We start from the raw sequence: 288,358 nt of genomic DNA on the forward strand, positions 1-288,358 counted from the left end.
GATTCCTCGAACCCGTGGCTAGAAGGGCTTGAAACTGATGGGGTACACGAAGTTGCGCAAATTTCCCTTCACAAACTCTGAGAAGTTTCTTTTGAAAACTTTGAAACCTTCAGAAGGGTTGTTATGTTTTAAAAATACATTTTTAAGGGAGAAATCCCCCAAAAGTATGATTTGCCGGGAAAAAAGCCGTACAGCAAAACGCTTTTAGCAAGAGAATGCTAATGCAAAACATAATTTTGTGAAAAACAATTCAACATTATTTTGACAGTTTTTAGATGCAGTTGTAGTTTAGTGAAGTTGGTAAATTATACAACAGTTGATGAATTTACACCTCTGGCCTTCAGCGCATGGGTTACATTGTGATCTCCCTTTAATCAAACGTCAGTATAAGACCTTCTTAATGTGAATGGTGTCATCATGGTGTGTCAATAATAATATGAATGATGATCAATAATCCTATAATTGTTGGAGCTTCAATAAATCATCTTTAAGAAAATCTACTGATGAATACAACTGGAAGCAGCTGGAAAGTATCTACATTTAAAACTAGGTCATGTATGCATTGGTGTCCGAACTGACAGACACAAATGGTGCAACACACTCTTCGTTGAACAACAACACTATGAGGTTGCAAAAAGTGTTGTATTGGCACAATATTGCGTCTCCATTAACCTGTATAAAAAAAAAAAACAACCATCGAACCCAAGAGCAGCATAACTGCCTTCTGGCCATTAAACCAAAGCTGATCAAACTCCATTTATTTGTAGGCATCTTGGAGGCACTTTGCAACATGATGAGGCCCTATCTATTGAACGAATGTGGTGGATGTTTTTGTGGACTTCCAAGATACACTTTTTTCTCTCTCTTTGCACCCTTTTTCGATTCTCTATCTTACTCTCTTCCTGCCACTTTCAGGTTTCCCTTTCATTCCCTGTCACTCACCTTCTTTCTTCCACCTTCTTCTCTCCCCAACTCTGTTGAAACTGTCTCTCAGTACATTGCCATTGTGTTCCTCCATTGCCCACATGATCTTTTGCCACATTGAAGGTGTACATGCATGTTAAGCAACCTCACAAAAGTCAGTCCTACGACAGTAATAGAACCACATATTGGCAAGCATGAAAACTCTTCAAATGTTCCAAATGTTATTGTTTTGAAATGGCATAAGAATGCATCCCCAAGCATGGACATCCTGAAGACGTGCCTTCATGACCTGTCTTCTGGATTTCTAGTTTCCCTCCTAATTTCTTTATCTCTGTGCCAAGTGATGTAGGCCAGAAAACGAAAGTACAACTAGCATTTTGGAAATGCCCAAGCACCTTTTGTGATGAAGGCTTGAATATTGTTTAGGCTTGTGCAAATATGACATTTTTTGCAAGGTGTCAGTTTTTACTGCTGTTGTTGCTCAATGTTGCCCTGCGTTGGGCCATGTGATAGAATGCGTATGGGCTGAAGATGTTTATTCTATGTCAGTGAATTTATGAATGACTAGTTGGCCAAGAGTACATCTTATCGATATATTGTGTTGTACTTGCAATTATTTCGTAATTACTACCCCTGACAAGGAATTGAAGTTCTTTACGCTGGACGGCACACTGCTCTGAAACTCAAAGTAAGTGTTTAATCTCGTAGCTTTTGGTTATTGGCATAAGTCATGTGCTGTCAAGAGAATCATTATATATGCTTACTCCAGTTTCTCGGTAGTGCATTCAATTAACAGGTATTAGGTCTGATCATTAGTGGGGGAAGTTATGTGTGTTTGTGCAGATGGTTTGGGTTAGTAGATAAGATAGAGTACATTTGGAGTTTTAAGGTATGATTTTCAAAGAAGGAGAGATTGTTATTTTTTAATTTGGAAACCAAATGAGGGTAATGTGCAGAAATACAACAATAAAGATTAAGGCAAACATGCATGTGACAAAGTAACTGTGTTTAAAAAGAGGAGGCATGCAGAGGATGGAAAGTAAGTAGAGGGTCATTCAAAAGAAATGAAGAGGTGAGTTTTTCATTTAGGGATTTGGAAACACAGAGGAGGCTTTTGAGTTTGCATACAATTAAGAGGTGTATAATATGATATATAGGTGAAAATCCATAAAATAGTTGCAGAATATTTAGTTGTTTTGGACACCTCTATGACCCCGTCCTCACATTCACCAACAATGCCTCTGATGCGCATAGGATCACAGTTCCCATACTTTTGTCATGCACTTGAATCACATACCACTACACACTTCAACAGGATTAACCACTCTTCCAGCTTACAGCACCCTCCTAAAATGGTTTATCCATAATTTAGTTTAAAATAATAACTCTCTTAAATATTAGAGGTAATTTTCGGTTGGAGCTGGCCCTTTCTACAGGGTCACCTCCAAACTTTTTGCCTTCACCCCTCCTATTTTCTGAACCTGTTTTGTTTGCTTTTAAGACTCTGTGCATTTTACCACTGCTAACCAGTGTAAAAGTGGGTGTGCTCTCTCCTCTAAACTTGGTAAAACTGAGTTACACCCAATTGGCATATTTAATTTACCCAGGGCCTGTAAATTTAATGCTACTAGTGCACCCGCAACTCTTACTGTGCCACCCAATTAAGAAGCTCCTTACAAACTGCCTGTGTAAACAATTTTATACTGCCATTTCGATCAGACAAAATAAACCTTTTGCCATCCTCAAACCTTCCATTTTAATACTTCATCCCAGGCTACCTGAGTGACTCCAAGGGTCAGCTGACTGACCTCCTGTTCTGAGCTACAAGGACACAACAAGCTCAAGAAGTCTCCCTGCACCTGCCCACTTGGCCTGCTGCTTTGGATTTGCCTGGACCTGCAACTGGACCTGCCAGTGCCCTGCTGTCCTTGGCTGGAGTGAATTTCCTATCCCCAAAGGTGCCTCCAAGATCCTGGACCCTTGGTGTGACACTGATTCAACAACATCTGCTTACACAGCCCCCGAAACAAATCTAAAGTTACTTTTATGAATTCATCCAAATCGATGCATATAAGACCCAGTGCTTAGTTTGAAAACAAATAAGTGCCGAATACCAAGTATGGTAGTGTTAATTCCATCGTACACTTCTTAATTCGGCACCAGGCACTCCCTATCTCTTTAGCTCACTCTTGCAGGTTCTTTTTCTTCCCTACTTTCCCCCTTTGTCATAGCTTTCTGACTTTCTCTTCCTCCATCCTTTCCCCTTTTGTGATTTTCTTTGTCTTGCTCTGGATCAGTGTCTGTTTAGCAAAAACAGGTGCTGGTCCCCAAAAATGAGTGCAAGGGGGTCCCACCTGCGACCACTACCTCAATTAAGCACTGACAAGACCTCATATTACCTAACCCCGACTGTTTTGGACATTACATTATTTAATTTAACAATAATAATAATACCCTTACTCATTTCATTTCATGAAGCTTTATTCGGTTCATCTTATACAAATGACCATAAAAGCATACAGGCAAAAAACGATTACATGATAGTATACAGTTAAAAAAGAACAAAGTTAAAACATCATACTTTTCCGGTAATAAATAGATTTACATATAAAAGTAGCAGTAAAAATACATATATCCGACAAGTTCGCATTATAAATCAATTTCATGGCCTCATCAACGCTGTAGATTTCATATTTTATAAACATTGGTTTAAGATAGACCAACCTAAGATTCAAGAATAAGGTACAAATTAACATAAAGTGCAGTGTGCTTTGTTTCGAATACCCGTCACATGGGCAGGGGCCAACAGGATGTTTCTTAGGATGAGGAAAGGCCACCAGAACGTGAGCCAGTCCAAATCTGAGTCTTGTAAGAAGAAACCTGTGAGCCGGTCTAGTTACCTGGCTTAAGTACAACTGAGGGCCTTCGCAGTCAATGTATTTGTTGTAGAGATTGACAGTAGTCAGGTGGCCATTATTGACTAGGCGCCTCTCCGCTTGATACGACATAAATTTATTTTTCAATTCCTGCTTAGGGATATCTCCTGCAGCACATGGATACTCTATTATGTCCAGACCATAAATAGCCCGAAAAATATCTACAGTATATTTTAGCCAAGGGATCTTGGAATAGTTAACTAGGTTAAGACAATCCCTAATAACATGTTGGTTAAAAAGTGTCTCTTCCTTGTACCAAATGGCACGCCAGATCACTATGGGCCTTAATGAAACAAGGTCACACAGATAGGCAGCCCCCAATTCCATGTGGATCAAATCAGTTGCGGCCGAGGCTGGTAAGCAGAGGACTTTTTTAAGGAAGATATTTTCTTCCATTTGTAGACTGCCTACGTTGGAATAACCCCACAACCCTGCCCAGTATAATGCAATCGAGACACTCCTTGCCTTCTAAATCTGCATCATATCAATAATTCGTCTATCGCCGATTTTTGAGGCGAATTTAAATATTCCATATGCACTTTTTGACATTTTAGACCTTATGCTAACAAGCTCTTTGGACCAGCTACCATCACTCGAGAAGGTCACACCCAGGTAACAAAACTTTTCAACCTGCTGCACTTTCACCCCTTCTATGTCAAATGTATGTTTTTTGTTGGTCCTAGCTCCGCAAATCATCGTATGGGTTTTGCTCTTATTAATTAATAGTTTCCTTTCTTTTATAAAAGCAGAAAACCGATTCATCAGGCGCTGAAGTCCTATGGGGGTCCGTGACAGAAGCACAACGTCATCTGCATAAAGCAGTACAGGCACTCCAGTTCTAGAGATCCGTTGTGTGCTATGTTTCCAGATCTCAGTTCGCATTATGATACGGTTATGGTCACTTAAGGGGGATTCATCGATAACCGGGGTCAGACAATATGGCACAATACTTGATGAAACCATAACATGGTCAATATGAGAATTACTGTTCCTGCCTGTGTAGGTCGGAATAATTTGGCCCTTAGCATCTTTGGCAGGCTGTAAGAGCTCTAAATCATAGATTGACAACAAATTGTTTATTGCCTCCCCGTACATATTATGCGGGAAATGTGGTGTATTATCACCCCTGTTATTTTGTATCCCACACACCCTGGAAAGCGACATTGGGCAGATGGAAGAATTAAAATCACCTAGCCAAATAAAATCAAAAGTGGTTTTTGCCTGTGGTACAAGCTTCAATAAGGCACTTTCTAGGTCTTCTATTGCTTTGTGCCATGTGTTATCAAAAGTATTTTTATAAAAGTTGATTATAAGCACCTCTTTGACTTTCTTTTATCGTATCCTTAGGATTTGCGAATGTGCCCCTACAGTTAAATGTTTAACAACAGTCAGCATTAGATTCAGAGACAGTAGGATAAGCAAACCACCTTTGGCTCTACTATACCGTGACTTGGTTGCTTCTAGATGGTAACTTACAAACCCGTCAGGGCTCAGTTTTGTAGAGCACCAGGTTTCTTGAAAACAGAGGATGTCGTATGACCTAATCAAATCAGTCCACCCCAGGATTTTTTCCTTAGAAGCCCAGCCGGCTATATTCCAACTAATGATTGATATCCCCCTCATGTTGCAACAGTTGGACTGGTCTTGGGCATTAAAACAATTGATACCATCTCCTCTATACTCTACCTCGTCTAAACCAGCACATGTATTTTCCACACCTGTGGGACCTAGATCAGTTGCCACCCTCTCTGTAATAAAAGCAGTTTTGTCTCCTATATCAATCATACTTGAATCACCCATCATAATTTGCTCCGGCTCTATGCATTTGTCGCCTAATTTATTTGCCTGGTTATTGGGAATCACATACATGGGGGGCTCACAATCCTGTGTATGTCAATCGTTCATATCCAAGGAGCTCAGGGCTTGATACCTATTCTGTACCGGAACTTCGAAAATTGGGAGCTGAGTGGGTATGAAGGTAGGAGTAAAAGGTCTACCTCTGCTATTAGCATGTGGTGCTTTGATAAGATGACTGTAGAAGTAGCCAAGTGGGCGTACACATACACTGGTCTCGTCATATATCAGAGAGGCCGCTCTTAACAAGACAGTAGTGACATGTTGGGGATGTTTAAAGTTGACGATAATGCAGTCACCCCTGCAAGTCTTACTTGAATTACCAATCCAATTTACCCTTCTGGTAGTAAGTATTTGGTCAGAATAGGCAATTGGGAACCCACATTGCTAGTGAAACCAAGAAACTGTTTTATTTTTAAGGGATTCATGCGATTCTTGCTGAGGTTGGCTCGGATTAGGATCAGAAGGTGGTACGTTAGTTAAAACAACTACATAGGGTGCCCAGTCAGGTGGGAGATTAATAAAACGACTTTTCTATACCAATGTTGCCCCCGTCCTACATTCAGGTATTGTTATTACATGTTCTTTCTGATGTGATATTGGCAGGGTATCAGACATAGTTTCTTTAGTTATGTTTAACCTCCCATTGGGTGTCTTTTGTGCATCTTTACTAACTTCGGGGACCTTGTCATCACCCCTACATCTTTCGTCCTTGCCTTTATGGGCATCCAGAAGTCCACCCAGTCTTAACACCTCTGCTGACATCTGGTCAAGCTTAACTAATAGGGGTTTAATGATCTTATGTAGCTTGTCCTCTATAATGCTGGTTAAAAGATCGAATTGCTCTATATTCAAATTAACTGTGTCCTTTTTACCAATTGAATCCACATCAGGAATGGTACTTTTGGGGGCTATTTCAACTTTTCTCTTATTATGGTTCCCCCTCCGTTTGAGTTGCACTTTCCTACAAGTCCTCAGTGCTCTATAGGCTGGAGAGCGCTGTACTGGAATGTCATTAGATGTATCAAGTATGTCCTGAACGGGTGCAAGTATAGCTGGCACTTCCGTTGTTATATCAGCAGGGTCACATCCATCTTCCAGTGATAATGCTGTCGTTGGTGAGGTGGGTGTAAAAGATAAAGCAAGGGGGCTCCCCCACCTAGCGATTTTCGCCGCTCGTTATTGATTTTATTAACTACTTTCACTAAGTAGTTATCCAGTGTGGCCTTTTGCTTGGACATGATGGCTCTACCAAAAGATCTCAATGTTGTTAGTTATAAAGGGCTGGAGGCACTGAATACAGTACAGGTATAGTTTGTGTCACCTCTGGAAGTCCAACAGTGCTGCTAATCAGTTATTTAAGAGAAAGAATAAAATTTAGACAAAGTTGAAAAGAAACTGAAATCTCACTTGGCACATGTGGTTGGTCTATGTAGCAACGACCAGGGGCCTGGGCCAGCCCAGCCTCGTCCTGCCCTGGACTGCCACAGACTGTCCCGCCCTTGTCTCGGGCTTCTCCCGCGATGCTCCGGCGCGCGACTCGCGGGGAGAGGCATTCCGCCATTTTTAAGCACCTCCGGGCGCGTTGGTGGTGTGGGTGATTAGTGCCGCCACCAAGGCGGCTGGGAAGTGTAGTTTCGCTTCAGCCGTTCCCCTCACAGCGTGGCGGCGATGGATAATGCTGTTCCCCTCACGGCGTCACAGGAGTCAGGAAATGCCAAGTAAGGAATGCCGTTGCCCTCACGGCTCACGTCCCGCTCGAAACACTAACCCCCAGGAGCTTTAGGCGCGTTGGTGATTAGCGCCGCCTCTAAGGCAGCTGGGACATGTAGTTTCGCTACAGCCATCCCCCTCATGGCGTGGCGGCGATGGATAATGCCGTACCCCTCACGGCGTCACAGGAGTCAGGAAATGCCGAGTAAGGAATGCCGTTGCCCTCACGGCTCACGTCCTGCTCGAAACACTAGCCCCCTTACTCTTTCGTGTTCAGTTTTTTTAATTGAATTGTACATATAAGTAAGCGAAAAAAAATTATTGCATTCCATTGCCTCATAACGAATGTCAATATTTTTTTTTAAAGTGCAAGTGACATGTATCGCATTTGTACAAGAGACTTTCACACACTTTTAAAACTGAAATTACCAGTTTGGTTTTAACAAAAAATTCTAAACATGCTTTTTTTTTTACTGTGTACACCCAAATGCAACACACTAAACCACCTTTAGGCTATGAGGGAGAGCTCAAAACATTTCAGAAACATTGTAAACGAATTCAGTAACCTTAGTGCTGAAATTGCTTTGCAGTCCAGGTAAATGTGGTTATTGATTAAAGTGTTTTTAAGCACGTACTATCCGAGAGAAATCCGAGAGCGGTATTGTTAGCTGCACATTAACAAACTTTGATGCAATGGAGGGAAACAAGAGCCTTTCAGAAGGCATTCTCTGACAAGGTTACGTTTTAGTATTTCACGCAAAAAGACCATAGATGGACAGCCTCTACTCTGCAATTACCAGACTGGGAACCAAAATATTCCTGGCAAGTATGTTCAAACCTGCTACTGCCTGCCTGCCTTTCGTTCTCCTTCCCTCTTTCCCCGCCTTCCAGTGCCCCCTCTGTGCCTACTGCAATAAGCCCCCGAAGCTGACAAGTCTTTTTGAAGGTCTAGCAGCGGTCCTGATCCTTTAAAAACTTAACCGGGCTTCAAGGGCTCCTTGGCCCAGGGGAAAAGCCCAATTGTTTATATGGCCTCTCCGACTGAGCTGCGGGGACATCTTTAGGCAGAGGAGTCCGGAGTTTAGGATTCTATCATGCTAATTTCTGGGGTTGACTTTTTAGACTGAGCAGTTTTGGAGTTTTCCATGAGTAGCATGTTGTTCTTTGTCCCATCAAATGAAATTTATGAAATAGGAATTTATAAAGCGCCCTAATGCTCATTGGCGTCCTAAAAGCTGCAGTGACTAGGAGAGCAAAACCCAAACCCTTAAGTTGAAAGAAAACTGGTTTTAAGGGCTTACCTGAAATGCAAGTGACACATCATAATTTTAATATGCTGAGTGTAGTGTTAGGAGTATTGTTAATAACACCATTCTATCCCAAAGATTCTAATGTTACTGGGTGTGATGTCAAGCTGTGGAATGTTTACTTTGAAATGTGAACCTCAGACAACGGCTGTACTTTAGCTGAGGAGGTTCCTGTCTTCTGTGCAGCCGGGAAATAAAGACTCACACTTACCTGTTTTGCCGGATGTCTTATTTACTACACCTTTCTGGTGACGAGGATGGATGAGCAGGTGGGTGGATGAGCAAGTGGCTGAAAGCAGATTCTGATGTTGTAAGTCTTATGGAGATAGTGAAGGAAAATGTGTTGAAGACTCAAATAAAACAGAAAAACTGGTTTGATCAAAAAAGGGGATCGAAGCTGGTTCCTTTGGCCATGGGTGACACGGTACGCATCAAATCATTTGTTCATGTGAATAAGGGCCAAAACAAGTTTGGGACACCCACCACTGTCATGACAGTGGGGAGTAATGCTGTTCTAATAGTTGGTGGAAATTAGTGGAATCTTTGTAAGATTGTCAAAGTGAAGGAGAAGGGAGTGGGAATGCATGATTGGGTCGAGAGTGATTCCGTAACTAGTCAACATGTTAATATTGAGAAGAGCATTGTGTCCAATGGAAATTTTCCCAGGAGTTTGAGAACCAGAGTTAACCCTAGAAGATTTTGTGAATAGCCTTTACTACTTCTGTATTTACTCTGCATTTGCATTGTTCTTGGTTGTTTTTTTTGTTGTGTTTTCTTGTTTTTGTTTTAGAAGGAGGAAGGATATGTAGTGTTGGGAGTAGAGTATTGTTAAGAACATCATTCTGTCCCAAAGATTCTAATGCTACTGGGTGTGATGTCAAGCTGTAGAATGTTGACTTCGAAATGTTGGGGAGAGGAGTTGGCCTAACGGCAAGAGAGGTTGACCTTGATTCATGGGAACCAGGTTTGAGTCTCGGCAATGACGCTGAACGTCCTGTGATTTTGGGCAAATCACTTAATCTCCCCATGCCTAACAAAAATGAAATGTGTCCTCATGTAACGCAAATGGTGCTATGTAAAGCGATCTGATACCCGATACCGGGTCAAGTTCGCGCTATATAAAATTCAGTAAAAGACGGCTGGATGTTAGCTGAGGAGGTTCCTATCTTCCATTTAGCCTGTAAATAAAGACTCACACTTACCTGTCTTGCCGGATGTATTATTTACTACACAGAGGAAGACTATTCCACAGTTTCCCCGCAACAGTAAACCATCTGCCTCCACAAGTTGCCCTCTTACTTTCAGAACCGCCACATTTCTATCTGATAAAGATGGAAGTTTTCTACCAGAAGCACACCACTGAAATTGGGTCTGATACAATCCAGAGTTGTGTAAGGCTTTATATGCTGAGCATAAAGATTTAAATATAGTAATATATTCGGAGGAAGCCAAGAGATTCTTCTGCAATGACTAGTTTGTCATGAAATTCAGACAGTTGCTGTAGCTACTTGAATTTCATATAAGGGACCCAATAATTATATTTTCTTTTTTAGGGGTCGACAATGAAGGACTCCTTTCAAAGGGACTAGCACAAATGTGGGTAAGAGGGCAATAGTTTTATGCCAGGGAAGCGCATTTACGGGTTGAACTCCATGTCAAACCGTGGTGTTAACTTACACTCCATCGTGGCCAAATCTATCTTCAAATGTGCTTGCAAGGTTCATAAGGTCATTTGCTGTAATCACGTTTGCTACCTGGAGAAGAAATTGAAGCTTTTGGGCAGGGGGCGGTTTTGGAGCTCGAATACCATTCTACTAGAAATCTCCACCTTCAATTAAATATGTACAACAAGCCAATCTGTCTCGCAATGTGTGCCTAATGCTTGAAGTCCATTGCTTGATCCAAAAGCACCAATCACTCCTTCCTCTCCTTGTGAAAGAGAATTGAAACTACAGTTTCTTTGCTGATACTATGGGGGTGATTAAGATGGCGGGCGGACTTGAGTCTACCCCCCCATTGTAGCAGGGATTGGGACTGCCCGCATGTCATGCGGCGGTCCCGTACCACCATGGCGGTCGCATCCAGCAATTTAACATTGCTCCCGGGCCCGATGGACCCCCTGCCCCCTTTTGCCCGGACCCTTGTCTGGCTTGCAGGACGGGGGGCTCCCACACCCCGGGGCCGCCGGACGGAGCTCAAGCCCCGGGCTTGGTCCCAGCTTTTGAACACTAGCCAGGCCAGGGAAGCCTCCCGGGCCCGATGGACCCCCGTCCCCAGCGCACGAACCTTCAGCTGGCTTGCAGGATGAGGGGCTCCCTGGGCAGACGGACTGAGCTTAAGCCCCGGGCACAGTCCCAGCTTCCAAACCCTAGCCAGGCCAGGGAGAGCCTCCCCAGGCCCAGATTGTTCCCCACATCCCCTGTGCCCGGACCCTCGGCTGGCTTGCAGGACGAGGGCTGCCGCATCCCAGGGCCTGCCAGACAGATCTCAAGCCCTGGGCCCAGTTCCAGCTACCGAACCCCAAGCCAGGCCGGCGAGAGCCTCCCCAGGCCCCGTTGGACCCCCCGTCCCAAGCACCCGGACCCTCGGCTGGCTTGCAGTACCAGGAGGCTCTCGCACCGAGGGGCCTGCCAGACGGAGCTCAAGCCGAGGCCCAGTCCCAGCTTCTGAACCCTAGCCTGGATGGGGAGAGCCTCCCCAGGCCCCGATAGACCATCTGTCTCCAGCAATCGGTCCCTCAGCTGGTTTGCAGGAGGGGGGCTCCTGCACCCCGGGGTCCGCCGAACAGAGCTCAAGCCCCGGGCCCGCTCCCAGCTTCTGAACCCTAGCCAGGGTGGGGAGAGCCTCCCCAGGCTCTGATGGACCCCCGTCCCCAGCACCGAAATCCTCGGCTGGCCTCCAGGACGGGGAGCTCCCGCACCCCATGGCCTGCCGGACGTAGCTCAAGCCCCCGCTCCCGGTCCCTGCTTCTGAACACAGCCAGGCCAGGGAGAGCTCCCTCAGGCCTCGATGGACCCAGGTCCCCAGCACCTGGACCCACGGCTGGCTTGCAGGACTGGGTGGCTCCTGCACCCCAGGGCCTGCCGGATAGAGCTTAAGCCCCGGGCCCTGTCCCCGCTTCTGAACCCAGTCAGGCTGGGGAGAGCTTCCCAGGACCTGCCGGACTGGGCTCAAGCCGAGTGCCCTGTCCCCACTTACCAACCCAGCCAGGCCAGGGAGAGCCTCCCAGGGCGCCGGTGGACCCCTTGTTCCCAGCGCCCAGACCCTCGGCTGACTTGCAGGACCAGGGGGCTGCCCCACCCCAGGGCCTGCCAGACAGTGCTCCAGCCCAGAGCCCGTTCCCTGCTTCCAAACCCAGCAACACCGGGGAGAGCCTCCCAGGGCTCCGGTGGACGCCCTTGTCCCCAGCACCTGGACCCACGGCTGGCTTGCAGGACTGGGTGGCTCCTGCACCCCAGGGCCTGCCAGACGGAGCTTAAGCCCACAGCCCGGTCCCCGCTTCTGAACCCAGCAAGGCTGGGGAGAGCTTCCTAGGGCCCCGGTAGACCCCCTTGTCCCCAGCACCCGGGCCATCGGTTGGTTTGAAAGATCGTGGGGCTCCCGCACCCCAGGGCCTGCCGGACAGTGCTCAAGCCCCTGAGTTCAGTCCCAATCCCAGCTTCTGAACCCTAGGCCCAAGGCTTGGGCCCCTCTCTTGGGGCAAACCGATTCCAGGGAGTCCTGCCCTTCACAAAGAAAAGAGAACTCTATCCGGGGCTCCCGCAGGCTTCTCTGGGATCATTTGAGTTACCGCACTGGATGCCGCGAGGGCGCCCATCTCCGCCACTCTCGGTTTGGGGATCTGAAACTGACTCCCTTTCGATCAACCAAGGGCAATGAAAGTCGTCACACGTCTCGTCCTAACTGCGCTCGTCCATCTCTTAGGACCGACTGACCCATGTTCAACTGTTGTTCACCTGCGTACAGGTGCAAGGATGGAGCCCAGGGTGGGGAGGCCGTCATCCACAGGGCCCTCAGGGGTCTAGGCCAGAGCTCCTGAACCCATCCAAGCAGGGGGTGGCTCGCCATGCATTCTGAGCCTTTAGCAGAGTGGCAGGCCGGGGGACGGGACCCAGGGCTGGAGCTTCCGACCCAGGCGCAGCGCTGCCCCTGGACCCAGCCGGGGCTACCAGGCCCAGAAGCACAGAGGAAGCCTCCCTGGGTCGGGTACCCTGCCAGGCAGTGGGCCCGAGGATGGAGCCTTGGGTGAGGAGGCTGCCCTCCCCAAGGCCCTTAGGGTCCCCAGCTGGCGCTCCTGAACCCAGCCAAGCAGGGGAGGCTCCCTGGGTACAACTGAACCCAGTCCCGACCCTCTGGTGGCCTTGACAGACTAGGAGATGGAGCCGAGGGGGGAGCACCCTCCCTGGGGCCCGGCAGTGCCCCTGGACCCTGTCTGGGCTCCCGTAGCCAGAGGCACAGGGTAGGGCCTCTCTGGGCCTGCAGGACCCCATCCTGGGTGCCCTGCCACACAAAAGGCCCAAGGCCGGAGCCCGGGGTGGAGCGGGCACCTATATCAGGGCCCTCAGGGGTGCCCTTTAGAGCTCTTGTACCCAGCCAAGCAAGGGCAGGCTCCCCAGGCCTGGCAGAACCCCATCTCAGGCCCCTGGCGGAGCCGCAGGCCAGGAGACTGGACCTAGGGCCCCTGTACCCTGTTGTTGCTTCCGGGCAGAGGTGAGGCCCCCCCGGGCCCCCATCCTGGGCACCACACCACACATTGGGCCGGGGAATGGTGTCCTGGGCTGGGGAGACGTCTTGCCCTGCCGAGGGGGGAAGGCGAGACCAGATGGCCGGGCCTGAAGGGTGCCAATCTGCCCACCTCGTGCCTTCATGGGAGGGCTCCCATCTGCCGTTTGGAGGGCTTGGGGTCTCTGTGTCCCAGGGGCTTGGAGACCCCAGCTGGGCCTTGGGCCCAGGCCTGGGCATGGGGGTCCCTGACAGACCTCCGTCCCAGGGTCCCCCAGGCACCTTGAAGGGCGGTGAAGCAGGAAGGATGCCTGCCCGGGCCCAACGGACCCCCTTCCTGGGATCATGGCTGAGCAGGGGGATGGATCCCGGTCCCCTGGGCCTTGCCGGAGGTCCCAGGCTAGCACTCACAGGGGAGGCATCCCCAAGGCCCAATTACCGGGTGCCCTGCCACACGCCAGGCCCAAGGACGGAGCCCAGGTTAGGGAGGGCACCCTCCACCCAGGGCCACCAAGGGGCCCTGCCGAAGCTCCTGACCCAAGCAGAGCTGGGGAACATCCAATGGGCCCCGGGCCCTTGGCGGAACGGAGGACGGAGGACGGAGCTCAGCCAGAGCTCTTGGGCCCAGACCCCCAAGGGAGAACTGCCCAGGACGGATGGAGCCCATCCCGTGCATGTTGCCAGGCGACTGGCTGGAGGACAGAGGCCCAGACAGGGGAGGAAGTTTTTGCCCGGCCTTAGCCCATCTGATCGCTGGCTGAGAGTACACAGCCTTCGAGGGGTTCTGGTGTACCCTGTCCCTAGTAATCTGGAGGCAGAGTACCCCTTTTTCTGGTAACCCGTGCGCACCGCAAGAATGAGTGGACCCAAGGCGCGGATGTGCCCAACCTCATGGAGCCCTGGCTGGGATTGGGGAGGCAAATGAGCCCTCATTTGGACTTCCAGGGAAGCCTGGCCATCTGGTCACCCCTTTAGAAAGCATTGCATGTAACCAGATGGCCGAGGGGAAAGGCGTGACCAGGTTTCCGGGCCCGAGGTACGCCAATCTGCCCGCACGAGCCTTCATGGGAGGGCTTCCACCTGCCCTTTGGAGTGCTCTGGGCTCTGCTTTCCGGGGGTTCAGCAGAGCCCTTAGCTCGGTCTCAGGCATGTGGCTGATGGCTGAGAGGTGGTGCCCCGATGGAACTCTGACCTGGGGACCGCAGGCACCTTGACACGCAGGCGAAGCTGGGGAGGACTGCCCTGGTCTGATGGACTCCCGGGAAAGGCATCCGGACCATCGGCCAACCACAGGACGTGGGCTCCCACACCCCAGGGCCCACTGGAGCCCAAGCCTCCGGAACAGGTCCCCGCTTCTGAACCCAGCCTGGCCGGGAAGGGGGAGCCTCCCCAGGCCCCAGGGACCCCCGTTCCGGGCAGGCGGACCATTGGCAGGCCGCAAGACGGGGTATCCCACACCCCAGGCCCTGTCCGAAGCCCTGGTACCTGCTTCTAAACCCAGCCAAGCCGGGGGATCTGGGAGCCTGCCCGGGCATGAGGGACTCCCGTCCCAGGCAGACGGACCCTCGGCTGGCCACATGACGTGGGCTCCTGTTCCACAGATTTTTTTCATAACTCCGCGGAAGTCCGCATAGTGGCACTATGCCAACTACGCCAACTACGCTCAGGGTTAGTATTGGGGTAGGCATGTTCATGGTGAGCACTGTCTGTCTGTTGTATTAGAGTGGCCAGCGATATTGTACAGTGACGGAGTGTGCTGTCCTGAATATTTATTTAGTTAGTATTAATATATGGTGTAAAAAGGATCTGAGCATGTAACAGATTGATTTCCAGAAGATTTACAAAATAGATGCACCTAACTTTGTTACCAGCAAGTAGCATAAATGAATGAAGATCCATCCAACTCTTGTTTATTTTTTAGGTTGAATATAGATTTCTCCTGTACTCGACTATGATTTCAGTTAGGGGTCGTAATTGGATGTTGCATTGAACAAGTAGACATTTACATTTTTTTAAAGGTATCATATGAATGATTTGTCCTGATAGCAAAAGGGAATATTTTTGGTGTGCTGCATTAGAATGATTGCCTTAAAGTTTTGGTTGTATAAAGGAAGGAGTAATCATGCAAGTCCTATATATTCACCTGAGGTTTGGCAGTTTTTGGATGAGGTCGTTGGTTAAACAATAAAGGCCAGTTTGAAATGATGCCTGGCTTCAAAGGACAGACAGCTGAGCATGATTAGGACCGAGTGATGTCTTCTGAATTCTCAGTTGCATGTGCTAAAGGCCTTTTTTAGAGTTTGGTGGATGCGTTACTCTGTCACAAACCTGACAGATATCCAGCCAGCATTCTTACAAGTGCATTATATCACATGGCACTTGAGAAAAGGCAGAGGAGATACCTGTCAAGTTGTGATGAAGTAACAAGTCCTTCAAACTCTAAAACAGAGCCAAAGTGTAGGTTAAAATTTAAGTTGTAAGACCACAACCTCGATTTTAACCTATAGCAGGGGTACCCTAAACTAAAGGATCATCCTTTCGGTATACCCCTAGTTATTTTTAATCTTGAATCTGGACCGACAAATTTGTCCGGTAAAGTAATAACCAAGTATTACCAAATTTATTTGGTTTAGACCGCTGGAGGGGCTTTGTCCTACTCCACTGTGAGAGGTTGCCTATGATGAAGCGTGCTAGGATAAATTATGGGTGAGGCGACCTCTCAAATATCTATTTGAGGCCCAGTGGACTATCACTGTCACATACAGGACAAGAGTCACTTGTATCCTATTACTCTCAAGTTCATAGAGTCTATGTATGGTTTTAATCTTTTGACTAGGAATATATTTATGTTCAATTTCCTATATCTTTCTGAATTTGATTTCTGTGCACTTGCGTTTCTGTGTTCAATCATCCCAATGCAAGGAATTTGTTCAATGATGAGTGTTGGAGCCCTAAGCTCTGCTCAGAATCCTGACTGGATTGCTATTAAATGGCTGGTGTGCCAGATACCAAGGCTGTGTTGTCTGGAATCTACCTCAAGCCTCTGAAATCCACTACCAGACACTCCCTGCTCATTTATCTCACTCCTGCAAGTTGCTGCTTTCTCCCTTGGTGATGTTTTCTACTTGTCTCTCTTCCTACTAATTTTCCATTTGTCTGTTTTCCTCTTGCTCTTGGTAAATGTTAAAAACAGAAAAATAAGTGCTGGTCCCATAAAATGAGTGCCGGTGACCCCCACTGGCTCAAATTATGCACTGCCTTTAGGGTTTGTGCAATGATGGCGTGCTTTGTCAGTGTTTAGTGTTAGGGTAGGCAATGTTAGTGTGCAATGTGAGAGTCTACACTCTTTGGGTGTGAAGTGTTTGGCAGAATCACAATCAACTGAGTCACAATCATCAGGGTTAGAGTCTGTGATGTCAGTGTTAGAGTCACCAGTGTCAAGTTGTGCAATAACTAGGTGGAGAGTGTCAAATTAAGTAGTCAGAGGACTCATAGTTTGAAGTGATAGTGGGCAGGGTCATTTTGGTCATTGTTACTGTGAGCAGTGTAAACCTTCTGAGTTACACTTTTCAGTGTTATTGTGGTCAGTGTGTATTGTCAGTGTGAGGAGTGTCAAGGTATGTACTGTCATGTCATCGTGGGCAGTTCTTCGCTCTCTAATGTTGATGAAGAGCTGAAGGTCTGCATAGTCTTGGTGTGCTGTGTCAAAGTGTGCTGTGTCTGTGTGTGTCTGTTTGTGAGTGTGAGCATATGTAGCATGTGGTGTGAGTCTATGTGTTACCAGAAGTTTTGATTAAGATGATGTGTCCTATTTTAAGGGTGCATGTTAATTTGTACATCATCTTTACACAATGCACACATTTAACAAAAGACGTAGATACATGTTTTGTGGGTGTTTGTTTTTCTAACATTAAAAAAGGTTTTATGAAGTTTTTCATACCCAAACCATGGCAGGAATGGATATTGAATGTTTTTGCTGTAGACATACGTATTACAACAATGAATACAGAACACAATAGTGTATTACACAATTTTCTCTAGTGCCAAGTGTTGCAAAATTGCAGGAAAACGTTTTAATATATAATATCCAAGTACATATGGCCTAATAGTGTGAGGTTGATGCACACATCCAGTTCCACTGTTCAGAAAGCCACAGACTCTGGTATAACAATACATTTATCATAAAAGAATGGTTAAGAGAGATGCAGGCTGAGTGACAATTTGGTGATCAACACAGCAATTTGATGAGGGTGTGAATGCCTGAAGGAACATACCTGTGATATATAGAGGACATATGTTACCATGAAGCAATAAGCTATTTTGTTTTTACATGGAAGCCTTATAAAAGTATGTAGGTTTTTGGCCAGAGCGAAGCAAGTGTAAGCTGAACATTGCTCTGTTAATTAGGAGTATCTGGTGGATAATAATACTTATTAAAGGATTCTATTCACATCCGTACTCATTTAAATCAGTGCTCTAAAGAGGTCTTTCTGGTTGTAAGGGGTCACATTTTTTCTTCTCACCTACAATCAACTGTGATGTGGGGGTTAAACCCAGATGATAAAGCACCCAACACCTACAAGCATTTTAGTAACAAATTATAGGACTATTGCATAATGCATCATTTACAACAAAATAGTTTACTCCTACATAGAATCCAAAGACCACTACCATCATACACCCTCCTTTGAGCCTCATGTCTGTTTTTCAGTTGCCCTATAGTTGGGGTGAATGGCTCTGGCATTAAAGTTAAACCTAAAAAGCATATACTGAAGTATTAGGATATTCATTCAAATGACTGAAGCTTATTATATTACACAGCTTTCACCTGACCTGATGGAATGAGTAGAGGCAAATTGGTTTACACCGCGAATGCAGAAAATTGTTCCAGAGCATGCATCTATATGTCACTTCATTTACTATAAACAGTTCTTTATTTTATGGTCTTGTTCAGTACAGTCCAGGTCTATTCTGGAATAGAAACCATGTTACCATGTTTTAGGTATTTGAGCACACATACCAAAACCCTCAAGTAAGACTTCTTTACAAACAGGCAATTGAATTACCAAGAGATGAGCTTGTACTACTTTTTGATACACTGAACAATAAACTTGTACATCATGATCACTTGAACGGTTTTCCAAATCATTACAATGATGTTCTTAATTAACTGGTTTCATTGATGGTAAGTGACCTCCTAGGGCCATATGTTGTTTCTTGTATATAATTGAAGAAAAACGACCTTTTGGGGGCCTTTTATTTACCCATTCAGTGTCTGACCACAGCTGCACAACAGAGCAATGTGCATTTTTCAAGAAATCAGGCTGTCTACAATGCATGATCTACCTAATTAATTCAGTGAGTTAGTGCATGCTTCCCAGACAGCACCGTTTAGAAACATGGAGATATGATGTCCAGAGATGATGCACTAACTAGTATCATTACTAAGTTAGTGCATGCTATGTAGGCTACTGAATCTCATAAAAAACTGGAACATGGCTCCATTCTGCCAAGGGCGTCAATTCACCAAAATTCCAGGCGTGGCAGAAATGACATCTACCTTTTGACCCTACCAATTTCACAGGAAGTTACATCATGTGACCTATGATCCTGAATCGTCCAGGAATTGATGTGTCATGACCTTAAACCCAATAGCATTACAATAGCAACATGATTATTACAAGAACACAGACTTGACCAACTACAGGCCTATATCTCTGTTACCAGCACCAGCCAAGATGCTGGTAAAACTGGTGCAATGACAACTGTCGAGCTTTATTGAGATTAAGGGCATCCTACACAATACCCAATTGGGTTTTCGGTCTGGCTTTAGCACAGAGACACCCTTTTGGAGGTGGCGGAGTCGGTGTGACTGGCGGTGGAATCTGGGGCAACCGCGATGCTGGTGCTTCTGGATCTTTCGGCGGCATTTCACACCGTTGACCACACTTTGCTGTCAAGAAGACTTCAGGAAATGGGCATTGGGGGTATGGCACTGGCCTGGCTTAACTCCTACCTGAATAATCACTCACAGAAGGTCGCATTGCAACCCTTTGTGTCTAAACTGAAACAGCTTTGGTGTGGTATTCCTCAGGGGTCAGCGCTGAGTCCACTCCTGTTTAATCTGTACCTGGCTCCACTGTTCTAATTGATAGCCAACTGGGGGGTCAAGGCGATCTCATACGCTGATGACACCCAGTTGGTCTTCACTTTTAAAGAGCAGACTGAGGATGCCTTTTAGAGTTTCAAAGGCTACCTGAGAGATATAGCATTGAGGATAAACAACAATAAACTTAAGCTCAACTCAGGCAAGACGGAGGTGATATTCTTTGGGAAAGAGCCACCTCCAGCACCTGCTCTATGGCGGCTGTTGGAAATGGGACCTCCTTCCTCCCCTGCAGACTGCGTTAAAAAATCTGGGTGTTTAGTGGGAGGCCGATTTTTCATTCTCAGCACAGATACAGCAGGTCTCAGAGACCTGTTTCTGTAAACTGAGCAACTTGAAGAAATTCCTGCATTTGCTGCCAGAAGAATGCCGAAAAACTATAGTCCATGCCGTGGTAACATCCAGATTGGACTATCCGAATTGCCTTTATCTTGGCCTGCCAAAGTACCTAATTAGACGTCTTCAGATGGTACAAAATGCGCCTGCGAGACTGATTAGGTGGGTTTCTTTCCACAAACATATCTCTCCGCAGCTAAAAGAGCTCCACTGGCTACCAGTGACTAAAAGAATCGAGCTCAAGGCCTTGACGCTGGCATTCCATGGTAAATGCCCCAGCTACCTAAAACAAAGACTACGCGGTTACAAGCAGTCTAGATCCTTAAGATCCAATTCTCGAAAGCTGCTCTGCATACCTCGCTTCAAGAAGGATCGCATGGGGGGGCAGATCCTTCACGGTCGGGGAGGTACAACTGTGGAAATCCTTGCCAAGTGATTTCTGCAACATAGATACAAAACCCCTTTTTAGGAAAATAGTTAAGACCTGACTCTTTAGGGCAGAATAATTGGACAGGGGGCGTAGCCATCCGGTTTGGCCAACTACACACTACTGATCGCTTAGTGCCGGGACACCTCTGTTGCACTCTAAAAGTGTCTGTATTATTATAACACAGACTAATGTCAATTTTTGATACCTCCTATGTAAGGTGCTGATATGGTGTTTGAAAATGGTGGGGGGTAAAACGTGTTCTAAATTGTAGCGAGTGAACTAGATCTCTTCTAGGGTGGTTCAGGGTGTGGGTTTTCCAAACAAAAATGTTTAAAAATAGGGTGAAATACAGTGCTTAAGTTGTTAAAAATATTAGTTTCAGGGCGCTTGTCGGGAGGATACTGCAGCTTGCACCTCCTATTGTCCCTGCCAGCGCTGCCAGTCACAGCACTAACGCAAATACCAGTCATCACACTCCTACAAGTGTGACAATTCCTACTATCCCAAACCCCATAGCTATAAAAATGGCTTGAGTGTCAGAAATTAGTGATTTTGAATGTGTATTTGAATAATAAAGAACTGTTGTTGTGCTCATCTCTAAGTTAGACAAACAGCTTCGTTATAAGCACCGGTGTTGACAATTAAATGCCGGTGCTGAGGACCGGAAAACACTGGCTGAAATTAAGCACAGGGGAAATAGTGCATTTTCCATTTAATTTAACACTTATAGTTGCGAAAAGGCCACAAGCTCTGAAAGGACTCTCATAAAATACTCAGCACTTTCATGGTAATGTTTGCGGAAGGCCAATCATGTGACGATGTGCTTTATCATTTGTTCCACTAGTTCAAATAAAAGATTAAACTCACAAATATTTGACCTGATAAAATAACGATGGGGCATATTATCAAGAACGGCATTAAAGTTATCGCCGGTTTAGCGGCAGAAAACTGCTGCTAAGACGCGATAATGGGCTTGATAATATGCCCTGGAGAATTCCAATAGAAGCCCATGTTCACACCAGAACATGGACTTCTATTGGACTTCTCAAGGGCATATTATCAAGCCCATTATCGCCGCTTTAGCAGCAGTTTTCTGCCGCTAAACCGGCAATCATTTTTAACGCCGTTCTTGATAATATGCCCCTAAATCTGTGATAAATTACTCTGAACAATTATATTGAGCAAAATAAGATAACACAATTTCAGGAAAGTCTTGGTCCCATAGGCTCATGGTTTATGCCTTAAGCACCATCCATTCCTGCCTGTCATTCTGATCCTCTGTCATTGTGAATTACAAACACAATCTGTCCCCCACCATGCAATCCCAGAACTATAACATTTGACTGCCACCCCCTTTCCTCAGCCCATTGCCATCACACTGACCCTGTGTGTTGTGTACAGAGCAAAGATACATGTGCAAGCATCTACTACTCACAAGATTATAATAAGCCTGCTCCAGCCCTTTTCCCCCCAACAAAAGCTACACCAGAGACAGTACTCAGAAATACTTTATTTTGCTTACCTGGAGATGCCAAACATAGAACCTTATGGTATTTTTGGGTAAGATTGAAACTGGATTACAGATACCATGATGTAATGTGAATCGAACGGGAACAAGATATAGTAGCCACGTTGTAGAAATAAAGATGACGCGGTAAGAAGGGTTCTAAGATTTATTCTCTACAGCCCAACAGGGAGTGTGGCTCTCAGTTCAAGCTTAGATGGAGTTATGACAGTTGGGAGAGCGGGGTGAGGAGAGGGCATGTTGGAATGTTGGGGGAGCCAATGGGAAGGGGTATGAACAAAGGATGCTCTCGCGCAGGAGAGCCAAGGCAGTTACTGTCACACGCTGGCAGCAGCGCGTAATAAAGAACATAAATGAATTACAACACATCTTCCTCTCTTGTATGTTTGACAATTATTCTCAAACAAAATCATCAACACGTTTAGGTCTGTTGATAGTTCTCCCAAACCTTCCTCTGAGACAGTGGTGGTCTGACACGACCTCAGTGTCTGAATGGGGATCGCTATTGGTACTACCATACCTACCCCTAACACCCTGACTGTCACATGCGACATCGGAATCTGAATGTGAATCACCATCGCCACTCCGATTAGAGTTAGGAGCGTGCAAGTTGATATCCTCAAGGTGGTCCGATGTGTGACACTCTGTGGAGTCAGAGGTGGATGGTGGGCTGTGATTTTGTACATCTTCACTAGTGGAACACCCCCTATTGCTACATGGCATGGAACTGTGAGCATCCTCAGGTTAACCGTAATCAACCCACTGATCTTCACATGTACAGTTGGACTGGCACAGACCTCACCCATCCCTGGTGGCACTATAGGACTGAAAATGATTACGCTCTTTCCTAGTGGAATGACAATTGGCCAATCTGTTCATGTGCCAAACTTTTCCATCTCTGAGTCTGGCAGCGTTGTTTTACAGTTTGCTGATGTGCAGTGGGCGGTGAATCTACTTTCTCCCTTCCTAGTTTTCCTTTCAAGTCAAACTTTGACTAGGTCACCAATCTTAAAAGAATGTTCTTTGACCCCATGTCTGTAGTCGTACCAGTCTTTATAGCACAACTTTTTCTATGCTTTTCCTGATAGCTTCAGGTGACCACTCAATTTGTTTGGAAGCTGGCATCCAGCCTAGGTCTTTGCTCAAGGGTTGTCTACTCCTCATCAGAACGAAGGGGGTAAGTTGGTGCTGGCACATGGGGAGATCCTAAATGCCCATATGAGTTTGAAGATTTCCTCTTCCCAGTTGAGGTTGGCATTTCAAGATAGTTGTATATGTCCTTTAATGACTCAATTGAATCGTTCGACGAGGCCATTTCCCTCAGGATGGTAGAGTGAGGTGGCGAGATGGGTGATACAATTTCTTTCTAAGAAAGATTTAAATGCTACAGAGGAGAATTGAGGGCCATTATCGGTGAGCAAGAATTTGGGTAATCGGTCACTCAAAAATGTCAAGAAATGAGATGACCGAAGAACTGTTGATACATGATATGATCTTTATTACCGACCATTTGGAAAAATGATCCATGACAACCAGGATATACTTGATCACTCCATCAGTACCTTCAATGGGTCCGGTGATGTCCAAGCCAATCCTTTCCCATGGCACTGTGGGTGGTTTGAGGGGAGACAGAGGAACTCTGGAAGTTTTCAGACTCTTGTCCGAGTCATTGCAGTCCAGGCAATCTCTAGTTAGGATTTCTACCTGCTTATCGATTCCAGGCCACCAATAATTGCATCTGACTCTTTGTTTGGTCTTTGAGATGCCTAAGTGACCTATATGGCATAAGTTGAGGATTTTGTTTCTGAGTGTCACTGGGGATATAGCCTTACCAATTCTGTACAACGCCCCATTCTCCAGACTGAGTTAATTTCTTATTTCCCAATACACTTTGGCATTTTCATCAAGACGCTTTTTCTCAGGCCAGGATCCATTGGTAAATTTGCACACTGTCAGTAGGGTGGCTTCTCTTGACATGTCTTTTCCACTCCTCCGACGAGATTCCATCAAGATCTGAGTTGAATAGTAAAGCTACTTTCTCAGCATCATCTTGGTCATTTATGACTTCCTTGTGGGGTAGATGTAACCTGCTTAAGAAATCAGCTACCTTGTTCCTGACTCCAGGCCAGTATTCAACTGTATAGTGGAAGTCCAGCAGTTTGACTGACATCTTGCTGAGTCAGGGGGTGGCATTCTGCAGGCCGGAGGCCGAGAGGATCTTGATCAATGGTTTGTGATCAGTGAGCAGTATGTTGTATCCCCAAATGTGTGCTCTGAAATAATTAGGAGCCCAGGAACAGGCAAGCATCTCGCGTTCAAATACCGAGTACCTCTCGGCCGAGGTGAGAGATCTCGATGCAAAAGCCACGACCCATTTCTTGTTCTTGGTGTCCTTCTGAGATAGCACAGCCCGAGTCCTTTGTTGCTGGCATCAGTTGTCACAATCATTTCTGCTTTGGGGTCAAAACCTTTGAGAAAAGGTGCATCACGGATTTGCTTTTTGATGGAACAGAAAGTGTTCTGGCAATCGGTTGACCACACAAATTTAGTTCTGTTTTTGAGTAATTGCCTTAAATTGTACGTCTTTTCTGAGAAATTTCGAATGAACTTGGAGTAGTATTCTGTTAAACCAAGAAAGGCTCTTACATCATCTTTGCTAGAGGGGCAAGGAGCTTTAAGGATGACATCGGCTAAACCTTGCTTTGGTTTGATACCCTCATGACTAATCGTGTGACCCAGGTACAATACTTTTTTTTGAGAAAACTTGCATTTGTCTAATTCAACTGTTAATCCATGCTTTTTAAAATTTTCAAGAACCTGCTTGAGTTGTGTGTCATGTTCCATTTGGCTGCTGCCCATGACCAAGATATCTTCTTGGAAGAACGTCACCTCAGCAATTCCCTCAAAGATAGATGACATAACTCTTTAGAAAAGCGCTGTGGCCGAGGCCAGTCCAAATGGTACTCTCGTGAAGCGATAACAGCCAAATGGCATGATGAATGTGGTGTACTTTCTGCTATCTTTGTTTAAAGGTACTTGGTGATAGGCAGATTTTAAATCAATTATGGAAAATACATGCATGTCTTTGGTAGCATTGACCATTTCACACATGCGAGGAAAAGGGTACTGATCAACAATTATATTCTTATTTAGGTCTCTGAGATCAATACAGAGTCTAATTTTTCCATTGGGGCGTTTGACGACCACTAGGGGAGAAACCCACTCTGCGGATTCAACCTTTTGAATTATGCCGTCGTTGACCAGTCTGTTAAGTTATCTATGTACATCATTTCTGACAGAAACAGGTAGGTGTCTAACTTGTGTATGCACGGGTTGGCAGAGTCTTTAAGCTCTAATTTATGTTGGAAACTGTTGAGAAGACCAACTTTGCAAGAGAATAATTCAGGGTAGTCCTTATGAAGGGAACTTTTGCATGTGTCATCAATGGACATGACGGAATCTTCACTATTTGGATTGAGAATGATTCCTAGGTCAGCCTGATCGCACTAACCCAGGACAGAAGGACCTTTTGTTAGCCACAAAGAGTTTGCAGAACGCCTTCCTGTTCTTGAATTCGAATTCCAGTTCACGAGTTCCTAAAAATTTGATATTATCTCCTGTGTAACTCCTAGCGATTACGTTGGATTTTTCAAGTAAAGGACCAATTTTACCCGCAAATTGCTTCCTCCATACATTTTCGTTGACAATAGAGAACGGAGAGCCAGAGTCAGCCATTATGTTCAAGGGCACTACACCCAATCTTATCTCGCACATGGGTTTTTTAATTTTGGTGGGAGCGAGTTCTAGTATGTCATATTCAATGGAGAAAACATAACTGATCTCGTCAGACTTCGAGCTGTCTGAATCTTTAGATTTGGAGTCATCCTCATCTTGGATATGTTTCGCAGGTTTGCTCCGTCTCAAGAATTTTCTGTTGCATACTTTGGCAAAGTGCCCCATTAACCCACACAATGTGCACTTTTGAGATTTGCCTGGGCACTTTTTGAAGTCTGCAAAATGGGAGGAAGACCGCCAGCGATAGCATCTACGTACAGTGTTGTCATTGTATTTTTTGACCCGTTCAAATTTCTTCTTGTTGGATTCACTTTTATTGTAATTTTCACTGGTATTCTGTCGGGAACTTTCTTTGGATCTCCATTTGTTAGCATTGGATGTATTGACAACCTTCACTACATTGGCTCGTCAAGAACAGCTTTAGCACATCTACCTGTCAGTTCCTCTTTTTTTACTAAGGAAACCACTTCTTTCAAAGGAGACTCACCATTAACCCATAGTTTGTCTTGGATGTTTGGGTTGCTAGCATGCATAATTATCTGGTCACGTATGAATTCTTCTTGTAATTGCCCAAATCTGCATGTTAAGGCTAAGAAATTCAAAGCGGAACATATTAATCAATGCTTTCATCTTTGCCCTGTTTCCTTCAGGAAAATGTATATCGGTCGACAGCAATACATACTATGGGTGAAAAATGTACATCCAAATCATCTAAGGCGTGCTAAAATACATCATCACCCTCCCTTACTTTCTTCTCAATTCTATTGAACGTTTTTACACCTCCTGGATCCAAACAATACAATAGTACCTTCTTTTTCTTCACAGTAGTGAAATCTTCATCCACAGTTTCTATATAGTTACAGAAATTTTCTTTCCACTCTTTCCATGGCATGCATGGTTCGCGTTTGAGTGGAAGAAAAGCTTGAGGTTGTGATAGTTTCATTGAACTTAATGCGCACATTATAAGCGACTAATAAGCTATTCGGTATGAGCAAGAATAAGGTGGTTGCTGACTGAGGTGTGCGGGTCACAGTGAGTGATGCGCACAGTTGTGACAGAGAGCACACAGGGATTTTATTTTCCTTGAATATATGAATGAGCCAACGAAGAGTTGGTTTCCAATTGGTGAAAGTGTGCAAGTCACTATGAAGAGGGAGCGCATCATAGAATTATAAGCGTGCGCCTTGGTTACGATTGTTGAACGTTTGCGTGTCACTGAGGAAAAGCAACCCACTGCAGAATTGTAAGTGTGTGCATCACTGAAATATTTGACGCACAAGAACTGACTGGAGAGCTAGTCACAAAATAATTGCTTCTAAATACTCCTGCTTTCTGTGAATCCTGTGCACACTGGAATGCTCAAAAGAATAGGTAGACATGAGGAGAAAGTGTATGTGTCACTGTAGGAGGAAACGCATTGATAAATTGTATAGTGTATGCATCACTGAGTTGGGTAATGCACAATTAAACCAGCGCTGCGGTGAAATCAAAGAAGACAAAATGGTGCTGTACGTGTGCATTTCATTGACGTCACACGCTCTATGAGGAAATCTTGGCTTGCTGTGGAAAGGCGGGAGAGTTTGTGACAGGATCCTGTCAAAGCGCAGTGTCAGCGAAAGGCCAACAGCTGTTAAGCGCACAGCAGAATGCGGAAGCAGAAGGTGGTAAGAACAGATGACAGGCGTCAGTCAGAGCACAGAATGCCACAGATAACTTGTGCGCATGCAAAAGCGCCGATCTCACTGCATGTCAGCTGAGGCTCCGTCCGTGAACACTGCAGCACCGGAGGACAGGAGCCCTGCAGGACCTACAAAACTGTGGTACATAAGGTAGACTCGGCAGGATCTCCGCCAGATTCCTGGAAACAATAACCAAGCGATATTTCACCTCTGAAGTGATGGTGACCAGGAACACACCGCAGTGGGGCTGTAGAAGGGAACTCTGCACGCTGCCACTTGTAGAAATAAAGATGACGCTGTATGAAGGGTTCTAAGATTTATTCTTTACAGCTCCACAGGTTGTGCAGCTCTCGATTCAAGCTTAGATGGAGTTATGACAGTTGGGAGAGCGGGGTGGGGAGAGGGCAGGTTGGAATGTTGGGGGAGCCAATGGGAAGGGGTATGGACAAAGGATGCTCTCGCGCAGGAGAAGCAAGGCAGTTAGTGGTAGATGTATCAACATTTGTATTTGCGATTTCTTAATAGCGATTTTTTGCGAGTCGCTATTAAGAAATCGCAAAATGCGATGTATCTAGGTTTTTGGGAAATTCTGCAATTACTTAAATATCGCAGAATTTTCTACGATTTTTTTGCGATTTCTTATTTAGCGAATTTCGCAAAATAAGAAATCGCAAAAAGCGTGAATCTGCCAATGCTGGAAAAAACTGATTGAGTCATAGTCAGGGAGTGCACTTGATTAACAGCACCTGCTTGCCCGAGCCACACCCAGTGGCAGTTGGAAGCTTGTTAGGCAGCTTGGCAGACCTGTTTTCCTGCACCATGGACCCTGAGAATTCACAGGAAGGTGCATCTTGTGAAAAAAGGAAGAGAAAGCAAACATTTTCAGAGAAGGAGCTTGAAACACTGATAGAAGAAATGGCTTGCAACCATGATTTGCTGTTTGGTAAGCAAGCCTTGAAAGTTCCAGAAGCCAGAAAGACAAAAATTTGGCTTGAAATACAAGAAAAAAATCAATTCTGTAGAAGTGTCCCCAAGATCCATCGAAGAACTGAAGAAACAATGGTATGACATGCGCCTGAGGTCCAAAGAAAAGCTTGCTGAGAGAATCAAATAAGCAAGTAAGACTGGTGGGGGAACTTCAACTGCGGATCAGCCTACTCCACATGAAGAGCTGGTTGAGGCAACACTCTTGCATGAGAGTGTCAGTGGAGTCACAGACATTGACAGCTGGGAGCCGAGACATGGAGAAGAAGGTAAGAAGGATGCATGTTTGTTTGCTCTTTTCAGGGTCATGCATGTATTGTATGTTAGGAAAGGGTTTACTTACTTTATTCAATGTAGTGAGGATTTTTGACACTTTTTATTTTGAAATCATCCTCTACAACATTAGCCTTTCCAGTTTTACTTAACAAATTTTTAAAAAAATTAAAATTGTGACTATAATATACACCAAAAATGGAGGGCAGTTTTGGTCCAAAATCAGGGAGCATTTATTGTAAATTTACAGATAGGCACACAACAATCTGATATTTTTCTTTCTACATTCACAGCACATGTTGAACATCCAAGTGAGGAATTTCAAGGCTACTCTTCACATGCATATGACTTTACACCGGGTGAAGATAATTCAAATGAGGAAGTGGATTTAAATCCAATCATCAGGTCCAAAAGAAGACATGTGGGTCCTTTGCCACCATTTGCGGATGATGATGAAGAACCTGAAGGGGCAACAGAAAGAGCCAATGAGACATTGAATAATGCTGAACATGTTGAGCAAAGAAATGCTGCCAGAAGAGGAGCCTATACCTTAGATTGTGCCAGGCCTAACAGGGGTGTTGTATCAGACAATCCTCCTGTTTTTGAAGGTTTAGAGCAAAACATGTTGGAAGTGCAGCAGAAACAACATAAAGCATTGAGGTCCATTAATAGACAGCTCGTCCAGCTAAACAAAAGCAATGCTGGCATGGGAGATGGGATGAGGCAAATAGCAGTCTCTGTGGATAGGCTTTGTTTTGCAATGGAGAAGTCAGAGGAAAACAGGGTCAGGGCAGCACGTAGACAAAACACCAGAATGCTTGGGTACTGCACTGCAATAAATAGACTGTGTAGTGTCACTGCACAGTTCAGTAGGCGCAGTATTTCCATGCAGCGCATGATTAGTGAATGCACCCGGAATGTGGCGAAAGAGCTTGATAAAGTAAAAACAGCTGTTGATTTGATGCAGACCTCTAACTCTGGGGCACGTGCATTTTTTGAACCTTTGAAAACGGAGGACACTACTAGTAGGAGCAGCAGCAACCCTACTCCAACTCCTGACATCAGTGAACGCAGGAGTGGGAGACATGCCACCCCACATACAGCTGGTAGGAGCAGTGAGGCAGGGCAGCGCTCCAGCATTAGACAGCACCGGAAGTAAATTGTTAAACTTTAGAAAATGCTTCTCAAAACTTAATTTCAATGTTTTGTCTAACAGTTATATACTTGTAATGTCCTGTGAAGTAACAGGTTCTACTATGCAAATTACAATGTCTTTTCAGTGTTTCATTACATAAAGTAAAACATGGGGAAATTAAAAACAGTTGTCATGCTTTTCATTCATACCTAAAAGTAATTGTGTGTGATTTCTGCACGTCTTTCACGTTCTGCTGCAGCTCCTACTCCTGCAACACCTCTTATCGGTGCTGGTAAATCATCATTATCTGAAGATTCAGAGTCACTTACATCACATTGTGTTCCTTTTCTCATGGCCATCTTATGTAACATTGCACAGCTTGTTATAATTTTACAGCACAATGATGGTTTGTACTGTAAAGAACCTCCACTTTTGTGAATCCTATGAAACCTGCTTTTTAAAATTCCAAAAGTCCTTTCTATGACTCCACGTGTAAAACGGTGTGCCTTATTATATCTCCTTTTATGTACATTTGTAGGATTTAGGTAAGGGGCCAAAATGAAATCACGTACAGCATATCACCTACATAAAAATAAGAAAGAAGGGTTACTTTTAGGAATATTAGTGGTGACCTTAGAGAATGAGGAAATTTTAAATGAAATATGCACTTACCAAGTAAAAAACCTTCATCAAATTGCCCAGCACTCAAACGTCCATGCAATCCACTGTGCCTGAAGATGTAAGAGTCATGAGTGCTTTCAGGGTACTTTGCCACTATATCAGTGATTATGTATTTGGCATTGCACACCATTTGAATATTCAGAGAATGGTAGCATTTCCTTTTTCTATAAACATATTCTGTAGCAGCAGGAGGAGTGATGGCAATATGTGTTCCATCTATGCATCCATTCACATGTGGAAATTGTGCAATTTGATAAAAATCCAATTTTGAAATTTGGATATCTTGTGGATTGCTGGAGAGGTAAATATGATGGTTCAGCCTACTCCTCATTGCATCAAGAAATACTCTGAAGAAACGTGAAAAAGCACTCTGAGACACTTCACCAACCTCTGCAATGACCCTTTGAAATGATACAGAAGCCAGAAGATGCAGGGAGCACAGTACCTGTACATGTGTAGGTATTGAATGGGTTCTGTCCGTTTTATGCTCCAAAAAAGTCTTTAATTCATCAATTAAATTCAAAATGGTGTGTGGATGCAGTCTATATTTTTCAAAAATGTCTTCTTCAGTTTGCTGAAACAAAGTTATCCTCAGTCTGAAAATCCTCTCCTGCCTCTGTCTCCTGTGTGCAAGAGCTTGAATGCGCAGCCTCCTAGCTATCAGGTAAAGTCCAGACATTGTGCTTTGAAAAAATGCAGTTGGAACTTTCTTTTATACTTTCAAATTGATTACCACCTGCTTGATGTTAGTGTTATAGGCGATTTCTTATTTTGCGATTTTCAAGAATTCGCAAATTGCGATTTTTCATACATCTTTATGCGAATTCTTAAGTTGCGATTTCTTATTTGCGATAATCGCAAACTAGGAAACATGCAAATTAAAGAATCGCAAAAATAATTCGCATATTTGTTGAAATCGCAATTAAGAAATCGCGAAAAGTGCGAATTCTTAATTTGCGATGCGAAAAATGACATACATCATAAATTTCTATTTTATTGTTGCAAACAGGGAATTTTAGCGATTCGCACCGTTTGCGACAAAAAAATTGCTTGATACATCTGGGCCTTACTGTCACACACTGGCAGCAGCGTGTGACAAAGAACGTAAATGAATTACAGCACACGTTTGTGTTAATAACATCTCACAATCACACATATTCACTTTTCAGGCACAGGGAGACAGGGTGATTTGCCTAAAATTGCTTGATGATTCAGTGAAGCCCTAAAGCTGGAAAATAACCCCTCTGTCAAAGTTTCAGGGAGAATTTAGCCTCTGGACCACATCTCATCTTTATTTGTAAAGTACTGAGGCAAACTGGTACATGTGTGTGTGTGACATTGCTATCACATTACATGTGCGACATCATTGCAATTTTAAAGCATTACATGGACGTCCAAAATGGTTTTCATGCTGTATATTTCCAGCAGTCTTCCGAGCTATATAACTGCACATTTAAAGTGTAATTCCCATTGATAAATTATTTTGATTTTATTCATATTCATTTAACTTTGTCAATATGTTTAGAATACTTAAATGAAAGTGCAGTAATAGTTACATGTCCCTCCTGACAGAGCTTTTAGTGGGATGAAAAACTGGAGGGTCTCTCATAGGGGCGTGGCCAATGTAATTAAGGACATGGTTTTAAACACTCAACCTAAAAATTTGCACGTAGCATAGTGTGCCGCCCCACTGGTATTTTGCTGCTTCTGTCCATTTATCCAGATGTATAACACAATTAACATTACACCAACAGCAAAGGAGTAGTGGCTTTGTCAATGGTTGTAAATTGCAAAGGAGAAATAAGCAACAAATGTTTCATTTCTTTTGCGCTAGATTGTGGCGCAAGGCTAGAGCTCGCAACTTTCGAGCTGGGTAAGCAGGTTCGAGTCTGACGTCAGCTCAACATCCTGCAATGGTAGGAGGTGACTGACGAGACCTCAGCGGGAGCTCCCCTCATGCTCCGCTAGTGAAGGCGAGGTGGGCTGGGTGGCTGACAGCGTTTCTCTCACATCAGTGCAGAGAGGGGGAGCGGCTCACACTTTTCTCCAAACCACGGAAGACCGTGCACGCCCGATTCGTGGCCGGGGATATCTTGTTGCATTCTCAAATTCAGTCCCTGGGAGAGGGACTCCTTGAATATTTCCTTAATCCTGGGCGAAAAAAAAGCTGAAGTGACTCCCCTCCTTTTTTGTGCCGGGTTTTCTTGTTTGCCAGGAGTTGATGGCTGACGGCTGATGGACTCTCTTTTTCTCTCTCTGGAGTAGGAAACTTCCACGCTATTCTGAAGGCTGCTCAGGGAAGTGGTTGGCAGCCTGACTTTCGTTTCCCTGGAGTTTCTAATGCGGATGGTGATTTGGACTTTAAAGATGTTAGTGTGAATTTTGCAGCGATGACACCAGGCGGCAGAGGCATTTGTTATTGCTGACCATCGAGAAGCTGCTCTTTTTCTTTTTATCACTGTTGTGCTTCACCCGGCCCTCTACGTGGCAGCTCCTCTCCTATTGCAATTTCCTTACATGAGAAAGCTTCTGAGGTGCTTCCAGGCTCTCCAGGCCTTCCTCAGGTATGTGAGCCAATTTCTTTTCTTCATCGCTAGGGCTCTTGGTCTTTCTGTTTCTTTCTTTCTTGCTGGCCGGCGAAGTAGACACTGAAGCGGCCCATATAGGTTTGGGTACAGCCTGCGTCCCTCCTATTAGGCGCTTAAGTTGTCCACGCTTCTTGCTCTATAAAAGCCATGAAAAAACTCTCCTGGGACAGTACTGTTAAACCTCGACTATTAGCCAATATTAGACGGGTCACTAAGAATCGTAATAGGATTTCTTCTGTTAAAGAGATGGAGAAGGAGATGGATTCCGGGTTATTAAACAGGAGATGTAAGTCTATTTCTTCTAGAGAGGTTCTGCTCTCCGGAAAATCTAGGGAACAAGAGGCTCGCAAGCTGGCCGCACCCTGGAATTTTACATCCTCCAAAGGTTCCCTTGACTGCACAGATAACCCTCCATGTGCTACAAGCCAGATCTCCCCCTCGGGGAAAGAAGCTAGTGCCTCACTTCCAGATGTAATACCTTTATCAAAACCACCCTCTGGAGCAATGCAGCATGGGACTTACTCATTATTTGCTGGTATTGGTACAAGCGTTCAGCCAAAAGCCGCTAACCCTACAATATCAAAGCAAGGCCTTACGTCAGACATCCATAACAGTTGTGAGGCAGGTGTCTCAAGGGAGGATTCAGCAGTTAGACTCCCTGGTGCATCTTTATTCACTACTGCCCTTGAAGCTCCAGGCGAAATCTCATATGTGGTTGTTTCCTCTAGCCCAGGGGCGGACCATACTAAATTACTGGAATTCCCGGGAGCATCTGAGGCAACGTCCCAAGCTCTATTACACCAGATTTTGACAGAATTGCAAAGTATGGAACTTTCTCAAATGGAAGCAGAAAAGAAAATGGAATCGCAGTTAGGGTCCATACACTCTGATATCCTGCAGCTCTTTTCTCGTATTATGGACACAGAACAACGGGCCTCAAACCTCGAAGACAAGATGCCTCTACACGCAAGTCAGATCTCAAAATTGCAGTCTGAACTCGTTAGTCTTCAAAGTCGATGATACAGAAAACCGTTTACGAAGATGTAAGTTTACGAAGATGTAATCTTCGTATTATAGGAGTCCCTGAGGGTAGCGAGAATGGTCGTTCTGTGGTGGAAGTTGTTTCTGATCTTATTTCCAAATATGTTTGTCCTGAAATGGCAACTTTGCAAACTGATCTCACTATCACCAGAGCTCATCGGGTTCTGGCGGTGCAATTCCCCAATGCTAAATACCCAAGAACTATTATCGTAAATTTTGGTGACTTTAGAATTAAGGACAAGATTTTGGCACAAGCCTTTCAAGACAAAGGATTCCAGACTTCCGACCATTTTTCATTTAAAACACTTTCAGATATGTCCGCTTTGGCACCATGGAGGAGAAAGACGTTTAGAGGCATGATTAATTCCTTTCAGCAGCTTGGGGCCCCAGCAGGCATAATCCAACAACAATCGAAATTGAAAGTGTTTTACAAAGGGCAGTTCCGGATTTTTGGGGAAACAGCTCAGAAGTGCTTACAGTCCTTACAGCATGCAGGAGATGGAAATAAGGGCTAGTGTGTTTTTTTCTTTTTTGCCTTTTTTCTGCTTTTTTTCTCTCTCTTTCGAGTACTAGATGGTATGAGAGAGATGGTATTGGAGGGAGGCATTTCTGTCTAGCTTTATTCTATTTTTTTTCTCCTTTTTACTTTTTCCTCTCTTTAGATAGGGGTATCCGCCCCCCTTATCGCCTTGGGCGCCATGTTATTGCACCCCAGCATAGGGAGAAGGTGGGGGATAGTTATGGTCACAAAGGGAGGGGGAAGGGGTTTCACGTGTGTGTGGGGGCACCCTAGGATCCCTGGACGGGCAGGGTTCCAAGGTCAAAGGGGCCCACCGGTTAGTTGGGGTGGATGTTTGACGAATGATTTGGGAAGGGGGGTGGCAGGGGCATGGGCACCGGTTGGGGAATAATATGGAGCACATGTTTAAAAAGTTTAAAGACCTATGCAAGTTTTGTCTTTTCTTTCTGTGATCAGATAGTGTTTATTGTGAAAAAAAAATAATTAGTAACATTTTGCAGGTAGTGTCTTGCAATGTCATTGGTTTTAATAATAGAGTTAAGAGACGATCTATGATTGCTTGATTTAGATCTTTTCAAGCTGATATTGTATTTTTACAAGAGACTCATTATAAGGAGGGTGCCCCTGTAGATAAAGCCCCTGGATTCAACACAAATGTCATGCCTCCTCTGGTGCAGCTGTTAGAGGGGTTGCTATCTTAGTAGCTAAGAAACTTGATGGTTCATAAAGATCATTGTGCCAGGTGGCTTTGGGTTCAGATGAAAATTTCAAACCAACTTTTAACTTTGCGAGCTACTATGGCTCAATTGAGGACTCTCCAGTATTCCTACAGTCCCTGTATGATTTTGCAACAACTCAATCTGTGTATCTTGTACTGGGGGGGATTTTAACTTGTTGATTAACCCAGCCGTAGATTGCTCTCGGGTAAATAAGAAACAAACTAAACCCAAATCTAGAAAGCTATTCAAAGATCTTATAAAGGATTTTTTGTTAGTAGACTGTTGGAGGGACCAATACTCAAACAAAAGGCAATACACTAGTTATTCAGGTAGATTTCATTCTTCTTCTAGGATTGGCTTTTTTTTTAGCTTGCATTCTCTTTCAAAGACCGAGTCTGATATTTGTGAAAATCCTTTTTCAAATAACGCTCTGATCACTGTGAAGTTTGAAATTAAGACTCAAACGAAAATCAGGCCCAGAATCCAGATGAATATTAGATTAATCATTGCTTATTGATGAACAATGGGTCACACATATGCGCGTGGTACTAGAGGAATTTTTTAAATAAATATCAACAAGACCTCCACATTCTCTGTCTGGAATGCTTTAAAAGGCTTTTTTCGAGGTGAGTTGATAGAATTTTTGGCCTTTAAAAGAAAAAAAGAGACCTCTCTAAGATGTCAGATCAAAAAAAAGCTTAGCCATTTTACCACAGAATATCTTGATATGCCAACTCTAGAAAGGAAAGCTAAACTCGCTGGTGCCAAGTCCAATTTACATGATTTTTTTATATCAAAAGAAATTCTAAGCTATGACTCGGTTCTACAGATAAGATACTAGGAAAGTGAGCACATAGGTAAATTTCTGGCTTGGTCTGCAAAAAAGAGATCAAATTCAAACCACATAAAAAAAAGAATTGGATCCAACTACTCTAAACTCTACGTCACTCCCCTCGGAGATCTCAGAGGTTTTTCTTAATCACTACAAAGACCTCTATACTGAGACACAAAATACTAGTCCAGAGGTCACTGGAGATTGGCTCGATAAGATAAATATCCCTACTCTATCATCTGAGGCGCAAGAGCTCTTGCGATCAGATATTTCCCTCGATGAAGTTACCCAGGCGATCATTCTTTCTCCGGCTGCTAAAGCCGGTGGGCCAGACGGAATTCCATCAGAGATTTATAAGATCTTTTCCCCTCAATTTGCTGCATTTTTATGTACACTAGGCAACGGGATTCTTGGAGGGGATCCAGTTCCGGAAAATTTCACTCAATCTGCGGTAATAAGCTTTGTTAAAAAAGGGAAACCAGAAGATGAGGTCAACTCGTATAGGCCTATCAGTCTATTAAACTCCGACTACAAAATTTTTACTAAAATCTTGAAAAATAGACTTGCGCAATTTGTCCCTACACTGATCCATCATGATCAGAATGGCTTTCTCAAAAACAGACTATTGCCTTCCAACACATTATTTGGTGCAGACGTTTGATTATTTTTCTATTAGCAAAACTAAGGCGGCTGTAATAATGCTTGACGCTGAAAAAGCATTTGACAGAGTACAATGGCAGGTTTTATTTACAATCTTAAAATTTTGCGATTCTAAGTGAATTCTGCCATGCGGTGAAAAATCTGTACCTTAATGCGAAAGCCTTCATAATCATCAACGGAGATATTATAGGTACAATATCTATCAGTCGCGGGACATGCCAAGGCTGTCCGATTTCTCTGGTCTTATATTCACTGTTTATTGAGCCTCTGGCATGTGCTATTCGGCAGGAAGACACTATAACCGCTCCCTTACCGGGTTCGGCAAAACTTAAACTCTTTGCTGGTGACATGGCACTCTATCTAGAAGCAGATAGAGACAATTTAACAAGAGTCTTGGATAAAATTGGGGAGTTTACTAATATTGGAGGATACAAAATCAATCATTCTAAATCAGAGGTGCTTCTCTTTAACAGCAAGGCTGATATTCTGCCCCTCGTAATGCAGGGAACATTATATTGCATTCACACAAATAAAGGGGGGACAGGGAGCTAGTTAAGAAAAATTAGGTACAGTGCCAAAGCTCCCAGAGAAATACGTGTCTACACTTAGGTGGCTAAAGTTCCTCTTGAATAAAGATAGGTAAACCCAAAGTTTATTGTATACCAAAGAAAGGAATGATGTAAATCCGTTGGAAAGAAGAATGGTTTGTTTGTTGAGCTTATGGGTGGTTGGGATATAGTGTAGTGATAGAGTTTCTCCTATTGTCTCGAGTGCCCTCAGACACCCTTGCGAGTGTCAAATATCATCATAGGGCGTTGCTCCTCGTGTGGGTGGCACTGCAGTCCCTCACGGGCCCCACAAGGGGGCTCTTTGATGGAGATCTTTTAAAGAAGATGCCGCAGTTGGTAAACCTCGTTTACAACGCGGTGTTTGCACCGCAGTGCCTTTACAACGATGCCATTACAACGCAAGTCGTTACTACGACTTGCGCTGGATGGCGCTGTTGGACAAGGAATGTTGTAATTTTACATTCCAACACCTTCCCTGCTATTACGTGGACTGGTGTTGGTATATGAAATTATAATATTCCAAAATCCGCGCCCTTCAACACAAGTCGTTGTAACGACTTGCGTTGTAATGCCCGCGTTGTCAAGTACCGCAATCTTTTAGATCGCGTTGTACTGACATACATCCCCGCAGTTGTGCTTGTGGGTGTGGGTGCCTGGGGAAAATGTGGTGAGTTAAAATGGTCTTACAGTACCCGGAACCAGTTTATTCTTGGGTCTGTATAATCAACTAAAAAGGGGTGGGTCCTGGAGAAAACCTCTAAAAACAAATGAGAGGAGTAGTTGTACAACTAGCCACTACTCACAGGACAAGTGCTCTGGTAAAAAAGTGTAAATAATACTTTTTCGGTCAACAAGTTTCGTGCTCCCTGGTGGTCCCTACCGGATCCATAGGCGCTTCGTCAGGACCAGAAATAAGGGTGAGTTTCACTAAAGTAGTGATCTATAAAATAGAGTGATAGGTACTGGGCAGGGGACCCTTAGACCTGTAATACCTTATTCTTCAAGGTGTGGTGCGGCTGAGCGCTAATAGGCCCTCTTGTTCTTAGTACTCATCCCCAATCCTTAGAAATACAGTTGGGGCTCCTTCGACAGCTGCTCAGGGGAGGCTGGAAAAAGTGTCCAGCGCTCCTGCTGCCGAGGGACCTACCCATCCGTAATGTTTTTCCTTGCGCAACAATGATGTATGAAATGCCTGGATGACGGTTTTTCTGTCTTGAAATGGATCATGAACTATGAATATTGTATATTTGCAATGGGAGCTAGGCAGGTTGTTTCTTGTATTTTTTGTATTTCTGTACAAAAAATATACCTCTATACCTGTGCTACAAATAATTAAAAAAAAATACAAATCACTTGATTCAGCAAATTATATGTGCCTGGTGCTCATGTAAAGCGTTCCAAGTTTGTGCTGTATAAAACTGAAAAATGTGTCTCTTTGAAGTTACATCAAAAGCAGTGATGGCTGGTACTATTGCAGAGCTAAGTTTTTTTTTCTCACCCTGAGGGTAAAAATGGAGATCCCTATAGGGACCCGGTTTGGCACCTGCTTTTAAAAACTTCTGGTACCGAGCACTGGCAGGACCCGGCCCACTTAAAGCCCTACCTCCTGAGTTCTGTGAGATACACCAGGTAAAGTCGTTCTGTGACCCTTATTCTTTGCCACTTTATCAATGTTTCTATGTGACCCCCCACTTTTAGATACCCTGTCATGTTACACAGAGAACAGTACACTCCAAAAGGCCACTCGTATAACAGGAATAGCTGCAGACTCCAAAGATGAATCATGAACATAGCAAACCGAAATTATCAGGTTTGGTAAATACTACACAGAGAAGCACATTGTATAGTATTGTAGTATTTGTGTACTGCTGCATGAAGCATGTGTCAAATGCCTCCATGAAGTGCTTTTGCGTAGTTGAGTAAGACAAAAATTATGGTCCAATAAAAACAGAGCACAGAAATTCATATAATACATATTGTAATGCATTATGTATAATATGTATTCATATATATGAATACATAAAACCCAGGCAAAGGAAGGAGTGCACACCTATCAAGTACAAATTAGGCGAAGTTTGACTCAGCCAAAACATTCCATCATATCTAATAGGATGTCTGCTGCAGGATCTCTTCCAGACCCAAAGCAAAGTACAGGAGAAAACGTGTGAGGCACGCACACTTTTTATGAGTCGTAAAAGACGGTTGAGTCATCCCACTTATTCAGTTTAACAGTTACATGGCAATACTTAATGACGGAAATTTTAAAAAGCTGTGTATCGAATAAATAAGCACAAATAAACAAAGACACTGATTGGTAGTTTATACTAGAGTTTTAGCAACATTTTTAGGTTGAGCCTAGCAGCAGTGCGCATACACTGTCGCTCTGCGAGATATGTGATAGTTTAATATTCTGTGGAAGTGTCGCCTTCTCTCCGCCCATATTTTTGATTGGCTGGTGTCATTGTCCCTGGTAAAAGCTGGCTTCCGATTGATAATGAGGTTTGTTAGTCCCTCCTTGTTACCGCCCTGTCGCCATTTTTTACCTCCCATGAGGACTGGATCTTTTACTTGTGGCGTTACACGGTCTCCTTCATAAGTCGGTAAGCACTACTTTTTTTTATTTGCAGAGTGGTCCACTTTTACTTTATCACCCGCGCTTGTTTATTCAATTAATTTGCCGCACGGGCCGAAAGGGAGTGTTTCTACTCATTAATCTAACAAGCATTTGCAATGCAATAGGTCTCGCACTTACAAAAGTTTAAGCTATTCATATTGCAAATAACAATGACTTTTATTTTTGTTTTTGTTTTTAAAACATAAATAAAAGGCATTGTCATTTACAATGCCAATAGCTTAAACTCGAGTAAATGCGAGACCTATTGCATTGCAAATGCATGTTTGTTGTTCATATCAGCACCACTGTGGGTGCTGCATGATGCTGCCCTGAAGACAGGTGCCCCAAAATAGACTAAGTCTCCAACAGTACCTACAATTTGGGAAGGACAACATCGCCAAGGCCTGTGAGACATGGCTCCAGACTTTGAGTGGAGGTGGCAGCAGGGGACTAAAGACAGGCCTTTTAATCAGGCAGCTGAGAAATAGTGTCGGGCCCGGAGGCCACTCCTGGGAAAAGCCTCGGGCAAAAGCGACAGAGTGGGCAAGAGGCTGTGGGGAAATGCAGTGCTGGTCAAGCAGTTGGAGCCACACCACAGCACACTTCAAGCCTGTAATCCTGGAAAAAAACGATGCGTGGCGCGTGGGGCGGGGACACATAAGGACAGACATGCGCAGAATAAGCGGAGGAGTAGTCTTGCACTCTGTACTGCATTGAGATAATATCGCACTTCCACAAGTAACAGTGATAACAGTAACTGCAATATGTGCGTTCTTAAAGGCCAGGCAGGTCAGGCCAGTGAGAGGAACACATAGCGACCTGATCCCTTACATTAAATGGCTAAAAAATCAACAATTGAGTCCAAGGGATGCGAGAGCAGTGTCAGGGATCGCAAGGGGGCAGCTAGGGTCCACAGCTTCGACCCCTGGTGACCCCTAAATGACATCCATGCATTCTGAGCTGAGTGTGCAGGTGAGGAACAGGTTCACCTATCTGCCTAAGTATCCGTCTTTTTTGCAGTACACATTCCGCCTTCTGAGGGGTTGGGAGATGGCGAAAAATCTCTCCAATATGGCCATTGCCATTTACAAAAATCAAATTCTCTGCCTCATTCAACAACTCTTAACACTGTTACACATTCTTATATGTCAGTGTTCATTAACACTACATTGTGATTCACAGTCTTCATATTTATTTATTCATTTATTTAGTAATGTTCGAAGGAGATGTGGAACGGATGTCAGATCCAGATGTGTAGGGCTGATCTGGAAAACAATCACCAAGGGGTTTGTTGTTCTGGATTTTGAGGCTTTTGTGCACATTTAGTGCTTGCTGTTAGATGTGCTGACTGAATCAATTAATCAGTTAATCAATCAGTTAATCAGAGATTAATAAAGGGCACATCTACTCAAGAGTGTCTGGACTGGTGATAGGACCCTATGCACAATTCTCAGGCAACTGAATCACTAAAAGGCTGTTTTAAAAAACCAGGTCATGAGTATTTACATGAAGCAATTTTCACCCTCCAGCACCTGCAAGTCCAGAGGGAGGGCATTCCAGGTCCGGGCCACAAGATAAGAGAAGGACGCGCCATCCCATTTTTTTCTCCTTATTGTTGGTACTATGGCCAGCCCTTCTCCACAAGAGCTGAGGATTCTGGCTGGCTGATATTGGGTGGTCCTTCCAGAGAGATACCTACGGCCCATCTGATAGAAAGCTCAATGCTCTAATATTAGAATTTTGTACTGAATTCTCTCCTTGATAAGCATCCAATGGAGTTCCTTTAGATAAGGACCTCTAGGAACTTTTAACATTCGCCTTGCAGTTGCATTTTGAACCAACTGTAACCTCCTCAGCAAATAGGCTGGAACTACCAAATAAAGAGCACTTGCACAGTCAGGAAGAAAGGCGATAAAATCATGTATCACCTTTTTGTGGGCGTGCAGAAGGAGTAAATACCAAACCTTTTTTATAGATTTTAAAAGCCCAAAACTGGAACCTACCACAGATGCCACCTGCCAACCTAAGGATAGCTGGCAGGGGATGTTGTCCCCTAAATTATGGGCTAATGTTGCTGGAGTGGGGGTGGAGAAATATAGCTGGGCCATCAATCCTCATAGTAAATAGGAGGGGACGAGCCAAATAGCAGAATCTCTGTTATGTTAGCAATGCATTGTAAGTTGCTAGCACACATCCACTGAAATGCGGATGCCAGACTGTTCTTAAACATTCCACAATCATCCGTGTGTTACTATACATAGCGAGAAGGAGCTGTGTGTCGTCCCCATATGACACTATCTGGACACCAAAGTCTCCACCAAGGAGGCAAGGGGTGTCTTGTAGATATTAAAAAGGATTGGACTCAAAGTGGATCCCTTGTGGACTGAGAATCTGATCTGTTTAGGGTCAGATGCAAGAAGTGGCATCCCGGCATGAAAATAGCTAATTCAGGCCAGCGTGGAGCCGAATTTGCTGGCTTTTTTTTAACAGTTAGTGGGGAAGTGTATGGGATTTCATCATTTTATCACCTAATCCAAATGTACAAAATCTGTAAATATTAAGGGTAGGAGGATACAGAAAGCGGGGCGAGTTGGTAAATTGTCTTGCTTCGGAATTCCTTATTTCAATCAATCTCAAATTGGAGTGGGGGTCACAAATTGTAATTAGTTTTTGCAAGCCTAACATTTTGAGCCATACAATTTAAACCACTTCCTCAAACTGATAGGCGATCTGTGTACATTTACTTATGCAAGGGACACATTTTGTTAACAAATGCAAGTTTTCAGGAAAATAATGAACACAGCACTGTGTTTACCATCGGTTCGCTTCCTGTGCATGTCCGCACCACTTTTCTGTTTAATGAAAGTCAGATGTTGATCAACATTTTGGCTGAAAGTAATTGCCACGGACAAGCAAGCTTTATTTTGCATGTTTTAATGACTTCCTTGCATAATCCGCAGTCGGTGCTGGACAAGCAGTTCAGTGGTAAGTATTTTACAAAACGATTTAAAACACACTGAGCGCTCTATTCAAAAGTATAAGACAATTTAAATTTGAGGTTTTGGTTCCTGGCCTGTGGTAATGTGCACACAAAGGTTTAGTTTTAAATGTAAAACCGATGGAAATCGAAAATATGTTCATTGACTGAAATAAAGCATAGCAGGTAATCAAGTTTAAACTGCTTCATGGCCAGCCCCTGGCGCCCCACCTCAAACAAATAAGAATAACAAAACACAAACTAATATTAACTCAAGAATACAAGCAAGAGGCTTGGAAACATATTTTAAACGACCTTCTTTCTGCGTTGAATTGACAAGAAGTAAATATCGCTATATATTTTGTTACTTCTAGTACAATACCTTTAAATGTTTAATTGGACGTAAATTCTTTATTTAGCAGCAATCCGCCTGGCTGAATCAATACCAGTTGGTACCAGACACTGAAGCAAAGGTGCTCACACCTGGTTTCATCTAGGTGAAAACTCTGTATCTCGACGTGGTCTCACATTTGACTTCCATTGCAGCAAACTGAGTTGTAAATTTACCCTGTCCGTGCACGATTTTTTTTTCAATTACTACCTTCAGAAAAAAGAAGTTGATTTACAATGTATTTTCATTTCCACAAAAAAAACTTTGTGTGAGAGTGAACACAGGATTCAGCAAAATGTATAACATGATTTTGGAGAGCTCACTGTTCTCCAATGATATTATTATAGTTGAAGGGAAGTTTGGTGTCCATTTATATATTTGAACAAATTATTCATATGTTTGGCAAGACCAGTACATTTTTCTGCTCTTCCTATAAGCTTTGATAAGCAAAACATGTATTGTAACGACACTCATAGCAATCCCAGCACAACTCTGACACCACTCCACCGTTCCCTGAGAAAACAGAGATTAAATAATGAACTGAAGGCTACACTCCTCAAGAATTTTCATTTTAAAAACCATTTTATTGGCTTTTTACAGAATGTGGCGTAGTTATCTTTGAAAAAGACAATCATTTAACATTACACATTCCTATGTTACATTTATGGACCAAGCTCCCTTTTGTGCGTTTATCTGTTATTTTTACACAATTGCTGATTTTATCATATTACATAGTGTTAACTGTGTTATTTAACATTTCTGGATTTATTGGAAACTCAAAAAACGTAATTTGGCTCAGAGATGTTGATCAGTGGATGACATCGAGCCACCTCAAATTGAATGCTCCCAAAACAGAAATATTCACATGTGGCGATTGGAAACATTATGATCCACTCTGCGTCTGGCCTGATGATCTGGGAGCACCTCCTAAAGTATCCAAGGAAGTAAATAAACCTTGGAATTATCCTGGACTTCAAAATAAAAACGAATGCCCAAGCTGACAAATTAACAAGATCAAGCTTCATTGCTATGAAAACTCTCCAACACATCTTTCCCTACCTAGGATTTCCACTCAAGGTCCAAGCTACTATCTCTCTTGTACTGTCGAAAGGTAAGTAAGCCAATGGCCACTACCACGGATCATCTTTATCAACTATGAAAAAACTACAACAAATTCAGAAATCTGCTGCCAGACTACTCGTATATGTAAAGCCACGAGTGCACATCTCCTCTGCCTTGAGGGCCCTGGTTGCCAGAAGATCTACTTTCAAGCTGATATGTATCACCCAAAAAGAAACACATGAAACAGGACTACTTTTTATCAGGAATAAAATCACCAAATACATATAAAGAAGGAACCTCCGCTCAAGGTTAGCACCTCACCTCAAAACCTCAGTATACAAGAAAAAAGCCATGAGTGGTACATCTATCTCTGTTTAAGAAGACAAACTATGGAATTCATTACCCAAACATAAGAGCCACAGATAACTATCTGATCTTCAGAAGATTACTCAAGAGTTGGCTCTTTCCTACATGACCATTAAACTAAAAAAATAAATGTACAGTATGTGTACATATATACTACTTATGGTTCAAACATATATAGATATTATTTATGTCTGCCTCAAATGTATACATTATTTATCGTTGAACAAATATATATATATTTGTATATTATTTCATGCTTAACATGTATATAGGTCTCTGCATAATTATTTGATTAGATGTTTATGGGTCTCTGTTTATTTTTATTTATCTGTTACAATATCTAAATGTAATCATAGCAATTGTATCTATAAGTGCTTCACTATTGAAATACTGAAGAAAACATTAAAAATAAAGTAAATATAAAAATAAACATATATAAAAATACACAATAAATCAGCTTTTACATACAGCAAATATGAAAGTCAGAATTTCTAACTATCCATCCATACTTACACATACGGAACTTTATGCAATACAATTTTATATTTCTTTATTATTTTCCTTCTATATTTATACCCTTTCTATGTAAATATGTATCTATATATTTATCACTTTCCTCTTACTGCAGAAAGAAAGAAAGAAAAACGTCAACTCCTTCCAATGCACAACTCATTGTCTCATCCTATACCTCTCTCAATATATCCCCTACCTCCACTTTCTGACTCATCCTAAACCTCATTCTACTATATCCCTTTCTTGACTCTTCTTTCCTCTATCAATCCTTGACTTGCCTCAAACTCCATGTTATTACTATGATCTCCCATATAACCCTTTCTAGACTCTTCCCTCCTCTATCCTTCCTTGAGTCACCCCAAACCTCATTTTACTACTATGCTCTCCAAATTAATACTTCATGAACTCTTCCCTCATGTATCCCTCCTTTGACTCATCCCAAAATCATCTCAAACGTCATTTTACGAATATGCTCTCTCTAATACCCCTTTCTAGACTCTTGGCTCCTCTATCCCTCCTTTATCCTATTCAATCAAACTAACAGACTCTCATGTCCACAATTTAAATTACAACTTACATTTCCCTATACTAAACCACTAATAATCCTTTGGGTTCCGGAGTAGCATGCTACTCTACGAAAAGTGCTTCAATGCATCATCAGGGGTAGTAGGCACTATATAAATACAATTACATTTAAAATTAGAACTACAGTATGCTCTTAGTTACCTTGGCTGAACTATTTGTTGAGCTACTAAATAAACAAGTTAACTGGAAACTAACTAACTCAGTTGAGAGTGAGGGGGTGAGAAAAGAGACCACTGCATCTCGTGTGCAAGCCAGTACAACTGGTAATTTTATGCATTTCTGCCTCTTGTCTTGTAGTGTTAGGTACTGACGGACTCTGGTAACATTCTTCAAGAGGAAATTTGATCAATGTAGCCTTACTGCAGACCACACCTGTGAATTTACTCAACGGACTAGGCCCACAGATTGAACTGGAGGAAAGACAGGTAAATCACTTAAGATTTTTCTTTTTCCTCTTGGATTAGACAGTAAATGTTTTTCACCTACTGATCATGCACATAGGTTTAATGTTGAATCGTTACAAGCTATAGGTCCAAGCAAATCTATTTTATATCAGGTGGTTCCTTCCTGGTCCTCATAGATAACTCCATGGAGCTAAGGACTCAAACACACTTAGTTAATAATTTTGATTAATGGCATTTCAAATGATACAACAATACAGTACAATCTGAACACTAAATCAGTAACTTGAGTTTACAAATTTTAGTCCATGCTATGCAGGCAGGAGCAAGAGAAACCCTACAAGGGAATGGGGTTATGGACGCACTTTCAGGAGGAATAGATGCCATATGATAACACTAATATTCAGTTAATAAACAAACTATAATTGTGTCCATGCATGTCACAGAATGCGTGAAAAACATCATTTGTGGAGGGGGTGGGGACCAAAGAGGGGCAAGGAAGAGAAATGTATTCTACCTATGGCAGCACAAGCACCCGCGCACCCTCAATTCTATCAGTGTTCAGTTCATTTTTGCAGCTAGGACTTGGTCCCACAGTCTGCCCCACCTCAGAGTCAACTGCAGTCGCAGGGGACTCTCATTCGTCAACCACCACCCTCCAGAGCAGTTCAAAAGGTCTGTGATGGACATGCCTTGCTTCTTCCCTCCGTATCGCCCTTTCCTCAGCCTGTTGCCAGCACGTGTCATCAGTCACCCATGTTTCCACACTAGGTCCCCAATGTCAGGACTAATTTCTGTTGTCACTACACCCAAGGTGTGTTTAGGGTTCAATGCGATCGAAGTTAATTTTCTCTTGGGAGAGACTGACTGAGTGGTTTCTCAATCCAAAACACTCAATGGCAACTTAGAAACCTAATTCTGAACCTGCTGGTACTGAGGCTCTCGGCAAAGGAAAGTGGGGACCTTGGTGCGCCTCTTACTGCAGAGGAGGGCCAGCAGGCAGTCTCCATAATGCCCTGGGAAAGACTTCTGGCCCAAATGGCTTCCCACTGGAGCTTTACAAGTGCAGTGCATCCCTGTTGATCCCCCATCTGTTGGTGGTCTATGAGGAGGTGTACACAAGCTGGTGCCTACCACGAAACCTGAAACTGAAAAAAAAACAGAAGACTGCGGGTCATACCCCCATCTCTCTTATTAATCTGGAAGTACAAATGTTGGCCACTCGCTGGCTGTGGTGGTGCAGTCTGTTGCCCACGCAGACCAAAACAGCTTTGTGCCAGGAAGGGGAACTCGGTATTGTCTGCATTGCTTACATTTGTCATTTGCCCAGTCAGAAGAACTAGAGGGCGATGTGACACTCCTGCTGGTGGACATTGAGCAAGCATTCAATACTGTGCATTGGCCCAATCTCTTGACTGTCTTTCATAAAATGAGCTTTGGACCCCGGTACCGACTTTGGGTATCCATAATGTTCACAGACCAATGAGCTCAGGTCCATGTTAATGGGACCCTCTCCAAGAGTTCCCCAGTTGGACAGTGCACCCGGCAGGGCTGCACCTTATCACCCTTATTATTTACTCCAGTGATGGAGCTTGTAGCAGAGCTTATCCGAATTGATGTCAGACTTAGCAGTTTTGAATGGGGGGGTGAGGATTGCATATCGCTCTATGCAGATAATATGTTCCTCTTTCTCCAGAGGCCTCAATACTCCATGCCAAAGCTCATGGTTATCTTTGAGATGTATGGGGAGGTCTCGGTTTATAGTCAACAAATCAACCCTGGTGCCAATTCGGGGAGCATTGTACCACAAGTGGGTGGATCCTCACCTGAGAATAGCATAAGACAGTTTCTATTATCTGGGTATGACTGCAGCCTTTTCCCAGTCAAGATACTGGGATCTTAATATAGACCCATTAGTGGCCATGGCCCCGAGAGACATCGACATGTGGGCCAGGCTGCCACTCTCCATCGCATACCACGAGGCACTATTTAAGATGGTGTATATTCCTCATTCCTGTTTGAGCTTCAGCATTATCCCTATCAACTGCCCATACTTTCCTTACAGCCATGCTGACACATATTTCTACTTTTCGGTGGGACGGGAAGACCCCTAGGGTGTATTCTGAAAAGTGCGATTCTCTACGTTCGAGGCAGGATTGGGATAGGCCAGTGTTAGGCTGTACTGGGCCTCACTGCTGATCAATGTAAACGACTGCTTTCGGGTAGACAGGGATGACCCGTCCCACAGACTAGAGCTATCACTGCTCTAGCCCTGTGTGTTACTCTACATGCTTTATGCTCGGACGCCCATGCGCTCCCTGCCACCTGTTACGCAGGTCCTGATTCACTGTTGGTATCTAGCACTTCGCCATATGAGATGCTCTAGCACGCTCACAGGGCAACTCCCCTCTGGCACAGGACATGACTGGCAGAAACAGCGGACCTGATGCGGTTCTGTCAGTGGGACCTGATTGGCATCTCCACACTAGGGAATGTTTGAGGGAACGAGCACATAAGGTCTTTCTGAAAACTTGTGAATGAGCTCTACCTGCACTCCTCACTGTTTTATTGTTACCTTCAATTGCACGCTCTGAAGAGCTACAAGGACAGACTGGAGGCTCTCCTCGAGTTTAACCCATTTGAATGTAAATTAGTTACTGATGAATTGGGTGTGGATGGTATTTCTAGGCTGTATAAAACTCCAGTCACAAACACCTCAGATCCCCCACGACACTGAGTGAACTGTGGGAGGAGGACGAGGGCACCGGCGAAGGGTGGGTGGAGGCAAACATGGCTCCAAGAACGCTTGCACTAATGATACTCTTTCGCCTGGTCCTATTTAAGAAATGTCATCGTATTTATTATTCCCTGGTGCGTCTTTCATATATGGGATGAGCCCAAGACCCTGCATGTTTGCACTGTAGTCTCTCTCCGGGCTCCCTCTATCATATCCTGTGGGCCTGCCTGGGCAAACACGCATATTGGACTGCTGTCAATGCTGGGATTGGGCAAGTAGTGGAAATACCATTAGTGTTTGACCCCAAGTTCATCCTACTGGGAATCATGGATACAGTGGGATATTCTAGAGCCAAGTGCTCCTTAAATACCACAGCATACATAGTGACAAAGGGAGACTTGGCAAGACATTGGTGGGATGTGCACCAGTACATGAATGAGACAGAGGCATTGACTCCTGTGCAACGAAGGAAAAGTTGGTGTAGAAGGTGTGGGTGAGCCCTCAAACTTTTGATCGTATTTGGAGGGTATGGACTGGATTTAAGGAACAATAGGTCAAGGCAGTGACCAGGTGATGGAAAGTTTTTATTATTTGAAGGAACTGCAACTACTCTTGTCGTTGGTTTAGAGATATTGCCTATATACTTTGGTGAGAAAAACTCTGTTTGCATTAAAAAGCAAAATTGTTGATATGATGGCCCCTCAGGTCTGAGCTTGTAACAATTGTGTTTTGTTTTCTTGCCTATTCAAAAAATAAAACGTGTTATAAAAAGAAAAGAAGGTGGTGTAAGTCACAAATGCTAGTGGTGGTCCTGCCAAGCATATTGCGACCTTTGACCGTGATCCAGCGTGGCAACAGAAATTCTGTCTCTACAGCATCACCATTTCACTACCTAATACTTACTTCACTATTCAATAACAAGGCCCATAGAACTGAGACAGAAATTCGTAAAGCTGAATCATGTGGCCTAGTTAATCACACTATCAAACCCCTATGTACAATATTTACAAACTGCAGTATAACATTCTAATCATAAACGATAAAGAAACATTTAACCAGACCACTATGGCCGATAAGATCTACTGATGGAAACGACTAAATTAATCAAGACCAGCTTGACGTTTTAAGTCTTTTATTTTTAGAATTTCAAAGTTAAAGTTTCAGTTTCAAAATCTTTATTAGCTCTTTATTAATTGCAAACATTTTTATTAAATCAATCAGTATCAAGAATTAGTCTATTGGCACAAAGGTCTGGCATATTAAAATGCTCAAAATAATAGATTCAATCCTAGTTCCCTAAATTAAGCATTCTGACCTGTAAAGAAAAAGACATTTAAAATTCACCATAGCCCTTACGTGTCCAAGGAAAAACGGACAGCACTTCGCCCTCAGGAACAGTCAGCCCCGCTCCCCTCAAAGGGCTTAATTTATATACCTTTTCTGACTCACTAAGCTAACTAAATGTTATATCTTAGTAAAACGCAGCACCCCAATTGGTTAGCGACCATCAGACCACCGACAGGCCAACGCATCAGTTCTTGTGACATCATTATGTCATTGTCCATTAACACGAAGCGACACTGGCTACCTAGAGATCGCAACATTAAACCAAATGTTCGTAGCAATTTCCTCCAGGATTTAGGCCAAGCTGCCTCTACACGCTTCCTCTGCCTTGACGTTTCCACACTCAAAGCTGGTTGCACACAATGTCCATTGTTTGAGCTCCTGCACGTTTCCGTGGAAGTATTTTAATAAAATGCATCAACACTGCTGTGCTCAGCTTCTTTCAGTCAGGCCAACCGTAATTCTCCAAAACTAGGCCTCAAGCCTTTCACACGGGCTAGTATTTAAACAAACATAAAAGAGTAATTAATTCAAGCATTGTAAACCCTTCTGTTACCCACCCATTGCTAATGCCTTAACCCATTAATAAATGACACCTAGCAGAAGCGCACAAATAAAGCAGCACATTTATAATCTACCATTCTTCATAGAGTCCAGCAGGAATCTTCATTAATCTGAAAGAGATAAAAAGATGACAAATACAACATATAACCATAAACGAGGACATAGAAACACACACAAAATGAACACAAAAATAAGCACATGCCATTTTACTCAGCCGAATTAATATTGACAAAGACAAAAGGACAGACAAACAACATTATTTACGTGTTATAAAACACACTCGCAAATGCAACAAGAGCACATATAATGTTATTCCCACATGTCATGTAATGTATAAACTTAAACTAGGTTGGTTAATAACAATAAATCGTGCAATAACTCATTAATAAATTAGTTCATGTTATAGGGATTAACTTCACGAGCTTATTTCTGAAGCTCGCTCCATCAACTCCCTCATCTGGTGATTACAAAATCACCAAACACCACCCAAAATTTAGAAAATTTTGAACCCAATTTAGAGACTTCTTTCAATATTAGTCCCCCTAAACCCCTGTTTCTGCAGTTTGCTCAACACTCTGAAACTGAGCCCTTCGCATCTCTTCTAACTCATATTCCTTCTCCTGTTCCTTTCTGAGTTTAGATATCCTCTTTTTCTCCCTATGGTGCTTCTTTCTTTTGTGTATCATGCAATTGATTTTTAGCAGCAATATCACCATAATGATGACAATTACTGGACAGAGCACTTTGCCAATGATTGATCCACCAATTTCTGAAAACCATTCTCTAATTGCCTCAATTCTTTTGCCTAATCGTTCTGTGAAATTTTCCTCTTCCAGGGGTTCTATTTCTTCATGATACTCGGTAATGTTTTTAATAAGTGACTCAATATTCCGACTCTTGTCAGGAATATAAGTACAACAATGCTGGACATGTAAGACCCCACAGACCCCTCCCTCTTTTGCAAGCAGAATGTCTAATGCAAGACGATTCTGCATAACCATGCTTCTGGTAGCAACAAGTTCTGTGTTCTGTGTTGACTAATTGGAAACCATGTGCAGTATCTGTTGACAATCTATCTACAATTGTGGAAACTTTTCTGATCTTAATCGAATTCATGGTAATTCCAACCATGGGAATGATTGCACCAAAAATATCACCCATGACTTCTGAAAAACTCTCCCTCTTGAACCTGTTCAGGTGATTCCCAAATTCAAAAGTACCCTTCTCATTTTGTCAACATGAAAAATTTTGGGAAAAACCAATCCTAGGTAACACGTCCCATACCAATGGTCTGGGAGGCTAAAAATACGCCTTGTTACCACAAATAAAATAAATCCCAGGAAAAATTGGATCTCTACCACCCTTGAATCCCCATCCCCCTATAATACGATAGGTATCTTCACACTGACTTGCACCAGCAAAGAAGTTATCATATAATGTGTTATCTCTTCTAATGCAAAATTTACGACTAACTGGTTCATCTATATGAATAGCTGCATTTGTGTTAACGCCATTTAATTTAGCGTCCTCCATTTGCCAATACTTGGATTTGGCATGTTTAAGCATCTTATTCCTCTTGTAAACAGCCCTCCTCTCCTCAACCATATTCAGGAAAGTCTTTTCCTCAGCTCTCATTTTGCATGTTAAATTATTTCTATAAGCATACTCATAGTTGAGTTCATTAGTAACCAAAAACAATTCCCTCATCTGTTTCGCAGGTTTGACTTTGTTTAAGCTATTTACAACTTTGAGATTTGCAAAAATTTCATCAAAGTCTGAGTAATAATACTCCAGACGACCAGTTTGATAAAACAAACTAGCAATTACACTGCAGGTGATGACATAAGTGAGGGGTAACATATTATGAGTAATCCCCTCTGCGACAGAAGCAGGCAGCTTCACACAGACATATCAATCCTTAACATTCATTACTTTAACATATTCAGATAAAAGCCTTGAAAATGAATTGCTAGGAAAATCTCCAACAGATCTATCTTGATAGATCCTCGGATCATGCTCAATAACTCTGCTAAACTTGTCAGCATGTTTTTCTTGTTTAGTCTCTACCTTACTTGTTATATTAGTCTTTTGTTTCTGCTTATCAATACCAAAAGGGTATACTACAGCTAAAATTAACCAAACCAATATTAAAAGAACCACACAAACTGAGGACATCTTACAACATCTCTTCAGGATTCAACGCCTTGATGTATCAGAGCTAGACATGTTCAAGCAAATAAACTAAACTAAACAAAATTTTAAATAATGTAAAACTGTAAAACTAAATCAAAAACTAAAACTAAAATTAGAATATCCCTCCTTTTAACATTTTTTTTTTTAGAAATTAACCCTATACAGCTTTTCTTCAACCTTGCGTCACATGAATATGTGTTTTCCAACTAACAGAATTTCTTCGACCTTGTGTCAACCTAACACATTTTCTTCAGCCTTATGCCAGGAAATTAAAAACCTAATCTATACTATACAACATCAATCGTTATCACTAGCTTCTTCCAATTCTTCCAAACTACTACTCCCAACTTCTACAGTTGGTGGAATGATTATATAAGTCCACTCTGGGGATTTGTACTTTTGATTTGGCTTTATCACTCTTCTTGTCTTGCGAGTGATCACTTCAATTTTCTTATTCTTTTCGTCTTTCTTATCAGAGTCTCCACCCTGACTAGAAATTTCATTAATTTGGTCCTTTGACTTTTTAACTAATCTGAACTTTAGGTTATCTTCTGGCCAAATGTCTCCTCTTCTCAAGACTTTTTTCTTTGGCACTGTTTCATTGGATTCACTTTTCCAAGATCTTTTTCTGAATTTTCTCACATCAGATTCTTCATCACTTCCATCTGTATCTGTTTCTGAGACTTCAAACCGGTTTCTAGGAACTTCTTTACTCGGCAGCTTCACTCCATTAGGAACATCATCCTTACTGCTGGTACTCGGTAATTCTTCCTCTTCTTCAGGAATCACCTTTAGCTTCCCAGTTTCAGAATTCTTGCTCCTGCCCACAGAGCTACTCCTTTGCCTTTCAATACTCTCCTGGATTTGATTTTTGTTTTGCTCAGAGATTTCTGCTTCAGAATCTTCTTCTTCTTCTTGAGATTCTTTTCCTAGCAGATCTTCATTAACATCTTGTTCTTCAGTCACAATTTCCAGACCTTCTTCATTCAAGTTCTGATTTGCATCTAGACTTTCAAGATGTTGGTTTTCTTGCTGATCATCAGATTCTGGATCTTCAGGATCTCCCTCTGAATCAGAATCAGTTGTTGTCTCACTTTCTTCATCAGAATTATCAGGAGCTGGCACGCGAATGGTGTGACTCGCATGCACCCACCTTTTCAATCCTCTTCATTTAACTGCATTTGTTGTAACAAGAATTACTTGTCTTGCTTTTTGGCATCTAGGTACTAAACAATTTCTCCTTCGATGTATCTTTGTTCTCACCCAGTCTCCAGGTAACGGATCATGTGCTTGTTCCTTCTCTTTTGTTATCACATCTGTTCCCACCTGATGAAATACAGAATTAACTACATCAGAGAGGTTCTGACAGTATTCAATGATTGCACTATCATTAATACTCATAAGTTTGCCAACTGGAACAAATGCTTGCCTCATTACTCTGCCCATTACAATATCATGGGGACTAAGGCCTGTCTTTTTCTCTGGAGTACTTCTCAAAGACATCAGAACAAGTGGAAGAGCATCTGTCCATTTTACTCCTGTAGCTAGACACATTTTTGAAATTCTGTTCTTGATTGTTCCGTTAATCTGCTCCACAACACCTGATGCTTCTGGTCTGTATGCACAATGTAACTTTTGTTCAATATTCAGAGCTTCACAAACCAATTTTAACAATCTATTTTCAAAATGGGTTCGGCGATCACTTTCAATAGTAACTGGAAATCCGTACCTAGGTATGATCTCCCTTAAAAGCAATTTTGCCACAGTGACTGAGTCATTATGACGAGTTGGGAAAGCTTCCACCCATCTTGAAAATAGACAGACAAACACAAGCACATATTTCAGCTTGTTGTGCTTTGGCATGTCAATGAAATCCATTTGCAACCTGGTAAAAGGACCACCCTCCCGTCCTATTGTTCCCATGCTTACAACTGTTTTCCTGTTCGGATTCATTTGTTGACAGATCAAACATCTTTGGCAAAGTGACTCTGCAATGATTGTAAATTTTGGACTCAACCATGTTTCTCTGAATAGTCTAATCATGGAATCTCTTCCTAAATGCCCTGGACTATGGTACATCCGTGCCATGTCAGCAATCATGCTATTTGGTAAAACAGGTCTGCCATCTTTGTAGACCCAAACTCCATCTTCTTCTCTCTGTCTGCAGTCTGCTTTTAGCCATGTGTTTTTCTCCTCATCATCTGCTTCATCTTGTATTTCTTTTACTCCCTGCCAAGTTTCAACTACAGATATTAGCATGAGAGAGTTCAACATGTGACTTTTGTCTTTTTCCCGATTGATTGAATAATTATTCTTTGCGCAGTATCTTGCGATTTCATCTGCGTATGCTTTACCTTTGGTAATGTAATCATCTCCTTTTTTATGAGCTGCACATTTCACGACAGCAATTTGTTCTGGTAATTGAATGCCATCGATCAATCTCTTGATCAATTTTGCATTTCTGATTGGCGTTCCCGCAGAGGTCAAATAACCCCTTTGAGACCAGAGTTGTCCATAGTCATGAACTACGCCATAACCATACTGACTATCAGTCACTATGGTTACCTTTTTACCAGCTGCTCTTTCACAAGCTCGAATTAAACCAAGCAATTCAGCTATTTGGGCTGATCGAATTCCATCAAGAGGTGAACCCTCAACAACATCTGAAACTGTGCATGCTGAGTATGCTGCTCTCAGAATTCCTATGTCTGTTCTTAGACAGAACCATGGACAAAATAGACTAAGTCTGATTCAGGTAAAGGAACATCTTTTATGTCTTGGCGAGGTTTGGTGCAATAATCTACAACATCCAAACATTCATGATCAATGTCAAATTCGTTACTTACCTCAGTAACAACACCAACCGGCAATAATGTAGAAGGGTTCAAGTTCACACATCTTGCAATAGAAACATTATCTGATCCCAGAATTGTTTTCTCATATTTTGTCAATCTGTTACTGGTTAGATGCTGTGTTTTGCTTCTAGTAAGAAGAATTTCAACTGAATGAAGTACATATAGTTTTTTTTTTTTTTTTTTTTTTTATTAAAGTATTTTGCAGTTATATACAAGGCACGGCATCATTAATACAGAAAGAGCGATGGAAAAAAATAAATACATAACATTCATAGACCAAAGTAAAAACCAATCAATAAGTCATCAACAGGCGAGGTACATATTACAGCGAACAAATTATAACACAAAAAGATACTATAGAGGTTGGGGCATAGTGTACTTTCATATTATGTGCTATGAATATTATAATTGAACCGAGTTGTTATTCCTTATCTTTAGACAAACCTACATTTCCCACAGTTATTCCTCCTTCCATCGTGTTATGGGGTCCCATATTACATTGCCCAATTTCCTTCCTCTTTTTCCCTTCCTTGCATATATCTCTTTCTCCATTTTATACGTTATTAATAACTTAGCCAACCATTTATGAAAAGTAGGTGGTACAGGGTCTATCCATGCAGAGGCTATACATAATCTCATGATAGACATAGCGACAAACAAGAATTCCCTCCCACGAAAAGGCCGTACATCTTCAACATTAACTCCTAGTAAGATAGTTCCAGGGGTTAATACTATTTCACTTACTAGGATTTTGTTTATAAAACATTCGATTTCTTTTTTCAATAAATCTAACCGGGGGCATAACGCAAATACATGTTGCAAATCAGCATCCGAGCTTCCACACCTATAGCACGTGATACCCACTAAACCTCCCCATTGTGCTGTTTTAGCCGGTGTATAATACAAATGATAAAGTGTTTTATAGTGTTGAGCTTGTAATGGTGCTGAACATAATAATGTATTCCCCTTTTCTAGGGAGATACCAAAGCTTTCAGAGCTGATTTTGAGATTATCCTTCCATTTTTCACTCCATTTTTGGTGATCATCTTGTTTTACTTTAATCAATTCAGCATATAATCTTTTAATCGTACAATCCTGCCCCCTTTGAATAATTTCCATAATAGCGTTACGCCTAAATCCCAGAGGGCCACCTTCTTTTTTCAGGAGAAAACTCCTAACTTGGAGATATTTGAAAAATTGTCTAGTTTCTAAATTAAATCTGTCTTGTAAATCTTTAAATTGGAGAACACCCTGATCCCCCTTTATATCTCCAATAGTTCTGATTCCCCTGTTTTCCCACTCTACAATTATAGGTCCCGAGAAGATATCTTGTGGGAGGGTTTGATTGTGTAACAATCTTGTATATGAATTATATTTTCCTAGACCAATTTTTTTCGCAAAATTTTTCCAAATTTTAAATGCTGCTATTATTGTCTTAAACTTTGTCTTCTTATAATAACTAGCCTCTGTAAATTTCAGGAAAACATCCTTCGCCTCCATACCCAATGTTAATCCATAGATTGCTAATGATCCAAATTTACTCCACTCCTCTACTCCACGGCACTGTTCACCTCCCATCAAACCAGTCATGTTCTGTAAAGCCGCCGCTAAATAATAAGATTTTAAATCTGGGACTCCCCAGCCTCCCCTTTCTCTCGGCAGTGTCATATATCTAAGAGCCCTTCTCGTTTTCCCTTTTGCCCAAATGAATCTATTTAGTATACTCTCAAGTTTTTTAAATATTTTACTATCAAAAAGTAACGGTATTGCCCTGAATAAATACAAAAATTTCGGGAGAATAATCATTTTTACTATGTTCGACCTTCCCATTATTGACAAATGCAAATTATCCCATCTATCCAAATCTTTCTCCACTTTCTTGATTAAAGGGGTGATGTTCCTTTCCACTAAAATTTCCAGATCTGATGTTATGATAACCCCTAGATACAAGCCTTCTTGTACCACACGATTATCTAAACATGGGGTATATAAATTTTTTATTATCTGTGTTTTTGATGTATTTAGTTTGTATCCCGATATCTTTCCAAATTTCAATGCCTCAAGTTCAAGATGTTCTATGGTTTCAGATGGGTTTGGAGAGATAACAGCAATGTCATCTGCATAGGCTAATATTTTACACTGCCCGATGATTGTTGTTACCGGAATTATCAACTCAGATGCCTCTATTCTACGTATGAATGGGTCCAAGTATATAGCGAACAATAGAGGTGAGCAAGGGCACCCCTGTCTAGTCCCTCTTTTTATATGGAATTGACCTGTGTTTCCACCATTCACACGTAGAGTCGCTACTGGTTCTAAGTAGAGAGTTTGTAGAGCTTTGATGAAGCCTTGTTTAATTCCTGTTCTAGCTAAAGCATACCAAAGGTATACCCAGGAGACCCGATCGAATGCTTTTTCTGCATCAAGTAACATCACTGCAATCGGGTCTCCGGTAACTGACGAAACATCAAATAGCGTTATTGCTTTCCGTATGTGATGTGTTGTACCTCTCCCTGGTATAAAACCGTGTTGGCAACTGCTAACAATTTTATCTATAACTTTTGCCAACCTTGAAGCCAATGCTTTAGAAAAGATTTTTGCGTCTGCATTGAGTAGAGTTATAGGTCTATACGAACCTGGTTCTTCCGGGTTTTTACCTTTTTTTAGTATTACAACCACCACTGCGCCCCCCCATGATTTAGGTGGTGTTTCGCCCAGCTGTGCCCCTTGCATCACCCTTACTATTTCTTCTTTCAAATAATCCCAAAAAACCTTGTAGAATTCAATAGGAACCTGATCAGGGCCTGCTGCTTTACCTGAAGGTAGGTTCCATATTGCCTCCTTAATTTCTTCTAACTGCAGCTCTCCCTCTAGCCCTTCTGCTTCCTCTTCCTCTATTAGATCTATTGGGATCTCTCGGAGATACTCCATCATTTCATCCTTATCTTTTAGAGGATCACGACCCTGTAGTTCATCGTCGTATAGCTTCTCATAAAATATCCTAAAGACTTCTCTTATTTTATCCGACTCCGAATGAACCGTTCCTGTAGTATCCCTGATTTCTCTCACTATGCCTGCAGCTTCTTGTTGCCTTGTTCGTGTAGCCAGTATCCTACCAACCGACTCGCTCAACTCATAGCACTTCTCTCTTTTGGTATTATAGAGTTTTGCTGCCTTACTAGCAATTTCACCCTCTGCCTCACCTTTAGCTTTGACCAGCTCTACCCAAGCTTTTTCCAGATCCCGCCCCGACGCCACACTATTTTCTAATCTTTCTTCTGCCATCGAAACCTTCAGGGCTAATTCTGAGTTCCTCAACTGGGTTTGTTTCCTTTTATAAGAGTTATAACTCTTTGTTTCCCCTCTTACTCCGGCTTTAAAAGTATCCCAAACCACTCCCATTTCTGCTGTATCTCTATTAAAGGAAAAAAAATCAATAATCCATTTATTCATGTGTTCTATATACTTTTCATCATTCAATAACTCTCTTTCAAAAGTCCAGTTTGTTTGCTGTCTAATGCTTGTTTTTGTTGTTATAGTGAGTACTAGAGGGTTATGGTCGCTAAGAATCCGTGGCAGCCTTTCAATTTTTGCATTAGAAATATTAGTACTTGATATAAAAAAATAATCTAATCTTGCACATGTTTGATGCGGAGCCGAATAGTATGTATAACCTTTGTTATCCATTCTCTTTTCCCCCCATACATCTGAGAGAGCATTGTTTAGCACCAGGCTGTGCAGTGCCTGAAATACTTTTTTTTTCCTGCCGTTATACTTTCCAAAAGAACCCAGTCCTAGCCCATCTGCTCCATTAATATTGAAGTCGCCTCCCAAAATAATTTTTGGTGCCCATGTTGCTAATTCAACATCTAGGAATTGAAAGATATCAGGGTCGTCCTCTGTTGAACCATATACATTTACCAATGTTACTCACTCTCCATCAATAAAACACTCGACCATAGCCCATCTTCCCCATTTATCTTGTGCTTTCTTTCTGGTTAGAATATTATTATTCCTAGCTAAAATAGCTACCCCTCTTTTTTTAACCCCTTGACTTGAGTGAACTAGCACCTTAAATCCTAACTGCGACAGAGCATAAACATGTGATGTCATAATGTGAGTTTCCTGAATGTATACAAAATCCAAATTCATTTGTTTCAACATTAATGCTATTTTCGCTCTTTTTTGGGGATCATTTAGCCCACAGACATTCCAAGTTATAGCTCTAACCCCCATTATCCTCATTCTCAAATCTCCTTTCCCTCCTACTCTCTCTTTTGTAAATTAACCATTTAATGATCCAAGGTTTCATTATCACTAGCTTTGCGTTGCTTATTACATTGCATCCTTTACTTTTTCTCAGCCCCACCTGTTCCCTTTGACTAGAAAATGTTTTTTGTAAGCTCCATCTCTCTTTTTTTTTTTTCGTGCCGTGCCCTGTTCCCCCTGTGTTTCCCACCCCGCACCCCCTTCTCTTTCCCCTCCCTCCCCACCCTTTCCTTTACTGGCAAATAGGTCAATCCTGACCTATATGTGACAGCCGCGCCCTCCCAGGGGAGTTTCCCCCAGCCACTCTCCATGCTACAACGCAATGAGAATATAACGACATTTGCTCAAGATAAAAGGACAGGACAAGAGAGGCTCAATTATCTCTTTGTGATAGAGGCCACCTGTTTTATACTCTCTGTGCGGTCCAACTGTCCATTTCGATCCCTATGTCTTCTTTCTTCTCGAAGATACGTCAGGTATTCTTGGGCAACAATTTCAGAAAAAAAGATTCTAAACTGGCCATTGAGGCCCACTTTAAGGCGAGAAGGAAACAGCAGGTAAACTTCACAGCCTAAGTTCTGAAATGGGACTATAAGTTGCCGCAACCGCCATCTTCTCTCAACTGTTGTATGACAAAAGTCAGGACGGGCAAAGAAAGTGATATCTTTATATGTGCGTTCTTCGTAGGTTTAGCTTTCATTATCACTTCCTCCCTTAGCAAATAATTTCCGACATAAACAAGAATTGCCCTCGATCTTGCTCCCGCGTTACCCTTTTTCTGTACGAGGGGGAAACGGTGCGCTCGTTGCACTTCCTTATCCCAATCCCATACACCCATCTCTGGGAACGCACCTTTCAACAGTTCTACAATGAAGGCTCTTGTGTCTCCCCCTTCTTTGCCTTCTTCCACTCCTAACAGTCTTATATTATTTCTCCTCTGGCGATTTTCAAAATCTTCCAGCTTCCATAATATGTCAGATTCAGTTTTCCCCTGGGTCTGCCTGAATTCCTGAATCTCTGCCAACTCATCCTCCATTTTGCCAGTTCTCTGTTCTACCTCTGAAAGTCTACCTGTTACTTCTGAATACATGTCCTGTAAGTTATGGAGAGATTTCTGTATTTTTTTATTAGCCCGTTTGGCTCTTTGGCTTTCCTGTCGTGCTTCTATTTGTATTTGTTTCATTGTGGCGAGTAAGATGTCAAATTTATCCTTATGCGGGTCAGCTTCAGCCTCCTCAAGTATGTTAGATTTTTCTTTTTGCTGCATCATTCCCTTCTTACTCCTGCTCTTACTCTTACTCTTGTTATTGCTTACTGGAATTCTTCCTCGAGATTTACCCCTGTCCTTATGGGTTTTACCTTTAGTTTTTAATTTCAAATTACTTTCTTCTTCCTTTTTCTTTGTCCTTAGAGAATCATTCTCAAATTCTTGGGGATCGCTCATTGAAGAGTCTTCCAGCTCAGCAGAGGAAATCGGTAGTGATTCCGAGCCCTCCCCCTCCTCATCCTCGGCCTCCTCCTCCTCCTCCTCCTCCTCCTCCTCCAACAGTTCACTATAGTCACTATCCTCGCTATCCTCACTGCACAGTGAGCTTTCAGACAGAGATACAGTTTTTATTTTACTCTTGCTTTCGTCTTTGTCCTTATTCCTATCCTTGTTCTTAGGAATTGCTCCTTGATTAGCTAATGGTGCTTTCTTAGCTCCAGACTCTGAGACTTGTGGGTTAACTATATTAATGCCATTGGGTTCTTCTTCAACACTGATAGTAGTCTCAGCGACAGCACATGCATCTTGACCCTCTGCAACTTTTACATCTTCGGGCGCCAGTATAGATTCTTTTCCGTTTTTGCTCAAACCGTCAGCCATAGCACCTATTTGCCTGGATATTTCTTTCTCCTTTGTAAAAGTGTGTTGCAGGTAACGCTGACCCTGCCCCTTATTTAGGGATAGCTCCTCCCCCTGTACAGTGCCCGCTTCCAGGCCCCCATTCGTTTCCATGGCCATAGCCATAGCTTTAGAGAGCGTACCTATCTCATAGGTATCCGTGGTTATTGGGCCTAGAAAGTTGCCTGGGGCAAGATGGCTGACGACAGTCCGTAGGGGGTAGCTGCACCTAGCCATTCTCCTGCAACCGCTGCTATTGGCGCTCAATCCATATTGGTATGGCTCAGTTTTTTGAAAATCTTTGTAATTGATCTACGAGAGATTGGAGATCCTCCTGGATCCTCCTGGATGGGCTATACACCGTGAACACCGTGAAGGATATATATATATGGAACATGCAATTGCTTGGTCGGCTCTGGCAGAGGGAGGACAGCTACTTATAAGGTATAGCTGGAAGCAAGAGTGGAGCATTTTAAGCACATCAAGTACACCGAGAGGCAGTTGGCAGGCTGTTCTGTCTAAGGCATTATCTAATGCGTTTTTTTGTGTCAAGGCGAGATTCACATCGTGCCAGACGATCTGGAGGGCTGTTAAACGTGTCATGGCCCCTAAGGTGCTGAGGACTACCCAGAAGCAGAAGCAGAGGCAAGAAGAGTTGGAGACATTTAGTGATCCTGAAACGCCAACTTCAAAGGTGAAAACAAAGGCACAGCAAAGGGCACAGACTCGGAGAGAGGCGGCTAAAAAACGTGAAGAGGAGCGGCTCCTGGCTAGTCAGAAGAGGAGAGAGGAGCGACGCAAGGAATTACCTGTTTTGGACCTTGCGACGGAAGCAATTCTGCGCCAGCCTTTGATCTTCGAGTCATTTCAGGCAAGGGGATCGTCACCCTCTTCACCTTTGGTAACAAAAACAAATAGCCTGAAGAGCGCTGAGATGGAGCCATCTGCATCGAGCGGTGATACTGGAGCAGGAGCAGGAGCGGGTTCGGAGCAGAAGGGGCGAGGAGGTAGCTCTGCTGTGGCCGATGGTGACAGCGCTGGGGGTGGCCCACTGTCCCAGCGAGTGCAGATGCAAGAGATCGGAATGGCGGTCGGGCAGCAGTGGCAACGGTGGCGGTCTTCGTGCCTGGAGTGCCTGGAGTGGAGGCAGTGTTGGCGGAGCAGCTGGAGTCGGCAAAGCACACATTGAGAGTCGAGATGGGAGCAGTTCAGGAGCCTGGAGCGGCAGAGGAAATGCTTGCACGTCCTGCTCTGACAGAAGTTACAGAGCGACTGCTTCAGGAGGCTTTAGTAGGCGGAGAGCCTGCTGGGGGCGGAGAGCCTGCTGGGGGCGGGGCTAAAGTTAAAGTTACAGAGGCGAAGAAAGCGGATGCGAGTCCTCATGAGGAAAGCGGCGGTGGCAGAGGCAGAGCTGGCGATAATGTCACCGACACAGGCACAGTGAGCATTGTGACGCCAGGTATTGGGGGTGAAGGGCACCTGGGCGATGGCAGCACTGATAATGCATATAGGGCTAGCAGCAGAATGGAATCGAAAAGGGACAACAATGTAAATGGTATATCTGAAGTTAGAGACAGCGAGTGTAACGGAGACAAAAATAAACAGTCTTCAATAACCGAGGTACATATAGTTTTACAGGAAATACCATAATGATACCCTCACTTTGCTCAAGACTTACACTTGTTGCAGCCACTTCTTTTAGGCAACCTGGCAAAGCTTTTGCAACAGGATCCAAAACTGCTGAGAAATAAGCAATTGGCTTTCTCAGTTTCCCATGTCTCTGGATCAGGGCTGACAGTGCACAACCTTCTCTTTCACTGCAGTACAGCTCAAATTCCTTTTCGTAATCTGGCATACCCAAAGCTGGAGCTTCACACAAACTTTTCTTTAACTGTTCAAAGGCTTCTAATTCAGTTTTTGACAATTTGATAGGGTCTTTTATGTCTGCTTTTGTTAATCTCTGCAGTGGTTTTGCAATTACTGAAAATCCACTAATCCACTGACGACAGTATCCAACCATTCCTAGAAACATTCTCCCTTCGCAATTCTGTGACCAAGGTACTTTACCTCTTGTTTGCAAAACTGTAATTTTGCAGGTGACACTTTATGTCCCTCATCTGCCAAACGATTTAAAAGAGTAATGGTGTCAGTTACACAATTTTCTCGTGTCTTTGCTGCCACGAGCAAATCATCAATATACTGCACCAATGTTGAATTTCCAGGTAAAATCAAATCTTCCAGGGATTTCTTTAATAACTGATTAAAGATAGATGGACTTTCAGTATACCCCTGTGGGATACGACACCATGCTAAAATTCGGTTCTGGGACCTGAATGCAAAAATGTGTTGGCTTTCAGGATGCAGTGGAACTGTAAAGAAGGCATTACATAGGTCAATGGCCGTATACCATTCTGCATCGTGCGGAATCTGATAAAGAATTACCGCAGGGTTTGGAACAATTGGGCAACATGGAACAACAATTTGATTAATTTTCCTTAAATCTTGAACAATCCTGTACGTTCCATTTGGCTTTTTAATACCCATAATTGGCGAATTACATGGGCTACTCTCAATTTCTTTTAGCACACCTTGACTTATGAATTTTTCAATCACTGGAATGACACCTTCAATTGTTTCAGCTTTCATTTTGTATTGGGGAACATTCAGGAAATCTATTCCTTGTTTCACAGTAATTTTTACTGGATCCACATTTTTCATAAGACCCATATCATTTCCAGTTAGGTCCCAAATTTCTGGTTTGACTGGCTTTTTGAGCTCTTCTGGCAAATTGTTTTTGTCAAAGACAGGAAACAATAATTTCCTTTCTTCTTCAACCATCAACATTGTCAATTTGTAAAGACCATCTACTTCTGATGTCTGTAACTCAATGCCATCTGGTGAGCAACATATATTGCAATTCATTTTGCACAATATATCACGACCCAACAGATTTACAGGACTGCTGTCACAGACTAGAAACCTGTGTTTATCTTTGTAATTCCCTATTTCAACCTTAACAGGTTCTGTCAGACTAGTCTTTATTTGCTGATTAGCTACACCTACAACTTGGATGGACTCACCAGAGAGAGGAAGGTTCTCTATTTCTGTTGATCTAACAGTAGAGCGGGTAGCACCTGTGTCCACAAGAAAAGTGATATCTTTATCATTCACTTTACCATTTACAAATGGACCAGACTGATCTACCTCAAGAGTGGGTCCAAGCACACACTCTTCTTCCTCTCTCAGGCACCGTCATGAGTAATCATCAGATGAATCACTTTCCTCCTTATTTTTCAGCCAAAACTGTTGTGAAGCATTTGACAAATTTACTTTTGACACATTATTTACCTGATTACTACCACAGAAACCTGTTTCAGGTGTAAATCTTTGAGCATTTACACAATTCGGGAATGGTGCTTGTGGAATTTGGCTCTGCTGAATTTGGCTCTGCTGAAACTGGCTCTGCTGATTTGCTACCTGTCGCTGTAGCTGTCGCTGCTGACTTAACTCGTTTAACTGCTGCTGTAGCTGTTGCTGTTGCTGCTGATTTAACTCACTCTGCATCTGTGGATTCAATGAAGTATTTTTAAAATTTCTGGGCGGGTTTTTACACTCGCGTTTACAGTGTCCAATTTCACCGCAATTAAAACATGGGAGCTTTTGTTTTAGCTCTTCAACATTTACATTAAATTTAGGTTTGCCATTAAAATTATTCTTAAATTTGCCTTGATTCTGTTGCATATTTTTATTTTCAAAAGCCATCTGCTGTTGCTGATGTTCAGCTACCTTCACTTGCGCCCACATAGCTTTCTCTTTCAGGTTCTTTTGTTTTGCGTCTAATTCATCACTGCAATATTTTGCCTTTCTCAGGATGTCATCAACTGAAAGTGCTTGCCAACACACAATTCCGTTCCTAATCATTTCTCCAATTTCAGGTCTCAGGCCATAGACAAACCTGTAGATAAAGTGGCTCATGTCCTTTTCACTTAATTTTTCATAGCCACTGTACTGTTTGAAGACTAACAGGAGCCATTTCATAAAATGAATGTACTGACTCTTTCGGCTCTTGATTTGTTCTGTCAATCTTAACCCAGTCTACTTCTTTCGGGGGAATTTTCCCTTTCAGCCAATAGATTACTTTATTATCTAGATCCATAACATCTTTTGACGGGGCACCTGTAATTGTGTCTCGAGCAGGTTCTTCTTTTGGCCAATCCACAGAAATTTTACATTCTGTCCAAAGATCTGATGGGACAACAATGTCAAAGAATCCATCCAGATCAATCCACAGAACCTTTGACACTTTAATAAAACTATCTACCTGTCGATACCATTCAACTGGCTTTTCTCTCAACCTGGGGAAATCGTTGGTGAACAACAGAATATCCTGTCTTGACCATGGGACATGCACATACCCTCCACCTGCTATTTCCCTCATTGGAAATTCTGAAACTGTTTCTTCTCTGACCCTTTTGTCCTGATCTTTATTCTTTGACCATTTTATTCTCCATTTGCCTAATTCTCCTAATTTTTTCAGGAAAGCAATTAATTCTTTAATGTGTGTCATCCTTCCTGCAACATTGAGATTGTCAATGTCTTTCTCAGAAAAACCCACTCTGTAGTGTTTCTGCAAATGTTTTTGTTTGCTCAAATCAATTTCTAATTCAGCAGCCATTTCTTCCAGTTGCTTATACCTGTTTTTCGTCTTCCACTGGATACTCTTGCAAATAAAAAAAGTGTTCATCATCCTGATACAATTTCAGACTGTCAGTACAAATTGTGCCAATAATCAATTCCTCCAAATCAGCTTTTAATTTTGCAACATCAAGCTTTTTAAATTCAGGTGCTTCAGGAGACAATGCACTTTGTGTTAAATCTATTCTATTTAGGCTTCTTTCTGAAGGGCCTGGATCTGATTCTGCAACAGATGGTGTCTGAGAATCTGTTAAGCTTCGATTTAAAGTTAAATTTGGCATCATAGATTTTTCTCTATGAATCTCTGAAAGTTCTGAATAAAATTTCTCAGCCACTTTTTGTATTTCTGCATTAAATGGAACCGTTAAAGCAGAATGTCTATTTTCTCCCTGATCAAAAACCGGTACAACAGGACCAATGGTTACTGGTACTGTCACTGCTTCCATACTTTTTGTTAGTTGCTGAATTAAATCTTCCTTTGCTCTATTATAACTAGAGATTTCTGGCAAATCAGCAAGGGTTCTCTCTGGAATTCTCTGAAAATTATTTCTCTGTTCTGGGACTCCGCTTTCTCTGGGTGTACTAGTATTATTTATTGACCCTACTCTTTCAGGTAATTTTAAAAATCTGGGTGAACCTTCATCAGCTTCCCAAGGAGGTGCACTTGGTGAAGTTCCTGTAGAAACTCTCGGAGTCAATTGAGAATCTGCCTGATAAGGTGGCGGTTTACGTTTAGTAACGTAAATGTCTTCTAAAATTGCATCATCTAATTCTTCATCAAGTCTATTTGTCTTACAATTTTTCTTTTGACCTGGCTCTTCAGTAATCATTATTCTCACTGGATACAGACCATCATACATGTCTGCTTTCCTCCAGCGTCTTACTTTGTCCTCATGTGCTTCTCTATTTAGAATCTGCTTAGAATTTCTAGGTGCTGAGCATTTGCTCTCACGTTCAAGTTCCATCATCTCAACTTCCCATTCAACTAAAGCCTCAAATTGTGTAGGTCTAGGCTTCGGCACAAGATCCATCATTTTTTCTCTCAAGTTTCTCAAAACTTTCATATTAAATGACCCATCCTCCGGCCATGCTAATACGCCATCCTTTTGTGTATAATGCATCCAATTTTCAAACCAAATTACAGTATGATAACCATATTCGCCTTCCATATAGGCTGCGGGTGTTTTGTACTTATGAAGTAATTTACCACCACGCGTTTCAATTTTCTTGTCTGGTTTAAATACATTTTTCACTTTTTGAAACCATGAAGGCTTCTTTTTCTCGTAATCGTTCCAATAACTCATGTTTTAAAATCAATTCACTTATTCCGAAAGCTTTAAAAATGTTTTCTCGGTGTTCCGCTACTTCAGCCAATCCGTGCGCGAAAGACACCAACAGTCCAATCAGGTTAAGCCACGTCACCACTTTGCTCAACCAATAGAAGTACAGTATTCAGAACTGACCAATCTGGTGTTAGCTCGTCACTGTCACGTGAACCAATCAGTGCGCTTGCTGTGACGTATGTTAGCCAATCACAGCGCAAACCGAAATGACGTACACTGCCGCTGCAGCTTCACTGTGTGCTACTCCGTAAACTCACCCCTCCTTTACAAAAAATGTTCACAGCGCCTTTTTAAATAATGCGTTTCCAATGATTTTCAATTAGTAACCACAAATAAACAAACCACTTGTCTGTTTCACTAAATAAAGTGATAGTTTTACAAACATTCAAAACTCTCTTCGCATGAAATAGACGACGCTATTTTCACGAATCATTCACGCATTCAAACGGAAAACCCTGTTCATGCACACACGAAGTCTTGGCAGGACTTTAAACAGCGACAGAAATCGTCAAACGTTAATAAGAATAGACGACGCCATCTTACCCTTCACTCAAGTTTAGATAAATCTATTACTCTTTTCACAAAAAGTTTTAAAACAGGCTCACCAGGTCCCTATGCTTAATGCTACGATTTCATAGACAATCCTCACTATGCATTTAACCAGTCAAATCTAAGGTCCCTAAACTTGTGGTGTACGACCACAACACGTGATATATTCTATACCACAAATTTGAAACAGCACAAGTGCACTGTGTAACTCTTCTAGTCACACTACTCTTCGCCAGCAAACAACCAGGAATTTTTCACACTGCTGGAAAAATCCTATCAACTACATACAACAAGTGAACAAACCTAACAACATGTTTTAGACATGTATCCTATGTAATTACCATGTAACATGTCAGTTACCATAGTAACCGAACACTGCTACCAGAGATTTGATCCAGCGTGGCAACAGAAATTCTGTCTCTACAGCATCACCATTTCACTACCTAATACTTATTTCACTAATCAATAACAAGGCCCATAGAACTGAGAAAGAAATTCGTAAAGCTGAATCATGTGGCCTAGTTAATCACACTATCAAACCCCTATGTACAATATTTACAAACTGCAGTATAACATTCTAATCATAAACGATAAAGAAACATTTAACCAGACCACTATGGCCGATAACATCTACTGATGGTAACGACTAAATTAATCAAGACCAGCTTGACGTTTTAAGTCTTTTATTTTTAGAATTTCAAAGTTAAAGTTTCAGTTTCAAAATCATTATTAGCTCTTTATTAATTGCAAACCTTTTTATTAAATCAATCAGTATCAAGAATTAGTTTATTGGCACAAAGGTCTGGCATATTAAAATGCTCAAAATAATAAATTCAATCCTAGTTCCCTAAATTAAGCTTTCTGACCTGTAAAGAAAAAGATATTTAAAATTCAGCATAGCCCTTACGTGTCCAAGGAAAAACGGACAGCACTTCGCCCTCAGGAACAGTCAGCCCCGCTCCCCTCAAAGGGCTTAATTTTTATACCTTTTCTGACTCACTAATCTAACTAAATCTTATATCTTAGTAAAACGCAGCAACCCAATTGGTTGCCGACCATCAGACCACCGAGAGGCCAACGCATCAGTTCTTGTGACATCATTATGTCATTGTCCATTGACACGAAGCGACACTGGCTTCCTAGAGATCGCAACATTAAACCAAATGTTCGTAGCAATTTCCTCCAGGATTTAGGCCAAGCTGCCTCTACACGCTTCCTCGGCCTTGACGTTTCCACACTCAAAGCTGGTTGCACACAATGTACATTGTTTGAGCTCCTGCACGTTTCCGTGGAAGTATTTTATTAAAATGCATCAACACTGCTGTGCTCGGCTTCTTTCAGTCAGGCCAACCGTAATTCTCCAAAACTAGGCCTCAAGCCTTTCACACGGGCTAGTATTTAAACAAACATAAAAGAGTAATTAATTCAAGCATTGTAAAACCCTTCTGTTACCCACCCATTGCTAATGCCTTAACCCATTAATAAATGACACCTAGCAGAAGCGCACAAATAAAGCAGCACATTTATAATCTACCATTCTTCATAGAGTCCAGCAGGAATCTTCATTCATCTGAAAGAGATAAAAAGATGACAAACACAACATATAACCATAAACAAGGACATAGAAACACACACAAAATGCACACAAAAATAAGCACATGCCATTTTACTCAGCCGCATTAATATTGACAAAGACAAAAGGACAGACAAACAACTTTATTTACGTGTTATAAAACACACTCGCAAATGCAACAAGAGCACATATAATGTTATTCCCACGTGTCGTGTAATGTATAAACTTAAACTGGGTTGGTTAATAACAATAAATCATGCAATAACTCATTAATAAATTAGTTCATGTTATAGGGATTAACTTCACGAGCTTATTTCTGAAGCTCGCTCCATCAACCGCCACTCCTACGCCAGGGAACAGTAGTCCTAGTGCGGTCCGCCTGCCTGAGTCATAATTGGGCAGTTGGACTGCAGTGCTGCAGTGGCTGGATCCTCCACTACTGCACCACCAAGAGTCTGGCGGTCCAAGGACCACCAGATTTGTAATCTGGCCCTACGTGTTCTTTATCAGCTCTACACAATACCTAGGGTACCATCACTAGGTGCATGCTGCCACTTTCCGGTCTTCCTTTATACTCATGGACTCCAAGGCCCTCATTATTAGTTCAGGGTTAAATTACTATCCTATGTAAACTTGTGTTTGCACAGAGATTGGAATTATGAGTTGCGTGATAATTATCACACCATTGAAGTTTTCCCTTGATACATTTTGACTTGTTAAACCTGACAAAAGCTGTTAGGGAAAAATGCCCAGAATTGGCCAGTAAATGTAGAATATGGTGCAGTAAGCACCAAAATCTGCATGTTGTTCCCCACTTATAATCAGGTGATATTTATCACACCCCATAAATTCCGACTCTGCGGAGTCAGATTGTATCAGGGGCGATAAATATCACACCATTTACGGGGCACACATAATGAGGGCATGTGTGTTCTCTAGTTTTAACACTGCCTGTCCCACCGAGCCCAGTTCCCAAGCTTATGCTCTGCTTGATTTCAACAGGTTATTGGCGCTTATTGCTAGGTCTTTGTTCAAAGGTTCGACCCAGCTCCCTGTTTTACCATTGCCAGTTTTGCACTACATATTCACAAACTGCACATGGTGTCTAGTTTTACCATTGCCAGTCAGTTTGGGCACAGCTCCCTGCCCAGAGATATAGCTATTATTGATGTAACAAGAGAAGTGATATCAGGTCCCAGAGGATTGGAGGATCCCACTGAACTTCTAATAGTGTCTGTTGTTTATCATGTAACTGATGGAATAGGCCTATACACACTTCTTAGAGGCCAGAAAATGACTGCCTGTTCTCCAAAATGGCTGCCAAAAAGGAATTTAAATTTTTTTTAAAGTTGCACCTGCCCCTTTAATGCGCACTGTCAGCTTTTAAAAAAAGCTTCTGGGTTGGGAATGCAAATGCAAGGGTGAAGGAGTACTGTCCCTTCAGAGCCCCATATAGTACTCATTTTGTAAACAAAATAAGTGCCATGACTCTCATCAGGATACCACTGCACCTTGCACCATCCATTGCGCGTCAGTGCTGTCAATGCCAGTATCAACTCAACTACTAATCATCACATTCCTAAGTGTGGCAATTAGACTATTCAAGGCCTCCAAATCTATAAGAATAGCTTAGGCAACAGCTATTTGTCATTTCTAATGTTTATTTAATTAATAAACATCTGTTGCTGTGCTCATCTCTAAATTAGGCAAACAGTGTCACCATGTGGCAGACTGTTATTAGTGCCTGTAGGGACAACTAAATGCCAGTGCCGAACACTAGAACCACTTGCTCAAATTAAGGACTGGACCGATATCTGCACATGCTTCCAATCTCTGGAGGTTACAAATTGCAATCCACTTAATTAACATACATTAGGCAGGTCCTTTTGCAACCTCCTTTAAATAGGAATTTTATGAGAACTTTATGATACAACCATTAGTACATAGTTTTCTTTGCAACAACACAGCTACAGAGAAGGGTAAACCCAAATAACATCACTGGGACCTGGGTATAAAGCAGTATATTAGAACAATAGTCCCAGTACACAGATGTATAAAAGAACCACAAAGTTACAATGAGTTAAACAAAAATTGAACAAAACAAATTATTCTTGATGTACAGTGTTATTTATTCACACTGGACAACCGGTAGTTCATTGCATTTGTTAACACATTAACAGCAGTGCCCCAGGAAGGAACCTTTTTATTTTTTTCACGGACCAAGAGGTTTCCTGTAATTACGTTAGGAATGAACACGGAGTAATCTTGCCTGACGCAATGGCTTCATAAGGACTGTATTCTTTCCAGGCCCAGCAGATTAACCCTGATTGGCCCATCCCTGATTCATGCATTGATGAGTATCCCCTTTCAGTGATTGCTCTCTCCGACCACAGTTAGGAGCCCAAGCGCCCTCCTGCTCCTCAAGCGCAACGATTGGGCCACTGATGATAACCCGCCCCACTCCCCCTCCTACACTCCTGTCCTGGGGAAGACTCCGACGTACGGGACACCTTACCTACCACTACCAGGGGTCGAAACGTCAACAACTACCACAATAGCCAGTTTGATCAACCGCGATTCATCACTGTGGCTTTGTTCGGAATCATGGCTATCTAACATTTGACCCTAATGTGAATAACTTGGCTCCTGTTTGAGCCCATCCTTTGTTTTGTAAAATAATTGATTACATGAATTGTACACTGTTTCACTCACTTCCTTATCCTCACTTCATTCACCATACCCTCACCCTCCCTTCCTGGGGCACTGCTTTTAATGTGTGAACAAATGCAATGAACTACCAGTTGTTCAGTGTGATTAAATAACACTGTACATCAAGAATAATATATTTTGTTCAATTTTTGTTTAACTCATTATAACTTTGTGGTTCTTTTATACATCCGTGTACTGGGACCATTGTTCTAATGTATTGCAACAACACAGGCAGGTCACAAAAAGCTGGTATGCACTAATTGTGACATGTTTGTAAGTCGATCATGCCCCAGATGTAGTACCCACCCAACTGTGGATGATTTCTAGATATCCCCCTTCCTCCCTGTATGAAGACTCTAAGGTTGCTGTTAAGCTGGCAGGTATATATACTGTTTCTTTTAGAAGTAAAAGTGAGGTATTGGAAAGTAATTGTGTATGAATGGGGTGAATATTTATGTTTATTATTGCCATGGGTCATTAGGGTATCTGGTACATCAGGGGTGGATTATGGTCAGAGATCAGGCTGTTTACTTGGTGGATCAGAGTTTAAAAGCTTCTTTAGTGGTGGAAAAATGATTTACCCACTTTCAGATCACTATTGTAAGTATTCAAATATCTTAAAGGAAAGGGAAGCTTGTACTGATGAAGCCTCAGCTTTAACTGTTATGTATGCATAAGTAAAGCTTGCGTTTTTGCAACTAAATGGCACCTCTCCTTGTGTAACAGGGATGGTTGCACTTGAGTTTTGTAAAATCCCCTTACTGTTCAACAAACAAAATCATTGGCCTTATGAATTCTTGTTTCTCTTTCACTTCCCTGCTGATGTGCTTCTTTAAGAGTTGAATAAAATATTTTTGTAGCTGTGTCCTATGCAAATCACATACTCATTCTGTAATTTACTAACCATTCACCATATCACTCGCACACCACTAAGAAATCACTGATAATTACCTATTGGTGGTTATCTAATTTAATGTGATTTCAAAAATCACAATGTTTACGACTGTAGACATGCGTTTACTAGTTACTAACCCCCTTTTTTGTGAATCAGAAATCAATTTGCCACTCGCAAACTTTTGTCACTGATCCTGTAATGTGAATAGAAGGGAGCCAGAAAGTGGCACCTCCTTATAATTTCAATTCACAATGATATGTTTCAAAGATTTGTGAATGCAAATCACTGATCAGATACTGACACCCGGGTCAGGGTGGTATCTGATTCGCAAAGGGGAAGATGCCTTCAGAGCACAGATTCCCTAGGCAAAAATGTGTGCCCGCCTCAGAGGAGAACAGTGGTTGCTCCACAGATGTCTTCCTAAAGGGGAAATATTTTCTTTTAAAGCAGAACCTCTGCACTTAAGTGTTATGGTTGCTTTTCAAACACGCATTGGTGAATCCAACCAGTCTTGCCTATGGGTGAGCTATTGGCTTTGTCAGTTAGGTGGGGGTGGTGAATGGGAGGGCATGTGTGGGTGGTGAACGGGAGGATGAACGGCAAAAAAGCACTCTGAAGTGGGCAGCATCATAGCACCTTTTTTCTTTTGTCTGTTGGGGAGACAAAATGGATGGGGCAATGGGGGGAGGAGAAGAAACAGTGACTAGAGACAAAACAGTGGCTGGAGACAAAACAGTGATTAGAGACAAAACAGTGACATCCTAAAACGGACGTAGCGTGGGGAAGTGAAGAAACAGATAAAACTGGGGCGGGTGGGTGAGGGGGAGAAGGAGCAGACAGGGGAAGAGGGTGGGAGGAAAAACAAGCAACATGAATGGTGGCAGGGGGTAGGGAATAGAAGCAACATGGATCAAGGCCGTGAGGACAGAAAAGAAGCAACATGGACGGGGCGGCGGAAACAGAGGCAACATGGGCAGGGGACAAAAAAGAAGTAACAAGGACAAGGTGGGGGAAGGTAAAAGAAGCCACATGGATAGGGCAGGGGAGGGGAAAGAAGCAACATCAGCAGGTGGGAGGGAAAAGAAGCACTAGCTGATGCGGGAGACGGCATGGCAAGACAAGCACTCATATGGAGTGATTGAGCACAAAAAAGTAGCTCCAAAAGCAGGAGTGGTGGAAGGACACAAGTATTTGGTTCAAGCTCCATGGGTGGTCCAAACACAAGGGGAGGAAATCGCACAGGCATGCAGTGACAAAGGGAATGAAGTAGGGTGACCAGACGTCCCAGTTTCTCCCGGACTGTCCTGATTTTTGGAGAAGTATACTGATGCTTTTCTCTAAATTGAATAAATGACCTGATTTGTGGGTGGTGACTGTGTTGAGCAAATAAATATCCTGTTTTTTTGGTAGTGTCTGTTTTGGGAATGCGCACTGGTGTCAAAATGATGTGGCGATGCTCACTTCTCACTTCTGGAGCGCTGGAGTGAGAAGGTAAATCCCTTAAACAGAGACATTTTCTCTTGGGACTTCCCTTCTCTCTCTACAGCACAGCAATCAATCAATCAGCATTTGTAGAGCATGGCATTGTCACCCCTGGGGGTATCTGTGTGCTAGGGTGCGAGATCTCCACAGAAAAGCCAAGACTTGAGGAAATGGTGGGAAGAGGGAGGAAGAGGGAAGAAGCAAGCAGAAAAGGGCAAAACAGAGGACAGAAAAATGAGCAAGCAGAAAAGGCAAAACAGAGGGAAGAAAATGTTCTGAAAAAGGCAAATCAGATGGCAGAAAAACGAGCAGAAAAGGCAAAACAGAGGGCAGAAAAATGAGCCAAAAATGGAAAAACAGAGGGCAGAAAAAAGCAGAAAAGACAAAACAAAGCAAGAGGCACAAACAGAGGGCATCAGGTAGACAGCAGGTAGGGTAGCGGACTGCAGGCAAGATGGACAGGAGAACTATAGCAGGGGAAGCTGGCACGAGGAATGCTCAATGGGGTCTTGTTGTGGCCTCCATTAATTAGGTCTTGGGTGGAGTTCGGGGCGCTGGGTTGTGGAGGGAGAGAAACAGCAGGAGAAGGCAAACAGTGGGAAGAAGGAAGAAGCTTGCGGAAAAAGGCAATATCTAGGGCAGAAAAACAGCAGACGAGGGCCAAACAGAGAGTAGAAAAATTAGCAGAACAGGCAAAACAGAGGGCAGAGGGCAGAGAGCAGAAAGACGAGTAGAAAAGGCAAAACAGAAATCAGAAAAATGAGCAGAAAAGCAAAACAGAAGGTAGAAAGACCAGTAGAAAAGGCAAAACAGAGGGCGGAAAAATTAGCAGAAAAGGCAAAACAGAGCAGGAGAGGTCAAAACAGAGGGCAGAAAATTAGCAGTAAAAGCAAAACAGAAAAACAGATGGCAAAGAAATGAGCAGAAAGTCAAAACAGAGCAAAAGAGGCCAAAACGGAGGACAGAAAAACAGGCAGAAAAGTCCATACAGAGGGCAGAAAAACGAGCACAAAAGGCAAAACAGAGGTCAGAAAAGGCAAAACTGAAGGCAGAAAAATGAACAGAAAAGGCAAAACAGAGGGCAGAAAAACAAACAAATAAAACAAAACAGAGGGCAGAAAACAAGCAGAATAGGCAAAACAGAGCAGGAAAGGCAAGACGGAGGGCTAGAAAAACAAGCAGTAAAGGCAAAACGGGAGGGCAGAAAAACAAGCAGAAATGGCAAAACAGAGAAAAAAACAAGCAAAGGAGGCACAAACAGAGGGCAGCAGGTAGACAGGCAGCAGAGGGCAGCAGACTGTGGGCAAGCTGGACAGGAGAACTGATTCAGGCGCGGCTGGTATGAGGACCCACTCCAGTAAGAAAGTCATTGTGCCAGCTTCGGTACAGCACAAGCCCAAACCACCAGCGCACCCTGCTCTGCTCAATGGAGTCAGAGGTCACCACCTGCAGCAACATCTAGCCAACCACCAGTGTGACCCTGCTCAGTCTTTTTAAAGTGAGCATCAGACTGCAGCAGAATGATGCAGCGGCCAAAAGTGAAAGGGCCTTGGATTGAAACCAACCTGCATGACCCCTCCCCAGCCCTGAGAGCGCCAGCAAGTCAGGATCCTTCCTCCGCTTCAGAGTTGCTCCAGCCAGAACTCATCAGCAGCCACAAGAGACATGCCCTCCCAGCCTGCAAGCCAGCACAAGACTCGCAACATAAGTACTTAAATGGCAACATTTTCTCTTTGTTATTTGGCCTGTGCTGTGTTTCCAGCCCTCCCCCCAAACAAATACTGCCATTTGTTTAAACTTTGTTGGGCAACTTTGTTTGGTAGGTCGCCCCCTCAGCCGCCACACGGTCCCCCTGTGCCGCTGTCCCGCTGCCCGCCGTGCCCTCGCATTGCTCGTTGCAGTCTTACTTTTTCCACCTTGGACTGATTTTTCATTTGCCACTGTTCTGCCTTACTGCGCCATCTTCTGTTCTCCTTTCTCCTTTTTCCTTGCCACTTCTTATTTCCTTGCCACTTCTTATTTCCTTGCCACCTCCCCCAGGGCCTTGTGCCCACCCCCTCTGCCCCTCACCGCTCCCCTCCCTCGCGCTTCCGGCCACTGCCCCTGGTGCCCCATTCGCTGCCCCGCTCCCGCCTTCCAGCTGCTCCTCCCTCCCATAACCCTTCTTATTGAGGCCGCGCAGCGGACACGTGCAGCGGACGCGCCGCTGGCGCGCCACAGGCAAGCCCGTCTGCGCCTGTCTGTGCCTGGACCACGCCCAGCGCCAGAACCCCTGGCCCCCGCTGAAACCAAGAAACCCGACTGAGATACGACACCACCACCCTCCACGCACTCAACACCAGCCGACCAGCTGCCTGTTACCAAGCTACTCCGAAGCACACCCACGGACCCCTGTCCTGCCAAACCTGCAAATTCACCTGCATCCGAACGTACATCCCTCCACCCAGACCAGGCAACAACAATAACCACCTCAAGTGCATTCTTCTCAACACCCGCTCCGTCCACAAACACGCCGTCGAACTCTGGGACCTCCTCGACACAATAGCACCAGACATCGCCTTCCTCACAGAAACCTGGATGAACGCCTCCTCAGCCCCCAACATCGTGAGCCATCCCGGACAGCTACAAGATCACCCGAAAGGACCGCGTCAACCAAACTGGAGGAGGAATCGCCATCATCTACTGGGACACCATCGACGTTACAACCAACTCCGAAGATGCCCTCATCACCGCCGAACGCCTACACTTCCAGATCCACACCGACCCCAAGACCAACCTCAGAGGAACCCTTGTCTACAGACCCCTGGACCCACGTACACAATTCAGTGAAGCCATCGCCGACTTCATCAGCCCACATGCCCACGCCTCATCAGACTGCATCCTCCTAGGGGACCTGAACTTCCACCTGGAGAACATCAATGACAACAACACCACCACTCTGCTCGACAACCTCGCCAACCTTGGACGCAAGCAACTGGTGAACACCCCCACCCACTACGCCGGCCACACGCTCTACCCCTTCTTCTCTGCCAGCAGCCACGTTGCCTTCAGCCACTCCACCGGACTACACTGGACCGACCACAGCTGCATCCACTTCACCTTTAAGAAGACCACATCCCACCACCGTCCGCAACAGATCCCCCGTAGATGCTGGAGCAAAGTCACCACAAACCAGCTAACCACATCACTGAGCCAGAACCCACCAATCACCACCACTGACACCAACAACGCAGACCGCAACCTCACACAGTGGATCGCCAACTGCGCCGATGCCCTTGCACCACTAAAAAACCCTCCAGGCAAGCCCGGCAACAGGAAAACAACATGGTTCACTGACGACCTCAAAGAATCGAAGAAATCCTGCCAGACCCTCGAGAAAACCTGGTGCCGCAAACAGACGACAGAAAACATGACAGCCCTCAAGACCGCCACCCGCAAACACCACCACCAAAGGACATCGTTCAAAGAATGGCTGGACAACAACACACACAACAGCAAGGAACTCTTCAGCATCGTAAAAGAGCTCTCCAATCCCAACGCCAACAGCAACGACATCACACCGTCACAAGACCTCTGCAACTTCCTTGCCACGTTCTTCCACCGCAAGATCGCCGATATCCACAACAGCTTCAGCGCCCAGACTCCGCCCCAGCCACCGAACCAACGCCCCCCACAACCACCTTCAGCGCTTGGACTCCCATCAGCACCGAAGACACCGCCCAAGCTATGAACACCATCCACTCCGGCTCTCCTTCTGACCCATGCCCTCACCACATCTTCAACAGAGCCGACACCATCATCGCCCCCCACCTACGGAATGTCATAAACAACTCCCTCGCGTCCGCCACCTTCCCAGAGAGCTGGAATCACGCAGAGATCAACGCCCTACTGAAGAAACCCACAGCGGACCCCAAAGACCTCAAAAACATCCGCCCCATCTCTCTTCTTCCCTTCCCGGTGAAAGTGATCGAGAAGATCGTCAATAAACAGCTGACCGCATTCCTCGAGTCCAATGGATCCCTCGACCCATCCCAGTCCGGATTTCGAGCCAACCACAGCACCGAGACCGCCCTCATCGCAGCCACCGACAACATCAGGACCCTGCTTGACAACAGGGAAACAACCGCCCTCATCCTCCTAGACCTCTCAGCCGCCTTTGCTACAGTCTGACATTGCACCCTAATAACCTGCCTCCACAACACCGGGATCCAAGGAAAAGCCCTGGACTTGATCACCTCGTTACTCTCCGACAGAACCCAGAGAGTCCGCCTCCCACCCTTATACTCCGCAGTCACCGTGTTCATCTGCGGCGTACCCCAAGGCTCATCGCTCAGTCCAACCCTCTTCAATATCTACATGAGCCCCCTCGCCACCATCGCAGGCAAACACAACCTCAACATCATCTCATACACCTACGACACCCAGCTGATACTCTCCCTCACCAAGGACCCAGCCACCGCCAAACTCAACCTCCAGGAAGGAATGAAAAACGTCGCTGAATGGATGAAACTCAGCCGTCTGAAACTGAACTCAGTCAATACAGAGGTTCTCATCCTCGGACCATCCCCATCCGCCTGGGACGCATCCTGGTGGCCCACAGAACTGGGCATCACACCGACACCCACTGACCACGCACGCAACCTGGGATTCATCCTGGACTCCTCTCTCACGATGGCCAAGCAAGTCAACGCCATCTCATCTTCATGCTTCAACACCCTGCGCATGCTCCATAAGATCTTGCGGTGGATCCCTACCGGAACTAGAAAGACGGTCACCCAGGCACTTGTCACCAGCTGACTAGACTACGGAAACGCCCTATACGCAGGAACCACAGTCAAACTTTAGAAAAGACTCCAACGCATACAGAACGCATCCGCATGACTCATCCTCGACATCCCCCGCCACAGGCACATATCACCCCACCTGAGAGACCTGCACTGGCACCCCGTTCAGGCTCCTCACCCACGCACACAAAGCGCTCCACGACATAGGTCCCGAATACCTCAACAACCGCCTCACGTTCTACACTCCAGCACGCAAACTCCGCTCTGCTAGCCTCGCCCTCGCCACCGTCCCACGGAACCGCAGAACCACCACCGGAGGAAGATCATTCTCCTACCTGGCGGCCAAGACGTGGAACTCCCTCCCCGCCCACCTACGACTGACCCAGGACCACCTCACATTCAGGAAACACCTCAAGACTTGGCTCTTGGAGCAGTAGCGGCACTCCCCCTGCCCCCCAGCGCCTTTGGACCCTCGCGTGTGAGTAGCGTGCTCTACAAATGTACTGATTGATTGATTAGCAATTTGATCATATTTTACATTTACTTTACACAAAAACATCTGCTATAATTTTTTATATTGCCTCGCTGTCTTTATTTACTTTATTTAGCTGTCAGAAGTCAGAAAATCATGGTGATACTAAGAAAATAAAAGGCAACCATACTGCGCACACCAGGAGGAGTGGGTCCCTCTGGGCTACATGAATGGGTCAAAGCAACTCTGCGTTTTGCAGAGTACCTTATTTTCTTTAAACAACGATGCTGCAGGGGGCTTACTTGAAGGTTTGATGAGTCACTGAAGCTTCTTCAGCTTCCAGTGGTGGTTTTGCACTCAACAGTACAAAGAGAACCACATAGGATACTGGCGTCAGCCATCACTAGGCAATGTGGCATTCCACCTTCCACATAATTTTGCATATCATATGGAGACCATGGATTATACAACATTGTACATCAGTGCATAGGTAATATTTATTTATTTATTTATTTGTGAAGTATTATGTAGCGCACACATGACCCTTCAGGGTATCAGAGTGCTGTATATACATAAGATGTGGGCTAAAAGGAGTAGTAGTCACATGTCAGTCATACTGCTAGCCATTCCATGTTAAGAGTGACTTTCCTGAAGAAACAAATGGGCAGATTTGCTGAGTTTTCACCCAGAGCAGTAACCAAGGTTGCTGCGTTGCATGAAATGGAAACAGTACAACAGTGCGATAGCTCTGAGATCCGGCTCTGCTGCTCTGTCCCTAGCGGTGGCACACATTAACCTGCCTTGCACCAGTGCACACACCTTTGCACTATAATGCAAGAGTGTGTGCATGTCAAGCATAGGTTTTGTACAGGAAGGGTGCCCCTTCTAGTTCAAAATAATATGCTTTGACAAAGAAAATAACTTTCCCACTAGAGAATGCCATCAAAATTTACAGGTGGTTGCGTGGAACCCCCATGTAAACCCCCTTGATGCAAAGTAGTGTGTACTGCTATTTTACTTTATGGCTACTTTCCAATGCAAATCAGGATGTGTGTTGGAAAGTAAAACCCAAGGCAACTCTTTGCGCTAGGTTTGCGTGACTGTTGGTGCAAAGAATACAGCCAATAAAAAACCTCTGGTTTGTTGTCTGCAATTCTTCTTCTGTGTTTGTGGAGCAGGCTGTCATTGTTGTCTTTTTTCTATGTCTATGACAGCTGTCAAATAGTCCTACTTTTATGTCGCGGGTGGCTGCAAACTGTAGTCCTACGTTTATGTCTATGGGCCTGGATTTTTGTTTTGGGAATCTGATCACCCTATAACGAAGCAAATGAGAAAGACACTGAAGGTAACCAATGGTAAGATATGGGCGGGCTGTAAACCCACTATCTCAAAACAAAATGCCTTGCAGAGACAGGGAATGCACTGTCTAGGCAAGACCTATTATATGCCTCCCATTTAAGTACGCAGACTCATGGATAGAGGTCTCCTGTGCCTTGGAGGCCATTATGCCTGTATAATCAATCAAAGGGGTAACTAAGAACTGCCTGCCTAATAGACATTCATTAGGCAGGATGTATTGTGGCATCTTGTAATGTACCTAATGCATATACGTTGTATCACGAAACTTCAGGCTGGTAGCACAAAGTAGCTACCACTAATTGCAACCTGCCTAGGCTTAAATGATGCCCCTGGTTTCAAAATGCTGTTGCCTACATTTTGTTAACAGACATTTGATAAACTATTGGTTAAAAGAAAACACATACAAAATGATCACTCTTCGGGTCATTTGAAGGCTCCATGGTAATCATACCCTACCTTTCTTGGAAATGAGACTTTTGTATATGTCCACGCTGGCAGCATCCTAACCTGTTGTGTATTGGTGAATCACTTACAGCACCATTCAACTATTAATTACACACGCGCCGCCAAACTCAGCTCAGGAGTCCAAAGCCTTTCCACATCTCTGACTTAAAAGATCACATTTGTGGTAGAGGTGTTGACGCCCTCGGAGGATATTGTGGTTTCTTGGAAAACAAAAATATGAACGCTGCACATTCCTTGAAAGAGTTCACTGTGGGCGTCTTTCAAGCAGTGTAATGGAAATATACACATTTGAAATATTGTGACATGAAGCAAAGAAGGCACATTGTACCTGCTGGCGTGTGGGGTTTTAGTAGCCCATTGAATGTGAAACCTGAGAAGTCAACACTTCAGTGCTCGTCCATCATTTCAGTAAACACGACCAAGGGTCACACACGTTTTTTTTTTAAATGCACACAAACGTGTGCTAAATTAAGTCACTCCTTTTATTTTGTTTGCAGTAATTAAATTAGAAGTAGTACACTTGGCGCCCTCAACATATCAAGGCAACAATCGCGTATTTCTATTCCATGTAATAACAGTCAAAGTTTCTTTATTTAGCTAAGGACAGCTTTATATAATTCAAACATTCTCTCACATTGACTATATTGTCTGCCAACACACATTTCAGCAAAACTTCACTTCATGCTCAAATCAAATCACAACTTTTGATTCAGCATCATTTTAGTTTGCTTTTACCAGGAAACGACTCTGCTTATGATGCTAACCTTCTATTACGCCCTATTTAAAATACATATTTCATGCATATGCTTCTGTGCCTCTCTTTCATAATGTTTTAGTAACATTGAAGAAGGGAAACTTATGAAAGTAAAATAGCTGTATTCTTAAATGCCTTAATATTTGCTTTCATCAATCTTGCTTATGAAAAGTCATAAAAGTATTAGCATTGATATGGGGAATGTTTAATTGTTCTACGTTTGTAAATTTAGGCTTTCTATCTGATGGTTCATTCACAAAGTTCACAAATACTGTGCAGCGACTAGAAAAAACCTCTTCTGCCTCTGGCACTTACAGATGAGCTAAGAAATAATATTATGGAATGTGCTGAGTGGGTCCAGTTTCCCACAGATTTCTCTTCGCTAAAGCAGAGTCGTAACATAAAGCTGGGGTCAACATAAGCAATTGAAGGACATAGTTGAACCATCTGGAATCCCCACACTTAGCAATGTGGTTCATGGCTTGCTTGATTACTTGCCTACTTGCTTTCATGTTCTAGGCATGCACAATATCTTGTTTTACCGAGTCTAGGCAACGCTTTAGACCAAATCAGTGTTCAGTAACATTAGACAATGTTTTTCCTCCACCCCTTATTCTTATGAATGGGATTTGGGATAACCAATTAGTAGATGCTTTGAAATAGTAAGCCAAAGGAAAATTATACATTCCTCAAAAAAACGCTAGACGTCACAGTTGATGCATGACATGCAATGTTCAGATCAGTTTCCATAGCTGCATATGATAAATAATCAATCAATGGGCTCATACCAAGCAGCAAACAGGCCCCATCCTTTGTCGCAGAAGGACTTTAAAATAGTTTGTCTCATAACACAATAAATCTGTACCTTGAACAGGAAGAAGAGGGTTTGGCATCATCCACAGAGACTAGTGAAGACCGTGCATAGGTAATGTATAAAACAAGAGAGAGTTCAGTAAGAGGGCGAGATGTTATGTAAAGGTTAACCAGGTATAACCAAAGGAAGTGTCAATCTCCATCTAAAGCACGTATGATCCAAGTGGTGCTCAAGGAACACACAAGTGCAGGCCAGCAAATGTTCACGCTCTTCTCAGATATAATCGAAGATTGTGGCATTAACGATCCCGCTCACCTAGTAGTTTTCCTATCTCAGAGCTTTAAAGACAGAAGGAGGCATACATCAATGTTCCCACTAAACGACCTGCGGGTGACTGCCCTAAGTCCACTCCCATATCTGGACTGGCCATTCAATGTCTTGAGACTGCTTTGGCAGTCTAGAGCATGACATAACTTTCTTAACTCATACAGGTTAGTTAGGCTTCCGCAGTTTGGGTGGAGCGTCCTTTGTCAGGCTGAGAATTATTTTGCAGTGGAGAACCTAGAATCCAAGAGGAATTGCGAAAGAATTCCGGGTCAGATGTACGATGATTAGGAATAGAAATTTCATAATTGCGATTCCCTGTGAATCACAATTGGTAAATTGCTATTCCTAATGTCTGAAACTCTTTTGAGCTTCATTAGCAATTCGTAGTGGGTCGCAAATAGACTAACCTCATGAATATTAATGAGGTAAAGTTGTGACCCATTAGGAATTTCAGCTATCGCAGGGATGGTGGCCTGCTGAGGTCAGCAGACCACCATGTCTTTGACTGTTTTTAAATAAAGCAGGTTTTTTTCTCATAAAATGCTGTCCGTTTTCCTTAAAGGAAAACGGGGTGCATTTAATAGGGAAAAAAAGAAACTTTGAAGTTTCATTTTCTAAGAGTAGGCAGTGGTCCATTGGAAAACTGCCTGCTCTTAAAAAAATATTTCTTCAACCATTCCCAAACCCCTTCCTTTTGCGAATGGGTTACCACCAACTTTATATTAACGGTAAATTGTGAATGTTTTACCACTGTGTTTCGGATGCAAAACATTTGAACTTACCATTCCAATTCGGTATTAGGAAGGGACGTCTTAACAAACCCCTTCCTAATACCGAATCGCAAAACCCAAATTTCGATTCAGTCACAAGTTATCGAAACACAATTTGGGCTTGTACATCCCAAAAAGCATTCTTGCGGTGACAAACCGCTCTATTCTGCGATTCTCAGATAAATGCTGCATGAGCAGACTATTCCTGCCACAAATCACCCTCATCTCTTTTGCACGGATTGCCCCAGCCAACCCTAAATACCACAGCTTGCTGAATAAATCTTTCCATGCAGAAAAACAATGTGAAACAAGAAGCAAAGGACGTCCTGCCCGCTTTCATGTGGTTACCTTCACAAGGGAAACCACTTCCTTTCGCAGTACCCACATGCCCAGCACATCTGCCATGCTCTGTCTGCCTTTCAAGCAGGCAGTGTTAGCATCAGTTGGGAAAAGAGCAAACACAAGTTCAAACAACAAAGGAACACTTCAAAACAAATAGATGTTTAGATGCCCTGAAACATATGTAATTTTCTTGTATGGTTTTCTGCATGTGAAAAAGGGGGGTAAGTACAGGTTGTGAAATAGAGCAGGGACAGCAGAAGAGCAGTTTTGGATTGCCACCCTCAGGTGTACAGCTTCGAACTTACATCTGAAGACAGAAGAGCAGCTGAAATAAACATTTTGGTTTGATCTCTTTCCACCCATAAAGAACGTTTGGTTCCTTCTCATGTTAGGCACTCTTATGGAATCATCTGCCAAAATAACTTGTCTCCTTTGTATTCCATGCGAACAAACTAAGGATTGCGGGGCATATTATCAAGGCCAGGCGATACATTATCGCCGCTTTTATCGGCAGGAAACTGCCGATAAAGCGGCGATAATGGCCTTCATAATATGCTCTAAGAATTCCAATCGAAGCCCATGTTAGATGTGTTCACATTTAACATGGGCTTCGATTGGAATTCATAGAGCATATTATCAAGGCCATTATCGCCGCTTTATCGGCAGTTTCCTGCCGATAAAAGCGGCGATAATGTATCGCTAAGTTTAGTACTTAATTTATAAAAGAATACGTTCCAGGACCCAACGTTTTGTTCAGAAGCTGGCAAATGGCGTTATTGAAGGTTGGGGTCCCGAATATCAAGGCTGGTTAATACTGATTCCACCTCATGCCTCTTTCATTAACCACCAGACACCCTCTGCCTCTTTATATCACTCTTGTAGATTCTTTTCCAGTCCTGATTTGTCCTTTGTTATTTTTTCAGTCTTTCTCCTCCCATTTCTTCCCCCTATTGTTTTTAATCTTTCTTGCTCTGGGTTAAAGACAGGGCCACTGGAGTTATGTTATTGTGCGTCCCCAGTATTTTTCATATAATTATAGAGTTACTGCTTTTTTCACGTAATCCATCATCTGATGCATAATCTACAGATTTTAACAAAAAAATTCCTTCTACCTAAAATGGTTCAAAAGGTACTAAAAATAAAGCAACACATCTTGGTGTGCAGTGGAAGGCCCTTTGTAAAGGTTGACTGATCACCTTTCTGTTGCTTATTGCTGTATTTGGGTGTCAAACCAGTACTAATGAGAAGCAACCAATGCCCAGACAGTATTTACAAGTGTAAAAATGACAAAATAATGAAGTAATACTATCACAAAATGTGCTGCATTATGTCGCATAATTGCCTTTTCTTGACATATAATTTACTCAAGCCTGCCACATAATTTGGCTCTCCTCTTCCACAAAATTTCAGAAGGAAGGAACAAGGGAACCCTACTCACTGAGGAACCAGGGTGTGTACTTTACATAGGAAGACAACGGTTCCAGTGGAGTAATACAATTACTTATTCTATTCACAGTAAAGCATAATAGCCAGGTGATTGTAAGGGTTATAGGCGATGTCAGAGAGAGAAAAGCAACCGACACAGAAGGAGTTTAAACGGTATACTTGTATTTTCAAACACAATTCAAAATATGTACATTCACAAAATAGTTCCAGTGCAATGGTGTCCCCAGTGTATCATGAAGAACCAACATCAAACAACATTAACGTGATTACGTGTGACAATATTTACAAGGTTTCATTTTTCAATAGTTCTAGGAAAGCGACCATTCTGAATATTTGAACAGAGGAAATAAACAGACACTCTATACAATCATGAGTGCTGTATGCAAAGTTCGCTTTCTTTTATCGTCAACGGCGTTTCGACCCTGTCGGGGATAGAGGGTCTCGTCAGGACCAAGGGTGCGGGGGCATCTGGATATGACAGTGCTGAGTCACAAGTGAAGTGAAGTGCCAACTTAGTGAGTGAAGGAGTAAAAGGAGTTTACTCACAGTGAACCCAGCCGGGTTCACTGTTGTGCGTGACTGGGCATTTAGTGGAATCAGGTCTTGGGCGCATTCTTGGTGGGGCGCAGAGATGTGCAGAAAGATCAGGAAGGTTACAGCCCTCTGGAGGGCGATCGTTCCCAAGGATAATACCTTGTGTGAATGGCCATCCCTGGGCTGAATACCTCCATCTGCATCTAGAGTGGTGGGAGGGGGTAGCACCTGATCCTGAATAGGGCCGTGCCTGCCTTCCACATTGCTGGCTCCACCTCCTACTGGGCGGCTGATGACCCTACCCCTCTCTCTGAAAGGAAAGGTTGGGCCAGGAAAACAAAGTGCGCAAGTAACACCCAGAACTGGTTCAGTCTGGGCTCAGAGCGCTTCTGCACAAAGGGAACAAAGACTTTTAGGGATATAAGTACAGGACCCAGACTACAGAAAATTAGATCATCCTGTAATCAATAAGGAACCTCTGCCAAGGAGAAAGCTGGAAGACTGAAGAGGAAGGACTGTCCTGCTTTGTGTTTGTGGGCTGACCTGTAGTTGCTTTGCTGCCAAGGAGAGGGGAAGAACTTTGCTTTGTGCTGTGTTCCCTTGCTTGAAGAGATCTCCAAGGGCCTGAGTAGAGCTGGCTCCCAGTTAAGAAGTTCCAGGAATAAATGGACTTCACCCCCAGCTTCCCTGAACTCTACTGAGAGAGTTTTGTCCTTCCCAGAGTGCTTGGCCCAGTTGTGGTGCCTCTGGAAGTTATACCTGTGCTTGGGAAGCTGGAAAAGAAGATACTGAAGACTTTCTGCAAAGTTTCACGCATCGCTCGCTTGACGGGGGCGCATCCCCGTCAGTGCGAGGAAATTCCCACCGCCACGAAGATCGAGATCGTCGCAGCGCCTGTTGCCGCTGCAAGAACCGACACCATCCTTCCCTTGCGGAACGCATCTCTCCGGTGTGGGAAAAGTACCATCGCTGTGAGTATCGTCGCAGAGCATGTCGTCACTGGGTGAGATTGTCGCACCGCCTGCTTGCGGACCACCTCACGTCGCTGAGAGAGTCGTCTCAGAGCCATCGCATCGAGGGGCCGCGAGATGAGAAGATCGACGTTGCACCACGCATCGTCGCCGCACCTGAGATCGTCGCCGTCCCAAAGATCGTCGCATCGTACCTTTGCGAGCCGCTTCCACCGAAATCTTCGCACTGGAATCCAAGCACGGTATCGCATCCCTCCCCATACAGACTGGAGTCATCGCAACATGCCCGCTGTGTCCAGCTGGGTTGTCGCATTGCCTCCCCGGGGTCTCAGGAGTGACTCATCGTTTGCTTTTCAATGCTGCAGCTTTCACTTGGAACTTTTGTTGCATCTAAAGGTACTGTTGACTAAAACATGACGCAACTGTGGATTATTTTAACGCAACCTTAAGAACTCTTTTGAAACCATATTCTTGAACTGTGTATGTTGGATTTTTGTCGTTTTGATCTTGTGTAGGTTAGATTAAATACCTTTATTTTTATAAACTGTTGTGGAGTCAATTTGTGGTGTTTTCACTGTGTTACTGTGAGTGTTAGCTCGTGCCAAGCTACCAAGCGGGTGAGCAGGAGTTATCTAAAGAGTGTATCCCCCTTACCCTGACTAGAAGCAAGGGTCCCTATTTGGACATTGGTACCTACCTCTACCATCTAGAGATCCCCAGATCTGACACCGATTTGCTTTAGTTGGTCTGTGTTGGCAGTTTAAATAATGATTAAAGAACAAATTAATTAATTGGATTATAACTGCTGGAGTGCGACTTTACTTCCATTCAGAGGTTTTGTTGAATATATATATATATATATATATATATATATATATATATATATATATATATATATATACTGAAAAAACATAGGTTTCAGGGGCGTTATAGTTAGCTAGGCATTTCACTCGTACAAAACCATAGAAATTCCCCCGTTATAGTTAGTTCAGCTAATTATAACTGGCGCGCCGGCAATGCACTGCTGATGATGTCACATATTACATGACTCATGACATGGTCAGTGACATCACTCATGACAACACTGATGACATCTCAAATGACATCACTGATTACATCATCTAGTGAATGTGTGTTTTTCTGAAATTTAAATATGTTTTATGTATGTATATCTCAAGCTCGATGGAAGAATAAATGGGAAAGTAAGTGTCTAAATGGATGATTTTTTTTAATTGACTGTATAACGGACTGATTACGTGTATCTTAGGGAATACATGGGTTAGCGAGTAATGTTTAAATATGTAAATATCTGTATCAGTCTCTCACTTTGTGTATAATTGGCTGCATGGGTTGATGAGTAGCAACATGAGTGTCTATATGGGTTATTAGTTGTTTTTTTGAGGATCAGTATGAGTGGCTGAGTGTCTGTATGGTTCGGTGGGGGGTATTACTTACCGCATAGATGTATGAATGAGTGGCTCACTGTTTGTATTGTTTTGAAGATAGCATGTGTGAAGGACTGTATGGGTGGATGAGTGTGTGTATGGGTGTGTTAGTGAGTGAATGACTGTCTCAATAGTGTTTTTATGAGTAACTACATATGTTTTAAACTAGTATATGTGAGTATTGGTGTATATACGTGAGTATATGTGAGAGTGAGAGATTGGAAGAGTTCCTGTATAAAAAAAGTATATGTCTCTATAAGTGATTGTTTAAGAGAGTAAGTATGTGTACGTTTCTGTAGAAGTAAGTGAAGTGGTGTGTGTATAATGGTATATGCAAGTAAATGGATGTTTGATTCTTTATTAGCATGAGTGACTATGTGTGTGAGTAACTCTATGAATGAGAGGAGGTGTGTAACAGTATGTATAAGTGTATTAGTACATATGATGAGTGAGTACATGTATGAGTGAGTATATAGGACTGTCGGTGAATGAGTGGATGTGTATGTAGATCTTGGAATGACTGAATAGGTGTGTTGTAACTGGTATTGGTATGTCCATTGTTTTGACAATTTTAGTTTCTATTTGTCAATGTGTGTATCAAAGGTTATATTAGGGTGAGGGGAGTTCTGCCTCTCTATCACAAGGATGTTGTCATCAGTGATGTCATTTGAGATGTCATCAGTGATGTCATGAGTAATGTCACTGACCATGTCATGAGTGATGTAATGTGTGATGTCATCCACAGTGCATTGCTGGTGTGTGAGTTATAGTTAGCTGAACTAACCATAACGGGGGAATTTCTATGGTTTTGTACGAGTGAAATGTCCAGCTAACTATAACGCCCCTGAAACCAATGAATTTCTAAGGTTTTTTAAATGCTAATTCCTAACTATAACATGCCTGAAACCTATGGTTTTTCAGTTAACTCCAAAGGTTTTTAAAAAGCTAATTTCTAACTTTAACGTAACTGAAACCTATGGTTTTTTAAAGTGAATTTCAAAGTTATTTTAAATGCTAGTTTCTAACTATGCCTACCGAGGTAGGACATGTAAAGAAAGAAAAAAACACACAGAAAGACGAAAAAGAAACGCAGAAAGAAACAACAGAAGTCCTCAAAGACGAAGAAAAGTGCAGGAAGAAGGAAGACGTGCAGAAAGAACAAACAGAGGAGCAGAAAGAGGCCTTTGTTGCAAAATCATCCTGTACCCTCAACTTTTTCAGATGGGTACTGGTGGTAACTGACTCTGAATAACAAGTCCTAGAGCCAGTGATAAGCTAAAAGACACTAAGAATACAGTGAAAACACCGACATGCTCTAGGGAACACTATGCGTTAGGGTACCCGTGTTATTAGCATGACCTCCTCTGTAATCCCATAGTATATAATAGGGCAGGGGGATTAAAACTAACTCTTAAAATGCGCCACAGGGCGCGTTTTTACACTGGTGAAGGGAGGGGGCGGGCTGAGCTGATCTGTGCAAACACGCCCTGTAGCCATTTTAATTTGGGGGATAAAGTCCCATTGAATCCTGAGTGTCCCTTGGGTACAACTAGTCCATGAGGTATCTCTAGTTAGCACCACGGAGCTGCGTTGCAGAAAGAATGGGCACCTGGTAGACTAGTTGGCCCCCATGGGCCCTCAGTATTGAATGGGAATTATTTCCCCAACTTAAAACGCGCCATAGGGCGTGTTTGCACACGTCACCTGAGGCCTTGTCCCATCCCTTCCCCACTGTGTAAACACGCCCTTTGGCCATTTTAAGTTGGGAGAATAACTCCCCTTGAATCCTGAGGGTCCCTCGGGGCAAATTAGCCCACTAGGTACGTTCAGTAAGCACCATTGCATAGAGGTGTAAAAAGGGTAACAGCCTGCACCACCTCTCTTAAACGCAGCACAGTGGCGCTTACTGGAAACACCTGGTGGGCTAGTTTTCCCCCAGGGTCCCTCAGGATTGAAGGAGAATTATTTCCCCAACCTAAAACGCGCCCAGGGCGTATTTGCACACATCACCTGAGGCCCTGTCCCCTCCCTTCACCACTGTGTAAACGCACCCTCTGGCCGTTCTAAATTGAGAGATTAAGGACCAGATGGAGGTAATCCGATTTTACCGATTCTAAAATACCGAATTTTACTGAATCGGTATTTTAGAATCAGAAAATTGTATGTAGGTAAAAAATACTGATTCGGTAAAATTCGGAATCGGGCAATCGGTATTTACTGAATCGGTATTTACCGAATCGGTATTCCCCATTTATTCCTATGGGCCTTTTGGCCCATAGATTCAGTAAATACTGATTCGGTAAATACCGAATCGGAAAGCAAACAAAAGTGAAACTCAAGTAGGCAGCCAATCAGGTGCTACCCCCCTCCCCCTCCCTACCAGGAAGTGGCTACGCAGGCAGCTGCAACTTAATACAAGCTGCTGGAAAGGCAGTTGTAGCTGAGCTGAGTGCTGGAGCAGAAGAAAGCGTTTTGTGCACTTTTAAAAGTGAAATATGTCAAGCAGCCAAGAAAAAGAGCAGCCTGAGAGGAGGAGGGAACAGAAATTCAGCAGCATGGAGTTGCAGGTCCTTGTGGAGGAGGTGGTGAAGGTGCATCACAAATTGTTTGGCAGGCAGTCCCTCACTGTGGCTGAATCAGCCAAAATAAAAATCTGGCTGGACATTTTGGACAAAGTAAATGCAGTTGGAGTGACCACCAGGGACACAGAGGACCTGAAAAAACGATTTTATGACCTCAGGAGCCAAACCAAAAAGAATTTGGCTGAACATCACAAGCAGGCATCAAAAACAAGCGAAGGCAAGAACCCAGCACCCCCCTGACTGACCTGGAGGAGATGGTGGCCTCAACCATTGAACCAGGCAGTATCTGCGGACTGGGAGAAGTAGACAGCTCAGCCAGAGCTGCAAGCAAAAAAGGTAAGACAAATGCACTGCATTCCCCCCAATACCATTATCCTTACCTGTACCCTTAGTGGGCAAGTGAACCCAAGCCAGTACTGCTAGCACTATACAGGGCCAATGCATGATGCGAAATGTAGTCAGGAAATGTAAGGACATGTCATACAGCACACCAACCAACTAGTTAAGGAAATGACTGCATACAGAATATGGCCAATGTGATAAATGTTTAATTGTAGTGACTGTGAGACAGTAGCGCTTAGCTAATGTACGCTTATATGTCCACAGGTCAAACGTCTCGCAGGCGTTTGCAGGAGACTGAAGGCACACCACCTGAGAGGGAGGAGAGTCAGGAGGCAGGTCCAACTACCCCCAACGTACCACAGGACAAAGGTGCATCAAGTAGCCATCCTCCTGCCCAAGACTCAGAAATGGCACAAGAGTTGCTGGCGTCCCCTTGCAGATCACAATCCCCTCTCCTGCTGTCATCCCCAGAAATGCCAGCATCACAGCATGATATGACACCTGCATCACAACCAGGCAGGAAGCATGTCGTGGCCCCACTCCCCGAATTGGAGTCAGTAGCAGCTGACATGGAGGGTGACGGACCACACAACTTGCCTGTAGATGTTAGCTCTGGTACAACGCACTCCAGTGCAGGGGTGGGCCATAGTGGTGCAAGACTCCGCAGAGTCCAAGAAAAGCCAGCAGATGCACCAGTTGAGGGTCTAAGTGTGGTTCTTGGTCTGAAGGGGAGCATGGTGAGGATACAGAGGATGCAGGGAAGAGCCATCCAGGCATGCCAACGACAGATGAGGTCCCTGAACAATAACATTGGAGAAATAGGAAAGGGCATCAGTGAGCTGGTACAAGTCAACAAAGAGATGGCCGCAGGGATGCGCGGAATTAACAACTCGGTGCAGCTGCTATGCACCAAACTAGGCAATGATTTCGCTGCAAGGCACAATGAAAGGCAGCGTGCACATGTTCAAAGTAAAGCCATCAACCGCCTGGCCACTGCCACATCCCTGTTATGCAGGAGAAGCAGTAACATGCAGGAGGCCATGACCCAAAACACCAATGAGGTCACTAGGGGCATGGGCAGGATGACCAGTGCTCTTGAGGCGCTGTTTAATGCCCAAACTGCACACACAGCTGCTCTGGATGTGCCTGTAAGTGAGGAGAGCACAAGCAGGAGCAGCATTGGAAGCACCCTTGTCCCAGAAACTAGGAGGAGCAGGCGCCATGCTGAGGCCACAGGCCAGCAAGACAGTGAGCAGGTTGAGCAACCTACAAGTGTTACTGGGAAGCGAGCAAGAAAATAATTTTCACAGTTCATGGTGAAGTGAACCAGGACTGACATCATTGCAGTTAAATACTTTTTGTTGCACATTTGTGCTTTAAAAACCTACGTCATTACAAAATTAAACAACTTTTGGTGCATACTCCACCTGTCTTTGTCTCCTTACTTACTTAAAAGAAGTTGCGCGTGACCTCTTCCCGTCTGTGTCTGCCATCAGTTGGTGTTGCAACTCAAGATGTGTGTGGTTCAGGCACTGCTTCCTCGTCATTATGGTCCTCATAATCTGAGATTTCCACTTCTGTGCCCTTCTTGACCGCCAGGTTGTGCAGCATTGCACAGGCTGCAATCATCTTGCAGCAGGTGATTGGTGTGTACTGGCGGGCCCCTCCACTCTTATGGAGGCAGCGAAACCTGCTCTTCCACATGCCAAAGGTGCGCTCCACAATGTTTCTGGTTTTTTTGTGTGCCCGGTTGTATCTCCTCTGACTTGGTGTTGTAGGGTTGAGGTAGGCTGTGAGGATGAAGGACCGGAGGGCATATCCACTGTCCCCTAATAGTAAGAAGAAAAAGAATATTACTCACATGCACACACACACATCCACCTGAAATCAAGGGAGTTTCACACAGTGTGTCACCTAGCAAGTATCCTTTGCCGAATTCCCCCGCAGACAGGCTTGCGTAGATCCCACTGTTTTGGAAGATGTAGGAGTCATGGGTACTCCCTGGGAATTTGGCTACTATGTCAGTGATCACGTACTTTGAATCACAGATCACCTGTACATTTATGGTGTGGGTGGATTTACGGTTCCGATAAATGTACTCTGTGGCAGCAGGTGGGCATATTGGTATGTGGGTACCATCGATACAGCCAATGATGTTAGGGAACTGCGCCATCTGATAAAAGTATGTCTTTGTCCTTAGCAGTTCTACATGCATTGCAGGAAAGCTGATGTAGTGATGCATTCTCTGCAACATGGCATCAAGGAATTTTTTAAAGAAACGGGACAGACAGCTCTGGGACACCCCACCTACCGCAGCAACCACACTCTGGTAACTCCCAGATGCAAGCAGGTGTAGGCTGCACAGCACCTGCACATGGGGTGGGATGGCGTGCGCCCTTGGGGTTGGATGGTCCAAAAGTGGGTGGAGGTCCCTGATGAGGTCCAGGATTGTATGTGGGGCCAGCCTGTACCTCTGTAGGATCTCAGGCTCAGTTAGCTGGAATAGTGTGATCCTCTGCCTGTACACCTGCTCCTCTCTCCTTCAGACCCTCTCTCCTTCTGCCTGGAGCCGTAGCCGCCTCGCAATGACATAGAATGCCGCCATTCTGGTGAAAGTGGTGCATTTTGGGGCCTTTTATATAGCCTGCACCTGGTTACCACCTAATTTCAATCCATGGTAAATACCGACTCTGAAATACCGAATTTCATGCAAATTCGTTATTTAAAAGGGGACCTACATCTCAAAATTCATTTTTATCATTTCTTATTTACCGAATCGGTAAATTTACTGATTCGGTAACTTTACCGAATCGGAAACTTTACCGAATCGGTAAATATACCGAATCGGTAAAGTTTCCGATTCGGTAACTTTACCGATTCTGTAAAGTTACTGATTCTGTAAATTTACCGATTCGGTAAAGTTTCCGATTCAGTAACTTTACCAATTCGCTATATTTACAGATTCGGCTACTTTTTGGTCCCCTACATCCTGAATGCCCAAATTACCGAATTACCGAATTTCGGCCGTTACCGACCGGTATTGGGCCACCTACATCTGGCCCTAAGTCCCCTCGAATCTTAAGGGTCCCTAGGGTCAGACTAGCCCACTAGGTACCTCCAGTAAGTGCCACAGAGCTGTGTTCCAGAGAGGTGTTAAAAGGGGCCTGGCCTCTGACCACCTGTCTACAACACAGCTCCCTGGCGAATACTGGAGATACCTGTTGGGCTAGTTGGCCCTCAGGGACCCCCAGTATTGAAAGAGAGTTAATCTGCCAACCTAAAACGCGCCACGGGGCACGTTTGCACAGTGATGAAGGAAGGGGGCATGGCCTGAGGTGATATGTGTGCAAACACACTCTGTGGAGCAGTTTAAGTTGAGCAATTTATTTCTCCTCAATCCTGAGGGTCTCAGGAGGCCAACTAGTCCACCAGGTACCTCCAGTATGCGCCAGAGAGCTGCGTTGCAGACAGGTGTTCAGATGCCATGCCCCCTTTTACAACACTCTGCAACGCAGCTCCATTTGGCGCTTACTGGAGGTACCTGGTGGGCTAGTTGTCCCCCAGCTAGTTCTCCCTCAGGTGGAGCTCTGTCGGTACTCCAGGCGTCCTCTGGGCCGTCTGACGGCCCAGAGGATGCCTGGAGTACAGACGGAGAGCGCGGTGCTCCACCTACCTGAGCTCCACCTACCTGAGCCGCAGCTAGGTGAGCCGTAGCGTGTGCCTCCTACCTAGAAGTAAGGAGGACCAGTACCTGTCAAGGTACAACCGGTTCACTTGCAAGAGACGTAAAGTACTAAAATATAAAATATTATTTTTTTGTATAACATATTTTAACATACCTCCAGTTGTATTACAATGGTCTTGATCTCAATGATCTCAGATTGTTGAAGCATGCACTCCTGAACTTTGCAACAGACATTTTCCCAACGATGGTTGTTTGAGACACAACAGTAAGGGGGTCATTAGGATTGCGGTTTTTCCGCATCCTCGGGGCCGGCGGAAGCCATCGCCGGCCCCAAGGATGCGGAAAAACCGCAGCGGACTGACCAAGGACCCACCGCCACATTAGGATGGCTGGTGGGTCCTGGTTTCCGTCCGCAGCTTTTCCACCGCGGTCGGCTTACAACCGCGGCGGAAAAGCTCTAATATGGTGACGGTGTCTTCCAGACACCGTCCACCATATTAGGATGGGCAGTACAATATGCTTTTCCGCGGCGGGTTTTCCGCCGTGGAAAAGCATACGGAACTTCACTGCGGGGGCCCGTTGCGGGCCCCCTAGGTGAAGGGGGGGTGGGGGGTGCACATGGGGGGTACCTATGGTACCCCCCTGCATTTGCGTGCACAAAGCAGCAGGCACTGCGCGGTGCCTGCAGCTTTGTGCACGCAAATGCTGTGCATGCTTTTTTAACATTGCGGCGGGTGCAGCTTGAAGCTGCACCCGCCGCAATGTTAAAGATTGAGGATGTGACCGCCACCCTGGCGGTCACATCCTAATCTGCACGGAGGGACCTCCGCAGCCCCTGCGGACGGTCCCTCCTACTCTATGGTGGCGGACGGACTCAGGTCCGTCCGCCATCATAATCGGCCCCTAAGTTTGGTAGGTCTTGCCAAGATTAATGTAATTTTTAATTGTATAATTTTGTACTCAGGTGCAACTGCAAATTTTATGTTCTATAATTTTAAAATGTAAGGCATATACACAAGCTGAAGCTATGAACGTGATAGGGAGCGTGACATCTGAATCTCTTCTCTATTACAATCCAAGCCTAATTGACCAGCCCTAAATGTTTACATCCTCAGTGAAACGGTGTTTCCTTTTACCTTTCACATCACTGCTTAATTCATGGAGGGGGGTGCAGGTTATGGGCTTCAGACGTCATTTTTGGGTACTGAAACCTTATTTTCAAACTTTGACCCAAAAAAAGGGAGCGAACGTCAAAAAAGGGAGAAAATATGAGGAAATGAAAGTGGAAAACAGAGACAAACGGTGAAAGCCAAGATGGAAAAGAACATGTGAGAGTGTAATAAAGATACAAAATATAAGGTGCTGGAAGAAGGCGACATGATGTGGAATTCAGGATTAGACAGCCTTGGAATGGAGCATCAGTAGCATTTGGTAGCACTTGCAGTGGCGTAGTTTTCAAATAGTGCAGAAGGTGCTGTGGCATCGGGCCTGAGGTTTGAGTGGACCACTGAACCCCAATAATAACAATTTTTTGCTATGAAGCCACTGGGAGGCGCTCTTTTTCTTTGCCTCCTGAAGGGTCGATGGCCCCTTTGCTATGCCACTTGGCGAGAGCCCCTAAGAAAAACTTTGTGCCCCTTCACTTATGCGTTTTGACATGTTGATCACTGCTTCGCTCAGCACCAATGTCTAAGAATCCTCCCAGATTAACTCTTTCATTCGGGATATACAATATGTTTGCAGTTAAACATAGCCCTGCCGGTGCCCTGGATGAACGATAACAACTTTCGTCTACACAGGGCATAATTTGAGTCCCTACATCTCTTGGGATAGTTATCCTATGTTTCCAGCTAGCCATAGGGTTTGCCATTCATTTTCTCAAGTGCTTCAAACGCTTTTGTGAAACCCAAAAAAAATGTACCAAATTTCGGCTAGGGTGTTTGCAAGACAGACTTGCTTGGAGCATACCATCATCCAAGAGAACACTTTGAATTCTATTTCCTTAGCAGGCTCTGAGTGGGGAAAGGGAATACTGAGACAACTACTGGGAAGTGTCTGCAATGCCTTTCAATCTATGGTGTGGAGAATAAGTATTCCTTCCTGAACAGACATCAGGCTTTTTCACAGGTGACACTTTATCTAATACTCACTTCGGATGGTTATCAGTCTGGGTGAGACTGATTTTGTTGTTTGACAGGGATGCTGATACTTTTGGATTTCCTGGAGTAATTCCCTTCAATGGAGGAGAGAGGGTAGCATAAGAGTGACTGGCGGCTTACTCCTAGATTTATCGATTCTTATGGGGTCTTTCATCCAAATGTATTGGGCGTCTACAGAATTTTCAGAAGTACTTGCTTTACCTACTGATAATAAGCTAACTCTGCACTGTGGCCCTGAAAGTCTCCAGAAAATATTACGATTGAGGAATGGATCAAGGAAATGGGTAAGTCGATGACTGAAAAGACTAACTTTGCAAGTGAGAGGAAGAAGTGATAGCTTCATAGAACTGAGAAGAAGATGGGGGAAATGGTCAAGCCAATCACTATGAAAAGAGGGACATTTCAAGAGAAAGGAAGAACCAATACCTTCCATGAACTGAGGAGGTGATGGAGGAAATGGGTAAACCAATGACTATGAAAAGAGTGATCTTTCTAGTGAGAGGAAGAAGCAATACCTGCTCATGAGGCGAATACCTGGATGGAGTCTGAAGTTTACTGGAGGTACAGAAGGGCTGCCTGGCTATGCAGAGTATAAATGTTAAGATGCCATGCTTACGTACACTTTGAAATATATTATTTGATAATTAAAAACTACAATTTAATACAGCAGATGCAGTTTAATAACATTAGATTGCAGAATTCGGAATGAGACGTTATTGACATACAAAATGTTAACTACCCATCTTCACATCAGATGATTTACATGTCTACCATGGAAAATAACCAGGTACATTTTTACTTTTTACTTGGATGGGCTATTGCTGCAGCCTCAAAAATCTATTCAAACATTAACCAAAAAGGTGACAAGGTGAGCGCATACTTTATTTGGCACAAAGACGTGCTGTCTTTTGGTAAAGTCTTCCTTCCAAAAATGAAATGATTGTCTTAACCTTTTGATTTTCCAAAGATAGGCGAGGTAGAGCCTCCACACCTGAGGTGCACAGTTCACCCTGTTGGATTCTGCCAAGGTTATCTTGGCAAACAGTGTATTTACAGTTCAAAATGATGTGAGTGTGGAAGAGAGACACTGAGAGACAACAACTGCAAGTAGACAAAGCCTCCAGATGTGGACTGAGAGCAATCGCTTACGCAAGACGAGCTGCAGGCTGCTGTTTGCGCCAACATCTGGCAAATTATAGAATCAGCATCAAACAACTATCTAGACATGGATATTGCATGCATGGTTGAGGATCCTGTATTTTTATGGATGGAAAAGGAAGTCACCTTTGTGCTGCATCCTAGGTGCCGCTAGACATTCTGCTGCCGGCCCTGCCATTACAAAATCAGCAGATGCAGGTTGTAAAATGGCATGGTGTGGAGTAAGGAGAACCGTAAAGAAATGTAGGGGTATGGGGGGGCACCATATAAATAAAAAAAGAAATGCAAGACAACAGGGGTGTGGGTGACAACATCACTGCAGGGTAAACACCTGTGTCTAGAGTGCATCAGCATTTGTCTTACTGTCAAATACCCGATTCTGACGCATTCCAGTTGTACAAAATGTTGTAAATTTGAGAATGCGTCAAGTTCCATGGATGTTGCTTATGAACACCCAAAGCAACACCCACGGAACGCCTCCCTCGTGGAGAATAATGTGTGAAAAGGGCCCATATTTACAAGGCCATGACCAGTCATGCAGAGTGGCTTTACGTGGCTTAGTAAATATAGGCCAGCACACTGCGCCACTGGAGAATCTAAAAAGGCGATGCACCGGTGGCACAATGGGCTTGTAAATTAGCCCCTTTCTCTTTAACCCCTTTAGCGCTGCGCAAATTTTCCCGCTGTGCGGGAGACTTAATAAGTGGGTGGGATTCGGACGGCCAGGGGCCGTCCTTACCACACGCCCACCGTGACGTCAGACGGCCTAGGGCCGTCCTGAGCTCCGAATAGGTTAAAAAAACTATTATCTTCCCGGAAAAGGGCCAGCATGCAATAGTTCAGTCAATATTTTATATCATTACTTTCTCTACCGGCAAAGTATCTGCTTAAAGTCATTAAAGGTCATGTAAGGAATGAATATTGAATGAAAAATGGATGTTGCTCTCTTGTAGCACATCCATTTTTTTTCCATCTGGCTACATGTAGTTTATGTTACTTGATTTATTTATAATGTTTTAAACCGTCTGATGTAAGGTAAACATGCATTTTTCAAAGACTTTATTTCCAAACAAATTCATATTTTGATTTGATCTTATAATTCGGATAAACTTCACACATCACTTGAGCTAGAAGAGTGCTCTGTACAAATGTGCTATGATCTAAAAAAAAAAAAGCCACATAATTTAAAACGCTTGTAGCTGGTTTTGAACTTGAATTATAGCACAGGCATCTGATTTATATCTCCAAAGGTGAACTGGAGAACAGACTTCACTTTGCGGGGTCATTCACATGTGTAAATCTGACATTCTCGTGCATTAACTCATATCACGAGAGCAAGGTATTCACAAAAAGTTATCTTCCACTTGCAAATCCTTTTACTTACACACATGTCGAGAGTTTTATGGCATTTTAAAAATCGTCTCTGACCCCTTCCCACTCTAGAAATGATTAGAGATTTGCTCATGCCAAAGGCAAGCGAAAATCGGGTATATTTACAATAAACAGGCGGAGTGCGGTGTCACTCCAAAATGTGTAACGCCGCGCTCCATCAGTTTCAAAATGCAGGGATGTGCCGTATTTACAAAATTACAGCACACCCATGAATTTTCCCTAGCGCTGGCGCTAAAAAAGCTGTCTAGTGCAGGCACCCTAGAGTCATTTTGCTAGGGTGTTTGTGCTGCAGGGGTGATTGTTTATGTGCAGGAAGGGACACCTTCCTGCACAAAAACAATCTTAACAGGCGATTTGCTTTATCCATGTGTGCTGTAGAATGCAGCACACGTGGAAAGAGCAATATATCGCCTGATTAAGACAAGGTAATTCCTGGTCTTATTTTTGGCGTCTTCCCATACTTTGTAAATATGGGCAATGTCAAAAAGCAATGGGTGTTGCAGTGGAATGCCGTGAAATGGGCATTATGTACAAGGCAGTGTTAAGCCACATTAAGTGGCTTAACGCTGCCCTGTAAATAAGGCGAAGGAGTTAACGTCACCAGAACGTCAATAAAAGTGATGTTTTGGTGGCGTTAAGTCCTTGTAAATATGCCCCAATGTCTTTCCGGAGTGGGATTAGGAAATGTACAAGCATATATTGGTTGGGGGAAGGGCTTTCTTTGCATGGATAAATATTTTCTCTGTTAAATAAATGTGTCCTGGCAAAGGGCACAGGCATCTCATCGAGTGAAATTATTGAAAAGCTTGAACTGTCCTAGCTAGCCAGGGACACTGCTCAAAAGCTTCTCCAAAGCCTGAAAGTATCTTTGTCTGCTCGTTTTTAGAACCTTTTGTCTTCCTCCCCACTTTTGAAACACCCAACTACTCCGAAAATCCATGCTGTTGCTTGAAATGTTTTTGTTAGTTTAATTCATGTTTTTTCTAACGATGAAAGTCAAAACTCTCTTAAGTGCAGAATGGAGAAGAAAACCAGCAATGGCTACCATGGGTGTAGTAATATGGAATCTCACAGTCCATTGCTAGAGTGTTCAAAATGTACAAATGCCAGAAAGGATTGTAGCACTGAATATCGACCCCCAGAATTACACTGTACAACAATTTTGAGGACAGAATATAGAGGGACAAAGTATGGAAAGGTAAGTGAATATGGGGAATATAAATTGACTATTCCTAGCTCCAGATCTATGTAGCTTGATGATATATGTACAGCGTAGGTGCATAGATGTGGAGTTAGGTAGAGAAAATGCAGACTCCCTTCTCAATATTTTCATTGCTATTTTAGCCTAAATAATGTGTCCCACTGATATTCTGTGTTTGATATTCAGGACCAGAAAGGGAAGGATATTTTCATTTAAGTTTTATTTATCCCGCCATTCTCCAATGTTATGTCCGTTCAATGTCATTATATGTAATCAAGGTGGGCAAATATATGCTCATTAGTTCCTTAATCTTTTTTATCCGAATTATAATGATTGGATGTCTCTTGAATAATGTATATTACTCACAAAAGATTCCACTGCATAACAAGAGCAAACTCAATGTTCTTCATTCAAATGTGTGATATCTTACAATTAAAGAAACAAGCTTCTCAAATCTCATATAGTCTTGTCTTAGTATTCATGAGTAATAATATTATGACACAGTCATGTAAGTTACATTTAAGGGCATATTTACGAGCCCAGTTGCATCGCTCTTGCACCACGAAGCGTGGTGCAAGAGTGACGCAACTCAAAAATAAGATTAACCCCTTCGACGCTGATGACGAGCTCAGCTCGTCATGAAGTAGACCTCTCGTACGCTCAAGACGAGCTGAGCTCGTCATGAACCGCAGGATTTTTAAAAGTTCAGCGCACAGCGGGAAAATGCGCCGCATGGATGAGGTTAAGAAGCCATGCAAGGCCACCTTGCATGGCCATGAGTGGCTTTATAAATCTTGAGTAAAGCAACGTTGCACAAAATACTGTGTTGCCTTAATCTGTGCCAGGAAGGCATTCCATGGGTGTTCCCATGCAAATCCCATGGTTTTTGGCACATTCCTGGATTTACCAGAACTGGTAAACCTAGGAATGCACCAAAAATGTACGCCTTCCTAGGGGAGGCATAACGAGGAGAACTATGTTTATGTCTCCCCTTACTTCCTCTTTCTATATAGAAAGAGGGATTTGCCCCTCAGGATCTTTTTTGTGCAGGTAGGTGTCTCTTCCTGTACAAAACAATCCTTCATGCAACACAGGCACCATGGTGCAAGGGTGCCTGCTTTGGTGCTACGCAGCCAAAACAGAGTCAATGCAGGGACAAGGACAGGAATGCTTTGTAGTCTTTTAAACGCAGCACATTCCTGCCCTTTCCCTGTGATGCAGAGCAGCGCAGGAAGGTGACCTGCTGCGCTGCACCACATTCTCATAAATATGCCCCTTAGTTCTTTAGCAATCGAAGTCAATTATACTTTATGAACACCCAGTTCATATGTGGAATCAGTGACCCAGGTTCTTGATCTTGGTTCTCTAGACAGGGAAATTAGCATGACAATACTAGGAATATTCTTGTAACTTTGTTATTGAAAGCATGTTCACAAAGGAATATGTGTTCACTTTTTCTTGTATTCACAAAAGGATCAATCTCTGCTAGGTCTGACACTAGTGGAAAACTAACTAGCCCACTCTAAAAACAAGAGATATACATAGTGGTCGTGATTTGGTGCTGAGAAGGGTGGCTGCATCTCCTTGTGCCTCACTCGTGAGGGGGTAGGCTAAGAGCTATGAAAGGCATCTAAAATGGCTTAATACATGGCAAAACATAGTAGACCACTGAGTGAACATACAGTGACCAAATCAGGTCACAGACACAGAAAGAAGCTGCCCAGTGACATTAGGCCATGACTCACAGTAAGGCCTGACCATGAGAGGCAATTGACAGATGCATTGATGGGTCCCAGCACATACACAAATGATTGTCGCCTCTGATAAACTTACTGTAATCACTACTAATATCTCAACAAAGTGGCATTTGAGACAGTGGGGGCATATTTACAAGCCACTATCGCCACCACAATGTCACTTTCAGTGACGTTGTGATGGCGATAGGGGCCTTGCCTTATTTACAAGGCAGCTTTAAGCCACTTAATATGGCTTAACTCTGCCTTGTAAACAAGGCACCCTTTCACGCTGTGTTTAGTGTGAAAGGAGTGGGCAGTGGGTGTTGCGGTGGGCATTAAACTGCAACACCCATCGATTTTGCCCCCTATTTACAAGGGCAGGGTAAAGGAGGCAATGCCAAAATTAAGACCTAGGAAACCTGGTCTTAAAAAGGAGAAACAAAGAGAAATGCTTTATTTCTCCTCCTTTTTGCTGTTTACATGTGTACTGCCTTGGGCACATAGAAACAGCAAATTGCCTATTATTGTTTATGTGCAGGAAGGTACCCCTCCTGCACATAAACAATCATTTAAAAAACAATGCCATTTTGCAACTTCTATGTGTGCTCCATTAACCAGCACACATAGAAGTTACAAAATGGCATTTAAAGATTGTTTATGTCTAGGAAGGAGGACCTTGCTACACATAAACAATCTTCCCCTTAAAACAGAGGCACCCTTGCACTATTGTGCATGGGTGCCTGCGTTTGCACTAGGCAGCTAAAGTTAGCGCCAGAACAGGGAGAAACACACCATATACTAGTAAATATGGTGCAGCCCTGCGTTTCTAAAGTGACGAAGCGTGTTGTTAGCCTTCTTGGCTTAACAACATGCTTGGCTACTTTATTGTAAATATGCCCCTTGGTTGTGTCAGGTTTCCCGGCAGCCTATTAGTGCAAACTGTAGACAGAAGATGCGATTAATGTTCCCCCTGCACTTAACACCATCGCTGCCATAGGCTGCAAGACTAGACGAACAACTGAAAGTGGGGTGAGCTTGATGGCACCCCCCAAATACCGGAGACAGTGACGCCAATCAATAGGTATTGAAAGCAGACTCTGTCTTTGGCAGGCAGCAGCCAACTCGGGTGAGCCATTCAAGAAGAACTATCGAAGAAACACCACAAACAGATAATCGGATTCAAGCCCTCCTTTTTAAGTCTCGCCCAGCGAACGGAGCGCATGCGCTGCTTCGCTTGGCGAGACTCTGTTGTTGTGGCTTTGGTGAGCGAAGGGAGACAAACCATGTCGAGCACGGAGAGACGATGTGTGCACGCATGGCGTCTACTCTGCCTCACACGCTCCTACTGCATGCTCACACTACAAGGCAGACACACGTTTGTTCATATTTCTCTCATTTTCGTCTGTGGCTTGATGCGCCTTCGCTCTACCACAGATAAGTGAGCAGTAACAGTGATTTATTCTTCGTTAACCTTAAACAAAGTACTTCAGCGCTTGTGATCAATGGTGCCCTCTACTGGTCATGCAACGCATTCCAAAGGGGCTGTCACGTTTCCCCGCTGCATTTGTACTGAAAATTCATGTTTCATTATATTGGTGAAAGTCAGATAGCCTACCTTTTTCCTAAAACAGATAAGTAGGGGACAGACAAACCCATGGTTGAAGTAACAAATACATTGCCTGCAATGATAATGCAACCAGATTCTGGAATTATTCAGACCTAGCGGTGCCAAAAATTCAATCTGCAACTCAGCTTTAATTGGGAATGAATAAGTGAATGAGTGGATTTGTAGAGTGTACGGTTGCTCCCAGGAATAATAGAAATAACGCTGGAGTAAGGGTGCAAAACAGGATGCGAAAGTTGCCCAAACAAGACCCACCCACCCATTACCAGTGATTGTTTCCTTGTGGAAAATAAAAGGCAAAAAGCGAGAAGAGGATGAAAGACAGCGAGACATTGAGGCAGGAAAGCGAGAGAGAATACCTCTGTGCATGCACGTATGTGTGTTTGTTTTTAAACCACATTGTGGGGACTAGACCGACTTTAATAATGTTGTTAAACTCTAAAAAGAATCAAAGAAACACCTTACTGTGTAAACCACAATGCTACCTATACTGGCTCCCACAGTGAGCTTAAGTATCAAAAGTGTATACGAAAACTAGAAGCACAGAAATGTTTACTCTGATCCTGTGGGTTTTCTGTGGGCTAGTGGTCATGTAATCAATGGCACTAGAACCAGGGGTGCTGGATGAGCGGCAGCACCCCTATAAAATATGAAAGGGTTAAGATAGACAACGAACAGCAAAGGCATAATGTGTCGGCTGCAGCTCTTACCTTTAAACAAGCATGTGAAAATCTTAATAACAGTGCTTAATTTAAGCCGGTGGGTTACAATGCTCTGCACCAGCACTTAATTGTCTACGGCTGAGCTTGTGACTGTCTGCCACAAGGGGCACTGTCTGGCTACTTTAGAGATGATTACAACAACAGTCAATTATTAATTTAACGTACATTAAAAATGACTTTTACCTGCCATCCTAGCATTTTCAAAGCTTTAGCGGCCTGGAATAGTCCGAACTGTCACACTTGTACAAGCGTGATTGTTAGCAGTTGTGTTGTTACTAACGTTGGCAACATGACAGGGGCAATGCGTGATGCAAGCTGCAGTGGTGTCCTGATGGAAGCCCTGAGAGTATAAGCTAAATGTCCAGGAAGGAATCATTCAGGAATCGATTTATCAATTTCTTAGTGTCACGTCCGTGAACACTTAATTCAATAAGGCGACCAGAGGGTTTCACAAGAAACACTAGCAGTTGTATCAAAAAATAGAATCTTTTTAATATTTTCTTTTGGTATATAGATAACTAGTTTTTTGGACAATCAAAGTCTGGCAACAAAAGTACTACCAATCGGTACAACAAAGTGATTTTGTAGTACAACAACACCTTCAGCAGAGTAATGTGGATACAAACAAAAGACCACATATAAATCAAATATACAAAGTACAATTCACACATAAGTTTTAAATGAATTGAACGTTATATTGCGTGACAGGTGTTAGGCGTCGACGTTTCGGTCCTTGTCGGTCACAAAGATCCATAGGACCATCTTCAGGACAACAGAGTTGCACAGGAGAATCTAATAATAAAACATATATATATACATGTATGTACATGAAAACCCTAAGGTACAAGGAGTTGTATACTCAGCTCAAAAAAACAATAAAGTGACAAGACAAGTGCCACATCACTTAACTACATGCACGAAACCAACATAACTACATGCACACAACCAAATGCACCCAAGAAGCCAAAAGTGCAAAATTGCTGACCAAAACACGCGAGAGTGACCAATCACCACACCACTAAGTAGTGAAAGTGGGCGTAATCTGCCAGTGGTAAGCCGAGAATCAGGACAGAACAAGCCCAGTGACGCCCTATATGTCATTCAAAAGTAGGTACAAGGTACAAGCACTGTATGATACTCACGTCGATCATACGCCAGATAGGTCATTCTAAAAAGTAACATTGTAATGTAATTAATCTGACTGGTGCCTTCTCTTCTTAACTTGCAATAATAGACACCCGTACACCGAAACACCCAAACGTAATGTAAATGCCAACTTACAAGTCTCATAGGCCACCTGATGCCCTGTAAATATTTAAAAAAAAAAAAAAAGACATGCTAGTCGCGATGCACATGAGGCCCGATGTCGAGAAAACCAATGCAATCACAGAGAGATAAAGTCTTGAGGCTGTAGGTACTTACTAATACGAGTCTTCAGCAACGGCTCAACAGTCCGTGTCTCAGCAATCAATCAGAGCAACAATCTGCTCGAGAGCATTTCCCGACTAAAGACGCCAAGAACCAGTGACGTCATACCGCTCCGAAACGTGGCGGCCATCTTAGAACGGTGAAATTACATACATTAAAGCGTGTAAATGACTAATCAAACGATAAAACAAAACAAAAACAAAAACAAAAGAAACAGAATAGTATTCAATGTTCCTAGAGCGATATACAGAATACAAAATTTAAACTTAAAACTCGCTCGAAAAGAAAATCCAAAAGGAAAATCCATCAAGTCTGAACAAGACTGATACATCAGTGACACACAGCCGTGTGTACAAGTAAGGACTCAGCAAATCTACAGAAACTGTAGTAACTACTGAATAGTCAGCGAAGAGTAGCCAGAGTATGCCATTCTATTAAAGAATTGAGGCCATTTTCCACAGTGTTACAGAGCCAGATCAATTTATTCTCTCTTTGAGCCAGTATTTTATCAACATTGGGTCTTCTCCTTGTACCTTTTACAACGTCGATCACATACCATTTCATATCCTCTGGTTTGTGTGACATACTGGTGTAGTGTTCTACTAAAGGAGCAGTACTGACATTGCACCTAATGCGCGACTGATGTTGTGAGATGCGTTTCCTAATCTCCTGTGTTGTTTTACCAATATAGTTCAGGGCACACGGGCATTGGATGCAGTAGATCACGTTTTTCGTCAGGCAGTTGGAATGATGTTTCAACATAAGTTGTTTCCCATTTATACAGTAGGTTTTTATTGCCTGAGTGGTGTCGCAAGCTGTACATCCACCACACGGAAAGTGTCCCACAATGGGTGCTAAGCCCCATAGATTGGTTAAGGTGTTCATCTTTGGTTCAACATAAGCTCTGACCAAGTGATCACGAAGATTTTTTCCCCTTTTAAATGCAAATCTGGGAATAGGTAATTGAGGTTCTGCTTTTTTGATCAAATGCCAATTGCGTCTGATAATATTGGTGATTTGTGTAGACTCTGTACCAAATGTTAAAACACATGTGATTGGTTGATTCTTTTCTGTGATAACCTGAGTTAATTGGTTTGTCTGTAATAAGGCCTGTCGGTCGTAATACCAGGCACGTTTCATCGCGTGCTTGACCAATCTATAAGGGTATAAACGCATCACCAATTTCTCTTGCAACACCTTGGCTTCTCTAAAATAATCTTCCCTTCTGGTACAATTCCTCCGGATGCGGAGGAACTGGCCAAAAGGGAGATTATCCCGCAGATTGCGGGGATGGTGGCTTCTATACTCCAATAAGGTATTTCTGGCCGTGGGCTTGGTGTACAGACTCACAGCCAGTGTACCTTCGATATGCATGATGTTCAAATCAAGAAAGTTAATCACATTGGGATTGCTTTCCAGGGTAAACTGTAAGTTCACATCTTTTTGATTTAACCATAGATGGAACTCTTCCAATTTTTCTTGTGTACCCTCCCATACCATACAGACATCGTCGATATATCTCAGATATTTGAAGAGATTAGGCAAAAAAGGGTTGTTATTATAAATTACTCGTTCTTCAAACTGTGCGACAAACAGATTCGCTACGGTCGGAGCAAAAACTGCCACCATTGCCACACCTTTTAGTTGTGCAAAGAATTCATTATTAAAGAGAAAATTGTTTTCCTCCAGGGCAATCCTAGCACATTCAGTGATAAACCATGTGGGGACTTGGTGAGGACGTGTACGAGTCTCTAATATATTACCAATCATCTGTACTGCTTCAATCTGGTGTATATTGGTGTAGAGACTTTCGATGTCCATTGTAGCCAAGATGTTATGTGTTGGGCTAAAATGGACACCTTCAAGTTTCACAATTGCGTCTCTACTGTCTTGTGTGAAGGACCTGGTACTGCCAACAAAAGGTTTCAAGAAAAAATCGACATATTCTGCCAGTGGTTGTAAAACCGACTGGCAGCCTGCCACAATCGGTCTCCCTGGTGGTCGTTGGCTATTTTTATGTATCTTCGGTAGCGTATAAAACGCCGGGATACTATAGTCATCTTTATTCAGGTATTCGAATTCTTTTTTACTCAGCCATAGTCCCTCATAGCCTTCAGTTGTCAGTTTTAATATTAGTTTTCGAATCCTAGAAGTTGGATCACCAAGAAGTCTTTTGTAATGCTCACAGTTACTAAGCTGTCTAAGGGCTTCAGTATCATAACTAGTTTTATCCTGTAGAATGATTCCACCGCCTTTATCGGCGGGTTTTACCACCAGGTCTTCTCGCTCAGACAAAGTTTTGATGATTGACATATCATCCTTAGATAGATTAAACTTAGCAAATTTTCTGTTGTCAAACAGTTGTTCAATTTCGGTTAGAACCACGTTTTCAAACGTGATAAGTTCCTTAGGAATCAAATTGTTAGTTGGAAAAAATGTAGAGGGACATTTAAGTCCACTAATATTAGTGGGTGCAGTATATGATGTGTTGTGAAAAAAGTGTTTTAGCCTAATGGTTCGGAAAAATCTGTGAGTCTCAACCAGTATGGAAAATAAATCATTTCTATTCGTGGGGACAAAAGATAAACCATGGCTAAGAACCTCAATTTCTCTAACACTCAATTGGTAAGAGGACAAATTAAATATCGGTACAATTTGCATATTTGAATCATTGCTGCCTATCGTACCCTCATTTAAAGTGGGTGCTGTTACCACTCGTAATAGTTGTTCCGCGTCTGTCTGAAGCCCGGGGTGTACTGATTCCGATACCATCCTCGTCTCGGATTCCGGGATCGTCCTCTTTGGGGCACTTGGCCCCTTCCTAAAAAAGGTGTGGAATTGGAATTAGTCCCTCTGTTGGGCCTATAGGAACCTGTTGCTTTGTTAAGGTTGTCGTCAGAGCTAGACGACCCAGAATCTGAAAAGGTGGTGTGTTTGGGTATCCAATTTCCTTGGTTCCCTGTTTGTTGGAAAAAATCTTTTTTCAGAAAAGGGTAAGTGCGTTCTCGACTATAGTTTTTTAAGTCTTTCTGTAACTTTTCTCTTTTTTTCAAAATATTGATGCGTTGGAACTCAGCTATGGTGAGGTCGAGTTTAGTTAAAAAGTCGTTTGCATCAGTAACTGCTGGATCCTCTCGTATTTGTTTTTCCAACTCGGCAATTTCAACCTTGAGTTTATCTATTAAGCGTAAGGCCGTCTCTATACTTAACACCATCCAGCTTCTGGAACATTGATTTGATACAAAGCTGAAACCAGTTTTGTATTGTTCATCTTCTACAAAGATACAGGGAATGTTACGCACTTGTAAACCTACAGGTATAATGTTATTAGCAAGACAATCCCTAAGGAACTTCGCATGTAATTCGGTTCTTATTAGTTTTTTGTGCAACCTTTCCAAATTATTACGTAATGTATTTTGGGGAGATGTAGAACCACCTATACTTGTCTGTGGACCCAAAAGGGAGGGACCTCCTGCAATTGTTTTGATATAATCCTCAGTATATGTAATAGTTTCTTGTTCAGACATTTAGAAAATTAAACACAGTCGAATACACAAAGTGGGGACAAAACAACACAGTTAAACAATTCACAGTTGTGCATATATTTTACAAAACAATCAAAATAATCAAAGCAAAATCTAACAGAAGAGCTGACATATACACTCAACCACAAACAAAACGACCGCTTTTCAAAAAAGAGGCTCTTGCAGACCGTGTCTGCGCAGACAATAGTATTAGAACAGAGCCACCCAATAATCCCCCCGGGACTGGGTTAAGTTAACAGTATAAGCTAAATGTCCAGGAAGGAATCATTCAGGAATCGATTTATCAATTTCTTAGTGTCACGTCCGTGAACACTTAATTCAATAAGGCGACCAGAGGGTTTCACAAGAAACACTAGCAGTTGTATCAAAAAATAGAATCTTTTTAATATTTTCTTTTGGTATATAGATAACTATTTTTTTGGACAATCAAAGTCTGGCAACAAAAGTACTACCAATCGGTACAACAAAGTGATTTTGTAGTACAACAACACCTTCAGCAGAGTAATGTGGATACAAACAAAAGACCACATATAAATCAAATATACAAAGTACAATTCACACATTAAGTTTTAAATGAATTGAACGTTATATTGCGTGACAGGTGTTAGGCGTCGACGCTGATGGAACCCCTGGCACTTATTTTTTTACAAATTAAGCACTGCTTAGTACTAGGTGGTGATGGAAATGCGTGTTCACTGGTGCATCACCTGTAACATATTGTTACTCATGACATATTCTCGTGCCTCCTTCTGATGTCATGTCACACGCATATAGGTGTGTGAGCCAAAACGTTGCCAGGGACAGTCAAGTCAGACCGAGCCCAGGGCCGTGCTTGGCTGTAAAAGCCCATGCACGAGGTGAGCCCTGAAAAAAGTAGCATGTAAATCATGTATTTACCATCATGTAAAAGTACTATAAGGTCTATTTACAATTGTATTTTTTTTTATTTCTTTAACATGCAGAAGTATTTCTTCTTAGCACATCAGGTTATATCATTGCACTAAGGGGCAAGTCAGTTGTTGTGTGTCCCAATTGTGTTATGAATTTTTAGTACAGACGGGCACAATTTCAAGGCTTCCCCATACATGATAAAGAAGGACAAGCATTTACATTGCAATAGGTCTCGCATTTTCGAGAGTTTAACCTAGTGGAATTATAAATGACAATGCCTTTTTTTATGTTTTAAAAACCAACACGTAAATAAAAGGCATTGCCATTTACAATGCCAATAGCTCAAACTCTCACAACTGCGAAACCTATTACATTGCAAATGCTTGTTGTTTCTTTTTGTGATGATGTACGTGGCAATCTGCCTCCCAATACCATCCCACTTACTCTACAACCAGACTGTGAACCAATCTGCTGCAGCAATACAACAGAGAAAGCTGTGGGCCCATGGACAGAGCCTTAACTATACCGTAAATGGTTCTACCGAGAGCATAGAGGGGTTTAAGTGGCAAATTGGTATCAACCAGCACAGTCAGCACCTGTCACCCACCCTTATTAACACTACCACTCCCAGAAGGCCGCCCACTGCATACCTACTGTGAGACAAGCATCTTTTGCCCAATCATACTAGTATCAAATTAATGGAGTCAGTTAGCATTGGGTGTGGATAGCAGTCCTACCTGGCGGCTCAAAGGTGGAATCAAACCTTGCCTGTTGCACTAAGGAGGCAGAATACCTTATCTAAATCTGCCAACAGACAGCATGCTACCAACAGGAAACCCGAGCTGGGTGTAACCTCTGCTCATATAGGACAGTAAACACCCTGCACACATGTTGCTATCCAAACACATGCAAAAACACATATTTTCAGAATAAGTGGCAAACAGGTGTAAGCAGAAACCTACAGCTGCAGACATGGCGGTGATGTAGCACTAAATTCACTTTTTCATTTTTAGGTGTGCATCATAATCATGAGTTGTTCGCACCTGCATAGATTTCTTGTTGTATTAACTTGAGACAGTAGAACCTGAACTGTAATAACGTGAATTATGGTGTATTAGGGACATTTAAATGTAAACATGAAGAGATTAATGTTGAATTAACATGTGATTAGCTGAAGACATTAACGTGTAGAATTCATCATATTGCTGACAATTATTCACGTATTTAATGTTCTTATGTAATGTGTTGATTTTGAAATGCTCAGCAAAGAGTGCTCATTTATATGTAATTTCATAATGCCTGTGTGCCATTTTCTTATGTTGGCCGATGTCTGTAGGCCTGAAATGCTTTTTCCCTGGAAGCTCTTGCATTAGATTAAATAGTTGAGATTCATGTACATGTTGGATTTGTTCTTTCTCACATTTCTGCTGCAGATGGAAGAATCATCCTTTTTAGTTTGAATAACGTCTTTGTTTTAGGAGTTAGACTTAGTGAGAAGAGAATACATTGAGCTTTGACACTGATAGTGGAGAACTGTTGTACATTCAAATCGGAGTGAGCCTTGGAATCAATCTCTGCAAAGCTTAGAAGCATCACTGCCTAATGGAAAGTGACCTAAGAGGAGGTGACCTGGCTGAATGGCGTGATTCGCAAAGCCCCCTGGCATATTACCTGTTGAATTGATGTATCGTAGCTAGGAAAAGTGTTCAGGGACTTCTGCCTTGCCATGAGAGAGAGAGCATCTTAGAACGAGCTCTGTTTTAGTACCTTTATGCTGCTTGACCCAACTGATGTGGGGAGACTTCTTAAGAAGGCCACACGTGCTGACACCTTAACTGATCTTGACTTGGAAAATGTTATGTAGCGATGTCACGTTAGTGCTAGTGTAGGGACAGATTGATGCTTCATATCTGAAAATTTCTGCTGACAAGGAATCCGAATGTCTGCTCGATAATCTTTTGTATCCTGATTCTCGAACGAATCATTTTGTGCATGTTGCACCACCTTACCTTCATCTGTAGATTTGGCTTTGTATTAGATCCAATGCATTTCTACACCCTCACTTTTACTAAACTTTATTGGGAGTCTGTGATACCTAGGAGTCATAGTAAATTGGAACTGAAATTATTGATTTGCGAACCCCCACGCTTTCATGCTGAGAAGAAGAACCATCGACTCGAGGCTCCAGAGCAGATCTAGAACATGAAACCTGACTCCTTCAGCGGGAACACAAGAGGTGCAAGAGGAAGCCCTGGCAACATTACTATAGAGCAGCAAACTATCTATAGAAATGGAAAACTCAGCTGTACCAACTATGGAAGTAAAGTCTCTAATAGAAGACATCACCAAATTCCAGAATAAATCTCAACAGAGGAACAAAACATTGCAAACGCGGAACAACAATTAGACTCAACGTAAGAATTGGGTCAATAAATCTGGAGATTGCACAAAAAAACATAGACCGTGAAGGTAGCAGTTGGAGGAACAATATTAGAATCCCCTGATATTCTGTAACAAGTGGAAAAAGAACAATATGAACAGTTTTCTATGCAAACTGGCCCCTGTGCTGAACATTACATTCAAACTTCCTTGGGAGTTATAAAAGGTACTGTATGCGCTCTTTTACCAATGCCAGAGCAGCACCTCCTGGACAAATCCTAATATGTTGTGTAAGGCATTAACACGTATGCTACATCATCACAGGTCAAAACAGCACAGGCCTCATCAACTTGACAGCAATCTGTTGTATTCTCTGTAGACTTCTCTTACAATACTATTGTTACGTGAAAATGCTTCTGGGCTCTCCGTCCATTACTTCATAAAAAAGAAATAAAGTATGATTATGTGGTTACAGTGAATGGATGTACAAGGGATTATGAGGAATGAGAACACCTTGAGAGATTTCAAACTGAAAGAGAGGAGGTAGACATGGAGGTAGCATCTTCAAAATCGAGCACACAAAACACTGCAGTACTAAACCAGGGGAGCTTGAGGACACAGACCAGGACGAGCAGCTCCACTGGAAAAAAGTAACACACAAATGGCCACATGGAGGCAAGCACTGGTCGCAGACAAAGACTCAAGATTAATCTTGCTCACTGCTCAAACTGTGATGCAAACTGATTATCATTGTACCACCTCCTTTCTTCTTGTGAGTGCTTCGCTGGATTTCGTGTCCTGCAGTAGATATATGGGGGTGGTGACCTTCTGAGGCATTGGTTTATCAAAGGAGCAATTGGGCTGGAATGGGGAGGAAGTGAGTGAAATGTATCCATCTCAGAGTTAATGAAGGGGAAATTAGTAGGCTTGACCAGTGAATTGTCCATGATATACCACATCTGAAGTTATAGGGATACAATGAAACAACACTGGCTAACAGGGCAGCTTGGAAAAGTTCCCATGTGGACATAGCTGACCTGTTGCCGTATAACCCAGTATGAATAGCATAGTGCACCATGGAATGGCTCTGCAGCACTCGCAAATCCCAGTTAGATAACCAATTCCCATCTCGCCCGGCCCAGAATTAGAGAACATAGATCAACTAGGTATGTAGGTAGCAACATAACTAAAGTATTGAGAATCATTTATTCGTAAATCAGAGAAGCCAACACTAATATTAACAACTAGGGAAACTGTATGCAAGCTGCAACAAGTTTAAACATCTTCCTGTACAGTGCAAACACAATCCTTTACTCAACATAACCCCCATCACACAATATTATGACAATGCCCACCAATGCTACATTATCAGTGACTTCCCTAAATGTTAATGGACTAACTCGTTATATCAAAAGAAAAAAATCCTCATGTTCCTAGCTATAGATCAGATATTGCCCCATTACACAAGAGACTCATTTGACACCAGTAAAAGGCATGAGGTGGCACAGAGAATGAGTGGGTAAAGTATTGCAAAACAGCTCCCACATCAGTTGGACCCTGTTACAAATGGAATCCCTGGCTGGCTAGGGCTTGCGCAAAAACCAGTCAGAGACCACCACTCTAAGTCAGGGCAAGGGAGTTAAAACGCCAAGATAACCCCTGCTCACCCCCTTGGTAACGTGACACGGCAGTAAGGCTAAACTCGAACGCTATGTAAGTTAAGCGTTTGAGCGCGCACCCAGAAACAACACCCAAGGCCCACCACAAAGGAAACTCCACACAAGGTTATATATAAAAATAGCCTTTGTATTGTACCAAACACATTAGATAAAAACACACACTTTACAATGTGCCAACAGGCACGGGCAGAATTTACAGGGGATATATGTACAGGACAGGGCCACATGAACCACTGTCAGAAATAGGCACTTTTAGCACTAGAATATAGAATATAAAATCACTGTAGCACAAAATAGAACATAGAGCACACAACCAGTAATCACTGGTAACAGGTAAGTACCACCTACGCAACCCTAACCACCTTAGGAAAATGTCACACAGGGATCCAGGACCTCACTAGCAACACCTGTACTAGAAAGAACAACCACCTCAGTATCACCATACATTTAGGGGTATAGGCATGAACACATTACACATGATGCATCACAACATTCAGAGGTGTAGGGAAGAAAACACATGATGCATAAACATACATTCAGCGGTGTAGGGAAAAGCACATGACGCATAAAAAAACACATTCAGAGGTGCAGCACAGAACAATTGAGCAGAAATTACATAAGCCACAACCTGTGACTGTCCCCAAGCCAACTGACCTCTCTTGGGCTAGGACGCCTTGTGTCCGTAATGTCAGGGGGCCTAAACGGAGCAGCTGCCCATTAAGTGCTGGGCAGCGGTAGGGGTGACGTGGCAAACACGACGGAGCGTCGCAGGTTCTGGCCACCAAGACACTTGTGTCCCTGTGAGCCTCTCTGGGCTTGAGAACAAACTGTGGGGCAAGTGGGAGCGGCCAGCTGCCTTCTGGGGCCACTCTACCATGAAAGAACAATGCCCCCTTAGACTTTGGAGTCCCTCTCGGGGGACTCGAGAACTAATGGCACTCAAGAGCCTCTCAGTCTTGTAACACGAATATGCCCCTTGAGCCTCAAAGGGCTCATCAATAAATGGTGCCAGACATTGGAGTCCCTCCCTGGGGGACTTGCTATGTAATTATGCCTCCTTGAGCCTCGGGGTCTCTAGAACAATGATGCTGCTTGGAGCCTCTCAGGGCTCATCAACAACTATGCTGCCACGAGCCGCTGCAGCTCGAATTATTAATGCCCCTGAGCCTCTCAGGCTCGTAAAACAAATATGCCCCCAGAGCCCTTCTTGGAGAGCTCGTGATCACAGACTGCCCCCTGAGCCCCATGGGCTCTTCTTCTGCCACACTGCTCAGAGCGTAGGAGCGACTCCGGGGACGCCCGCACTCACCGACTGTCTGGGGAGGCAGCGGCTCCTCGCAGCGTCGGCTCCTCTCCACCGGGCTTCTCCGGGTGGCGGCGGCGGGGCTCCCTCCTCGGGAGAACCTCACAGGGGGACGGCTTCTCCTTCTCGCCGGGCAGGAGCGCAGGGTGGCCTCCCGTCCGCTTCCTGGTTCCTCTGCTTCTCCTCAGCCAACCAGAGCGCGGCGGTGTCGCTGGGTCCAATCCCAGTGCGGCGCTGCTCATGACGCTACGGGCTGGTTTCTCTGTGGCTGGGGAGAGCTCAGGGCTGCGGCGGTGATTTTCCTTCACCAGTGCAGGTTGGGCACCTGCAAATTAACCCCTACAGCGGGGTATGTACCACATTTAGGGAAAAAGAAATAGCGGCAAGGTCCCTGGCGGGGTGGGCACCTGCCAGGGGACTTAAACTATCGGCAAATAAGCGGGGAATGCTCCCGTGCCATCAGTCAGCGCACAAGGAGGGATCCACACCCCGGGGAACCCCTCAGGGCCGCGATCACTGCCCCAATCGGTGCAAATGCGCGGTTATCAGACTGGGGAGGCCACCAAAATGCCTAAGGTCCAGCAAAAGTCTTTGTAGCAAGGCAGGGAGGGCAAGGCTGGGCCCAGGATCCAGCTCACAGGGTCTTCCTAGGCAGGGAGGCAATCCCCCAGTGGCGGTCCTCCTGGCGCCCAGCAGCAGCAGCCCCCCTCAAGAAAGGATCCAAGAAGAGAACATTTTGTAAGAGGACACAGCTCCCTTTTTATACAGTAAAAACCTTTGTCTGTGTGCAAGGTGGGGGAGAACCCAGTGGCAGCTGGTTTTGGAGCACTCTTGATGTGCTCAGCCACCCTTCCTATTCACTAGTTAGGCTAGGGTCATTAGACGCACCAAAGGGTGCGGAGCCAGCATTGTGTGAGGAAAGCCTAGCCCTATTCAGGTCCCAGGTGCACCCCTCCCTCACATCAGCTTGCTAATCTCTCCACTCACCACTGGGGCAGACCCATCCAGACTCCTGGAGCCAGGCTCACCAGCCAGCCCCAGACAATCACATGCCAGCACACTCACTGCCCATGCACACCTATGTCTAGAAGTGGCACTTCCACACTAGACACATTCACGCCGCACACATCATTGCGGAGCATTTAATCACACGAGTCCACACATACCAAACTCGAGCTTGCACTTCCCACGCATCAGGAACTAACATGGACACATACATTCCCCATGCATTCCTATGGGAGGGCAGGCCAACCTCACTACAAGCACTCAGAGTGCGCATGCACTTTCCACTGGGACACAGTGAAAGTGCGCAGAAGCCAAAAATCACTAGCACTGGGTCACCACACAAAGCAAAAAGTTTAGGGGTGAACCTGCCAGAAGGGCTAAGTCCAACAGACCCACTCAAGGAACTGCCACATCTGTTAAGAAAAGAGGTGTTGCAATACCAGTTCATAAATCTCAGCCAGTCAAAATCTTGGGAAAATGGGCAAATGAAGAAAGGGTGGTAAATCTTTGCAAAACTCAAAATCCATACCTATTGTATCATAGTATGTTCCATTTAAGACCCAGTGGGGGAAACATCTCACTTCCATTCCTAACTGGGAATGTTACTCGCCTCATTCAGAATGACCAAAGTCTTGATAGTAGGAAACTGGATTATCACTATGGACTCGGCATTAGACAAGTATTGGAAAAAGGACATGACGGCAAGACACAGACAGAAAGATTATGAAAGATGTGATTCAGGATAATGCCCTGGTTACTAGATCCCACCATAGAGATGATACATTTAACTCATGTCCCCACTGTATGCGCACTAATACCGATTATGTCTGACTGAAATCTAATTTGGTTTGTGACATAACGGTGACTTCAATAATACCCAATGCGGTTTCTAATCATGATCTTGCCGACCTGCAATCAGTTATGGGTCTGACCGCCCCTGCCCTGAGTCCTGGTGTATGAATGTATCAAAAATCAAACACCAGCAGGACAAAACCAGATTGCAAAAGCATGAAGAGCAATTCTTGAATGATAACAAAGGATCGTTCACTTCTGCCCAGACAATATTAGGGCCAGGGGAAGGCATGCATGTGATGTGCAATCATGAGAGACTAGGCCATAGAGATAAAGAAAGCACTAGCAACTAGGCAACAGTTGCAAACCCAAACACTGATGACTGCCTACTCCAAATGACTAAAGAAAAACACAAGGAACTGATGGTTGGGGCGCTAAAACTTTTCAGACACTCACCCCAAGTCACAGATCAGGGTTGAATCCATCATAGTTCTTTAGCTCACTTCGCCACCCCAGTTCAGACCCAGCCATATGCAAATCAGTCTTGAACCTGTTTCTAATGGGAACAGTCCACCCCGAAATGCCAAGCCATGTCTTCCTTGGACCGGAAACAAGCATCCAGTGACCAGTTTCGGGGTAACACCCCTTATCAGCCAGGCTAGCTGGAATCAAGTGGCTAAGTGAGCAAGGCACCCACGTCTGGGTATACCCTGCCAACATAGGGTGAGCAAAGCAAACACAAGGAGAGAATGGACGGAGTGCCGGAAATTTTCAGACACTCACCCCCAGGCACAGATCTGGGTTGAATCCATCATTGTTCATCATAATGAACAGCAACACGACTGCGATTAGTACCCCAGGCCAAAAGGAAATTAAATGAAGTGTACCCAGCTGCCGCAGAGATATCCCTTTTCCACCTACAACAAAGACACTATGAAGGCAGAGGAAAAGCTGGCAGATTACTAGCCATCCGACTCCAATAACTCAAATCCAGCAAGATGATACCAGTGAAACGTAAAACTAAAGGTGATTTATTAGTCAGGCTTTTAATGACATGCTCTACACGTCAGAAGAGCAGTCAGACACAAGGTAAGGAAAATACTATTTCAGCCAATAGCGAATACCCAAATTGACCGGACCAGTCAGAGGCAATGCATAAGGGCATATCCAAGGAACAAGATGACCTTTCATAAAGCCTGAGGAGATGATGGTCTCCCAACCCAAATCTATAAAATAACTAAACCTTTGATAGTTCCCTTACTAGCCTTGAAGTTCCAAGAAGCTCTAGATGAAGGGTATTTATAGGTCAAATTAATCAGAACTAGAATTTCCATAATTCCTAAAGCAGATAGAAACCTTTTTTGAATGTACTGACTTCAAGCCACTATCGTTGATTAATGCTAATATGAAAATCATGGCCAAAGTCATAGTGAACAGATGTAAATCGGTCATTCCAAAATTATTATACCCCACACAAGCGTGTTTTATCCCGGTCATTTCGGCAACTAACCACCTATGTACCCGATTACACATCATCTGGTAAGCAAAAGATGACCATGTGGAACAACTGAAAAAGCAATCAATATGATCTAATAGGGGTATCTGTTTCAGACAATGGAAAAGATGGGAATAGGTCAAACATTCATTACAACGGTAATGACGCTGAACATCCTGTGATTCTGGGCAAATCATTAAATCTCCCTGTGCCTAACAAAAATGAATGTGTGTCCTCATGTAACGTAACTGGTGCTATGTAAAGCGCTCTGATACCCGATTTGGGTCAAGTTTGCGCTATATAAAACTCTGTAAAAAAAAACAAACGGTTAAGGTATGTACAGTAACCCCATCTTGTCAGTGAACTGTGGGGGTTATTTTTCATCTTGCTTTCAAACCCATCAATGGACCAGAGACAGACACTTCACTAACGAAACGCATGTAGGCAAAAACTGGTTGGGCTTGATTGTACCTCATCTTAAGGGGACCTGGACTGTTCTGTCCAGAGGGATTTGCATATGACAGGTCTCTGTATAGAATGGCAATGTTGGCAAAAACAATGGTCTGGAAGGAGACCTTTGTGTTCGTCAGTGGCTGCGATTAATTCAAATATTCCTTTTATCACCTTGTTTTATATTTTGGTACAGAGAAGGGGTATACCCAAAGTAGTCACTGGAACCTGGGCTGCAAATGGTACAGTAATAAGTGGTCCCAGCGTGGAACCATTGAGAAGAAACTTGCAACTTAACAAAAGGAGTTAGAAGAAAATAATTGAGACTCAGTGTTAACCAATCACATAGAATCAATAGACAATATATGGTTCACAATTTAATTCAGTCACAAAGTGGTTCAATAGTTTACAAATGACCAAAAAGCAACAGTGCCCCGGGGGAGGAAAGGGGATAGTGCAAGGAAATGTGTGGGTTTAGGGGATAAATAGTGAAATAATATGGGTCAGTGGGACCCAATTTTAAACAATTATCGCAATGAGTGTTGGCTTATAAATTCAGCCACACTGAGTACATGAATGTTATACAACATTGAGACATAAGCCTCCAAAAATAACCATTTGAGTTAATACAGCAATATGGATGGTTCGTAGGCAAAGAGGAAGATCGTTGACATTTCAACCCCTCTAATTCTAGGTAGCAGTGTGACCTTAGGCTGGGGTCTTCATCAGGAGAAACGAGGAAGGGGCAGGGAACCTGTGGGGAGGGAAGGCAGAGAGTAAATACGATGAAAAGCATAATTGAAAAAAGGGGGACATAAATCAGCAAAGCATAATTGAAAAAAGGGGGGACATAAATCTTTATGTCCCCCTTTTTTTCAATTATGCTTTGCGTCGTATTTCTGTAACTAATGATGGAACCAAAATGATAGCGTTCACAGACTACTGTTAAACATAAATAAATCATTAGCCTCTACCTCACTATACAAAGAAAATACGGTTCTTTAATACTTAAATATGGATTGCTAACTTCTGATTGGACACTGGTTTTGTAGTTTAGCGTTCACGCTTTTTGTGAAGTGCAGTTTATATTCATGCAGGGTACCATTAGTTTATTAATGCAAGAAAGAAGCATAATACTTGCCTTTGTGCATTTAATAAAATTAACACTTTCCTTCATTTAAATTAGGAAAATTCACACATTTTGCTACTCTTCCCAAAACCATGGACATTCCCAGCAGCTACCAATGTAATTTTATTTGCTTTCAATCTGGCAGAACTCTCTCTCCCTCTGGCCCACTTCATACCCCTAAATATCTCTTTCTCCTATATCCTCTTTATGTATTGGTTTGCAATGAATCGAAGTTCTTAACTAAAATCAATAGGATTCTTTTTTCTCATAAATTCCCTTCTAATTTTTAACTGTTGTAACATATTGATTTCTTGGTTTTCCTTTTAAAGATTTAACTTACCCCCTTGACAAACATTTCTACTGTGGCTTAATCAAGGTAACCATAATTTATGAATTAAGCACATACCCACAGGAAAATGTCGGTCTGGACAAGGAACGGAGTTCCCCTATAATTTATGAAACCCTATTCTTGAGGAACATATGCATTAGAAAGACCAATTTAGATGTATTTTAGATGTTCTGAAAGAGACACAGGTGCATCCCAAAACTTTGGGAAATGAATGCCCTGAAGTGTACTACTGTGAGGATGTATGCACATGTGTGTTGCATTTCAGCAGCACCAACTTCAATTAGTGACTTATTCTTGTGAATTGTTTAGATTTATTTTTTACAGTTTTATATAACGTGACTAGACCCAAAGATATCAAAGCACTTTACATGAGAACCAGTTTTGTTACAGATAGACACATTCTTTTTTTTGTTAGGCACCGGGAGATTAAATGATTTACCTACAATCACAGGATGTTGAGCTTCGTTGCGAAAACTCGAACCTGGTTCCCCAGCTTCGAGGTTGACCGCTCTAGCCGTAAGGCTACATCCTCTCCCCATGACTTAGTTCAGGTGACAGTTTTACGCAACTGTCCCTAGATGTTACAGAAGAGTTTGGCTAAATGTACTCTACAGAATTTCTTTGTCTAATAGATAATGTTTAAAAAACCTTGACGGGGGAAGGTGCAACGAGGAGAAATATCTTTATTTTTCCCTGTTTGTTCCTCCTTCTCTGTGTGTAGCAGAATCATTCTCTGCATTCTTCAGCACACAGAGAAAGAAGTAAATGCCTCAGTGGGTTGTTTGTGCAGGAAGATCCCCCTTCCTGTATAAAAACAATCCTCCTTACAACACAGGCATGCTTCCACCATGATGCAAGAGTGCCTGCATTGGCGCTAGGCAGCGCATTGTGCGCCAGTGCTGGGAAAAGGCACGAACGCGCGTATTGTGTTAAATATAACACATTAATGCCCTTTCCCTCTCACCAGTGCAGCAAGGTGGCTTGCTCCTTCACTTCTACATGAATACGGCCCTGTATGCCTCCCAAAATGCTGTCGTCAGTACATAAAAACGCATTTTAACAAAAGCCTTCTGCTACAGTACAGTACGTTTCTCGAGACGTTCTGTTTCTTTAAGACTGTTGTTCGAGATCACTCCCATATACTGTACGCGTTCCTCTTGTTCCTCGGCCCGTGCCAAGCAGTGACAGACACTGCAGTCTCCAGGACACGACGGCCTGTTCTGTGGAGAGAACGAGAGTGGGAGAGACGGAGGGAGGCAGGCGAGGAGAGCACAAATCCTGTTATGTTCCCCAAGGATGAGTCATTTCCTAGCAATAATCCGGAGATGCTATTTATTGCCGCCATGCTGATATGAAAGCAGCTCCCTTTCTCCGCAGTCACTGGGCCTGGCTTCCCTCCCGCCTGTCCATTAATCACGGGGCACTGTTACGAAATGTACACACGGAGCGGGAGGTGTGTCTGCCAGTGGCCTTTAGCTGTCTCCCGTTCAATGAAATTACCCGGTGTGAAGACTTGTTTTATGAGAGATTGGTTTATTTGTAACCAAACGACTTCCTCCATTATTTGATAAGCTCAAATATTTGCAACTGATAGCCGGAGAGTGTCACATTTATTATCCTGCCTCTGGCATTGGCTAACCCTTTTTTTCCCCCTCGTGTGTGTTTAACCCTATGACGCCCAAGGCCTAAAAGGAAAGCTGACTGAGTCGCTCCAGGAAAAAAAGTATTTATGAAGCTGAAATAGTCAGACTTACATCTGCCTGTGGATTGCTTCTGAAGCTCACCCCTACAGAGGCGTAGCTTCCATTGGTGCAGCAGGTGCTGTGGCACCGGGTCTGCTGAACTCTGATTATATCTGTATATATATTTCAAACAACAGCCAGGAAGCCAATTTCCTTCCTTGCAATAGGGCCCATGACACACTGTCTCCTCTAGTGCACCCCTTTGCTGCCACTGATGTTTGTTATTGGTGCTGTAAAAATTCACTATTGCAAGAAAATGCGCATTTTATATTTCCTAAACTTCAGAAATGGTTTACGGCTTGCCGGGTTGTATGTGTGTTTATTATTTGCGATGTAATGTCTCCGAAATAGTTCAGCCAGAAATTTTTAGTCGACAGGCCTGGAATATTGCTGCAGGCCATCTCCCTTTACACGCCATGAAACGCAGCATTTATTTTTGCTCATGTATTTATTTGGATTTCTTTATTTAGTTTGCAAACAGCTCGGAATAGGCGTCTCTCCAATAGCCCAAGGTAAGGGGATCAATCTCACAACATCAACATAACGCAGGTCACAGGAAGAGGTGACAAAACAGATCGGAATCACTAAGTAATCTTATGAAGTCCATCTTGTTTAAATTTGGGTGGGGTGTATTCTCTACAACACTGAGGCGGCCGTTTTTTCTCTCACAGGACGCTTGCAATGGCAGAAAACATAGCTAAAAAGATTTTTCTTTCCTTCTAGAAATCTGAGGTTTGGCTCTAGAATGTAACCCACTTGTCAATTAAATGTTACATTTTTTCAGTAAAATATCACTTCATTTTATCGAATACATATGCCAATATTTCAGTAGTTTGTAAATATTTGGCCTTTACATTCTTTCGGAGTATTTTAAATTTGTCCCATCATCACTCATTTTACTAACAATATTCTTAGCGGGAGATTTACTAAGATTTTGCGTAGTGATTGGGTCACAAAAGAGACGCAAATCGGCGCACAATCTTTTTTTCCTAATGAACTTTCCAGCACTAAACTTGTTTAGCGCTAGAAATAACGTAAAAGTCATGCGAAGCCGCGCATTCTGCTGCTTTGCATTAGTTTGCGCCATAGAGGCGTACGAAGGGTGGTGCATGGGTGTTCCCATACAACCACCCTAGGTTTCTCACGTTAAACCCAATTTACTAATAATAGTAGATTGGGTCTAGCATGAGAAAACTGCGCCCTTTTCAACTAGGTGCAAGGAAGGAGAAATGAGAGAAATGCTTTCATTTCTCCTTCTTTTTCTGACTTTGCACTGTGCAGCACGTATGCAAAGTGGGACAAGCTTTGCATTGTGCCTAGCATAGTATTTTGTACAGGATGGGTAACCTTTCTGTACAAAACCTATGCTACACTCATACCCACACGATAGCGCTACTGTGGTAAGGTGTGTGCATGACAACCACTAGGATACTCCTTACGCGTCAGGCGGAACAGAATTAGCTTACTTACCTGTTCTTGATTCCAAATGGTTCGATTTGTCCACACCCAGGGGCATATTTACAAAAGAAATGGCGGAGCGTGACGTTTGCCTCCTTGGTTTAACGCTGAGCTCCCCCACTTCTGAAATGCAGGGCTGCACCATATTTACAACAATATGGTACAGCCCTGCATTTCCCCCTGCGCTGGTGCTAAATTCTGTTGCCTAGCGCCAACGCAAGCACACTTGCACCATAGTGCAAGGGTGTCTGCGTTGCAGGGGAAGATTATTTATGTGCAGGTTGATCTTTAAATTGCGTTTTGTAACTTCTATGTGTGCTGCTTAATGGAGCACACATAGAAGTTGCAAAACGTCATTTTCTTTATTGATTGTTTATGTACAGGAACTGCAGGAAGGACACCTTCCTGCACATAAATAATCAATGGTGTTTTGCTGTTTTCATGTGTGTTGCACAACGCAGTACACAAGTAAACAGCAAAAAAGAGTCGAAATTATACATTTCTCCTCATTGCGTCAGGGTAAGACCAGGTTTTCCCTGGTCTTAATTTTGGCGCTGCCCCATATTTACGCCACCCTTGTAAATATGGGGCAGCGTCAAAATGAATGGCTGTTGTGGTGGAATGCCCACCACAACACCCATTGCCCCCCCTTTCCTTCTAAGTATAGCATGAAATTGTGCCTTATTTACAAGGCAGCATTAAGCCACGTTAACCGCTTGCGTGCAGCAGGAATTCCAGCCCTGTGCTGGACATTCCAATCGTGGGCGTGGTTGTGACGGAACCATTTCGTCATCAATACAACACAACAGTGACTCATGACGGAATGGTTCCTTCACGAGCATGGAAGGGGTTAAGTGGCTTAACACTGCCTTGTAAATAAGGCGAACCCCCTATCACGACCACATCGTCGTGAAAAGTGATGCTAGGGTGGTGATAGGGCTTGAAAATATGCCCCCCAGTATTTCCATGTGTGGGAAAAGCAGATCTGGTTTTACCATGAAGCAATTCTACACAGTAAAAGGTTTTGACTGCAGCAGCAATCAAACCTCATTCCCTATTTTTAGATCTTGCCTGCATCAGCCCATGCGCTAGCACATGCCCTCTCGCTTGCGAGAGATATTGGGCCAGACGTATGACAATTTTTAGTAGTCATAAATGGGAAATCAGGCAGTTTGCATCAGCTAAAAAGGGTTTCAGCATGTACCAAACTTATTTTGCGTAAATAGGTTTTGCGAGTCGCTATTTGGAAGCCGCGTGCCAAGGGCGTCAATTCGTAATAGCGATTCACAAGGGGGTGTAAGATAGTTTTGCAACTGCAAATGTGATCGCAAAACAATCCATTTACCACCAATTTCAAATTGGTGGTAGCCAGTGGCAAATGGGAAGGGGTCCCCAGAAGACCCCTTCCCCTTTGTGATTGGCAGCAAAAATGTGTTTTAAGACCTGTCAGTGGTCCCACGGACCACTGCTTGCTCTTAAAAAATAAAACTGAAACACATCATTTACATTTTTTTAATGCATCCTCTTTTCCTTTAAGGAAAACAGACTGCATTTAAAAAAACAGCTTTATTGAAAAAGCAGTCAAAGACATGGTGGTCTGCTGACCCCAGCAGGCCACCATCCCTGTGAGTACCGGCCATTCCCAATGCGTCACAAAATGCGACCTGCCTCATGAATATTAATGAGGCGGGTCGTTTGCAACACATTTGAGAATTGCGAATAGTGTCTCAGACACTGTTGTACATCAGTGTTTGTGACTCACAAAAAATGTACCAGCTTCACTTCCTCTTCTTTCAGTTGGAGCACAAAGTACTGATTGCGTCATCTGGATTAGGGTGCTTCTGCTGCTGGGTTGTGGTACTATTTTTTATCTTTCTTTTTCACCTGCCATCCTTGTCCATATTGCTTCTTTCCCTCACCCATCTGTATGCTTCCTCCCCTCTCACCCTTGTCCATGTTTCCTATTCCTCTCCCACCTCCATCCTTGTTGCTTATTCCCCTTCCAACCCTTTGTTATCCCTGTTGCTTATTCTCAAAACTGCCATAAGGAAAAAAAGAGCTATGATTTGCCCAATGCTAGCCCCTTCATAGTGCTTTTTAGGTGCAGCCCTGGCAGCGCATTCGCTGTCTTTTTGAAATATGATATATACATGATGTCATAGGCTTGCTATTTGCTGGCTTCATTGTCACTCTCCTATTTTTTTCTTACTTCCTATTTGTTTATGTCATACAATGCCATGCCTCTTTTAGTGTTTATCCCTCCCCGACAGCAGGGACCACGTACAATATCACTCCTCTAGTTACCATTATAGCACATGTTTGTTGAAGTACTGTTTTTTTTGGTTGAAAAGGAATTAATATGATCGGCCCTGTTTTTGTTGAGTATGTGTTATTTTTCTTTTGAGGTCGCATTAGTGCATTCAAATTTTTGATATTTGATTGTAACTATCGTCATGTGTGTAATTTGTTTTTTATTTGTAGCCACTGGGAGAAACCACGCCGAGACTCGAAGCCGGTTACCCAGTTTCAAAGTTGGCAGCTCTAAATATTATGCCACATTCTCTCTCTAAACATTGCTTGGCATAGGCATCAGTGTGTTTGGCTTGGGTTTCATAATTTTTTTAAATTTTGAATGTTTTTTTTAATACTTTAACTTTTTTGTTTGATGGAACAAGGTGAGGGATACTCAAATTGTAGTGCCTGCTAGTACTACTGCAGTAGGTACTTTCCATTTCAGGGCAACTATAGACAATTCTTTTTCTTTATCTTCACCTGTCATCCTTGCCCATGTTGCTTCTTTCCCTCCCCCATGTGGCTTCTTCAGCTTCCACCCTCGCCCGTGTTGCTTATTCCCCTCCCACCTCCGTCTGTGTTTCTTTTTCCTCTCTCACCCCTCCTTTGTGTTGCTTAATCCCCTCCTCTTGTCCTTGTTGCTTATTCCCCTCCGAACCCCTTGTTATCCTTATTGCTTATTCCTCCAACTGCAATAAGGAAAAAAAGTGCTATGATGTGGCCAATGCTGGCAGCTTCATCGTGCTTTTTTGGTCAAACCTAGGCAGAAATTAGCTGTCTCTATGAGACATGTTGTATTCACACTGTGGGATTACAGCCAACCCATAGTCTTGCAATGTGCTGGTTCCATTGTCACTCTCCTATTCTTTATTCCTATTTGTTTATGGCATGCAAGAAATTTAGTTAGCTTACAGTAGGCTTAAAACCCCCACTGTTTACCACTTGTTGGCCTTATTGTCGCTCTCATTTGTTTGCTTTTTATTTGATGACTTGTGTGGGCTTTACTTGTTTTGTTTACTGTCCCTTTCCCTAATTGCCCACCCTCCTGTTGCCCACCTCCAGCCGATTGGCAAAGCCAACAGCTCACCGATAGACAAGACCTATTGGCTTTGTCAGTGCTTGTTTACTGACTGGGGAGCATACACTGCTTCTCACTGCCAGAAAATGCTTTCCTCTTTCATTCCCCTTTCCCCTCACCACCCTCCCACACCCCTCACTGTACCAAATGGTCACTGCATATAGTTAGCTCTTGCTCAGAGGAGGCGTTAAATGTATGTGTTGAACCCCATGCAATTGGAAATTCTGTGTGCCCATTCCACGAGGTTTAACTTGTAATCGCAGGATACTAAAATGGGTTTACCACACAATAACGTTAGAATAGCAATTAAATTTACCATACACGGAAGCCTGTTTCACTGTTCCCCAAGTATGTCTCTAGTTAATTGGCCTGAGCAACTTTACTTGGACTCTGCTTATGCATTCCTTTACTTAGAGTTTTTGTAGACTACTGTGTGTTTCCTTTTGGTTACATCAGATAAGTCTGAATATAAGTAAGTGTTAGTTATTGACTGCTGTATAATTTTCTTAGTGGAGGTAATTTTACCACGTGAAGCAGAGCCTAAAACAGTAGAGAAACAATTATCAAAGAAGGAGCAAATGACCTTTCACGTGCCACTGAAATACAGGGTCAGAGTGGTCAGCGCTATGTAACACATGAAATATAGCCTGGAATTAATGTGCTAGAACTGAAAATGCTCTACAATCCCTAAACTTCCTTTGAAAGAGCAGATGCCAGGACAAGGTATTTCTACTTGTCCTGGTCAGTACCATGCAAGGCACGATGGGACAAACAGAAAACCTTAGTATTAATGTGTTGTTCCACTATCAAACCATGTAAGGTATACAGAAGACCAAAGACTGATTGAAATTTCATAATGCCTAAACACAAGCTGCCTGCCTCATTCTGAATCAAAGTAGCATAATTGGGTGTGTAACAGTCCCAAACAAAGTGCTTAGCCATAGTGCAGGAGTGATGTCAAAGTTAGTGTTATATAAAAATCGTAAGGTTTTATATCAACCTACACCTACAACTGACTGCAAAATAATGACTATCAACAAGTAGTGAGGGTAAAGCTATGAAGAGTTGGAACAAAAATTTGTGATCCCCAATTTATATTTACCTTGACGATATGCTAAAAGTTGATATTGTGGAAATTGATATTGTACGTCCAATTTAAGCACTTTTTTGACATACAACCACCATAGTTGCACTAACTCCTAATCCACATGTCCATGTTCCTTAAAACACCTTTATGATGAAAATAGGGGAACTCAACTGCATTTGCCCAAATAGTCAAGTTTTCATCAAGCTTGGAGACCAGTGCTTTTACCACAGGTACTAATGTATGCCCTGTACCCCTAGGATTTGGCTAAAAGAAAGGGGCATTAGTTCACACTCGGCCACCAAATATCATTATCTCTGTGCTGTTAAACTTAAACGTAGGCCAATTAATTCCTATTCTGTCCTTGATGTCCACTGTGCAATACTGATCATCCATGTTGAAGAGGCTACACCTCACCCCAGAAGAAACCACAGCCAACATGAAGTCCATCTACTCAGCGCCCCCTTCGGGCTCCCGCCCCCACCACATCTACTCTAGAGGGATGCAACCCATCAGCACCATGCTCACACCCATTCTAAATGCTTCCACCTCTTTTGCAACCTTCCCAGATGCTTGGAAACATGCAACTGTACTACAGTTGCTGAAGAATTTCTCTGCAGACCCTTTAACGCTTAACAACTATAGACTGATCTCCCTTCTACCATTCCAGGGAAAGGTCTTAAGGGAAATCATCAACAGACACCTCACTTAATACCTCAATGATTACCAACCACTTGTCACCACCCAGTCTGATTTCAGACCCAACCACAGCACATAAGCTGCCTTCACTGCTGCCATGGATGACAATGCATTACACTGGACAGAGGAGACATGGTGAGCCTCATCCTCTTGGACCTCTGCGCAGCATATCACACAGTCTCTCACGGCATCCTCATCTGGAGCCTACACAACATCGCAATCCAAGGACAAGCACTCCAATGGATCTGTTCCTTCATGACGGGAAGTACCCGGTCAGTCAGCCTGGACCGTACACCTCGGACACCGGCACTGCAAAGTTCCACAAGGATTCTCCCTGAGCCCAACCCTCTTCAATGCATACAAGATCCCTCTAGCCAGCAACTTCCACTCTAAACAATATCAGCATCCTCTTAAATGCCGATGACACAAACACATTCTCAGACAAACTGGATCACGTTCAATGCCTGCATGACTGAAATCCCCAACTGGATGAAGACCAACTGTCTAAAACTGAAGACCAAAATTGTGATCTTCGGGAAGAGCATATCATAATGGGAATCTACCTGGAGGCCAACAGAACTAGGACCAACACCCACCCCTACCGCTATTGCCAATAACGCAGGATCATCATCTACAGCAAACTCCACATGACCACGCAAATCAAGACTGTCAACTCCTTATGCATTCATACCCTGCAGATGCTGAGAAAGATTTTCTAATGGCTCCCAATCAGCACACAGAAAGCCATCATGCATGCCATGGTCACAAGCAAGCTGGACTATGGGAATACACTCTAGCCCACAATCAATAAAAAAACTTACCAGTAGGCTGTGGACGATTCAGAACTCAGTGGCCATAATCACTCTCAACCTCCCATGCCATGCTCACATCAAACCACACATATCTCAAAAATCGCATCTGCTTTCACAAACCTTGCAGACCCATCCACTCAGCTGGACTACTACTTGCACAAATCTCATGCATACAGAAAACCAGATCTGGTGGTCAAGCCTTCTCCAACATCACTCCTACAGGATGAATGAAATGCTTCTACATATAAGAGCCTCTTCCTCACTTCTTGAATTCCGCAAGAACCTGAAGACCTGGCTTTTTGAATAGTCGCACTAGGCCCTGCGTTTGCCTCGACTAGGTTCACACCTGCTCATCTCCAGCAGACCCTCCGGGTGATAGCGCACATTACAAATCTGCATCTCTTAACACCTGACTTTTATCACATAGATTAGTGTGAAACCATGCCATATCAGGTACAGCCAGTCTGAGTTTTCTTAGATTAATGTTAATTTCTAATTGTGTCAAAAGTCACTTATGTATGAAGTGAACAGACATTTGTATGACACTGTTAGACCTGGCATCTTTTGGCGTGTTTCCCCAGACTTTTTGCTTTCTGACCTCCTGTTTTTGACTCTGTTTTTGCTGGTGTAATGATTCTGCGCACTTTCCTCACTGCTGTCCAGTGGTAAAGGGCAAGTGCTCCTGTATAAAATGTGTTATGGATTGGTATTTCCATGATTGACCTATTTGATTTATGTGTCAGTCCCTAGTTTGTGCCACCCACGCAAACAGCCCATAAAGTGTAACTCTGGCCTGCCAGTGCAGAACCTGTGTGCAGCCTGGGGCTGCCATGTCGACTTAAACCTTCTCTTTTCTACATGTGAGTCAGCCCTAAGGTAGGCCAAAGGTACCCCCATGGGCAGGGTGCATTGTATGTGAAAGGTAGGACATGCTCTGGTGTGTGTGGCATGTCCAGATCCATGTCGTTACAACGCGTTATTTTACAACGCAGACCGTTACAAAGCAATTTTTACAACGCAGGTACCATTACAATGCATGCCATTACAACGCATGTCATTACTTAGCAGATACTATTACAACGCATGCCATTACATCGTAAGTATAGGTAAGTATATATTTTTTTAAAAAATGTAATAAAGTTAGTTTAATAAATTTAAATTAATAAATATAATGTAAAAAAATTAAAAACAGTAATTAATTAAAACTAATATAATTATAGTGAATTAATTAATATTAAAAATGTAATTAATTTAATATATTTAATATAATATTATTAATGAAATATAATAAATTTATAAATAGTAAATAATATAATGTAATTTATTACAATAAATATAATTTAATTAAATTTAAAATAATACTTAATATAATTTAATTTAATATAATTAAAGAAATGTAATTAATTTGAAAATTGTAAATAATATTATTTAATTATAATAAATTAAATAAATAAAAAAGTAATTAATTTAATTTAATTTAAGTAATATAATTCAATTAATTTTATAATTGTAAATATTGTAATTAATTTAATAAAATTTAATTAAATTAATTTAATTAATTTAATTTATTTAAAGTCGAAATACCCCTGTACCCCAAAAACCAAACCTAGCCCTAAAACCTAAAAATACCCCTGTCCCCCAAAAACCAAACCCAGCCCTAAAACCTAAAAATACCCCTGTACTCCAAAAACCAAACACAGCCCTAAAACCTAAAAATACCCCTTTACCCCAAAAACAAAACCCAGCCCTAAAACCTAAAAATACGCCTGTACCCCAAAAACCAAACCCAGCCCTAAAACCTAAAATTACCCCTGTACCCCAAAAACCAAACCCAGCCCTAAAACCTAAAAATACCCCTGTACCCTAAAAACCAAACCTAGCCCTAAAACCTAAAAATACCCCTGTACCCCAAAAACCAAACCCAGCCCTAAAACCTAAAATTACCCCTGTACCCCAAAAACCAAACCCAGCCCTAAAACCTAAAAATACCCCTGTACCCCAAAAACCAAACCCAGCCCTAAAACCTAAAAACACCCCTGTACCCCAAAAACCAAACCTAGCCCTAAAACCTAAAAATACCCCTGTACCCCAAAAACCAAACCCAGCCCTAAAACCTAAAAATTCCCCAGTACCCCAAAAACCAAACCCAGCCCTAAAACCTAAAAATACCCCTGTACCCCAAAAACCAAACCCAGCCCTAAAACCTAAAAATACCCCTGTACCCCAAAAACCAAACCCAGCCCTAAAACCTAAAAATACCCCTGTACCCCCAAAACCAAACCCAGCCCTAAAACCTAAAAATACCCCTGTACCCCAAAAACCCAACCCAGCCCTAAAACCTAAAAATACCCCTGTACCCCAAAAACCAAACCCAGCCCTAAAACCTAAAAATACCCCTGTACCCCAAAAACCAAACCCAGCCCTAAAACCTAAAAATACCCCAAAATTACTTAAATTAATATATTAATATTTTATTTTATTTTTAATAATAATTAAATTAATAAAATAATGAAAATAAAATAAAATAAAAATTATATACTTACCGATACTTACGATGTAATGGCATGCGTTGTAATAGTATCTGCTATGTAATGACATGCGTTGTAATGGCATGCATTGTAATGGCAGTGCGTTGTAAAAGTTGCGTTGTAACGGTGCAATACCGGCATGTCCTGATAGTGAATTACAGTCTACTTCGTTTTTCACTATTGCAAGGCTATCTGTTCTCCATAGGCCAGAATGGGCCGTTTGATCATTACATCCTATGATCCTAACTGACCCTGGGAACATGGTAGAAATTAGAGTTTAGTATGCCTGAACTCAGAATGATAAAATGCATCTTTTAGTGGAGGTGGTTTTAACATTCTGTGTTTGAAAATACCACTTTTGGAAAGTAGGTATTTTCTGACGTAACCATCCAGCCTGCCTCTGCTAGCTTGTGTATTAGCTGTCTGGTTTGTGAGTGACTGGGGCTGGGGGAGACAGGATGAGTCAGCAGGGCTGAATAGGCACATCTACACATAGATGGGTGGGAGAAGTAGCACCTGGGCCTGTATAGGGCTGGCTCGCCTTCCACAATGCTGGCTCAACCTCCTGTGGTGCGTCTGAGGACCCTGTCCCACACTGACAAAGGAAGAAGGTGCACCCTGGCAGAATGCACCCCAAACTGGTTTCAACTAGATCCAGGCCCCTCTGCCTTCAGAGGACAAAGGAATTGCTGGTATAAATATTGGGGCACTGGCCCCAAGACTTTAGAACTAGCTGGAATCAAGGAACCTGCCAAGAAGAAGAGCTGAAAGAGCTGCCAGGAGGAGTACTGCCCCTTTGCTGTGTTGTTGCTTTGTTGGGTTGGCCTGCAGCTGCTGCTTCTACCTTGGGCAGTGGAAGGACTGGACTGAATTTCTCTATGTGTGCTGAGTATCTCCAAGGGCGTGAAACTGAGCTGGCCTCCTGTTAAGAAGTCTCAGAGACTGCAAAGACTTCACCAACCTCTGGGTACCGCTCCTGGAACCGCTGTTTCAGTTGTCACAGAGAAGAGGGAACCGCGACCGACTCTGTCAGCCGACTTCATCAACCGACTCCGCTGCTGGCCTTGTGTCCTGAAGGCACCGCAGGCTGCACCGACTCGCCCTGCACCACACGCCTTGGTCTCACTGACGCCGTCTGCACGATCATCACTGAGCCGTTGCCTGCACCGCATCGAGAGGCACCGCAACCAGCACAACCTCGCTTCACTTCGCTGGCCTGGTCTCACCGACTCAGTCGCCGCTGGCTCGACACCCATGACCACCTCGTCACGCTATGCTGTCCGGCTCGGCCAGCACCGATTCCTGCCAACCGGCTCTGTCTCTGCATTGCAACTTGCCAGCATCGCATCGAGCACAGTCTCGCCCTGCACCGCCTGCCTTGGTCTCACCAACGCCATCTGGACGATCGTCACCGAGCCACTGCTCGCACCGTATTGAGGGACACAGCACCCGTGCACCGCTTCCACTTTTGACTTTGGACTGTAACCACGACAGACGCCACGACCGGCTCTGTCCCCTGCATCTGCATCAAGCACCGTCTCACCCTGCACCGCCCACCTTGGTCTCACCGATACCGTCTGGACGATCGTCACCGAGCCACTGCTTGCACAGTATCGAGGGACATCGCACTGTGCACCGCTTCCACTTTTGCATCGCAACCGTGCGGATACCTAGACCGACTTGCACCTCCGTGTGATCCGCAGTAAAAAAGGTACTGTTAACAGGTCTGTCCTGCTGTTGCTGGCCCGTACCGATGCGTTCAGCTAGAACTGTTTTCAGTATCGCGGTAGACTTGGACCGAGCTACCGACTCGTACGAACCGTGTTTTCAACGTATTTTTGCCATTTAAAGACATCTGGTGAAGCAACTATTTTTAAAGTACTGTATTGTGGATTTTTATCATATTTGGTCTTGTTTGAGTATATAAAAATATTGGATATTTTTCTAAACTGGTATGGTGTTCGTTTGTAGTGTTTACATTGGATTACTGTTGGATTTGTGCAAATGCTTTACACACTGCCTCTAAGATAAACCTGACTGCTCGTGCCAAGCTACCAAGGGGGTGAGCAGGGGTTATTTCAGGAGTGTAACTCCCTTATCCTGACTAGAGTGGTGGTTTCGGCCTGGCTTTGGTGCAAACCTTAGCCAACCAGAAATCCCATTATTAACAGACACCAAATGCAAAAATTTATTTTCTTGATGTTTTTGCATTTGTTGTTCACGGATATTATGACTTTATTGACAATGGAAACGTGTCACTTCATTAAAAAAACATTGTAACTTACATTTATTATTATTGTATTATTGTATGTAGGATTACAAAATGCCATTATTAATACAGTGGTGTCATTTCTTATATGTTTTTGGGGCTACCCACTTTATATGGGCAGCAAATGGCTTTGCTTAGAAATCTTTCCCTTTATGCACTGATTCTGTTTACTTCTTCAGTTTCTATATTTATCCTTAGAGACATAAAGCAAGGAGCCCCACACTCTTCAACATCTACATGACTCCCCTCTCAGCCATCATCAGAATCCACGGACTCAACATTGTCTCCTACACTGACAACGCCCAGCTGATCATCTCCCTCACCAAGGAACCCACAGAATCAACTTTCACCATGGAATTAAGGCAGTTGCTACATGGATGCAAGACAGCTGCCTCAAGCTCAACTCGGACAAGTTCAAAGTACTCATCCTGGAAGCCCCCTCACCCCCCTCAGCCTGGGACGACTCCTGGTGGCCCCCCACACTAGGAACTCCTCCCTCCCCAATGGACCACGCACGCAACTTCGGCATCATACTGGACTCCTCGCTCTCAATGAAATCGACAAATCAATGCAGTATCCTCATCTTGTTTCCATAATCTCCGCCTGCTTCGAAAGTCATTCAGATTGCTCCCCACATATTCCAGAAAGATCTGGACTAGGGCAACACACTCTTTGCAGGTGTCATCCAGAAAAAGCTCAGGAAACTACAGAACATCAAGAAGGCCACAGCCATGCCGGTTGTTGACATCCCCCACGACGGGCACATGACAAAACACCTCTGACAACTCCACTGGCTCTCTATCAACAAAAGAATCACCTTCAAGCTCCTCACAGATGCCTACAAGTCCCTCCACGAAGCAGGACAACATTTCTGACCCACCGCGTCTCTCTTTCAACACACACCCAAGACAACTCCGCTCCGCCTAACTCTCCCTAGCCTCTGTCCCACAGATCGACAAAGCAAACAAAAGGAGACAAATGAAGATGATGGATGGAGCACTGAAGCTTTTTAGACACTGAACCCCAGTCACAGATCAGGTTTGAATCCATCATCATTCTTTAGCTCACTTCACCACCCCAGTCCAAACACAGCTATATGCAATCAGTCCTGACCCTGTGCCTCATGGGAACTGTCCAGCCCAAATTGATAAGCCATGTCTTCCCTGGACCGGAAACAAGCATCCTGGGACTGGTTCCAGGGTAACACCCTCCATCAGCCAGGCTAGCTTGAATCCAGTGGCAAACTGAGCAAGGGACCCACGTCTGGGCATACCCTGCCAACTCAGGGCAAACAAAGCAAACAAAAGGAGATGATGGACGGAGCGCTGAAACTTTTCAGACACTCACCCCCAGTCACAGATCTGGGTTGAATCCATTATCATTGTTTAGCTCACTTCGCCACCCCAGTTCAGATACAGCTATATGCAAATCAGTCTCGACAAGACCAGAACCGGAGGAGGATCCTTTGCCTACCTCGCCGCCAAGACCTGGAACACCCCACCCTCCACCTCAGGTAATCCGCGTTGTTGACCCAGTTCAGGAAGGACCTCAAGACCTGGCTCTTCGACAAGACCTCCGCGCTTAGATGGATCAGCAGCCCCACTCTCAGCTCCTTCAGACCCTCACGGGTGAGTAGCCACGGTTTACCAACCCGATTGATTGATTGATTGATTGATTGATTGATTGATTGATTGAAAAAAGGAGACATGGAGAAAGGACAATCAATCAAATTTAAATATATGTGAAATTAACTTCATTAAGTTTCTGAAATAAACACACATTATAAGTAACAGTTATTGGGCAAAAATAAATGTATTTGATATTATAATTTGTGCATTAATTTTATATATGCATTATTGAGCAGTAACTTGTCTGTCTGTATGAACTGGGGTTTGTTTTTTTAATGAGAAGGTGGGCAATGAAACCTCGGTTTGACAAAGGCTGATGGAACTGAAAACAATTCACTTTTGTTTGGTGGCATAAACAGATTTTGTTTGGAATGCTGGCATCTGATTCTTATGTTGGTGAGCCCTGTGATTCATGTGTTAAGAGGACTGCACCCATAGCTGTACACCAGCACTGGACGATGAAAGTGGCAACTCCTGCAGAACTGCTTGGAATACATATATATAGTTATAATTATAAATGGTCTTGCAGGGCTATGGAAGAATGATATAGGTAGGTTTAAAGGGAGGGAAAAAAAAAGTCATAGAGCACTGGGTAAACTTATGAGAGATAATGGCTTAACTGACACCTGGGAGCAGATTATGGGAGGAGGAGGTAGTACATACTACTCTGTTCCGCACAAAACAGTAGCAAGGCTTGATTATTTCTTGATCTCACCTGCACTGCTACCGATTGTTACAATAAAAAAATTACCAAGATTAATGTCGGACCACAACCCTCTAGTTTTAGAAATCGTTCTGGCAAATGCAATGTTAAATCTTTCTTCTTGGTCATTTGAGAGAGCTTTATTATATGATGTTGATTATGTTACCCTTATGGAAAATTGGTTAAGAGAATTTCTGGAACATAACAGGGGTACGGCATGACCTTCAGTGGTTTGGGACGCGATGAAGGCTGGTATCAGAGGAGAAACTTTAAACTACTCTGTCAGCCGCAAAAAGTATTAATAGAGAAGAAGATTAAAGTTGTGGTGGATTTGGAGGAAGATCTGATAAAGACTACAGTAGAGAAAGGAGATGTGACAGAGGTGACTCAAAAATTGTCTATTGCTAAAGTAGCAGTAGGGGATGTATATAGTTCAAGAGCAGCCGAGGAGTATTTAGCAAGAAGAGAAGAGCAATATGAATATAATGAGCAAGTTGGATGCATGTTGGCGATAAGAACTCGACAGGCAGTTACTAAGGGACAGATAACTGAAATGATCACAGAAGGAGGAGTCGTAGTTAAAAACCCAAAGGAAATCTGCACAGTTTTTCAGAACTTTTATAAGAAACTCTATAATCAAGAGGGAGAGGAGCCAAGAAAGAGAGAAATAGAAACATATCTGGAAGAGGCGGTACTAGATAAAGTTACAGAGGAAGACAGGGTTAGTCTGGAGACAAAATTTACACGAGAAGAGGAGTGGATCAGCACTGTACATCATGAACTTTACTTGGCAGACTAATTGATATGGGTATCAAAGGAAGTATCCTTGACTCGATTGATTTCTACCTTAACGGCAGTTTGAGGGTCATCTTTATCCCCCTGGTCTCCTCAAAACCATACAACGTCGAGAGAGGAGTTCTGTAAGGATCAATTATCTCACTGCATTTGTGCAAAGTCTAGATTAACCACTCCCAGAACTCCTCAATTCTTTCAGACTCTACTACTACACTCATGATACCTAGATATCTCTCAAGGTAGATAAACCAAATAAACTTCAGTTCTCTAAATTAGATGACTGTCTCAAACTCCCCCGACCAATGAATGAGACAGCATCACCTCAACCTCAGTGACCAAATACTAACATGTGGAGAAAATAAAACCCACTGACAAAGTGGCCCGAAGAACTAAGAATATCACCAATTACCTCCTGTGTGGTATGGGCACTAGGAATTATCTTGGATTAAACACTCTGTATGATCCAATAAACCAGCTAACTAATTCTGCAACTAAAAGTAATTAATATTCCATATTTTGCATTTCTACAAAAAGGTCCTGACCTCAAGACACATTTTAAAGGGTGGGCAACGGAGGCAATTGCCTAGTGTCCCACACGTTACGAGGGGCCACCTGAGAAAGTGAACTTTCTCTCTATTTGACCACTCTCTTTCCTATTTCCCGATCTGAACCCTCTCAGCCTACATTTACCTTTGACTCGGTCTCTTTATCCAGTGTGAAGACATATTGCAACTCAATTTTGTAACACTGTTAAAGATTAACATATAATTTAGTATTGTTCGTTATGATGTTTGCTTGAATTAGCAGGAAACGGGTAATAAAATGGGTAATAAAATTCAAATTCGATCTGTACAGGGTCCCCCAAAATAAGTCTTGCACAGGCCCCCAAAATCCTTAAGATAACACTGTTGGCCTCTACCTCACTCATCTCATTATGTTTTGACTATGCCGATGGATTATGCCAAGAGTATCAATATCTGCTATAAAATGATTCCAAAGAGTTCAAAATACAGCTGTAAGACATCTTCTGCACGTTAAGATTTGTGACCACATATCACTGGCTCTAAAGACTCTGCACAACTGACTGTTCAAAATATATACCTTTACACGTCTGAGCATAACACTTTAAAGTAGTAACCAATATTTTCACACAAAAAACTCCAAATATATTTCCAGAAAAGTATGCTATGCTTCATTTTGAACCTGTTTTTAATTTTTCCACCTTATTAGAAGAAAATTGCTGGTGGGGCTTCTTTTTCGTTCTAAACTTCCAAACTATGGCATTCATTTCCAGCAAAGATATGGGCTATTGTAAAACACTTAGCAGAATGCAAAAGCATAGCTATTCCCCAGTTGAATCTTGGAGTGTAAAATAGAAAAAGGACCTGGGCTCTTAGTGTAATTACAGGATGGTGGAAGGATCAACATAGTCCTAACCATGACGTAAAAATTACACTGCTCCAGAACAATATACCTAACACATCATCAACAAAGATGGAATATTGTGGTGTTTCTGGAAATGAGAATGAAGTCCTCTTTCTAATGCACTCATCTACCGAGACATGAACAGCATCAATCGAAGTGAGTCATCTTTCAGTATTCACATAATCTAAAGAATGCAATTTTGCAATTACAAATTGGAATGCAAAAAGGGAGCTTTAAATAATTTTAAAAACAAATATTCAGGTTCTCTTATGTTAGCATAATAACGGCAATTAATTGGGAGAGTGGGCTGGTAAATCATTCATGTGGTATATGAGCAAGAAGGTTGTAGTTCAGCTGGCAGACTGCTGCATGAGGTCAAGGTACAGTAATCCTGCCTGCTGAAAGCCAGTACAGCATTGAAAGGATTATGCAAGTGACAGTGATGGGAAGAAAGACAAGAATTGGCAAAACCAATAAGTCTCGCCTATGGAAGACCTATTGGCTTTGTCAATGTTTTTTGGCATTTTATACAGCAGCATGGATGCTCTGCAGCATTTCTGAATGTAAAATAAAAATCACTATGACGGCCATGTCATAGCGCTTTATTTTACATTCAGCCATGACAACATTGACAAAACCAATAGCTCACTTCTAGGAAAGAACCAATTGGCTTTGTCAATGTTTTTTTTTTGCTACATTTTTTGGACCATACATATAAGAAGGAAACACTTTAAACTATGTTACACAGCTGCCTTCGATATCCCTAACTGATAATTATGGTAAACAACAACAGAAGGGCAATGTTAAAATGAATTCAGGCGACTTTACAGAAAATTCTATTAAAGTGTCATGCCTGGTTGTTTGCTGAATTTTAGCGTGTGAACCAATGGCCGGCTTTTGATTAAGTTAAAAACTTGTAAATGTAGAGTTTTGTGACACGAAAAGCAGAGGAAGCAGCAACCAGATGCATTGACCATCGCGGGCGGCTCCCCACTGGGCAAGAGATGGCTCCTATGCTCGAGGGTTGCGACGCAGCAAAGAATGGGCGAGCCAAAGAATCATCTGCTCCTCTCCTCTACCAAAGGCACAGGCAGCCAGCATGCCTGTGGCCAATACTGAAGCTGCTCTCATGAATGAGAGCAGCTTCAGGATTGGCCTGAGTGCCCTCGATTTGCGCTCAAGGACAGACTGGGAGTATGTGCCTACTCTCTTCAACCCAGCGGCAGCTGGGTTGGAGAGCACTTTCACTGTGCATGTCGGTTTGGCCGGCCTGAGACAAGGGCCGGCCAAACTGTCGGAGACAAGGGCCGGCCAAACTGTCATGTGCATGTAGAGGAGTGCAAACCATCCCTCCCCGGCTCTGGCATCACGGAGCGAGCCCCACCCCAACTCCTGCATAGAAAAAGAAAATGATAACAACGTCATGCTATTATCATTTTCTTTTTCTTTTTTGAACTGCCGAAATAGTGATGCTCTTCTGCATTAGTGGAGGAGTCACCACTGGGAAATACGGAAACATCTGAATTCGAGGGAGAAGCCATCTCATGGTTGCTGTGAATAAGGCCCCACCACTCTATGATCGCAGATTGAATTGCCTTCTTTGCTGATACATTAGGTCTTATACAAAATTGTAGAAGTGGATTCTCCTGTGAGGTGCACATGTTAACGGGTCAATTGCAGAGATACAAGGAAGGCCAAACAAGAAAGGGATGTATTAATGCTAGGGGATAGAGGAAGGAAATTGGACTGCCTACAATATTCCACTTTAGATTTAATGGAAAGAGTAAATTGAACAAGCATTTGCACCGCAATAGGTCTCACATTTACGCAAGTTTAAGCTATTGGCATTGTAAATGACAACACCTTTTATTTCTGTTTTAAAAATTAAAACATACATAAAAGGCTTTGTTATTTGCAATGTCAATAGCTCAAACTTGCGTAAATGTGAGACCTATATCATTGCAAATGCTTGTTTCTTTTAACTATGTCCTTAGCCGCTGGGAAAAAAAAGTGTTGTCAGCAAGGAGTACCATAGGTATTTTTAACTTCACCACCTTTTGAGCACACATCACACGGAAAAAAAACTGCTCCGCTGTAACTTAGGCATCTAAGCACAGCTGGATTGCATTTACCAGACCAGCTGGGAACCCGATGATGAAGCATGCCACCAAGTAGGTTGGTGGGAGAGGGTTCTTCTTAAAAACATATGTGGTTCCTGGCACTCCAATACTTCTAACAGAGTCATCCTTGTTTAAGGATTCACTAGTTGGTTGGTCCATGTTGTTCTTGATTGCAGCTCTGCATATTACACAGATCGTACTTCTCCCACTCCTTACTACACAGGATGGGGAGATGAGATTCGGCTCAATGTACCCAGGGGTGTGGCGCACCAGGTACCATCTATCACATGCTTTTTGAGGGAGGTCACGACAGTGATGGCTACAGTTATAGGACTTACAGTCCCAACGGAGGCCAAAAGGCTGCTCCCGGGTATCACAGGGGAAGGGAAATTGCCCAAGTACCATACACTCTGGCTGGCCTTAGACGCTGGGGTAGCAAAGCAAAATTTGAATGGATTGTGGGGAGCTAGCAGACGCCCAACAGTCCAGGAATGGGAAAATAACTTTGACTGGTGCCAGACAATGGAATACAGGACCTATCAAGATTAGGAATGCCCCCGTAAATTTGATAAGATTTGGGGCATACAAGGGATCTAAGGGAGGGGCTGGGTGGGTATGAAGGGAGGGTGCAAGGCAGCCCATTGTTGAATACATCAGTTGGTACAATCTGCGAGATACGCACTGTACATGTACATGGACCAAGGGTGATCAGTGTTGAGGCAAAATGTGCACAGGATTCCGGCGAGGGGCCTATGTTGTTTGTTAATCCTTCGAACTGTACTGTTGTGAATCTGAACAACTGCATAATAAAAAGAGTTATTTTTTTTAAAGTATGTACAAATAACCTGTTATATATCACATTCAACGGTGGCATGACCAACGCGGTCATTGGGAACACAGGAACTTTTAAGGGTTTCTTACTAAAACCAAAACCTCTTAAAATTGTCCTGGATCCCCTCTTGAAAAATAAAAGAACAACATTAATATTTACAAGAAATTAAAGTTAATGGAAACGAATTTAAGTTGTTTGCCTGTGAACACATTCATTTATTTATTTCCATCTCAGTACAAGCAACTTTAGAGTAAAAAAAGTATTTCTAGCTAGTTTGGGGCTATAAATTAAATGAAGTAAAATCGTGCAATCCACACATTTTCGCCATAAGAAACTAATTTGGTCATGTGGTCTTTTTGGAATTGTAAACATTTTAAACACATTGGCATCCTTTTCACCAAACACATAGACTAATCACGGAATCTGAACCTATAATCGATAAGATAGGAAATTGTAAAAGTGGAACATGCTGTAATTAATGGAGGGGAAAGCAAGGCACATTTGAAATGATGGTCACATGAATAGTTATTTACTCCATCCAGTCTTCCTCTCCGTACCACAGTTAAATTCTATAAGGAAATCAATAATAAACTTGAAAAATTTCTATGCTCAGGTAAAAGCCCAGAGTTTGCCATCACAAAGTTACAAGGCCAAAACGAAATAGAGTTATCAAGTTACAAGTTCCCAATTGTACTACAATGTATTCTGAGATGATCAAGCCTCACTTTGGTCCACTAATTATGAGAGTGCCCTATCCCCATAAAGTGTCAAACTCACTTGATAGAGCATTCCCTTCTGTTTTTTTTCACACTCAGAGCCAAAAACAATATGCACAGTGTCTAAATATTGTCAAATACAAAAACATGTAAGGAATACAGGAAGTTGAATCAACTGTCACAAGAGGACTAGCTTGACAATCCATTATGATTCAATAGTGAAATTAAATCGGGGGCATGGGTAGAGAAGCCATTATGGCAAAAGCTCTGTCAAAGAGCACTGCAACAATACCCCTTAAAGTATATAGTGCTGTTTATTTATTCCAGCCCAAGAGGGTGACGTTCTTTCAGTGAACGCAAATGTAATGGGTCATGGCTTGGGTGTCGTTAACAGTTACTCTGAGGAAGCCACTGTGGTATCCACAGAGTTCTGTTCATCGCATTACACTCGCGTCGCTCTCCGTTATTTCAATAACGTTAACAATGAAGAAATCTTGTGTTCCCTTAAAGAGCTATCTGTACAGACTCGGTGTCCACTGCTGCAGAACAACCTATCTAATATTTTAAAGGGACTCCTGTGCAATAACACGCCTCTCAGATGAATTCAAGACCGATTGAAATAGAAAGATCATCATCTACCAATACTACTCACTGCTTCCAGGTCCAACTTCAAACGGGGAAGGGAGGAAATAGCTACTTTAAAAGAAAAAAGCTCACTCCCACCCACTAAAAGATGTAGAGAGGCTGCAGACATTAACGAGTATAAACATAGATGATGGACTTCACGGAGAGACATCACGGAGAATAGAATAGCCAATTAATTCTCAGAGGGACATTGATATGGATATGATACTCAAAACAAAGATAATCAGTTTATCCACATTATATAATATATGCTGATTAATTGTGTTTAATGTACAATCAAATTACTCAAAAACACCACCTTGCCTATGTACTTGTACAGAATGGAGCGTATTTTATAGCACTACAAACACTAGCAGAAGTAGAAGTGGAAATGAAAGCTTCACTAAGCTAAGCAACAACATATTCTGCTCCTTATTTGGAGTTAATTCAGGGAATTAGATAAAGTAAACCGAGTGTTCAAATTTTCTCCCATTCAGACAGCTCAGCAACCTAGTTTATTTAGGATTGTGAGAATGCTAACTTGATGCAGACAAAAATGTAATGTAGCACCACGAACGTAAGCTAAAACGAACAAGCGTGTGTCTGCCTTGTAGTGTGTATTTATAGAGAAAACAATGGTTTTGGGTGGCCTCAAAGAGTCCTCGTAGAGTAGAGTATAACTATGGTACTGGAATCAAGATTGATTCCAGTACCATAGTTATACTCTACTCTACGAGGACCCTTTGAGGCCACCCAAAACCATTGTTTTCTCTATAATTACTTCAACCCCAAGTTTTACTAAGGGGGTACCCTTGTTCTCCATAACTACTGCCTTGTAGTGTGAGCATGCGGTGGGAGCGTGTGAGGCAGAGAGGAGACACCATGCGCGTGCACATCGCCTGTCCCTGCGCGCACATGGTTTGTCTCCCTTCCGGCAACAATCCGACAACAATAGTCTCTCCAAGGTGAAGCAGCGCATGCACTGTGTTTGCTAGGCGAGACCTAAACACTACACAGTTGTGATTAAGTGGTAAATTCATCACTGTTACAGTTATCACTTAATTTATGAAAACTTCATTTTGTGGACACATTATAGTAATAAAACACAAAAAATACTGTCATTTTATACAGCACTCATATGCACATTTTTTGTCTCGAGTAGTAAACCGTTAACAATTTTGTAGTGTTCTGAAAGTCATAACCTATTTTTTTGTAGGATTTCATCAATTTGGTTTCATTGTTATATGAACCAAAGGTAAAACCAAAGAATGGACTATATTGCCTGATTTTTTCTAAATTTCTTCACCTAATCTTCATGTTAAAATATACATTGCAGTCCTTATGTATCACTGTGGGCTGTGTCCTTCATTTTCCTCCAGTACTCCAGCACAGACATTTTCGGCGAAATGCAGCAGTAGTTCTAAAAGATGTAAGCTGGGAATTATTAGAATTATCTGTGCATTGGGGAATCAATACTGTTTGGACCTACTGTGTGAATAACGCAAGTGGTAAACTGACGCTAGTGGCCAACTGATATAGAGAATGTCATGTGACTGCAGAAGGCACTATATGTTGATTTCTGCTGCTAAAATGTATCTGCAATTTAATAATTGAATGTGTTTCTGACTGAGAAAAGCCTGATGTATTTAATGGCATGGAACCGTATTATGAAAGTGCCCCGAGGACACAACTGGCATTTGCCTCTGCTTTGCGCACCCCTAGGGCACTTTGGTATTACAGAAGGGGCTAGAGACGCTTTTGCAACTCCTTTGTTAGATCGGCGCTCTGTAATGGCTGACAGGCCCCCAAAGTGGTCATGTAAAACAGACACGGACACAGTGCTTTAGTGTTGCATCTGTCCACGAGATGTACCTCACAGGCCCTTTTATTAGCCTTGCCATCATATTACCGCTGCAATCATCGTGACTCACAATGCCGGGTTCCATCTATCAAACCCCCCTCCTTAAACAGTAATCATGGGATATCCCTGGCAATATAACATTCCTCCTTTACCCAGATGTCAAAAACACAAAACACAACAGCTCCTGCACCGGAGTACCGCTAAATGTGGTATCACATATTAGCTGTGGATGGAGGAATGAAAAAAGAAAAAGGAAAAAAGAGATAGAGAGAAAGAGAGAGAGAGATAGAGATAGATAAAGTGAGAGAGAGAGAGAGAGAGAGAACATGCAATCAGCAACACGCTCATGAATTGGCCTACTCAACCACAAGGTCTCTGAGATGGGATGGCTACATGGGACGTGACCTGTCCCTTGGGAGTTTCACTCTTTCTTACTGGTCCTTTTGGTGTCAATCGAACCTCAGGATGTGTAAATGGGTTCACACCATCCTCTCTTGGAACCTAGCAGAGACTGACAAATCCCCTGGCTGTTGATGTCCATTCGCCGAGGGTGTTAGCAGGGAAAAGGAACCAGACTCTCAGAAGGAAAGTACCCCTAATCATATTCTGTCTCCTCCATTTGGGGCAACTGCGAGTGACCATCCTGCCGATTGGAAGACTGTCTGTGAGGCTTAAAAAATTATATATTTCTTGAGACCACTTTACCTTGCCTCTGAGGAGTTATCATGGTCCCTTTTACTGAGATCACTGTCCAAGGGTCAACATCAAATGGTAGTGAGAACTTACTCCATGGGTGCCGATTGTTGATGAGTACTTGATCACTGCATGTCTTTCTTGGGAGACTTGACCATTCTGTGCTTGACGTCGTAGTGCTTCAACTACTTGATTTCTCAGCATTGACGGATCTACCACCTGTGGGATGGTATCATCCACTACTCGATTCATGCAGATAGCTCTGGGGCTTACTTTGGTTGTGGCATGTGACGGAAGACAGTATTGCCTCAGGAATGAATAGAGGGCACAGTGTGATCCGGAGCACTTTGTTCAATGTCCGCATGAACTTGGGGGCAACGGGGTGTGATTTTCTGATGATGAATACCCCGTGATCACAAGTACTCAGCAAATTCTTGAATGGAGAACAGAAGGCCATTGTATCCGTTGAGGTTGCCTAACAAACCATGAGTCACCATGACATTTTCCAAACGCGGTATCGTCTGGCTGGTTGTTGTTGACTCGACAATCTCTACTTCCAGATAGTTTGTGAAATCATCGATGACAACGACCATAGGTCTGTTATCCAGAAAACCTCTAAAATCAGTGCTAGCCCGGTGCCACGGAAAAGGAATGGATTCCGTGATAATGGGTGCTGATGGTTCAGCAGAACTCACAGCCTTACACAGCGGGCATTGTCTCACTGTCTGTTCCACCAGATTGTCGAGACTGGGGAACTATACCTCAATCTGGATTTGGTTCTGACGATCTCTTGATGGGTCGTGTGGGTGAGATCAATCAACCATTGTTGCAAACTCTCGGAATCACTAAATGGGGGCCTTTCATCAAGCATCTTTCTGGGGATTCCGCTAGTTCCAGCCGGACATTGTGTAGCACAGCCAGTGTCAGTGTTGTATCCTCTGTGTGATAAGAGATCTTTTGTATTAGAGTGTGCCAGCTTCCGTAAGCCACGGTTGAGATGGCTGACTGGAGACATTCATCACTAGTTGTAGCCTGAATGATGTCTTCTATGGATATGGGCAAAGGTCTGGACCATTCCACTATCAGCCGGACATATTCCTCTATTTCTTCAGGATCATCCTTCTCTTCCAATGTGTCTGGCCTGGCATGTCTGGACAAATAGTCATCAGGATTCTGGTCACCAGGTCAGCATACCACTGAGAACTGGTAGAACTGCAATTTGAGGATCCATTTCTCAATCCTCGGGGCACGTTTGGAGGAGGAGCCAGTGAAGACAGTGAAGGGAGGAACCAGCGGTTCGTGATCCGTATGAACAGTGAACGGTTGACTGTAAAGTTACAGGTGGAAGTGGCGACAGCCCCAGTGCACCGCAATGACCTCCTTATCAATGTGAGCGTCACATTGCTCCGTCTCCGTCAAGGCACGTCTGGCAAACGCTGCTGGAGCCCACTCACCATTAGTTTGTTTCTGCAACAGTACAGACCAATGGGACTTGCATCTACATATAGCTCAGACTAATGGCTGGGATCAAAATATGTCAATATAGTCTCTGTTGATAATGCTTTATTAGGTCGCCTGAAATGCCTCTTCTTGAGCGTGTCCCCAGCTCCATTCAATATTGGCTTTGGTCAGTATCCTCAGGGGTGCAGTTAGGTTTTGTTTAACCGCCCACAGTACACAACCATTCCTAGGAAACTGTGTACTCTGGTAACACTAGTGCGATCTGGAGCTGTTTAGATGTCATGGACTTTTGTGGGATCTGGCATGACTCCCTCCTCTGAGAACCGAAAACTAAAGAATGCCACTTCCTTGTGAAGAAAGGCACACTTCTCCTTGCGATGTGTGAGACCGTTGTCCTTTAGTCACTGGAATGTCACCAGAACATCATCGCTGACATTGATGACACCTGTAAGGCCAGGCAACATGGCTATAACGGTGTCCTGAAAAATATCTGCAGCCCTTGATACTGAGGCAGTTATACCCCTGTAGACCCACATGGGTAGAGAAGGTGGGGATTGCTCTTGATTCTGGTGCAAGTGGTAACTGATGATAACTTGCCCGAAGATCCATCTAGGAAAACCACCTTGAGCCACTAACCTCGGCCACAATGTCATCAACCATGGGCGTCTGGTGTCGCTCACGTCGGATGGCAAGATTGGGTAGGCGCATGTTGACACATATTCTGACTTCACCTGTTTGGGTTTCCGCACAACCATGATTGGGCATACTCAGGGTTTAGGGCCATCAGCCTTCTCAATAATGTCAGCCTTTTCCAACTTCTGTAGTTCTGCCTCCACTTTGGAGTGCAGATGGAACGCCACCCTTCAATGCTTCAACACAACAGGATGGATAGAGCTATCAATGTGCAGGTGTATGAGACAGTTTTTGAAGCATCCTATACCATTGAATAACATTGCAAATTCATTCCTCAGACCATCCACACTCCCCATATGAACACTGAAAGCAAAAGCAACTAGTTGAAGATGCTCTGCTGTCCAGCAGCTCAGCAGCATTCCGGAGCCAGGCATAGTCATGTTCACTTTGGCACGAGTGGTGTAAGATTCATGCTTGATCTCTGTTGTGAATACTCCCACCAGTGGGAGTGGCGTTGATGACCCATACACAAACCCATACACAAAGGCTGGGGTGGACATGGAGCATAAGTTTGGTTGTAGGGGAGAGTCCTTAGAATGTCCTGTGAGAGGATACTAATGGAAGCCCATGTATCGATCAGCGCAAGTAGTGGCTGTTCAGCCATAAGGATGTTGCATTTGGGGATGTGCCTCCGTGGGTACCCACTTGGCTGCAAAGCATGGATGACGTGAACTGCTCCTTCTGTAACATCATAATACATATCTTCCTCCTCCTCTGACACTTACGGAGTCTGCATGGCATGCACTGCTTTGGTCTTCTGCCCTCTTTTGAATGTGGAAGATCGGCACACCTTAGCGAAATATTTGGTCTTGTTGCAGGCCGAGCACTATTTTCCATAAGCAGGACAGAGCCCTCAATGCTGGTAGGAGCCCCCACAGCCATAACACGTCTTGGGTGTTGAATTGGGTTTCTGGTGTGTTTTCTTATTGTCAGTGTTTACAGCAGCCACCACATTGACAGACTCAGTCTTCACCTGGCATTGCAGATCCGCTTCCATGTGCGCTGCTTGCACTTTGGAGAGTTCTTTGGACCGACCCATCTTCAGCATATGGGTTATTGGCATTCCTGGAACCTGAAGAATACTCTCCTTGAGTTTGACTGAGAACCAGCCTGCAATGAACTAAGCCCGAATCTCATCATCAGCATCTGGCAAGGTGCAGGTACTGGCTAGGTCTTTGAGTCGATCGTAGAAGGTGTACACAGACTCTTCAGGTAGCTGATGAGCCTGGTGCAGCAAGATTCTCTCGTAATCAGGATTTGCTAAGGGTTCGAAGTAGCCGGTCAATACCTGTTTCAATGTCACATAATTGAAAGGTGGGCCGGCTTCCACAACAGACTTTCCAAGTTTGTAAATAGCTGCACCCCCAAGTGTAATAGCATGGGCCATCGTTTGTCGTTCTCCAGTACTATACCTGCAAAATTGGTTTCCAGCTTCCTAATCCAATCCTTCCATTTTGCCACCAGGGTGATGGAGGACCTTCAATCACAATGGCTCAAGCGCAGGAATTGAGGCCGTTACGAAACAGTCTAGGGCCCGTCACTACCAACACAGCAATCTGCTCACTGGTTTAGGGCAACGTTACGCATGTGTACTCCCAAATGGTGTAGCAAAGAGATATGCAGGAGTGTAACAGCACCAGGGAGTGGTGATCTGAACTGCTGGAAAGTTCATGTGGCCCAGGTTCACAGTTTTGAAGACTCTTATCGATCTGTGCATGAGAAGGAGCTTGGCGACCCTAATGCAGTCTGTGCATGTGCTGATAATCCTCTGGTGCTGTCTGTGCAGTAGGCAGGCGTGTATGAAGTGAGGATGCAGGAGGGAACCACTGCAGGAAACGTGCAGCAGGCTGGCTGCTCTGTAAATCACCAGGTGATAGGCTGGGGAACAGGCAAAATGGCACTCCTCCTTTTAGACTGTCACGGATGTAGGGAGTAGGATGTCACTGTAGCAGGCAGGCACCAGGGGGCTACAGCAGCACTACTGGAACCAGCTGTTTATTGAGAAGCCCTGTCCCCGCAGGCACCAGACAGGACAGCACGACCTCCTGATGAGACAGGCACTGCTCACAGTGCCAGATACACCAAAGCGTTGCCTGTGCAAACCCAGGATGCGTGCTTGTCTCACTGCGAATGGCGCTCAGAAAGCAAGATAGTCGGCTGAAGGATGGGCCACGAGGGTGCAGCGGAGCCACAGGAGTCAATCCGCAACCCAACAGCAAGAGTGCCGGGCACTGCAAGCAACTGAGGCAGCACGCGTGCCAGTAACATGAGCCTGCTAATCGGCAGTTGTTAGATCATTGCTCTACAATGACTGACAGGCACCACAGGGTCATGAAAAACACACACGGACACAGTATCCGTTAATGTTGCATCAGGCCATGAGGCATGCATACAGGGGCCCTTGTATTAACCTCCTCATCATGAGACCGCTGCAACCATTGTGGATCACAATGCCTGGGTCCATCTATCAAAACTCCCTCCTTAAACAGTCATCATGGGATATCCCACCCCAACATTACACCCTTCTGTAATACCGATATCGCTCACGCATATAAAGCGCCATGCTAACTTCAGCGGGTATTCCCTCATTTGCATGAGGGCGAGGCCTGATGCAAATGAGGGAATCCTTTTTCCTCTGCGCCCGTATTAAAGAAGCAGACACAGAGGCAAAGAAGTTGTTAAGAGGCGCACTGACAATGTGCCACTTAAAAGGTGGTGCACTGTCAGTGTTCCACCTTATTGCAGCACTCTGGGGAGGGGAAAGGGGGTCCCATGTATCCCCAGACATCCCTTTGCAGGCATGTGCAGTCAGTCAATGAACCTACTGCAAGGGAATCTCTAATCCCCCCTAAAAGTGCAGGTTGGTTGCCACCTGCACAGTGAAACATGGATCGGCTTCAAAGCAGCTGCTCCATTTTTCACCTGAGTGAGCTGCCGCTCGGGTACGCTGTACCCTGGGGGCATTACTCCTGTTTTAAGGTGTGCCAGGCGCAAACAGGGAAAGTGTTTCCTTTGCATAGGAGGGCCCCTGGTGTTCTGTGCATGGGTGTCTGAAGTAGGAGAAGCTTAAGTGATGACCATCCGATGGATGATGACAAGCATTATTAGATGCCCTCAGAAAATATTTAAAGTGTTTCAAATTGCACACACTTGGTATTAAAAGAACACATTATGCGACAAGCACAATGAGAGACTACCAACAGCTTTATACACTAGAAGCCAAGCATATTCCCCAACACTGCCAGATGTACCTAAAGTGGCAGATGGAGGTACCACAGGTCACAGGCGGGAAGCCCACTCCCAGCAGACCTATGTTTGGGAATTCCTGCTAGGGTCTGTTTGTGCTAGCAGGGCACTATCCCCTGTTCACTGACAGCTAAAAACAAGAGAGTTCAGATGGGGACTACAAACTGCAAGTTGGCAGAGACTGGCACCTGTTTTTTGCCTCACTTCATCTTCCAGTAACCAAGAGGACGCAGGCACTTTGGAGAGACAGTGGACTGGGAAAATCAGGAGGCCTTCCAAGAAAGGAGCTATCATCAGGGTCTCTAAAGTTGACATAGACTGCTGTTTGAATAGCAGGGCAAACACAAGGAGAGGATGGACGGAGTGCTGAAACCTTTCAGACATTCACCCCCAGTCACAGATCTGGGTTGAATCCATCAATATTCTTTAGCTCACTTCGCCATCCCAGTTCAGACCCAGCTATATGCAAATCATTCTTGACCCTGTGCCTCGTGGGAACAGTACAGACCGAACTACCAAGCCATGTCTTCCCTGGACCGGAAACAAGCATCCTGGGACCTGTTCTTTTTTTTGGGGGGGGGAACTTTTATTAGGTGCTTAAAAGTTGCGATACATAGGTTTATAATGAAGTGGTACCTTTCCCCTTAGGGAGGGCAGTCCACTTTAACTTTTGTTTCAGTGTATTTTAACATTTACATTCCATCAGTTTGGGATTCAGAAATATTTGTATTGAGCGTGTTATTTTTGGTTTTAATGGGGCCGCCTTTTTAAAGAGTATAGTGGGGAAGGAGGGGTTTGTTACAGTTCTTCCTCTTCTTCACTTTCCTTCTTGTCCATGGCTGCATAGTCCCTTAGCAGCCTGAGCACCATCCTGCTGCACGCTTCTCTGTTTACCACTTTTCCATTGGTGACCAGGTGGATCCAGGCATACAGGAGAATGTCCTTCACACAACAGAGGAGTCTCCAGCACCCCTGGATAGCTTTCTCTGTGTGTGTCCCTGGGAACAGCCCATACAGCATGGACTGGTCCGTTATGTTCTTGTAGGGGATGTGGGCTTTCAGCTCTTGTCGTAAGGCAGCCCGTAGTATCTGGTCAAAGGGACAGGCCCAGAAAAGATGGTGTGCATATTCCTCCGAGGGTATCCCCTTGGGCAGTTCCTGTGTGGGCACAGGCCTCTGCTGTGTATGAATGACCTCACTGGCAGACCCCCCTTCACGGTCTGTTGGTAAGAATTGAGGTGGATATATTTCCCCACACGTGCGTTGCCGTTGCCTGTGGTAGGTCGCTCACTGGATCCGTGGTGTTCCTGGTCCTGATGAGTTTGTGGATTGTCTTTGGCTTCCAAAGGCTAGGAGTAACACAGTTCAGCCCACTTTTCTCCACAAACTTTTCTACCTCCCTGTTGTACCATGGGAGGTCCCATTTGAATGTCACAGCGTTCTCCCACTTATCCCATCCCAGCAGTCTCCACACCGGGACGAGGAAAAAGCAGAACACCTTGTAGGTGGAGTGGTCCTGGTTCACATTTAACAGGGTTATTTGGACACAGCCACACACAAAGTAGGCCCTGAGGATTGTTGAGATGTCGGGGACGTCCTTTCCCCCTTTGCCGTGCTCCATGGGTATTACTGACCTTTTCACCCTGTCCATCTTTGAGTTCCAGACAAAATGGAACACCTTACTGTTGATGGCCCGTGCTACGTTGGCCAGGAGTGGCCAGGCCTTTGTCACATACTGCAGCATGGGCAGTGCGTTGTTTCTGAGCTCCAGAGCCTTCCCTTCAATGCTCGAATTTCTCAGACTCCAGAGGCACAGTTTTTGCTTCACCTTGGTCAGGCATTCATTCCAGCTTTTTGCAGCCGCCCCTGGACCTCCAAACCAGAAGCTGGGGCTCTTCTTTAGTCCTGCCTCGATGGGGAAGAGGAGAGGCTCGTTGCAGAGGTCCCATTGCCCGAAGACTTTCACCTATGACTTGCCCACGTTGCTTTTCACCCCTGATGCCTTTCCAAAGTCCGTGCACACCTCCAGCAGGGATTGGACTGATTCCCCATCCTCACAGAGGAGGGTGACGTCGTCCATGTACAGTGAACACTTGACCTTCTTCGTGTCCCCAGGTGTCGGGATCCCTCTGATGTTCGGGTTCTTCCTGATGTACTCAGCGAGTAGCTCTATAACCAAAACAAACAGAGTTGGCGAGAGCGGGCAGCCTTTTCTTACCCCAGACCTGATAGGAAAGGGGTCTGTTTTACAATCATTTACAATGACTTAGCTGAAGATGTCTTTATACATTACTTTAAAGTAACTGCAGAAGCACTCCCAAGCCCAAAACCGTGCAGTACCCTCTATATGAACTCATGGAAGACGCGGTCGAATGCCTTCTCCTGATCTAGACAGAACAGGGCAGCCCGTATCTTGCGGTCCATGATGAACTGGATCGTGTCCCTGATCAGTGCCAGGCTATATGCGCCCCTGGGCCCCGGGACTCCGCAGGTTTGGTCTGGGTGAACTAACTCTCCAATCGCGCCCTTCAGTCTATTTACTAGTGTCTTTGCCAGGATCTTGTAGTCTACATTCAGGAGAGAGATGGGGCGCTAGTTCTTGAGGTCACATCTCTCCCCCTTGTGTTTATACAAGAGCGCAATCATTCCTTCCCTTAGCGTGTGGGGCATGATTCCCTACCTCTCCATCTAATCATACAGCTGCAGGAGATCTTGTCCCACTAGTTCCAACAGTGAGGCATCGAACTGGACTTGGAGATTGTCACTACCTGGTGTTTTTCTTGACTTGAAGGATTTAACTGCAAGGTGCATCTCCTACAAAGTGAGGGGGGCCTTAAGGGTTTCTCTCACTGTTGGGGAAACAGTTCTTTGGATACCATACAGAAACATTTCTGCTTGACCTCTGTTGGAACCTAAGTATGTCAGGTCACCTAGGGTAGCCTGGCCTAGGGTAAGACACTATCACTAGAGGCACATGTGTAAAGGTTGCAAACCACCCAACAGTAAACCAACGCAATTTCACTCAAAAAGGACGCTACACCAAAGTTTGGAAAAATACGAGCTTGTTTATAAAAATAATCTTTGCTCTCTTGTCCTTAGAAATCACAGCTTAGTACATTACAGTTTGTCAAGAAAATAATAACAATACTCTTAAAGTTGCTAAATCATATCATTACTCAGCATCAACAGTACATTACATTAGACTCCAAACTTTACTGGCTTTGTCTTCTCTGAAATGCTTATACCTTTACTCTCTCCCCACCTTAGACCTCAGAAGGATTGACTAGCCTCCCTCCCTTCTAGTTTCTTTCAGCCAGGTCTTCCACCAGAGCTAACACAAGTGGCATTTGAATAACGTTATTAGATCACATAAAAGAGAACATCCTACATTCAAAGTTATATTTCAAGAGTTCCTTTCCAGAAACCAGATGGGCACTCCCCAGTACTAGCCTGATCCTGGTTTAGTCAACCGGAAGTCTCTGCTCCTCTCAGAGACACTTTAAAACCTCTAACTTCCCCCTGATCAACCTCTCCTTACTTCGTTTTATGAGGGGCCCTCCGGCCGGTGTCTCCGTTTGCTTGGAGGAGACAGACAAAAGGACCCGGATTCCTCCACTCGAGATTGTGGCTTCTCGACTTCCCGCCTTGTTAACGCGGAGGCAGGGGAAGAAGACACACTGGTTGCACCTTTCCTCCAGAGTGCGCTCTTCTCTGGTAAACCGGGCCGCCCCGCTCCCTCTCTCCTCAGGGAAGCAGGGGCCCTCTTTGAGGTAGCTCTCCGCGCTTGAGCGGGAAGCTCGGTGCTCGGCGGCTGCTCCCTGATGGATTCCCTCGCCGACTGCTGACAGGTTTTTTCACTCGCGAAGGCGCAATCGCGCATGCGCGGGGAGTAAGCGGACAGCCTCCCGAGTCTGCTCCGCCTGCTTGACGCCGAAAGTGGCTCCGCAGTGGGCCTGCTCGACCCTAGGCCCCTCCTGGGAAGGATTAGCAAGACAGCCTGGAGTATGCGCAGTGGCGCCGGGCACAATACCCCTAGTCCCTCCTCCTTCTTCCTCAGACAGCGCTGACACAGAAGCGCGATCGGCGCCCCAGAGGAGCCTGCTCGCGGCAGAATCAGCGCAACAGCAGAACTTCAATTTACCCTCTCACCCCACTCGGCCTCACTCTGCAGGACCAGACACCGGCAAGGGGGGGGGGGGGAAGGGTCTCAACTTCACGCAGGACAGGAACCTGCTTTATCACCCCTGGAGATGGGAAGTAGAGATGGATCTCCTCACATATAAGCTCCCAGTTCTTTATCCTCCTCAAAGTCCTGTTAGCACTCCGTACTGGACAGGGGCAGATGATAGGGAAGGGCACCCAGTTCTATTCTCAGCGCAGGGATCTTTGCAGCTCCACAGTCCACTGGGATTAACCCCTTCACCTGACTGGAGGCACCTTACTGTCCAGGGTCAGCAGGATAAAACTAACTCGGCTAGGACAACAGGAATGGGGGGGAGTACCTAGACAGAGGGCAACCCTTGTAGAGCAGTCCACCCTTCAGGACCCTACCCCTACCAGACCTCAGCCTTCACTCTAGCTGTTCTTCACTGGCAAGACAAAATGGCTGTCCAGCATTCCGCCTTTTATAGGCTGACCCTCAGAGGTCCAGAAGGGACCAGAAGGTTCTGGAATGCCCTATTCTACCCTATGGTACAGGTTCCAGGTATGTCAGTTATGACAGTTGGTAGCCAACATTTTGTGACTCCAAAGAAATTCCTGTCAGGAAAGGCCCGAGGTGAAGAACTATGAGGGTGAAAGAACACCTATCCCCTTGACCAACACCTTGAAAAATCTAGTGGGCACAAAAATAAATAAAGGCATGAGGGGCAAAAAGGGGACAAAATAAATAATAAATTGGAGGGACTACGCAAACGGTCAGACAGGTCTAACACGCGTCCCCCCCAGCTGAAAGTGGGGAGAGCTACCCAACCCCTTGGGAGTCTCCATCACTAAGGCGGAAATACCTAGAGAGACCGTCTGCATTGGCGTGGTCAACTCCAGGTCGATGTTCCACCCGGAAGTCCATTCCCTGTAGGGAGATGGACCACCTCAACAGCTTGGGATTCTCCCCCTTCATCTGCATTAGCCAACGAAGGGGTCGGTGATCAGTCTGAACCAGGAAGTGCGAGCCAAAGAGGTATGGCCGCAGCTTCTTCAGAGCCCACACCACCGCAAAAGCTTCCCTCTCAATTGCACTCCACTTCTGTTCCCGGGGAAGCAGTCTCCTAGATAAGAAGACTACAGGCTGATCCAGGCCCTCTTCATTCAGTTGCGATAACACTGCCCCAATGCCATGTTCTGATGCATCTGTCTGGACAATGAACTCCTTGGAGAAGTATGGGGCCCTCAGGACCGGTGCTGCACACATTGCCTGCTTCAGTTTTTCAAAAGCTTGCTGACAAGCATTTGTCCAAACTACCCGTCGAGGTTGTTTCTTGGAGGTGAGCTCTGTGAGGGGCGCTACGATAGTGCCATACCCCTTCACAAAGCGACGGTAATAGCCTGTGAGGCCCAGGAAGGCTCGGACCTCAATCTGTGTCTTGGGGGGTTCCCAGGCCATGATTGCCTCAATCTTTGCCTGCAGGGGCTGCACTGTCCCCCTACCCACCAAGTGTCCAAGGTACACAACCGACCCCTGCCCAACCTGGCATTTGCTGGCCTTGATTGTCAATCCAGCTTGTTTCAGGGCCTGGAGAACTGCTTGCAAATGTTGCAAATGGTCCTCCCAACTGCTACTGAAGATGGCAATGTCATCCAGGTAAGCAGCAGAGAAACCCTCCATTCCAGAGAGGACCTGATTCACCAGCAGCTGAAATGTGGCAGGGGCATTTTTGAGCCCAAAGGGCATCACGCAAAATTGGAAGTGTCCCTCAGGCGTGGAGAAGGCTGACCTTTCCTTTGCTCCATCTGTCAAGGAGATCTGCCAGTACCCTGAAGTGAGGTCAAAGGTACTTAGGTATTGGGCAGCTCCTAACCGGTCAATTAATTCATCCGCCCTAGGGATCGGATGAGCATCAGTCTTTGTAACTGAATTCAGTCCCCGGTAATCCACACAGAACCTCAGTTCTGGCGTGGTGCCCGGTGGAGCGGCTTTTGGCACTAGCACCACCGGACTGGACCAAGGGCTGTTGGAAGGTTCTATAACTCCTAGCTCTAGCATCTTGGCAACCTCTCCATGGATGCTAGCCTTCACCTTGTCGGACAGCCGGTAGGTTTTCGACTTCACTGGTGGGCTGTCCCCTGTGTCCACATCATGGGTACACAGGTGAGTCCTTCCCGGGACAAGGGAGAACAACGTAGAGTACTGTTCCAGTATCTGGCGGCAGTCCTCCCGCTGTTCAGGAGTTAGAGTGGGAGAGAGAATCACTCCCTCCACTGACCCATCCTTCTCTTGAGACGAGAACAAGTCTGGGAGAGGTTCGCTTTCCGCTTCCTCTTCCCCGTCAGTCACCATCATTAAAATGGCCTCGGGCCTCTCATGGTGGGGTTTGAGTCGGTTGGCATGCAGCACCCGTAGGGGCTGTCGAGGGGTCATAAGGACCACCAGGTATGTGGCCTTACCCTTCTTTTCCAACACCTCAAATGGGCCTATCCAGCGATCCTGGAGGGCACTAAGCTCTCCAGGTTCCATCACCCACACTTTCTGGCCAGGCTCCAATTCCACCTGGTGAGCATTGTGGTCATACCACTCTTTCATGACTGCCTGCCTGGCCTCCAAGTTGTCAGAAGCTTGCTTCCACAACTTCGCCATTTGGCTCCTGAAGGCCAGCATGTAGCTCACCACATCCTGGGGGGGTTTCCTGGGAGACTTCTCCCAACCATCCTTCTCCAGGCTGAGAGGACCGCGTACAGGGTGCCCATACAGAAGTTCAAAGGGGCTGAAGCCCACTCCCTTCTGTGGCACTTCCCTGTAGGAAAATAGCAAACAGGGTAGGAGGACGTCCCATTTCCTCCGCAGGCTTTCGGGCAGACTTCTGATCATGCCCTTCAAGGTTTTGTTGAACCTCTCAACCAGTCCATTTATTTTTTTTTTTTTATTTGCGTGCTTGTATAGCGCTGTGAATAAACTCCCGTAGGAGTATCTCCGCGCTGATGACAACCGGTAAGGAAACTGATAAAAGAAGCAATGAAGTTAAAAGTGCTATGAAGCTCCTATAAACCAACAAAGGTGCTAGTTAGAATGAACTAAACAGAAAATTTTTCAGGTATTTTCTGAATTGAAGATGGTTATGGCATTGCCTCAAAGAGAGCGGGAGTGAGTTCCAGAGGTTGGGACCTACTACAGACAGAGCCCTGCCACCTAGCCTAGATTTAGTTATTTTAGGAACACTCAGTAACAACTGGTCACTGGATCTAAGGGCACGGGTAGGGACATAAGGAACAAATTTGCTTGCCAAATACTCTGGTCCCAATTGATTGAGGCCCTTATGAATGATGCAGCAGGTCTTCACTCGTTGACGTATTGGTAACCAGTGAAGTTTGTAAAATAACGGTTTGGAGGAGGATCTGGGGGATGCGTTAAGCACCAACCTAGCTGCTGTATTTTGCACCACCTGCAGACGATCCAAAACCTCCTCATTTGCACCTGCCAGAAGACCGTTACAATAATCAAGGCGGCTGATAACCAAAGCCTGAACTAAGGTTTTCCTATGGGAGTCAGGGAGAAAGGGAAAAATTCTACGGAGGAGACCAATCACATGGAAGCAGCATCCCACAGTAGTATTGACATTTTGCTTCATGGTCAGCTCCGGCTCCAATCTAACTCCCAAGTTCTTGATTATTGTTTTGGGCTCAGGTACTGGGCCCAAATCAGAAGGCCACCAATCGGGGGACCATTGAACCCTGGCTTCCCCGAAGAGCATCACCTCTGTCTTTCCAACATTACATTGAAGAAAGTTGGAAGACATCCACCTTGCAACTGCCTTCATCCCATCGGAAAAGGATTGTATAATTTCCGGGGTAAGTTGTTTAAAGGGGAAGAGCAGCTGCGTATCATCAGCGTAGGACACTGGGCAGAATCCAAAAGCTCTAGTAACATCTGCCAAGGGAGCCACATAGGTATTAAATAAGGCCGGGCTCAAACAAGAACCCTGCGGGACCCCCTTGGTAATGTTAACCTCTTCCGACCTAAACTCACCCATGGTGACAGATTGGGTGCGGTTGGAGAGGAAGCTTTTGATCCAGTCCAGTGCTCTACCGCCGATTCCACTCACAGACAGTCGTTCGATCAGGACGGTATGGGAAATCGTATCGAACGCTGCCGATAAGTCTAGCAGCACCAGGACAACTGAGTAGCCCTTGTCCTGGTACAGCCGCAGGTCGTCTGTTATCGACAGCAAGGCCGTTTCAGTGCTGAATTTTGGCCTAAAACCTGACTGTGATGGATCGAGGCTACCAGATTGTTCTAGGTAGGTAGATAGATGCTTATTGGTGTGCTTTTTGATGATTTTCCCTAGAAATGGCAAAAGGGAGATAGGCCTCAGGTTAGACATGTTGGTCCAAGGAATAGATGTATTCTTCCTAATGGGTCTAACTAGGGCTTTTTTCCAGCGCTGTGGGACAACTTCAGATGTGAGTGATAGATTCACCAGTCTCTGAACATCAGGGCCTAGTGTACTCCCTAGAGGACCCATAAGTCTGGCTGGGAGCAGGTCCGCTGGGCTTCCACTTTTAATGTCAGTGAACAGTTTCTGGACCTCTATTAGCGATATTTCAGGAAAATCATTAAAAGAGTAGGTGTTGATGGGTGCTGTCTGTATCAAAGTATAGTTGTCCTGGCTACTTATGTCAGGGCTAAGTGCCTCTATTTTGTTATAGATGGCATCGAATTTTCAGAGAAAAAACAGGAAATACTATCACAAAGATGTTGTGAGGCCATGTCTGCACTTTCACAAGCTGTTGGTTTCAGAAATGTGTTGACAATCTGATATAGAACTTTTGAATCATTGCCAGCAGCTTCTAACTGAGCAGTAACGTGGTTTTTCCGTACTGATCGTATGGCTTTATGATAGATGTTAAGATTCTTTTTGTAATTGATTTTATCTTCCTCCAAGGAGGATTTTCTCCATGTTTTTTCAGACTTTCTAGCCAGGCGTTTAAGACTACGCAGTTCCTCTGAATAGCAGACCTCTTGTTTCCTGGCAAGGCTAGTTTTAAAAGTCTTTATCGAGGCAATTTGTTGTACTGCAGCATTGACTGCAAAATCCCAATTTGAAAGGGCAATGTTAATATCATCTGTGCAAACAGTAGGGGGAGGAAGATATTTCTGTACAAAATTAAAGTTGGTTATTTTGTGCCACGGCCTACGTTTGGGTGGAATTTGAATGTGGGAAATAGGCCGGAGGTCATTCATCGGCATGGAGAACTCAAGCACGAAGTGGTCAGTCCAAGGATATTGTTTAGGTGCACAGCATTTAATACCAGGGAAGTTAGATATTATCATGTCCAAGGTATGTCCTGCTTGGTGTGTTGGTCCACTGTTACATTGCTTTAGTCCTAAAAGATATATATCAGTTAGGAAGGACTGTGCCTCACTATTAGTCTCTTCCTCACTATGGATATTAAAATCTCAGAGTAGCAAGAATTCTTTATCTTGGCACACATGGGGTGCTAATGCTTCCACTAACTGTTTGGACATGTTTTTTAAGGGGCCCAGCGGGCGGTAAACCAAGGCTCCTTTCCTGCTATGTTTAGTGGATGAGCCAATCCTAAAAATCAACATTTCAAAGGTCTAATTGCAACATTGATCAATGACCGAAACGGAAATCTCATTTTTGAATATAATTGCTATTCCCCCACCAATTTTTTTGGGTGGATCTAATCTAACAATCTTGTAACCCTCTGGAATTCCAAGGGTGATGGCGGGGGTGGAGTAGGGTTTAAGCCAGGTCTCTGTTAAAAAGCATAGATCTGCTTTATGTGTGGAAATAAGATCCCAGACCTCAAAAGAGTGTTTAACTAAAGATCTAACATTGCACAATAGAATCTTTCCTCCCTGAATCGAAGCTATAGGAGTATTATTGGGACATAGTTGGAGGGTATGTTTTTCCGTCTGGAATTGTATATGGCAAGATCTGCATGAGAATGGCCCTTCGGGGAGACAATAGAGTGGTAACTTACAGTCAGGTGTTAACAGATTAGAGCGTAAGCGCAGTAAGGACTGCGAGGAATACGACCGCCTAAATACCTTAGTGTCCACAGATGGTACTTCCATAGCCCCTAGCCCCGTCCTGTCGCGGACGGGCGCAGACGGGCTTCTCTCTGGTGCGTCTCAGGCGCTTCGCTGTGCTCTTCGCTGCGTGCTTCGCTGCGCGCCTGCTGTGACGAGGGGGCTAAATACCCCTCAAGGTGCAGCAACTAGAGCGCTGACTGCTCTGTGAATGCGGAAGTAACCTGGCTCTGCCTGACCCGCCCTCCGCTCAAAGGCACTGGTTGCCGAGTCGGACCGGGGCGGGCAGGACGGAAGATCGAGCCCAGGCTAGATGAGTATTACTTTAAGCTTGTACTCAGTAGCGTGTAGCGCTTTTAGCAAAGGACTGTTGTAGCTTTTAAAATACGGCGCTATTAAAAGTCAGACATAAATTCAGCATTACTGTATTAAGTCACAGTTTTAAAACATATGCAGCATTAGTCAGTTGCTCGATACCTGGGCGTCAGCGGGTCGGGGAGACACTCTCACCGTCCTCCCTACCGCGATTCACCGCCTGCTCCTCGCTGCCTAAATACCCCTCAAGGTGCAGCAACTAGAGCGCTGACCACTCTGTGAATGCGGAAGTAACCTGGCTCTGCCTGACCCGCCCTCCGCTCAACGGCACTGGTTGCCGAGTCGGACCGGGGCGGGCAGGACGGAAGATCGAGCCCAGGCTAGATGAGTATTACTTTAAGCTTGTACTCAGTAGCGTGTAGCGCTTTTAGCAAAGGACTGTTGTAGCTTTTAAAATACGGCGCTATTAAAAGTCAGACATAAATTCAGCATTACTGTATTAAGTCACAGTTTTAAAACATATGCAGCATTAGTCAGTTGCTCGATACCTGGGCGTCAGCGGGTCGGGGAGACACTCTCACCGTCCTCCCTACCGCCTGGGGGTGATAAGGAGTGGTGAACCGGTAGGTCACTCCACACTCCTTCCACATTGCCCGCATGTAAGCTGACATAAAGTTAGTCCCCCTGTCAGACACAACTTCCTTGGGGAAACCCACTCGGGTAAAGATCCCCATTAGGGCTCTAGCCACCACAGGTGCAGTGACTGTCCTCAGAGGGATTGCCTCTGGGTACCGTGTGGCATGATCCACCAGAACCAGGATGAACCTGTGACCAGCTGTTGTTGGTGGATCTAAAGGCCCTACAATGTCGATGCCCACCCTTTCAAAGGGGGTGCTAACGACTGGAAGTGGTTCCAGGGGAGCCTTCAGCTTCACCCCTGTTTTCCCACTGGCCTGGCAGGATACACATGTCCGACAGTAAGTGTTGGACGCCACTTTCATCTGAGGCCAGTAAAAGTGGAGGACAAGCCGAGCAAAGGTCTTGTCCTGACCTAAGTGTCCTGCCAAGGGTATAGCATGAGCCAATTCCAGCAGAAAGGCTCGGTATTGTTGCGGGACTACCAAGGCCCTTGATGAACCAGGTAAGGGTACCTTGGGTTCACTGTAGAGGAGTGCATCCTCCCAGTAAATATGGTAGTGTCCCGTAACATCACCTGCTGCCTGGGCTTCAGCCTGTCGCCTCAGTCCCTCAAGGGTAGGGCACTCCCTCTGCCCCTTACAGAATTCCTCTCTGGTAGGACCCCCCTCCACATGCCACTCAGCAGGGATGGGTAAATCCTCCAGAGAGTCTACTTCCCCCTCCACGGACTCCTGGTCCACCACCGCAGGTGGCCGATCCGTCACATGGGGTGTGGAAGCCGAAGCAGGCTCTTCCTGTCTTCGGGTCTGTCCCTTTTTGGCAGCGGGTTGGGCCATTGTTCCAGGCTCCAACCCAGGCGAACTCCCTCTCCGGGCAGTCGCAGACCATGTGCTCACACAGGCCTAGTCAGGTGTACCCAGCATCGCAGAGTGCGTCCGGTATTCCACCTCTCTCCAAGTGTTGTGCTCCATGTCATTCCCCAGCAGACAATCAACTGGCACGGCAGGGCTTACGGCAACTCGAAGTGAACCTGCAACCCCTTCCCACTCAAAGGGAACCTCAGCCACTGGATAGTGGCCCATTCTGCCGTCAGCCATCGCGGCGGGGTGGAGTACATGGGGAACCACCTGCTCTGGAGACACCAGTTGACTTCTCACCATAGTCATACTGGCTCCTGTATCTCTCAGAGCCTCCCTTCTCAGGCCATTGATGGTGACCCATTGCCCATACTTTGCAGTATTTGGGGGCACCTGGATCATAAGAACCATCTCCCGTTCTCCCAGGGACACTAAGGTGACACCCGTCCACCCACCCCCCTTATCTAAGGGCAACTCCTCCCCGAGCGCTACACTAGCTACTCCCGGTGGTTTTCCTCCGGTGGGAGGGGGTGGTCTCTTTGGGCATCTGACATCCCCCTTATAATGTCCAACACCACCACACTCAAAACAGTGGAGAACCCTTGGCTGCTGGCTTTGGCCAGGATTAGGGTTTCTGGGCGGGTTTGCCTTAGGGGTGAAACCTGTTCCCTTTCCTTGGAAATTGTTTTGGGGACCTTTAGAGAACTCCCTCTTTTTATCTCCCCCCTCCTTCTTCTGGGGGGCGCCCTGACCGACCTTTTGGGAATCCCCTCCAGTCCCCTTTGAGGACACCCGGGTACTTGCCCAGATGTCCGCCTCCTCTGCAAGCTTCCGGGGTTTGGTCAGCTTGCTGTCCACCAGGTGTTGGCGCAGCTCGGGAAAGCATTTCTCGAGGAGGTGCTCCTTCAAAAATAGATCATACAACCCCTCATTATCCTTCACCTCACTGCCCTTGACCCAGCCCTCCAAGGCCTTTCTTGCGTAATCAAGGAAGTCCACCCAGTTCTGGGTGCTTAACTTATGGCTCCCCCTGAACTTCTGGCGATATTTCTCTGGGGTAAGCCCAAACTTCCTTACCAATGCTAGCTTCATGGTGGGGAAGTTGGTTTGCTCCTCTGGTTCCAGGGCCAGCAAGGTGTCCCGACCAGCAGGAGGCATGTACTTATACAAACCACCCCCCAGTGCTTCTCCTGCACCCCATGGGCTCTTAAGGAGACCTCATAGGCAGCCAACCACTTGGCTATGTCGTCTCCCTGACTAAAGCTAGCAATGAGGTCCTTTGGCAAATAGGGTCTGGACTCCCTGGCTGCCTCTTTAGATTCGCTGCCACCATTCATTACAGGAGAGGACCCCCGTCGCAGGTTCTGGAGTTCTAACTCCTTCAACCTGAACTCGTGAGCCATCCTCCTCTCTTCCTTCTCCTGCTCCAGCTTAGCCAACTCCCATTTTAATTGTCTCATTTCCCTCCTGTCAGTGAGCTCGGCTTCGGTCAGGCTTCCCCCGGAGACACTACTGCCCCTCCTGGAGTAGGACACTGGTCCTGGGAGTAGGTTTTCCCCCTCTGAGTGGAATAATCCTTCTATCTCCACAACCGTGTCCCGGTCTGTCCCTTCATCCTCCTCCTTTTCTTCTTTGTGTGCTTCCACCCAAGCCCTTAGACTGGTTTGGAGTTCCCCCTTCCTGGCACCATGCTTAAAAAATACCCCCATTTGTTGGCAGAAATCTTTCAGCTGAGCCACAGAATAGGTGTCTAGTTTTTCTAGTGCAAACTCCATTTTGAAATAGGCAATACCAAGTTATACACACAAGGAAAATAGAGTTGCAAGGGCAACCTGAAGCTACCTCCACCCCACCACCAGGAACAAATTTGGAAAAACAAAAGTAAAAATTAGGAGGGCCGCTAGGAGAAAACTCCTGGTGTAGGCTAGTGAATTACGCTCAATTACTACTGAGTAGTTGCAACCACAGTCAGGATCCCACCGCTAGACACCAACTTGTTGGAACTTAAGTATGTCAGGTCACCTAGGGTAGCCTGGCCTAGGGTAAGACACTATCACTAGAGGCACATGTGTAAAGGTTGCAAACCACCCAACAGTAAACCAACGCAATTTCACTCAGAAAGGACGCTACACCAAAGTTTGGAAAAATACGAGCTTGTTTATAAAAATAATCTTTGCTCTCTTGTCCTTAGAAATCACAGCTTAGTACATTACAGTTTGTCAAGAAAATAATAACAATACTCTTAAAGTTGCTAAATCATATCATTACTCAGCATCAACAGTACATTACATTAGACTCCAAACTTTACTGGCTTTGTCTTCTCTGAAATGCTTTTACCTTTACTCTCTCCCCACCTTATACCTCAGAAGGATTGACTAGCCTCCCTCCCTTCTAGTTTCTTTCAGCCAGGTCTTCCACCAGAGCTAACACAAGTGGCATTTGAATAAAGTTATTAGATCACATAAGAGAGAACATCCTACATTCAAAGTTATATTTCAAGAGTTCCTTTCCAGAAACCAGACGGGCACTCCCCAGTACTAGCCTGATCCTGGTTTAGTCAACCGGAAGTCTCTGCTCCTCTGAGAGACACTTTAAAACCTCTAACTTCCCCCTGATCAACCTCTCCTTACTTCGTTTTATGATGGGCCCTCCGGCCGGTGTCTCCGTTTGCTTGGAGGAGACAGACAAAAGGACCCGGATTCCTCCACTCGAGATTGTGGCTTCTCGACTTCCCGCCTCGTTAACGCGGAGGCAGGGGAAGAAGACACACTGGTTGCACCTTTCCTCCTGAGTGCGCTCTTCTCTGGTAAACCGGGCTGCCCCGCTCCCTCTCTCCTCAGGGAAGCAGGGGCCCTCTTTGAGGTAGCTCTCCGCGCTTGAGCGGGAAGCTCGGTGCTCGGCGGCTGCTCCCTGATGGATTCCCTCGCCGACTGCTGACAGGGTTTTTCACCCGCGAAGGCGCAATCGCGCATGCGTGGGGAGTAAGCGAACAGCCTCCCGAGTCTGCTCCGCCTGCTTGACGCCGATAGTGGCTCCGCAGTGGGCCTCCTCGACCCTAGGCCCCTCCTGGGAAGGATTAGCAAGACAGCCTGGAGTATGCGCAGTGGCGCCGGGCACAATACCCCTAGTCCCTCCTCCTTCTTCCTCAGACAGCGCTGACACAGAAGCGCGATCGGCGCCCCAGAGGAGCCTGCTCGCGGCAGAATCAGGGCAACAGCAGAACTTCAATTTACCCTCTCACCCCACTCGGCCTCACACTGCAGGACCAGACACCGGTAAGGGGGGGGGGGGGGGGAAGGGTCTCAACTTCACGCAGGACAGGAACCTGCTTTATCACCCCTGGAGATGGGAAGTAGAGATGGATCTCCTCACATATAAGCTCCCAGTTCTTTATCCTCCTCAAAGTCCTGTTAGCACTCCGTACTGGACAGGGGCAGATGATAGGGAAGGGCACCCAGTTCTATTCTCAGCGCAGGGATCTTTGCAGCTCCACAGTCCACTGGGATTAACCCCTTCACCTGACTGGAGGCACCTTACTGTCCAGGGTCAGCAGGACAAAACTAACTCGGCTAGGACAACAGGCATGGGGGGAGTACCTAGACAGAGGGCAACCCTTGTAGAGCAGTCCACCCTTCAGGACCCTACCCCTACCAGACCTCAGCCTTCACTCTAGCTGTTCTTCACTGGCAAGACAAAATGGCTGTCCAGCGTTCCGCCTTTTATAGGCTGACCCTCAGATGTCCAGAAGGGACCAGAAGGTTCTAGAATGCCCTTTTCTACCCTATGGTACAGGTTCCAGGTATGTCAGTTATGACAGTTGGTAGCCACCATTTTGTGACTCCAAAGAAATTCCTGTCAGGAAAGGCCTCTAGGCCCGAGGTGAAGAACTATGAGGGTGAAAGAACACCTATCCCCTTGACCAACACCTTGAAAAATCTAGTGGGCACAAAAATAAATAAAGGCATGAGGGGCAAAAAGGGGACAAAATAAATAATAAATTGGAGGGACTACGCAAACGGTCAGACAGGTCTAACAATCTCCCTCTGACCTCTTCTTTGAGTAGAGGTCCCCATAGAAGTCTGTCACAACCTTCCTAATGTCCTCCCTAGTATCACAGAGGGTTCCCTCCTTATGGCACAGCTGAACCAGAGGGGTGTGCCGATGTGGATTTTCCTGAAGAAGAAGAAGTTGCATTTCTCCCCCTTCTCTGGGTTCTCCACCTTGGAACGGATAATGATCCTCCTGGATTCGTCATGAAAGTGCTCGCTCAGCTCTTTCTTGACTTCATCCAGAGGGCTCCTGACGTCCCATCCCCAGAGATGGAGGTCATGCAGTTCTTGCTGTAGTCTACTGAACTCCCTCTTTCTCCACCTTGCAACCTGCCTGAGCACATTCTTGAAGAAATCCTGGATCCTGCCTTTGACCCATCCCCTGTGGACTGGAAGGTGTCTTTCATGGGTTGCCACTGGATGTATGTCTCCCTCAGCTTCTCCTTCACCTCCTCTTTATCCAGCAGAGAGCTATTCAGTTTCCAAGTGCCTTGGCCTGTCAGGAACTTGCCCACCAGTTCCCCTTGGAAGTGCATAGCTCTGTGGTCAGAGAAATGCACTGTCACCATTGAATGTTGCCTGAGCTTCACTGATTGAAAGGTAAAGATGAAGTTTATCCTAGAACACAAGGAACCATCAGGAAGACTCCAGGTGAAGTTCCTGGCATTCGCCCCCATAGACCCAATGACATCTGTCAGGTAGGCCTCAACCACCATCTCCACCAGGAGTTTCGCAGCATCATCCATCCATCCTTTCCCACCTCTGGCACCGCATCTTCCACCTGCTTCTGGAATACAGTTGAAGTCCCCACCCATCAAACTTGTTCTTGAGGTGACCAGCTGTGGCCTGGGGCCAGTTTCGGGCTAACCGCCCTCATCAGCCAGACTAGCTTGAATCCAGTGGCAAAGTGAACAAGAGACCCACGTCTGGGCATACCCTGCCAACTTAGGGCCAACAAAGCAAACACAAGGAGATGATGGATGGAGCGCTGAAACTTTTCAGACACTGACCCCCAGTCACAGATCTGGGTTGAATCCATCATCATTCTTTAGTTCACTTCGCCACCCCAGTTCAGACCCAGCCATATGCAAATCAGTCTTGACTCAGTTCCTCATGGGATCAGTTCAGACCGAACTGCCAAGCCATGTCTTCTCTGGTCCAGAAACAAGCATCCTGGGAACATATGACACTGTTCTGCATTCTGTCCATCAATTGTTGTTTTTGCATTTGTGACCCTGAGTGGGACGGGTATGCCAGATGTGGGTCCCGTGCACTCCATGCCTCTTGAATCAAGCTATCCTGGCTGATGAGGTGTGAAACCCTGAAATGGTCCAAAGATGCTTGTTTCCAGTCCAGGGAGGACCTGGCCTGGCAGTTCGGGCTGGGGTTCCCATTGGGCACAAGGTCAAGACTGATATGCATATGGCTGGGTTCAAACTGGAATGGTATGGTGAGCAAAGAAATGATGGATTTAGGCCCAGATGTCTGTACAGGAGTGAATGTATGACACTGTTCTGCATTCTGTCCATCAATTGTTTTTGCATGTTTCAGGAGCATACTGCCTCATACCACCACATAAAACGTGGAGTTCATGCAACCAGAATGTCCTTTGATCTCTCATATGAGAAACCTCTTGCTAGCAAGGGCTTTGAATCACTGGCCTTTTGTAGGTTATATTGCACCTTCAGATTATGAATGCACTGCTTTTTCCATTCTTAACAATGCTCACATTGTATTGTATTGAATTGCAGCATTTGGCAATTATTGCTTCTATTTGGGGTACTGAAGAGCTTGCCCATATCGGAGCAAGGTACACCATTTAGGATATGTCCAGTATTTTTGTAAAGCGCGAACAATTACCCAAAGGTGTCAAGGTGCTGGGGCCATCGGTAAGATTAAGTGAGCTATTGCCCATAGACATATGGTGCTGGGCAGACCTCTGCTGCCGGAGCCGGGGATCGAACCGTGATCCCCAGCATCTAGCGTCAGTCACCCTGGCCGCTGCGCCACACCTCTTCCACTTGTGGCTGGGAGGGTGTTGTCTTTGTTTTTGATCCTGCATGGGAAGTGTTCCCATGTCATGTGTGTTGACCACCAATGTGCGGTTATCATGTTATGGGACAACGCAGCACTTAGCAGTGTTCTAGATGCAGTGGTTTGAAAGACAGACACATAGTTTATTTGACAATTTGACAATTTATTGATGAACTGCGCGATTACTTAAAATCTTTACAGTATAAAATAAATAAAAACTTGATGAACGTCCCCTCCCCCCCAACGTGTCCCATCCACACATAAAAGTAAATATCACTTTGAGTTAAAATACTGACAGTTAATACTGCTTAGTTGTCCAGAACAGAGTTCTTTTAAAAGGAGGAGAGTATTGGTTACTCCATTGTTCCACCGCACATGAAGAGAGGCCCATGGAAGTTTGGTAGAATCAATTCATTCACCAACGCCGGTTGACGATAGATGGATTCCTCGTTGGACCCTTAAACCAACCCAGATTAGATGACTGGGGCCGATGAATTCCAGTTACTTGCGGACACACCCTAAACTAACTTATGAGCTAAAGTCATTGGGGCGACCGGTAGGGCGCAGACCCCATAGTCGGAACCCGTAGGATTAGTGGCCGTTAAGTTGAGTCGAGTGCCATTTTTACCTGGTGTATGAATTTCCCGACTCTGGCTAACAGACAGGTCGTGGAGACAGAGAGGCACCAGTCCGAAGCCTCTCTGCAAGTTCTGTAGCCCATGTTCCGTAAAATCTGAAGCAACAATCGATGTCGGTCATTGACCAACTTTGTGAAGCAACACAGCAAGTGTAGCCAGGATTGTCTACGATAATTACATAGACGACAGGCTGTGGCGCCATCCGTTTGTGCCCATTTGGTGTTAAAGTCCACGATTCTGAGGGCCAATAGGCGAAAATACAGAATTTTCATTCTTGCGTGGGTGGATACTGGGTCTTGCAGGTATGTTTGGGGTTTACCAGAAATAAACGATTTGTCCAGGGCCTGAGTTAGTGGATTTTGCCGAAGGAATGCAAGGTCAAGCCCGAAAGAGATGGTCTGGACTTGGCGCTTGACTGCTTGGGCTCAGGCTGAAAATGGAATTTCGTGCAAGGGCAGGCTCCTTCTCTCGATTTTCAGTGCGTTAATGGCTAGCTCCACCTTGCAGTGCCATGGGGAGCCCACCTCACCAAAGATTGTTTTTAGGGAGTGCTTTAGGGTGTGTTCTGGCGCTTTCAGTACTCTAATATAGAATTTTAACAGGTCCCCCAGTAGAGCCAACTCTGGTCACTTAAGGCCTATTTCTAGCCTTAATCTATTGTTCCTTGCATATCTGGGGGCCCGTAACACCGCCTTGTAGGCTTTAGCCTGGGCCGCATTGACCACTTTGTCAAATGCACCTGGGTAGGCTATATGCCCATACGAGATGGCGGGGATCAGTTTTGCCCTGAGCACTGTAAGCATTGGTTAGGCTGAGGGGCTGTCCAAGCACACACAGTTTATAGTTTTCTGAAAGCTGACAGCTTTGAGCAGCTCTGCTGTTTCTTATGAATGATGGTATAACTTATGAATAATGGTACTTCTTTATGATCATATGGTGCATTGAAGCCAACAGTTACACACCCAAAGAAACGTCAGGCTATACCATGAAGGACACATGCTATGAGCCTCCTGCCATCGTATTTTAAATTTTTTATTGCCACCTAGGGTTTGTGGAGTAATTGGATCAGACCAAACACAAGTAGTGTATGCCTACTCTTATCGGTTGCTGCTGCATCGTGCAGCACACGGAAAGATGAGAAGTCTGAGATGCAAAGCAAAGTGGCAAAGATCACAACCAGAGAAAAAGACAATAGTAAAAAAGACAATTTCCCCTTGTTGAAATTAACTCAACTTTTTCTTTCCATCTGAATGGCGGGGCTACATTAAAATGGCCACAAAGCTGGACAGGGAGGATCAATTTTCACAGGATAAAGAATTCAATAGATTTAGGAAGATGTGTAACATGGAAAAACGTTTGAGCCGGCTGTTGACTTCTCAGCAGCACAAAGAAGAGGGAAATATTCTCGTAGTTAACCCAGTCCTCCTGAAGTCTTTCTGAAACTCTGCTTTCAAACCTCAAGCCTTGCACTTAATGGGCCTCATTTATGAGGCTGTGCGTCACTTTTACGCCGCCAGTGCGTCACTTTTTGTGACGCACCAATGGCGTAAAAAATGCGCCTTGTTGCGCCATATTTACAAAGTGACGCATCTAGGTAGATGCGTCACTTTGTAAACCCCTGCGCCACATTATACCTGCGCCAGGTATAATGTATGCAAGGGGGGCGTATTGACGTAAGGAAGGGTCGTAGAAGTGACGCAGTGAAATCTATGAGATTTCACTGCGTCACTTTTAGGACGCCGTTGCATCAAAATCTTGCGCCTGCCTCACAACAGGTGTAAGACTGACGCAGGCCCTTTCACATGGGGCTTGCCCCATGTGAAAGGACGCATTGCTGGAGTTGCGTCACTTTTGTGACAAACTCCAGCAATGCGTCACTTTTGCGCTTACAGATACGTCAATAATACTGACGTATCTGTAACTCCTTGCGACATGATGCGTCATACATTAAATATGACGCATCAGGAATGTCGCAAGGAGTGCGCACTGAGAAGTGACGCATCACTGCTTTCACGCAGCGATGCGTCATTTCTCATAAATGAGGCCCATAATGTCTTAATTTGTGAATCCTAAACTGTTTTTTTATCTCTATGCCGTTTTCCTAATGCCTTACACAGATCATGGCCTGGTGGTGGTTTCTCCAGAAGCAATAATAAAACATATTGACCTTCCACATCTCTTCCCCATTTCACTGTGATTAATTAACTTTCAACTTCTATAATACTGCTCTGAAAGACGCCCTTCCAAAGATATATTTACTCCAAACGGACAATAATCATCAGTTACCATCAAATAATCGGACATCAAACTCCAAAATCTCAGGTCCAAAGCGCCCTTAGGTGGACCTACCTCCTGCTTATTACGTTTACTGATTGTTTGGAGGGAACCATGGACTCATAAACTAAACCTCGGTGTGCTGAAAACCATGTAATGCTGTCCTCGCCGCCAGATGACGTTTTGAGAACATGATTTTCTTCACAATAAAGTTGCTCCTCAACCAGAAACAAGCCCAGAATTGCCTGTTAGTTTGCCAGCAAAGGTAACTTGAAGAAGCAGAGACAGAGAGGCCTGATTGGGTAATGTGGCTTCGGAATGTTTTTCATCCATAGGAGGGAGTATGTAGCCTAAAAATAGCTGCTTACAGCTATCTGCGTGTAAATCCTTGTATTAATCGTATGCACATCGCATGTATTTCCATATGCTGGAGGCAATGTCTGCCAAAAGGAGACCGAAATTATATCTCCAATGATATTTGACCCAAGCGAGTCAGTGTCTGAAACTGCAAAGTGGTTCAAACGATTTCAGGGCCTCGGGGCTAAGGAGAAGTGCATCTACCCTCCACACTCTGGAGTTTGTTGCCCCTAGACATCGGAGTGTTGGCGTCAGACTCTGCATTCCGGAATGGCCTTAAAGACAGAATCCGGCCTAGTTGGGTACCCGTCAGCCCAGGGCTAAAGCTCTTTCTTACAGGAGCGGTTCGCATTTGCAGCAGTTCCTGGCACCAAACATCACCCATTACATTTGATTGCAATCGCAGGCGTTAACAACCTAGGTCTTTCATACCGCTCAAATCGCATAATAATAGCGACGTGTAATTAGAGTAGAATTAGTGATATTTAAATAGTACCAGCATGCCCTGGCCCAGACTGCCAACGCCACAGTCACCCATGGCGGCTATTAAAGCAGTCATCATGAGTCTGAGAGGTGATCTGTCTCTTGGGTTCACCCAGAGACATCAATGGATTCATTGTACCTCAGGCCACTCCACGAGAGTATTATTTATGTCCTGGAGCACAGAAGATTGCTGGCTTTCAACACACCCATCCTCTTTTTGTGGAAATGGACATCTACTCTCTTAACGTGCTGCCTGACAAAAAAGAAAATGGATAAAATGTGATTGGATATGGGAAACAGTGAAAACATAGGGAATAAGAGAGAAGTCAGCCAAAAATGAAAATAATAGGAGGTACAATTAAGCTAAGAAATGCCTTTTAAAGGAACTGTAGTATGATTAGAAAATGAAAAGAGGCTTCTCTGAAAGAAGCATTTCCTCTGTGCTAGGAATGGTCTGGCATTGGGGGGTCATTACGACGGCATGGAGACCACCACCGACAGGCTGTCGGTGGCGGTCTCCACGCCCTCGGAGCCACTTTCTCCACCGCCACATTAGGATGCTGGGTGGTGTGATGGCGGTCGGTAACACCAACTGCCACGCATCCGAACGGCTCCTTGAGCCTGCCGGTAAAGCAGAGGGGCTCGTAGTCCCTACAATGGTGGTGGCGCCTACCAGGCACCGCCATAGGGATTACAATGTCCCTTTCCGCCCGCCTATTCATAGTGGGTTAACCCGCCATGAACAAGCAGGTGGAAAAGGACTTTGGGGGCCCGTTGCGGGCCTCCCTTTCCCCTGGTCCCCAGGCACAGTTCCTGGAACATCCCTGCACCATGTGGCAGACACCGGAAGGTGCCTGCCACGTAGTGCAGGGATATGTAAACAGTCCTTTTTTTGCTTTGGAGCGGGTGCAAAACATAGGTAATGCGTCCCCCTCGGTGGCGGTCGCATTGTAATTTGTACTGTGGGACTGTCACCTTGTAGGCAGGGGGTCCCAAGAACGAAACGATAGTGCACAGACTTCAGTCCATCCGCCATCGTAATCAGCCCCTAAGTGTTTAAAGCCCACATTTTTGTTCCCTTTCTGAAGTAGCATAGTAGGTTTCATTTGCTAGTATCTGTATCTGTCTTAAGCGCAATAAAGCTGATATATTTAAGGCCTTCCATATAAGAGACAAAAAAAAGCGAGGGGTGGAAAAAAGTGTCCTTTTTGCTTTTAAAACCCACAATAAGTTGTTGACGGAACTAGAGAAAAAAATGACAATGGAATCGCAGCAAATCAGACATCATGGGCGTAGAATTTTATTTAAAGAAATGCCTTTCCATGGTTTGGTATACATCTGTACAGTAGTTTTCAAGAAATGAACATTAGACAAGTGGGATTTGCAAGCTATAACGTCAGTCAACCTGCCTTTCACACCTTGTATCATAGAGACATCGGAGGTGGTAGTTAGTCAATGGTCTGCAAACTGAAGTTCGAAGAATCTCCGTGGGCCCAAATTAAAAAAACAAATCGAACCTGGCTGGGCAAGGGAGCTTTTTCTCCCTTTGTCCATTAAGATCTTCCAAAACAGTACGGATTTAATTCCTGCATCTTCATAAGAAAATGGAGGTGCCATAAAAGGCAAGAGAGCTTCCCACCTGGCTCTGAAGTGACAGCCCCGTTGGGACCCCCACCCCAAATGAAGAAAGTAAAAAAAAAAAATCATTTTGCTGTGAGGTTTGGTGCCCCAGAGGCTGGGTTCATGGTCCGCAGGGTCCTAAACTGAGGCCAAGTTTTCTTGAAACCATGGCAAAGTGTCCTGGACCATTGTTCAACCTGGTGTTGTGTCTCTGAAACCAAGTCTGGTTTTGTGAATCCTTGAATAAAAAAAAATATATGGTCAGGTCATTGGCCAGACCCTGCAGCCAACCCCAGATGTGCATGGCCATGCAAGGGATTGGTGCCCACTGCTGGTTACCAGCAGGGCCCAGTCAAAGGCATGCGCAGGGGGAGTTTGCGATCGGCGGCAGGTTGAGCACAAACTCTTGAATGCGGTATCTGATAAACAAAATCATCAAAAAAGGTTAAAATGAAGTTATTGCTACCTTTTGCTTTAACACCTTTATGTGTGTTCCAAAATCTTAGACATTCACATAAAAACACAACTAAGGATCAATTTTATCTGCGATTTAAATCTAAAACACCACTGAAATTCTGGTTAGGCCATAATTCCCCAATACATAACTGGTACAACAATCTTGCATTTGCAATCATAACTGCACCTCAACTATGTTTTTTCATTAGTAAAAATATAGTTGTATTTATCTATATAGAAATAATATGTAGAATATATTTACTTTATATGCACATGCAATATATGTTGTTGTTAGGATGAACTGTCAGGACTTTTATCTTAAGATTTAATATCAATAACATATTTTATCCTGCTTCTAGAATTTACAGTATAATACATTTTTATTTTCTGTATTATTAATGTATTTTTATACTGATGGTGTGATATACTTATATAAAATCTTGATACAAATTGTCAGTCTGAAAAATAAAGCTGATTATCTCCAGTTTCATATTGCAGCGGATCTTAATCAGAAATCTTCTTCTATAGAATTGCCATGGTGTTTGAAGTACACTTTCAACTTTTTTGGTATTCATAAAAATCATCCATGAAGTACTTTTTTAAAATGTATTTATAAAGTTTTATATAGCGTGAATTATACCCTGGAAGGGTATCAGAGCGCTCCACAAATGTTACAACAACAAGAAAGCAGGATAAACTAGAGACATATATGTGAGTGATCAACAGGAAACATAAATGTTGTCAATACTGATCAGGAAGGCACACAAGATTGAGTTAGGCATTTGAACGTAGCGTCAAGTGCAGATTCTGGTTGGTGAACTACGTCTGAACAGTACCAAGCTAAATCAAGCTTTGGGATCAGGGTAAAGTTTTGTTAATTAAAAGCTGTTTGAATTCATTTTTGAAGGATGTGCTTGAAGGGTTCATTCTAATTTCGGGGGCAGGGAGTTCCAGATCCTAGGTGCTAGTCCAGAGAAAGTACAGATGTAGGTTTTATTTTTCCGAAATTGTTGAGGTTTTCATAGTAAGCTGCTGGTGCTTCTTGATGTTCTGCCACTGCATGATGATTTCAGTTTATTGGCTGGATACTTTGGTGTGTTGCGTGCAAGGATTTTTTTGTCATGCAGGCAATTTTCATCTGTGTTCCTGCCTCATAAGTAAACCAGTTCAGTGCCTTCAGCTCAGGGATGATGTGGTTGTTGATTTTGGAGCCAGTGAAGAGCTTTGTAGCTGAGTTGAGGGAAGCCTTTAGTGGAGCCAGTCTGGATCTCGGCAAACAACATAGGGTGGTATTCCTATAGTTTATTCTGGGGTCACTAGAGCTTGTACGGCTGATTTGAGGTCGGCAGCGGGGAGGACGAGTTTTAGTTTTCTAAGAATGTTCATATGAAAGTTTGTTCCTCTGATGGCTGTGCTGATGTGTTCCTGCATGGTAAGATTCTTGCTGAGTGTTATTCCCAGTGATCTTGTGGACTCTATGATGTGTGGTGTGCAGTTGAACGCTGTTAAGTGTTTTATCCAGTCATCGATGTCGATGTGTCTTTTTGGTTGGGCAATTAGGAGAAATTCGGTTTTGAGCGAGTTTAGTTTGGCATAGTACCAGTTCTCCAACTGGGAAAATGTATCCAAGCTGATTTTCAACTGGAAGCACAATCAGTATGAGTGACTGCTGAAATGTTAATTTGCAAGTATATATTTCTTTCTTTTTTCTCTCTACGTGGAAAATATTTTTAGCTGGGGAGATATCCCTACCCTACATCCCCCAATAAACTATGGAAGTGTTCCCTTTCCTTTCTCCCCTTGAAAAAGGCACTGGTTTCTTTGACAGGAATACATTTTTTTGGGGAACCTATCTGCAAAATATTTGTGCATACTCACACATGGTATCCCCTTTTTTCTGCCTCCAGTTCCCAATTTAAAATCGTGATACTTCATAGTTATTGATACTTTACATCAGCTTGTGGATTATACTCCAATAATTACATTTTTGTGCACCTCAACGGAACTCTTTGCCTTTTGATGAAAATTAGAAATCCGATTGTTCAAAGGGCTTCTGTCTAGGATCTCACTCTTTTGCGCAGATGAAATGACCTCTGTGTTTCCGGATTATTCGAGCTCCAGTAGTTGTCATGCTGGTGGCAGATGAGAGTTTGACTGACCTCATTTTAAAGAAAGGCACTGAGGCCCAGTGTCCTCTGGGGACAGCGCCCGAGCCGCAGACACTGGCACAGTGCCCGGCTGCGCAGCCAGCAGTTATTACTATCATTATATGTCTGGACTCACCCATTCTTCTGGTCCGGTGGCTGTTTGCTGCTGATACTCTGATAAATACTAATCAAGGAGATACAGAGACAAAGTTGACAGTTTACCAGGAGGAATTGGTAATAGGACAGTGCTAACTTTCTCAGTAAACTCCACAAAGAGTGCTTTGTTTAAATGAGACAAGTGCAGCATATTAATAAAAAAGAATATTAATAAAAAAAAGTAGTTTTATTTATTTTGCGATTTTAGCTCAAAGAGGTTCTGAAGCGCGTGTGCAACATATGGAGGAGCATGTCTGTCAAGTGGCATACACATGTAGTGTCGACGTGGCTGACAACAGTAGTTTAATATTTAGACTCAAGTGAGCTCAATCCTAGATTTGGCGAGCTTTAGCAGAGTCCACATAATAGTAGCGCTGTGAGTAATTAAAAAGTTGTGTTCATATGGTCAGCACAAGAGTTAGACCTTCAAGATTAATATCACAAAATAAGTCTTTGCTTGAAGGTACTTCTACTAGATGTCTCTGCATCATGAAAAACACCATTTCTCAGGCCAAACGTTCCTTCCCCAAACAGCAGAAATCTAGTGTGTGTGCACACACACACACACACACCTACACACACACACGCACATACACACATAAACACACATTCAATGAAAATATTTGTGAATTCAATCTGAAAAAACTGAAATTAACAAGTTATGTTTAGCTCCACCACCCATAACTCACACAACATCATTGCCAACCGTAACATATTCACCAAATACAAAGTTCCTAACCGCACCCTTGATGTGACAGGTGCGCTTACAAATGTATGTAATCTTACACATGAGATGATATATTGCACTTTACGCTATGAAAGAGAAAACTGTAAATGTAATATTATACAGTGACTTATAATGTTCTGAATGCAGGTTTTTATTAATTATTGGTGTAAATATTACGAGGTCATGACTTGCAAATTACAGAGAATTTTTTTAGTAAGTTTCTTGGCTTTTGATCATCTACTGAATACAACTTCAATAAAAATATAACCTCAATTCTGTTGTGTGCAATGGGGTTTGGTTGAAGGTCCTGAGCATGGGACTCAATGCCCAGAAGTATCCAACACCCACTGCACAAGGCCCTTCACCATCAACCATGCAGAGCTGACGTTCATAAAGTACCTGCTTTTCAGCCAGAAACTACATTCAACCCACCCAAACGAGCCACACTACACACAGCCTTTTGGCAGGCAAGTGGGGTTTGTGAATCCTAATGTGTTGGCTTAGTGCCAAAGAGGCTTGTGGACCCTGGTTGGGCAACACAAAAGCTTGCCCAACAAGTTTCTAACAATTCTTGCTGTAGGGCTCATAGATCCTGAGACAGTGTATGCTAATATCGCGGAGGGCCTGCAAATCTTGGCTCGGGCACAAATCCCATGTCAAAATTAATGTAAAATGTTTAGCTTATAGGATGGTCCCTTTGAGTTCTTCTACCTCAGCTGGGGGTCAGAGGATGCTCCCCCTACTCATTTATGTCTCTATCAGTTTCTTTTTTGGTGTCCAGTGTCCTGTACTGGTAGTCACGAGATATGTTTTCAAGTTATGGCCAGCCTTTCAGGTCCGAGACTGAAAATGGATGACAGGAGAAAAGGCTCCCTTATCCAATATTTTTATTTATTTTTTAAGTATGGATCCATGATCTAACTTTTGACCCTTTCAGGATCACTCAGTACATTTCAGAAATACCATTTTTTTAACCTTAGTGGATATATTCACACCAATCAAACTCCAGTTGAAGAGAATACAGCTCCACCCCATAGTGCTTCAGAAATGATGGTAAGGTCTCCTCGGGTCATGTATTCAATGACCCAGGACACTTAAAGTGTGTTCTTTGTTACATTCCTGGGGAGGGGGCTGATGTGTTACTTGCAAACCCACAGAACACTTATATAAATTGATTGCGGTGTCCAGGGCACAAGTCCTAGAAAAAGAAGTGGGGGGACGCTCCAAGTTAGGTGGTGTCACCGGAAGTGTTGTCGCAACAGGAAGCTGGCGGGACTAATTGTTTTACTACCGGCAGCCCTGCAAACGTGTCCAAGTCTACGGCAGCGCATGTCCCCTCTTCAGTTTCCTTCCTGTGCCCCAGCCCGGCCCCCCTGGAATTGTGACTGTCGCCTGGCAGTATTAGTGCTTGTGAGCAAGTGGTGATCATCTTCAAATGCCAGGGCAGGCAGGCAGGCTTCTCTCCAAACAATCTCACAGTGCCGCCACCAGTACTGAGAGCTCCTGTCATGGTCCAGCTTGCGTCCTGATTTGAGACAGACTGACTTGGGGGATCGACGGGGTAGGCGTGCGGGCAAGTAACGCCATAATTGAATGTCCAGCTTTTGGGCAGGGGGAGGTCGTCCACCCAGTAAAAACCTGGTAAAATAAGTCGGGAGACCCGTTCACCTGTGTGGTACCCCGACTCGAGCCCTGGTGGTGTCCTTGCCCCCCTTAGGAGCACCACAACAAGATCCATATCTAAACACAAAGCCCGCACAGGGCATTATGGGGTGTTTCCAGAAGAGAACAATGAATAATTGATGAGCAGCCTCGCCACAACCATTTTTGTTGTTTTTCTTTTAAAATTCTGGGTGCCCTGGTGCCCACCTCGGGGCACCCACCATCTATCATTTTATTTAAATGGCATCATAGAGAGTACACTGCCATTTATTTGTTAGTTTTTTGGATCCCCTTGTCCCACTCGGGGCATCCACAACTTGACATCATATTGATGGCTGCGTGAGCGGGGATGGCCAAGGCCTCTTCGGTCCTACTGGCTTGGCAAACAGCACCCATTAGCGATCAGCGTGCCAGTGAGAGTCAGGTTTTTTTTTCATGGTGCCCCTGTCTGACTTAACATAAACAACCATTGATGGCCACATGGGAGGCCCATGATTCCCACTACCCCACTGAATCCCCAGCCAATGCCAATCCTGTGTGCTGGTGGGAGCCAGCTCTACTGCATTTCTCCCACCTGGCGGTAGCAGCTTTTGGTTTATTTATTTTCTGTACTCAGGAGAGGGCAAGCAGGAAATTAACGTTGTGTTCAAGCAGGCAGAAAGCAACACAGTGTCCTGGAGAATGGAGTCCCTGGGGCACTGTGTGGCATCGGGCTACTGGGTATAGGGTCCTGTGGGCCATTCGATGGCTTAGGGAGGGTGCCCTTGCTTCATGTTGCAAGGGTGGCTGCATTGCAAGGATGATTGTTTTTTCTGCAGGAAGGGACACCTTCTTGCACAAAAACAATTATTGATGGCATTTACCTCTTTCTATGCTTGCTGCAGAATGCAGCACACAAAGTAAAAGGAAAAAACAAGGAGAAATAAAAGTATTTCTCCTCGTTGCACCACCCAACGCCCGCCCTAGGGAAGCATAGGGTTCTGACACCTTCCCAGCTTTACAAAACTTTGTAAAAGTAGGAATATGTCAGGTTCCATGGATGTTGCCTGGGAACCCCCATAGGAACACCCATGGAATGCCCCTTTCACACAGAGCAATGCATGTAAAGGGCCAATATTTACAAGGCAATTGAAAGTCATGCAGGGTGACTTTATGTAGCCTTGTATATATGGCCAAGTACACTGCACACCCAGTGCGTCCAAAAAAGTGGTGCAACAGAGGCGCTATGACCTTGGAAATGAGGCCCTTGGTATACAAATGCCCAAAATCTATAGCACCACTCACACAGGCACTTACAGACATATGCAGGCCATCACAAACCCACTCATGGACCCACACAGGCACTCACACACCCAATTAGACACTCACAAACCCCCTCTCAAAGAGGACAGGTCACAGTTAGGATAAAAAAGTTTTAAAACATAGTAATTCACTGAAAAAAACAAAGGTTACAGAAACGTTATAGTCAGGCTCAGATTTCACCCATACAAAACCACTGAAATTCAGAAGTTTTAGTTACCTGAGCTAACTATAAAATACACCCTAGCAATTTACTGCTTATGACCTCTCATATTACGTCACTCATGACATAGTCATTGACATCACTGATGACAACTCAGTGGACATCCCTAATGACATCACTGATGACATCATCCAGTGAGTGAAAGTGTTTTGTAAATGTTACTAAGACTTAAAGATGTATAGTAGGTTACTGCATGAGGTAAATTAGTATTTTTTCTAAACTAGTAATGAATGATACTGTTTCTAACATATGTCATTTGAGTGGGTGTGTGACTGTCTGTACTAATGTGGAAATGGGTGTCTGAGTGCTGCATGTGTGAGTGGATGTTTAGGTAAATAAGGCGGTGTGTGAGTAGCTGTATCGGTGTGTGAATGACTGTGTGAGTGGGTGTGTTGGTGAGTGAGTGTGATTGGCTATATTGTATTGTATTGAACACATTCCAAATGTTTACCTTGAAGAGTAACCCTGTGAGCAGGCAACAGTTGACAAATTGTGTCCGTTATGTTCCTCACAAGTATTTAGGTTCTCCAGAAAAAGTTTTCAACAAGGCAAAGAATCGTCTCAGCTTGACGATTTCTAAAATACATAGCAGAATGTGTGCACCAGGTATTAAGCTATATGCATGTGCTTGTTTTGCTTCAGAAGATGGACTATCTGTAAAGTTTTGACTATAGTAGGAAGGTTGCAGGTAGTATAATGTTTACTACCTTCCGGCATTGCTTATTTTAAGCGAACAGTGTATTATTTGCCAAATGTACAATGCTCTTCGTAGATACTTCGTAGATTACAGGTTGTACAAAACACCGCTGCTCGCCTTACAGTTGATGCACCGGCTAGAACACCATCAGCACCTCTCTTAAATCAGCTACATTGGCTCCCTATTATAAAAAGAATACAGTTTAAAATAGGATGTATCATCTACAAGGCCCTCAGAGGGATGGGACCTATGTATCTGACCTGCAAATTGACCCCCTATTCTCCTATGCGCTCTCTTAGATCTAGCTCAGAGCTATTGATTATTGTTCCGAGGATCAAAAAAGCACGTAGTGGAGCCAAAGCTTTCTCCTACAAGGCTCCTATGTTCTGGAACCATCTGCCTCTACATTTACGTGCCTGTTCCAATCTGATCCTATTTAGAAAAATGTTAAAAACATATCTTTTCTAATTTTTCACTGGCACTGCTATGATGTTTAGTCCCAAGCGCCGAGATACCCTCATGGGTGATTCAGCGCTATATAAATTAATAAACATAAACATACTTTTTAATACCCTGAAGTGTATTTCTCATGAAAGTTTTACTGTCTGCAAACCGTGTGGTATAGAGTAAAATGTATCCATAGAGTGAATATTGTTTACAATACCCACTGCTCCACTCATATAAACTTCAGTTCTCAATGTAAGTTTGGTGACTGGCAGGGGGTTGATTCAGAAAAACGTGTCCAGAGTAGGGCATTCATTTTGAAACAGACATTTCGTTTTTTAAGGACTTAGCTTTCTCTGAGCAGTTGTATACAAATTGAACACCATATTTAATTAGGGTTTCGATATACCTGTGGTTCATTGTTAATGTGAACTATGCTACCTGTGAAGTGTATGATAAAGGGTCAATGTGGCCCATAACTCATGCTTTATACCCCTAATGGAGTTGTATCTGTGATGGCATTAATGATGCCTCATAGTCCTCTGATCTATTTTGTACTTACTTTCAGAGCTCTAATGCTCTAGCCGTTTATAGATCAATGTGTACAAAAAAGCCTGAATAAAGTCGTCAGTGATGTCATCAGTGGTGTCATGAATTATGTCATTTGAGATGTCATCAGTGATGTCATTATTTATGTTATAGGCCATGTCATGTGTGATGCAAACATTTAGAATGTGTACCCCTGCACAACTATTATGCATTAAGAGCACATGTGTTTTGTAAACACTTTCTTCTATTAGCTGGACACAGGCTGTACGAAATTAGGTAGAAAAGTAATATCGTAGTTATCTGCTACTATGTAAACTATAAAAAAAAACAAGCACAGTCATTGAATCATGTCCTCAGTGATGCCATCAATGATGTAATTTGAGATGTCATCAGTGATGTCATAAATGATGTAATAGAAAATGTCATGAGTGATGTAATAGGTGAGGTCCTTATCAGTGCTTGGAGAGGGCGTAAGTTATAGTTAGCTCTGCTAATTACAACCAGGGACATTCTGGGGCCTTATCTCCCCAGTGCTGATTCTTTTTTGGCTATTTTGGGTAGTTTGTGCATAGGCCCCCAATAACGTTTTGTCCACATGAGGTATCCACACCAAATTTGCATCCTTTTTTACAAAATCCTGGGGATTCTAAAGGTGCCCAGAGTTTGGGGAGTCCCCTGGAGCAGACTGGGAAATTAGCTAAAATATGTTTCTTTTAGGAAAAATGGGAAAAGGTATTGCAGAAGAAAGCGTCTGGTTTTATCCTTGCACATAGCATCAACAAAAGGTTTGTAATACTAAAATCACCATCTTCCTAGTTTTCAGGAACAGGTGGACTTGAATCAGAAAACCACATTTTTTAGCACAGTTTTGGCATTTTTGTGCTTTCTATCTCCTTGCAGATAGTGGTGGAAATGGGTGTAAAACGCATGGCGGATCCCAGAAAGCAATACAATTCTGGCAAGCAGAGAAAATACTAAATTCAGCAAGGGGTCATTTGTGTATATTCTTCAAGGTTTTCCTATAAAAAGTAACAGTTCAATTAAAAAAATATTTAAATTGAGTTGAAAGAACAGTAAGTATGGCAGATTTTCAAACAAAATATACATTTATGTCTGTTGGACCCTTTTGGATGTGGGGATAAATCAGGCCAGTATGGTCAACAAGATCCCATGGTATTCAGAGTCAATAACTGAGCTGCACTTTGTAATGGTTTTTCATTGTGTACCCAGTATACAGCAATTAATTTGGTAAAATATAAAGAGTGAAAAATAGGTATCAAGGAAGCCTATGTATTGCCAAAATGGGTTTCTACCCAGATCCAATAAAGACTGGGGGTGAGTGTCTGAAAGGGTTCAGCGCTCCTTCCATCATCTCCATGTGTTTCTTTCATTTGCCCTAAACTAGCAGGGTATGCCCAGACGTGGGTCCCTTGCTCACTTTCCCACCGGATTCAAGCTAGCCTGGCTGATAAGGGGTTATACCCTGTAAACGGGCCACATGATGCTTGTTTCCAGTCCAGGGAAGACGTGGCTTAGAAGGTAGGGCTGGACTGTTCCCATGAGGAACAGGGTTAAGACTGATTTGAATATGGATGGGTCTGAACTGGGGTGGCGAAGTGACCTAAATAACGATGATGGATTCAACCCAGATCTAATAGTGACTGGGGGTGAAAGTCTGAAAAGTCTCAGCGCTCCGTCCATCATCTCATTGTGTTTTCTTTTTTCTCAAATGTGCACAAGATATGGAGTTTAGAAGTAGTGGTTATTTGCACATCTCTGAATTTGTGGGTACCCATATTGGCATGTGAATTAGAGGGAATTTCTCAAAATGGCTACTTTCTTACATACTATCTTACATTGGAAGGTGGAAATGCAGAGACAGACAATTGACAATAACACTTGTTCTACTATTCTGTGTTACCCCAAGTCTCCCGATAAAATGGTACCTCACTTGTGTAGATAGGCCTATTGCCCGTGACAGGAAACAGCCCAAATGCAATGTGGACACATTATACATGTCCCAGTTGTTCTTTTGTCACCAATAATTACCGTCGTCCACCAACAAATACTACTGGCAGGAATAAGATATTGCCTAAACCATGTGTGGCAGCACTAATCAATGCACGTTTCCTGCCCAAACACAAATATGAGATTTCAAACTTTATTGAGGACTACAAACTCGATCTCCTTTTTATTACAGAAACTTGGGGTGATATCTCCTGTGGACCTGACTTTGTTACTGCAACCCCTGAAGGATTCTCGAATGTTAGACTAGACAGACCACACCCTAAAAAAGGAGGTGGACTAGCCATTATATACCGTAGCAATCTAACAGTGCGAACTGAGGTCGTCCCCATCACAAGTTGTGAAGCCATCTCTTTTACAATTTCCATTCCCCATGCCCCCCCCTTTTAAAGGCACTCTTATTTAACGCCCTCCAGGACCTCGCAGTTCCTTTCTCGTTAATTTACCCATTCTATTAGAACCATTGGCAGGTGAAAATCAGTATACCATTCTGGGTGATTTTAATTTTCACCTCGAGCTGCTGGATAATTCTGACACCGCAGCTCTTCTATCCGAATTGGATGCAATAGGACTCCCACAATTAGTTACCAGTCCCACGCATACTGCGGGCCACCTTCTGGACTGTCTTTTCTCTAGTGATACTTCACTCACAATGAAGGATGTTCTCCCCCTCACTTGGACTGATCACTCGGCCATTCTTTTTGATTTTCTTTTAAAAACTATTCCCCCCTTGGCCAAAACCCCCTCTTCCACTAATCAATTTAAAGCATGGAAAAGTATTGACATTCCCGCTTCTCAGTCATCACTATTGACTTCTGTGCCACCCACTGTGACTGATCCTGAACTAGGAGCTAATAATTATACCAACTGGATACAAAACACTGTCAACTCGACAGTTCCTTTAAAGAAACAATCTACTAACAGGGCCTCTAAATCTTCACCCTGGTATAATGATACTCTTAGACAAGAAAAACAAAAATGCAGACGTCAGGAACGTAGATGGAGACGAGACTATGACCCAGAACAGAAATCCTGCTATAAAGTCATGATGTCCAACTATAAGCAGCTTATCATTATGGAGAAAAGTAAATTTTACAGGACCCAGATCAATCTCGCACATGACTCTACTAAACAACTGTTTTAGGTTGTAACACGTCTTTCTGGACAAGCAGCAACCTCTCCCATCATAGCCACGCAAGAGGTCTGTGACTCCTTGGCGAATCACTTTCAAAAGAAAGTGACTGATATCTTCACCCAATTCAAGGCTCACACTACTACTACTGGGCATCCATCTTTCACCCCCAATGATCATAAATCCCTTCCCCGGGCACGCCCCAACCCGCCTGATTCATCCCCCCCCACTCCTCCCAGGAATTTACTCAGCCCCCGTTGGAACTGGTATCTCACCTTAATTGTACCACAAACTCTGGTTCACCAGAGGATCCATGTCCCCCCTCCATTCTTAAAAATTTCTCAGATATTGTAGGTCCTAATCTCACAGATATTTTTAACGCCATGTTTTCATCTAACATCTTTCCTTCCATCTGGAAGAAAGCGACTATAAAACCTCTTATTAAGAAGAGTTCCTTAGACCCTTCTATGGTCGCTAATTACTGCCCTATAGCTTGCCTCCCTCTCCCCGCCAAAATTGTGGAAAAGATTATGAACACCCAAATCTCTGATTTCATAGATCAGAACAATTGTCTAGATAATTCACAATTTGGTTTTCGGAAGGGGCATGGAACGGAAACACCGCTTATTAAAGCTACAGATGAAATCAGGATGGCACTTGATGGCGGAGGAGCAGCAGTGCTGATCCTGTTGGACCTATCGGCTGCTTTTGGCACGGTCGATCATTCTATTTTGATCGACCGTGTCGCAGCGGCAGGGATCACAGGTGGCACTAAAGATCTTATCTCTTCTTTCCTCACTGATCGTGTGCAATCAGTCGCCTTCGGCAATTTCAATTCACCCCCTTTCACTCTTCCCTGTGGTGTCCCCCAGGGATCCTCGCTAAGTCCGACACTATTTAACATCTATGTGTCGGACTTGGCGAGGATCATAAAAATCCATCACCTGGCGGTGACACCCTACGCTGATGACACCCAGATTGTCTTGGTCATTAACAAAAATGGAGATGAAGTGGCCTCCAATTTTAATCAGGGAATGTTAGCCATAAGTGACTGGATGTCCACAAACTGCTTGAAGCTAAACTCCGATAAAACGGAGGTGATGGTGTTCGGCAATCTCTCCCCAGCCTGGTCACCTACCTGGTGGCCTGCCGCACTGGGACCACCCCCTTCCTCGGTGACCAAGGCAAGAAATTTGGGAGTTTTGTTGGACACTAAACTCATTTTTACGCACCATGTTAATGCGGTAGTATCATCCTCTTTCTACACCATGAGAATGATTAAAAAACGTTTACCCTATCTCCCCATGAACATGGCTAGAACCCTGGTTAGCACTCTAGTTATGTCTCGCATAGACTATTGCAATGCGCTTTTAGTCAATGCTCAGGAAGGAGTCCTAAAAAAGCTACAGCTGGTGCAGAATGCTGCGGCCAGACTGATTACGGCCACCCCTAAATACTTCTCCATCTCTGGCACTATTCAACAGCTTCATTGGCTGCCAGTGAAGAAGAGAACTAAATTCAAAGCACTTTGCATTGCTTATAAGGCAATTCACTCTCAAGGCCCTGCTTTTTTAAAGGATGCACTCCGCCCTTACAACCCGGTTAGATCCCTTCGTTCTTCTACGGCCGGTCTGATGCAGGTTCCCAGGACTAAGAAGGTCTCTTGGGGAGACAGGTCCTTTATAGTGACCACTACCAAACTATGGAACAGTCTTCCAAGTTACATCAAAACCTGTACTTCCCTTCTCTCTTTTCGTAAACAGATAAAGACCTGGTTGTTCAAACAATAACCACTCATGAACAACATAACCTGGCTGCACTATCAATAACTACTCATGGATAAGTATAGTGAATACTCAGCGCCGAGACACCCTCGGGTATTTGTGCGCTGAACAAATTTCCTAAATAAATAAATAAAATAAAATAAATATTTTTCCACAAAAAATTATCAATTTTTTTACAATGTGTTTAGCTGTAGACTTTGGGTCCTAGCGTTAATTTTCGTGAATACGATGTCATTACACACAACGATATACGCAGTCCTGACCACTGCAATACCAATAAATGCAATATCGATGCACACCATTAAATCTGCTTGCATAACAATGTTGATATCAGTGCAAACAATGATAATGTGTGCCATAATCTATGCATGCATAACAATGTTGATATCAGTTGAAACAATGTCAATGCATGCCATAATCTATGCACGCATAACAATGTCAATATCATTAAAGACAATATCGATGTACCCTATGACAACTGTATGCACAATACCGAGGATGTCTGTAAAAATGATATCAATGACCGCCATTTTAATTGTAGACATTTTAACAAACTCATATTATTGCTGTTGGATTCACCCAAGGTAACCTCCCCATCAACCCTGAGTCAGAGATACGTGGTCAGACAGGCCCTGTAACCCAAAGCAGAGCCTACCGATTGACAGGTCACAGGTGGGGTTACAAATATCCCAAAGACAAATGCGCTCCCAGGAAAAACCCTGATCTATCCCACAGATAGGCAGTTTCAGCACAAACATGTCTGAGTAAATTGGCCAAAATAAAACACGTTCGCCGAAGGCGCATATTCCCAAAATACCACAAAAATAGATGCCGCATAAAGTTAGAAACATTTAGCCAATCAGGAAACAGCATACCTACCACAAATAGTGATTACACGGTTCCCACGCCAGACATCTGGACATATACACACTGGCCCTCACTAGTTGTCCCCAAGGTCGAGAGCCACTTGTGTCCCCCTTATCAGATGGTTGCACTTGCTGTCCATTATTAGGCCAAGAATGCCAGATCATTTTATTGTACCTCACAAATGGTATAAATGGTTGGCCAAAACCTCTGTTCAATGAGAGACTTTCTTCAGACGCTACTCTGTTGATACTCTCCGGCCGCTGCCTTTAATTAAATCAAGTTATTCCTGTTTTGCCAATGTAAATTCATATCCAAGCAACACTAGCTCAGCCGGCACCTAGGGAAACCTAGCAAACCTGTATTTTTTTTTAAACTAGACACCGAGGAGAATCCAGGATGGGGTGACTTGTGTGGCTCACACCAGATTGTGTAACCTAGAATACCAGAATACCTTGCAAACCTCAAAATGTGTCTAAAAAAACGTTTTCCTCACATTTCTGTGATGGAAAGTCTGGACTCTGAGGGAAGCCATAAACTTCCTTCCACCCAGCATTATCCCAAGTCTTCTGATAAAAATTGTGCCTCACTTGTGTGGGTAGGCCTGGTGCCCCTGATAAGAAAATGACCAAAAAGCCTCGTAGATACATCACATTTTTCCAATGAAAACCAACCCTTTTTTTGCAATGTGCCTAGCTGTGGATTTTGGGCCCTAGCTCATCCAGCACCTAGGGAAACTTAGCAAACCTGTAATTTTTCAAAACTAGACACCTAGGGAAATCCACGTTGGCGGTATTTCTGTGGCTCTCTCCAGGTTCTGTTACCCAAAATCCCTTGCAAACCTTAAACTTTGATTAAAAAAACACATTTTCTTCATGTTTCTGTGATGAAAAGCTCAGGACTTTCCACTGAAAACTGACCTTTTTCTGCAATGTGCAGAGCTGTGGATTTGGGCCCTAGCTCAACCGGAATCTAGGGAAACCTAGCAAACCTATATATTTTTGAAAACTAGACACCTAGGAAAATCCAGAATGTGTTGACGTGTGCAGTAAGCATGGGCGGAAAATCCGTTTCGCTCGCGGATTTTGCGGATTTTCGGGAAATTCGCAATCCGCGAGATTCGCGAATCTCCCGCAAAATCCGCAAATCCGCGAGCAGCGGATTTTGCTCGCACTGCTCGCACTGTTCGCGTGAGTTCGCGGCTTCCCAGTACAACTTCGCGCCCCGCGAATAAGTGCTAAATTGCAGAAATACGATCTTAGCAAAACTGAAACTACTTACCAGGTTCAAAAGTTCAGGCTCATCATTAGTAGCCATTTCCTGTAGTGCTTCCTGAGGGGCCCCTCCAGAGTTCAGTTGCCAGTTGCAACTATTATGTGACCCTGCTCTGAACCTCAGAATAGTTACACATATGCCACAAAGGTCCTGAATTACAGCTAAGGGAGACAAGCAGGAGCCAGGCTGGAAGTTAAAATCCATTAATCAGCCCCTAATTCATTATTGTCAGTTGGGGCAGGGCAGGTGTTGTAACTAATTTTGCAACAATGAAAGCACTTAGCAAGTGCAAAAGATCACTAATCAGGGCGCACTAAGGAAGCAGGTGCCAGCTAAAAAAATATTCTGTGACACATTAATCAGCCCCAAATTAATTCAGGTCACTTGAGGCAGGGAAGGTGTGCTTTGCTTTGCCGAAAATAATGTACACTGGACAACCAGAGGGTGTGGTGATGAAACAGAGGGTGGCATGGGTGGGCCAGAGGGTGGCATGAGTAGTCAGAGAGTGGCAGTGGTGACAGAGAGTGGCAGTGATGAAGAAGAGTGTCCCAAACAGGCTGGACACGTAGAAACAACAAGTTCGCAAAACTTGCGACCCGACAGGTAAGTTCGCAAATTGCGAAATTGTAAAAACCCTCGCGAACTGGCAGAAACACGGGCGAACACAAAAAAAAAAATCCGCAAATTCGCGGGAATTCGCAGATTTTGCGGATTGCGAGTTCGCAAATGCGCAAAATTCGCGAACGCGAGATTCGCAAAATTCGCCCATGCTTAGTGTGCAGCTCTCACCAGGATATGTTACCCAGAATTCTCTGACAACCTCAAAATGTGTCTCAAAAAATCACATTTTACTTACATTTCTGTGATAGAAAGTCCTGGAATTGAGGGGAGCCACAAGCTTTCTTCAATCCAATATCCCTCCAAGTCTTCTGATAAAAATAGTACTTCACTTGTGTGGGTAGGCCTAGTTCCCGCGACAGGGAAGGGCCCAAAATGTATTATGGAGACATCAAAATTATCTATCACAAAATGATCAGTCTTTGCAAGTGGGGGAACTGGCGTTTTTTGTCCCGGACTCTACGGTCATCTAGGGAAACCTACCAAACCCAAACATTTCTGTAAGTTAGACACCTGGGGCAGTCCTGGTAGGTGTGCCTTGTGTGTGGCAAAGTTTTGTTACGCAGAACCCCCTGCAAGCCTCAAATTTAACTAAAGAAAATCAAATTTTCCGCACATTTCTGTGAGGGAAAGTTGTGGGATCACACGTTGAACCCAGGACAAAAAAATGCAGGTGACCACCTTGCAAAATCAGGTAGTTTTCTGATAGATACTTTTGATGTTTCCACAAAAATTTTGGGGATCTGCCCTGTTGTGGGCACTTGACCCACCCTTACAAGTGAGGTAGCATTTTTATCCAGAGACCTGTGGGAACCCGGGGTGGTAGGAAATTTGTGCTGACCTGATGATCCCACATCGTTCCCACACAGAAATGTGAGGAAACAATATCTTTTTGTCAATTAATCAAATTTACAAGGGCTACTGGGTAAGTAAACCTTGTGGGATCCACACAAAACATACCACTTATTATTCCCTTAGTGAAGAGTTTCCAAAATTATGTGAGGGCAAAAGGTGTACACTACAGAGAGAGTATGCACTGATGATAAAAAACTGAAAAAACACCAAAATAATACTGCACATCCATCCACTAGTCAATAACAAGCATACTGGTTGGATTTGGCATGAGGGTAAGTAAATGGTTCATAAATAAACTTCCTTCAGCAATAACTTGACTGAAGAAAATCTGCAAAAGTGTTTATTAATAATGTCAACATTAAATCAAAGAACCACTGACTTACAGCTCATTGACTGTAACGCTAAGTCAAAGCACCAACTGCTTTACAGTACATTCACACGCCTTTCATGCATAAGACAAAGAAAACCATTCACACTGCCAGCTGTGGGCCGCACACAACACAATACTTACATTTAGAAACAGAGCCCTTCAAGGGCTCATTAATCTGATACGCCAACAGGACTAACACACCACTCTCACCACCAAGCAACCAGACATTAGACAACTGACAAATATAACTCAAGCAAGTCAATACACATATTGGATACCAGCCACCAACACACCACCAGTCCATGCACATGCCAGCCAAGCACCAGTATACACATATGGCCCACCATGCAAGCATCAGTCTACACACACCACTAGCTTAGATCCAGTCTACACACGCTACCAGCCTGATTCCAATCCACACACACCGCCTGCCAAGTGCTAGTCTGCATGCACCACCAGCCAAGCGCTAGCCAATGTGCACCACCAGCTAAGTGCCAGTCCAGGTGCACTGTCAGTCGAGTGCCATTCCACATGAACTGCCAGCCAAGTGCTAGTCCACACGCACCGCCAGCCAAGCACCAGTCTACACACACTGTCAGCCAAACACCAATCCACACGCACCACCTGCCAAGCACTAGTCCACACAAATATGGCTCATTACATCACGATGTATTACATCGCATGCTTTTACAACGTGGTCATTACAAAGACCGCGTTGTTAGTCATTACAACAACTTGCACTAGAGGGCGCGCTGGACTTAGGAATAGTATTAATTACTATTCCTACTCCAGTTTGCGCAACGGTAGGGAAGGTGTTGGAATTTGTTTCCAATACCTCAGCGTCCCCTAGTGCAAGTTGTTGTAATGACTTTCCATGAAAATGCATCATGTACTAACAACACAGTCATTGTAACGACTGCGTTGTAATAGTAGCGCAATGTAATGACAGCGTTGTAAACACTGCTTCCCATCTGCACACACTGCCACCCAAGTGCCAGTCCACACACACTGACAACCAAGCACCAGTCCACACACACCACCAGTCAAGCACCAGTCTACACACACTGCCAGCCAAACGCCAGTACACACAGACCGTCAGTTGAACTACAGTTCACACAGAAACTTTCCCTGGTGTCTTGTGATTTTCTGTCCCCCTTGGGGGCAGATGGGCCTAACATTATGGCTGATCTGAAGCAAGAAGGGGCAGAAAACAGACATAAGTAGTAAAAGCAAGGAATGGGTGAGCTACACCCAACTAGTGTATAAACACCTAAAAGAAAAGACCAACGTGACAATAAACAAGTGAGAATTCCATGCACAAGAACCTGCACACAGGTGGCAACGTACACGGTCATTGGAAGTACTATAATGTAGCAGAAAACACAATCAAATTCTCTCGCACAGGAAACTTGCACACCAATAAAAAAAATCAAACCCACATGACTGTAATAAAAGTGATGATTTCACTCACAAGACCCTTGCGCACAGGTAGAAATACACACTGTCACAATGAACTTTTTTTAAATAGCAACATCACAATATATTTCCCACGCATGAGAAACTTGCATATCAACTGTAAAAAAAAGATACCAAGATCTGGTACAACATGACGTGATAACAACATGAAAAAGTAATTGTACTAATGAGAAATCAAAGCACTCTACGAAACAACAGTAAAGTATTGAACATTTGAAAATAAGTCAGCATTAATACATTGATTCTCAAATGCAAGAGGCAGCAAACATTAAGGCATTGAACATTTGGCAGAAGTCAGCATAATGAAGACTGGTGCTTCACACCAGTGAGCGACTCCTCACCATAAATGTCTCTAAATTCCCAGGTGGCTTGATATCTAACTTAAATCCCTAGTAAGATCAGGTGACTCTAATAAAATCTGAAAACACTATGCCTGTGTCTGAAAAAGAAACCCACACCTATACTTGTAGCAGATGAATATTACCTCGCCCACCTAGCAAAACCAATCCCGACCGAAAATTTCCATTAAAATAAATATAACCTTTACCCAGATCGCAGTGATAAAAAGTCAAGAACATTCAAACAGCCCTTGAATTTTAGAGGCACTCCTTCGAAGAACTCTCTGAGTGTGAAGGACCTCTTCTGGCTGCAGCATCAGAAAAGGAGGAAAGAAGGCGGCACTTAGAAACAGGCGGCTACACGTAAAAAAGTCCCAGGTGGCTCCAGAAACAACGTGTCCCAACACAGCCACCAACAGCTAGAATTCTAGCATTCCTGGCTGGCATCGGAAAGATGTGAAGAAAATCCAGCAGCATCCTCACGTGACCTCCACACGCGGTAAGGGTGCGCGCTCCGCAACTATGAACTCAATGCAGATCATTCAAATGGCGCTCGTTGGGAACAGTAAGAGTGCGCACTGAGCAGCCAAATTCAAATGTCACAAGTTGGAATTAGCCTATGCAAAGAGTAAACATACCAGTAATATCGCGCCCAGAGAAAAAAAATGTGACTCACAAATTCACCTGACTACAAATGAACGAGAGCAATTTTTTAGCCATCTCCATCCAGTGCATTTGTACGGGGGTTTGTGTGGCACCAGGTTTAAATCCATCTGGGATAAGTAACAAGTATGTCACACTTAACAGCTCCCTTGAGTGAAAACAAAATGTTAAAATCCTTCAAGAATCGCTGTAGAATGTTCCTTTGCCAGGTGTATTCTACCAAATGTAACGCTACCAGTCCATTAATATTGCTCAGCAACCAAGTCTTGTATCCCGCTGCTGCACTTTTCTGTATACTTGAAATAAGAGCTGCCCCCTGATCCAGCGGGCTACCAACCTGTGAAAATATATCACTATATATTCATTTGGGCCCATATACACACACACTCATAAAGGCTAGTTAACAACGCGGGGGTACATTTTTATAAAGCTTAAAATAAATCAGTTACCTATCATTTCTCTAATCTTTCACTGATCCTAAACTTTACTTTAGTCAATGGACCTATTTAGTTGTAATAGTAATTGGTGATATGACATAGGTTCATTTACCTCAGTTCTAATAAATAACCACAGACTTGGGAACGTTTTATGTGTTCATCTAGTTATATCATATGAGCAAAACAAATTACAGTGTTAACTCCATCTTATCCGAGGAAGTAAGATCAGTATACTTAATTTAGTATTCTATTTAAATGAGGTTTTAACAACAACAAGTACCTCTGGAAAGGAGGAAAGAGTGAGAAGCACATTGACACAATACACAGAGATATATTTACCTAGGATGGTGTGAAATCAGACCCCTCTAGCCAAGAGTTTAATGGGTCCCTTGGAAATTTCAAGTCACAAGGACTTTGGGACAGGATTCAGGACAGGATAGATGACCTCTTCTGGATTCAACGCCTGCATCTCATCCCTCTCTGATACTAACTTCCTCCTCGATTCTTCTGTGATCTTTTTCTATTTCTATTAGCTTTAAAATTTTAAGTCTGTTTCTTCAGATATTTGATCAGTAATCGTACAGCATCCCAGTCTCTCCGCATTGTCTTGCTGCGACTGCCCACTGTTCTAACTAACTACCGAAATTTTAATTTCTTAATGACATGTACCTCCCCTAAATGTTTCAACTTTATTAGGGTCCTATTTCTGATTGGACAGGCTGAGGGAATGATCATCACACCATGCTAAGTTTTATTAAATTTTCTTTAGTTCTTTGTTTTATGTTCCAGCCCATTAATTTGTTCTCTCAAGCTTTATTTCCCACCCGTATTCTCAATTTTATCAACAACAATGTATATATTTTTACAGTTGTAAATTGAGTCTTCAGGATGTCCAGCTGGTTCCCAGGACATGTACCGAGAATGGCCTTGGACGAATTTCAAGACTTGACATCACTGTTTCTGACTTGTCATCTTTGTGCATGCGTGAGGAACCACGTGTGGTGCAGACTTTAGCATCGTTCAGAGGCCCAAATACAAACTAATAAAGAGGTCAAAAGGAAAAGTATTACATTCTAAATAAAACTTTTTCGCTGTATACCACCTACCTCTACTCTAATCCCATTTACTTATACAGACTCTCCCTGCATTAGCATTTAGTATATAGCACATTTTAATTTCAGCAAAGCAGATGCTTAGCATGTGAGTTTCCAAACTGCCTTTTTAGATGCATTTGCGCAGAAGCAGAAATTTCCCTCCAAGGGTAAAGACGTCATTCAGCGGTGATGCAGCTGACGCATGCGCAAAACAGTTTTCCACGTTAGCAGCCATTTTAAGACACACTCGGATTATTCGTTAGTAGAACACATAGGCAAGATTCATCTAACTAAAAATATAAGAAATATGGTGCATGTTAATATCACAATACATTATTAGCTCTACGTTATGGGTTTATGTGAGAAGATTGCATTCGAGCAAGTCTCTTTTATATGAGTCCTTGATCCTTCACCCCTGACTTGCTGTGAATGTAAACAGAAGCTTGAAAATAAAATTCAGGCGGAAAGATTCACTCCCTGCCTATGGGCTATCCGATGAGACTAGACACTGGTGGGGCAGCAGGGCATTAAAATCCTATAGGCAGGCTCTTGACTTACATATTCAAATAATTTTGTTAGTTTCCTTTATAGTTGTTTAGAGTAGATCCTCATGCGTAGATTCTGTAGATTATTCTCTAAATCGTTACCAAAATATGTTATGATGAAGGGAGGAGTACAGTAGCAGAGGTTAGGTGAAAGATGAAGGATTTATTAAGTCTCAGATGTTAAGATGGTCTTCTAGTAAGTTCTGTAGTTAGGTCTGTAGTAAGCCCCACCAGGGACAGCCTCCCTGCTGCTCAGCCCATACTCCACCAGCATTTCCTTCACCAGGCATCCTCACATTCCATTACATCACCATGCACACCAACATTCCACAGAGCACAAATTCACACTGGCTGAGCATCAAGGGCTTAGAATCAGGAAAGATGCAGAGCACCCTAAACTAGATATAACACAATTCTTTTCAAAGTTTTGGTGTTAGCGCACAAGGCATTCTATAAACGGGATTGAGAGCCTAAGGTCTGCCATCTCTTTCTGCCTGTTCTCTTTTAGGACTTACACTCATGATCTTTCTCTGTCCTAGAGAAAAGGAATTGAATCATCTTCCCCTGATGCTTTGTAATATTATTGAGAAGTACGCGTTCAGAAGAGCTCTCAAACCTCATCTATTTGTTTGTATCTCATTAATTTTTCTCTCTTGATTCAGGCCATGACTAGCAACGAGACAGTATTGTTATGAGTGGCGGCTCCTCCGCTAAGGCGGAGGATCGTCGTCCCAGTGCTATTGCAGCAGTGAAAAAAAGAAAAAGAAAATATTCATAACCAGATGTTATTATCATTTTCTTTTTCTTTCGGGAGTCAGGCGGGGTTGGCTCCCTGATGCTGGCTCCCTGATGCTAGAGCAAGGGAGGACCGGTTTGAAGTACTCTAAGTGCACATGACAGGTTGGCTGTGTTGCACTGCCCCATGGAGAACATGCTCAGTCTCCAAGGCACTGCCTGAGTGTCCAAACAAGATGCTCAGACCGATCACGACCCTGCTCCTGCGGTTTCATGATTGGCTAGGAGAATCCGGGAGCCATGGTGCTTCCGGTGTTTCCAGCAAACCTTCCTTCCAAGATGGGTGGAGATGTGTGGCAGCAGGAGAGGCAGCACGACAGAGAAGGTACGTTTTTTATGTTTTATTTTTGTTTAATACCCCTGCTTCACCCTACAACCCCTGTTATGAGCAAGCAGCCACTGGATGTTCTCTAAATGTAATTTGGGCCCTCAATGTAATGCTTATAAGAATTCCTAAATGTAGATCATTTTGCTCCACCCCTTTCCAAAATAAGGTTCAGAAATCACACCCTCTGTCACAGATTAATCATGCAAAGAATTCATAAGAAAACTTATCTATCTATATATCTATCTATCTATCTATTTTTGCTATGTTAATTGATTAAAGGTACGGGTACTCCAAAGTGAGCGTGGTATTTCCCTCCTCGATGAGAAGTACGTAGAATCATCAATAAACTGATCCCATGCAGAACATGGAGAAACTTGTGAAGACTTAAGTTATGAAAAGCTCTATTCATGCACACTCTAAGCACCTGTTCAAGGTACCCACGTCTATCATTTCACTGTGGAAAATGGATGCTGAGAGCGCCCATAAAGTTCTACTGAATGGGACCTTCTGATGCAAGGAGTCAGTCAATTTTCAAAATGCATTTGCAAAGCAGAAACTCCTACTGTACCGTCACTCCATCAGCATAGAGATTATGGAGCTGGATTCCCCCGATAATAACACCATTCATGGGGCTAATCCGTCAGATTTATGGAAGCTCTCAGTCAATCGAAACTCATTCATTACACTCGCTGTCTAATGCGGGGACGCGGACGCAAGACAAGCCACGCTCTCTTCCTACAAGGTGAGTTACATACATTGGCTAGTGGAAGGAGTGACAGAGGTTTATCTGTGCGAATATGCAATGAAGTATTAATTTACCACGCAGTTCTAAAATGTGCAGTGCGCCTTGAAGTCATTACTTTCGAGGCCAGAGTTGTATTGTGCATATTGTGCAGCAGCTAATAGTAATAATATGTTGTCTATAAAACCTGGTATTGGATAGTGTGGTTAGGGGGACCAGAAACCTCAAGTGTGCATAAGGTACACTTTGCATTATTTATATACCCTTGGTCCTGATTTAAATGCGACCAGTCTTTATTTATTTATTGCAGATAATGCAGTTCACACGTTTAATGTATACTGCCATATGCTCCTTCTATGAGGGTCCCAGGTTTAATTCCCTACAGAGCCGACATGGTCTTTCATCCTTCTGAGAGCAATAACATTACTACCACGGAGATGGGTGATAGTAAATGCTTAATGCAGACAATGTTACGTTTATTGAAAGACAAATCTGTTCTAGCTAGTGCTTTGTAGAGGTAAAAGAGACAGTATTACGTAACCATTTGTTTTGTGCCCTGTGAGGAATACATGGGGTATCTTGGTCCTATCGACTGAATGGGAAGTACAAACAAAACTGTAAACTACAGAGACCATCATGCTTTACTGTGTACCGAGGGTATGTGCAAATGTTTAGCCTGGAAAGCGTGCTTCCACTCTGCCTGGACACCTGCCTTAGCTGGACTGGCAAAATCATGAACTCTGACGTCATGAAGTCAAAGCGAAAGTACTTGACAAAGCTGTAATCATTAGCTAAAATGACCTGCAAATGGGGAAGACTGACAGTAAATTATGTCAAGCAACTTCTTGGATTGTGACAGTGTATCTTTCTTGCGGTATTTGTTTGATATCTACTTTTAGATATCTACTTGAGCAGCAACTTTCTCACCATGAATGGTTGCGACCGCCTGCCTCTGTTGTGAAAATCTCACTGGGTGCCATTCTTTGTACTCGAAAATCATGCTAGAGGATGCAAATTCTTGCTCACGCTCGCCAACTTAATGTGTGTGCGCCACAAAGGAGAAAACACTGGGTTGGTGGTGATTTGACAGAACTCCGCAGTACAAACCTAACTGGGAGTGGGTAAAACTCAGCAAACTCTGCCGGCGGAGTGGAATTTATCTCCTGCCCCTAACAAACATACTTAAGGATAGACAATCTTTTTCCAGGAACCTGTCTGCTCCAAGTTTTCCAAATGCCTCGCATTCCCAAGATGTTAAATGCATTCTGATGCATGTGCTTCCAGACATAAGCATTTTCTGTAGCCATGGTTTTGAAGGAGTGCAATGATATTTTGTTTCCCCTTTTACAGGAGTATTCCTCCATACCCAAGTTGCCTCCTCCCTGACTAACCTTTCTTTATCTTGTATGGGAGGGCACACTCTTACTCCTCCCCACTTTTCTTTTCTCCTCTCTTCATCCCTTTTTCCATAATCAAGTAACTTTTTTCCTCAAATATGTTTTTGTTTAAGCTACTCTTCTACTTGTGTCAACTTTTTGGTACTTCTATTGTTTCTTGTACGCTAGTATCTATACTCCAGAATCCACCCTTATATCATCGCTACTCTTGCTAGTACCGTAAAACTTACCTCTCCTATACTTTTGTACCTCTTCTCCATCGGTACCCTATCACCTCTATTGGTTTCCATACTCCACTACCTCTTGTCCTGGTTTCACCCTAAAAACACTACCTCTACCAGTACCATGCTGATAGCCTAGGACTTCTACCCCTCTAGTCTACTTTTTTACCACTGTAAGGACCCCTCTGTACCTTTGTACCTCTAAAACCATTTATATTGGAGTACCTATATTCTGCCTATAACCTTGTACATCTCCTCAACCAGACCCTGGCACCTATACACCTTAGCACCTCTCCTCGTCCTATACCAATGCACCTCCACTTATAGCCTTGTACTTCTGCTCATTCCTATATCTGCTTATATCTACACTTGACCTTCTCATGCCATAGTATCTCTACTCCCACTTCAACCCTAGTACCTCTACCCATGTATATAGCCTAGAACTGCTGCACATTCTTATACGTTAATACTTCTACCCCTTCTTAAACCCCAATATCTCTATCCCTTATCTATTTCCTAGTATCTCTTTCCCTTCCTATACACAAGTGCCTATACTCTGCTCTATTCCAGTGTACCTCTACTCTAGCCAATGCTGAAAAAACATCTATCCATCGCTATTCTCTAGTACTCCTGTCACATGCATACCATAATTGTTTTTCTACCTATACCGAAGTATCTCTACATCTACCTTTACCCTAGAACCTCTACTTCATACCTATACCCTAGTAATCCTACTTATATCTTTTCCACTAAGAACTATACCCATGGCTGTATCTTAGTACTTCTACTCCTGAGCCCTAGTACCTCTGTCTATACCTTTTTATACATACACTGTGCCACTCTTTTACATATTTTGTATCATTTTCGCACCTCCACAGAGTTTTTAAAATCGTTTTTTGTCATATTCCTCAAATTGTTTGTGCAAAAGTGTTTCCACCATAATGAAAAACCCACATTGCGGCAGTGCTTCTGGCAGTAGCGACTGCCGCAATGTTAATTGCCAGAATCCGACTGCCACGGCCGGATTTCGACTGCGGAGCATCCTAATTGGACCGGCGGTTATGCAGCGGTCCTTGCGGGTGGTCTTTTTCTGCTACCTTGGCGGTCGGACCGCTATCCTAATAGACCCCTATGTCTGGGAGTCATTAGATAAAGCCTCCTATTGGTCAGGTGTCACAAAATTCCAGTCAGTATGATGGTATTTGTTTTCTCTGGAAGTACATTGGCAGATTGTCTATGTGTGAAAGAGCCATCCATATAACTCAAATGTATAATTGTACTTATTTATTTTTTCCAGGTGAAGAATGTTTATCTCTAGGGAAAACCCTTCTACACGTCATGAAAATATGGGGATATTTGGGCCAACTGAACAACCAGCATGCCCAAACCTCATGAAAATATGGGGATAGGTGGGCCAACTGAACAACCAACATGCCCATTGACACTTGGTGTATTTTAGAATAAATAAGCATATGAATGTAGAGTAGAATATATATATATATATATATATATATATATATATATATATATATATATATATATATATATATATATATATATATATAATCACTGGTCACCATCGTGGGATAGTACCTAGAACCTGTGCTGCACTTGTTGGTGCAAGTTGCATTATTAAGTTGTTGTGAGAGGATCAACTAAATCACACAAATCCCTGAGGATGTGCAGGGGAAGAGAAGTCCTTATTTTTATTTTGCCTGTGTAGGCCTTACTTACTTATTGTGAAAATACATGTGTTAACCCCTTCCATGCTTATGATGGAGCGGTTCCGTCATGAGTTTTTCCTCTCCCCTGATGTCTCTGTGCAGGGCATTTCTGCTTCACGATCACGCACAGCGTCGCGATGGTGCAGCAGAAATGTCCCCAATAGGCACCAGGGATTACTTTTTGGAGTAATGGAAGTGACCTTCCAAGGGGCTAATTATTTTGTATGTTTTTTCTGCCCCCGTGGGCAGATAGGCCCATTTGTTTAGCCTATCTGCTCACATGGGGGTAGAAAACGCCACTAGAAACATGGGTCGCTTCAATGTTAATTGTTTTATTTCTTGTGAATTGCAATTGTAATCTTTTATTTCTCCCATTTTTATTCTAATTCAAGGCTTTTGCTCTTTAGACATTTCCAGGTTACGTTTTCATTTCTGGTGGTTCTGCAGTTTGTGTAGTTGCACGTGTTCGGTAAGAGAATTTTTTTTGTACAATGTAAATGAGTTTCATTTCCCTCCATGAATGTGTTTTTTTTTTCACAACCAATTTTATTGAGCATAAGAGTATCAAGGATGTGGTATCTTCACACACCAAGATCACCACAACAGTATCAATGCAATGATGACATATTCAGTAATGAATGCAGCAAGTGCCAATGAAGCTCAGCTTTAAAGATGCCCTAGTAGCCTACCCTAAACCCCAACTACACCCCCCCTGTACCCAACACCCCCCCCCCCACCACACGTGTACAGAAAGCAACACATAGAAGAGGCACAAAGAAGATGCAGGTATAGCGCAGCCAGGGCTGTGCCACTCGAGGCCAGAAGCGTCACCGCGATCAAATGTCCTCCTCCTGCTCTGCTGGGGGATCCAAGGATAGGCCACGGTAGTCGGCCCACCGCTTCCAGATCTTGAAATGTTTGCGTGGGCATCCCCGCGCCTCAAAGACTGGTTTTTCAAGGCCCATGAAATAGTCTAACCCAGCCTTCCATGCAGACAGAGGGGGGGCCCTCACAGACTTCCATGCCCGAGCCAGGTCACGCTTGGCCACCACCAGACCCAGGAGCAACAGATGGCGCTTATACGCGTTGCCCCCAACCCCTTCCATGACATGTAGCAGGCCTAGCCGATGGGTACGAGGAAGATCCCAACCCAGGACCTCAGCCAGGCAACTCCACACGCCCCTCCAGAATCCAGCCAGGCGACCACACGACCACACCGTATGTATCAGGGAGCCAGGCACTTCCCCACAGCGCAGGCACTCCGGTGACGCAATCAAGCCAGCCTTCCACAGACGTTTACGTGTATAATAGGCACGGTGCAAGTATTTGAATTGTATCAGGCGGAGCCGAACCGCAATAGCGGTGCCGCGCGGGGACTCCAGCGCCTCCCTCCAATCGTCCTCATCAAGGGCGCCCACGTCCACCTCCCACGCCTCCCGAAGGGAGCAGAGAGTGGAGGAGCAGTGAATAACAAGTGACTGATAGATCCTAGAGACCTTCTTGTCACCCAAGTCCCCCATAAACACTTTCGCCTCTAGCGGGCTGAATTCCGGCAGGGAGTCAAGACCGGCAATGCTCGGGGCAAGGGCATGCCGCAGCTGGAGGTAGCGGAAGAACTGGGACTGAGGCATCTGGAACTCCACGCAGAGTTCCTCAAAGGACTTGAGGGTGGTACCCGACACGACCTGGCCCAGTTGCGTAATTCCAATAGAGAAAATCAAAATTGGATAGGACACTTGTTACCACTTATACCGAGAGAAGTATTGTGAAACCCTCATAAACGTTGTGTATAACGAGAAGCGGTATATCTTGTTCTCCGCCCCACACAAACGTTTTGGCAGTAATCATCGGGTTAGACAAAGTGTGTGTTGCCTAGCCTCGCCCGAGGCTTTCTCTGGTTTTTTTGTGGCAGTCTCCAGAGATAGAAATTCGAATAACCCCAACAGAAAAAAGGCACAAAAAGGGGATAAAATAGTTTCCAGCCGAGTGAGATATTCTTATTTTATTAGTATCGGTGGACAACTAATTTAAAAGAAGTTGGTATGCTCGCTGGAAAATTAGGAATCCATAGCATGTATAACTAATATTGACAAAAAAGTCGACATGTTTCTGCTCTGTTGGCCCGTGGGTCTGAGAGCATTCGTCAGGACAAACAACAATAAACAGAGATCCACCTATCACTATTTGTGATGTAGAGGGTTAGAGGTGTAATTTACAGTCTTACCCATATGAGGTTCTATGAAGTCACCTGTAAATTTAAAGAAAAAGTTGGGGTCACTAGTGGTATTTACCGAAGTGCTATTTTAAAATGGAAAAACATTGTACCATTTTTTTTTATGCGAGTTCATTAAAGGCATACTCTATTAGGGTATTAAGAACAAAAAGGACATGTTGGCGAGTTAACGGTGGCGACTAATTGTGACATATAGAGTTACAAGAAGTGTGACATACCTCTAATCAGGTGTACTCGGATTTGTGAACCTGATAGAAAAAACGTGATAGAAAAGCGGGAGTGAGTGTACAGCATATTTCCGTAATGGTGAGGAAGTCTGTCAAACCCCAAGTGAGGTCTTACCTTATTAATGTTTAAAAAAGGTTCCCTCAGGAGGTCCCAGGCTATAACAGTATCAAAGAAACAGGATATTAGTCATTCTGATACTGCAAGGAGTGGATGAGCGAGTGCGGTGGGGGGACGACTTACCCGCAGCGGAAATCTATTCCGCGTCTTGTGCTGGCTCTGCCTCCTGGACGCCAAGAGCACGTTTCCAATGGCGTTTTAACTACGCTGGTCATAGAAATAGAAATGAGACTTTTGTATACAATCGGGAAACACACATAGAAGTAGGTATTAAAAATGTTTGTGTGTTTTCTAAGTAATTATAGATTATCTACATCATGGTCCCGTAATTGTTGAGACACAAAATTAAGAAAGGCTTATGAGTGTCAGAGCGCCAAATGTACACTAAATATACAGATTAACAAACAGCTAGTATCAGCGTGCAAAGTGGTGCCAGCAAATATCATCATTTAGACCATTTTTATTCGTCTTGAGACGGTCCACCCAGCGTTGTTCTTTTTCGTATAACACCTTTTCAGCGTTGGGTGTGTTCTCTTGTACTTTTTCTATAACTGTCCACTTCAGGTCTTCAATACAATGGTTTTGTTCGATAAAGTGTGCACATAGTTTAGTAGTGTTCTTTTTTAAGCGTATGTTACTTTTGTGCTCACCTATGCGCAGTTTTACCTTTCTGCAGGTCATTCCAATGTATTTTTTGTCACATGGACATGTGACCATATAGATCACATGGGAAGTGTTGCAGTTGCTGTGTTGTCGCTGGGTCCATGTAAATGAAGGTGACAGTTGCAATGTTTTTGAAATGGATGTGGAAGTACAAGCTGTGCAAGAGCCGCATGGGTAGTGGCCTGAGACTGGAGCCATATTTATGTTTCTGATCTGGTTTGTTGGATTTCTCTGTTTTGGGCGAGTATGAACCAGCATATCACGTAGATTTTTTGTACGTCTATTAGCAAATCGGGGTTTAGGCCAGTTGAATTTGCCAGTATTTACAATATGCCAATTCTTGCTGATCAGTTTGTTGACCTGGTATGTTGCAGGGCCAAATGTGGTAACACAGGTTACGAGGTCCTTATTTTCAGTTTTTTCAAAGGAGGTTAAAAGGTTTTCCCTCGGCTGGTTCTGCGCTCTTTTTTGGCATTTTGATATTGTGCTGTTTTTATAGTGTCTTTGTTGTAATCTGATGCTCAGAGCTCGTGATTGTGCCTGATAATCCTTTTTCCGACTGCAGTTCCTTTTTAAGCGCAAAAATTGGCTGTAAGGGAGGTTGTCTCTGAGCGGTTGAGGATGGTAACTTTTGTAGGACAATAAGCTGTTTTTGGCAGTCGGTTTTCTGAAAGTTTTTGTCTCGATTTTGTTGTTCTCAGAAAAGATCGTTAGATCTACGAAGTCAATACTTTCCTTGTCGGATGTGTATGTGAATCTCAACCAGGGATCACGTGTGTTAAGCCAGTCGACAAAAAGCTTTAGGTCTTGGTTATTGAGCCAGATCAAGAAGACGTCGTCTATATAACGTTTCCAGTAGATGATACTGGAAACGTATGGGTTGGATGTTGTGAGTACGTGATATGCTGGTTCATACTCGCCCAAAACAGAAAAATCCAACAAACCAGATCAGAAACATAAATATGGCTCCAGTCTCAGGCCACTACCCATGCGGCTCTTGCACAGCTTGTACTTCCACATCCATTTCAAAAACATTGCAACTGTCACCTTCATTTACATGGACCCAGCGACAACACAGCAACTGCAACACTTCCCATGTGATCTATATGGTCACATGTCCATGTGACAAAAAATACATTGGAATGACCTGCAGAAAGGTAAAACTGCGCATAGGTGAGCACAAAAGTAACATACGCTTAAAAAAGAACACTACTAAACTATGTGCACACTTTATCGAACAAAACCATTGTATTGAAGACCTGAAGTGGACAGTTATAGAAAAAGTACAAGAGAACACACCCAACGTTGAAAAGGTGTTATACGAAAAAGAACAACGCTGGGTGGACCGTCTCAAGACGAATAAAAATGGTCTAAATGATGATATTTGCTGGCACCACTTTGCACGCTGATACTAGCTGTTTGTTAATCTGTATATTTAGTGTACATTTGGCGCTCTGACACTCATAAGCCTTTCTTAATTTTGTGTCTCAACAATTACGGGACCATGATGTAGATAATCTATAATTACTTAGAAAACACACAAACATTTTTAATACCTACTTCTATGTGTGTTTCCCGATTGTATACAAAAGTCTCATTTCTATTTCTATGACCAGCGTAGTTAAAACGCCATTGGAAACGTGCTCTTGGCGTCCAGGAGGCAGAGCCAGCACAAGACGCGGAACAGATTTCCGCTGCGGGTAAGTCGTCCCCCCACCGCCCTCGCTCATCCACTCCTTGCAGTATCAGAATGACTAATATCCTGTTTCTTTGATACTGTTATAGCCTGGGACCTCCTGAGGGAACCTTTTTTAAACATTAATAAGGTAAGACCTCACTTGGGGTTTGACAGACTTCCTCACCATTACGGAAATATGCTGTACACTCACTCCCGCTTTTCTATCACGTTTTTTCTATCAGGTTCACAAATCCGAGTACACCTGATTAGAGGTATGTCACACTTCTTGTAACTCTATATGTCACAATTAGTCGCCACCGTTAACTCGCCAACATGTCCTTTTTGTTCTTAATACCCTAATAGAGTATGCCTTTAATGAACTCGCATAAAAAAAATGGTACAATGTTTTTCCATTTTAAAATAGCACTTCGGTAAATACCACTAGTGACCCCAACTTTTTCTTTAAATTTACAGGTGACTTCATAGAACCTCATATGGGTAAGACTGTAAATTACACCTCTAACCCTCTACATCACAAATAGTGATAGGTGGATCTCTGTTTATTGTTGTTTGTCCTGACGAATGCTCTCAGACCCACGGGCCAACAGAGCAGAAACATGTCGACTTTTTTGTCAATATTAGTTATACATGCTATGGATTCCTAATTTTCCAGCGAGCATACCAACTTCTTTTAAATTAGTTGTCCACCGATACTAATAAAATAAGAATATCTCACTCGGCTGGAAACTATTTTATCCCCTTTTTGTGCCTTTTTTCTGTTGGGGTTATTCGAATTTCTATCTCTGGAGACTGCCACAAAAAAACCTGAGAAAGCCTCGGGCGAGGCTAGGCAACACACACTTTGTCTAACCCGATGATTGCTGCCAAAACGTTTGTGTGGGGCGGAGAACAAGATATACCGCTTCTCGTTATACACAACGTTTATGAGGGTTTCACAATACTTCTCTCGGTATAAGTGGTAACAAGTGTCCTATCCAATTTTGATTTTCTCTACTGAGTTTCGGGGAACAGATAGGACAACCTTTCCTCGTCCCTCTTTTTGATTTATTCATATTAAAGCAGCGCACAGCTGCGGGAAATCTGCTTTTGCAATTCTTGTTTATGAACAACAAGAACTCATTTGAAAATTGAGAATGGAGGACATGAATGGTTTGAGTTTTTCGGGGAGCGACATAAGCGAGATCTTAGCGGCTCACACGCTAATTCAGAATCCAGACTTTGTACAAGTTTTAGCACAGACGGATGATTGGGATAATCTCACAGCGAAAAAACAGGAACAAATAAGAGTTGCTATTCATGGAATAATAATGACTGAATATTTGCGCTCTAAAATAGCACCACGAGGATTGTGGATCACGAATGCTCCAAGAATCTTCTTACACGATCTGGCTTTCAGACGTGATTGGTCGGCGATTTCGTGGAAGTGCACTCTTGACTATCTAGTGTTAATAGTCAAAACGGCCAAAAGACTCTCAGATGAACTTCTAATCCAAATAGAAGCCTGTGAAGTTGAACTAAAGAAAGGCATACAACCAGCAGTGTACAAAAAAAGACTTGAAGAGCTAAACAAGGAGATATCAGAAAATGAGGATTTCCTGATGCAAAGTAAGTTACAAAAATTAAGTAAAGACATTAAAAAATTCAGTCATGAAAAAATGCATCCCTATACCAACAAAGATTACAAATTATCAGTTCCAAGATCAGATAACGACTCAGATGGCTGGGATTCCTCAGGAGGATCCGATACAGGGTCCGATGACTCGTACAATCGACGAGGCAGAGGGCAATACCGGTCCAGACCACAAAGAAGAGGCAATAGATGGCCAAGACAACAATTTATGGGTCCCCCAATGCCATTCTTTCAGCCATATATGCAACCATATGCGGGTTAGATGAATCCTTATAACCAAGGTCCACAACAAATACAAAATTTCATGGGGATACCCCAACAAGGATCAAATAACCAGAACCAGGATCCTTTTTTATTGAGGGGCCAAAACCAAAGAGGAAGGAGAAGAGGCATAACATGGCAAGACCAACAGCCAAATGTCCAAACAAGGAGCATGACCTCGACAAAGCCGGGGACCAGCAAAACGAGTCACTAATAGTGAACCTAAGCACAGTGACCCTTTCAGTAGACCAAGAAAATGTCCTGAATAAAGGACTTGGATATGTCCCTACCCCCAACCTCGATTTGTTCCGACTTAAGTGTGAACTATCAGAGTTTTGTCGTACTCTTAAGTTAAAAGCACACTTTGGGGAGTCGCCAGTAACCTCTGATCTAGGAGATACAAACCTCCGGAAGAAATCAAACTACAGCCCACCGACCAACATGGTACCAGTAGAGATACTAGCCTTCGAACAAGCGGTCCTAACTGGAATTGACAACTTGGCAACCAACGTGCGAAGACCCTTCCAGAATTTAACAAGATCAGAAAGAATCGCTTTGGAAGAACTACAGACAAACGAGAACATTGTCATAAAACCCGCGGATAAGGGTGGAGGTATAGTTATCCTCGGTAAAGAAGGCTATATGAATCAATGTCTTGATCTATTAGCGGATGAGAAATTTTATACCAAAATCTCAATTGATCCAACCCCAAGATTGCAGACAATCATTGCCATCATGGTTCATGAAGCCGAAACAAATGGCTGGATAAGTAAAAAAGAGGCTGATTTCCTAGTAACTGAGAACCCTAAGATCCCTTATTTCTACTCCCTCCCCAAGACACACAAAAACAGGATACCTCCTCCAGGCCGTCCAATTGTGTTGGGGATAGGGTCAGCACTGGAACCCCTATCTAAATTTGCGGACCAATTCCTCCAACCACTTGTCAAAAAAACACCAGCTTACTTACAAGACACACGTGATCTGTTGAATCAGCTGAAAGATCTAACCTTTGACCCCACCAAGATGCTCCTGGTGGGATTGGATGTTGAATCCCTATATACGAGTCTGCCCCAAAAAGAGACTCTGGAAATGTTTGAAGACGTACTTTTTATGGAGAACTGGGATTTCAGAACACCCAGACACTTTGTTCTGGAATGTTGCCGGATGGCACTCACGGAGAACTATTTCGAATTCGAAAACCAATTGTTCCTACAGAGCCATGGGACCTCCATGGGCAGTGCCTTTGCGCCATCGGTGGCTGGACTCTATGTCAGTAACTTTGAAACTCACCACGTACTCACAACATCCAACCCATACGTTTCCAGTATCATCTACTGGAAACGTTATATAGACGACGTCTTCTTGATCTGGCTCAATAACCAAGACCTAAAGCTTTTTGTCGACTGGCTTAACACACGTGATCCCTGGTTGAGATTCACATACACATCCGACAAGGAAAGTATTGACTTCCTAGATCTAACGATCTTTTCTGAGAACAACAAAATCGAGACAAAAACTTTCAGAAAACCGACTGCCAAAAACAGCTTATTGTCCTACAAAAGTTACCATCCTCAACCGCTCAGAGACAACCTCCCTTACAGCCAATTTTTGCGCTTAAAAAGGAACTGCAGTCGGAAAAAGGATTATCAGGCACAATCACGAGCTCTGAGCATCAGATTACAACAAAGACACTATAAAAACAGCACAATAACAAAATGCCAAAAAAGAGCGCAGAACCAGCCGAGGGAAAACCTTTTAACCTCCTTTGAAAAAACTGAAAATAAGGACCTCGTAACCTGTGTTACCACATTTGGCCCTGCAACATACCAGGTCAACAAACTGATCAGCAAGAATTGGCATATTGTAAATACTGGCAAATTCAACTGGCCTAAACCCCGATTTGCTAATAGACGTACAAAAAATCTACGTGATATGCTGGTTCATACTCGCCCAAAACAGAGAAATCCAACAAACCAGATCAGAAACATAAATATGGCTCCAGTCTCAGGCCACTACCCATGCGGGTCTTGCACAGCTTGTACTTCCACATCCATTTCAAAAACATTGCAACTGTCACCTTCATTTACATGGACCCAGCGACAACACAGCAACTGCAACACTTCCCATGTGATCTATATGGTCACATGTCCATGTGACAAAAAATACATTGGAATGACCTGCAGAAAGGTAAAACTGCGCATAGGTGAGCACAAAAGTAACATACGCTTAAAAAAGAACACTACTAAACTGTGTGCACACTTTATCGAACAAAACCATTGTATTGAAGACCTGAAATGGACAGTTATAGAAAAAGTACAAGAGAACACACCCAACGTTGAAAAGGTGTTATACGAAAAAGAACAACGCTGGGTGGACCGTCTCAAGACGAATAAAAATGGTCTAAATGATGATATTTGCTGGCACCACTTTGCACGCTGATACTAGCTGTTTGTTAATCTGTATATTTAGTGTACATTTGGCGCTCTGACACTCATAAGCCTTTCTTAATTTTGTGTCTCAACAATTACGGGACCATGATGTAGATAATCTATAATTACTTAGAAAACACACAAACATTTTTAATACCTACTTCTATGTGTGTTTCCCGATTGTATACAAAAGTCTCATTTCTATTTCTATGACCAGCGTAGTTAAAACGCCATTGGAAACGTGCTCTTGGCGTCCAGGAGGCAGAGCCAGCACAAGACGCGGAACAGATTTCCGCTGCGGGTAAGTCGTCCCCCCACCGCCCTCGCTCATCCACTCCTTGCAGTATCAGAATGACTAATATCCTGTTTCTTTGATACTGTTATAGCCTGGGACCTCCTGAGGGAACCTTTTTTAAACATTAATAAGGTAAGACCTCACTTGGGGTTTGACAGACTTCCTCACCATTACGGAAATATGCTGTACACTCACTCCCGCTTTTCTATCACGTTTTTTCTATCAGGTTCACAAATCCGAGTACACCTGATTAGAGGTATGTCACACTTCTTGTAACTCTATATGTCACAATTAGTCGCCACCGTTAACTCGCCAACATGTCCTTTTTGTTCTTAATACCCTAATAGAGTATGCCTTTAATGAACTCGCATAAAAAAAATGGTACAATGTTTTTCCATTTTAAAATAGCACTTCGGTAAATACCACTAGTGACCCCAACTTTTTCTTTAAATTTACAGGTGACTTCATAGAACCTCATATGGGTAAGACTGTAAATTACACCTCTAACCCTCTACATCACAAATAGTGATAGGTGGATCTCTGTTTATTGTTGTTTGTCCTGACGAATGCTCTCAGACCCACGGGCCAACAGAGCAGAAACATGTCGACTTTTTTGTCAATATTAGTTATACATGCTATGGATTCCTAATTTTCCAGCGAGCATACCAACTTCTTTTAAATTAGTTGTCCACCGATACTAATAAAATAAGAATATCTCACTCGGCTGGAAACTATTTTATCCCCTTTTTGTGCCTTTTTTCTGTTGGGGTTATTCGAATTTCTATCTCTGGAGACTGCCACAAAAAAACCTGAGAAAGCCTCGGGCGAGGCTAGGCAACACACACTTTGTCTAACCCGATGATTGCTGCCAAAACGTTTGTGTGGGGCGGAGAACAAGATATACCGCTTCTCGTTATACACAACGTTTATGAGGGTTTCACAATACTTCTCTCGGTATAAGTGGTAACAAGTGTCCTATCCAATTTTGATTTTCTCTACTGAGTTTCGGGGAACAGATAGGACAACCTTTCCTCGTCCCTCTTTTTGATTTATTCATATTAAAGCAGCGCACAGCTGCGGGAAATCTGCTTTTGCAATTCTTGTTTATGAACAACAAGAACTCATTTGAAAATTGAGAATGGAGGACATGAATGGTTTGAGTTTTTCGGGGAGCGACATAAGCGAGATCTTAGCGGCTCACACGCTAATTCAGAATCCAGACTTTGTACAAGTTTTAGCACAGACGGATGATTGGGATAATCTCACAGCGAAAAAACAGGAACAAATAAGAGTTGCTATTCATGGAATAATAATGACTGAATATTTGCGCTCTAAAATAGCACCACGAGGATTGTGGATCACGAATGCTCCAAGAATCTTCTTACACGATCTGGCTTTCAGACGTGATTGGTCGGCGATTTCGTGGAAGTGCACTCTTGACTATCTAGTGTTAATAGTCAAAACGGCCAAAAGACTCTCAGATGAACTTCTAATCCAAATAGAAGCCTGTGAAGTTGAACTAAAGAAAGGCATACAACCAGCAGTGTACAAAAAAAGACTTGAAGAGCTAAACAAGGAGATATCAGAAAATGAGGATTTCCTGATGCAAAGTAAGTTACAAAAATTAAGTAAAGACATTAAAAAATTCAGTCATGAAAAAATGCATCCCTATACCAACAAAGATTACAAATTATCAGTTCCAAGATCAGATAACGACTCAGATGGCTGGGATTCCTCAGGAGGATCCGATACAGGGTCCGATGACTCGTACAATCGACGAGGCAGAGGGCAATACCGGTCCAGACCACAAAGAAGAGGCAATAGATGGCCAAGACAACAATTTATGGGTCCCCCAATGCCATTCTTTCAGCCATATATGCAACCATATGCGGGTTAGATGAATCCTTATAACCAAGGTCCACAACAAATACAAAATTTCATGGGGATACCCCAACAAGGATCAAATAACCAGAACCAGGATCCTTTTTTATTGAGGGGCCAAAACCAAAGAGGAAGGAGAAGAGGCATAACATGGCAAGACCAACAGCCAAATGTCCAAACAAGGAGCATGACCTCGACAAAGCCGGGGACCAGCAAAACGAGTCACTAATAGTGAACCTAAGCACAGTGACCCTTTCAGTAGACCAAGAAAATGTCCTGAATAAAGGACTTGGATATGTCCCTACCCCCAACCTCGATTTGTTCCGACTTAAGTGTGAACTATCAGAGTTTTGTCGTACTCTTAAGTTAAAAGCACACTTTGGGGAGTCGCCAGTAACCTCTGATCTAGGAGATACAAACCTCCGGAAGAAATCAAACTACAGCCCACCGACCAACATGGTACCAGTAGAGATACTAGCCTTCGAACAAGCGGTCCTAACTGGAATTGACAACTTGGCAACCAACGTGCGAAGACCCTTCCAGAATTTAACAAGATCAGAAAGAATCGCTTTGGAAGAACTACAGACAAACGAGAACATTGTCATAAAACCCGCGGATAAGGGTGGAGGTATAGTTATCCTCGGTAAAGAAGGCTATATGAATCAATGTCTTGATCTATTAGCGGATGAGAAATTTTATACCAAAATCTCAATTGATCCAACCCCAAGATTGCAGACAATCATTGCCATCATGGTTCATGAAGCCGAAACAAATGGCTGGATAAGTAAAAAAGAGGCTGATTTCCTAGTAACTGAGAACCCTAAGATCCCTTATTTCTACTCCCTCCCCAAGACACACAAAAACAGGATACCTCCTCCAGGCCGTCCAATTGTGTTGGGGATAGGGTCAGCACTGGAACCCCTATCTAAATTTGCGGACCAATTCCTCCAACCACTTGTCAAAAAAACACCAGCTTACTTACAAGACACACGTGATCTGTTGAATCAGCTGAAAGATCTAACCTTTGACCCCACCAAGATGCTCCTGGTGGGATTGGATGTTGAATCCCTATATACGAGTCTGCCCCAAAAAGAGACTCTGGAAATGTTTGAAGACGTACTTTTTATGGAGAACTGGGATTTCAGAACACCCAGACACTTTGTTCTGGAATGTTGCCGGATGGCACTCACGGAGAACTATTTCGAATTCGAAAACCAATTGTTCCTACAGAGCCATGGGACCTCCATGGGCAGTGCCTTTGCGCCATCGGTGGCTGGACTCTATGTCAGTAACTTTGAAACTCACCACGTACTCACAACATCCAACCCATACGTTTCCAGTATCATCTACTGGAAACGTTATATAGACGACGTCTTCTTGATCTGGCTCAATAACCAAGACCTAAAGCTTTTTGTCGACTGGCTTAACACACGTGATCCCTGGTTGAGATTCACATACACATCCGACAAGGAAAGTATTGACTTCCTAGATCTAACGATCTTTTCTGAGAACAACAAAATCGAGACAAAAACTTTCAGAAAACCGACTGCCAAAAACAGCTTATTGTCCTACAAAAGTTACCATCCTCAACCGCTCAGAGACAACCTCCCTTACAGCCAATTTTTGCGCTTAAAAAGGAACTGCAGTCGGAAAAAGGATTATCAGGCACAATCACGAGCTCTGAGCATCAGATTACAACAAAGACACTATAAAAACAGCACAATAACAAAATGCCAAAAAAGAGCGCAGAACCAGCCGAGGGAAAACCTTTTAACCTCCTTTGAAAAAACTGAAAATAAGGACCTCGTAACCTGTGTTACCACATTTGGCCCTGCAACATACCAGGTCAACAAACTGATCAGCAAGAATTGGCATATTGTAAATACTGGCAAATTCAACTGGCCTAAACCCCGATTTGCTAATAGACGTACAAAAAATCTACGTGATATGCTGGTTCATACTCGCCCAAAACAGAGAAATCCAACAAACCAGATCAGAAACATAAATATGGCTCCAGTCTCAGGCCACTACCCATGCGGGTCTTGCACAGCTTGTACTTCCACATCCATTTCAAAAACATTGCAACTGTCACCTTCATTTACATGGACCCAGCGACAACACAGCAACTGCAACACTTCCCATGTGATCTATATGGTCACATGTCCATGTGACAAAAAATACATTGGAATGACCTGCAGAAAGGTAAAACTGCGCATAGGTGAGCACAAAAGTAACATACGCTTAAAAAAGAACACTACTAAACTGTGTGCACACTTTATCGAACAAAACCATTGTATTGAAGACCTGAAATGGACAGTTATAGAAAAAGTACAAGAGAACACACCCAACGTTGAAAAGGTGTTATACGAAAAAGAACAACGCTGGGTGGACCGTCTCAAGACGAATAAAAATGGTCTAAATGATGATATTTGCTGGCACCACTTTGCACGCTGATACTAGCTGTTTGTTAATCTGTATATTTAGTGTACATTTGGCGCTCTGACACTCATAAGCCTTTCTTAATTTTGTGTCTCAACAATTACGGGACCATGATGTAGATAATCTATAATTACTTAGAAAACACACAAACATTTTTAATACCTACTTCTATGTGTGTTTCCCGATTGTATACAAAAGTCTCATTTCTATTTCTATGACCAGCGTAGTTAAAACGCCATTGGAAACGTGCTCTTGGCGTCCAGGAGGCAGAGCCAGCACAAGACGCGGAACAGATTTCCGCTGCGGGTAAGTCGTCCCCCCACCGCCCTCGCTCATCCACTCCTTGCAGTATCAGAATGACTAATATCCTGTTTCTTTGATACTGTTATAGCCTGGGACCTCCTGAGGGAACCTTTTTTAAACATTAATAAGGTAAGACCTCACTTGGGGTTTGACAGACTTCCTCACCATTACGGAAATATGCTGTACACTCACTCCCGCTTTTCTATCACGTTTTTTCTATCAGGTTCACAAATCCGAGTACACCTGATTAGAGGTATGTCACACTTCTTGTAACTCTATATGTCACAATTAGTCGCCACCGTTAACTCGCCAACATGTCCTTTTTGTTCTTAATACCCTAATAGAGTATGCCTTTAATGAACTCGCATAAAAAAAAAAATGGTACAATGTTTTTCCATTTTAAAATAGCACTTCGGTAAATACCACAAGTGACCCCAACTTTTTCTTTAAATTTACAGGTGACTTCATAGAACCTCATATGGGTAAGACTGTAAATTACACCTCTAACCCTCTACATCACAAATAGTGATAGGTAGATCTCTGTTTATTGTTGTTTGTCCTGACAAATGCTCTCAGACCCACGGGCCAACAGAGCAGAAACATGTCGACTTTTTTGTCAATATTAGTTATACATGCTATGGATTCCTAATTTTCCAGCGAGCATACCAACTTCTTTTAAATTAGTTGTCCACCGATACTAATAAAATAAGAATATCTCACTCGGCTGGAAACTATTTTATCCCCTTTTTGTGCCTTTTTTCTGTTGGGGTTATTCGAATTTCTATCTCTGGAGACTGCCACAAAAAAACCAGAGAAAGCCTCGGGCGAGGCTAGGCAACACACACTTTGTCTAACCCGATGATTGCTGCCAAAACGTTTGTGTGGGGCGGAGAACAAGATATACCGCTTCTCGTTATACACAACGTTTATGAGGGTTTCACAATACTTCTCTCGGTATAAGTGGTAACAAGTGTCCTATCCAATTTTGATTTTCTCTACTGAGTTTCGGGGAACAGATAGGACAACCTTTCCTCGTCCCTCTTTTTGATTTATTCGCGTAATTCCAATAGCCTCCCAACCCTCAAACCCGGCCAGGGCCGCCAGTTCCGGGAGCATGCCATTGTGCCACAGCGGCGTTTCAGCTGTTAATTTGCCCCACCAACCCATGCGGCGCAGAGATTGCCGCCACACCGTAAATCCCACCTTAGTGACCGACGGCAACCCACGGCGTATGCGAGCCGAATAGAGAATAGTGTGGAGTGTGCGATCTCCCATGAGAAGTCTCTCCAGGGCATAGGCCGGGTCACTCCTATCTCCATACCACCATTCATTGAGGACGAGTAGGTGCGACGCTTGGTAGTAGGAGAGGAGGTCGGATGTGGCCAAACCACCACAGTACGTGGACAGAAAGCACGTCCTCAAGGCTACCCTGGCTGCACCGCTATCCCACAGGAAACGGCTCAGCACAGAGGTCACCTGGCGAAACCACTCCATGCCAATAGGGTGCGGGAAGTTTTGGAGTTGGTACAGCAGCCTCGGTAGTGCCACCATCTTAAAGATGGCCGACCTCCCAAATATCGTGAGGGGCATTCTGGACCAGGTCTTAACATCTGACTGGACCCGTTCCCACACCGGCAAGACGCTGCGCGTCCAGGCCACTGCCCGCGAGGTCGAGAGGAAGACGCCCAGATACTTCAGGCCATCCGTCGCCACACGCAAGTCGGCGGCCCATGGGTCGGCAACTACACCGCCACCTAAAAGCCACAGGGTCGATTTAGTCAGGTTAAGGTGAAGCCCAGAGGCCTCGCCAAACCCCCGCATGATCTACAAAACCCGGGGACCCGAGCGCCGCAGATCAGTGAGAAACAGGAGGACGTCGTCTGCATATAGTGCAATCCTGTCCGCCAGGTCATCGTTCCAGACAAAGCCACGTAGGTGGGCGTCTGTCCGTATTCGCAACGCCAGGGGCTCCATGGCCAGGGCGAATAAGTAGGGGGACAGCGGGCAACCCTGTCGGGTACCACGTCCGATTCGGAAGCGCCCAGAGACCGCGCCGGCCACGCGGACCGACGCCGTGACATTCGTATAGAGGAGTCGAATATACGACAGGAAGACAGGCCCTAGGTTGAGGCGGGCCAGCAAAGTGAACAAATACGCCCAGCTCACTGAGTCAAAGGCTCGGTCCATGTCTGCAAGAAGGAGTGTGGCTTGTTCATCCCTAGCACCCATGGCGTCGACCGCCGCCTGCGCCCGCCGGATATTATGCCTGGTGGCCCTGCGCGGCATGAACCCGGCCTGGTCAGGGTGGACCAGGTCGGCAATGTGGGGCAAGAGGCGGTTCGCCAGGGCCTTCGCCAAGATCTTGGCCTCAATGTTGAGAAGGGAGATCGGCCTGTAAGAGTCGTGCCGGTCCGGCGCCCTGCCCGGCTTCAAAAATACCACTATCTCGGCGTGACGCCAGTCTGGTGGCAGCTCGCCCTTAGTCCGCGCCGCCTCCAGGGCACTGCGAAAGTGGGGCCCCAACTGGACGTGGGACCTTTTATAAAATTCGCTAGGATAGCCGCTCGGGCCGGGCGCCTTCCCAGTATTCAATTGGCCAAGGGCCTCCCCGAGTTCCTCAGGTGTAAGCGGGGCCTCCAAGGCGGTTCTAGTCTCATCAGGGACTGCCTGCGGGAGCAGGTCGTCCAGGTATGATGCAATCTCGCCCTCCATCAAAGGGTCACGAGGAGCGTATTGTGCCTCGTAGTAGCGGGCAAAGCTAGCCGCCAGCAGACTCGGGTCGGTCACGACCGAGCCGTCATCCGCCGTTAGACCGGGCAGTTCCAGGGGCTGGAAAGTTGCCTGGCAAAGCCTATGCAACATGGTGCAGGACTTATCGCCCCACTGGTACACCCTGCTGCGCGTGGCGAGCCACGCCTGTCGGGCCTCCTCGTATAGGACCGAAGCATATGTTTGTTGGGCCTGCAGGAGCTGCCGCACAACGCCCTCATCGCCCCCAAGCCGACCCCGCTGCTCCAGCTCCTCTACGCGGGCTGCGGCGGTCACAATGGCTTCCCGACGTTTCCGCCGAGCAGCCGCACACCAAGTTATATCGATGCCCCGGAGCGTAGGCTTCAGCGCCTCCCACACAACCATTGCATCAACACCCCCCACCAGGTTCTCGCGCCAGAAGTGATCAATCGCTTCGCGTAGGTGCGTCACGTACTCCGGTCGCTGCAGCTGCCAGGCGGACATACGCCAGCGAAAGGGTTGTCGTTTGGAAGGGAGGGTCACGGTGGCCAAGACAGGGGAATGGTCCGAGAGGCCCCTGGGGAGTATTGCGGCATCCCTGACACGACTTAGTCAGGCACCCGGCACAAACAAATAATCAAGCCTCGAGAAGGACCCATGCACCGCCGATACATACGTGAAGGCCCGCACTGCGGGATGAAAATGCCGCCATACATCAATCCAGCCCAGGCCACGCACAGTCGCACACAATCTGGTGGGAGCAGCCGCGGGGGGGGGGGGTCAGACACTACAGGAGCTCGTCTCAGGCGGTCCAGGCCCACATCCATGACCTTGTTCCAGTCGCCCCCCACCATGGTCAAGACTTCCGGGATCTCGTCCCACAGCGCAAACAGCCGCTCAGACAATGCCCACTGCAGGGGGGGAGGGGCGTACACACTCCCAAAGACCACCGGCTCGGAGCCCAGCAGGCCCTTGATGAAGACAAACCTGCCCTGGGGATCAATCCATTGCTTCTCGTGAACATAAGCCACCCTACGGTGTACCAATATGGCCACCCCCCGCGACCCCCTCGTAAAGCCAGCATGGTAAACCTGTTGATACCCAAACCTCTGGAGGCTAAGGGCCTTGGAGCCCAGCATGTGAGTCTCCTGGAGCAGAAGCACGTCCACCATCTCCCTCTTCCCCCACCGCAGCACAGCCCCACGCTTGATCTTATCTAGGATACCCCGCACATTCCATGTCACCACCCGCAGCGTCTTTGGAGAAGACACAGTCACGGTATCAGCCATTATCGACACACAGTCCAGAATCTGGCCTCCCCTCCCACCCTGGCGCAACCCGCAAATCAACCAACATCAAAACATCAGACACGTGTGGTCCCACCCCTCCAGCCCGCGAACTCAGCAAACCCCCCAACCCGGAACCCCCCCAATATTTGCAACACCAGAACTCTCCCCCACACCCCACACCCACCACCCCAATACCTCAGAAAACGTTGAAGTATCTGTCGCGGCATGGAGAGACCCGGGTCCAGAACAGAGGACCCAAGGCCCGCCATACCAATGGATCCCAACAACCCCATCATGTCACACACACCACCCCCCCAACAACACTCACATCCGTGAGGGTCTGAGGCCCACAAACAATACCCCTCGAGCCCCACTGCGTCCCATGGCAATAACTGGAGTCCTCACATGGGAACCGACCGGCATCTCAAGGACATAATGAAACAGTCTCACCGGCCAAAGCAGAGCAGTTCAGTAGGCAGCATACAGAGTGTGTTCAGTCCCGGCAATGTTCAGCTGCCCGCGTCGGAGTGCTCCGAGTCCCTGGCACCACCCGACCGCGATGCACTGGCTGAAGCCGACCTCTTCTTGGAGCGAGACCGCCGATGGCGGCCCTTCTTGTTCGGGCGATCCGTCCGCTCCGGCGACGATCCCTGGGACCTGCCCGGGTCCAGCCCCGGCTGGGCGTGAGGCCTGATTCGCACCGCCTCGTCGGTCCAGCGGAACACCTCCTCCGGTGAATCGAAGAAATGGGTCCGGGACTGATATATCACCCGCAGGCGGGCCGGATACAGGAGAGAGTATTGGAGCTTGAGGCCCCGTAGCTTAGCCTTAGCGTCCATGAAGGATTGCCTCTGTTGCTGTACCATCTTCGTGTAGTCCGGGAAAATCATGATAGTATGATTCTCGAAGGCGAGGGAGCCCTTGTTCCTCGCCTCCCGCAGGATAGCATCTCGGTCATGATAATTCAGCAGCCGGGCGATGACAGGTCGGGGGCGCTCACCCTCCGGCGGCCGCTGGGTCAGGGCCCTGTGGGCCCTCTCAATCACGAAGCATGTAGACAGTGCCCCTTCGGGAAGCCAGCTTTCCAGCCACTCAGTCAAGAACCGCTCCATATTGTCCTTTTCGCACCGCTCCGGAAAGCCAATGAAGCGGAGGTTGTTGCGCCGCGCGCGCCCTTCTGCATCCTCCACGCGGGCCGCCAGTGTCTTTTGGATGCTCTCCACCTCCGCCAACCGTTTCTTTAGGCCACTAATGTCCGCCTCGGTCGCTGTGATGCGGGTCTCAGCCCCAGTGATCCGCTCCACCGCGTTGCGGAGGTCTTGGCGCAGGAGCGTGACATCCGCCCCAACTGCCCCAATTTTGGCATCAAGCATGTCCCGGGATTGGGTGATGGCCGCCAGAATAGCCGCATTGTCCGGCCCAGGGCCACCGCTGCCACCGGCCGCCCCCGCGCCGCCGCTCGGCCCAGTGAATTTGTCGATGGGACCATGTTTAGGCGGGCCACCTCCTCTGTCCCTGGTCATGGCACACGCTGGGCAGGGCGGACACCACCCCCGAGCTGTCGGGCACTGTCACAAGTCCTGGATGGGACGGACCAGACGAGGCCTCAGAGGAGAAAGTGGGCCGGCCTCCCAAATCCGGCGTCGCGAAAATCGAGGTCCCGGCGTCACCCAGGTGGGACAGGCCTCACCCGCACTCGTCACTACGAGCGGCTGTCCAAAGTACAGGAAAAGGCAGTGGCGCCGTGATCTGTGGGCAACCGAGCCCAGCGGGCCGGGCCAGGAGAGGCAGATCGGATGCCACCACCGTTCGCCAGGCCGTCGCCGGCTGCCTCAGGGCTCAAGGATCCCAGTCTCCAGGCCGTCACGGGGCCACGCCTCGCCGTCACCGCTCGCTGGTCACACAGGGGAAGAGCCGATGATTAGGAGCGAGTGGCACCGTCCCAATCTCCAGGCGATCGCAGCCAGAAAGATGAGCCCGGGTCGGCGCACCCGCACCCGTCAGATCGCAACTGCCACCATGCGTCGCGAAACTCGAGGACCCCGGTCTCCGGCCGGCCACCAGGCCGCACTGCGCCGCCGCCTCCCTCCGATCACAGGAAGGGAAGAAATGCAGGATCGACACACCAACGTAGACAGGAGACTTCCCCAGATCGAAATCAAACACTGGGTATCAACAGCGGGCTCGGGGGTCAGGATAAATGATCGGATTAAGTCCGGGCCGGCGGGAGCTCTACAAGGCTGCGACCGCCATCTTCGCCCGCCAAGCCACGCCCCCCCATGAATGTGTTTTTGTAAATGGTGTAATAATAGCAGTATGTTTGGGTTCTGTGTTTTTGAGTGGCAAAATCTTTTTGCAGTTGTGCTTGATGTGTATTTTGTTGTCTTGTGAGTAATTGGTTTTGTTTCTTCTTTCTAGTGGGATATTGTTGGTTTTTGCTGTGTCTCTGCAGAGTAGGTGCTGCTGACTGTAGCTATCTTTGGCAAGTGAGTCATTGTTTTCGAGTATATAGATCTTTGTGTTGAAACCACACTTTGTTTATTACTTATTTTGAATGGTTGTTGTTGTTGACTTGTTTGTGAAGTCTCCTTTCCTTGTAAGGACTATGGCTAGCCGCAGGATTAATGCTCAGCAGGTTGTTGGTATGCTTTTTGAGTCTTCCTCATACCATGGCTCAGAGACAGACTCTGCATATGAGGAAGAGGAGGCAGTGGGGGCAGTGAAAGATTCTGGCAGTGAGTTTTCTGTCCACGAGGAATTATCCGATGATGAAGCCACTCTCAGTGCAGATAAAGTGCCTGTCTTAGAGGAGGACATTGATGTGCGGATAGTGCAGCAAGAGGCATCTGGGTTGCTGCCTGGGGCTGCAAGGCCTCCATTGGTAGTGCTGACCTCTGGGTTGCCCCAGGCACGGTGCATCTGACATTGCCAGACTTTACTGGTGTTCCAGGGTGTAGAGAGGATATTGCCTATACATTTTTTTCAGTTGTTCATGGATGATGTATTATTTGGCAGAGATTGCTGAGCAGACTAATTTGAATGCTGAACATTTTGAGAGACAACAGTGCCAGCCTTAGGCCCCACTCTAGAGCTACCTGGTGGACTCCCACAAATCTGGAAGAGATGAAGAAGTTCTTGGGTTTAACTTTTTTGATGGGCTTGCTAAGGAAGCCATCAATGTCTTCATATTGGTCTACTAGTCCCTTGATGGCAACGGCTATATTTCATGCAGTCATGAGTCGTGATCAGGGCCGGACTGGTAAGTCCGGGCACCCAGCAATCCCCCGGTAGGCTGGAGGGGGTGGGGGCCGGTTTTGTGACATGGGGACAGTTCTCCTGCTGGGGCCGATTTGGCCATGTAGAACCGACCCATGCATGAGTCAGAGACAGTCATTAGATTAAGAACAGCCAGGCATGACCCTTTCTTTCCTCCTTTCGTTTATTTGCTCCCCTGTGAAATGGATCCAAAAAAGAAAAACACGTTTGCTGAAAACGTCTCTTTTTCTGATATTTTTCAATTTCTAAGTGTGCAGCCTCTGGGTGGAGAGAAATAAAACATTCAGAATATGAAAAATAACTAACTAACTAACAAACTAAAGCAAGACAGGGTGGTTGCAAGGTGGCCAGATTGATTTATTCATACCTAAACCCATTAGCGCCACTTTACAGTGTATGCCAGTGAAGCGCTACTTTTGTTTCCTCATCTCTCAACATTGCTTACCCTGGGTGGGAAGTGCACTATTTCTGGAGGTACTGAAATACCTGCTTGATGGGTGAATTGGAAAATAAAATATGTACAGCGGCTTTGTATTCACAAACTTGGTCTTTTTAAACCATACTGCTTATGTTTTGTGAGGATATAAGCAATGGGCATTGAAACGGGTCCCTTCTATGCTCTGAAGTCATGGCCTTAATTTTTCAGGCAAAAGCACTCACTAATTTCTGAATAATGAGTGTAAAAAGAAAAAGGTGACCATGTTGTTTCCTGCTTACATTTCACATGCTTTACTTAATCCTGTATTCCCTATGATTGTTTGCTTTTTCTAGAATGTTGTTAATTTTCTTTTTAGGCAGCATATTGCTCGTGTCTAGTGTGTGATTTGAATTGAGTCACATCCAGGTGTTTATAGCGGGTCAGTGCAGTGCAAGTTTTTCTCAGTGGGGCAGTATGGTGTTCAGTGGGGGAGAGGAGGGGGCACTATGGTCAGAGCAGCTGAATTTGGAACTGGAGAACAAGGTTCAGCCTACGTGACCAGTCCACCAGACCACTTTCCTGAGGGAGCACATTCCCATGTTAGACCTTAGAAGGCCCCACAAGACCTTATAAGCCCTGGTGTCCTAGCACCAGCAGATGGACCCTAGCAGTGGCAAGTGTGGTTTAACCTAGAAGGCCTGTCCGCCAGAATTCATTCTGAAGTTCACCTTCAGTCTTGCAGGCAGGCCTATGAAGCAGCACACCATAGAGTGACAGTGACTCTGTCAGTGAGGTCACAGGACCCTTGAGCAGGGTGGCTCTGGGGCAGTGCGACTGCACCAGGCTCTGACCAGCCGCGGTCCGTGCAGGTAACAGCAGTGGGGCAGAGGGGTCGGGTAAGGGGGGATTTCGAGGGATGATGCAGAGGGAAAATTAAATAAATAATTAATGTTCCCTCTGCATTGTCCCTCAAATTCCCCCTTTACCCGGCCCCACCACCCACCGCTCTTACCTGCACAGACCGCGGCTGGCGCTGACTTCAGGTGGGGGTGTCATGTATGCAAGTATAATATGGTTTTAAAAGCACTTGCTGCCTCCTTCCTGGCCTCCAACAATTTTCGACAACAATAAAAATGTCATGATAAGTCCAGTGATTCATGTTCTTAGTAGAGACAGAAGTTATTTAGTCTAGTGAGCGTTTTGACTCATGGAAAGAGGGTTAATGTGCCCGCTGCTAAGAACATATACCATACAGATCACAAAGTGCACATAATGTAAATAGTGTAAGTGTTTCAACTGAAACTGGTCCTAGGATGCTTTTTTCCAGTTCAGGGAGGACCTGACCTGGCAGTTCGGGCTGGACTGTTCTCATTGGGCACCGGGTCAAGACTGATTTGCATTTGGCTGGGTTCAAACTGGAATGGCATGGTGAGCAAAAAATCAATGGATTTAGGCCAGATCTCTGTACTGTGGTTAATGCATGCCATTGTTCTGCATTCTGTTCATCAATTGTGTTTTTGCATAATGTAAGTAGTCAGTGGGTTCCTTCTTTTGCCAGAGAGTCCCTATTGTTACTTACAGTTAATAAGTTAAAATCCTAACATAGAACGTTGAGCTATTAATTATCATTTAAGAGCTGCATGTAAACTGCAAGGTATAAATGAAAGTGTTACGGTTTTTACCCAGTCTTTGATTATCCTAATGTTACAAAAAAGGGTTAATTTGGGTAGAAATCAATTCTGATTATTAGAGAGAACCCCCAACCATGGTATTACGTTTTAAATTCTGAGTTTGTGTTTCCCCAGACCAATCACCATTAAGCTATGCTGTTTACCAGTATGGTTGTCATGTGACTCCTACACGTTGTAGTCCTTTTTCTTATGTAACATTTCCTATACAGTGATTTACACACGTATGATTGATTGTCTCAGTGTAATATGTGTGATGTAAAGTGCTCTGACGCCCTACACAGGTATAAGTAGTGCTGTAAATGTTCTGATACTTTATTATTTTGACATTGTTACACATGCTAACAGCCTCTGCAAAGATTTTTACTTATTAGTACCAGTGGAACATACAACTGCAGCAGTGAGAAAGGTGACCAGTCAATCTTTTCATGGGGCCCTCCACTTCACAGCAGCACAAGTCACATTTCTTAGTAACTTTTGATACGCATGAGGTATAAACAATTTATTAGTTAAAATCGTCCGATTATGCAGCAGATGATGTATTATGTGGCAAATATGACAGAACCATAATTATGTGGAAAACATTTGCAAATTAGGATTTTTTGCCATTCATGTTTGAACTGCTCTTGTGGAAAAGGGAGGAGAAGTGCTGATGACAGAAACTCCATGGCAGGGAGGCAAAACGCTTGCAATTCCACTTTTAAGGATATTTTGGGCATTCTATGATTGGAAACGTATCCCACTTTGTGAATGTATGTTAATGTCAATAACTAATATTAAACCTTAAATAAACGTGTATCGAATGGTTAAATTAAATAACGTAATAAGCTGTAACCGGTTAGTGAAATGGGAAACAAAAACAAAAAATTGGGATATTTTGCTCTTTCTGCCACACCTCTGACTCCGCCCACTGACCCAATCCACGGGTTATTCCTGCCCTCTGATTCTCCGCCCACAGTTCCCCTACTTTTTTCCCCCACTTAGACCACTGGGTGGTGGGCGCTGGGTGGCACTGTATGGGGGCGTCGTGACCGGGCCAGAGAAATTAATAAAAAGCAAAAGGGGCCTAAAGGGGCAAGGGGCAGCAGGGCTAGGCCCGGCCTGGTTCCGCAGTATAGTGGTTTGTTTGTTGTGAGCAGGGGCGGAGCGAGGTGGTGGCTGGCCTCAGGCTCTAGGTCAGGCAGGCTCTGATTGATGAATCAGGGACGGCTATCCCGGACCCCGATTCTCCATATAACTTAGCCAGCCATGAGTCATCACCACCCCTCAGAGGTCGAAACATGAAACCATGGAATCCAGGAGGACCTCAAGGGCATGTGGTGCGCAGGGGGCAGGAGGAGGCGGAGGGCCTTTGCTATATTTCGGCTAAAACATCATTCGGGCCTTTTCCATAACTCATTAGAGAATACATACACAGCAAACCTGACTGGCAAAACGTACATTGCCTCACTCAGGGGAAAACTAACTAGTCTTCTGTTACTTTTTTAAAAAATTATTATTATAATGGGCCTTTTTTCCTCAATGAACTGAGAAATTCAGACACTTCCCTTTTCAGGAACTATTCAGTGAGTGCACTCTTATGGCAGAACAACCCACCCCAACGGGCACCCAAATCTTGCAGTTGCACCAGACTGCTACAAAGTTCAATCATTCTATATACAAAGCAAACAAAAAATGCCTCAGCCCACACACAGCATTGCTGCAAACGGGTTAGCAAATGTTTAAAATAAATAAAGTGGGTGCTCACTGTCCCATATTGCTGCATTCACCTCAGAAGTGCAGTCACTGACCTATCACAGTTATTACAAACTGGCAGTGACATGCTGCACCAAGAAAGGAAATCAGTGTTCTTTAGAAGTGTTACTTCCGGTCGCACTAAAGAGTAGCAGCTCTTTGCAAAAGTGTTGGTACCACAAGGGTTGAAGTACACATTGTCTTGTATGCTTTTTACTATGAACCTTTGCACAATTGTTTGAAGTTAAGTGTGTTTTTAAATTACTTTATGCTATTTTATAAGAAGAATAAATTGGTTATATGTTTCGTGCTCGACATTTCATTTCTTAGTGTTCTCTGTAGGAATGTCTGTGATTTATGACTGGGTATCCTGGTGCTCCATAAGGTAATCATTTACTATGCTTTAAAAGTTAATACAATCTAATATGTAATGAAAAATGTGTTGAAAAATGCTTTGTTTTGGCCTTTCTGCCTCAAATTTTCTTGGGGTGATAACACCCCAAACTCCCCTAGTAGTGGTTGCTCACTGCGCTTGCTTGCTACACACCATGTGGGGGCTGATCTCACTTTTACTTTCAGTTCACAGTCCGGCCCTGGTCGTGATAGGTATTTGCTTCTGCTTCAGATGCTGCATTTTGTTGTTAATGGTTTAGGGTTGCCACGAGATCACCCTGATTATGACCGTCTTTTTAAGATTCGGCCTGTCATTGATGGCTTTGTAGATCGATTTTCTGAGATCTATGCTCCAGGGAAAGAAATAGCAGTGGATGAGTCTTTGGTCTTGTTCAAGGGCAGCTTGGTTTTTAAGCAATACATTCCTAGCAAGAGGGCACACTATGAATTAAGATGTATATGCTGTGCAACAGTAGAACTGGATATTCCTCTAATTTCAGGGTGTACACCAGTAAGGATTCCAGGATTGACCTCCTTGGTTGTCTGTCCACTTTTGGAGTGACTGAGAAATTTTGTGGGAACTTAGTAGAGGGCTGTTTAACAAAGGTCAGCATTTATAAGTAGATAACTTCTACCCTGGTGTCCAGTTGTTCATGGAATTGGCCAAAGTGTACAGTATTGCTTGTGGCACAATCCACACTAACAGTAAAGGTTTCCCAAAAGAACTTGTTTGTCAAAATTTCGTGCGGGTGCAGTTCATTGCATAGGGAGGAACTTCTAGCTGTGAAGTTTTTAGACAGGAGAGATGCCTACATGCCGACTACCATCCATTATGAAAGCCCTTCACCTGTGATTGTTTGGGGTCAGGTTGCTGAAGTGCGCAAGCCCATGTGCCATAATGCCACATTGGAGCATCACAATTATTCTAAACCCATGTATGGCATGAATTAATCATGATTAATGAATAATATGCGGTACTATTTGGCGTTGCAAGGCTATATATGTCAAGGGAAATTCAATGTCTTATGTTTCTATATTTCACTCACTTGGTTGCAAAATAAAACAACTTTCAATCAAAATCTGTTCAGCATATCATGCACTTACATAGCAGGTCAATATGAGGCACAGGGTAAAGACTGATTTGCATATGGTTGGGTCTAAACTGGGGTCGCATGGTGAGCAAAAGAAAGATGGATTTAACCCAAATCTCTTGACTGGAGGTGAATGTATGATTTATTCAGCATTCCATCCATCATTTGTTTGCGTAGCACTTTTCAACCTGAGTGGGATGGGTATGCCCAGACGTGTGTCCCTTTCTCACTGTGCCACTGGATTCAAGCTAGCCTGACTGATGAAGGGTAATACACAGAAACTGGTCCCAGGGTGCCTGTTTCCGGTCCAGGGAGGACCTAGCTTGGCATTTTGGTCTGGACTGTTCCCATGAGGCACAGGGTCAAGACTGATTTGTATATGGCTGGGTCTAAACTGGGGTGGCATGGTGAGCAAAAGAAATATGAATTTAACCAAGATCTCTTGACTGGGGTGAATGTATGATTTATTCAGCATTCCGTCCATCATTTGTTTGTATAGCACTTTTCACCCTAAGTGGGATGGGTATGCCCAGATGTGTGTCCCTTGCTCACTCTGCGACTGGATTCAAGCTAGCCTGGCTGATGAAGAGTAATACCCAGAAACTGTTCCCAGGATGCTTGATTCCAGTCCAGGGAGGACCTGCCTTGGCAGTTCAGTTTGAACTGTTTCCATAAGGCACAGGGTCAAGACTGATTTGCATATGACTGGGTCTAAACTGGGGTAGCATGGTGTGCAAAAGAAAGATGGATTTAACCCAGATGTCTTGACTGGGTTGAATGTATGATTTATTCAGCATTCCGTCCATCATTTGTTTGCATAGTACATATCAGGTCAAGTCAACCACTTCCTCGTATCCTTCTGGGTATCCGTCTGGGGAAATCTACAAATTCTTAAGCAGCACAATGTAAACTAACTCGCAGGGTCGGGAGAGATCCTCACTCCAAAGATTAATAAGCACAACAGTCCTCACCAATAAAGTGAATGCTTGTAAGGTGCCCAGTCACCAGACCGCCCACAGCCTACTGAGTGAAGCTATTGTAGGCATGGAAAAACACAGTCCCTGTGCTGAAAATCAGCAGACTTCCCCGCACCGAGTCTATGTCTCTCACATTGCCCATGCCTCTTCTGACTCATCCCGAGGCGTGATCTGGGGGATAACCCGTCTAGCAGTAGCCATGCTGCTTCCTCTATGTTACGGTTACACATGCTATCCAAAATGACTGGTGGTGTGTACAAAACCTCAACCACTGATGCTTAATAGTAATGTGCACAACCCCTGTTCCCAAAGGAAAAAAGAACGCACATGACGACTGCAGGATTAAGGCTATATATATATATATATATATATATATATATATATATTTATGTGAAAGCTCTCTCCCTCCCGGTCCCGGGTGGAAATAAAGACAGCACACACGGGAATTCTCGTTGGTAGCAACTTTACTCGCACAGCTTTCACATTTTCGGCGCGAAGCTCCGACGCGCTTGGACTAGCACCCGCTGCAAGAGTGCCCCGAACTTTGGAGCAGTGAGCTTGGATATATATATTTATATATAGATATATTTTCACTAAAAAACGTTATAATTAGGCTTAGATTGCAGTCATACAAAAAGAAGCATTGAAATTAAGCAGGTATAGTTACCTGAGCTAACTATAACTTACGAACTTACGTCGCTTCAATGCATTGCTTATGACCTCACATATTGCATCACTGATGACATCACTGATGACGTTTCAAATGACATTACTGATGACATCACTGAGTTTGTGATTAACTGCATGAGGGAGAGAGTGGCTGTGGGAGTAGCTGTATTGGTCAGTGAGTGGGTTTGGGAGTGGCTGTATGTGTGAGTGAGTGAATGAGTAGGTATAGGGGTGTGTAAATGGGTGTGTCAGTGGCTGTATGGGTCTTTGAGTGGCTGTATAAGTGACTGCATGGGTGAGTGACTGGGTGTGTAAGTGGCTGTATGGGTAAGTGAGTAGCTGTTTGAGGGGTGTTTGGCTAACTGAATGGGTGTGGCTATATTGGAAATTGACTGTATCAGTGGCTGTATAGGTGAGTGAGTTGACATGAGAGTGTTTGTATGGATGTGAGAGGCTGTGTGGGTGAGTGACTAGGTGTGTGAGTTCCTATATTGGTGAGTGAGTAGGAATGTGAGTGGCTTTATGGGTGAGTGAGTGGCTATGTGAATGACTGTATGAGAGAGTAAGTGGCTGAGTGAGTAGGTGTATGGATAAGTGAGTGGCTGTGTGAGTGCTGTGTGTGTGAGAGAGTGGGTGTGTGAGTGGCTATGTAGGTGAGTAAGAAGGTATCTGAGTGATTGTATGGGTGTGTCAGTAGTTGTATGAGAGATTGTTGGTGATGTGAGTGGGTGTGTGAGTGATTCGGTGGATGATGTCAGTGATGTCATCAGTGATGTCATTTGAGATGTCATCAGAGATGTAATTGACCATGTGTAATGAATCTGTTTTTCGCAAAAAAGGACAGATCCGAATTGCAACACTCCCTCAGGCCAAGGCAAAACCCAGCACTTCCCCAAGGCGAGGTAATAACACCAATCCAAACGTATGGAATATAACACATTTAAATTTATTTAAACACTACTTCAAAAAGGCAGGCCGAATGCATTAGTCATGGCAGACTCCCAAGTAACAAATGGATCATTGATATAAACGGTCAAAATAGAATGCAATATATATTTAGACGTAGCACTGAATGGAAAACAATAGGAAAAGAATAGCAAAGAATAGAAAGAAATAGAAAAGGTTTGGTTAGGAACACCTCACCGACTGATACAGCAACATCCTGCCAGCTCAAGCTGGGGGCAGTCCAGTTCTGCAGCCCTGGTGGTAGTTCAATCAGGACACAAGTTCCATCACCGTCCACAGCAATACGTATATTCTGCGGTGAACTTCCACCTGGCCCGTGGAGGCCCCTTGCTTTAATACCATTTCTAACGTGAAACGAAGCTTCTAGAAAGCCTTGCCCCTTTCTCATTGGAGAAAACCGAGCTGGCTCGTACCAGTCCGCGGCAAGCCCCTGTATTTTGGCTTTGAGGTGGAGTTTGTACATTCCACAGCTAATATCCAGTTCACTCTGGTCAGTGAGGTGCGAAAAACAAGAGAGGAGCAAAACATGCCCTCCCCACCTTGTGGAGTACAGAAAATGGTGACAGTCGAGAAAATGGAGTCAGTTATGCAAGCGCTTTCATGCACATAGAGAAGCTTAAAGGAGAGCAAAATTAGAAAGCAAGGTGACATGAGACCATGTCAAAGCCAATTGCAAGCATAGTCGTGAAGCAAGATAAAGCCAAAGAGCAATATTGACATGAAGTCATGTCAAAGTCAATAGTAAGAGCTCATATTGAAAGGTACTGTTCTACTTTATAATTGTTCTAACTAGGCAGGCATATGTAAGATCGTTCTACATTAAGGCTAGAATAAAATAACATGCTAAAGTCAGTTTAAGATGGGGATAGTTGATGGTCATCATGGGGTACTCAACCACTAGAGTGGCCCATTCATAACACCATGTCATGAGTGATATAATATGTGAGGTCATAAGCAGTGACTTGCAGCGGCGTGAGTTGTAGTTAGCTCAGCTACCTATAACTGCCGAATTTCACTGGTTTTGTATGAGTGAAATGTAAGCCTAACTATAACGTTCCTGTAACCTTTGTTTGTTTTTTTCAGTGAATTTCTAAGGGTTTTTAATACTATTTCCTAACTATAATGGCCCTGTAACCTTTGGCTTGTTCAGTGAATTTCAAAGATTTTTCAAATTCAATTTTCAAAGTGTTAAGTCCCTGTAATTATTGGAGTTAATTTCTAGGGTTCCTTTTTAGAACTAAGTATGCTACAAAAGAAGCATATCCAAAATAGCATAATTTTTATTTTTATTTTTCCAGAACCAATCACAAATCTACTTACTTTCTGCTGAAAATCACTGACTAACTTTAGCCACCTCCATATTAACATCATCCAATGAAATATGTTTTTTTAAAAATTAATAATTTTATTAAAATTAGATGCTGCACCTCATTTCAACTGCCTTTCATTTTGAAAACTGTCTCATTCAGCGGTAACCTTCTCCTGTGTACTACTCCTCTTTGCCTTCAAAATGGTTAGAATGTGGATTGTTGGTCAGATCTTTGTGTTTTAGACCAGAGAGTGTGCTAGGAAGAGTGGTATTGACAGGGACTTTGTTTTGCCTAATGTGCACATTACTTGGGTTGGCAAGAGAGGGTTAAAGTGGCATCATTTGCTGCCTTTGTTTGAAAGCATTGCGGAATGCCAACATTCAGACCTCATGATTGTGCACTATGGTGGCAAAGATCGAGGTACACTTACTGGAATAGGACTGGAAATCCTAATGAAGGATACCTTTGGTCAAGTACTGGAACTTTTTCCCTCACACTGCCTTGGTGTTCTCCAACATTTGTCAAAGGTAGAAATGGAAGTGGTCAAATTCATTTTGCCCACAGATAGACAGAGTCAGGAAACATGTCAATAAAACAGTTTCTGCATTCCTCAGAGACAATAAGTTTGACTTTATATAACACAAGAACTCATGCTTTTACATGATCGTTATATATAGAAGTTGGAGTTCATTTCACAGGGAAAGGTAACAGGGTATGTATAAACAACTTCAAAGACTGCATCCTGTTTTATGTGTAGTTATCATCTACACACAATAAACACAAAGGCTATTCTAAGAGCCACCCCTTTTCCCAAACACAGGTTCATTTTAATTTTAAATCCCTTTTTTAATTCATTTTTTGACTTCATGAATCCATCGTGAATCCACAAAGCAATGACACACATTCAAAACACAACAGCATAATTAGGATTTGCAACTATGAGATTGACTCTGTGCATCTGTCAATGGTCATGTGAGTGTGAGTATGTCTGAGTGGGTCTGTGAGTGTATGTGTATGTGTACGTGTCGAAGTGAGTCTGTTGAGGGCTGCATATGTGTCTCAGTGAGTGGGAGCATGAGCATCTTTGTGGGTCTGTGAGTGGGTTTGTGAATGTCTGAGTGGATCTGTGACTGGATGCGTGAGTGTCTGAGTAGGTCTGTGAGTGGGTGTGAGCGTGTCTGACTGGGTCTATAAGTCACTGTAAGAGTGTCTGAGTAGGTCTGTGAGTGAGTATGAGAGTGCATGAAAGAGTCTGTGAGTGGGTGAATAATAGTCTGAGTGGGTCTTCCAGTGGGTGTGAGATGGTCAACGTGAGTCTGCCAGTGGGTGATAGTTTTTGAGTGGCTCAATAAGTGGGTCTGAGGGTGTCTGAGTGGGTCTGTCAGCAGCCGCGGCCCATACAGGTAAGAGTGGTCGGGCTGGGTGTGGGGGATTTCGACAGATGATGATGAGGGAAAATTATTTATTTATTTAATTTTCCCTCGTGGTCATCTGTCAAATCTCCCCAACCCAGCCCCACCACTCTTACCTGAACAGGCCATGGCTGTTTGTCAGTGGTGATAAAGTGTATGAGTGAGTCTGCGAGTGGATGCATGAGTGTATTCGTGGATCAGTGAGTGGGTGCGAGTGTCTGAATAGGTGTGTGACTGGGTGTATCAGTGTATGAGTGTGTCTGTTAGTGGGTGTAAAACAGCCTAAGCGAATCTACCACTGGGTGTGACTGTGTCTCAGTGGCTCTGTTACTGGGTGTGACAGTTTGTGGGTGGCTTGTGGATGGGTCATCTGTCGAAACCCCCCAACCCAGCCCCACCACTCTTACCTGCATGGGCCACAACTGTCTGTCAGTGGTGATAGAGTGTTTGAGTATGTTTGTGAGTGGGTGTATGTGTGTCAGAGTGGGTCTGTAAGTGGGTGTGACAGTGTCTGGGTAGGTCTGTGACTGGGTATAATTGTGTCTGATTGGGCCTGTGAGTGGGTGTGTGAGTGTTTAAGTGGGTCAGTGACTGGGTGTGAGAGTGTCTGAGTGGGTCTGTGACTTGGTGTAAGAGTTTCTGAGTGCATATGTGAGTGGGTGTGTGAGTAGGTGTGTGTGTCTGAGTGGGTCGGTGACAGGGTGTGAGAGTGTCTGAGTGGTTCTGTGAGTGGTTGCAAGAGTTTCTGAGTGGGTCTGTGAGTGGGTGTGATAGTGTCTGAGTGGGTGAGTGAGTGTCTGAATGGGTCTCTGAGTTTGTGTGTAAGTGTCTGAGTGGGTCGGCAAGTGGGTGTGTGAGAGTGAGTGTGAGTGGGATGGTGAGTGGGAGAGAGAGTGTCTGAGTGGGTCTGTGAGTGGGTGTGTGAGTGTCTGAGTGGGTGTGTCAGTGTCTGATTTGGTCAATAAGTGGTTGTGAGAATACCTGAGTGGGCTTGTTAGTGGGTGTATAAGTGCCTGAGTGGGTATAAGAGAGTCCTGATAGGTCTGTGAGTGGGTGTGAGAGGGTCTAAGTGAGTCTACCAGTGGGTGTGTGAGTGGCTGTGTGGCTCTGTGATTGGGTGCATGAGTGTCTGAGTGGGTCAGTGAGTGGTTGTAAGAGTATCTGACTGGGAATGTGAGTGGGTGTTTGAGTGGGTTGGTGAGTGGGTGTGAGATAGTCTCAGTGGGTCTGTGAGTGGGTGTAAGAGTATCTGAGTGGGTCCATGAGTGAGTATGTGAGTGGCTGTGTGGCTCTGTGATTGGGTGCATGAGTGTCTGAGTGGATCAGTGAGTGGGTGTGAGAGTGTCTGACTGGGTGTGTGACTGGTTGTAAGAGTATCTGACTGGGTATGTGAGTGGGTGCTTGAGTATCCCAGTGGGTATGACTGGGTGTATAGGTGTATGAGTGGGTTTGTGAGTGGGTGTTAGCTGGTCTAAGTGAATCTACCAGTGGGAGTGCCAGTGTCTCAGTGGTTTTGTGAGTGAGTTTGACAATTTGTGAGTGTGTCTGTGGATGGGTGTAAGAGTGTCTGAGTGGGTCTGTTACTGGGTGTAACATTGTCTGAGTGGGTCTGTCACTGGGTGTGACAGTGTCTGAGTGCGTCTGTGACTGGGTGTGTGAGTGTCTGAGTGTGTCAGTGACTGGGTGTGAGAGTGTATGAGTGGATGTGTGAACAAGTTTAAGAGTGTCTGAGTGGGTGTATGAGTAGATGCAACAGTGTCTGAATGGATTTGTGAGTGGGTGTGTGAGTGTCTGAGTGGGTGTGTGAGTGGGTGTGTGAGTGTCTGAGTTGGTCTCTGAGTGGGTATGTGTCTGAGTGGGTCAGTAAGTGAGTGTGAGAATGTCTAAGTGGGTCTGTTGGTGGATTTAAAAGTGTGTGAGTTTGTCTGTGAGTGGGTATAAGAGTTTGCCAGTGAGTAGGTGAGTGGATGTGACAGAGGGTCTAAGTGAGTCTACCGGTGTGTGAGTGTCTGAGTGGGTCTGTGAGTGGGTGTAAGAGTGTCTGAGTGGGTGTGTGTGTATTTGTGTGAGTGTCTGAGTGGGTGTGACAGTGTGTGAGTGGGTGTATGAGTGTGTATTGTTTTTTCAGCAGAATTAATGAAACCACTGTGATTTAACACAATGGGCCACACTGAGCCTCACGTAGAATTTGGGTTGGCTCTATTCTGCCACTGGCCTGTCTGAGTGTTATGTAGACTCTGCTATCATCCATGAGAGTGTATTGCAGCGGGTGATGGTTCAGTTCACATCAGTCATTGGCTCTCTTCCCTATGAATGGCGGTATTATCTGATCACATGTGCATACCCGCCTGAAAAGGAGTGCGCTTTAGAGTCAGGGCTGGTTGGCTAGGCCTTTAGTTTGCAATTTTCTCCTTTTATAGTTTACCTTTTGTTTGCTTCTTTCTCTATTTCTTTCTATTTTTCTAATGAGAATACTACATCTCTCCAAGCAGTGCTAATGGGTCGCTTGCTTGATGCTCATTTCATCTACAGTGCCCCGCATCCATCTTGGACACATTTTATGAACTGGGAAACTATTATGGAATGCTGTGGTCCATACTGTTTCATTCGATTACCGTTCCTAGTTGTCGAATACATTGGGTCTAGATGTGGAGGCCACACTGGAACTTTAAAACAATGATAGACTATATTCCATACGTCTGCAAGATGGATACCTGCTGCTATGCTTAGTGTTGCTATTGCAGGTCCATCACCACCATGGTTAGATGGCAGCATGCTGTCTTTATTCTACTTGTATTCTTTTAATTTATCTTGCATATGTTCTTGAGTTTGTGTGGGCTTTATTAAGGTGTGTCAGAGGGTGAATGCAAGAATGAGTCAAGTGGATGACTCATTAGATTCATAACTGCAAAGTTATTTTATTTTATTTATTTATTTTAGTAAAAAAGGTTTTATATAGCGCTGGCTAGACCCGGAGGTATCAGAGCGCTTTAAATGAGCATCAGATCATAGTTACAGGTTACATCGTTAAAAAGGTTATACAGTTATTAGAGCATGGCAACATAGTAACGTGTAAGGTCAGGATAAACAATAAGCACAAATACGTAAGGGGCAAAGCAGGCAAGGGGAAAGATTTGAGGGAGGGGGGAAGGAGCTGGGGAAGTAGACAGGTAATGAAGGTGGGAAAGAGGGGGGACGGTGAAGGACACCGTAAGGAAAGAGGAGGGGAAGGGGTACTGGGACACAAACCGGTAGACGAGTCAAAGCAACGTCCAAAGTCCAGTAAGCTGTGATCTCAGGAGAAGTGGTATCACTTCCCTATCTCTGTTGCGGGAGGCTCCCTTTATGCAGTGGACTCTCTCAGAGGGGTGTCTTAGACTCCAATGCCTAGATACTGTTTGCTTCCCCAAAAAGGGGAGAGGGAGTGCTTTGGCAAGGGGTGCCATACCATGCCTCAGCTGTGAGTGGCTTCCTTGGCGCAGTGGACTCTCTCAGCGGCTACGCTGAGACTCCAGAGTATAAATATTGGACCTTTCCCAACAAGGGGAGAAGGAGTGCTTAGTCAAAGGGCACAAAGGACAGAGGGCTAGGCAGACTAGCAGGCAAGGCGAGAGATTCAGGGGAGAGTGGATAGGAGCTAGGCGTTAGGGAGGAAGGCAAAGAGAGAAAGAGTACTAAATGGGAACAAAATTAATTAATGAGTTATTATATAGTGCTGGCTAGACCAGATGGAATTGGAGCGCTTTACATGAGGTACAAAAATGTTGCAATATACATCAGTTAAAAGTTACAAAAGTATCAAGAAAAGCATTTAAAGAACAAAGGGGACTAGGTGAGTGGAGCAAGGAAGGGTAAGGGGATAGGGTAAAGGGGTAGGAGGAAGATAGGACGTAGAGACGAGGGGAAAATTCGCCCAAGGTCCGGCTGGGTAGGTGACGGCAGGGAGGGGGAGTCCACAACCCATCTCCTCTTTAGCTATATGGTAGCTCCACCGGGCATCAGACAAATCGCTAGGTCTCCACAGTCTGGGGTAAGTTCCGCAGGTTCCAAGTCCTGATGTGTAGGCAGGTTAGGGGATCGGTTCAAGGTCTGGTCAATGTCCAATTGTTGTCCCAGGGAAGTAAAACAACGTGTAGGGGTCCACTATGGAAGACATCATTATCTTCAATAATAATACACAAAATCACACACAAAACTACATACTACATGAACTTAGCAGATCCACTCTCATCTGCATGTTTAAATAAGGGGGTAAGTACACACCAGAATAAAACCCAGGTCAAATTCACAAATCAGTAGGCAATCATGTGAAATCAGGGTTCTCAAAAGAAGAGATGAGGTAGTAGTAAGTGGACTGACATTGGTCTTGGACAGACACAGGGCAGCAATCAAGCTTGTTATAGACAAAGCTGGAGACCGTGCTGGGTCACTGTGTCAAAAGGTGAACAGGTAGCGACTGAATAAAAGTTAGAAGACCCGGAGCTCCTTTTGCCAGAGTGCATGATGCCTTCTGGCAAATGGTACTCTGACTGTGGAAGTTGAGTGACAATCGTATGATGACTTATTGAGTCCTTAAAACCATCAGGGCAACAAAATGCACTTTTAATCATTAGCCAGGCCTATTGACATTGCAGTATATATTTTGCATCTAAATAGAACTTTGATGTGCAAAATATGAATTACTGATGTAAATTCCAACACCCTGCGAATTAATTGTGTGGACAGTCTGGGACTGGGAAGCATTGTCCAAAATGTTAAGTTAAGCACGAGGAGCTGGAGGAGGCGGTTTTAGAGAGGAATAGCCTAGTTAAAATCATGGAACATCAACAATCTTAGAAGTTTGGGGCCAACGGCAAATCTTTTGTCAGTTGTTTACCTGCCTACAAAACCGTGGAAATACTCTGTGCAAAAGGCAGGTGTGAATTTGTTTTCCTGGTAGTGTAGGGAAGGAAAGGCTTAAGGGTGCAGAGTAAACAGTATGAAAACTGTTTCTTGCCATAGGGAAAATATTTCTCAAGGCAGAGAAAAACAGGTTTAAAAATATATTACATGCAAATAAACACATCCTCTAAATTTACCTGAAGAAATCATGAAAATCTCCAAAAAGTCGAAGACAATTAAACGTGCAAATCCACAAGGCATATAAAAATGATTTGTTCTAAACAAATTAATTTGTGCAATGTTCCCAATATCTTTGTTTATTATGTTGCACAAGGCTTATTCTCTTTTTCTTAAATGTGTTCTTTACATTTTTTTTGCTTATGGCTGTAGTATTTTACTTGGTTTACACCTTAAGAAAAATATTTTTGTTATTTTTTTCAACACAGCTACCAAAATGTAGGCATCAAATCAGGCATTTTTTTTAAAGCTTCCTGGCCTGCCCATGCTAACAACTGCTGGCAGATTAATCTGCTAATTGTTCATGTTAAGCCTGCGCCAGCATTACACTGACAAATTTTAATTGCTAATGGTCTTCGTTCTATTTATTTACACTGCATATGCTTATGTGAGCATGAAAAGGCAGCCCTCCAGTTGTCAGAGAAGCAACCCCCTTGAGTATTCCTGGCCATTGAATGGGCCATTTGTGCTTTCAGTCATAAACATTCCACAATCCTCCCAAGGTCCAACTAAGACAACAAGAGAGGTGCCTCTTAGCAGCCGAACAAACATATTAAAGAGAACTAAGGAAAAAGCTAATTGATATTTTTAGGGGTTGGGTAGTACTGCTGCTCTGTGTAAACTCGGTCATTTCCCCCTCAGGCTGTTGCATAAAGGGGAGATTGTAGAGAACGTGGTGGGTCACCTCCATGTTGTGAACACATGAATTAACAGAGGAATGTATTTCTTTGAAATTTCAAATGATCTTTTATGAAAGTCCCCTCCTTGAAAGGCGACCTATTTTCATGTTTTGATGGCTTAAACAATGCTGATTTTTAATTCCCCAAAGTGCAGTCATTACGTTTGCCTTACTGAACGTTTAATCACTTTTTAATTTACAAAGCACGTCTTTGTCAAGCAATTCACACAGATAGAAAAAACGCAAACAATGACTTAGAATGCATATGTAGAAGCTACAAGTACACGTGCAAAGTATAAAACATATGTGCTATGAAATCACATGCTAGAAATTGAGCATTTTTCCTTTTGCTTACAATGAAAAAATGATGCAAGTATTACTTACAGAGAGGACTCTAGCTAGTCTTGCTAAGATCTTTATTCTATTTGATTACACTGGATAATATTAATAGCTACATTTATCAATCTGGAAAATATTAAAATCTAAAATTATCATTATAATTTAAAACTGCTTCCTGATTGAAAACGGAATATATTCCATGATACAATACTTTTATCGCTATTACTTTTATTAACAATAGTAACACAAATAACATTAACTGAATAATAATGATATATATTTTTAAATTGTAATAATGATACATTGTTATTATTTTTATTATTATTGTTAACAATACATAATATTAATAAAAATACATAGTAATAATAACGAATAATAATATTTTTACTATATGGGATAAATTACCTCTGCATACGTTAGAAGAATCTTACAAGTCATGGACGAGTTTCTTGACAATTTAGAGGAACGAGACCAAAAGCAGAGTTCCTTTTTAAGATTATGGAACTCCAATGTGACTTGTAATATTCTTTCAATGTACACCAGAGGTTTTTTTATTTCTTATAATATATGGTAACACTGCCGCCCATCCCATAAATCCCTTAAATTCTTAGGGGCACATGCATCAATCTAGGATTTTGCATTTCCTAAATAGCGAAAATTAAGGAATCGCTATTTAGGAATTGCAAAATCCTATGCATCAAGAAATCCTAAATTTTTTTAGGATTTCTTAAATTTCGGAATTCGCGATTCCTTAATTGCGAATCGCAATTAAGGAATGGCATTACATTGATTCCTATGGGCCTAGAGGCCCATAGGAATCAATGCCGTTTTTTTTAGGAAATCGCAATTTGTTGATGCATTGCAAGGGTGCAGAGGGGGGTCCAAAGGACCCCCCCCCCCCTGCACCCCTGATATGTATTTTAAAGTGCATGTTTCACACACACACATGTCCTAAGGACATGTGTGTCTGTAACATGACACTTTTCAAAATGCATTTTTGTGCTTTTTGAAACAATTTCGCAAATTAACACGAGGGTCAACCTCGTGTTAATTTGCACTTCCTTCCTTTCAAAATTCGCATTTTTAAAAAAAATGATGCATTGCATTTAAGGAATCGCACAAATGCGATTCCTTAAATGCATTCGCATTTTTAGGAAATGCAAAAAAAAGCGAATTTTGAAAAATTGTTTCATGCATCCAAAAACGTATTTAGGAAGTGCAAACGGCCGAATTTACCGATTCGCACCGTTTGCACTTCCTAAATAGGTTGATGCATGTGCCCCTTAGTGTCTTTCTCTTACATATACAACATGCAGTATGGTTGTACACATAAAGGTTAAAAGCACAATCTCTAAAGTAATTATAAGCCCATCAAAACTAATTTAAGATGTGTTGCAAACAATATAGAAGAGTTAGCTAAATGTCAGATTAAACACATGCTGTAGCTCAGAATGTGTACAAACAAGCAAAGAGATTCTGCCTTTCCTGTAAAGACCTACAGCAAGAAAATTAACATGTTGGCATAAATATTTCCTGTTGGTAAATATTTCCTTTTGGCTGACAGCTGGTCATTTTAGAAAAACAGATCATAAGATCAAAAAAATAATCCTTGATGTTAAAACTGTACCTGTAGTAATGCTCTGTAACCTGCCTTTCACCTTTGCTGCTGGCTCTGATATCACAATTCACTGTAGTAACTTATTATGATTGAGCATCTAGAGGCCACATCTATGGAGAATTGGCGTAGGGCAGTGCCGCAAATCTTCTTGCGGCACTGCCCTATGCCAATGTGAAATGGCAGGAATGCTCCATGTTTATGAAATACGGTGCATTCCTGTCCTTTCCCCCTGCTCTGGTGCACAATTTACTGCCTTGCGCAAACGCAGGCACCCTTGCATGGTGACACAAGGGTGTCTGCATGACTGCTTTTGTGCGGGAAGGTTCACCTTCCTGCACTAAAACAATCCCAAGAGGCGTTTTTCTCTTTCTATGTGTGCTGCAGCACACTTGGAAAGTGGAAAAAACGGGGCAAAGTACAAATATTTCTCCCCATTAGGCCTGTTCTGGGGAGGTGTAAGGTTTTGGCGCTGCCTTAGGTTTATGTGATTAAGTAAATCTGGGCCAGCGTCAAAATTAATTGGTGTTGCTTGGGAAAACCCACCTCAACACCCATGGAACGCCTCTCTGGTGCAGAGTGAGGCAAACCAGCGACTTGCAGTGCCTTGTCTTTTATCTGTAAGGCCATGCCTTCGAAAAAGTAACGCCCTGGCTACACAAGCTGCGCATAAATAAGTCCAATAGTCTTTTCTTTATGACAAAAGACTAGAACCATGACAACTCAACTGCAATAAGGAAATTAGAAATGGGTCTTTATAACGGCTTATATGCCCCATCAATAAACATACTAATGATGATGATAATATTAATAATAATAATAATAATAATAATAATAATAATAATAATAATAATAATACAATTTTAATACGAAAAATATTGAATAATGTAACTTTGAACATCCATTATAGTACTGCATAACATGGACAAAAACTTCACAATCCTGATAGCTTGAAATAACTTTTTTAGAGGTACATTTTCAGTATGGGTGCAAGTTAAAATAATTCTGGAAGAAAACAGATTTCAACTGAGATCTAAAGTTGTGGTTCGACATTTGAGGTCTTACATGGCATTACAAGGTGGTCCATAGTTGAAATATCTAAAATTCTAATTGCAGATTACCCTGACTGGCCACATGACCGCACATAGTGGTTAATAGTCCAGTGTAGATGCACTGAAGCAGTCTAGAGGTTTAACGCTTCTGAATATTTTTCATATATTGTTTTAGTTATTTATATTTTCGAATATTATTGTCTAAAAATGCTAAAGATCCCTGTCCTTCAGCTTGCACCCTACTGCTGGACAACAATTATTTTTCACAGGGGGCGGACAGCTACGTTTTCAAATCCCTCCAAGACGAGGGAGGTGTGTGATGATGGGAACCTCTTCCAGTAAGAGTTATTAAACCATTACCACATACCTAAAAGAATATGGTCTCAAAGAGGAGAAGAGGTTTTGCTACTTAACGGCGTGACACTGGGTGATGCAGATTTGAATCATGGGAGGTGGGTCTAGATCACATAACTTGTGCAGTGTATTTCATCTATAAGACTCTATACAGTTATCGATCATAGTGGAACTCCCATGTAGGACGCAATGGGAAGGACAACTGAAGATACCCAAGAGGATGACCACTTGGAACACATCCCTCAGTTTCAAAATATTTCTGCAAAGCATGCACAAGGGAAGGAAATGGTTTATAAAATATATAGAAACACTTCACTCCTGCTTGTTGTCACAAATTGGATAATAAGAGGTCAAGCATCTTTTGGAAACCCTGTGGTTGGAAGAAACACATGTCATGCCTACGACTGAAACAATACTGTAAATAAATGTGCGCCGTATCATGGGGGCTTCCCTCGCTAGACACCTGTAAATTATTCTGTTTGGGTCCCATTCCCCAAGATAGCACATATTCACAAAATGGAACTCCTGGGAAAACCATATCCTTCTTGTTACTGACCCAAAAGCCACCATCCTCATTTTCTGGAGAAAGGTGGAAGTACCTGACTACAGAATGTGGTTGCTGAAGATTTGGGCATTATTGAATGTAAACAAGGATGCATTCTTACTTGGCATACAATGTTTTATATGGTCCTCTGGGAGCAGGGGTATTACTTGGGGATGAGGATCTATCATTTACTTTTTAACATCAAAATAGAACCAACTGCTTGTTGAGGTTGTTTGTAATAATAGCTGTCAATTATCATTATTGAAACATAAAGGTGACAAGGGGAAGTGCTGTGAACGCATTTGTGCAGTATGCAGAGTTATTACATGACTACTTTCTCCTTCTCTCCTACACAGCAAAGGTCTAAACATGCGGTTAAAAATAAGGTTATGTGTCGTCCGATCACAGTGAGACACTTTAGGTTTTACCATATGTGTTTATGTAATACCCCTTTAACAATATCCCAATCAGGAACTGAACTCCGTACCAATTAACATGTGATAAAGGTTTCACACAATCGTGTACATTTTAAAATTTAGAAAAATGGTCAAATATCTTTGTCTGGTCCTTTAATGATATTCATTTATAGTATGCTGAAGAAATACATCGAAAATAAATTCAGATGGTCTAGAAATGTCTAGTCATGTCATGTGAATGTTAAGGCTAGAGTCAGGGATTGCATGGCAGACATGGGGTCACTCCTTGTGGAATGCCAAACACAAGTCTCTTTTCGGACACAACGTTTGTTCCTACATGCTGCTTCAAGGGACTTCTTCACATGTTCAGTTTGAGCAACAGAGTTCGGTGCACTTCACCTCTTGGGCCTTCTGGTTATCTTCAATCCACTACCCTTGCAGGTCCTGCTTTCATTAAAGGTTAGAAGCCTAACTACAATAATTTTGAATGACCCTCATGTCATGCTTGGTGCTCCTGCTATAATTAGGAATGAACACACCTTCCTGGAGATCAATTTCGGTACCATCCTTCTGACTTTTTCATTGTCTTTCCAATACCTTTTTATCTTGTTGATGACCCATTTATCATGGTGGGCTGAAACAACACCGACATCCAACATATGAAATGTGATTAAAATGTTGGGCTGAGTGGTAACTTAGCAAAACCAAAGGGGAGGATGGACAGAGTGTTGAAAATTGCAAGCACTCACCCCCAGTCAACTGATCTGGGTTTAATCCATCATCATTCTTTAGCTCACTCCGCCACCCCAGTTCAGACATTGCCATATGCAAATCAGTCTAACCCTGTGCCTCATGGGGACAGTCCAGCCTGAACTGCCAAGGCATGTCTGAGTGGTAACTGCTCAACTCTAAGGAACACGACCAGAAGGCTGGCCAACTATAGTCATATGTTTCATCTTTTTCTTTTCACGTGGTGTACCTTCCTATTCAATTGTATGAATCACTTGAGCAACAAGCATGTTTTTTTAAATTTTTGCCCAGTTTAAATTAAACCACTTTTATACCATTCCTGTTTTGAATTGTTATTTGAACTTGTGATAGTCATTGCCTTGATGCTGATTTGTTCTAGTAATTTTCTGAGGAACCATTGTTCGAATAAACACGAATACTTGATCATCAATTGGCTTATAGTGGTGAGGATACAGAATAATGATCTAGTTCACATGCATCCCACAATATTGTACCTAGGTTAAGTGAACCAGCCCATGTTTTCATTATTGCACCAATAATCCAAATTTCCATTCATCAGTAAAAATATCTGTAACAGTTAAAATTTTGGGAAACATAATTTTAGTTTGGTTGTAAAGAACCAGGGTCAGATTATGGTTTGGGTCACACTGGGTCTACCAGCGAGGAGTAATGGGAATGAGTTGCGGAAGGCAAAAGAAGCAAAGAAATCTATGTAGTTCCCAAGTTTATGTGGAGAGCAGCTCCTTTATAGAACACCCTACAACACCAGCGACACTCTCAATCTTCTCACCTCAAATGTCTGTTTTTCTAGCAAAGTTTATAAGCATAGGATAAGCACATTGCCATCCATGCTGAGCTGTAAAATTACAAAAGCCTTTTATCACTACAGGCACAGTATTACAGCTTTGGATTGGTAAAATACCATCCAAGCCAAACTAAACTGAATAAAAGCAACACTTGACGTGTTTCACTATCATTTTGGCTCTTCAGAGAGGTTTAGCTTTGTCCAGACAGAAGGAAGCAACCAGTATAAGTCAAAATAATACCCTTTCAGGCTTAGAGTGCTGCATAAATGATGCACAAAAAGGAGCAGAGCACTCTGGGTAGTTCCTAAGTTCAAATGGAGTGCAGCTCCTGTATAGAGCACCTTACAACACCAGCAACCCTCTCAATCTGCTAACCTCAAATGTCTGTTTTTCTAACACAGTTTTTAAGCATATGATTAGCACAGTGTCATCCATGCCGAGGTGGAAAGGGTCAAAGTCTTTTGCCATTTCAACAGCATAGTCTTTAAGCATAGAATAAGCACAGTGCCATCCACCTGAACTGTAAAATAACAAAAGCCTTTTTACCACCCGGAGCACAGTATTACAGCTTTGGATTGGTAAAATACCATCCAAGTCAACCTGAATGAATAAAAGGAAATCCCTGACACATATTTTGCTGTCATTGTAGCGCTTCAGCGAGGTTTAGCTTTCCAGACATATGGGAGCACCTAAAATGAGTAAAAACAATACCCTTTCAGGCTTAGAGTGCTGCTCAAATTATGCAAAAAAGAAGCAGGGAACTCTGGGTAGCTCATCTCAAATGTCTGTTTTTCTAGTTATTGTCTTTCTATCCATCTATCTATCTATCTATCTATCTATCTATCTATCTATCTATCTATCTACGTATCTATCTGTATATATATATATATATATATTTATATATATGGCAGAGCAGGCTAAAGAACAATAAAAAAAATCTGCACTATCTGGGTCCACGCTCGTCTTTTCTGGGAGAATACAGACGCTGCGCACGAGTTGAAGCAATATATATATATATATATATATATATATATATATATATATATATATATATATATATATATATATATATATATATATATATATATATATATATATATATATATATATATATATATATATATATATTTGTTCTTTGGTGAATCTATCTGTTTGAGTCACTTCTTTCTTGGATATATATATTGGAAAATTGCCCATATTATTGCTTTTAAATCCACAGTATTTGGCTTTATTAATGCAGAGATTGAGATCACAGTATTTAACTGCAATTGATTTTGCATTGTATTATTCTCTGTAAAAAAACGATACTGACTCATGCAATACTCTGCTATGTCATCCTAACTCTAGTATTTTGTCTATGTCTATTATCAGCCCGATCAGGTGACGTTGGTTTAACTAATTGCTGGCACTTTAAATGAGCGTTCTCTATACTAGAATGTTGTCATGTGAGCAAGGCTCCTCGGAGCCGAAACGTGATGCGGCTGAATTTGCACAAATAAAATCTTCAGCACTTACTTGGTCCGTGTCCGTGCTATCTCTATCGCGGTGTAGCAGATTGTTACTGGTTGGAGACGTGGTTTACCGGATATATCGGCTGGTTTGTTCCCGGACCAGCCAACACACGAGACCCTCTTTGAAAAATGGACAACGCCTGAATCGGGACGCTGTCTTGGAGCCTCCAGTATTTACGGACTCCGGAAGGAGTAAGGCGTTTGACCCCCGCTGGCCGGATTTGCAGCAGCAGCTGAGATTTCGGTCGTCGAACTGTGGTATACAAGCCCACGTGAAAAACGTGGCGGACCGGGAGATCAAGGTACCGGTGGATATTCTCTCGCATACTAGTTAATTCAGAAAACGGCTTAGCGGGTAAAGAGCATAGTGCACAGGCGCACTGCTTACCAATTATTACATTGGAGCATATTAGGCGCCAGATTACTAACCTCAAAATTGCAAATATGTCGGCTGATAGCGTTCGAGATCGGGAGGCATTAGCAGTTACAATGTTTTCCGACAGCTCTCCTCTCCCAGTTAACATTCAGGGGAGGAACAATGATGGCGCCAGTAACGGCAGCAACACAGCGCTTAAGGATCTCTTTAAAACACTGGAAAAGAAATCCAGAAGCGAACAGTCCAAGTGGTGGGAATCAAAATCTTTGCAACGGTATATTGAAGTTAATCGGATCCCACGTGGTCTACGAATTTTGACTGCCCCCACTTACGAGGACCCCAACCCTGATCTAATGAGGGAGTGGGCGGAGTGTAACCTGGAGGCATTGCGTCGTCAAGTCCAGATACTTATTAAATACGCAGATATAGATCGTGCAAAACTACTTACGGAAATAGCAACCATTCAGGAGCAACTGGAAACTATGGGGGAAGACGAGGAGAGAGCCAAACTAATGAAGGCAATGAATGAACGTTTGAAGAAGGAGGAAGCAAAAATTATAGAGAGAAAGACATACAAATTCCAGCGTGATCGCAGTGATTACGAATTGGGTCAGATCTTCACGTTCTCCAGGAAATATGATGCTGTTCGCAGTGGTGTGGCCAAACCTCAACCTAAACCCAAGCCCAACAGACAAAATCAAGGACAAATTGACTCAAGCAATTCCACCCTCAGCTCTGATGTAGACACTGAATCTGATACAGAACGCCGGAAACAAGCACAAGCCGGTGTAATCCCGAAACCATTGTTGGGACAAGAAATCAGTTTTTTGTGCCAGGAAAGACTCTCAACCTTAAGGCCCCGGGCGCGACAAAACTACGCAAACAGTGGGCAAACTATAGGAGGCGCAAAAGGCGCAGGGCTTCCAAAAAGAAAATTACCAGAGAAGAAAGAGGGGCGGTGGGCAGGGAGCTGCCAACTAACAGGAATAAGCGGTGTCAAAAATCAAACAATAGTAAATTTAACCTCTGTTACTTTAACATCGAAGGAAGAGGAAATACTCAACTTGGGCTTAACATTCGCTCCCCTGTTTAATTTTAATTACCCTACAGTCAGATGCGATCTATATAAAGCGGTAAGAAAGCTTAAGCTACGAAAACTATACACGCTTAAAGCAAAATCTAAAGGATCGACACTGTTACAAAGTGGCAATGAGGGTATGCTGAACAGTGCATCACAAGACACGGAGGCTATTACTGAGCTTTGGGAAACTGATGGTGCTGGATATGAGAACTCTACACCAGCTACAGATGACATGGGAAAAATAGATGAAGTGGGGAACAGGATTTCATCAAAAACACCATTCAGACCCCCTTCAACGTTTACCCCTGTACTACCAAGAGATGCCATCAACATTTTTCACGAGAATGTTGTTATACAACTAAAGGATTTACAAAGAAATGTATCCAATACTAAAAAGAAACATGATGCTCTATCACAGCGATACACAGCCCTTACAACTCGAATAACCAAAGAAAAAGACATTATAATTCGAGGAAGTGATAAGGGCCGAAATATTGTCCTGATGACTAGAGCAGACTATGACAATGAGGCGTACTTGCAGCTGAACGACAGGAACTGCTACGAGCGCATAAACGTCCAGGTCCTGAGTACAATCAAGAAGGAATACCATCCACAACTGGTAAGATGGAAATCCACTAAGTTGATCAGCGAGTCGGAGTACAAGTACCTTAGAAACGACAACTCAGTGACACCCATAATGTATTTTATCCCCAAAGTGCATAAAAACTTAACGCATCCCCCGGGCAGACATATCATCTCTGCCAGGAATAGCTTGCTGGAACATACGTCTGTATATATAGACTATTTTCTTCAAGGATATGTACAGAAACTTGAGTCCTATGTACAAGACACTGGGGATTTTTTAAAAAAAATTTGACATATTGATTGGGTGGAAGGGGATTGGCTGATTGCACTGGACGTTACAGCCCTTTACACCAGCATTGCGCATAATGATGGGTTATCAGCGGTAAAATACTATTTATCGAGACGTGTACCCTTATTTAAAGAGCATAGTGCAAGGTTAATGTGGATGTTGGAATGTTGTCTAACTAACAACATTTTCCTGTATAATAAGTTACTGTATCGCCAATTACAAGGAGTGGCGATGGGGGCCAGGTTCTCCCCAAGCTTCGCATGTTTACACATGGGAGCTTGGGAGGAGCTGGTCCTCAAAACCACACATAAGCAGGCATATTTGAACAATGTAGTAGGATGGTATCGATCTATCAATGATTTGCTTGTAGTGTAAGAGGCAGCAAAGAGGATGCCATAAGATTCATCCAAGATATCAATCAAAATGAACTCATCTTAAAATTTACTGCCTCACTTAGTCAGAGTTCAGTAAAATTTTTGGATACTGAACTGTATATAGCAAATGGACGACTGGAAACCAAAGTACACCGCAAAACCACCACGGGTAACAGCATTTTACATGCAGCCAGTGCACACCCGCACACCTTGTCTCTAGTATCCCCTATGGGGAGATGCTGCGCATGAGAAGGGTGTGCAGCAATCCCATTGACCTAGAGAGGGCTCAACAGGAAAGCAAAGCTCGTTTTCTAGAAAGGGGTTACACAGAACAGTCAATTGAGAAGGCAAGGATCAAATCTTTGACAAGGACTAGAGAGGATCTTCTAACAAAAAATGACAACAGGGTTCAGAGTGATGTTGAGCCAGCTGAGGGTATTAAACAAACTGATAAAGAAAAAACCTTTAGAATTATCACTGGCTACAGCAAACAACACAGAGAGATTTACAAAATTATGAATAAAAATTGGCCTATTGTAACAAGTGATCCAATTATTGGAACCAATTTACCTAAGAGGGTGTCATTAACATTCAGCAGGGCACCCTCTCTCAAAGACCAATTAGTTGACACCAACCCTGAGCCAATTGAAAAAACTACGTGGTGGCAGAACAATAAGGGATTCTTTAGGTGTAAAACCTGTAAGGCTTGTAAACACGGCATAAATGTCAAATCATACACAGATGGGTTCAGTGGCTTACAACATCCTATATTTCAGGTTCTAACATTCAAAACTGAGTTTGCAATATATGTATTGCAATGTCCCTGCTCACTAAAATATGTGGGAAGTACCAAGCTACCGGTTCACAAACGTATCCTCCAGCATTTGAGGGCCATCACCAATGGAGATAATACATATCCGGAAGCTAGGCACTTCTCTGAGTATCATCAAAGTGAAAACACTTCATTAAAATATTTTGTCTTTGACGCGGTCAAGGCCACTATACGTGGCGGAGACAGAGAAGCCAAATTACGAAGATTGGAAACCCGCTATATCCTCCTACTCGACACTAAGGTCCCTGGAGGATTGAATGTCACTGAAGATATGTACACATGCCTCCCATAATTTAAGCAACCCAACTGTTCTGTTCTGCCACCTTCTAAGTTATTAATATCATGAGCCTGGTTCCTACTATTTTTTCCCGGCTGGGAAAATAGTAGCATTAGATCGAAAATTGGGGATATAGCATTATGCTGATTGAATATATGCTTTCAATATTCTGTGATGATTTGAAGTAGATCTATTGAGTACTTTAGTTGCTGCTGTTTATATGAATTATGTTTCCTAAAAGAAGGGCTAATATCATCTTTTAGACCAGAAGGGTCCTCAAGCCCTGTTAGTCTTCAATAAGATGATCTTATTTACAGTTTTTATTCACACTAAGCTATTTTTTCACTTATAGGACAATCAAAGAGGTTATTTATAATGACATATTTGTGGATTTTATGCATATGGGCTTTTTTAAACTTGGAATTGTGATAAAACAATGATTTTATGATGTTTTATCAATATTTAGATAAAGAATTGTGGCTGTTTCTAATGCATTTTTTAATCCATCTGAAAACTTGGTAATATGAATGCAGTAACAAGTGAGATTTGCAGTCTTTGCACATATTTATTACTATATGCACTTTAAATGTTCATATGATTAGAACAAGCTATTTGCACAACTGCGTATTTTGCAAAGAAATCCGAAGAGACCATTATCTGAGAATAGGAAATTTGCACTATTGCGTAATTTGCACTCAGCCTAAAATGTAGCAATATAATTTCACTGTACTGCCAACCTAATAGATGCAATTGTATGAAAAAATACACGTTAAACAGCGTTTCTCCAATTGAATTGAATGATACATATATGAGGGGGTATTTGACCGTGATTTCTTTTGTTTGGAAAATTGCCCATATTATTGCTTTTAAATCCACAGTATTTGGCTTTATTAATGCAGAGATTGAGATCACAGTATTTAACTGCAATTGATTTTACATTGTATTATTCTCTGTAAAAAAACGATACTGACTCATGCAATACCTCTGCTATGTCATCCTAACTCTAGTATTTTGTCTATGTCTATTATCAGCCCGATCAGGTGACATTGGTTTAACTAATTGCTGGCACTTTAAATGAGCGTTCTCTATACTAGAATGTTGTCATGTGAGCAAGGCTCCTCGGAACCGAAATGTCATGCGGCTGAATATGCACAAATAAAATCTTCAGCACTTACTTGGTCCGTGTCCGTGCTATCTCTATCGCGGTGTAGCAGATTGTTACTGGTTGGAGACGCGGTTTACCGTATATATATATATATATATATATATATATATATATATATATATATATATATATATATATATATATATATATATATGTATATATATATATATATATATATATATATATATATATATATATATATATATATATATATATATATATATCCAAGAAAGAAGTGACTCAAACAGATAGATTCACCAAAGAACAAAAATATATTTCCACTACAACGTTTCAGCTTCCGCCTTCCTCAGGTAGTTTCAAGATGGTAAGCTCAGTGGCTGCACAGATGACACAGCTGAATTTTCAAAAAGCACCATGAGTAAAGATTCCATTTGAAATGTGGAATCAATGCCGTTCTTTCTTGGATATTTGATTTCTTTGTGACTCATTGTATCCTTTTGGATCCAGAATATTGCCCTGGCTGGCTGTTGTTTTCTTGTGATCCTTCATCTTCAAGTATATATATATATATATATATATAATGTGATCAAGGGCTGCATAGCCCGAAACGCATCATCGTGAGAGGTGATTAATAAAGTATTTCTTGCCTGAAACTTTGCTGCAGAGGCATGAGTCTCCTTCCTCGCCAGGTGCCTTCTGGAAGTGGTCGAGGTTATCTTCGGATATATACATATATACGTATATATACATATATATATATATATGTCCAAACAAAGCTGCTTCTGCTGCAACGCTGTGACCCGTTGAAAAGTGGCGTACGCTCCGGCGAAGCAACCGGAAAATTAGTATTCCACACAAGATTCCCAATAAAGTACGCTCTCAGGAACGACACAACAATCCAGGAGTAAACTTAGATCCTTAGTTTATAAACTAAGGATCTAAGTTTACTCCTGGATTGTTGTGTCGTTCCTGAGAGCGTACTTTATTGGGAATCTTGTGTGGAATATATATATATATATATATCAACAGCACTCCTGACCGCTTACGAAGCGGCAATACAACAGGCGCGGACCTCTTCTCTGTCGGGTCGATTAGCGGAAAGCTAAGACGCCATCACACCGTCTTTACAAAGTGGAATTTTTATTGAGCAAAAAAGTATAGAGCTAATGCTCTCCCTGACGCGTTTCGCTCCATCAAAGGAGCTTGGTCTATATATAAGTCAAATTCACACTCCAGATCCCTTGCTCCTCAAGGTTGGTATGAAAAGCATGAACACAAACTTGCATCAAAGTGATTTTATTTGGCAAAATCCATCGGCAACAAAGTAACAACTCGACGCGTTTCAGGAAAGCCTTCCCTTGGTCATGAGTCAAGATGTGTGTAATGCAATTGGTTTAACCCTTTCTATGCTGATGACGGAACCGCTCTGTCATCAGCTGCGGTGGCGTTGTGCTGATGACGGAGCGGTTCCGTCATGGTTCCGTCATGGCCCTGCCGCTGCGCCCGCGCGGCGCGTTCTATTGAGCGGGCGGGGCCATGACGGAACCGCTCCGTCATGAGCACAGCTCAACCGCGGCTGATAACAGAGCGGTTCCGGCATCAGCATGCGGCCCATTTAGCGCTGCGGCGGAATAGCCGCCGCAGCGATGTGGTTAAATAAACAAACATGTGATCACAACAAAATAAACTTGAACAAAAACAAAAGACTATCGTTAGCGCTTACGTTAACTAGCCGAAATGTGTATCTTTCCTTGTTCTGCTAAATTGTCTTGCATGACCAAATTAATTAATTCAGGAGACAAAGTGCAAAGTAATGAATTACTGTGTTATCGTTTCTTTTGATGATGTTATATCAACACATTTGTCTGTGGCCACAAATGTCAATAAAGTTATTTGACATTTTCTCATCTCGAGATAGAATTATGCCCAAGTGGGCAAACTGCGCTTATAAATAATTATATCATTAAGGTTCATTCTACTCACAGGTTTTATAAACATACTTTGTATAATTTTTATATATTTTTTATATATATGGATTCTGCCCAAGTGACCTAAAGCGCTTATGATTACTTATGTCAATTAAGTTCTTCACTTTCCAATGAAAGAACATACCACAATGAATCTATATATTGGCCAATAATTAACAACATCAAAAACCTTTTAACAAGGAAAACAGCACACAATCATGCCCATGTGGGCATGGCTTCCGAATGTTTTTTTCTCTCCAGATGTTCAAAGTTCAGTAGGACAATACTGCAGTATTATAGCAAAAACACATTTCCTGAAATAAAAACAAATAATGCTCTAAATAAATTATGTACAATAATTTACATTAAACACACAGACCTGATAAATATTAAGAGTTAAAAAAGACTACATGCGGACACATGTATGTTTACGAAAGAAATGGATTTTCTATCTGGGAATGACTATGGTGGTTCTAAAGGTAAGAAATAGGATTCAGTTCTATGTGGAGTGTACAAAAACTGCTGTTTATCCTAGCTGCACTTCCAATTCTTCCAATTCTTCGTCACTGTTGAGTCCTAGGGGGGTCATTGTCCTGTATTGTATTATAAATTTAGGCTCTAATCTGCGCAAGTACTGCAGTCTGTTGCCACCCCTTTCATTATGTTTGATGATATCAAGGACGCAAATAGATTTAATAGATTTGAATTTTGATTGTGGTGACTTTGGAAGTGTCTAGCGTTTGGGTAGGTTTTATCTACATTTTTTATCGCTCTAAGATGCTTGAGGATTCGCAGTTTAACCTTTTTAATTGTGCCGCCAATGTATGTTTTTTTGCATGGGTAGAACAATGCGTAAATATATATGTATGTATATCTTTGCTCCTTTCCCTGCGGAGTGCCGTAACCACATGAAATTCTATGGATATTTATCATCATGAGATGGCATGGCGTAATGAAATGTTTATTTGTACATTTTTGATAAGCATTTGGAATCATGTGTAAATGAAATCAACTTTAAGTTTAAAAGCATGATGTGTTGAATTATATCAATCTCAGCATTTGGGTTCATGTGAAACAATGAATTAATTAGATATGTGATGAATCATATATAATGATGTAAAAAATTACCGTTATAAGATGGCACCTTATTTTGCACTGTCCTTCCACTGACTAAGACTGACGGAATGGAAATAAAAGAGGCACTAATGTGTAAGTTGCCAAAACTGACGAAGGCAAACTACTGAAACGCGTTTGCTGTAAAGTACGAATACATCCAAAGTGGATTTGACTCTCCCATAAGTGCTGATCATTTATTTGTAGCACAAATAGGTTCGCAGCTCAAAGGTTTTTTTAATGTACATGGGCGCACGCATTTCGGCTGTCCGACTTTCTCAACGCTCGTACAAATCCAAGTGACATCGTTGCACAGTCAATTTCAAAGCTAAACAATCCGCACTTTGATTGGAGGATTCTTACGTGGGCAGTATGGCCCGCAGGGGGAGCGGCGCGAGACGTCCCCCCCTGCGGATTTTGCGCACGATGGTAGGGCACAGGAGCGAGCTAGGGAGGGAGCGTCAGGGCAGGCTTTTAGTGCATAGGCTCTGAGGAGATTAGGCGCAGGCAGGTTAGAGAGGGGGATTTTGCTCTTTTAGCGAAATCCGAGTGTCAGACAGTTTATTTATGATTGTGGTGTTAGAGGTGAAGGTTAGTTTTAAACAGTTAGTTCGTTTTCAGAATGGAAATGAGCGAGCAGCTGGTGGCAGTTTTGGGGGTTAGCCAGCAAGAAGGGAGAGAGGACATGCTGACGCAGTCCGCGCTTCAGGAAATGCTTCCACCAAAGCGTCCCCCACAGAGACAAGCAGCAAAAGGGGTGAAGTATGCCATTGAGGCTTGTCAGCCGGCTTCTGGCAAAAAGGGGAGCAGGAGAGCTCGCTCCTTGAGTGCAGGTGTTGAGAAGGCATTGCGACCCGGCGTGACAGGGTAATTCGTGGCTGTGCGCAGGGCTACCTCCCTCACACGTCCAAAGGCGGTGAGTGATATGAATAACAGACCGGACATTACTGAGATAAATGCGCAGGTGGTGGGCACAACCATGGGAGCCACTAAGGGTACTACGCAGGTCGCCATTAAGAGAAAAGGGAAAGACAAGGTTGTCAAGAAGCTGGAAGTTACCCAGGACAGGTCGGGGGGCTGGGATTACCTTTACCACCCCAACCTATGAACTTTTTGCCCGTTCGTGATGCAGCTTGTATGGACAATGGGCAACCCAATGTCAGTCAGAAATTTCTTGTGAGGGGGCGGTCGGGCTCTTTGGTGGCTTATTCTAGTGACAGTGATGATGATGCAGATTTTGAAGCACAGCCCATTCAAGACCCACCTCACATCACGATACCCAGACAATTACCTCAGAATAGTAGCGGGTTCGTGCGAGCAGCAGAGTTTAGCTTAGAAGGGCCACCCTTGACTATAAGGGGTGGGCCCCGTGCTCATCAGCAAGTTGGAGTATTTCAGGAGACACAGGAGGCGAGTGATTCGGATTTGGACGAGGATTCTGACGACGAGGATGACAGAGATGAAGATGGTGAACATGAACAAGGACATGGAACACTTTCTTCAGGTCAGGAAGTCAGGCGGTGGGATACCGAGTACCTATTTCCGCGTGCTCGCCCTTCACCGTATGATGCACCAAACATAAGGAGCACACAAGCCAAGAGCGGCAACGGTCAGTGGGTTTGGGTTGAGCACTCGAGCTCCGCTGACAATCACTCAGAGAGACATATTTCCACAGATGACTTTACTTTGTCGCGAGGTGCTCGCGACATGGCTGATGCGCAGATGGTTGGTTTCCAGAATGTATTTTGGAAAAGGGGGTGGTGATGGACAGAGTTTCTGAATGATGCAGAATACTCTTACCCAGTCAAGAGATCAGGGTTGGATCCATCGCCGTTTTTTAGCTCACTGCACCATCCCAGCTCAGAACCTGGCTACATGCAAATTAGTTTGTTCCTGTCCCAGTGCATGATGGGAACAGGCAAACCAAACTACCAAGCCAATTCTTATACTGGGAAGGAAACAAGCTTCCGGGGACCGGTTTCTGGCATTTCAGCCGTCGTCGGCCCGGCTTGCTTGAATCCTGATGGTGCAATGAGCAAGGGAATCACGTCTGTGTATACCCTCCCACACTTAGTGTGGACAAAATCGATTTTGGAAAAGGGGGTGGTGATGGACAGAGTTTCTGAATGATGCAGAATACTCTTACCCAGTCAAGAGATCAGGGTTGGATCCATCACCGTTTTTTAGCTCACTGCACCATCCCAGCTCAGAACCTGGCTACATGTAAATTAGTTTGTTCCTGTCCCAGTGCATGATGGGAACAGGGCAAACCAAACTACCAAGCCAATTCTTATACTGGGAAGGAAACAAGCTTCCGGGGACCGGTTTCTGGCATTTCAGCCTCGTCGGCCCGGCTTGCTTGAATCCTGATGGTGCAATGAGCAAGGGACTCACGTCTGAGTATACCCTCCCACACTTAGTGTGGACAAAATCGATTTTGGAAAAGGGGGTGGTGATGGACAGAGTTTCTGAATGATGCAGAATACTCTTACCCAGTCAAGAGATCAGGGTTGGATCCATCACCGTTTTTTAGCTCACTGCACCATCCCAGCTCAGAACCTGGCTACATGCAAATTAGTTTGTTCCTGTCCCAGTGCATGATGGGAACAGGGCAAACCAAACTACCAAGCCAATTCTTATACTGGGAAGGAAAAAAGCATCCGGGGACCGGTTTCTGGCATTTCAGCCGTCGTCGGCCCGGCTTGCTTTAATCCTGATGGTGCAATGAGCAAGGGACTCATGTCTGAGTATACCCTCCCACACTTCGTGTGGACAAAATCGATTTTGGAAAAGGGGGTGGTGATGGACAAAGTTTCTGAATGATGCAGAATACTCTTACCCAGTCAAGAGATCAGGGTTGGATCCATCCCAGGGTTGGATCCATCCCAGCTCAGAACCTGGCTACATGCAAATTAGTTTGTTCCTGTCCCAGTGCATGATGGGAACAGGCAAACCAAACTACCAAGCCAATTCTTATACTGGGAAGGAAACAAGCTTCCGGGGACCGGTTTCTGGCATTTCAGCCGTCGTCGGCCCGGCTTGCTTGAATCCTGATGGTGCAATGAGCAAGGGACTCACGTCTGTGTATACCCTCCCACACTTAGTGTGGACAAAATCGATTTTGGAAAAGGGGGTGGTGATGGACAGAGTTTCTGAATGATGCAGAATACTCTTACCCAGTCAAGAGATCAGGGTTGGATCCATCACCGTTTTTTAGCTCACTGCACCATCCCAGCTCAGAACCTGGCTACATGCAAATTAGTTTGTTCCTGTCCCAGTGCATGATGGGAACAGGGCAAACCAAACTACCAAGCCAATTCTTATACTGGGAAGGAAACAAGCTTCCGGGGACCGGTTTCTGGCATTTCAGCTTCGTCGGCCCGGCTTGCTTGAATCCTGATGGTGCAATGAGCAAGGGACTCACGTCTGAGTATACCCTCCCACACTTAGTGTGGACAAAATCGATTTTGGAAAAGGGGGTGGTGATGGACAGAGTTTCTGAATGATGCAGAATACTCTTACCCAGTCAAGAGATCAGGGTTGGATCCATCACCGTTTTTTAGCTCACTGCACCATCCCAGCTCAGAACCTGGCTACATGCAAATTAGTTTGTTCCTGTCCCAGTGCATGATGGGAACAGGGCAAACCAAATTACCAAGCCAATTCTTATACTGGGAAGGAAACAAGCTTCCGGGGACCAGTTTCTGGCATTTCAGCCGTTGTCGGCCCGGCTTGCTTGAATCCTGATGGTGCAATGAGCAAGGGACTCACGTCTGAGTATACCCTCCCACACTGCAACGGTCAGTGGGTTTGGGTTGAGCACTCGAGCTCCGCTGACAATCACTCAGAGAGACATATTTCCACAGATGACTTTACTTTGTCGCGAGGTGCTCGCGACATGGCTGATGCGCAGATGGTTGGGTTCCAGAATGTACCATCTGTTACCGCGGCTGCCTCTATTGTATCATTCAATCAATGACATCATATCATTGTACGTTGAGGGGCTTGGTAAAGTATATCCTAGCGAATCCAGAGTGGATTTTCCGCGATCAGACAGACCTCTAGAGCGGAGTTCTGATCTGTTTGGTCAACCTATGATGGCGGGGTTGGAGATGGGGCTTGTCCTGGTACTAGTGGGGGGTCAGAGATGAGGGGTGATTTTAGTCAGACTAAAAAAGCACAGGCTGAAAAACCAATAAAGGGCAAGAAAATTGCGCAGAATAAGCAAATCGTCTTGGGTACAGCTGGTAAAGCACAGACAAGGGCGGACTCTTCTGCAGCGGAGCTGACCCCAAGAGACTATCAAGAGCGGATGTCTCCGACGGAGCTACAGCAACGAGCGGTACAGCTACCAGCGGTAAGCCTCATTGGTGGGCAGTGTGGGATGATGGACGGGATAGAGGGGCGAAGGTACGAAATATACCTGTGGTTAAAATAGTAGGGGAGAAGGACGGTAGGAAGAGTGTGTCGTTAGACAATTCAATATCATCTGGAGTACTGACACCGCTTAGTGCACTAGGTGCAGGAGAGTCCCCGCAGGGGTTAGTCACTCTGTAGGGAGGGCGTACACAGGATGCGATGTCAGATCAGATAGTCTCTATTAATGTTAGACAACGCCTTCCTTACATGGGCCTTGCGATGCCCTTGGGGTCGCACTTATCGGATAAGACCAAGCAACGTATATGGAATCATGAGTTTGTTGACATCTTCAAATTACTTCACCGTGATGTGCAAGCCAAAGAGGGTTCAAAAGAGGAGGAATGGGAGTTAGCGCGACGTCCCAGGGTGCCTCGTACAATCGAGAATTGGACCTCAGCCTTCCTGATATATGCAAGTATTTATTGAGAAAGATATCCGGACAGGTCCGTTGCCCTATATAAGTACATGGATATCGTCAGGGAGGCGCAGCTGCACTTTGGGGTATACTCATAGTTGAACTACGATGAGGAATTTCAAGCCCGTATCAGCATTTGTGCTGAGAAGCGGTGGGGGGACGTGGATTCCGAACTTTGGCTCCAATGGATGTCCACGTCTCACCCATCGGCGACGACACACACGGCAAGTGGCTTGCCAGTGCCTTACCGGCCCTTTCTATGGCGTCCCGCTCATTCTGGAGCGGGTGCGTGGGGAAGGAGTTTCACCTCAGGTACGGGATCCTCTTGGAACTACAACCGGGGAATGTGTATTAGACCAATGTGCCGCTTTAAGCACGACTGTTCCCAGTGCGGGGGGCGTCATCCGCTCACACAATGCGGTTCCTCAGCGGGTGGCTTTGGCGGCCACCGATTCCATGAGCAACAACGATTTCCAGAACAGGGTGGCTGGTCAGCTAGGGGAAGAGGCGCCTCTTTCCCTACTTTTCCAAAAGGCGCCTACACCAGTTAAGTTAGCCGGTTTGATACCTTGGTTAGACAAATATCATGACACTGACGCAGCAGCTCGTTTGTTTTGGGGGTTTCGAGAGGGCTTTAAGCTGGGATATCAGGGCCCCCATCAACAGAGGTGGGCTGATAACTTGCGTTTGGCTAAGGCGCTGCCGGAGGTGGTCCGTAAAAAGTTAGATGCAGAGATCGAGGTAGGTAGGATAGCGGGCCCTTTCCGGCATTGTCCTTTGCCAAATTTGATAGTGTCCCCTCTTGGAGTCATTCCCAAAAAAGCTACTGGCGAATATAGGATGATACAACATCTCTCCTGGCCCGAAGGGGGTTCCCTCAATGATTTCATATCAGCTTTAGATACCTCAGTGTCGTACACGACAGTGGATGAAGCGATGGAATTAGTAACAAAGATGGGCAAGGGAGCAGAAATGGCTAAATGCGATATACAATCTGCCTTCCGTTTGCTACCCATTCACCCTTCTGATTTCGAATTGTTGGGGATGTTTTTTCAGGGACATTATTATGTTGACAGAGTCTTACCAATGGGATGTGCGGCTTCTTGCGTGCTGTTTGAGATGTTTAGCACATTCTTACAGTGGATCTTTTCACGGATATGTACAGAAGGTATCAGTTGTCATTATTTGGACAATTTCCTTTTCATAGGAAAGGCTACGACAGGACAATGTACAACAGCACTAACACACTTCCAGAGGCTTGCTGAGTCTTTAGGGGTTCCTTTAGCGCCTGACAAGACTGAGGGACCTAGTACGATCATGACTTTTCTAGGCATTGAGTTAGATACCATACAGATGACAGCGCGCCTTCCACAGAGTAAGATTAGTGAGATCAAAGCATTTTTGCTCCTGGTTATGGATGCACCCAAGGTTGAATTGAGACAGGTACAGCGCTTGTTAGGCTACTTGAACTTTGCGTGACGAGTGGTAAGAGTGGGGAGGACATTTTGTAGACGTTTAGGCATGTCTTTATCAGGTGCCTCTCTCCCACACCACAGAGTTCGAGTAACTAAAGGTATCAAAGAGGATTTGAGAGTGTGGCTGTGTTTTTTTGGCAGTTTTAATGGCATACCTTTGCAATTCTTGGATGACAATTTTGTGTGGCAAGTCCAAATTTATTCTGATGCTGCTGGATCGAGTGGTTTTAGAATTTTCTGGGAAGGAAGGTGGTGCGCCGAGGGTTGGCCAGAGCATTGGAAAAATCAAGGCCGAATCATTGCTTTTTTAGAGCTGTTTCTCTTAATTGTGGCTTTGTTAGTTTGGGGTCACGAATTCCAAAACAGATCTGTGTTGTTTCACTTAGATAACACGGCGTTAGTAAATTAGGTGAACAATCAGAAGGCCAAAGATGTCAGAGTGTTGCCACTGTTGTGAATGTTCATGCTTTTGAGTTTGCGCTTCAACATGATCTTCAAAGCTAAGCATGTCCCTGGGGTTAACAATTCCATTGCTGATGCTCTTTCCCGCTCTCATTGGCAGAAGTTCCGCGAGCTGGCGCCAGGGGCAGATCTCACCAAAACGAAAGTGCCACCCAACCTTTGGGCCCTAGGGGATTGAGGATCGTACAGCTAGTCGAGCAGTCAATTGCCCCTTCGACTAGAAGAAGTTATGTACAAGCATGGCAGGAGTTCTTACACTATACACAGGTGGTAGGCGGGTCAAGACATGTGGGAAATGAGAGGGGTAACATTTGTGATTTTGTTCTTACGTTGATAGACAAAGGGTTATCTCACACAACCATTGCTGGAAAGTTGTCAGGTTTATCTTTTTATGGTCAGCTGTTGTGGGGTTTCGACCCAGTTGATAATAGTTTGGTTAAAAGAATGTTGAGGGGTCTCCAGCGGAGGACAGTTAAGTTCCAGCAGCCACGAGCTCCCATTACATTTGACCTATTGCAACGATTGTTGGAGCAGTTGAAGTTGTTTTGTTATGACTTTTGGGAGGTTGGGCGTTTTAGGTTGGCCATGATTTGGATGTTCTTTGGTGCGTTCAGGGTTTCTGAAGTGCTGGGTGCGGGGAGGGACAGAGGTTTATCCAGCACAGAGATTTCAGTCATGGAACACAGGATAGGAATTTGGATAAGAAGTCCAAAACTGATCAGTTGGGTCGGGTACATGGGTCTTTCTAAATAGCAGCAGTGTTTCATACTGTTGCCCTGTACACAAATGGGTTCAATTTTCTTCTTTGCATACTTTTAAACAAGGGCACATTTTCGTTCACGAGTCTGGAGACAAAATAACTAGTTCTCAATTCTTAGCTGTATTGCGGAGAGCATTACATTTTTTAGGAGAGAACACGCAATGCTTTGCCACGCATTCATTTCGTATAGGGGCACCGACGGAGGCAGCTAGGTTGGGACTGGGTTTAGATGTGCTGAAGCGTATTGGCAGATGGAAGTCTGGCAGTTACAAAAGATATGTGCGAAAATAACTGTTGGGATGGCACTACGCTTGATTGCGTCAGACTAATTGTTATTTTCTTTCAGGTACTGTTCGGGGAGAGAATTCGAGATTTAAAAGACAGACGTGGATGGTAGGTCATTCATTCGTGAAATGGGCAACCCTGTTTGCAGAAAAACAGATTTACGGACGATCCCTTGGTATTCCTAGCGCCCAGCATGAATTGGTATGGAAGGGAAAGGGAGGGATGAAATGGTCTGACTTGTTCCCAACGTTAACGCAGATGTCCCATATACGAGGTTGCCTGGACTATCTTCTTATCCATTTAGGTGAGAACGATTTGGTGAAATCATCGGGCCTCACTCTCATCAAACAGATGCAACTGGATTTAACGGTCCTCAAAACAAATTGGCCGACCACTCGCTTAATATGGACAGAATTCATTTATAGACAATCATGGCAACAGGCCAGATCTCATGCGGCGGTTGAAAAGGCTAGACGTAAGTTGAACAAAGCCATGAGAGTATTTTGCAAGGTCATGCAGATTGGGGTTCTAGTGCATGAGAATATCACAAGCAGCGAAGGTCACCTCTTTCGAGATGACGGAGTTCACTTGTCACATTTAGGCATGGCCTACTACTTGGTTGAGATTAGGGATATGCTGGCTCAGGAATTGCAGGTAAATCTGTGGTGCAACTCAAAATTGTGAAGGGGTTTAGTTTAGGTATTTAGGTGGGGCCAGGAAAACTCCTTGGTTTTCCTGGGTGACATAAAATCCTCGGGGAGGAAAAGTCTAGAGCGGGCTTCTCCAGTTATTTGTTAGCTAAGGGGACTTCTACAGAACAATTGAGGGGAAAGATGGAAAGAAAATGTTGGGGAAGTTATGTTAAGTTTGAATACAAGGAAATATATATATTTGATGGTTTCGGTATAAATTCAGATTTATAATAAAATAAATGGTTTTGTGTTCAATTGCCAAATTACATGTTAGAATATCCATGAATGATTATCTGTTGGGAAATTCATATATCCTGAATAAAGTGGCCTTTTCTGCTATAAGAAAGCGAGTGGTCTTGAATTTGTGGGCGATGGCCCCGCAGGGGGAGCGGCGCGAGACGCCCCCCTCTGCGGATTTCGCGCACGATGGTAGAGCCCAGGAGCGAGCTAGGGAGGGAGCATCAGGGCAGGCTTTTAGTGCGTAGGCTCTGAGGAGATTAGGCGCAGGCAGGTTAGAGAGGGGGATGTTGCTCTTTTAGCGAAATCCCACCCACCCCCAAAAAAATAATAAATAAATAAAAAAAATTGAATGATAATATAGTTGTGCGTATATATATATATATATATATGTGTGTGTGTATATAGTTGTAGGCTTATACTTTTGTACTTGTTTATTATATATATATATGTATATATATATAATATATATATATATATATATATATATATATATATATATATATATATATATATATATATATATATATATATATATATGTAGAAGCTCCACAAACGCCACTTCCAGAACTACACAAAAACGGCGAGGCAGGCAGAGAATATATATATATATATATATATATATATATATATATATATATATATATATATATATATATATATATATATATATATATATTTGCCACTTCAGGATGTGATTCCCATAACAGATTTCTTGAGGCATAAAATCCTCGGGGAGGAAATGTCTAGAGCGGGCTTCTCCAGTTATTTGTTAGCTAAGGGGACTTCTACAGAACAATTGAGGGGAAAGATGGAAAGAAAATGTTGGGGAAGTTATGTTAAGTTTGAATACAAGGAAATATATATATTTGATGGTTTCGGTATAAATTCAGATTTATAATAAAATAAATGGTTTCGTGTTCAATTGCCAAATTACATGTTATAATATCCATGAATGATTATCTGTTAGGAAATTCATATATCCTGAAAAAGTGGCCTTTTCTGCTATAAGAAAGCGAGTGGTCTTGAATTTGTGGGCGAAAAGAAGACAATGTCGTTCTCATACCAGTACTACATTAATTAGTAGTTTCTTCTGTGCAGGGCTGGCACATTCCCATCTTTCAAAATGTTAAAATTCATTGATCAACCGTAAATGGCAAATCTGTCCTCTTCACATGATACTACCCTGTATGGGCTGCCCTTCAAATCCTTTTGTAGATTGTGTTGTTCTTAATTTGCAAAAAGGATATGTTATACATTCTTGCATGCCCATGTCATGCTACTTGGAATCACATCTCCAAATCCCAAGTTCGGTGTCCCTCGCTCTGCCCCAAATCTGTGCATCCTCAATGTCATGTTACACCTTGAGATTAGTTCAATAACCTCACCCAAACTATAAATACTACCCAACTGTGCTGTCAATGAGAACCTTAATCTGCAAAATGATTGCGGCAGTTCAGGCAATACCCAAATAATGAAACAACAGAGCTCCAGCTGGAACTGCTTGTGAGGGTGAAATTCACATACCCATCCATTTAAACACTTCCAAAGAAGAAATTGTAGGCACTCACGGGGTTCACAGCTTAAAGGTTTATTTAACTTACATGAGCGAATGTGTTTCGGCTGTCCGCCTTTCTCAACGCTCGTACAAATCCAAGTGACGTTGCCTAGTCAATTTCAAAGCTAAACGATCAGCACTTTGATTGGAGGTTTCTTACGTGGGCAATAAAAGAGGACAATGCCGTTCTCATACTAATACAACATTCATTTGGCCACCATATTACGCGAGTTTCTTCTGTGCTGGAATGACACATTTCCATCTTTTCAAAATGTAAAAATACACTGATCAACCATAATTGGAATAATACCGAAAGTCTCAGTCCCTCTTTAATACAAAGTCCATAAGTGGTTAATCTGTCCTCTTCACATGATACCACATTGTATGGATTACCCTTCAAACCCTTTTGTAGATTGTTGCTTTCTTAATTTGCAAAAGGGGCATGCTGTGCATTCCTGCATGCCCATGCAATGCTACTTGGAATCACATCTCCAAATCCCAAGTACACTCGCCTGTGAGTTCGGCAAGTACCTGGTGGAGATCTGTTGTTTCATTTATATATATACATATATGTTATCCTGGTCAGGGAGGACCTGGCCTGGTAGTTCGGCTGGTTTTCATTTTCCTCGCCTACCCTGCCACCTCAGTTTGGACTCAGCCATATGCAAAACAGCCTTGGCCCTGCTCCAATAGGATCAGTACAGCATGAACTACTAGGCCAGGTCCTTCCTGAACAGGAAGACAAGCAACCAAGGACCGATTTTGCCCTTTTCATAGGCTTATCAGCCAGGTATAGCTTGATTCTAATGACCCTGTGAACACAGGACCCACAACTGGGCCTACCCGGCACACTTAGGTAATCAAAATGGATGACGAGAATGGCCTTTGATAGTATAGAGTGGCCCTACCTTTTCACAGTCCCACCCAGACTGGGCTTCGGCCATAAATTTTGCTCATGGGTCCAACTCCTCTACCAGGACAGGTGGAGAGGGAGTGCATGAATGGTGTTGTGTCTTGCGCCTTTGCTCTTCACAGGGACGTGCGGCAGGGGTGTCACCTGTCGCTGATGATCTTTATCTTTGCCCCAACCCTGTCCTTTGGAATGGATGAAGCTTGCGGATGTCCCTCAGAAAGCTACAATTGGGGTGTTTAAGGGAGGACTGGTGGTCCCTGAAGGCCAAGCCTACTGTTTGGCCTCCAAACTGATGGTTGTTAATGAATGGGTATTTGGGACAGGGGGGAGCCAGTCTACAGGGTCGGTTGCGAAGCTATGGGCAACCGGGGATATCCTTCCATCCTGTGACATGAGGACGGTGGGCATACTCCCTAGTCATACTTGAACGGTAGTTATGGCCTTGCATGAAGCAAATTGACTGCCACAACTCCACTGTAGGACAGTGAAAAACTTGGGGAGGTAAAGAAATTGAGGGGCCATATTAGTTGGGGTTTGACAGGCATTGACAGACTGGGGGACGCTTGGAGGTGGGGCCACTCCTGTCCTTTGAGTATCTACAAGCGAGTACAACTTGGGGAATGGGGAGAAATTCAGATATTTACAACTGACACATGCACTGCAGTGTCATCTGCCAGAGGGAGAACAGCTATCGGATTCCTTGCCCATTAGGGCCCGGTTGCTACTGGATCCAATACTGGTTAAAGCAGTCTCCTTGGATTACTGGAAAATAATGAATAATTCACCGGATCTACTTTGCTCATTGCGGGTGGCCTGGGAAAGCAACATAAGGTTAATAGAAGATGACAACTTGGCGGAGGCCATCCGGATCCCCAGAGAAATAGCCATAAGGACCTATTTCAGTCTTATACAACTGTGCATATTACATAGATCCTACTATTCCAGATCTGTGTTACACTGCATGGGCTGCTATGACTCTGTCCTCTGCGCCAGAAGCTTTCACATGATCAGCACCCTCTTTCATACTCCTTGGGAATGCCCTGAGATTCAACAGTACTGGATGGAGGTCACAACTGTTGTGGCTGCTGTTACTGTCCTAGGGTTTCCATTGGAGGCTAGATGGCTGGTACTGAGCATTCCCGGGGAGGAGGCATGGCCCAGGCACCCTACATTGTGGCTGACATTGGCACCTGGGGTGGATAAACAAAATATTGTTACAAAAGCCTGGAGGGCGAGCAGACCCCCACTTATCCAGGACTGGAAGGATGACCTACACTGGTGCCAGCTGGCAGAGAGAAAGGTTTATCAGATATGGGCTGCCCCCATAAGTACGAGAAACTGTGGGGTAGCTGGGTCCAATACAGGGAGACCTGTGATAGACTAAGGGCAGAGCTAAAGGTGGGGTTAGGGGACATCCGTGCCTGGAATGTCTTTTGTAGCATATTGTGCCAGTGTAAGTAAGTAAACTTTTATTGTTTGAGGTTAATTAAAACCATTATAAAAATACATTTGAGTAAATATTGTGCCGGTGGAATTGTATGTGAAATGTCCCTGATAACAAGATCATTGTCGGAAACCGATGTGGTTTGTACTTTACCATATTGACTCGCTATATGTACCATTCATTCAATTGTTGTATACTGAGCAACTCTTCATTAAAAAGATCAATTAAAAAAAAGCTGACTTTTAAATGGTTGGGTCCAAACTGAGGTGGCATTGTGGGTGAAATGATGGATTGTGATGTAACTCCAAGTGATTACCAGTGGCTGAGAATAATTCAAACATTCCATCCATCTCTTTGTTTTTAATGCTCTAAGTGTAACAGGTATGCCTAGTTGTGGGTCCCTTGCTCACTGTGCCACTAGAATCAAGCTATACCTGACTTAGCGAGACAATACTAAGGGCTGAACCGGTCCTGTGTTCCTTGTTTTCCTGTTCAGGGATGACTTGGCATTTTAGTTCGGGTTAGACTGCTCCCATTGGAGCAGGGTCAAGGCTGATTTGCAAATAGCTGGGATACAAACTGAGGTGGCATGGTGGGTAAAATTCTATGGATTGGAATGTGGCCTGACTGATCACCAGTGGCTGATATTAATTTCAGTATTTTGTTTTTGATTTCCTAAGTTTGAGGAATGTGCCCATACATGGGTTTTGTGCTCACTGTGCCACTGATGAGCCCATAATAAAGGGTGATACCAGTCCTGGATTGCTTATTTTCTAGTTCAGGGAGGACCCGTCCTGGTAGTTTGGGCTGGACTTGACCCATTAAGGCAGGGTCAAAACAGATTTGCATATGGGTGGATAGGAACTGAGGTGGCATGGTGGGCAAAAACAATAAACTGGGAAGCTGACTGAATGGTCTCCAGTAGCTGAGAATAATTCAAGCATTCCAACCATCACTTTTTTTTATTTCCTAAGTGTGATGGGTATGCCCAGACCTGGTTCTCGTGCTCACTGTGCCACTGGAATTTAGCTATACCTCACTGATGAGCCCATAATAAGTGTGAATCCGGTCCTGAGTTGCTTATTTTCCTGTTCAGAGAGGACATAGGTTGGACTGCTCCCATTGGAGCAGGGTCAAGGCTGATTTGCATTTGGATGGGTCAAAAATGAGGTGTCATGGTGGGCAAAAAAAATTATGGATTGGGATGAGGCCCTGAGTGATCGCCAGTGGCTGAGTTAAATTCAAGCATTTTGTCTATAACTTTGTTTCGTGATTAGGCACTTGATGAGGTCGATTAGTAAATCAGCCCCCCAGTCCAGCATCTGCTCTGTCTAGGCACATGGTAGAGGTAGACTAGTAAATCTGCCCCCTCAGTCACTGTTCAGCATCTTCTCTGACTGCACACTGACTCGTCAAAAGAAAGAAAAACAGACCCTGGTCACTATTCTGTAATTTTTTCGATTTGATATTATAGATGAGAATTATCAATTTATTTTAACCTGCAATTGTTCCAATTTTGTAAGAGTTGGCCACTGGTTTGGATCTGGGACCTATGATAATTGCAGAAAAAAAGTCTAAAAAACTTAATTGTTTAATTATATTGCACTATTTCTACATGTATTAATGTTAATTGCTAGACTGACTATGACAAATAAATGGCAGTGTTTCGAATAGTGGCTGTGAATTACTGCTCCTCTCTCCGGTGCATGTGATCACTTCAAAAGACAGTGTACCACTGATTACAAAATGGTGGACGCCAGTATTTATACTGTTTTTAGGGGTTTACTTGTTGAAATCTGTGCTTTTTTGTGAACAAAATCCTGACAAAAACAATATTTCTTTTGTCAGTCTTTTTTTGTCATGTTTTGACCTTCATCAGAATATTTGTCCACCATCATGGTTGGAGACAGACTCATAGATTGTGTAGAAATGCAAATGGTTGTAGCGTTTTGATATAATGATATTGAAAATATTTGCCTAGTTTTTGCAATGTGTTACATTGTGCTATAATGATATTGAAAACGTATGAATAGTTTTGATGGGTGTCGTATTGCTTTGTGCTGCATAGACATGAACAACACAACAGTCATTTTTATTTTGAAATGTTGTGAAATGTATAAAATAGGTTCACTATAATTACTTTTTTTATGTTAATATAAGTTGAAGATTTTTTTAACATATTTATGTTTAATTTTGCCGTAAAACAAGTTGCATGGTAAAGATTTGCATGGTAAAGGTTTGCACGATAAAGGTATGCGCTGTAATGGTAGCTTTAATGTAAACCTATGTATGTTCGTAATAAAGGTATGAGCGTAAATGCATGCGTGGTAAAGGTATATGCATTGTAAAGACCGCATGGCGAAGGCATGTGTGGTAAAGATATGAGTTGCTGTGGGATTCAACCCACTTGTGGCCTCCCAGTCAGGGTCACAGGGTGGTATTGATGAGGTTAGGCCAGAACCTGCTGCAGGGAGGGAGGCTAAGACTGTTCCCATCTATGTAACCAATTGAAGCTATCCCTATTGGGTGCAGCTGTGTGGCAGGAAGAGCAGCTAGGCGAGAATATTCAAGTACTAAGGGACCAGAATGAGAGCATGAGGTGTCACCTGAGTATTTACACTGTACATTTTGAGATGGTTGAATATGCTTTCAGAGCATTATATGCAACAGTGTCTAAATTAGCTGCATATTTCCGTTGTCCAGCACCATTGTCTGCCAGCTCTGTCCCAGAAACATCTCCAGCTGGCAGTGCCGCAGAAAGATGGCCACTGTTGCCCCCAGAGCCACCTGTCCTCACCTCTCCTTTAGACTTGGACATACACACACACACACCCTGTATCAGGTACTTTAGATGAAACTCAGTTACATTGGCATCACTCCATGACTTTCATGAGAAAGTGTAATATTATTTTTTTCTAAAACATCCCACCAATGTTTAAGCAACTTTAACTGCATATCTCCCCATCACCAGTATCTGGGAAAGGCTCCAAATTACCCAAAGATGACTTGCTAGTGTCCCAGCAGATGACAGGATGACATGACATAGGAAGCATTAAGCAGACTTATTAATATGTTTGTAACTAACGCTTTCATTTTCAAATCAATTAGTAACTACTTCAAGAAAAACACTTTTAGACTATATTTTATTGCACTTTGAAAAATGTTTCTTCACATAAATTCGTTTTTAACATAAAGGACTTAAATAGCTAGAAACATATTTAGTGGATTACTAGTATATATTCTCAAAGAGAATACGACCATATTGGGTTTTTTGAAATATATATTTAACTTTAAGTCACTTAGGCAAATCATGAAAAGAGCATGGGTTCCTCTTTTACCTGTGTGTACTGCGATATGTCTCTATAGACCAGGAAGCTTCAGTAAAGAAATTTCTCAAGAGGCACCTTTTTCTAAAGAACTGAATATCTAGTATCTGCAGCCATTTTCTCAGATACAACAGGTTATGTGAACGAGAAGATAGCAGAAAGCTCGCTGCCACACATTGGGTGCCTTGAACACTTGTGAGGACTTTATTGCATGTGAGGAAGCCCTGCAGGTTTTCGGTGTGGGTCCAGGTCAATTTCTTCAGTTCAGTTCCCTAAACTGTGGTAAACTGTGCGTGAAATTTGGATTGATTTTCCTTCCCTGCCTAAAAGTTCCCAAACTCTGAATATGTTGTTGCTTGAGGGGTCTGGTAAGGCTGTGATCTTGCATCTATGCAGTGCTCTTAAAAGAAATAGAAAGAAAGCACTGCAGAGGGCCCGAAGCAACTGGGATGCAGATCTGCTGGATCCCCTGCCTGAGTCTGAGTGAGTCAGTGTCTGTGCATTGGTGCAGTAGGTGGATAGCAATGCTAGAGTTAAATTGATACACTTGTAATACCTGCATCGTCCTTACTATACTCCACTATGACTTAAAAGGACATACCCGAACAGATCATCAGCTTCAATGAGGTGTGGGGTACCAGAGTCATCTTTCTTACACATGACTTGGTCTTGTTCACAGGTGGTTGAGTACTGGACATCATTGGTAGTTAGGCTCCGAGAAGTAATCAAATTGATAATGGCAATCAATGTGGGGCTTTAACTATTGGGCATGATACACAAACCTAAGAAGCAGTGTAAAATTAGGATCCGATGAGCAGCCCTGAAGTTGCCATTAGCAAAACAAAGGATAGCAATTCATTGTTACAGATATTCCAGCCACATTGTACATCACATACTTAGAATACTGTGGCAGGTATTTCCGTCAATTTACTGATGCACTAATGTCAATCAAAATGTCCTTCATCACCAATGCATGTTCATCAAAATTAAACATATATAGACGTAAGTTTATTTGTTACCTTGCATGGTTTAAGTAAACATGATAGCTAATGTATATTTCTGTTTTGCTTTTCTTCTCTTACTCTATATAGATCAACACCAACTTCAAGAAGAATCTCTGGTGGGCCATTTCCTCTCAAGTGCAGCTACATGGGATCTTTAAGCACCACAGCATTCACTGCTGAAAATGAAAAAAATATGAGAGCCTTCGGCAATGGATCTGCCTCATTGCACTTACCAAAGTGGGAAGGTCCTCTCACAAGAAAGTGGGTGCAGAGGACACTGACCTGCATGATGCTGCCCATTTTGGCCGTTTTCTACCCTGAGCAATGGATGATCTTAAGAACATGTCTGTGGGACAGAAGGCATTGTTGCATGCCGTCCTGGGTGTTAGTCAGCAATGTCGTCAAGTCATAGATATCCTGGCCGGCATGCACTATGACCTGTCTGGCTTACAGCAAGGGTCTTTCTCTCCTAGTAAACATAAACAAAGCCCTGCACACTTCCAAATGTTATATGCATGTACAAGTCATTATTAGACCATATTCACAGTAAGAGAAATTTACAATGAACAGTTGTTTTCCTAAGAGAAAAAAAGTCGATAAGGTCTACTTTTAGAAACCAATTAAAACAGCTTAGTTATAGAGTATTAGATTTAAATTTCAGAGTGGCCACGAATATTTGTGAAAAAATATACATTCACATATGTGCCTGATGTATGGGGGGTAGTAAAGTTACATTAGGTGAGTATTTAATATTTAATATAGATCTGTAATGTGAGACATGTGGCCAAACAGGGACACTGGGTAAAATGCTGTTTATATGGTTTGGAGCTCATAAAGTAAATTTTAGTGGCATTGCTACTTAATATAGCGTATTTAAAAATACATTTAAATTGACTTTCCTTCTATTTTGTTATGCAGCGTGTTCTTCTTCATCAAGCACCGACTGACAGCTAGAGGGCCAGGCCTTGGTGTTGCACAAGTATGCGGTTTGAATACGTTTTTGTAATTCTGTGGGCAGGGATTGGCTATTTATGCTCTTTTTCTTCCAACGCATGTATAGAGGACGAACCACCATGTTTCAGTCAATAGAAATTTGACTCTAAATAAAGCAGATAGAGTAATGCATTCTGGTACTCCATTCATCATGTTTAGGGTATAACTCCATCAATGAAGGAAGAAAAATGCGTCTGAAGTGGAGGATGGATGAAAGTCTGTTAAATCGCCCTCCTCTAAATCAAGTGGTCAGACCTCCATGGCTTCAGATGGGTAAACCAACATTTTTGGCAGGCCGTCTGCATCTGCAAAAACTCCAAAACATACCCTAAAATAGAAAACACTGGGTATCATCAAAGCAATGAATCCAACTTTTACATCATTCATCACAGCCTGTTGACACTGATAAAAGATTGCATTCAGGAACTGGCCCTGATCTATACTGATAAGGATAGTTACCCATTTGAGCACTAACTCAGATTCAGAATGGAGCTCATACTGCACTCCTCTTGTGTTTACATGGTCAGTCACCTCTGGGGTGGTCCTTTCTTTGGCAGGTCATGAATAGGATGGACTGCCCAGAAAAAATCAGTTTAGCAATCAGTGCTTTGTATACAACTCCAATTGACTATATTAATTTTGGTCATAACCAATTAGGCAAATACATAAATCTGCGAGGGATGGGACAGCGAAAATGCTTCATTTGCATAATTACAGATAGTAAAATGCGATTTACATTACTAAATAAGGTGTGCATATTAATCATATAATTTAAAGAGGACTGTATTTAGTCAGTATGAGCAACACCCAAGTTAACATGTTAAATAGTTAAAGTTAGCCACTTTTCTATTGTTATCTTGAATGTCGACTTTTACACATGAAAGCCTGAAAGGCCTGCACTTTTATACTTGTATGTTATTGTGATTTTCCATTGGAGATATTGTGTTTCTCCAGATGTCTTTTTCTATTTAGTGAATAGCTGATTGTAGTCGACAGTCTGTCCGGTGTAACAATTCATGGATAGCCATGCAGAGATCATTGTTTAGACATAAGAAAATGGAGAATATACCTAATCCAAGAGCATGGAGAAAACTGATTGGTTATTGAGAGTTGGAACAAGAAGAAATGTTGCAATTTATGTTTTTTGTGGAATAATAATAGATGCTTGCTGACTTCAAACTGCAAAGACCCTTTGCACCTCTGCTGATCTCCACAAAGTGAGTGCAAAGGCTTTATGCCTAGGCATTTTTATCCTCTCATTCAAAGACTTTTATTTGGTTTCCTGAAGCTGAAATCTTACCTTATTTCCCCCAAATAAATGCCCTTTTCCCTCGAAAAATATCAGTTAAGTAAGACCAGGGATTTCCTTTATGGAACACACATCCTGGATTTGCAGTATTCTTTATTTAATTCTCGCAAACTTTCTATTTTTCCTTATTCTGAAATATGGACTCTTGGACCAAATAAACATGTAACTAATGATGCTTGAATTAGAATTCCAAATGGATAAATGTCAATTATTTCATCTCTCCCTGCCGTTTCCTGTGGAGCCTAATGGTTTCACTGTTCATAGATTTTTTTTTTAATGCTAGCTCCTAAATTCCTCTTTGTGTTGACTTACAAGGTCCATACAACCAGCGGCAGGGCTTGTATGACGATTATATCTGTAGATTAAGATTCAAGAACCCCTGCTCCATCATGGACAAGGAAGGAACGGTGGTTGTGCCTAATTTCCATCGGTCTATGCACTCTATCTGGAGCCCATCCTTTAGAAACGTTTCTCATTTTATCAGATACTCGGATTATATCCTGGCAGCAAGAAGATATAAACTGTAGTTTGATGATATTCATTAGTGGCATTGCAGTCTTTGCTGGTGCCTCTGATAATTTGTCTTCTTACTGTTTTCAAACTAGCTCAGGAACATATTTAAAGCCCTATGGGACTATTCCTTAAATCATCACAAATGTTGATTTAATGCAATTACTCTTAAGAGCCCCCTTATATTGCTACAGTGGCAACATAACACTGTATTAAGTAGTATCACAAATATCTGTCGCCTTCATTGTATTCTGCCAAGGACTCTTCTTACACTGAACCACTAGGAACTTGAAGCTTGGAAAAATCTGCTCCTATTTTTCATACACTATATAAGCTTAATTAAAATGTAAATGTTGCCTTTGTTTCTATACCTTTCTCACTTGACCATTTGATGCATATCACACACGTTCTTAGGACAATTAAATTCTATAGTATAAATTAAGGCAACATTAAAATGCAAGGAGAACATTAAAGCATTTGGGCAGACAGCCTTGTTTGAAAGTTTACCAGAGAGCGGAGCATGGCGCTAGGTAAGTGAGTCTGATATACCTACAGACCAATATACTCTCACAACTTATCTCTTAATCGTTCTCTAATTAATCAATCTCCCACCACCCTCTCCCTTTAAAAATTGTTCTAAAAATGCTAACCAGGTTGAATTTGACCTAATATGCTTTTCTGATTACCTGAATGCGCCCTTAGCTACACCTTTAGTCATAGAATCTGCTGCCATGCTATGTCGCTCTCTCCTACTGGGACCACTCTCCTTCCATGGCCACTGGAATTATGTGGCAGGGGGTGCCAAACTGTGCAACAGGGTTGAGTAAATTATGTGGCAAGAAAAGGGAAATATGTGGTGGAATGTGGCACATTTTGTGATAGTATGACTTCATTATTTTTACATTTTTACACTAGCTAACACTGTCTGGGCATTGGTTGCACCTCATTAGTACCAGTGTAACACCTGACTATAAAAATAAGCAACAGAAGGGTGGCCAGTCTCTCTTTGCATAGGTCCTTCCATGCCTAGCAACACGTTTTGTTGCATTTTAGTTACTTTTAAACCATTTGAGCTAGAACAATTTTTTGTTGTTAAAATCTGCTACTTATGGAGGAAATTATGGGTTATGTGGCAAAATGCCAAGGATGGACAATTCTATTTATCCAGATATAATTGTAATATGTTGGACATCAAGAACGATCAATGCTGTCTAAAAGAATCATTTTTTGAAATTCTAAAAGTAGAATATAGCTCCTCACAATTTAACAAAGACTGCAGCTATAAATAGCTCTCCCAAACTAACAATGCCAGCCTGCATCCATCGTTCTGAGACGTGATTGTTAATTATCGCTAACTCAGAGCACAAAAGTAATTCATATTTTTCTAGATTTGTAAGCGCTTTAAGATTTTCTTATGGGGTAAATGGAATGGGAAAATAATTAATTGCAAACTCAGTAGCTCTTAATTGAAGAGAGAGTGCGTGAGAGGCCTCCTGTTTCCAAATAATCCTAACCCTAGGTCTGTGAACGGAGGTCAATGACCTAATGGTAACTGCACTACTGTGGGAGTATTTACTGTGCCTGAGGTAAAAATACCTATTTTGTTTCTAGAGTGTTGTATGACATTTTACAAGGCCCTGACATTGTGCATTTTTAGAATAGTTTTTTGCAGTTTCTTGTAACATTGTTTTTGTTTCAGGCTGGCTTACTTTTTTGCAGGTACCTTGCCACCCTAATTTGTGGAGAAGTGTGGCTCACTGGTTAGAGCAGGCAGACCCTGAAGCAGAGGTCAGACCCGGGACTAGGGTTCAATTCCCGACGCAACAGGGTCTTGAGCTCAAATGTCCATGGACTCGATAATTCTCGCTTCGGTGCCTGACCTAATCATGGGTTCACACTCTGCAACTCTGGGCATTAAGCTTGCTTAATCTCCACAACGGCCCCCCGCAGCGGGATGCCCTGTAGGGGCTATCTCACAGGGAAAAGCCAGGATGGGTTCCCAAGGCAAGCGCGGAGATACCCCTTCGGGGGTCGTTTCAGGCGCTATATAAGAAACATAATAATAATAATAATAATAATAATAATTTCTGCCACCCATTTGAGTATACGACTTGTGCTCATCAAATTTGCCCGTTCTACATCATGACTTGGTCGTCTATACCTGCCCCCCTACCCTTTCCTAAAGCTAAATATTCATTATGCCTTTCTAATCTTTCCTCCCAAGGCATCAGGCCAAGATTGCCAAGTAAAGGGCAGTGAAGTTAAGGGTATCTTTCTGTTGCATCTCCCTTGTTTGGGCCTTATCACTGCATGGAAAGAGCCTTGGCTCAGAAACTCTGCTCTAATCAGCTTTTACCACCTATCATTCTGCAATCTCCCAGGCAACATTTTATCTCCCATAGGATCACCTCACATTGGCTTCTTACTACCGCCACCCACAAGGTTTGCACATCTGCCTCTTCGATTTTCAACTGTTGTAGTGTAAAGCATTTGTAAATTGTTTAATATACGCTTTATCTATTTACTACTCTAACCACATTGGGCCCTTTACGATTAGTCAATCTAAAGAGTTTCCATTACCACAGAGGCAGTGATCCTCTGATGAATCTTTATCCACCAATAGAAGGGGTAGAAACTAGAGTGACCAAACTGTAGGTTGGCTATCCAATGAGGACTGTTAATTTACAACCAACTCACAGATTAGAGATCAAATTTTGGCACACCACTCCTAAAATTATGCTGTAGAAATTAAGAATAGCACCAGGAAGACCCAACCTCCTGAAGAAGTTCAGATGAGTCAAAATAATACAAACCAAAAGCTCCGCAACTGCAACACAAAATAGAAGAAGTAACACCTTATGTTCTGTCAGGGCTTGTTAATTATTCCTATCACACATGAAGTCATTAAAACACAGTACGGTCTAAATGGAAGAATCAAACAGGTCTCAATAATAGATTCATATAGAGTATTGGTTAATTAGGTTATTGTATTGAAGATCCAAAATTTGTTTCCACAAAGTCCTGCCACCATTAAGGTAAAAGATAGTTGTCTAACAGCTCAGGTCCAAAGAGATGAAAAAAGGGCTCAGTTCTAAAGTCCATTAAAGGGTGAGTCCAGTTAGCATAAACACAGAAATAAAGGAGTGGCAAAAAAAATGGTTCTGCAAAAAAGGTTTAGTCCATCAGCTACTGACTGTAGCATGAACCAGGCAGTCCAAAAGCAATAGAGAGTTCAAAAATCGATCAGCATAGCATCCTCTCAAACGGGAAAAAGTAAATGTATGGTATTGCCCTTCCTTTGAGGTTTCATCTTTTAAAAGATTTTTAGTCCAAGTGAGGTTGTATCATACCACCATCGAAAGGCTATCACATGTCCATGTTCACTTAGTGCCATCTAGGACACTTATAACGTCAATATGATATCCCATTCTAGTCATGAGAAACAAAAAATTGTGAGTCCACACAAGTCAAGTATCAAATAAGAAGTACAAAGTAGTATATCCATATCAATAGCTGATATTCTGTTCCCAGAGGAATTTTTCACGGTGCACATTGAAGAAACATTCAGAAATGTCAGGGTGTAGACATGTATGATACATGAACCAAGACATAAACAAAAATAAACAGCCGACACATCTTTCACCCCAAATAGGCCAAGGCAAAATGTCTTGTTAAGGTCATGTGACTTGAAATGATGTGTTCCTGCAGTTATTTACCAGGACTGCAGGGACTGCAGGAACACATAATTTGAAGTCACATGGCCTTAACAAGACCTTTTGCCTTGAAAAAACCCTTGGTCTATTTGGCCCCATGGGCGAAACAAGTGTCAGCTGTTTGTTTTTGGTTTTGTCTTGGTTCATTGAATCGTTACAAAGAAATAAATATAAAAACCGTAGAATGCATTTTCGATTACATTACTACAGGAGATTATTATTGAATTATTGGGCAAAATATTCTCCTTCTTTACCTCTACCCCTTTTTTCTTGGCCCTGCTTGACGAATCACCCTGAAACTTTGCAGGTAGGAGCTGATGTGGAGGACCTTTTTTTGTAAAGTTTCGTAAAGATGTGTCAAATGGAGCACTATTCCAATGGCAACTGTAACCTAACTATAACGAATACACAGAATTGCATAATGCTGAACCAAGACCGAGATTCGAACCTGGGCCCATATTGATCAAGGTTTTAAATGGGCCTTGCGCCAAAACCTAAGTGAGATTTATCAAGCCACGAAAAGCCACCTTGCATGGCCCTGCATGGCTTCATAAATCTAGTATAATGCAGGGCAGTGCAAAACGTTGCCTTGCTTTACTCTGTGGCAGGGAGGTGTTCCATAGGTGGAGTGTGCGTGCTCCCACGCATCCACCCATGGATTTTGGCGTATTTCCAGAATTACCATTAGAGGTAGGCCTGAGATGGCGTCAAAAACCTATGCCTCCCCAGTTGATGGTTGCGTATCAATGGGGTTACCGGAAATTCTACCAGACCCGGGTTAAAGTTGCAGTATAATAAACAGTTGGTCACAGTGGCAACAATTCAAAATTACGAAAAAAATATATAATACATAATAGCATTCACATCACCAAATTTGCAAAATTCGCAGTGGATGCGATTTATTTTCAAGGCATAACTCACTTCTTAGAAACAACGCAGTTGTTCATACAAGTGGAACATGATTGTATATGCAACAAAGGTGCTCAGGTGTGGGGCAAGGGTGGAGGTGTAATGGATTAAAGTGAGTGAGTGAGGGTAGTAGAAAAGGGAGAGGTAATGTGACATATATACATTAAATTTACATAGTGAAACCTGTCCGGCCTCTATGCGCCAGTAAATGTAGCCCCACAATATGTGACAACAAAGTGACTCATAAAAACATTCTTGAGGGTTTGGTCCATTAATCAATTATCCAAGAAACCATAAACAAACAACCAGTACTAGCGCGTTAGCAGGAAAACTCTACAAACACCCTGTACCATCGTTTGGATCCCCTAAAGGTAAACCATATCGTATGTGCTAGTCCGAACAATCAGGTGTCACGAACAATAAACTTCTCTTACAGCAGTGATGTGCCAGTACGTACGGTCTACAAGTCATGCAGGTGCCGTGAACTATCTTTCTACAACAGAGAAATCACTTTGGATACCGCTCCGAGCAGGCCACATCCGTAGATTTAAATACCTGCGTGAATCATCGACATTGACTAAACTAGCTCCAATTCAATACAATATTTGTTAAAAAAGAGATTGAAGGAGAGACTGACTACTTATGTGTGGATCTAACAAATACAAAAACTGTCTCAAAGACCAAGTCTGTAACGCTAGTGGACATCGCACATACCTCATCCTTCCTTCTTCAGTCCAGAACTGTAAGCGGGACCGGGCCGGATGACACCCTTTTAATACAGAATGTCCAATTGTTTTCAGGGGCTCTTTCACACTGTCCTGACGAAGACCCCACATTAAGGACTGAATCACCTCGAACTTTTAAGGGGTTGAAACGTTGACTACTACATATCATTATACAATCTCAGATGACTGAAATATATTATCAGAGTCTCTATAGTGCTATGTGTACCTGCTGAAATGCTTGACCTGTGATAGGCCTGACAAGTTTCACTATGTAAATTTAATGTATATATGCCACATTACCTCTCCCTTTTCTACTACCCTCACTCACTCACTTTGATCCATTACACCTCTATCCTTGCCCCAAACCTGAGCACCTTTGTTGTTATACCATCATGCTCCACATGTATGAACAACTGCGTTTTCTCTAAGAAGTGATTTATGCCTTGAAAATAAATCGCATCCACTGAGAAGTTTGCCAAATTGGTGTTGTGAATGCTATTATATATTTTTTTCGTTATGTTGAAATGTTGCTACTGTGACCAACTGTTTATTATACGGACTTCCCAGTTGAGGCATAACGACAAGAAATATCTTTATTACTCATCGTTTTTCCTCTTTCTACATATGCTGCATTCTGCAGCACACATACAAAGAGGTAATTGCCTCTCACAAAATCAATCCTGATTACAATGTAAGCACCCTTGCAACATGACGCAAGGGTACCTGTGTTGGCACTAGGCTGCCAAAAGTGCGCCAGCGCTTGGAAAGGACAGGAATGCAGCATATAATGGGAAATATGGCACATTCCTGCCCTTTCCCTTTCACACAGCGCAGAGCAGCAAGGTGGCTCCCTGCGTTGCGCTGCGTGAAAGAATGATACATCTGGGCCCTGTTTTTCTACCACTGAACGCAAGAGCTTTAAGCGTTAGGGTAGTGACCAGCTTCCCTGTTTTGCCAGGACGGTCCCTGTTTTTAACCAGCTGTCCCAGCAAATTTCAAGAAATTTAGCTCATGTCCTCGTTTTTGGAGAGGGTCAACTGAAAACGGTGGGAGGTGTTTTTTATGTTTTACAAAGCAGGGGTAGTTAGCAGTTGTTTCAAGAAAGCAATTTAATTAACAGGCAAGCTACTGGGATTAATAATTGCATTTTATGTATGTTCTTACTGCCTGTTCTGTAATTCTCTGCTGACGAGCGCTCTCATCGCTTGAAGTAAAATTGCAGTCCTTCTATTTTTATGAAATGTCCCTGTTTTTGGCTTCAAAATTCTGGTCACCCTACGTTAGGGCAAACCCTCTCCTTGGCAACAGCAACCATTCTAATGTTTGAGCGAAGCTAATCCCCCACTGCCATTTTCACTAAAACGAGTAAGGCACGTTATACCAAGAAAGGGCATCGACATTTTAATCTACTGCACACTGATGAAGCCAGCGTTTGCTTTCCTGCCTCAGAAACAGAAGGGGAAACAAACCACTCATTGTCTGCACCTGAATTAAGTTCACTACTGACATCCTACGCAGAAATGTGATTTTTCCTCTTCTTTTGCCCCTCTACCCCTTCAATAGAGAGGAATCCCAGGCATCCCAAACATCTTTCTCGTCAACGACAACCGCCTTTCTTCGGTTGTGAAAGGGCACGAGGCTCCCTGGCCGAGGTCCGCCATCAGAAAGCATCTCAGCAATGCACCTGTACTCTGAAACCCTACACTGTACTTCGCGAGGCTTCATATTTGTCTGACAGACTTCAGGGATCGATTTCGCGCCACGAAGAGCCGAGCGCTGTGGATCCTGTTCTGACAAGGCCCGGCCTCTGAGAGGAGCAGCCGCGGGCTTTCATGAGAGGCAAGTCCTTAACATTTGATACCCGCAGCCTCGATATCCCTCAAGGAGCAAGTGATGGGGCTATAGATAGAAACATTCTTTCGCTAAAATGCTCAATAGCATCTGAGAGATTGAAACGTATCCGTCCGAGCCTCGTGGGCACGCGGTGATAGGGAGCTTGCGAAGTGTTTAAAGTGCCAGGGGAGAATGCGCCAAGTGGGTCCAGGCTGCAGCCGCTGAACTTGAAACCAGGGAGGGGTGAGCTTGTTCAGGTGCAGGGCGGTCCTCCTTCCTGGGTCGGTCGAGGAGGCCCCGGGGCGGGAAATGTCAATAGTCTTCGGTGCGATTCTCTCCTGAGGAAATGGCGCATGGTTTACAGGGTGGAAAAAGGTGAAATGTATCCCACAATGACACATGAAAGGGGTATTATTCAGCGAAACCATCTGTGCTCGCCTGTTTTCGACATTTTTCCAGAATGGATTGTTTCCTCATTCAGACCGGACAATGGTATGCCTACAGAGCAGCTAAACATGGAAAGCCTTACCCCCATCTCTTAGTTCGACTTTTTAAATCTCTTTTTTTGTAATTAGAGCATTTCCGTACAGATCACTGCCTCAGTAGCACACCTGCCAAAAACCTCGCAGTCCACAGTCAGCTAATAAAAGTCACGCAGGGTGATGCTGGTGTCCTAAATTTACCCGACTGGTTGTGACACTGAAGGATATTTGATGACGTACGAACAGGCTGCCATGTTGTGCGGAACGTGGCTTGCTAATTGTTGCAGTCAGTTTCCACAGTTACGTCCTTCTTTTGTTCTCTAGCAAAACATCCGGCAGGGGAATGACCCATTTACATTATCCAATCCAGGGTCAACTACCCAAGCGACTAGGAACTAGAAAATATGGCATAGAAACCGAAGTGCAGGCGCCTGAATCCCCTGCAGTGCAGAGAACCCCCATTCAGGCTCAGGACAATGACAAATGACAATGTGTGACATATGGGAGTCCCAGTAGCTCTCAACACGTTCTACAGGGCACCCCATCATTTTGTGATGAGCCAGAGGAAAGAAGTGTACGTTCTAGGTATGACTGACAGGAGGCGTATTATGGATAAAGGAACCTCTGGATGGTGATATGAAGGTGCACCCAAAATACAGCGATCCCTTCAAGGTCGGACTGACCTATATAGTAATCAGTCAGTGCCCTATGGCTGGTCTGATAGGTCAGTGTGGGGGCTGGTTTCTTGGCTGTTTTTGGGCCTGTTTTATTGTCTCCCAGGCCGGTTTATTCTGTTGATTTCCCTGATATTAAAACAAACATTGCCTGGAGCAAGCTCAAAGCCATGCAGTCTTCAATACGTTGTATAACACTTCTACAGCATACCTTTACAAGCTGAAAACTTCCCTGATGTTTGAACATGGGCTGCTTTTTAGCTTTGGGGTGGCCCACTTTTATTGTAGTGCCAGGGCCTATTTTATGTCCCAGTCCGACCCTGGATCCATTCAGCTTTGATTATTACTTTGTACAACCGATGTTTACGTTGGTTAACCGTTAGTTAGTTTTACCATTACCGCAACATACATTTTGTGTCCAAACTAGCAGCCTCTGGATTGACAATGGCAAATATACCCCTTCAAAGTAATGATCATTCAAATTAGTGAGTGTGGTGGGAATCCCATACATTCATCTCAATCCCAAAGCTCTGATTTCTGATTGGCAGCGGTATAGCGGAACATCAGTAATGTAGGGCTGACTATGTGTGGGCTGCAGTGATGGATCCTGCGATGGGTCCTCCCTTACTATAGTTGTTCATTTGCCTAGTGCCATCTCACTACTGCTCATACCTGCCTGCCCAAGCTGCAATTGACACTTGTGCCTCAGACTTTCAGGGAGGGCTGGAGATAGCGGTGTGTGGTATAAATGTTTAATGTCTCTAGTAGTGGGGCACACTCATGCCCTAAAGTGTCTCAAGCTGAGAAGGGTCCTTCGTTATTGCTCAGCCGATAAAAGAAGATGAGGATCCTCAGTCAGTAGAAAGGTCAGGTGTCTGGGGTTCCCTGTTCATGCCTAATCTCCTCTTAATGGTCAGTAAGGAAGAAATAGCAGTTAAAAGCCCCTCTAAAGTCTGGCATAACTGGTCCTTGTCTGTAGCATCCGACAACCTTTGAAAGCTAGAGAACCTCACCTCTAAAGATAAGGTTTCCCTCTTTCACTGCCTGTCATGTAGTATCTAGCTGCACAGTGCTCTCATTTACAAATCCTAACTAAGTTGTTTTGCCCCTGAAACAAATGAGAAGGCATTCTCAGATAACTAGTAACACAAAAAGGGTACAAAGTTCCCCGGTAGGAATGTAAAGGACAGTGTAAGTGTGTAGCGTAGAAGAAAGAAAAAAAGGGGGGGGATCCCTTTTGGAACTAAAACCCTCACACACCCAGCGAGCTAGGTGTCATGCTTCATCATATGGGTTCTGCTCCTCGTCAGACTGGCGCTGCAATGTCTGACGGGCACCCGTGAATGGGCTCTTTATCGGAGATCTTTTGTTCCAGCAAATATTCTCAGATAATTGACAGACAAGCATGAATCACATATATGTGCAGAGCAAAAACAATGTTTAGGCTTGATCCCTGGCACAGTCCTAACCTTCAACATAATTCCTGGCACGTGGCACAATCTTGAGCCATCGATTCTTGCATCTCATCATTAAGATAACAGTACATGTATCTCTCCGTTTATCCCCATGTATTATTATTACTGGTCTCTATGCAGCCCCTCTAATATGCACCTTTTCTATTTGTATTCTAATGAAGTAATTTGCTTTATCACGAAGACTGTGGAGCTCTAAGACTGTCAAACTTCAGTTACAATGCTTTACTAAAGCTGGTACTGATCATACAAAATATGGAAGACTTGATTTGGAAATGCCTTTTTGGATTTCTGGTCAGTTAAGATAGAACGTTTTAACTCTGCGTTGGAAAAGCCAGGATTTTCTGCTACGTGACAGCGGGACATGAAGCTGCAGCTGACTTCAGCCGGCCCATGTCAGGAAAATGGGGAATGGTGACCACATTATTTATTTACTGTCATGCTGAATGGTAGATGGGATCGCTGACAGACCACAGGTAATGGTTGTGTGCATCTGGGTTTGGCTTTACTTTTGGAGGGAGGCACATTTGCAGGGTTAGGTTCTGCCAGCAGATCTGCAGGCTTTGCAGACGTGGGAGACCTAGGTGGCTATCTTTTTTCCAGCACGCTTGCATGCAGACCAAGACCTGAGTAGTATCGGTCCTGCTTACTGCATTCTTATGGAAGGATGTGCTGGGGCAAATCTCTTATATCCAGGTACACTCTTAACGTTTAAACTTATTTTGGGACCTCTAGTTCCATGCTTGAGCTCAATATGGCTCAATTCTTTGTTTTCTCTGTCTGTGAAACAGCAAGTGACACAATATATCTTTCCCACTCCAATTTGGGCTCCTCTTCTAAAACCTTGCCTGTGAGTTTTCCACTCCATCATGGCAGATCCACTTGCTGCATATCACTGCCTGTTTCTTTCTTGACTTCATTTCCGGTTTCATCCTATATAAGGAACCATCAGTATCATGATTTGCTAACACACTGGTGAGTGTGCAGGCAAGGTACTCCTTTTTGGGACATTTTGCTCCTTTTTCATGTTCTTCCTGTCTTAAGAACCTGGCTCTCTTCAGGGGTTTACTTCCACTACATGTTCTGGAATACTGGCTTAGGTGGAGCTAGTCCTCGTCAACTCCATTTCGAGGTTTGTGAGTGGGACGTTCTTCTGCTATTTTCTACTTCAATTTCCCCAGTCTATCTAAAAGTTGTATTTGCCAATTGGAGTTT

This window comes from Lissotriton vulgaris, chromosome 8, assembly GCF_964263255.1.
Source record: "Lissotriton vulgaris chromosome 8, aLisVul1.2, whole genome shotgun sequence".
NCBI classification, from domain to species: Eukaryota; Metazoa; Chordata; class Amphibia; order Caudata; family Salamandridae; genus Lissotriton; species Lissotriton vulgaris.